The sequence below is a fragment of the Puccinia triticina genome, chromosome 4A (assembly GCF_026914185.1).
Source record: "Puccinia triticina chromosome 4A, complete sequence".
Lineage (NCBI taxonomy): Eukaryota > Fungi > Basidiomycota > Pucciniomycetes > Pucciniales > Pucciniaceae > Puccinia > Puccinia triticina.
The window spans coordinates 6,631,372-6,917,988 of record NC_070561.1 but is presented as its reverse complement, the minus strand read 5'-3'; the positions used below and the strand labels follow the sequence as shown (position 1 = coordinate 6,917,988).

Here is a 286,617-nt window from a genome sequence, read left to right as displayed (position 1 = left end):
TACGGCGTCGTTGATGTTAAGCTCCAGGAATCCTGTCAGAGTTGTCCTTGAGGCTTTCCCACTTTTGACTTGACCTTCCGCGTCTTCATTGTCGTTAAAGTACACGACCTGTTCATCTTCTTCGTGAACATTTAATCTTGTCACCGCCGGCGATCTGTCCGACAAAGGAAATTTAAATAGACGCCAAGTAGCTTTGCAATTTTGATTAGCATGGTAAAGAAGATTTCTAACAGTTACAGGGAACATACCTTCTGGAGGAGAAATATAACGTGCATCAACGTAAGCTTGTGTTTCATCTTCCATTTCTAACGCCAAATAGCTTCGATCGTGGCCTTTGGTGATATATTTGTATAGGTATTTAATTGCCGTTGAGTGAACGGGGACCTCGACGTTGATATGACATTGGAACATTAATGTCAAAACCCGATTGAAAGGAACGACGGATCCATTATCGAAGCGTGTCGTATGCTTCATAATAAACCTGCCGTCGTTACGACGAAGATAGACTGGATACGCTCCGTCGACAGTGACTGTACGCGGCGAGTACGGTTTCGGAAATCCAAGCTTACAGCCTCCTTCTTTCCAGCAGGATCTTCCCTTGCACGGGCCGTGCAACATGAAGCGTGTGACGAGGGCGTGCAGTTGAGGTTCTTCGGTTTCGTCGGGGATTTCTGCAGATACAAGTAGGTCAATCTTCTCAGGCGTGGACGGTTTGTCCTTGTCATTGAGTGTGACCATAAGATGTGCGTGCGGCAGCCCTCTCTTCTGGAACTCGATGGTGTAGACGTAAGCAACGACCCGCCCAAGCCTTTCCATCTTCACGAGTTCTTTGATTAGCGCTTTGACCTTGAGCCTGAACACGCGGGCGACAATTGTCGGGTGGTCGAAGGCTTTTTCTCCCTTTGGAATCATCGCCGCAATTGCCACCCAATCTGGATTCGCTGTCATCGTAATAAAGAGCAAGGGAGGGCCAAACTTATTACATATGGCCATCGCGTCATAATATAATTGGGACATTCCCCGAGGGCTGCCGATGAAAGTTGCTGGTAAGATTATCCTTCTTGCGTTGAATGCTTTCTGATTTTCAAGGCCTCGAATAAGTTGTTTGTATTGGCTGGCCTTGAGTGCTGCTTGATTATTACGGATGAATTGAAGCCGCTGACGCTCGACACAGACGTACATGTCGACAACTAATTCTTGCAAAAGAGACCGGCCGCGGAGGATAGCTGAAAAATGGCCTGGCCGCTCGAATAGAAGATGGGCATACCATTCCAGGGAACCAACCTTCCTGTTGCGAACTGTATTCTATGTCAGCGAAGTTCAACTAAAAATCAAACAAAGTACGAACCTCGTTCAGTTGAGCATTTGTAAAGCTTGTGCCATTGCTGTTCGCCCCTTGGAAAGAAGAGCGGATAGCAAAGTGGAAAGTAAGAAGAGTGCATGTCGGAGATGGAGACCAATTTGTCGTCTTTCCGATGAAGGATAATATCCCTTTCTTTGACAATTTCTCCATCTCCCGATACTATAGCTGCGACTTCACTCATCGTTGGCTCGTTATACCTTTTCGGGTCGTCGCCCGGGCGCGAGATTCCTTTCAACTTCAATGTTTTTGCATTCGCTTCGTCGAGGATTTGTCGGGCTGATTTGAAGAGTTTGGCGTACGGGTTGTGATTATACATAAAGGACATGATGGTCGAAACAGTTGAAGGTAACAACCCAGGAACCCTCCCATTAGAAAAACCCAAACCTTCAGCTTTGCGAACTCGGAGTTCTGCTTCGTTGGTTCCGTGGTCGCCGACAACAAAAATTTGAGCAAATCCGGGGTTCAATTTGTCGACGGGTTCGATGCTCGAAATCAAGTGCGTCAAGTCACCTGACATCCTAAAAACATTAACGCCCATTGGTCCTTGAACTGATTGATCAATGTTGGCTCGTAAAGATGTAAACGATACCGCATTATTGTACATTCTTGTGAACTGCTGAAAATTGCGGGCGGCTGGAACCGAGTGTAAGCTCATGTATCGGAGGGGGCGTCAAAAAAACTTACAAGGAGTCGTCCCGGTGAATAGGGACTTCAAAGCATTGGGGTAGCACTTCGCCGCTTCATCAAAAATGGGCAATCTGACTTTGTTCTTGCCGCAACACATCGTGTAATTGATCAAAGATTTATGGCGGTCCCCAATCGAACATTCAGACGCCCAGTGGAGCGCTCCGCAGGAATTACAAGGCCGGTTGCATTCTCCAATGTTGAGAGGAAAAGTTGCGAAGCCGTAAGCTAAAATCTTTGATTCGCAATTGCGTGCAGGGTTAGTAACAATTTTTCCTTTTAATTCTACCATTGTTGTTTCATAAAAACGTATGAGTATCGCATGTGTCGATTTGGTTAAGTTCGATATCCAGATGGGAATTTGTGGATGATGTAAAATGTCGATTTCAGGTCGCTCTGCTGCCGGCCGCAAGTATGATTTAAACCAAGACACGATGTAGGCATCGGATACGCATTGGTGGATTTCTTGATCGTCAAAGAGCCTGTGGGTTTCGGCCCTTGGCCTAGTCAAAAACGATGAAACCAGACGCCCTTCAGGCATTGAATACGCAGTTGAGAACCTCTCTGTTGTCAAAGCGCCTTTGGGTTTGGACCCTAGGCCTAGGCAAAAATCAATACACAAGATACAGCCCCGGGCCCGCACGTCCTTGGTCGTAGCTGAAATAGGGCGCGAGTGTGGTTTAGCCCGATTCCTCATGACAATACGTAAAGACGTTGTAGAAATCCTTGCCTAGCATTGAACAGGTGGCAGGTGGGGAATCAAGCTAACAGACAGTCGCGTCTCAAGCTGCGCCGGAAAAGTGAACCGTGTTGGTAGGCAGCGTTAAGAATTTCCGTTCAAAGTTCCTCCTTTACATCCTAGTTATCAATCACGGGGGCGTCCCGTAGGCATTGGGGAGTTCGCACTACGTAACGGAAGTACATGGGGAATGGACGTCAATGTTGCCTGTGCCATCATTTTGAGGGTGAGGCATGGAATTGTTCAAAGTTTAGCGGCAATCGGTAACTCACCCCCGTCAACCAGACGCAGAACATTTACATTCATGCTGACTGTCGTCGGAACTCTCATCCTCTTCTTCCTAAGGGTTCAAGACTTTCTTAAATGCATTGCTCACAAAGTTGAATGTAACATGATTTCGTAGAGTAGAAAAGTGAAACTAATTTGAGAGTTACTGACTCGTCAAAAGCAGCGTGGGACGATGGAAGTACAAATAGCTAACGATTACCTGTAAAACGGTATGCGGGGGTTGCTCCGTAAGCTCAACTTGAATTGTTTGTCCTTTGAATTACCAAGAAAGTGGCCGGATTGGATGAAACAATAATGAAAGGACGCGGAAGGTGACACGGGACCCAGCTCACAAGACGATTCACAACTTTTTGAGACGTTTCGCGGCGTCCTTGAGGATTGCCTTGCGAGGTCGTCCTCGACCAGACTTTGGGCAATTGTCTTCATCGTCGTTGTCCGCCACTTCGGATGCGACTTCTTCGTCGATGTTGGGTTCTTCTTCGAATGGCTCCTCGGCCAATGCTTTTTGTTTTCCCTTGGGGTCTGAAGGACCCGCGTCTGGGGTCATTTGAATGAAAGTCCGTTTTGGTGGGGATAGAGAAGGGCTCGGTGAAAGAGACGGCGAGTCATCATTTCCTAGCTTTAATCTGAGGTTCGAAGTCAGTGTTTATATTCGACGGAAAAGGTTCAATCGAACTGACATATTTCGGCCTTTGCCGTGAGTACCGAGCTTAGTCGGCGACGATGATCCGGAGGCACGGCTTGGTTGGTGACCGCTTGTTATGCTACAGTTGTTGACCTGGTCGAAAATGATATTAGTGTCTGTCAGATAAAGGGAATCAGTTGAGCTTACAAGCACGATGGCTATTTTGTCATCAGTATCGAAGTCGACGAGTACGCCAGCAATCTTGCATTCACGGCCCACGACATAAAGCGAGTGGGTTTTGATGAAGTTCTTGGAGCCAGGGACCACGTACTTGACTTTGAAAGTCTTGTGACGTCGCTCCTGAGGTGCAATTGTTAGTCGGTATATATAAGTGGGCGCGAAGATGATCAGCTTACTTGGGCGTCCCAGTCGTTGTGTTCCATTGTGACTTCCAAACGACTCTCATTTCCATTCGTGACTTCGTCTCTTTTGATGACTAAACCCAAACCGATAATATTGGTTTTGTTGATGAACTCGAACCCTTCGGTGCCAATATCACGGATGCGTGAAACGGAGTGTTGGTTATAGGTTAGGACGGGAGTCTTGCCGTCGTTGGTAGCAATCAATTTGCCCGACATGTAATAGACGACGTTTGGAAGCAAGATATTGCTGAGAGCGGTGTTGGTGTTCAAAGTGACTTCAAAATCCCGAGGGGTCGAACCATCGAGGCCGCCGCATTGCACAAACAATTGAGTTGTTACATTGCCGTACTGATTTGCTCGGATGTTCTCTGGTACAGACTTTAGAAGCAGTCAGTACTAAAATTTAAAGAAAAATTAAAAGTCATACCTCGGCAAGAGGCTTGTAAAGGCTTGTTGTATGGACCGGGTGGTTGGGCGTTCTATTCAATGACATCGCGAACTGGAAACTGGATGAAGATGAAGTAGCGGAGGAGTAGAGGACAGCTCTTGGGGTTTGGTTGCTTGTTGTTAGTTGAGCTGGGAAGAGATGATGGTTTAGTTGTTTGTTGTTACTTAGAGCTGGAAAGAGATGATGGGCTTGAACTTGATTGGCAGGTTGGGGGTAAAGCGCCGGCTTTATAGTCGAGAGGATGGCACTTTTAGTCCACGGCAAGGCATTGCTTTCCGCTTTGATGAGCGCTCAGTCGGCGGACGTGGCGTATCCAGGCGAAGGTTTCGAAGTCCAACAACTGTTGCTTGAACCGTCAGCCGAGCATTAAGGGTTCCCAACCGGTGACGAGGGAGGAGGGACTCAATGCCCGGGCTTACTGTATGTAAGGGGACCAACTGTATGGTGACGAGATTGATGGCCACAGTGAAGGCGAGATTGACTCCTGGGCATCCGCAGATAGTGGAATTATAAGGGGTGGCAACGGGCGGAATGGGTTGGGCGAGGGGGAGAAAGCCGATTGGTAGGGTTCCTGGAGAAAAACAACTGGAGGGAATACAATAACCTTTTTGGGCGAACGGAGTGTTAATGCCGAGGCGTGGGTCCGAAGAAGTGTTGCAGGGAATGTAACGGTCGCAAGGGGCAGGCGAAGTTCCATTGGTCATAAGTATTCCCGAAGGGTCGCGAGTCCACATTGGAATTTGGCATGAGAGATACGCACGAGGTCAGTAGGGCAATGTGGTCTGCTAAGGGGCGGTAGAAGCGTCGTCGTGGAGTGGGACGGGTGATATGTCTTGGGATTGGGCGGGCGGTACAACCGAAGTGTTTCAGGAAGATGGAGGTCGTATCGAGGTAACCGGATGTGGAGTTGTCCAGATCGGGTAGGGTGGTGTGAGCATCGGAGGTGGTGGCAGGTGGGACTCGTGGGCGGTGGCTAGAGGATATAAGAAGGGATTGACGGCAACAATTTGAAATCCTTGGGCGAGCGTCCCCTGTTGCATCTGCGCAGGTTTGAATCGAGAACGGGAGAGGTTCCACCGTGAGTCAAACTATTAATGAAAGCGGAAGCTTCGACAACATCGTATTCGTCTTCGTCATCATCTGAGACTTTGGCTGAGACTAAGTGAGCTTCGGGATTGGCAGGACGTAAAGCGTCTCGTTCAGCAGCGGTTAAGTTGAAGCAACGCCACGCGGGGTGATAGGCCAAAGGGTTATGTTTTCCCGCTGAACAAGGATGAGCTGGTTTTGGCCTTTTGGGTTTCTCGGCCTTGGATTTATAAGCAGAGGCGGTGTCCTTTTCGATTTTTAAGTTGGACTCGGTCTTGGAAGTAGAAGCTATCGCTCGAGTTTCCTTCATATAGACGAGTTCTTGAAGTTTTCGAAGAGTGCGGCTTGGGAAGAAGATGATTGCTTCATTCATAATAATGTTGTCGACGACGTTCCAATAGTCCTTCGACAATTTAGCAAGAACCGAGATAGAAATGATGTCGTCGGGAATACCAAGTTGAACGATTGCAAAGTCTCTGATCATTTTCTGGCAGTCGACCAGATAGCTTTTAAGATCGCCGCCGTATTCGTAACGCATGAAGTTAAGCCAAATTCGAGCCTTATTGTTAATCGAGGCCGAAGCGTATCGATCGACAATTGCGTTCCAAATTTCATTTGGCTTTTCTTCGTTTTCAACAGTAACAACGGCTTCCAGGGCGATTTCGCTCAGGTGACTGATCAGAATATTCGCAGTCGTTTTCACTTTCTTCTTGGCCGGATTAGCCACTTCTCTCGAGCAGATTTCCCAAAGATCTTTGCTCTTGAGGTACGTTCTCATTCGAATTGACCACGACGGAAAGTTAAGGTCGTCGAGTTTACCGATCGAGGATCGGCTGGATTTATCTTCGACATCAACGTCCGACATATCGTGGTTGTTCCTGTTTCGAAGCTACCGTACTGATAATGTGATAAATTCAGACTAAAAGAAACAGGAACAAAGTAGAGATGAGAACACAATAGAACCTAAACCACCATACAACTAGGACTTTAAAGGCTAAGACAGGAAATAAAAGAGTTAGATAATTATGGTCAACAGGATAGATAAAAGAAAGAAGGATAAACCTAAGAGTTGAGCCGCCTAGACTAGTGACCTCGACGAGCAACCGTGCTTTGATTTGATGTTGTTTGACTAAATCGCCGGTTGGAAAGAGGTTGTCGAGATGAAGGAAAAGGGAATTGATCATGACCGACAACGAATCGAGGAGTAGCGGTCAACTGCTTCCGATTTGAAGTGTTCGCACTCATTGACGTCACTGAGAACCGTAGTCACAAGCCGTACCGCTGCGCGCCGTGCGCCTCAAAGCGCCGGCACATTCCAACACAAAACTACGCAAAACATTAAATACATATATAAATAATTGATTACTTAGCTTTGCGTAATTAATAAGTAAAATATTATAGAAGTTTCTGATTCTATGGGTAAAATAACCTAGGGTATCTTATAGAGATCGCCAAGTGGACCCGGGTAACCGCGGTGATTTTTGTGATATTCAGACACCCGTACCCATACACGGCACCCGCGGGCGGGTACCGGCGGTACTTTTTGCGGGTACGGCGGGTACTTGTGCTTTTTTTTATCCAACACCCTCACTCAATGACAGCTACAGACTGTTCATTGGGAGTGATGGTTCCTCCCGATGACCGGGCTCTGTCCCAGTCATCAGGAGTGATGGTTCCTCTCAATGACCGGGATAGACCCCGCTCATCGAGAGGCTTGTTTCCTCTTGATGACTGGGGTCTGTCCCAGTCATTGAGAGGAAACAACCCTCTCGATGAGCGGGTTCTTTCCCCGTCATTGAGAGGGTTGGTTCCTCACAATGACCGGGTTCTGTCATGGTCATCAAGAGGGTTGTTTCCTCTCGATGACCGGGTCCTGTCCCCGTCATTGAGAGGGTTGTTTCCTCTTGATGACCGGGATCTGTCCCGGTCATCGAGAGGGCTGATTACCCTTGATGACCGAGATCTGTCCGGGTCACCTAGAGGGTTCAATTCCTCTCAATGACCGGGGTCTGTCCCGGTCATTGAGGGGGTTGATTCCTCCCGATGACCAGGATCTGTCCCGGTCATCGAGGGAAAACAACCCTCCCGATGACCAGGACAGATCCCGGTCATTGGGAGGGCTGATTCTTCTTGATGCGGTCATCGAGAGGGCTGTACTATTCCTCTCAATGACCGGGGTCTGTCCCGGTCATCAAGAGGGCTGATTCCCCTTGATGACCAGGATCTGTCCCGGTCATCTCGAGGAATCAACCCCCTCAGTGACCGTAACAGCGGGTACCCGGGTGCCTGGAAGACCCGCCTGCCGCGGGTATTTTTGGCGGGTATCCGGGTACCTGGTGCTTTTTTGCCCAAAATCCCGCACCCGGACCCGTACACATACCCGACGCCATGTGGCGGGTACCCGCCCACGGGTGCCGGGTACCCGGGCGCGGGTCCACTTGGCAATCTCTAGTATCTCACTTACATGTACCCTTAATTATTATCCCTTCCTTGTGTAAACTAACTTCAAAGTTTACGCAAGTGCATCACGCCCCGCGTGAATGCACATGTGTGCATATATATATAAGTAAATATGTATACACCCATTTTCAGTGACGTGACTGAGGTGTTGTGTATAGTTTAAAAGATGGCTTTATTTGTTGTGTGGCGCATCCAAGCCCGCGTGCTCTGTTGCCCAGAGCTCAAGCCCGCGCGCATGGTGTACATATATGCATAATGCATAAACTAGCCCGCAACCAAAGCGCTCAGGCTACCAGTAAGTGAGAATGGGCCAGAATACGCCCCAATAGCAATATTACATGTATTATATGTCTTGTACACATGTAATTAATCACCAAAGAAGATTTAATTACCACATCATTCAATATAAAACATTCTAGACTGAAAAGGACTCTTGCAGCGTGCACAGGAGAGACTAGAAAGCGCCCCAGCCTCTCCCAAGCCTCACTATATGTAAATTACAACTGTAGTAAATATGTAGAAGGGGTCAAATGAAGTGGAGCATTTAATAAGCGCCTCCAGAACATGTATAAAGCACTGCTTGCACAGAAGCTAGTTCTAGTACCTTCTGTGGCACATCTCCACAGAAATGAGCGTCACAGAACCCCCAAACCAGCCCTGACGTGTAAGGCATTTGTAAAAACACGCAGAAACTCTGTAAATGGTCCTTGGCAACCCTTGTATCCAAGCCCCAAGGTTCCACGACCAACAGCGCCTTCTAGCGCAACCAAATTGCCTCAGAATGCGCCCACAAGTGTTCCCCTGTCCCCTGGGCGCCCCTGGAGGCCTGCCTAGGCTATAGAAAGGCCCTTTCTCCGCCCAAAAGGAGATTCCCCAGCTTGACATTACATAGTAGAATTTTTACCTGCCTTCAACAGCCTCAATAGCCTGTGATTTGCCAGGTAAAATACCTACTTTCGTGATTTTTAGCCCTAATTTCCGCCTTGGAGCTGTGCAGTAACCACCCTGCTCTCACGATTACCTCCTCTGAGCGCCTCCAACTGCCCAACTTCACCCCTGAAGAACCTCAAGTGACTCTAGGGTCTTATACTAGTAAGTTTAAGCCCCTTCTCTTGAGATTCTCCGCCATTTCTTTCTGGGATTTGAAACACCCCTGTTTACAGGCCCCATTTCTATATTCTAGAGGGATTAAACACCCCTGATTTATCAGGCTCCTCTCAAAATTAATAACATCAATTTGATTACGTCTAATTGGCCCAAATTGCCCTATTTTTACGCCATAATTCCCAACATTTACGTTGGAATTATCCCTTATGCCTTTGTCTTAGGTTTTATAACTCTAATCTTTTTGCTTTGCCCCACGTGTACCTAGAAGGATAATGTCCTTGGCATCATGTAGGCTGACAATTTGGGAGTTTTGGGGTCGTTCAAGGTACAAAATGAATCATTGAGGGCATTTGTTTATTTTAGTACCAATATCATGAAAGAAATCCCTCCCTGCGCTGAGATATGGTGGCAGAAACACCAAGAAACTACCAAATTAGTGATATTTGGCAACTAATCAGAGTGTAGCTGCTACATTTGGCGGGTTTGTGGCCATTCAAGGTACACAATGAATTTTTGAGGGCATTTGTTCATTTTGGTACCAAATCATGGAAGAACTCCCACACCGCCTTGAGATATAGTGGCAGAAACACCAAGAAACTACCAAATTAGTGGTATTTGGCAACTCATCACATTGTAGCTGCTACATTTGGGGGTTTTGTGGCCAGTCAAGGTACAAAATGAATCATTGAGGGAATTGAATTATTTTGATACCAATATCATGGAAGAACTCCCACCCTGCGCTGAGATATAGTGGCAGAAACACCAAGAAACTACCAAATTAGTGATATTTGGCAACCAATCACATTGTAGCTGCTACATTTGGCGGGTTTGTGGCAATTTAAGGTACACAATGAATTTTTGAGGGATTTGTTCATTTTGGTACCAATGTCATGGAAGAACTCCCACCCTGCACTGAGATATAGTGGCAGAAACACCAAGAAACTACCAAATTAGTGATATTTGGCAACTAATCAGATTGTAGCTGCTACATTTTGGGGTTTTGTGGTCAGTCAAGGTACAAAAGAAAATATTGAGCGCATTCAATTATTTTGGTACCAATATCATGGAAGAACTCCCACCCTGCGCTGAGATATAGTGGCAGAAACACCAAGAAACTACCAAATTAGTGATATTTGGCAACCAATCACATTGTAGCTGCTACATTTGGGGGTTTTGTGGTCACTCAAGGTACATAATCAATGTTTGAGGGCATGAGATTATTTTGGTACCAATATCATGGAAGAACTCCCATGCTGTGCTGACATATAGTGGGAGAAATACCAAGAAAATAACAAATTAGTGATATTTGGCAACTAGTCACATTGTAGCTGCTACATCTGGGGTTTTTGTGGCCTACAAAATGAATCATTGAGGGCATGTGAGTAATTGGTTCCAATATCATGGAATAATTCCCCCCCTGCGCTGAGATATAGGGGCAGAAACACCAAGAAACTACCAAATTAGTGTTATTTGGCAACCAATCACATTGTAGCTGCTTCATTTGGGGGTTTTGTGGACAGTCAAGGTGCAAAATGAAGATTTGAGGGCATTCTATTATTTTGGTACCAATATCATGGAATAACTCCCACACTGCGCTGAGATATAGTGGCAGAAACACCAAGAAATTACCAAATTAGTGATATTTGGCAACTAATCAGATTGTAGCTGCTACGTTTTTGGGTTTTGTGGTCATTCAAGGTACACAATGAGCCCTTGGGGGCATCTGATAATTTATATAACAACATCATGGAAGAACTCCCACTGCCTTGAGATATAGTGGCAGAAACACCAAGAAACTACCAAATTAGTGATATTTGGCAACCAATCACATTTTAGCTGCTAAATTTGGCGGTCTTGTGTCCATTCAAGGTACACAATGAGTCATTGAGGGCATTTAATTATTTTGGTACCAATATCATGAAAGAAATCCCACGCCGCCTTGAGATATAGTGGCAGAAACACCAAGAAACTACCAAATTAGTGATATTTGGCAACTGATCACATCGGGGGGTATCAAATATGAGAAATCCACAATTAGAAACCAGTAAATTAGCCAAAAAAGAAATTTTTCACCAGTGGATCCCAAAATTGGGTAGAAGAAGGACCAGCATGTTTTAAAAATGATGGGTTTTTTCAAACCAGTCAATTACATAATGGTGGATTTGGTCATATTTGATACCCCCTATTGTAGATGCTACATTTGGCGGTTTTGTGGCCATTCAAGGTACACAATGAATCTTTGAGGGCATTTGGAAATTTTGATACCAATATCATGGAAGACCTCCTACTGATCTGCGTTGAGATATAGTTGCAGAAACACCAAGAAACTAACAAAGTAGTGAGATTTGGCAACTGATCAGATTGTAGCTGTTATCTAAGTTTATTAAAACCACAGTTTCACCAAAAAAAAATTCAAGGGTTTCCCCTGTTTATAACAAATCACTAAAAAATAACATAGGTTCAATGCTAACAAATTACAAACAAGCAATAATAATACAACAATATTCTACACATCTAATATACATCAGGTTTGACTCATAACGATCCCCCAGCCTGTGACATGCCACAGGTAAAAAGGTCCCGGAGTTAACCCGCTCAGCCTGGCGCAAGTGCGTGGGGCAAAAGTCGGGGCTGGAAACCCCTCAGCCAATTGCAAGTGCAATTGGGAAGGGGGAGGATTTCCACCGTCCTCTGCAAATGCAGGGGAGGGCAAATCACCTGGGGCATAACCCTTGATGCAGATGATGCCCCCTTATATATTGATCAACAGGTCGTGATTGCAGAGCGCTTCCGCGTTGCATTGGCCCAGGATGGTCCGCAAAGCCACAATATTTTTGTGACGCCCGCCAGTGTGGTTGCTAGACAATAGCTGTGATATGTATGTCATATCCACTCAACCAGCCCCCGCCAGGCCGACAAAAAAACCGTCCACCCTTACAACCAAGCCATCACAACGACCATTCACCATTAACTGCTGATGGCCAGTTGGGAAGGTGCCTATGTATGTATTCTCGATGGTCCCGAGTCTGTCCCGGGTCAGGGTACAGATATTCATGTTGTGAGGATGGCGGTGGAGCAGCATATGGTACCACAAGGCCAGGAACGGCTCGGCAGACTCGCCTTCAACACCCGCTATCACTCCTTATTTGTTGACCTCTGCCTCTCCCTCGCCCTCGTCTGGCACTCGCTCCACACCCTCTCCCCCGCCCGTCTCCCGGCTCTACCCACTCACTACACCAAAAGCACCCATCACCCATCCCACTCGTCCTCACCCTGCCAGCGTTGGAAACGCTATCAACCAGTTCATCTTCTAACAAACCGTTCATGCACATCATGGCCCAAAACAACAGCTTCAAGACGGGTGGACAAACAGGCGCCTGATAACCTATACATGGCGCGAAGGGCTGCGCTTTGTCGACCTTGGCCTTGCCGCCGGCCTCGCCTGGCTCCCCCCCGTCTCTTGTCAACATTTGAAGCAAAGGTTTGATCACCGCGGCCATCCAAGAAGCCCGCAGCGTTTGCGGGTTCAGCTTGAGAATCAATATTGATTTCAGAGATGAGAAAGAAGCTAAGGAAGCTATCAAGCACGGGGCAGACGTGATCATGTTTGATAACGTCATTCTGAATCAAAATGTCTGCTTTTCTTACTTTAGTTCACCCCCAAGAACTTCAAGACCTCCGCTTGATCTTTGAAACAAGCCTTCCAAGGCACCAAAAGTGATCCTATGCCTTTGAGCAGGACATCTTGGCCTTCTTGCGGATCACCGCTGCCGAACCAGAGCGTTTGTTGATCTTTTTCAGTACGCGTAAGCAACCCTTTTTATTCATGAGGGGGAGCGGTTTTTTTTTGCTGATCATTGGACTTCTAGATATGCACAGGTTTTGATGTCTGCCAACATAACAAGAAGGATATATTGCGGCATGGGAAGAAGCTGCACACGAGGTTCTTCCACCGATCTGGGCAAGACATCAGTCGCTTCTTGGAGGCCCATTCTCGAGCTCGGCTGATATTGGGGCTTGAGGGGAAGGGGGCTTCAGCGCGCGAGCTTTGACGGTGAGCACATGCTTGGGCTGATAGGTTGTGTGGGAGGGCACGCCAGGAGGGAGGCGGCAGCTGCTGGACCGACTGATCTGGCTGTGCAACTGGTGGACTCGAGGCGACGGGGCCTTACCAAAGGGACTGAGAAGCTACCTGGCAGAGACGCGGCTCATCTTCGAGGCCGTCAACAGCTTTAGCCAGGCCCAGAGCGCGCTCACAACCGTTTCCCAACGGGAGCAGAAGCTGCGGCTGAACCAGCAGAACCTCAGCCTCCTTGGAACCTGCTCACCCCACGAACCCAGCCGTAGCCACAACCGTACCAGTGATTCGATTTGGCTCCCTTCTAGCCCCACTAAAACCAATCCCTTTCCCCCAAGGCCCGCCGCTGGCAGGGTTGTGGGTTGCTGTAAAAAGTTTATAACAAACCAATCCCAACTGAGTCTAAGCTGGACAAGATAATTTTGTCTCCAATCAGTGGGGGAATGAAAGGCAGTGAATTTTCCTAGCCAACAGTATTGTGAGGGTTTTTTGGTGACTGAACCATAAAACTTTTCAAAATCCTCCTAGCAGTCAGTATTTGACATGTCAGACTCAGTACATCATACTTCTGTTGAGGAGATATTGGAACTTGAAGGGTGAAGAATTTTTGTAACTTTGGCAGCAGATTCAATTGACTCTGCAACCTTAGCTGTAGAAGATGTATGGTGTTTTGCTTATTTGTTGGAAATCAAGAGTCCTGTGCCCAAGTGAAAATGATCATGATGATCTTTATTTCACAATGCAAGGTAAAAAAAATAATAAAATTGTAATCATGGAATGCCAGGATTTGGGCACAGCAACAGGACCATCTGTCCAAGAATTTTACAAAGCACGATATGTAGGAGGGATAGAGGTGCATGTAGGAGGGATAGTGATGCACTGGCGGTGAACTGGACACTTGAAAGTGCGGCGGCGTAGCCGCCCTGAACTCTAGTATACTATGGTTAAACAGTGCTTTCATTTTCACCCATCTTTCAATTCAGGAATAACATCAACTCTTGATTACCCTTACCTTTCTGTAGGTAAAACCATGAACCCAAGTTGAGTTATTCCTTGGATGCCTAGCAACACCCTGCGTTGATCTGGATGCGCCTTCATTGAGCAAGCCTCTCAGTCAAGATTACTGATAAATTGAAACCTTTTACAGGTCTTTCCACAAAACCATTGGCCTTGGCACTTTACACTATCATCTTGCTAGTAACAATCCTCTCCGACACAGTTAGTTACCTACAGGCTGACATAATCCAAGTTTATTAAAGACACAGATTTTCCACAATTAAAAAAGCATAAGATCAAGGGTTCCCCCTACAAATACACAAAAAAAAAAAAAAGCAAGGTTTTCCTCAGGTTACAAAAAGGCAAAAAAGACCACAAATTTCCCTCCCAAATAACACAAAAAAAGTGATCTTATGATAACCTCAACCAGCCTTCCAACATTGGCAAAGCCTTGCCCACAGGCGCAACACCCATCCCGCGTCAAGCGCACGGGTCAAAAGTGATGGACTTGAAGGCCCCCGGCCCGCAGCAAAGGCTGGAGACCAGTGGGGGGCCCACTCTTTGGCCCCTCAAACTGCGCAAGTGCAACAGCGGAGGGGGTGAGGACAAACCGCACGCTGGAAGTACAGCGGCAGAGGACGCCCTGGGGGATAAACAAGCAATTCAACAGCCTCTTTTTATAGACAATCCGGCACTACTTTGCCCAGCCCTCAAGATCCACCAGACTCCACCAGCGCACTTGACCGCCACATTCTTCCTGCCTTGACAACTACGCCACCGCCACGCCCCTCCCATCCCTCTGACCTGCGCGACAAGCGTTGATGGTCTAGGCGTTGCCAACAAGACCCTTGTCATTGTGTCAGACTAGGTGGCTCTTATCACGATTACTCAACGTGGCCAGCTAATCTTATGCGAGTTGTAAAATACCTTGCTATCATAATGACGCACTTGGCTTGATAAATCAAAAGGTCGTGGTAGTGTTCGTTGATGGCCATCTCAAGATCGAGCCCGATGAACTCGGCTGTACACACACACACACCCATCAGTCTCTCTCACAGAGTGTAGGGGCCAGAGGGGGGACTCAACTTATGTGACGATAGGTGTTTGAGTTCTCGGCCCGAAAGACGGGGCCGATCTCGTAGACGCGCTCAAAGTCGGCGGCGATGGCCATCTGCTTGGCCAACTGGGGCGACTGGGCCAGGAAGGCGGTCTGCTCGAAGTAGCCCAGCTTGAAGACGCTCGCGCCGTACTCCGTCGCCGCGCCCTGGATCTTGGGCGTGTGGATCTCGATGAACCCTTCGTCGTCTAGGAAGCGGCGGAACAGGTTGCATACGCGCGATTGCACCCTGAAGATCGCTTGGTTGACCGGTGTCTGGGGCGGGGACCATCTTGGTCAGCTCAGTCGTGTTTTTTTTTTTTTTTTGGCTTATAACTTACTCGGAGGTCGAGGACTCTGTTATCCAAGCGGGTATTGGTGCCGACGGTCACAAACTGTTCGCCCTCCTTGGGGAGCAGGTCGACGGGCCGGCTGGCGTCTTTGAGCAGGAAGGGCAGCTTAGCGGGGGCCTCGGCGAGCAGGAAAATCTGCAGTGCTTTTCCCCAAACTGATACTAATCCGTAAGCTTTCGAAGATTGCTCTCAAACTCAACCGCTACACCCACAAGTTCATCCCACCTTATCTACAAAAGCAGATTACTGTAGAATGGAAGCGGATGAGGTATATCTGACTGGTAAGCAATCACCCATCCCCCATGAGTTTCGCTAAAAGAGGACACACTGACACGAGATCGGTGGCCTCCAGACAACTAAAACCTCATGAACATGTGTATCAAGTCGTGGGTCTTGGGCGAAGTGCTGTACTTTCAACCTCCAAACAGGCGGCCGCACCTTCTCGCCTTCGACTCGACGGATCTCTATTTGCCAATCTGATGGTTGAGGATCAGACTTAGAATGCCATGTCTCAGGATTCTTCAGCATCACTAGATATATTTCCTTTTTCAAACTATTTTTTGGGAGCATGAGACTAATTCACCGGTGAACCATATGACATTCCATATCAGCAGCTGTATTGGAAGCAACCTGGATAGCGGTCTGGTGGCAATTGACAAACTGCTTGTCCGATCTTTGGGAGTAGCAGTAGTTGCAGGAAGAGTAACAAGCTTCCGCTTCCAATTGGCTGGATCAACTCCCTCGTATCTGCCCTCCTCCGGCATCAGATGCCCAAGCGCGCCCACAGCTTGATCGAGTCCCTCGCCGACCGCCTCGTCTCAAAAATCTCCACCCTCAGCCACTTCCTCAACTCAAACTTCCGCTTCTAGCACCCCGTCATTGACTAGGTCCTCGCCCACCTCAAACGCTTTGAGGACATACACGTCAAGCCCGACATCTTCAGCTTCACAATCCTTCACAACATCCTCCTCAAACTTGGCTGCGGTCAGCACACCATTGATAAATTCATTGATGAACCATGCTGGATTCAAACGCAACATCATCACTTACGGCTCTATCATCCATAATATTTGTCAGCGACCGATACTCCTGGAAGGAAGGAAAAAGGACGAAGTGAGTGAGAGCAATGCAGCTTATTGGGTGGCTGAACAGGCGGAAGAAGCTCAGCCAAGTATTTATAATGCGTTTCTCAACACGCTCTTTGACACCTGCCAGTTCGAGAGTGGCATGCAAGTCAGTCCACAGAGTCCTCCAGCCACCAAGCCCGGCGGCGGCAGCCCCACCTCATTCCTTGGGCTTTACACCCAAGGAATCCAGCCCTTCAATCCCTTCATGTCATCTTCTTGGCCTTTGGATGGCTCAACTTTGCCTAGACCGGATGGTATTTGACCATGTACCAGCAGATACAACGACGGCAAGCCTCATCAGCTTTGCCCTTGACCTTGAAATGGGAAGATTTACTTCTTTGGACTCGTGCAACAGTGGGGGCGAGACGCGGACCCCGTATCGGCCTCCTTCCACAGGTTGACCCCCGACACATCCGCCAGACTTGATCCAAAAACTTCAGAAACTATGATCTCCAGCTCAAGCAGTGGTATGGCTGGCCATTGGGGACAGGGTGAGCCCTGTTTCAGTAGGCCGACTCTTCTTGATCTATCTTTATTTAATCTTGGTTTTCTGTTTTCTCTTTTCTTTTTTTTGCATTTGTATATAAGGCCAGCTGGCTGGGTCTTGACTGTGCTCACCAGTCAGCTCATCTATCTTTTTTTCTTTACACCCCTTCACATGAATTGTTATTTGCATTCCATGCCTTATTAGTCAATTTACTGTTGACTTAAATTTGACTCCATTGAAGGTTGCAAAAATCTTGGTGGTTAGATCTGGGCATTTTTGGACCAAAATTTGACAAGTCAGAAAGAGATATGGCAATAATGCTTGGAAATTTGAGGTGATACATGAAGATAGCTTGATTGTGCCTGATGCAAGTCTTTGATCAGTGGAAATCCAGGTCCACACAGATGGACTCTCATGTTGTGTCAATTCAACATCATTACAAGCAGTAGAGCCACCTTGTAAACATCCTTGATGAAACTGGTGGTAAGGGTTCCATTGATCTGAACTGTGTGGCCTGCAATCCTCCATGGGTTCTTTCACTTTCAGTACTGGGAGGAAATGGGGTTTGAAGTGAGTTGCAAGAGAAAGATGAAGACAACAATCAGCTTGTAACAGATTTCCAATAACATCAAAAGAGGATGATTTATTCTGGGATTTGAGTTATGCCAGAAGATTGGACTGAATGGTTTTTGAGTTCTGGTTTTTGTAACAGGTGTTTGGGTTGGAGATTGGAGATTGGAGAAATTGATGAATAGATTAGCATCTTTAAAATGTAAGGTGTGTTGTACCACATTATGGAGATGTTAAGTTTGAGGAATTATGATACCACAATATGGGCAAATTGATTCCCTGGGTGGATTAAGCAATTGATTTTACTGGTGGGCCTTGATGAGTGAGGTGCAAGTGGGTCTGATACACACAGCTGTGATCATGAGGCAGGTTTCCAGATCTGAGGAGGGTGGGGGTGGCCCTGTGGGGCCGTATACAGGGTTGGCCACTTCAAGGATATTATCATTGCAGCAGTGGAGCCGCCTTACTCTCTAGTTTCTCTTATATCTCATGAAGTTCACCATGAGCTGACTTTAAGAAATTTACCTGAGATCCTCCTAATTCTCACATTATTCTTTAATGCCACCCCAAAATCTAGTCTCAAAGGGCTGACTATCCATTCAAATTAGAAGAGAAGGCGGTTTAAAAAAGTGAGGAAGATCAATCAAAGAAAAAGGATGAAAGATCAAGCAAAAAATAAAGGCAAGAGAAAACATCAGATGGGCAAGAGAGGAAAAACCAAAGAAATTTTAATTTTGAAGAGGACAAAAAGAGTGATTTGGGTTGAAGAGTATTGAAAATGATCACACTGGGGAAGCTTTTTTGTCTATCTTGCTGGTTTTACTGTGGAGCAAGCAAATTTTAGTCAGCTTGTATCATAAGAAGAAAAAATCCTCATATGAATATGACATTCATTCACACCTACCTGTAATTAGACAGATAACTAAAAAAACCTACATTCTTCTTCTCAGGACATATAAATAGCTGAGTGAGATTGAATACTGGCTTGAAGTAGTTTGAGCTGCTCAGAATTTTTGAGGAGATAAGATCTCCATGGAAAGATTCCCATTCCATGCATCTTGGGAAAATCTGTGAGCATAAAATCCAGATGATTCCTACTCAGTTCAGTCCTGTTTGCAATCCGGATCAAGCATGAAATGAAAACTTGTTGATTCAAGAAAACCTCAAGAAATTTCCCTGGATTGCATTTTGAGTAATAAGAGAGCATAACTTCTACTGCAGCCTTTGTCACCATGTTCATTTTCTTGTCTTTGTTTTCCATGATGTCAAAGTTGAATGCTTCTAGGATCCTCTTTTGAGTGGGATTATTTCTCATAGAGCGGGGAGTATTATGGTAGAATGTATTTGTCTGGGGATTATCTGAGCAAGTTAGAAGGGAGTAAAACTCATTTTGAAGCCCAGTTTGCTCATTCAAAAAAACATCATCATTTGCATGGTACCCCAGGCTGTACATCAACTTGCAATTTATATGCCAAAGATTCTCAAGAAAGTTGTTTATTTCATGATTATACTGATAAAAGGACATACATTGAGGGCATGAATATTTTGCACTTCTGATCTTCATTGTCTCTGATTGTCCCCAGTAACTCAGTTTTGATCTAATTGATTTATCTATCTTCAAATCTGACAATTTGATATGTTTTTCATACTGGAAACCAAATCTTGAAATGGTTTGCCAGCTGGTTACCAAGAATTTTTCAAAAAGATTACAATCAATTTTAATATCAAAGAATGTTTTTGGGTTTCCAATATTATGTTCAGTTGGGTTACTTTCACTTGGTATTTCCTTCACCTTTGCTGAAATGACAATTTTTTTCCTTGTAAAATCAAATGGGAAATATGGATCATTTTCTTGAGTAATGTGTAATTGTTGATTCCATTCCTGATTCCATGGAAAGAAGTTGATTCTCTTTATATTTTGTTGAAAGGATCCCAAAGCCTTTTTGTATGAAGGGCGCTGTAGATGCCAATATTGTAAATTTTGTAGCCATGAAAGGAAATTTTCATCTGCATCCTTGAACAGGAATTTCCACTTTCTTCTCCTTGCTGTATGAAATCCAGAGATAATAAATTCATCCTGTTCAGGCTTATAGTAAGAAGCCATAATGTTAACCACAGCTTGAGACATTAGAATTTGATTGGGACAGACTGATCCAAGTAAGATTTTATTGTCAGGCTTTGAAACATTATGGGTTGGATGTGTATATTTTGCAGAAAGTGCCCTGACAATGAGACTTGTAATGGAACTTGCAGAACTGTTTGGTTTTCTTGATTTGGAAAATAGATTCAAAACATGTTGGTGTAATTTCATTTGTTCATGGTAGTAGTCCTCATCTCCTGCATTGAGGCTTCTCAGAAACTCACCATTTACACACCACAGAAGATGGGCAAATTCTTTGAAGCTGTTGCATGAGCTTGGATCTGTCAATTCCTCTATTGGAACCACCACTTCATTTTGCATCAATGGATAGACATAGAAAGCAAGAGATCTGATGAAGCTTGCAATTTCTTCCCTATTATGATCTAAAATTTCTGTGTAAATTGAATTTGGTATTCCCAGCTTCATTGTGTAGATCCATGCCCAGATCACCTCAAGCTGTACATGTTCAAAAATCACTTCATCCTTAGGTGAATAAATGTTGTTGTGCTTTTCCATTGCTTTGCCTGTTTCTTTCTGGGAATTTTCTCTGTTATAATCATGTTTGATTAGACCTTTGCCTTTGTTGATATTCCCTTCCCCATTTTTTTCATTAGCCTTGAGTTTGGCCTGTGTTTGGAACCCCTCGGTTGTGGATTTGAGTAATATTTCTGACATATCAGGGGTTGATACAGTATTAATATCTGTTTTAATGACGGAAAGAAGGGATTCTTGTGATTCTGGTTTGCTTGCCTGAGTTTCCAAGCCGGGGCTTTCAAATTTGGCTTTGGGATGGCTACCTGCAAGAAATTTCAAAACAGATAATTCAGCCAAGTTCTTTCAGACTTATCTTAAAAGAGAACATGTGTTTCAATCTGTATCCCCTGAAGATTGTGTTTTAGAGACAAGATTAAGAAAATTTCTTTATCTGTTTTTGTGGGAAATGTAGACCTGCTCCAGGGAAGATCTGGTTCCTTCAGGTTTACAGATCTCAAGGCATATGAATGAGGAAAAGAAAAATAATTATGCTGACTTAGACTCAAGCTTAAGTTTAACCAATCTTGATCAGGATCTTTTTTCTCTATTTTCACATCAGTCCAGTCATGGCCCGCCCAATTCACTTTTGTTTTTTTGTGTAGATGATATGAATTACACTTTTCATCTGGATGAGTTTGGAGGAAATTCGTTGGTTCATATGGAAAGGTTCTCTTGTTGGAGCTACCTTAATCCTCAGGGATGTAATTTATCAAAAGGTCCATATAATTCCAAATCCAAACATTGAGTTGTCAGCATTCATTCTTTTTGGGGTGCCTTGGCTAAGTTTGCAGAAAGTTGTTCTTATGATCCTATTATGGAATACTCACCTAGGAAGTCAATTTCATTTTTCATCTCTTCTCCAGTGCTGTGATCCAAAATACCTCTGCGATTAATCCTATGATGAGCTGATGGTTGAACCAATTTGTTGTTTGATCTATTTAAATATGTAAATTCATCATCCTAATTCAGCAAGATTTCAACCTAGTATAGGTGCCTTGAATTTTTTTAGATCACTCAACCCAGCAATTGCCATAGTCTTATCCGTGGGAGTTAGTGCATCGGTAGATGATGGCAACAGCTTGAACAAAGCCCCCTTGATTGTCAGTGTGAAGAAATTGATAGCTACTGATTTTTTCATATTTTCTTTATCTTTCCAGAAAATAATGGTTTGAATTGGCGGTGGTGGGTTGGAAGCAGGAAAAGGTGTTAATGCCCTGACTGGGAGAGCATCTCTGCGCAAAAATTAAGGTGTTGTGGCTGCAGATTGAGGGAATGTCCTCCATTGTTAGATATTTAGACCGGTTCCTCATAGCTTTTGCCAAACGCGCCTCAACGACAGAGGTTTTTCAAGACCTCGCAAGTAACACACGGTCGCAGTGACACGTATCTTTTTTGTAAATAAAACTGTTTACTGCTTTGGCCAGACTTGTTCCGTCAATTTGAAAGGGGGCCTAGCTAGGCCCAGCGAATGCGAAGCAGTGGCCGACGACTGCGGGAGGACCGAAGGAGGCCGCCAACATCGACTGCCGAGAAAAGTACCGAACAAACCCTCACCGAACCCGATGGCAACAAACGAAGAGACCAACGCTAACGCTTTGGTGACCCAGGTCAGAAGCATTCTGCGTCTGGTGGTATTTTCAAGTGGTCGACAGGGCTGATATTTCTTTTCGAAACGGAACGAGGCAGACGTGGTCGAGTCCACCGGAAAGACCAGAGGCGATCCAGGTCTTGATCTTGGGCGTCGAAAGATACGACCCAACTCAAGTTCAGGTGCTCGAGGACTACCTGACCCAGCAATGCAATCAGGCCTTCTACGACCCCTTGGCGAACTTCGCCACCTTAAAACTGTCCGCGCTCCTCCCCTCCGCCTACATCGCAAAATAATTAAGTAAAATTTGCTTACTCTGTGATTCTCTTTGTTGTCGAAATATACAGGTATCAATTTAACCCTGATCTGGTCCCCTTGGCCGCTGAGGACCCAAGCAATCCCATCGAAGCTATCCATGACTCGATCACTATCAAGATCCTTCTCTTGAGTATCGTGCATCGACCGTTCGATAGTGACTTTAACTTATGTTTAAGTCTATGTGGCGATAGAATGGTAAGTCTCGTCAAAAATTTCATCCAATTCGTTGAAGAACATTTTTTTTGATGTCGATTTGGGAAAAGGAGTAATTGTGCTAATGCAAATGGTTTTCCTCCGTGCGGAACCGCGTGACCATGGGGAAAACAGTCGAGTTTGCTGACGCCCCAGGCGACATTAAACCTGATTGAACTACTATCGAAGCTATCGCGAACGTTGCAGACACGGCAGTTCATGAAGTTCTGGGCAGATCTCAAGTCAGAAGAGTATGAGCCCTTGGGCCCAGTGGTAGGCAGCATTGGCCAATTTGCGGAGCTGGTCCGACGAGCAATCGGCCGCAGCGTCGCCAGCTGCTTCCGGTCCATCGACCGCACCAGGCTTGCCGCCTACCTCGACCTCAAGGATCCCGCCCTCCTCCAGGACTGGGTCCAAACTCAGGCTTGGTCCTTCGACGGTGACAAGGTTGTGATCCCTAACAACTCCGATAATTGTCCCGTCACAGTTGTCATTAAGGAAAACACTACCATCGACGGTTCGTTCTCTCCTCTCCCCCATAACCCTTCCTCTTCTCTTGCTTACTGTCTTCTCCCCCTCTTTGCTAGATTTGCAACAATTCATCACCAAATCCATCGTTTGTTAAGCCTCTTCTCCACCACCGGGGCTTTCATATTGGCCCACTCACATGCATACCTACACACATAGAGACGAAAATCCGATTTTTCTCTTACCTTTTTCTCCCCATGTAAACTGCCGAAATGTGGGACTTGAGGGAATCCTAAATGAGGGATATGGGACCCCCAGGAAAATTTGCTGAACCGCCAACGTGAGGCCAGCAGAGAGACTCTTGTCACATGGCATATTAGTTGGTTTTGCCCAATGTATGCACAATGGCTTGTGAGCGTCAAGATACTCAAGGCAAGGGTGAATGAGAAACATACTGCAGATGCTTTATGGTAAATGAGTCGGGTGGGACTACGCAAGCACCCGTTCGAGAGAGCGTCGCGATGGTTGCTAGGGTTTAGATTGTACGGTTGTCTTTGCATGAGAGAACAGCTTTGGGTATGTAGAACCAGTTGTAAATGGCTCGATGTCTTTTGCCGCTGGGACTCGAGAATCAAGTGGGAACCGTGGGCAGGAGCTTGCACATGCTGCAAGCCGGACGCTACAGTTTCATGCCTTGCAGTCACTGCAGCGAGCCAGCCTCCACCGTACTCCACTATAGCCTCCACCCCCTCCTCGGGCGAGCCTCCACCTCTCCGATTCCTTCCCTGCTAGCCTCCACCGCAGCCTCCACCTTCCTCTATGAAACCCATCCCGACTCCCTACGAGGCTCTCCGGATGAGCATACTCCTTCCCTGCTAGCCTCCGCCGCAGCCTCCACCTGACTCCACGATCACCTGATTGCCTCCAGTATAATTTCTTTAAAGCTCTCTTCAATCCTATATAAGTGAGCTCTTAAGTTGCACGTTCGGCGTTAAAGCTGAAGCTCTAGCTCTGTACCAGAGGGTAGATCCAGCTATGGTCATAACGCACATGAACACCTCGGTCGTCATGACGTGTTCGGGGCCAGCTGCAGCCTCCAACCAGGGCCAAAAATCCCCGATCAACAACGAGGAACAATTGCTCTTAGCCACCGTTGTCTGCATACATCAAAATTTTACAGGAACCCCTAGATATGAACATGAAAATATCCATGGGATGCACTTTCCTAATACGATTTACTCAAATACAAGGCCGACTACATCATGGCGATGGAGAAGTACACAATGAGATCAATTTCTTTGGTGAGTTTTTAATCTCGACCTTGGTTAACTTTAGCACCACGAGTGAGCTGTTTGCTGATGAACGAATACCTCAATAAACCGCCGGCCGCCAGATTATATCTCTGGAGAGGGGAGTTTGAAAAGGAGGCCCTGCTTGCAGGATCCGGTACTTTCTCTTGCAACTGACCCAGATGACTATCACAGTTCCTGTCATCTGACGCGAAAAATGAAAGTGCACGCCGCCCCGCATGGAGTCGTGGGCAACATTCAGATGGAGGGAAAAAGCGATGGCCAAGATTGGCTGGACTTAAGCTTGGGTCAAAGTCAGCTTGTCTCTTTTCTGCTGTCATTTTTACTCTCTGTTGACGTTTATCTGCCCTCCAGGTAGCCAGTCACTAAACACTCCAAAGTTGGAAAGCCATGAATTTGAGCCAATGGTCAGGATAACTGAAGGGAGTAAACCACATTTTTCTCATGAAGAAGAAAAAGTGCCCATGCTATCTTCACCCTCAGAAAATGGTGGCCAATCTTTGAAAGATATTTTTCCAAGTGAATCTTTGCTACATCCACAAAGTAGAAATCTCATGGATAAAAATGAAATAAAAGAAGGAAAAAAACCTGAGGATCTGAGGAAAATTGGAAAGGAATGCGGAGCTGTCCAGAATCCCCTGGAGGAAGCACAAGGTCATAACAGCAATCTTCCTGAATTGTATAAACTAAATGTTGAATATGCTTGCCCAGAAGCCTGGGCCTGGATCTACACAATGAAGCTGGGGATATCTGATGCCCTATGTCAAGAAATATTAGTTGAAAGGGAGGAACAGATCTCAAAATTCATAAGATCTCTTGCCTCACTCATATACCCATTGATGAATTCTGAATCATTGGTTCCAAGTGAAGAATTGAAAGACCCAATATCATTGAATAGCTTCAAGGAATTTTCCCATCTTCTTTGGTGTGTACTGTCAAAATTTCTGCGTATTTTCAACATAGGAGACAGGGACTATTACCAAGAACAATCAAACTTGCAAAAATGGGTTTTGAATCTGTTTACTCAGTCAAGAATTCACCAATTAAACCCTTCTTCAGGACTGCATCATCCAGAGCTTATAGGTTCTAATGCTAGTCAAGAATCTCTTACAAGTCTGATTATCAGGGCACTCACTGCAAAATATACAAAACCAACCTACATCATTGGAGATAGTAAACAAGTTTCCTTATTTGAATCAACCTGCCCAAAACAAACTTTGATGTCTGAAGCTGCATTCAACATTATTTTTCATTACTATCAGCAACTAAGCAATCTTACTGGCTCCAACCATGATGTTGAAAGAAATAAAATGTGGAGAGTTTTATTCCCAAGAGATGATCAATTCCTCCGTTTTTTACAAAAAATACAATATTGGAATGTAGTCCCTGTGTCATATGCCAAGGGTTTGAAAAGCTTCACAAATGGAATAAGAAATTTGAATTTTAGGCCATGGGATGGAGAATTTGATCAACAAGAATTAAGTTCAATCAACAAAAATATTTGTCCATTGCTAAAAAGAAAAGTGATAAAGATGGAAGAATTTGTGAAACATATTCCAAGAAAGAAAGATGAAGCCAATGGAGAATCTGAAGAAAACCATGAAAGCCCTTATCCCAAAGATGAGCATGACTCTCAATATCAATTGCAAACCATATACAACTTCAAAAAAAATTACAATAAATGGGTCAGAAGTTACAATCTGAAAATGAGTATCTCAATCAAAGTAGAAATTGGCAAATGGTGGGATTTTCAAAGGCAGGAAAAAAATAGTAAACTTGATTCATATACTAGATTGAATTTAAAACAAAATTTCTTTTATGAGACAGCAGATTTCTTTGATCTCATTTTGAAGATGAATTCCAGATTGATTCACAGCCTTGGTCATCCTTCTGATGATGGAGTACTTTGGGATGAACAAACTGGGATTCAAAACAAATTCTATGACATCATAACCTGGTCAGATGATCCTCAAAAGTACCTATCCTGCAAGACTGATTCAGATGACAGCAATAAAAGACATGCTCAAAGAAAAGTTCTACATGCCTTGAATTTTGATAAATGTCAGAGCCCTTCAAAGAAACATGAGCTACTTGCACAATCAGCTGTAATAGTCCTCTTCAACTATTACTATGATTTAAACCCAGGCAAATTTTTACAGGTTTTTGTGAATGAAGAAAAATTCATCTTCAGCTTACTCCGCATTCAACAAAGGTGTGAAAGAAAAATCTCACATGATCATTTCATGCAACATTGTTTTGAAAAAATGCAGGGAATGAAACTCTTTCCATGGAGGGATTACTTCATCAAGACAGCTGATAATTCCCACCACCTGAGGGCTTACTTTCACACTCCAAGAGGTAGTTACATTTCTTGAAACAATCTGTGGAACTTCAATAAATTTTTGAATAATAAAATCTGAATCAATGCAGTTCCTTTCTTATTTACAAATTTTTTGGTTTACTTGTGATCAAAGCACATCCACTTCCTTCTCACAAAATATCCTTCCATCAGCATGTTCCATGTTTGCCACCATGATTTCACTGCCAACATAATTTTATCAGATTTTGATTCCCTGAAAGGCGGATTTGTCAAATAATTTCTTTTTTTTTTGCAGTTCTCTTGCTGGTAAAGAAGAACCTATCAGCTTCTAAAACTTCTGTGATTGATAAATTGAAAGGGGCCAGCTTTATGCACTCCAAATATTTACTACATGCACTCCAAAAAAGGAGTGAACTTGTGTCTACTCCAATAAATGTTGGAGTGAACAAAGGTTCACTCCAAAAGTGGGTTGAATTGGAGTGTTTGGAATTTCACTCCAACATATATTTGGAGTGAACCTTTGTTCACTCCAAAAGTGGGCTAAATTGGAGTGTTCAGAAGTTCACTCCAACATTTATTGTAGTGAAAACTTGCGCACTCCAATCTTGAAACTTGGTATGTTTAAAGATTGGAGTGTACTACTGTACACTCCAATAAATACTGGAGTGTACTACTGTACACACCAACGAATACTGGAGTTTACACCTATTTTAAATAAATCCATGCACTCCAAGCAACTCCTCCAGATCAACAAGTTCATGCTTTGACCCTTGGAGACCCTGCCTCCCCCCTACAGACAAACTTCCACTACACTCACATTCCTCTCCTTAAGACTAGGCCCCAAAGATTCCAGTGAGTATGAGCCTATTTATATGCTCTTTTTCAATGGGAATTACTGGCCCCACTTTTTTGGAGTGCCCAGTGGTCCACACTCCAAAAGAAAACATGGAGTGGGTTGAAATCCACTCACAGTTTGAGTGCCTAATTTTATACTCCATTTTTTTGGAGTGCACAATTTTTCACTCCAATAAATATTGGAGTGAACTTCTGAACACTCCAATTTAGCCCACTTTTGGAGTGAACAAAGGTTCACTCCAAATATATAGTGGAGTGAACAAAGGTTCACTCCAAATATATATTGGAGTGAAATTCCAAACACTCCAATTCAACCCACTTTTGGAGTGAACCTTTGCTCACTCCAACATTTATTGGAGTAGACACAAGTTCACTACTTTTTTGGAGTGCATGTAGTAAATATTTGGAGTGCATAAAGCCAGCCCCAAATTGAAAATGTTGATTGGTACCTGCGGCCAATACCTAGTACCGCTTGGAGGGTTGCACCCATTTCACACCTGTGCAGCAGTTCCGGGTGCAGTATACTAGTTAATTGATGTTGGCTGGAAATCCACTGCCAGCATAATTTTCTGGCTTAATTATATCCCCGCTTGACTGAGATGCACTAAACCAATTTAAAATTGGTTGATTTTTGCCCAATGTAACACTGCAAAAAAAACTGTGTCAACTGTGAGCAGTTGGCATGCCGCAACTCTGAGGAATCTTGTTTTGTTACACCAGCCTTACTCAAGGTTTGACTCAACCCAAGCTTCAATGCACAGTCATTGTACATCTTGCACAGTTACTGTGCCAACAAAGGCACTTTGCATTCATGTGGAGTTACAATGGCAGCTTGGCTTTAATATCCTGCATTTCAACTGCAAGCAGTTGACCAAGTTATTTTTGCAGTGTAATATGCATCCAAGTCAAACTTCCAATGAATTCCTCTCCCGAGTTGACCTTACCTTGAGACGAACCAAGGTAATCTCCACAGGGCTCCCCACCAGCAAAATTGCTTAATTAGGGGATGTGAGCCTGTGTCTCTAAAGTGACAACAGGACACAATGTAAATGGGTGGGCACGTCCAGTTTGGATTTCTGGCATAAGAAATACAAACAGCAGTAGAGAGAAACAGAGAGATGATCCGGAGGTGGTCTATCAACTCAACAAAGTGTGGATCCTCTGAGTAAACTTGAAAAACATATAAAAGTTGTAAGGAGAGTTGTGCCAGACCAAAGATAGCAACAACCTCTACTCACACCAAGGAAACGGTGGTAGGACACAGAATTATTAAAAACAATCTGCCCTGATTTTCAGATTAGGTCTAGGTAGAACAGGGTAAACTTTGATCTGTTATGGTTTGGGGAGAAAGAAAGAAAGAAGAAATCAAGAGAAAAAGAGTTTCACTCTGAGATAATTAAGCTTCAGTGAAACCTACTGTCAAATAAGGCTGTGACCCAGGGTTTGGGTTGGGGAATAAGTGCTCAGCCCGCACTCTGAACCCCGTTTGCCCCAAGGTATGCACAAATCCCCCAGCGCATGGCTTTTTCTTCAAGACAGGTCAGGCCCGGCCTGGCATAGTAATCTGGAGCCCTTGGAGGAACCCTCAAACACTCAATAGATGAATCTGAAGGCCAGCAAAGCCTCCCCCTCCTTGTTTAGGCAAGTTCACCGGCTGTCTTGGATGGAGAAGTGTGTTTTTTGCCTTCTCCACTGATTCTTAGGCAACCAACCTTAATTTTATTCCTGATAAGTTACCAACACAAGGTGCAAATGAAATATGGTCATTCCTGCATGAACACTTGAAGTCAAAAAATGACTAAACAAATTGCTCAAATACTTTTCCTGAGCAATTTACCCATTAAAATGCAATGCCCTGGGGTTTGGGGCATGTCAGAGTGCCATCCCAAGCCCTGAAACCCGGGTTCCAAGCCCCAGGGTAGAGATGGCACTTTTGCACCCGGGTAGCCGTGCGGGTGTGGGTACCCGCTGGTCTGTTTGGTCAATTCCTGACATCCACATCCGCATCTGCACTTGTTGGCAGGTACCTGCCTGCCTGGGCGGGTACCCGCGCGGATATCCGCGGGTACCCGCCCCTGCCTCGGCGACTGGAAGCGATCCCTTCCGGTTGAAGAGGCCATATGGCTAATTTGGCGACCAGAAGGAAACCCTTCTGGTTGCAATATGACCTCTGCAACCAGGAGAATTTCCTTCTGGTCGCAGAGGTTGTGTAACTTCTGCGATCAGGATATTGACGCCTGGTTGCAGAGGTTGTGTAGCCTCTGCAACCAGGAGTATAATTCTGGTCACCGAGGTTGTATAGCCTCTGCGACCAGGAGAAATCCCTCTTGGTCGCCGAGGATGTATAAACTCTGCGACCAGAAGGATTTCCTTCTGGTTGCCGAGGTTGTATACTATAACCTCTCGGACCAGAAGGACTTGCTTCTGGTCGCCGAGGTTGTATAACCTCTCGAACCTCCCCGACCAGGAGGATTTTCTCTTGCTCGCCGCTGTATAACCTCCGCGACCAGGGGGATTTCCCTCTGGTCGCCGAGATACAGCCCCGGCCACCGGAATGAATCCCCCCTGGTCAAAGAGGTTGTATGACCTCGGCGACTGGGAGGAGCTTTCTGGCTGCCAAGGTTGTGCAACCTCGGCAACCGGAAGGGATCCGGCGGGTGTCTGCAGGTGTGCATTTAATTACCCGGGTACCCGCTGGCTTTTTCCCGGAATCTCAGACACCCGCACCCGCACCCGCATCCATTGGCGGGTACCCGCCAGACTGGGCGGGTACCCGCAACGGGTGCAAAGTTGCCATCTCTACCCCAGGGCATGGCCTTGGGGCATGGGTTTGGGTTACAGCCTTACTTTCAATATCAATACTGGGAGCATGGTATCCTGGGTTATCTGGGGGTATGATTCTGGTTATCTGGAGTTGAGCAGCACTATATTATGCCACTTTTAGCGGAAAAACTTGTCAAAAAGCAACATAACACAGGGTTATGGTATTGTAATGGAAGCATAACAAAATTTCATTGTGATTGTGATTGTTACTGGTCACACTCATGATTATTTTTATTGTTATTGGTAAAGCTAGCTCATTATGATACACCAAAAAGCTTCACTAGATTAAACTCCTGAAATTCACCAGTTTTGTGACAGGTAAAAATTTTGGGCAGCAGTTCCCCCTGTACCGGGGATAATTCCGCACCCAAAACCTGTACCAGTTACAGGACCGATGAATCTGTGGAGTTTGAAATAGGTATACGCGAGTCGCACAATAATTAGGCCTATATAGGCATCAATACCACCTCACGCCCCTTGGCCCAAACCAACACATGCCCCCCCTCTTTATATCTTCTGCTCAGCCTTTTCCCTTGCCATTGCCACACACCATTTCACCGCTCGTGATTTTGCCTGATTGTGCTACATTACCTTTTTCAATGCCTTACTTCATTTTTGACATTCCAAGCACCCTCAAACTTCCATATGCAACCATTTCTACTCCAACAATCCTACACCTTTGACACAAAACCGCGACCATCCAGGTTTTTCCCCTCAAGGCCCACCTCCTTTTGCTGATCTAACTCCTGAATAAAGAAACATTGTTAGCTGCAACATTGTAAATTGGTCCATATGTCTAAACCCGTCCTTCAATAGTCTCCGGTTTCAGTATCCATTGATCACTGCCACCTCCAGTCTCCTAAATCCAATCAACCCACTCACTGGGTCTCACACCCAAGTAATGCACACACTTCACTAATTTATTACCAACACAAATACCTATCTCAGCATCTGAGCATCAACAAGACATTTTCTGACCAAATTTATTTTCTATTCCCGGCTCACAACAGCTCCAATGGCACAATTACCAGTCATGATTATCCTGCGCCTGCAATAGTGACATCACTTTTGCATGTGTCAATCGTCCACCCAACCCAACCCACCAAAGTTGCCAATTCATTGTTTCCATAAGCAACCGTTATCTTTGAGCACAGCCCACAACCACATTGGTCTCAGCCATCTTTCAAGTGTTCATACCATATCTTTTCCACAGTCCTTTGTTCTTCATACATCACCAGTCTCTTCATGTGCCTGACGCTTCTTCCTAACCCGTCGCCTCTAACGCAGCACAATCAATGGAGTCCTCAGCCTCTTTCATGACCTGACCCAATATATAATCCTTCTCCCACCAACATCATCTTTGCTCACCATCCCACAGGTAGTCAGCTCAAATCTTTGGATGTTCTAATCTAGGACAAGATCACAATGACACACCAAAAGACTGTAGAACTCGTTGATAGATCACTTAGAGAGCTGCGGGGGTTGGATGTGTTGTTTGGAGGTGTGTTAGTTTTCTTTGGAGGCGACTTCAGGCAGACTTTGCCGGTCGTGAAGGGCCGTGATATGATGGCGCAAGGTTTGGCTAGCTTAATCGCGTCGTATGTGTAGAATTTGTTTGTCGGGTTTAGCTTGACAAGAAATATGCGGGTTACGGCATCAACAGGATTGCAAGGACAGGGGACTGGGTTGGTAGATGTGACAAGTTTCTTGAACTGGCTTCTACAAGTTGGGATGGGAACCTAGGGAGCGTTAGATCAGTGCTTGGGGATGTTGAATTGGCTAATTTTTATAGCACAAAGGCTATATTGACACAGCTAAACGTTAATGTGACAGCCATCAACAGCGTGTGTTTGAAGGGTTTGCCAGGGCGTGTAGTGCATATCCCCGCAGTCAAAAAGTTAATGAGCGATTGTGACGAGACTGCAGCGCCTGAAATATTAGCTAAAATAAATTTGCCAGGGTTCCCGATGCCATTTTTGTCTTTGAAGGAAGGAATGCTGTTTGTATGTTTGCGGAATTTCAGTCTAGGCTCTGGATTAGCAAACGGCACCCAGCTTCTGGTCAAAGAATCCAACCACCTGTATTAAAATGCAAAGTAATGACAGGACCAACAAAGGGTGAGGAGGTCGGAATTCCAAAGCTGCTGTTGATCCACAAGCCGTATCAAGAGTTCAAGACAAAATTTCAAAGATTACAGTTCCCGGTGGTGCCTGCGTTCTTGGAAAAGGTTGGTGTTTTCTTGCTGGGGCCTGTTTTTTCTCATGGGCAACTGTACGTGGCTCTGTCAAGATCTACGACTCCGGAGGGGACAATGGTCGGGATAATCACTGGAGGCCAGACTCAAGGGGCGGTTGAGACAACAAATTTGGTAAATTTGGAGGTGATCCAGTCGGGTGTTTTGTTGCAGGAATGATGTGAGCCTGAGTCTCTATAGTGACAGCAGGACACAAGAAATGGGGGGCAATAGTTGGATTTCTTGGGATAAAGAAAATACAACTATAAGAGAGAGAGAGAAATAGAAAAGAGAAAACAGAGCAGGATCAAGATGAAGAGAAGTACTAGGTTATTCTAGTGGGAATGCACGTCCACTGGCAATGCTACTCTTCAGAAGAGTGCTGCTAATCTGTGCTAAGAAGTGCTACAGCTTCCTCTCAGGAGGGTATCTGGATTAGATAAGTTTAATCCAGCCACAATTTTTTAGCTTCCTTCTGGATAGTCAAGGTTCTTAAAGGGAAACCTGAGGGACAGCCCTGAACCTAGATTTTGAGGCAAAGGCCAAATGATAAGAAGGGACAGCCCTGTGATCAAGATAGAGGCAAAGGCCAGTAGATTTGAAGGGACAGCCCTGTGATCAAGAAGAAGACAAAACCAGCAGAAAAGAGAAGATCAAGCAAGACACAGAGTTGTACCTCTGAGATGAACAAGGTTCAGTGAAAGAGGTTACTTACTGTCAATATCCTAGGCGCCTGTGACGGTAGGTATACTGGGAGTGTTGTAAACTCTTTGGAGGTGATCCTAGGGTTATCTGGGTTGGTGGTTCTGGTGTGCTGAAGTCTGTGGATCCGCCTCAGGCAAGGGGGATCCTGACTTCGAAAATTTTCACAGTTTGCTTATGTAATTACATATGTACATGTGGTTTGGCGCGCCTGGTAGCGCTGACACGTCACAACTGCGCATGCGCGCCACAACTCAATAACTCAGGGAAGGAGTATAGTTACAAAGAGTTGGTAAGTTGTAACTAGGGTTAAAATTACGTGAGGAAACAGAATATGAAGTCAAAACAAGGTTATCTCTTAAGATGAAAAGGATATAATATAATTTATATGTAACCAAGGTAGAACAGGCAGCTTTTAGGTCAGCTGTGATGACTCTAAGGCTGACAAATGATGAGAGAAGTTGTTGGTATTTTGCTGTGATGTTTGTTTAGTGAATGCAATATAGGAGTATGTTTTTTTACTGTGCGGCTTGCAGGCCTTTATTCTGCAGTGTTGCGCAGGGAAAAATTTCCGGCTGCGGCAAAGCCGCGCGGTTCCCTAGTTAATCAAGAAATGAAAATAAATTTCTATGCTTTTATGGTATCAATAATAAGGCTCATCACCTTTTACTTGCAACATATAATTTTCTTGTTACTAGGTACTGTAACTGCTGGCTGCTGTAAAAAGATTGTTGCACTACTGCTTTGGCTCCAGTGATGTAGTTTAAGTAGCTACCCACTGTTGGTAGTGGACTTAGCTCTTGGTTGCCAGGGGTTAGCACTGGTGTGCTACTGCTAACAGCTAGCACAAAATGCTGCTAGTTTTAGTGGCTTTCAAGCTGTGCTATGTCATGCTATTGCTAATGATAGTTGCAATCCCTTCACTGGCTATTGTTGTCATTTGATGTTTGAGTAGAACCAACAGTGGGTGAGTTCCCATCAAGATCTGAGGGCCTTCCAGAAGGAATCTGGAGCCCCAAAAGCCTGATATTTTGAAAATATCAGCAGGGCATAGCACATCAAATCGAATCGATTCGAGTATTCGTGTTCGATTTCGAATCGGGTCGAATAATGGCCCGGCAAATTTCACCTCGATTATTCGAATAAGTTCGAATATCTAGTGAAAGTGCGACTTGGGGCCTTTTGGGCCCCGGAGGAGTTTGTGTAGGCCCTGTAGGCCCTTTACCAGCCCCGGGTCAGCCCTATGCACCCCCGGGGCTGCTGATATCACAGCACCCCCGGGGCTGCTGATATCACAGCACCCCCGGGGCTGCTGATATCACATATCCTATACCACACTGACCAGTGACGAGTCGACGACCACCACCGACTAAGACCCAGACAATCAGCGACTCCTGAGTGGCCAGCGACTAGAGGACCAGGTAAGTTCTTCTTTTCCTTTAATCTCTACTAAAGCAAGATCGAATCGGATATTGGCTAATTGGAATCCCCACACTGACCAGTGACGACTCACGAGTCGACGACCACCACCGACTAAGAGCCAGACAATCAGCGACTCCTGAGTGGCCAGCGACTAGAGGTAAGTTCTTATTTTCCTTTAATCTCTACCAAAGCAAGATTGAATCGGAACGGTAGTGGCTAATTGGAATCCTTATCACATTTCTGTTGTTGTTTTTTTTTCAGGTAGAGCCTAGAATCATGGCTGCCACCGATGGAGATGATCCCCCGCCAAAAAGCAAATCTACTTATCCGTCATCATTGCCAGGAGTTCTTCTCACTGCCCAGCGACGTAAATCAACCGGTGTTAACCAATCAGAGACAGCGATCTCTTTCTTCGGGGCTCCTGATTCGAAAGGAAAACGAATCTGCTTGATTGATCAATGCGGCGAAGCGCTCATGGCAAATAAGACGACAAAGACGAACTTTGTGAACCACATTGCTCGTAAGCATCCTGGCGAATGGAAACTCGCCCTTGAAGTTGCCGAGAATACCAAAGAAGGCATTGAACCTCCTCAAAGCTCTGGTACCCCGTCCGCTGGGACCGCTGCCCAGCCCTCGTCGTTGATGCCTAAATCTAAAGCCACAGGTCCTCTTCAAAAGATCATGCTCCAGTCTCGCCAGTCCAATTTCAACACTCATCTGCTCGACTGGATCATTGAAGACCAGCTGTCTTACTCAAAAGTAAGAAGTCCGAAATTCCTCAAATTGATTCATGGACTTGACCCGGGGATCACAGTCTTTAGCGAACATACTGTTTCTCAGCGAATCAAGGCACTTTATGCCGATAGTAAACCTACAGTATTGAGATTCCTGCGAAATGCATCCGATCGCTTCTCTTTCACGACCGACATCTGGTCCTCAGCTGGCGGAACCCCTTATATCTCACTCACATGCCATTTCATCTCCAAAGAATGGAATCCAATTTCAGCAACCATTGGATTCAAACCCTTCCGAGAAAAGCACACCGGTGCCAACATCCACGACAAAATCCTCCAGATCTTGGAGGAGTTTTTTTGCCATTCCGAACTCAGCTCAACTTCAAACAAAAGAAAATCAATCCACATTGCTGATACTTCTGACGACACGGACAAATCCGACTCATCCAATGCCTCCGATAACAATTCAAATAGCCAAACAGGATCTCCTGTGGATGATGATGCTCAATCAAGTGAAGACATCGATCTCTCATATCTCGGGAAGCGAATTATATCCATCACTTTGGACAATGCCTCAAACAACGACAAGTTTATTGAGACTGCCCTCACTACAAAACTCTTGGATTCTCCTGAAGCTCACATCCGATGTTTTGCGCACATCCTCAACCTCGCGGCAAATGAAGTTCTCAAAGTTGTTGAGACTTCCTTGACTAAACTCCGAACAGTTATTTTACATATCCGACAGTCTGATCAAGTCTTTGGCATCTTTCAAGGTCTCTGCAAGGATAACAAAGTCAAACAATCAACAACGCCACCCGCTGGAATTCAACGTTTGATATGCTCGATCTAGCTCTCGTTCAAAGACCAGCAATCGACGACCTTATTTCTTCATACAAGAAAAACCACCGAGCTAGTCAAAAGGATCCAAAAAAGAAGTCGAAATCTAAGAAGAAGAAGGCAAAAACGAGCTCCGGCAAACATCAAGTTATCGATGCGGTGCGGGAGACTAACAATAAGAAAGCTCGAGAGATGGTCAGTATTCATTTTAGCCTTTCAGTTAGACCTTGATTGCTAATTTCATGTATTATGTTCTATATAATAGGATCCAATAAATGACGATGATTGGAACCTGTTCGAGTGGATTCATGAATTTTTGGAGAAGTTTCAGCAGGCATCGGTCAACACCCAAGGCGAATCCTACGCAACTCTGACGATTGTCATCCCATGGTACAAGGCCCTGATGGACCACTGCAACGAAACATTGAAGAAATTCACTAAATCCCGACGTCCATCAAGATCGATCATGGTTGAAGCTGCAGATGTTGCTCTTGAGAAGCTTCAGGGATAATATTCCGTCCACTCCCACCACTCTATCCTTGCCGTTGTTTTGGATCCACGCTTCAAGTTTGCTCTTTTTGAACAACGAGGATTCAACACTGACGATGATGATGTTGATGCAAATGCCGAGACCCAGATTCAGTTTAAAGACGAGGCAATGAAGGTTTTACGAGCAGCTTTACAAGAATACTCTTCAAAAATTCCAGTCAAGAAGGCCAAAGGAAGCTCTTCGGCGACAGAATCCGAATCAGTTTCCAATCAGAAAAAAGGGAAGTATCAATTCCACCCGTTACAAAGCTATAAGAAGATTTCAAAGCCATCTGCAACCAACGAAATCTTGACCTATCTGCAAATGCCCGAACCGCCATTTGAGAAAGACATTATCACTTGGTGGAAGGAGAATCAGCATCTACTTCCAACTCTTTCAGCGATTGCAAAGGACTACCTTGCAATTCCGGCCAGTTCAGCAGCAAGCGAGCGTGTCTTCTCTCAGTCCGGTAATTTAGTTACAGTAAAACGTGTTTCTCTCTCAGGTGACTCTGTTGAATCAAACATGTGTATCAGGTCTTGGCTCCGTGGCAATCTGGTTGATATTGCTTCCAGTTCTCTCAAAATTTATGAGTAGTTTCCACTTCTACTATGCTTTTTTCTTTCATTTTTTTTTCTCATCAAATGAATATATGTGTCTGATTGGGCTGGAAATCATACATGAAGTATAAGAAACTTTAAATAGCTATGAACAAAAATGAAATGAAGTATGAGACACTTGAAATAGCATTATAGCTATGAATAAAAATGAAATACATGACCATGAAGTAGAGATGCAATGAGTAGACCCGGGTACCACCTGGTTTTTTTTCGCCCAAAAAAGACACCCATACCCAGACCAGGACACACCAATTCAAAAGTACCCAAAATAAGTCAAAAACACCAAAAATGTCATTTTTTGGTGGTTTTAGTGCATTTTGGAAGTTTGTCCGTCGAATATCTGCGAATACTCGAATATTCGACGAATCGGTATTCGAGGGGCCCAAAAAAGGCGTCGAATACCACCGCGCTATGCCCTGAATATCAGGAAGTCTAGATGTTTGCAGGGAACATATTATTTTCCCTGCAAAAATCTAGACTTTTTGGGTCTATATCCACAACTTTGAGGGTTCCAGATGTGGTGGGAAGTCATCCAGTGGAGGAGTTGAAATCTTACATTGGGTCTGAAAGCCTTGCAGATTTGAACTTAAACACACCAATTCTCAATTTTTGGTGGAGAGGGATCTGTTTCTCTAGTCCTGGGATTCATTCCTTTTGATATGTGCACTGCAGGTAGGTATGGAGAGCACCTGTTGAGCACTGCAGGACCCTGGAAACCCCCTATAGAGGTGGGTAACCAAAATGTATGAACTTTTTGGCCAAAACCAGAAAGGGTACTCACCAAATATGTATGAATGGCCTTTTTTTTGGCATGAGGGTACGCACGGAAAATGTACTTTTTCTCTCATGGGGTTGGGGGGTTGGTAACAAAGATTGTATGAAAGTTCAGGATTGAGCAGGAAAGCACCCGGTAACCCCCCCCCCCCCCCCCCCCCCTCAGCAGCTAGCCAAGGCCAGCCAACAATTTGTTTTTTCAACTGCCCGCCAGCAAGGAGGAGGGGTTCTAGCTAGCTTAACTAAGTCCCTCTCTATGTGCAGGGGGGACGCCGTCTTGCAGGGACCCTCCGAAGGAGGGACTTATGCGCTATGTCAACCTTGTGGCCTGAGAGAATTTCAAAAATGCTGTTTTTTGATCTTTTGTAGCAGCACCAATTCTCATTGGGTGATTAGGTGTTGGGGGAAAAAAAGATGCAGAAGACCATGGAGAATCTTCCTACATATTTTTCAAATTTTTTGAAGCCTTGAGTGGCACTCAAATTACTTTCTTATGACCACCATCATGTCTACTTCATCCTTCATTACACATCTTGCACTGTACAGGATCCACAACTAATGATATTACAAAGGGTATTGCAGATCAAAGAAAAGGGATGGGGGGAGATGGAAATTGTACATAGATGGGGACAGCTTGGGTGGTCCCAGAAATGAAAACTAGAAGAAATTTGGTCCAGAGACCCATCTGCTATGTTGATTATAAAAAAGTGCCCACCAAAAGTTGAAATTCTCTCAGGCTGCGGGGTAGAAATAGCGCGGAAGTCCTTCCTTCGGAGTTCGCTTCCCTCCCCCAAGGAAGAAAATTAGCTAAGTTAGGGTTCTAGGGGGTTTGAGAGCCCACAACCAACGGTGGGCTGATACACTAACTGTATTGTTAGTGTAGTGTATTGTTAGTTTTTTCCACTGCACTACACAAATAATACTGTTATCCTTTATTGTATTGCAATAACAATACATCTTATTGATGTTATTCTTTTTGGCTGTTATTGTATTGTAAGTGTAGCTGAAATATGCCAGGTTAACAATAACCAAATCCTAGTTTCATGATTTTTATCTGTTGTTATTCCTGATAACAAATACAATAACTGTCAGTTTATCTCTGCAATTAATGATAAAATTACTTTCAGTGTATTGATATTTTTGGTAGTATTTGTGTTACAAAAAAAAAAAAATCTGGGACATGATGTTTTGAGAATCATTTTCTAGAGGCTAAAAACCATGAAATAACAGATACTGTAGTGCAGAAGATTGTTATCCTAACTCTGATAAACTAACTTTCAGGGAAATGTTGGTTATCCAAAAGAAATACACTACCTGTTAGTGTATTTTGAGTGTATTCTGGATAACAATACCCAAGATCTTCAATGAGAAAATTTAGATACACTAACTGTTAGTGTATTGGGCTATAATTGGGGATAACAATACCCCAATTGTCTCGCCAAATAACCACGGATACACTAACGGATATTGGCCCGTTGTGGTGGTCAACCCGGTAGTCAACTCATCTTTCAGTCCCGAATTTCACCGGCGCTCATCTCAAGATCAAGACTCTCAAGACTACCCTTTCTTCTCTTGTTTTGTCCTTATTCCTCTATTCCCTCTCCCTTTTCTACTTTTCTTGGTCCTAACACAGTTTGTGCTGTGGGTTTTATTCCTTGTCTTCTGTTTTGCTTTATCTATTTCTTTTCTTCCTTCTCTCTGGTGTGTGTCAGGTCTTTCTCATCTCTTAGGCTGTGTGATCTGTTGTGTTGTTTTCTTTTGGTTTTGCTTCTGTTTTTCTTTTTTGGTTCTTGTCTTTTGTCTGTGTGTTGTGATGTGTGCGCGCGCACGGCGCGCAAGGAGATGATGAAATTTATGTGACATGTTGTCTCCCCGAGTCCAAGTTCGCAGAACTTGGAGGAGGGGAGCGGCATGGCATTCTGATCCGCATCTCGAGTCCGGAAGTCTAGAATCAAGAGTCAAGAGTCTTACGAATTCCCCTCCCCCTTCGACTAACCCTTCAACCATCCCAGAATCCTCAACAAAACCGCCGCCGAGAATCCAACCCTCGGCGAACTCTCAAAATCACCCAACCACAAGCTATCAAATTCGAATCCGTACGACTCCTTCGGGACCGATCCGAGAGGGCAGCCACCAGGCATCTTTTTCCCCTCCCAGCGCTGCCGCCGGCCTAGCACCGGACGGAGCTCCATACCGTAGCGTAGCGTAGCGTAGCGTAGCGTAGTGGCCCATCATTGCCACAACTAGTAGCCGGCTTAATCCTGTTTTATCTAGATTCTGATTGAATACACAGAAATTCAAGCTAATTCTCAAAAAGGTAGAAACATGTCTGGCCTCATCAGAGAAAATCAGAGCTCATCTAAGTTTAATTCATCTTTGTAAAAATGTCGGTCAATACTATTGTTCCAGATCTGTTTGACAAATTCTTCTCAATCTCTCTATCAGATTCACAGATACCTTGCGGAACACAAAATGACTTAATCTTTTGGCAGTTTAGCTCTCCTCCAATAATCCCAAGATGAGGGAATGTGGTATGTTGCGAATAAAAGCATGGATGTGGTCTTTGGTGTTGAAAACTGCAAATAAAATCTCAGGTGTGGAAAGTTTGGCATTGAAGTTGTGCTTGAGTACTTGAAGAAAGCTCGTGGTCACCCCTCTTGGAATGCGGACGAGCTCCCAATTCAAACAGTCACAATTGATCTTTTGTGGTTTTTAATCTATTTGTTTTTCATTTTTCTTGACTTAAAATGCTACAGCTGCCTATAAGATGATATGCAGTGAAAAGAACGGCAAGCTGGCTGCGCAAAAAGGCCCGCTGTGGGGTTTCTGGGCCAAAAAAAAAGGGTACGCACCAAATTTGTATGGATTTTTGGGTAGAGCCCTGAGACTACGCACGAAACCGGTATGAATGCCTTGTGAAAATGTATGAATTTTGGCCAAATCTTGGATTTTTGGTTACCCACCTCTATAGGGGGTTTCCAGGGTCCTGGCGCTGCCAATTTGCTTTAGAACATGCCCTCTGCACACCACTCCAGCCGAGAGAAAAGGATGAGAAAGTGCAAGCCAAGGCTCGAGCTGTTTGCAGGATTCTCCTGAGAACTGGGAGGCTTATTCCCCCTCTTGCGCCGGGGGGGTAGTTTGGGTTTGCACTGTGGGTGGGAGTGGAACTGTGTGTATGCGATGACATCATTCGGCCTGCAAGTCGGCTACAAGAGACGGCCCAGGCTCAGCCCGACGGTCAACAGCTCCTCCCCACACCAAACGAACTTGGCAAACACACACACACACACAGGCAAACAAGACTAGAAGGAGCACTCAATCAAGAGCGATATCAGCCGAGCCCGTCAGGAATGAACGCCATGTCTACTCTAACCGCAGCGCTACCGGCAGACGGCGGCGCCGCGCCCACCCCGGCTGCCCAGCAGCCTCGTCACCGTCCCGGCGGGGTCTTCTCCCGGTTCGAGTTGACGGGCAAAGTCGCCGTCATCAGTGGGGGCGCTCGTGGACTGGGGTGCGTCTGTCTTCCATCCATCGCTCTCTTCTCATCCTATAAAAAGAGAGCTCTCAAGCAGCACTAATCCCTGGGGCTGATGTAGATACGAGATGGCCCGGGCTCTCTGCGAGGCTGGATTGGCGGGGATCGCGATCTTGGACATCTTGCAAGAGTTCGCAGAGAGTGCGATCAAAGAGCTCCATGCAGATTTCGGAATGTGAGCTCTATCCCCCTCGGGGCCTCTTCCTGCTGTCGATCGGCTTGATCACCAACCTGCCCGGCTTGCGACTCTTGGGGCCGAGTGTAGCACGGCGTCGTTCTACAGGGTCGATGTCCGGGACAGCGATGCGGTCGAGGAGGTCATCAACGGCGTCGTCCGCGACTTCGGCTCCGTCGATATCCTGCTCTGCTCCGCCGGCGTCTCCGACAACATCGCCGCCGAAGACTACCCCGCCGATCGCTTCAAGCGGGTCAGTCTACTACTCCTTCTGTTGCCCAGCAATCAAAATCTGCCCCAAACTCACCATGATTCCGGCTCCAGGTGGTCGATATCAACCTTAATGGTAAGCATCCAAGCCCCTCAGAACGAGCACTGTTCTCGGACTGAACCTCGTCTGCGCGGGCCGGTCGTCAGGGACGTTTTTCTGCGCCCAAAGCTGTGCCAAGCACATGATCTCGTCCGGGCGGGGCGGCTCGATGATCTTCATCGGGTCGATGAGCGGAAGGTACCTCTTATTTTTCCCTGCCCTTCTTCCCGTTCCGTGTGGTGACTCGCAGCCGGGCTGACGGGAGAAGGAAAAACTCTGCAGGATCGTCAATTACCCGCAGCCCCAAAGCGCCTGTACGTCATACCGTCCCCCTATGCTCCGCTTACAACACAAATGGATTGACTTGATTCCGTCCGGGCTGCTTCAGATAACGCAAGCAAAGCGGGCGTCATCCATCTGATGAAATCCCTCGCTGCGTACGTCCCTTCGTCCAGGCCCCACCAGCTTCTCTGGCTCACATCTTCCCTCGTCTCTGTGCAGGGAATGGGCACCCCACAAGATCCGCTGTAACTCCATCTCGCCGGGGTACATGAACACCCTGCTGATCGAGAAATTCGAGTCAGTCTCGCCCCGCTTCTCTTGCTCCTCTTTCGCCTTCGAAGCCTGCTGACTTTTCGTTTCGCGACAGTCCCCTCTTGAAGAAAGTGTGGTTTGAAAGGACGTCAGTAGTAAAATCATTTCTTTCCACTTGACGGGCCGATGTTCTGAATTTTTGTCAAAATGTCGCTGCGGTGGTCCAGACCGGTGGGACGAATGGGTCATGTTTCGGACTTGAACGGGGCCGCGTTGTATTTGGCCAGCGACGCATCTTCGTTCACTACGGGCACTGATCTCTTGATCGACGGGTCCGTCCCTTCCCCCTTCCTCCACACACCATCTCCACGTTTTCCCGCAGATTTCACTGACTGACAATCCGTCGTCTTTTTTCTGTCTCAAGTGGCTATTGTACGTGGTAGACTAGAAAAGCCCGCCAGACAATACCGTCCGGACCAGAGGGCCCAGCAACCAACAAAAAAAAACTGCCCTCTTCCACGGACCTTGTTCTCTATTAGGCTCCTTTTCTCGAACAGTCCCGCGGTCCCAGACACCGGCATCGTTCTGTATCTTGACCCCTTGCAGACTTTTGTGTTGCCTGTTTTTCTTTTTCCTTTCTCCTTGTTTCACGCATAGGCATATTTATATACATAGATGAGGTTAATGAAGCTTAATTCTCAAAGACAGTGGCGAGGCCCCGTCCCAGATTGCCATTTGCCGATGCAGGAGGATACACGAAACATGGATGGATGGTACAGGCATAGGATCCAATGATGATTGCTCACTGCTTGTGAAGATACGGGCTCAAGCACATGTGTGATGAGGATGCAGGTGTGTTAAAAGATGCCTTATACACATGGTGGCGGACCATCTTACTGTGTAGACGCTGGCGGGGGTCCTGCATGTTGCGGCAGGTGTGGAGGCGGCGGTGACGGCAGCGGCCGCAGCTCCGGGTGGCCGCTGATGGCCGCCGCCGTAGAAGTGGCAATGCCCCCGCTGGTCCACGCTCGACGATGGCCCAGGATATGTCTTTTGAACACCGTGGAGACTAATAGAAAAGGATGCAGAAAGCGGATTGCAAGCAACACTTTTCTTGACATTCACAATTGGGATCTGTTTAGGACATATGGTGTTTAGTTTAGTTCTCAAGAACAAAATTATGTGAGGATGACGGGATCTAAGGAGATTACTACAAAGAGGGCCTGATGATACAGATATAGAACATGAAAATTTAGTGATTTCGGTGATTTATCGTACAGCGGTTTAAGATTAGGTCTGAAAAAAAAGGTGGGCGGTGTGTGCGAATCATAGCGGGAGATTAGGCCTGATGGACGGAAAGGGATGCAGCGTGTGTCAATATTGGCATCCCACTGCAATGGTCGAGGCAGAGAGAAAAGATGAGGGGACGACAAACCGAGTGATCATGAGCGTTTTGCTGGGCGTCCGAAGCGTCCTTCTTGAACAGCCCGCCGCCGAGATAAGGGAAGCCCATTCCCCAGGAGCCGTAAGGACTAAGCAAGCCGTAGTTGGCCAGCGGGCTCATCCCGAACAGGCCCAAGCTGTCCAGCCCCAGCCCCAGCCCCAGGCCCATGTCGTACCCGCCGCAGAATCCGGCTGCAAGCATGCCGTAGCACTTCGAGTCCGATTGGCCTTTGCCCGCTTGGGCAGCGACGTCCGCCCGTGGGGAAAGAACCGGTGTGGATGCGACGGTCTGGAGGAGGGCCAGGAGACAAGCGACTGAGAAGATGCACTGCATGGTGGGTTTCGTGGGTTTGAAGGTGGCGCGGTTTGTTTGCGGAGGTGGATGATGGGTGGAGTCGAGTGTATGGATCTGTGGGTGATGAGAGGAGGCGACTGGGCGGCCATCAAGCTTCCTTTATATAGCTTTCTGGCCATGCTTGACGAGTCCCTTCCCACTAGGATTCTATATCCCGGGTTTCTCCAAGACCACCGCCCGGCCAGATTTCCTTTCCACGCCGCGACTGAGTGGAATTTCTCATACACGGAGTGTGTGAAGGAAACACGCCTCTGTGGTTTATCGGTGTCCGATGTTGACACAAGATGGCTTCGCGGGACCAATCGGATCCATCGGCGGCGGCCGGCTTCTCATCCCGTCCATGAACGCCACAAGTTGACGGACACTCCATCCGTCACCGCTTTTCGGATCATGTGCCCTCAATTCAAGGAGCCCGAAGCGGGTTCGTGTGGACATTGGTGCAAGCTTGAGACTGCGAAGGTCAACTGAACAGCGCGCTTTTATCGGCGCGGCCGGCTCCCAAGAACAAAAACACCAGGAGATTCCGCCCTTATGGCTAGTTGGTACACAGGGCACATGGGAAATTCTACCACTCGCACAGTAAAGAACTGTGAACCATACTCCTTCAGAAGAGCTTCAGCTGAAGGTGACGTGTGATCCCGGCGGCAGGGCGATGGTGGCGAGTGGGCAAATATGGCAGCCGAAAGCTATATAAAGGGAAGCTTGATGGGCTCCCAGTCGCCTCCTCTCATCACCCACAGATCCATACACTTGACTCCACCCATCATCCACCTCCGCAAACAAACCGCGCCACCTTCAAACCCACGAAACCCACCATGCAGTGCATCTTCTCAGTCGCTTGTCTCCTGGCCCTCCTCCAGACCGTCGCATCCACACCGGTTCTAGCTCCGCGGGCGGACGTCGCTGCCCAAGCCGGCAAAGGCCAATCGGACTCGAAGTGCTACGGCATGCTTGCAGCCGGATTCTGCGGCGGGTACGACATGGGCCTGGGGCTTGGGCTGGATAGCTTCGGCCTGTTTGGGATGAGCCCGCTGGCTAACTACGGCTTGCTTAGTCCCTACGGCTCCTGGGGAATGGGCTATCCTTATCTCGGCGGCGGGCTGTTCAAGAAGGACGCTTCGGACGCCCAACACCACACTCAAGACCACTCGGTTCGTTATCTCTGCTTCTTTCCTCTCTCTGCCTTGTGCAACCTTCTTGTGGGATGCCCATTCTGACACACGCCGCGCACCTTTTCTTTATCAGGCCTAATCTCCCGCTATACAATAAATCAACGGAATCACTTAATTTTCACCGTGTATCGTCTTGCCATCTTTGTTGTATCTCCTTAGATCCCATCTTCTACGCATAATCCTTCTCTAAAAGTACCCATCTTCCTAATCAATTCGCGTCAATTGGAAATGTCTGCATGAAAGAAAAACACGCCTTGCTGTGAGACACCAAGTAGCAGCTGTGAGCTAGGAGGCCGATGACGGGAGGCCAAGACAAAAGAGAAATGAGAAACGGGACGACTTATGCACCTATTTGGGTGCGTGAGGAGAGAGACAAAAACGGATGATGTAGGAATACAGACCAAAGCCCGCAGCAACCGTCCAGGAAGCTCGCGCGGCCAGACAAAGGCGCAAGCCCAAGCCCAGCCGCAAAGAAAGGTTAGCCCTCCTTTGCGGTCCAGACATAAGCCCTAACCACGGCCAAAAGCTAACGCAAAGTATCGCCTTGCCAATTACAGAAGCACAGACAGCGAGAACCTTGAAGGTCGAAGCACAAAGACAAGAACAGACAAGCTCAAGAACCTTGTACGTCCCAAGACTAAACGGGAAGTAGACTTAGCAATAAGACTGACCTGATCGTGTTCTTTCCACAGAACTCTCGCGGAACGACTTGGTCTCAAGAACCAAACAGACCTCCTAGCCAGACTATCGGAAGCTCCCGCTACCCGTAAGTAAAGATCAGCTCTTATAGAGTCCAAACCAAGACAAGCTAACTGTGATGAACTTTGTTCAATCAGTGCAAGACACGTCAGAACTCTTCAGACAAGAGAACACGAAGTTGATACGTTGACACGGTTCATACTCGTGAGTAGAAAGAAAAAACTAAAGACAAGAAACAGAGAGCACAGCCACTGAAGCCAAGACTACAGTCGACTGGCCAAATGAAGCTCGTACCGTAGATCGCACGACTAGCAAAGCCGTCGTAAGAGCCTTACATCCCCGCAATACTCCCACTCACTCAGAACAGACCCAGGGCATTTCCAGCCCTGCTTTCAGGTTCATCTCACTGCTATTGCTTGAACCCTTAAACTTGTAATTAGGACTATAATCTGATCTTAGCAATAAACTTTCAGTTGTCCAAATTATTTTAGATGATTGAATGAGAAAGAGAAGCGGAGCTGTTACAACAATCAGACTAGATACAACAGCTTAAACCTAATCAGATGATGAATACAGTTGAGCAGATCCGAACACTCGCCCGCCTTGCCGCAGTAACCCCATAAGCCCTTCTCTGGCCTGTAACGCCACAGCCCCCCCTGCTCACTAGGCACAGGAAGAATCACTAGATTTGATGTTCCCCAATACGATCTGAGAGAGTGCCGCGCGTGTTTTCTTGGGATTCAGAGGCTTGGTGAGGAAGTCGGCATAATTGATGTTAGTTGGGACATAGTGAACTCCAAAATTCTTTGCTTTTTCAATGTGAAAGCGCAACCAATGATGTCGCACATTGACGTACCTTGTACAATGTTGGTAGACCGAGTCCTTGAGTAGCGCCAAGGCGCCCTGATTGTCGCAGAAAAGCTGAACATTTGCCGGCTTCACGTTGATGAGTGGATAAATTTGCTCAAGGAGCTGTTCATCCCATCGGAGGTCTTGACCGGTGGAAGAACAAGCGCAATATTCCGCCTCAGTAGTAGAAAGAGACGGCGCATCGTCGTCTAAGTCCTGTTTCTGGCAGCGCCAGCCAAACACTCCGTTGTGCTGAAGGAGACTTCCGGCAAACGAGGCTGCATTCAGGCCGGAAGCATAGCTAGCATTGGCGTAGCCCACTAGCTGTTGGGACTCGCCCCCAACGTTTCCCAGCGTGAGTCCAAAGTCCTTTGTGTGTTGAATGTATCTCATGGTACACAAAAGCTGTCCCTGATGCGTCTTCCTTGGATTGTTCAGGAATTGGGACAAGTACACCACGGGGCGCATTCCTGGAAATGCCCTGCATCCCGCGGACGTTTCTCACTGAGATATGTCCAGAGGATGTCCAGAGGGCATCCAGCGGACGCGAGGGGCACTGAGCATCACTTGGACGCTTCTGGAAGCGTCCAAGTGATGCTCAGCACTCGGAAATGTCCACTGGACATCAAAAAACACTGTCCAGCGGACACTCCCAAGTGAGAGTGTCCGATGGACATCTTGATGTTCCACAAAGCTCAGCATCCATCGGACACTCCAGCCAGAGTGTCCGATGGACACTCCAGCCAGAGTGTCCGATGGACACTCCAGCCAGAGTGTCCGATGGACACTCCAGCCAGAGTGTCCGATGGACACCAAAAACCACTGTCCATCAGACACTCTTGATCAAGAGTGTCTGATGGACACCATAACTCACTATCCATTGGACACCCGAGCTGGAGTGACCAAAGGAATTTATCAATTCAACCATTGGAACAAGTCTCCAATGGCTGCATCTTGTACTGTCTAGATTTCGACAGTCCAAGATGTTCAGCTGCCTGTTGGGTGGCAAGAGGGTCTGCCGTTGCAAACTTGACCCTATATAGATTGCGTTTAGAGACTGCGTTAAAGTCATGATGTCGCAGCTGGTTGTGGAGACTGTTCACTGCCACCTGCGAGCGCGAACCCCAGCGAAGCAGGTTGGTGTTTGATCCCCACTCAGGCCATGCCCTTCCCCTCGCCCCCCCTACACCCCCCCCGCGCCTGATCCCACCTATCCACCAAACTCTGTGGCCCCCCGCGATGAGCGCGAGTGAGCGAATACACCAGGTCACAGATGGATTCCCTACATTTTTTTCCAACCTGGTGATAGTGGCTGATATCCGGTGGACGTTTTCATTTCATCCAGCGGATGCATTCTGGCGGGACGTCCGCCATTGCGCAATGCAAGTGGCATCCAGCGGATGTTTCCTTGAACTTAACACAAGTCCCTCCCTGTGCTCGCGGGGCGCGAGCACCCTCCTGCTTGCGGGAGGGACTTGTGCCTAATGTCCGATATTTGGCCTGAGGCTGCCCAGCCAAACATCTAAAAATTCCTTATATCCCCCATATCACCGTATACCCATTGGATTTCTTCACAGCCTCTGGCATCATTAGAATCAGATTTTCTTTCTACATATTCTGGTGTGTTTAACACAACACCTACCCCCATCCCTTGAAAAAAAAATTGCTGTAAAAGAATGGCTTGCGAGGCCTTGCAAGGCTGAAACCGTGAGAAAGTGTCTGTACTTGACCTGCAAATGGCCCGGCGGGTCTGTCACATTGCTCAGAAAATGCCCTTACAAGAATGGCTGCTGAGCGGCCAGTTCTTGATGAATTTACTTGAAAAAACATGTACAAGACAGCTGAGATCAAGGGCTAGACATGGCCAACTAGGATTTGGATTATGAGGTGATACCAAGTTGTAGGAGAGTTGTAAACACAAAATCACACATTTTCATTGAAAAAACCCGTCAGCCTCAGGCCAAATATGGGACATTAGTCCTAAGCCTCTCCTTCGGAGACGCTTCGCGCCTCCTCGGAGAGGCTTAGTTAAGCTCAATGTTTCCTGCAGCGCCAGAGCTGGACATCCGCAAACATGTCCATATACATGTCCAATAAACGTCTGCGACAGCCCGTGGTGTAGCTGACCGCGAATGCCAAGTCCGGACGAGTACACTGCACCAGATACTGCAGTAGGCCCACCCCTTGTCAATAGTTGAAGCCCGAGTCAACCGGCTCGTCTTTGACTGGGCAAGTGAGGGAATTACCGGGCAGCGGAGTGGAAGCCGGCTTGCAATTTAGCATCTTGAATTCCTCCAGGATTTTGCGGGCGTATCGATCTTGACTTAGAGTGATTGTTCTGTTGGCCCGGTCCCGTACCACTCACATGCCCAGGACATACTGGCAGTCCCCTAGGTCTTCCATTTCGAATCGTTGCTTGATCTTTTCCTTGAGAAACAAAACGTTGGGACCCATAATGACCAGGTCGTCGACGTGAACAAACACAAAGCATTGTCAGGATTTGGGTACATCCCCAAATCAGAGGAAGCGCAAGGCAGCTAAACCTAACCCTACAGGGGATCAAGGTGAGCCGGCACGACCTTCAGGCGCATGCAATATGCATGCCGCCCTCAGGCGGAAGGAATGTGCTAAAGCTATTTCCTCCGCTCCAAACCTTCTAGCCACGTCAGCAACCGACGAAGGGCCCAAGCAACCCAAACAAGACAAACAACCTACCAGGTAAGTGCGTCTGTTGGGATAGCCTCAGCTAGGATCGTTGGAGCTGACTAGAGCCTCTGTTTGCTTGTGCAGCACTTCGACATCCAACGCCAGACCAGACCGACCAGGTTCAAGCCTCAGCAATAGGATCTCCAGTCCCAACCACGGAGGTGAGTCCATCGCTGTTGAGCTCTAGTCATCCATGACCCTAGCCTGACAGTTGTCTATACGCATTGCAACAGACAACTGCGGTTCTTCTCTATCAGCCCGAATAGGCGACTCTTGACTTACAAGATCCCTGAGCCAAATCTTGTTAGCCTACAGAATCCGTGGATTCACTCAGCTGCATAGCGGCACTTGAAGACTTCTTCTTACTCTTATATCTCTCAGTACCAAGCGGCTCTGCTCTTAGTTGTGTGAAACTTAATAAGCATGGCTTCGAAGCATCTTGATGGCAGAACAAGCAAGGATCCACCAGCGCTGGAGCGAAGTTGACTGAACTAAAGAAATCCTTGAGGGCAGTATACCAGCAGCGGGGACTCTGCTTCAAGCCGTACAGAGACTTTTGGAGCTTTAAGCCATGACCTGGCGGAAGTTCAACCCCCAAACCCTCTGGGACCTTGATAAAGATTTCCTCCTCAGGAATGCCGTTGAGGAATGCACATTTCACATCCATCTGCTGGATGTCCCAGCCAAGCGTCGCCACTATACCAAACATAAGCCTCAGCGTGGCTGTCCTCCCGGTTGGTGCAAACGTCCGGTTGTAATTTACGCCTTCGACTTGCCAGAAACCTCGGACACACAGGCGAGCCTTGTATTTCAGGAGCTCGCCGTTCGCGTCGAATTTTTGTTTGAAGACCCAAGTTGTGTCCAATTCCCTACAGCCAGGGACCTTGGGAGCCACGACCCACACCTCATGCCGCTTGATGTTGTTTGGCTCAACTTCAACGGCCATCAGCTATTCGTTCTCATCGATCCTTCCTAGGATCTCCCCGTAGGTTTTCGGGTCCGAAAGCGAAGAGGGTTCTTCGACAATGACCAGAGCTCGGTGACGCCTAGATCCCGAGACTATATTGCTCTCGTCGATGTCCGAAGAAATATTCTTTGGCGCAATATCGTAGTGAGGGACGTAGGCATAACCCTTCACCCCAGGGGCCGGCGTAGCTGGCACAGAGGGACTGGCCTGCTCTTCAGACGATGGGGCCAGAGCTGGAGGAATCAAATCACCCGATGACTGGGGTGGGATAGGAGGCCGATCGAGAGGAACCGGAGCCAGTGGAAGAGGAGCAGGCGGCTGGGGGTCGGACTCAGGACCACCCGACACCTTGAGACTGACCACCGGGGAATCCAGGATCTCCCCACCCGGCTCGCCGAAGTCGAAGAGCGTCGGTGGGTCAAGGAGAGAGTTGGCAGAAGAAAGGCAGGGAAACACCGTCGGGAAAAACTTCACATGATGCGAGACAACCATTTTGTTGGTCTGAGGCACCCACACCTTGAACGACTGATGATGACCGTCGTAGCCGACGAACACCGCCTCAACTCCTGAGGGGGAGAACTTCAAGTCCCTCCATTTACGCTCCTCGAATAGCACGGCCCTACAGCCGAACGGAACTAATGACTTGAGATTGGGCTTTGTTCCATGCCACTTCTTGTACGGGGAAGCGAAGCCAATGGAGCTGTCTGGGGATTGATTTTTGAGGAATACCAAAAGTGTGACCGCCTTGCCCCACCATTCAAGGGGCAGACCGCAGGTCATCAGAAGCGCCCGCGTCTTCTCAATAATAGTTCGGTTACCCTTCTCAGCCATGGGATTTTGCTGAGGAGTATAGGGGGCCAAGGTGAGGTGCTGGATACCGCGTTCGGTAAAGAAGGAACTGAACTTCAGGTTACAAAATTTGCCTCCATTATCGGAGACTACCAATTTCAATTTACGGCTGAGATAAGTTTCGGCCTGATTGAGAAAGACTTGAAAGAATTGAAAGGTATCGGACTTACACTTCATTTGGTAGATAAATCGATACTTGGTAAAGCCATTGATGATCTTGAGGAAATAGCGATTTCCTCCCCGAGAAGTGGGGGCAATTGGACCGCATAGATCCATATGAATGCATTCGAGCGGTTGAGAGAAGGTGGGAAAGGAGCCACCGAACGGCTGTCGATGCATCTTGGCCCGGTCGCAGACATCACATTCCAAGGCCTTGATGTGAAGATCGGGATATGCTTTGTTCAGATATGCCAGACTCGGATGACCAAGCGCTTGGTGAAGGTCAAGCGGAGAGAATGAGGACACGGACAGGGCTTTCAAGGGGTTCATGTTGATTAACAGTACATTTTCCCCGGTAGTCCCAGCAAAGATTACCTCAGAGCCTTGACAACATTCAAAACGGGTGCCCCGAGCGGCAGGAACTAAGGAATATCCCAGACGGACGTGGTGGGTAAGCGAGATGAGTGAGTTGGATAGTTTAGGCGCATAGTACGCCATGGAGAGATTGAGAGGCCTGATCGCCGTTTGGATGGTTGCTGGGCCAAATCCAACAATAGGAATGGCAGCCCCATTGGCCCCAAAGACGGAGGCCGCAGTGCTGGAGAGACTTGAGAAGTAGGACCGATCCTTGAGATAGTGACCAGAGGCTCCACTGTCAAGGATGATGGCGTCCTGGAAGTCCGACTTGGCCCCAAGGTTTGCTTTCGGGAGAGATTTTGTCATCCGGTCAATAGCCGCCTGATGATAGGCTATGGCTTTGTCCTTGTGCAGATGAAAACAATCGGACTCGGGATGGGCGGCGTTCGGATTATGCTTTCCCCCGGTGCACTGAATTTTCTTCCCTTTTTTCTTGGAGGTCTCGCCTGATTGTTGGAGTTGAGACACTGCCAGGGCAGTTGCAGCCGAGATGAGTTCTTGTTGGGAGTCCCTCATTCGGCGGACTTCCATCTCAAGGGCGCTGAGAAAAGGTTCCATCTCTATCTCCTCGTCTTCTTTGAACTCCTTAAACTGGAGAGTCCTGAAGGTGTTGAAGGCTGGAGGGAGTTTACAGAGAGCAAAAACTACAGCCATTGCCGTGAGACCCTCTTTTCCAAACTTCTTGGCGCCAACCTCGCAGAGATGTCGATAGGAATGTTGGATCTCGGCTATTGATTTTTCCATGTCAGCTTCATCGAAATGTATATCGAAGTATTTGTCCATGGCGGTAGCAGCATTTTCCATGGTTTTGGCCATGAAGTGGGCTTCAATGGCGTCCCATAATTTCTTTGCATCGTAGTCGGTGAGACTGGTGACAAAGCGTTCCAGATTGGCAGTTGTCATGTGCATCCGGATAAAATTGTGGTCATTTTATTATGAAGCTGATAATCCGGCTTCTTCTTCATTTTGTCGGTCTGGTCGATGAGGATGTAATTGTCCAGGCCTTTGTATCCAAGTGGGGTAACAATCGCCCATCGCCAGCTGGAGAAATTTTCTTTGTCCAGCTTTTCAGTGACGAGCTTGATATTGGAGGTGTTGATTGAGGACATGATGGGAGCGGAGGATTTGAGGAGAGGTGGAGAAGAAGGGACAAGGAGATTTCCAATTTTTGATTCAGATTCAGAATCGACGGATTGAAAGGATTGGCGGCTTGATGCGAGAGGGGTTTTGTCTTCCAGCTCAGATGGAGAGTCCGCCAGGTGGGTGTTGTTCAGATCCGGAGCAATGGAGATAGAATCTTTGTTGACTAAGTCTGCCACAGTGCCAAGTATAGTTGTTCAAATTTCTGCTTGTTCGTAACTCCTACGGACCTAAAAGCTCTTAAAAGGCTGGGCTCATAACCTGTGAGACACCAAGTAGCAGCTGTGAGCTAGAAGGCCGATGACGGGAGGCCGAGACGAAAGAGAAATGAGAAACGGGACGACTTATGCACCTATTTGGGTGCGTGAGGAGAGAGACAAAAACGGATGAGTGAATTAGAAAGAGAAGCGAAGCCGTTACAACAATCAGACTAGATACAACAGCTTAAACCTAATCAGATGATGAGTACAGTTGAGCGGATCCAAACACTCGCCCGCCTTGCCGCAGTAACCCCATAAGCCCTTCTCTGGCCTGTAACGCCACACTTGCAACAAGATTTCCCAAATCTTTTTGTGCCAGCCTCCGTCCCCCTATGCTCCGCTTACAAAACAGAGGGATTGACTTGATTCCGTCCGGGCTGCTTCAGATAACGCAAGCAAAGCAGGCATCATCCATCTGATGAAATCCCTCGCTGCGTTCGTCCCTTTGTCTAGGCCCCACCATCTTCTCTCGTCTCTGTGCAGGGAATGGGCGCCCCACAAGATCCGCTGTAACTCCATCTCGCCGGGGTACATGAACACCCTGCTGATCGAGAAATTCGAGTCAGTCTTGCCCCGCGTCTCTTGCTCCTTGTTCAACGTCCAAACTTGCTGACGTTTTTTGTTTCGCGACAGTCCCCTCTTGAAGAAAGTGTGGTTTGAAAGGACGTCAGTAATACAATCATTTCTTTCCACTTGACGGGCCAATGTTCTGAATTTTTGTCAAAATGTTGCTGCGGTGGTCTAGACCAGTGGGACAAATGGGCCATGTTTTGGACTTGAACGGGGCCGCGTTGTATTTGGCCAGCCACACTTCTTTGTTCACTATGGGCACTGATCTCTTGATCAACGGGTCCGTCCCTTCCCCCTTCCTGTTATGGTATACGGTTATATCTTAGTATTAGCATATGTATTTAGAGTATTCTTATATCCTGTTTCTCAGTTACTCTAAGAGACTCTTCCCCTAGGTGCCGGTGATCTCTTCTTTTCCTCACTCTCTTCTGTTTTCTATTCACCGGCATCCCAGGTAAGCACTGTGATGTTTTCCATCTTCATTGTTTCTTTCTTTCTCATTTCTTTGTTGACGACGAAATTACACTCTCTTCTGTTTTCTATTCACCGGCATCCCAGAGTCTAAGACTTCCTTCACACACCATCTCCACGTTTTCCCGCAGAATTCACTGACTGACAACCCGTCGTCTTTTTTCTGTCTCAAGTGGCTATTGTACGTGGTAGACTAGAATGTAGGAATCCAGGATCAGGCCCAGAGCCAAACCCAGACCCAGACCCGCAGCAACCCCCGAGGAAGCTCGCGCGGTTAGACCCAGCCCCAGCTGCTAAGAAAGGTAAGCCCCTTTTGAAGTCCAGAACTAACCCAGACGCAGAGCTTAATTTTATTGCCACGATTACAGAAGCCAGATGATCAGCCGCAACGCCATCGGTAGAACCTAGAACAGAGAAGCACTTAGCACCAAGAAACTCGTAAGTACAAGAGACTAGATAATGGAAGGCTTGTAAAAAAGACTGACCTAGAATCGTTCAACCGCAGAACCCTAGCAGAACGATTTGGACCAAAACCTCAAGACAAGCTGCTCACTAGAATCACGGAAGCTAAAGCATCTCGTAAGCACCTTAGCCAGACATACAGACCAGACCTAGCTACTAGACATACAAGCTAAGATGCCCGGTTGAACTGCAGCGCAGGAAACCGCAGGAGGACTCTGGCAAGACAAAACAAAGATCATATGATAGCCGCGTTGTATCTTTGTGAGCCCTAACAGACAAAGAGAAGAAACAAACAAACACTGATGCAGGTGCAGTTGAAGATCTTTTCATTAATGACCCGGCTCCAAGACCAACAACCACCGCTCCATTCTCCCTATCTTCACCCTAGAAAAACTCAGGAAGATCTCTGTCTGCTTTCAGGTACTTGAATCTTAACAATTAAATAGCTTTAATTTAGATTCAAATCATGTACTTAGCGCATCTGACAAGTAATCAAACATTTCAGTTGCTCCTATCTTTTTATAGAAAAGCCCGCCAGACAATACCGTCCGGACCAGAGGGCCCAACAACCAACAAAAAAAACCTGCCCTCTTCCACGGACCTTGTTCTCCATTGGGCTCCTTTTCTTGAACAGTCACACGGTCCCAGACACCAGCATCATTCTGTATCTCGACCCCTTGCAGTCTTTTGTGTTGCCTGTTTTTCTTTTTCCTTTCTCTGTGTTTCACGCATAAGCATATTTATATGCATAGATGAGGTTAATGAAGCTTATTCTCAAAGACAGTGGCAAGGCCCCGTCCCAAATTGCCATTTGCCGATGCAGGAGGATACACAAAACATGGATGGATGGTACAGGCGTAGGATCCAATGATGATTGCACACTGCTTGTGAAGATACAGGCTCAAGCACATGTGTGATGAGGATGCAGGGGTCTTAAAAGATGGCTGATACAGTGCCCCCCACGACTTCTCAACTACCCCGCACCTGCAAAAAAAAATTGAACTTTGAACAATGTGTTCAAAGTCACCAGACATGTATCACATGTAAACTATACATTTTTGAGCCCTACAGGCGTAGGAGAACTCAAAAATATAACTCTGAAGTCTGTGCAATGCCTCAAAAAGAAGTTTCATTTTTTTCAGATGCAAAATTTGGAACAGCTGGTTTCAAGACCATAGTATGTGGTAACAGACATGTACTATGGACTTATAGAATATTTATTATGTATTTAGAGACTAGAGACTAAATTATCTATGTACATACATACTACAGGTGTAGGTATTGATGTAAATATGTACCTCCTTAGTTATTGATGATTGCCATATCCATCAGTACACTCTTTGGAATGTGGCAATGTGAAGAATATTTCTTCATTATTCTCTTGGCAGTGGGTCCAGTGAGATTCCATTGACTTTGGACTATTATCATGCATATTACCAGGTCTGGTTGGTGAAATGTGACATTTGCATCAAAAAATGGGCCAAAAAGAGCCCAGCATCAGCCCACTTTTGAAAGAATTTTTGGAAAAAAAATCTTCAAAACTTGGAACACCCCTGTAGGGGTAGTTGAGAAGTCATGGGGGGCACTGTACACATGCTGGCTCCCATCTCACGGTGTAGACGGTGGCGGGGGTCCTGCATGTTGCGGCAGATGTGGAGGCGGCGGTGACAGCAGCAGCAGCTCCGGATGGCGGCTCATGATGGCCGCCGCTGTAGAAGCGGGAATGGCCCCGCTGGTCCACGCTCGACGATGGCCCAGGATATGTCTTTTGAGCACCGTGGAGACTAATAGAAAAGAATGCAGAAAGCGGATTGCAATCAACACTTTTTTGCCACAAAGACATTGACAATTGGGATCTGATTAGGAAATATGGTGTTTAGTTGAGTTCTCAAGCACAGAATTATGTGAGGATGACGGGATCTAAGGAGATTACTACAAAGAGGGCCTGATGATACAGATATAGAACATGAAAATTTAGTGATTTTGGTGATTTATCGTACAGCGGTTTAAGATTAGGCCTGAAAAAAAAGGTGGGCGGCGTGTGTCAATTATAGCGGGAGATTAGGCCTGATGGACGGAAAGGGATGCAGCGTGTGTCAATATTCGCATCCCACTGCAATGGTCGAGGCAGAGAGAAAAGATGAGGGGACGACGAACCGAGTGATCATGAGCGTTGTGCTGGGCGTCCGAAGCGTCCTTCTTGAACAGCCCGCTGCCGAGATAAGGATAGCCCATTCCCCAGGAGCCGTAGGGACTAAGCAAGCCGTAGTTGGCCAGCGGGCTCATCCCGAACAGGCCCAAGCTGTCCAGTCCCAGCCCAAGCCCCAGGCCCATGTCGTACCCGCCGCAGAATCCGGCTGCAAGCATGCCGTAGCACTTCGAGTCCGATTGGCCTTTGCCGGCTTGGGCAGCGACGTCCGCCCGCGGAGAAACAACCGGGGTGGATGCGACGGTCTGGAGGAGGGCCAGGAGACAAGCAAATGAGAAGATGCACTGCATGGTGGGTTTCGTGGGTTTGGAGGTGGGTAAGACGGTTTTGGTTGCGGAGGTGGATTATGGGTGGAGTCTAGTGTATGGATCTGTGGATGATGAGAGGAGGCGACTGGGAGCCCATCAAGCTTCCCTTTATATAGCTTTTGGCTGCCATATTTGCCCGCTCACCGCCATCGGCCTGCCGCCGGGATCACACACCACCTTCAGCTCATGAAGCCCTTCTGAAGGAGTATGGTTCACAGTTCCTTACTGTGCGAGTGGAAGAATTTCCCATGTGCCCTGTGTACCAACTAGCCATAAGGGCGGAATCTCCTGGTGGTTTTGTTCTTGAGAGCCGGCCGCGCCGATAAAAGCGCGCTGTTCAGTTGACCTTTGCAGTCTCAAGCTTGCACCAATGTCCACACGAACCCGCTTCGGGCTCGTGGAATTGAGGGAACATGATCCGTAGAGCGGTGGCGAATGGAGTGTCCCTCAACTTGTGGCGTTCATGGACGGGATGAGAAGCCGGCCGCCGCCGATGGATCCGATTGGTCCCGCGAAGACATCTAGTGTCGACATCACACCGATATACATACCGAATCAATAACAGCAGGACAGAGCCCTGTCTCCTTCACACACTCCCTGTGTGAGAAATTCCACTCAGTCGCGGCGTGGAAAGGAAATCTGGCCGGGCGGTTGATCTTGGAGAAACCCGGGATATGGAATCCTAGTGGGAAGGGACTCGTCAAGCATGGCCAGAAAGCTATATAAAGGAAGCTCGCTGGGCTCCCAGTCGCCTCCTCTCATCACCCACAGATCCATACACTCGACTCCACTCATCATCCACCTCCGCAACCAAAACCGTTCTACCCACCTCCAAACCCACCAAGCCCACCATGCAATTCATCTTCTCATTTGCTTGTCTCCTGGCCCTCCTCCAGACTGTCGCATCCTCACCGGTTCTAGCTCCGCGGGCGGACGTCGCTGCCCAAGCCGGCAAAGGCCTATCGGACTCGAAGTGCTACGGCATGCTCGCCGGATTCTGCGGCGGGTACGACATGGGCCTGGGGCTGGGGCTGGACAGCTTGGGCCTGTTCGGCATGAGCCCGCTTCTCACCTACGGCTTGCTTAGTCCCTACGGCTCCTGGGGAATGGGCTATCCTTATCTCGGCGGCGGGCTGTTCAAGAAGGACGCTTCGGACGCCCAACACCACACTCATGATCACTCGGTTCGTCATCTCTGCTTCCTTCGTCTCTGCCTAGTGCAACTTCTTCGTGGGATGCCAATATTGACACACGCTGCGCACCTTGTGTTTCAGGCCTAATCTCCCGCTATACGATAAACCAACGAAATCCGTTAATTTTCATGTTCTATATGTGTATCATCTTGCCATCTTTGTTGTATCTCCTTAAATCCCGTCTTCTACGCATAATCCTTCTCTAAATGTACCCATCTCCCTAATCAATTCGCGTCAATTGGAAATGTCTGCATGAAAGAAAAACATGCCTTGCAACAAGATTTCCCGAATCTTTTTGTGCCAGCCTCTGTCCCCCTATGCTCCGCTTACAAAGCAGAGGGATTGACTTGATTCCGTCCGGGCTGCTTCAGATAACGCAAGCAAAGCGGGCATCATCCATCTGATGAAATCCCTCGCTGCGTACGTCCCATCGTCCAGGCCCCACCAGCTTCTCTGGCTCACATCTTCTCTCGTCTCTGTGCAGGGAATGGGCGCCCCACAAGATCCGCTGTAACTCCATCTCGCCGGGGTACATGAACACCCTGCTGATTGAGAAATTCGAGTCAGTCTCGCCCCGCGTCTCTTGCTCCTCTTTCGACGTCCAAACTTGCTGACGTTTTATGTTTCGCAACAGTCCCCTCTTGAAGAAAGTGTGGTTTGAAAGCACGTCAGTAATACAATCATTTCTTTCCACTTGACGGGCCGATGTTCTGAACTTTTGTTAAAATCACGCTGCGGTGGTCTAGACCTGTGGGACGAATGGGCCATGTTTCGGACTTGAACGGGGCCGCGTTGTATTTGGCCAGCGACGCGTCTTCGTTCACTACGGGCACTGATCTCTTGATCAACGGGTCCGTCCCTTCCCCCTTCCTCCACACACCATCTCCACGTTTTCCCGCAAATTTCACTGACTGACAACCCGTCGTCTTTTGTCTGTCTGAAGTGGCTATTGTACGTGGCAGACTAGAAAAGCCCGCCAGACAATACCGTCCGGACCAGAGGGCCCACCAACCAACAAACAAAACCTGCCCTCTTCCACGGACCTTGTTCTCCATTGGGCTCCTTTTCTCGAACAGTCACACGGTCCCAGACACCAGCATCGTTCTGTATCCCGACCCCTTGCAGACTTTTTGTGAGGGCCCACCTAATACTCTTACTTCTTAAGTGGCTATGAACGAAATTCAAGAGAACCCGTCGCCTATTTTCAGATGTATTATAGGTAGTCTATCTTCGGAGCAAATAATAGACTCTTGAAAGGAGGTTTTGATAAAAGCTGAGATTACACAACCGAATGATAATGATAACAAAGAACAAAGAATATTGTGATGAGGAAAAAGAATATTGAACATGTAATGTTTTAGTGATAGTCGCAAACCATCTCCGCAGCACATGTAATATAGTAAACCTAGTTGTCTAGTTAAATCCCAATCTTGTCCCCGCAATCCTGTTTCTTTAACTCATCAATTTTGTCACTATACTCACCGTGCTTGTATCGGCTTTGCGCCTTAGGTCTGTCTCTTATCTTCTCATCAATGTTTCTCACGTTCTCATTCCTACCCACTCTCTTAGGTTTGTCTGTCGTGCCCTTAGCTCACCGCTCCGTAGAAGCTTGTGATCTAACGTGCCCACCATCCTCAAAGGTTTGTCTGTCGTGCCCTTAGCTCACCGCTCCGTAGAAGCTTGTGATCTAACGTGCCCACCATCCTCAAAGACTTTTCGTCTTATAGGTTATGAGCCCAGATAGCGCATAGCTACTGGAATTCAAATCACAAAACTCATCTATCAAACCTCGCGAGACACTGTCATGTCTGACAAATTGAATCTCCCGGTCCTGTCCAATTCCAACTTCAAAGACTGGAAGGCGGTTGTTCATTCCTATTGCGCCAAGAAACAATGTTCCGCGTACCTTACCAAGGACAAGGCGTCAAAAGCAAAACCCGAACAGTTGGATCTTTGTACTGATCGAAAACACATGGCCGCTGGCATACTGGTTCGCTACATGGGATCCGATAACCAAGGTCGGTTCGTCACCGACACCAACCAACAACAGCCTCACGAACTTTGGACTTTGCTTTGCAATCATTTTGAAGCAAAGACCACTCAAAACCAATCAAAAGTCTACCAAAATTTTCTGAAGATTCCGTTTGGCAACAATCTCGGCCAGTACTTGGTGGCCGTTGACACCGGTGTAGCCAACATGCGAGCAGTCGGTATGACCATTTGCGTTCCTAAACCTGAGGAACCAACCGTGAACGAGAATCATCTAGCTGAGATTATCATGAGCAAGATTCCTTCGTCATACAACAACACAAAGGATATCATCTTCACCAAACAACCACTCACCCTCGAAATCATTCGCACCCAGCTTGACTCTAAGATACTCGACACTCAGGACGACTTGACTCATCCTGTCGTCAAGACCGAATCAGCCATGAACGTCAGCGTCCCGTTCTGCGAGAACGGAGTTCACAATCCAAAAACTCGTCACTCTGAAGCCCGGTGTTACCAACTTCATCCTGAGTTTGAAGCAGCCAACAAGAAGAAGAGGCAACAAGCAAAGAAGAAAGCAAACGCTGCCATTTTCAACGTGCCGGAAGATGCGAAGGCGTATCATTGTCGATCGTCTCATGTTGCTTTCTCAAGTCTCTCTTCAGCTAAACCCATCTTTGTTGACAGCAGCTGCTCAGATCACATGTTTCCCAAAAAGAAGTTCTTTTTCAATTATGCTCCGTTCACTTCGTCGGTTTCAATAGCCAATGGCAAGAGTCTACCAATCATAGGGTTGGGTTTGATCAAATTGAAGAACACCGACGGAAACGATCATTGGTTCAAAGCTCTTCATGTCCCTCAATTGTCGCATGCACTAGTCAGCTTTGGACGTCTCTTCGTATCTAACTGTGATCTGATTCGCCGTGGCACCGACGACTTCTCGGTCATGGATCAAACATTGAATTCCAAGGTATTTGATGGAACGGTGGAAGGTCAAATCTTCTCAATCAAAGCGACGCTAGTCAATCCTTCTGGTCAGTCAATTCCTCTCAGGTCCCTCAAAGCATCTTCAACTGACGCTGCTCTACTACACAGGCGAGCAGGTCATCCCAGCTCCGAAGCGTTAAAGATCATGTTTGGAATTGAATTCTCAACTCTTTCTTGCGATTCGTGCAGGATTTCCAAATCTCATTGTCTTCCGTTTTCGGGTACTCTTCCCAAACCTCAGGGTCTACTTCACTTCATATACATGGATCTCAGCGGTAAAATATCCCCACCCACCGTTGGAGGCGGACTTTACTACTTTAAAATCACAGATGCCTACTCGTCCTTTAAACACGTGTATATACTATTGTCTAAATCTCAAGCTTTTGAAAAATTCAATCACTATGTTAAAGAAGTAGAGAACTTCCATTCTGCCAAAGTGAGGAACGTGGTCACAGACGGAGGAGGAGAATTCTGTTCTCACGAATTTGAAGAGTTCTTCAAAGATAAGGGTATCATTCATCACATCACCGCACCCTACACCCCTCAGCAAAATTCAATTGCTGAAAGAGGCAACCAAACCACTAGCGAAAAGGCTCGATCACTTCTCAAGCAAGCCAACTTGCCCTCATCAATTTGGGGCGAGGCAGTGAATACTGCAGTGTTGTATAGTCACAATGTCATGTTTGACGAGACTACTTATCCAGGAATCTCCCCTGGCTCCTTTGCCGGTAACTCCAATACTGAATTTGGGTTTGATGAGGATCTTATTCCGGAAGATGCACCCAAATCCGCTCCTAATCCGGTCGAAACACCAGAATCCGATACATCCGGTGATGCTGAGTTTCATGATTCTCCGGACAACATTCCTGAGGAGCAAGCACCGTTACCTGAGGGTCCGCAGCAGGCTCCTTTGCCCGCAGTCTCATCATCCCGCCCTCGGCCTGGCTTTGGATATATCCCCGCCGCAATTCCCCCCCCTGAAACATATCCTCAGACATTGACTCCTCTAACATCATCACCACCAAACGGCGCGCTCATATTGCTTCCCTTGACTTCCCTCGCGATCTATCAATAGCTATGGCTGCCTTGAACAATACAACTTCGCATCCAATTCCTCACACTTATCGTGAAGCTCTCTTATCTCCGGATGCCGAGGAATGGAGAGCTGCTGTTCAGGTTGAACTAGAGGCAATGGCTCGTCTCAATGTCTGGGAAGTTGTCCCAACTCCTGACTGCCAATCACTTTTAGGCACAATTTGGATTTTTCGGAAGAAATACAACGCAAGCGGTAATCTGGTCAAATTCAAGGCTCGCCTATGCGCTCAGGGTAGCGCTCAGCAAGAAGGGGTTGACTACAACGAAACTTACGCTCCCACAGGTCGGCCATCAGCTCTACAAGTCGCTCTCACTATTGGTGTCAATGAAGGAATGGACATTCATCAAATGGATGTTAGGAATGCCTTTCTTAATGGGAATCTCGATGATGTAATCTATCTTCGCTGTTCTTCGGGTATGAACGTTCCACCAGGTCACTGTCTCAAACTCAAAAAATCAATCTATGGTTTGAAACAGGCCCCTCGCGTTTGGTACACCGAGCTTAACAAAATTTTTACTTCAATCAACTTCGCTCCTTCCATTGCGGATCCATGCCTGTTCATATCTCAGGTTCCTGGCTGGAAATGTCTTGTTCACATCTACGTTGACAATATGGCGATCATCAGTCACAATGTCGAGCGTTTCAAAAAACTCACCAAAGCTCGTTTTCTCATGGACGACTTGGGTCCAGTCACCTCTCTTCTCGGTATGAAAATCACCCAACACTCCGATCATCTAATGCTCTCTCAAGAACGCCACATTGAGGAGATTCTCAAGGAATATGATCACCTTCATGCTAGATCAGCTGCCACCCCGTTTGTTCCCAACACTCGCTTGACTGCAGCCACAACCAAAGAAGTCAACGCGTTCAAAGCGCTAGGAATCAACTATCGAAGGGCTGTAGGATCTGTCAACTACATCTCCTGCTCAACACAACCTGACATTTCATTTGCAGTGTCGCAGCTTTTGCAACATCTGGAACGACCAGGCATCAAGCACTGGAACGCCTTCAAACACCTCCTCCGGTATCTTTCCTCAACCAAATCTCTGTCTCTTTGGATCGGTGGCGGTGATAAGAAGCTCAAGGTTTACTGCGACGCGGATTGGGCTAATTGCACTGACTCCCGTCGTTCTTACTCGGGCTACCTAGTCACGTGGGGCGATTCAGTTATATCTTGGAAGACCAAGAAACAAACGTCGGTGGCAACATCAACAACCGAAGCGGAGTATCAATCTCTCTACGCCAGAGTCCAAGAATCGGTTTGGCTCAACTCGGTCCTCCAGTCAATCGACTCAGGCTCGGCATTTCCAATCTCAATCCTTTGCAACAACCAAGCCGCAATCGCTCTTTCCAACAACCCAATCACGCATCCAAAAAGCAAACACATCGACACAAAATACCATTTCATTCAAGAAGCGGTTGAAAAAGGTTGGGTCGCACTCACTTACATATCCACAGCATCAATGCCGGCCGACGGTTTAACGAAGTCTCTCGCCAAAATAAAGCACCTATCAATGATCAACTTCCTCAAGATGAAGCTATTGTTGGTTTGAAGCTAAGTCAGGAGGGAGGGTATTGAACATGTAATGTTTTAGTGATAGTCGCAAACCATCTCCGCAGCACATGTAATATAGTAAACCTAGTTGTCTAGTTAAATCCCGATCTTGTCCCCGCAATCCTGTTTCTTTAACTCATCAACTTTGTCACTATACTCACCGTGCTTGTATCGGCTTTGCGCCTTAGGTTTGTCTGTTGTGCCCTTAGCTCACCGCTCCGTAGAAGCTTGTGATCTAACGTGCCCACCATCCTCAAAGACTTTTCGTCTTATAAAGAAAAGAGGAAACAACGGAATGAAAGACAACCGGGTTTATAACAATACACTCAGACCCTCAGATAAAAGCTTCACAATTAAAGAAAGGAAAAAACTTGTAAAAGATGTTAGTGGTTCTTAGCATAATAAGGACCATTCTCCAATCATTAATCAGCTTCATCTTTGCATGATTATCAGTAACGAAGAAAATGTTACAAATTGGCCTGACCTTGTACCTGCAATCCTCCCGCCGCCTTCTTTGCCTTCTTACTCTTTCTCTTTGCCTTAGCGCCAAAATGTTTCTCATGTAATAGCATAAAAGAATCTAAAGACGACTTAACTAAGAGCGGAATATGTTCCTCGGCGACCCACATGTTGTTCGCCATAGTCGCGCCTTTCCATCCAATTACTTGCTCCCGTTGCGTCTCACTTTGTGTGCTGAGACCCTTATAAGGTTTCTCAGCAAGTTTGTTCTCAGTTCAGCAAGGCGCTTCATTGCGCGTCTCCTTGCCTAGGATGGCCCGGGAGTTTGTCCACTAACTCCCCAAGTCATCCTGAGTGTGGGAAAAGGAGTCTCCTCCTTCTCTTCTCATTTGTTTCCTCCCTTTCCCCTTCCTTGTGAGGGGGGGGGTGGGAGTAACTAAGAGAGAATGATCAGGGGGGCTTCTCTCTTAGTGAGATCTGAAGCCCTCCTCGTGAGGAGTACTACACCAAAAAAGGTCTGAGCCCGACCCGTTACTCCAGGTGGCCTGGAGCCTGCTCAGACCCACAACTCCTGGCTGCCTGGCGTAATTAAGGAGCCATTCCGGCCTCCTCTCCTCCATCCTGCTTGATAGATTGCATTCCTAACAATCTAGAGAAACCTAATCCACACTGTTTTTATATTATCGGCCCAAACTATGAAGTTTTTCCCGGGCCGCGCTCCCAATTTCAGCAGCATTAAGAGTCCTAAACAGACTGCTACCGTTACTAGTACTAATACTAGCCAAGAGATCATTTTCCTTCCCCAAGAGAATATAGGCCACATGGCTCAGGCGTCCCGCGATGAACTCTACTTCTCTGTATGAAAACTGTGCCCCCTAGCTCTAGGGAGTATTGAACTTGTATGATCCGCTTAGTTCTGCTCTTCGAGGAACGGCTCATATTCTCCTTGTTAGTCTTACTCCTAGCGCATTGGATCTCTTAACAAAGTCAAAAATGAGCGTCAAAGATCTATGTTGCTTCACGATGAGGTTGTCATCAATCCATCTAAACATTGAGTGCCTCAAATTGTGTCATCAACACCTTCTTGCCTCCGTCGGCGGGGTGTCCACAAGACCTGGATCCTACTTCCCCCCTCCCCGGGCCTAAACTAGACTTACTGCACCGAAAGGCTGTGACCCTGGGGCCTGGATCAGCACAACGCGGGCGGATTTGATGTAACAGCATCGTGATTGCGACACCCGAAGCGCGTGCGGTGCAGACTCCTGAAAAGTTGAATCTCCATATTTGGAATACTTGTGGAACTCCATGCTAAAGATTGAAACCTTATAGTTTCTTTAGCTTTCCGGTCCCGGCAATAGCCTGCATCGCACCAGCATGTTGTACCAAACTTTCCAACGCTTATTTTATTACACCTGTTTTTGATCATTGTGCTGGCGGGCTTGGAGTCTTCCTTTCGGTGTAAACACGGGTGTGATGACCAGGGTGGACTTATGACATCAAGCTTCGCATCTTTTACCGCATAGTCTGTGTCCCCAATAAATATCAGCATGTTCTTGGTGTCTGCGAACAGCATTTGAAAGATTCAGAGAAGGAGACTAGGGAGGCTTTGAACCATTGTAACGCTTAAAAGAGCTATATAGCGATCACAGATCTCAACAACCTATGATATTTTTGCCGGTCATCGTCTCTGTTTCCTAGTTTTTGATTCCCAAAACGTTCCTTTCTCTCGAAAATATTGAGCTGGATACTGGTAGACCCCACCTATTCGCCCTGAATATCTTCCCAAGACCACCATCACCTCAACATTGTTTGAAAGTTTTTATCAACTATAAAGGAACAGTCTGCCGTATCAGGGCCTAATATATTTCCTCTCGAAAATATGGTCCCGTCAAGGTCGTTGATATGGTTCAACTTCTGCTTAGCATTCTTTTTCTTTCTTTGCTCAAACGTTGGGTTGGTCCAGTTCAATCATCCTGAGCTTTATCTGTCTTCGCACGACTTCAAATTCGCGGCCACGCGCCAGACCCGGAATTACAACTTCCACGTTACGTGAGTGAGTTTGGTGCGGATATATATCTATGAGCTTCACGAGTACCTAACGACCTAAATACTGATTTTTTTTTTTTTTGATCTCCTTGACTTGGTTGTGAAAGAAATACCGTCGGTGCACCAGATGGCTTTAGCAAGTGAGCCATCATTTTGCTGCGCTATATGTTGCTTGTGGTCTTTTCTGATCTCCTGAATTTCACCAGGACTATGCTAGTCATCAATAACCAGTTTCCTGGTCCCTTAATCAAGTGCAGTGAGGTGAGAAACAAGAAGATATCCACAAGTATAACCCCCGTCTCCTTCTGCCCTCAAGGCCGACAACACAGTTTCCGGAAGGGGTTTAATTATTTACAATCAATTCCCAATCAGCTTCAAGTTTCCATATCCCTTAGCTTCCTCTTCTCTCCGACCTCCTTTGATCTCGCTGGTCTGTTATGGGTTACCTGCCAAAACAGCAGCCAATTGATTGATTCAACTAAGGCCCCTTAGAAGACAGTCACTACACAGATGATGTCTAACAATGACCCCAATAATCATGGGGATTAAAAACCCGCCAACCAATATTTCCCTTCTATTGGACCTTCTGCCCGCCCTTCCTCCTCCGTTCCCCCTCCCACGCCGTGTCCTCCTCCCCTCTGTTCATTGCTACCGCTGCCGCTCCTGCTTCCGCCCTGCGCGCCGCCGTCTTCCCGGTCCTGTTTGTCGTATCAGGTCCTAGCTTATAGTGATGTACTGGGCCCTACGTGGTTGGTTGCTGGAGGTGGAGATGCCCGGGATCAATGAGAAGTTGGGTTAGATGATTGAGGTTGGGGAGGGATGTCGGTAGGTTGGAGCTTGCGCGTGACTAGCGAAGGGGTCTAAGGGTTTACCTTTTGTGGTTGATGAGTTTCCCCGTTTGGTCGATTGATGTTCGGTTGATTGATGCTCCCGTCAACCGTTGTTCCCCCTGGCCCCACACAATCTGATAAAACGATCCGCCTGAGCCATACGTCCTTCCGCTTCCCCCGCTATCCTTATCTCCAACCTAAATTTCCAGCACCGCCTCTTGTACGTCTAATCTCCTTCCTCCTTCCTGCTTTGTACCCGCAATCCCATCTACTCCTACTGGATTATCTGCTAAACGGTGTAAGCGCCACAGATATCGCAGTCTCATTTCCTTTTCCTTTCTCATTCTATTCGCCTCCGTACCCCCAATGTTGTCTACTCCTACTGGATTATCTGCTAAACGGTGCAAGCGCCGCAGATATCACAGTCTCATTTCCCCTCTTGTTCTATCCGCTTCGACCTATGCAACAAAGTGCTTACCCGTTCCCAGCGCTGGACCGCTGGACCCGTTCGCCTCTTCCCTCTCCTACAACTTCCACAAGTATTCTGTCCCTTCCGCCGTTCCCCTTTCGTTCCCTTTCCTCCTTCCGGAGCCTTCGACAACGACCAAGTGTGACTTCTCCTCGTCGTCCCTTTGAATCTTGCCCTGGGGGCCGTTAATGCCTGCGATCTGTCTCCCGTCGCCGGTACTGCTGCCAAGTTGGAGATACTGTTAGTTATATTACTCATGCTCTTGGCAGTCTTAGCAAATAAAAAAAAATTCTCGACGAAAATCCCGCCCTTTGGCAAAGGTCTAGCGGTTAGGTGTGATCAGCGTAGTTTCGCGAATTCGTTGTTCCGAGTTAGCTGTTGCTAGTCGCAAAAAATCCCGCCGGGATTTCTTGCGCAAGCTGAGCGGTGTTAGTCGTCGGTGTCCTGAGCATTGGTGCTGGTTCCGTGGCGTTTGCTGCCGGCCGGTACCGGTCGTCCACTATCGTCTAGGTTTGGGCTCCGCTTGCGGGAGCCCTGGCTGCGCGCCGCGCTGTGCCGCGCGCCCGTGCCCCTTGAAGACTCCACTGCCGCCGCGCCTTGGACTCTGCCCCCCTCCTGCTACGCTCCCGGGAAGCGCCCAAGAAATTAAAAACTGAAACTTACCCTTCCTTTGAGACCTTACATCCAAAATTGCCTTCATCAACGACCAGTCAACCACTTCTTCATCTTTATAATACTTATCCTTTATACCATCAACGACGCCACGATCCAAGACACTATTTGGATGAACATATCTAACAATCAGCGAGACATTGAAAACAGGATGTAATTTAGGGTATTCCTTTTTAATGTCTAACTCTACCGCATCCGTACCTACCATCTTCTTTACCGCAAAAGGACCAATATACCTGTAATCTAATTTAGAATTTAAACGCCTTGACTGAATAAACTTACACAAAAGCAACACCATTTCTCCTTCTGAATACACCGGTGCCGGCTTCTTCTTCACATTATAATATGCTGCTTGTTTATTCCGCGCCAAAACCAGGCACTCCATTGCTTTTTCCTGTGTCAACTGCAATGCCAACAAAAAATTTGTCTAAATCCTTATTCCCCAATGATTCAGTCATTATATTAAATTTTGGATGATGACCATAAGAAAAGAAAAATGGAGAAACACCCAAACTTGCCGAGTCCAAATTGTTTATAGATAATTCCGCCATGTCTAAACACCTATCCCAGTTGTCTTGATAATAACAATCCTTGCCTAAATTTCTTGACGCAGCTCTAAAATAAGAAGTAATCCATAGAATCTTTTGTTGTTCGGAAGAAAAGCTATTTGGAAATTGGGCAAAAGTGTCCCTCATAGTTGCACAAAATCTGTAAGTTTCTTTAATGTTTCCCAAAAAATAAATATGAGAAAAATGTGGAGGTTTGGGATGAGACTGTACTATATTCTTATGAAACACGGGATCCTCCAAAACGGTCAAACGAGAATTGATGGAATTAATGATGGTATCAACCGTATTTCAGACCTGTAAAAACTCCTGAGAATAATGGAGCTTCATTGGAATAAATTCCTTTGCAAAAACCAACAATTGAGACAAGTCCTTGATCGTCTCATTGTTCCTGGGAATTGTTTTGTCATTTCGCCTGGCTTGAGCTTGGAGAGACGCAATGGCTTGTGAGTTAGCAAAAATTGTTTGATCTCTATCTGGAAGCTTGTTGACATCCAAATCAACCCCGAGACGTCCTCCTCCAGTTGATTTAACGCAGATCCTCAATGTGGACCTGGCGAATTCAAAATTGGCAAAGAATCAATTGGTCGAGGTTCAAAACCGTCTGGAAATGGGCCGAGCGGAGGAAGGGATTGTTGTGCATCGTCCGAAACCGTAAAATTCGGAAGAGGGCTTTGGAAAGGCGTCACGTAGGATTGACCGGCGAGATGTGTGAAAGAATTAGGGTTTGGGGACGGGGGTAATGACATGCAAAGAGGAAGTTGTGGAGAAGAGTTATCGGACATGTTTATAACTTTGTGTTTTATTGGAAGCTTGATTTGAAATATTTGAATATAGAAGTGATGAAAATTGATTATGAGGATGATGATGAGGCGAAGATAATGTATAGCTTAATTTTAGAATGTCAATAAAGAGAGGAGCAAAACTTGAATCAAACAATTTATAACTTGAGAAAAAGAAATAAGATTGGATAAACCAAAGATAGCCAAAAATTTAAATGTATGGAATCTAAGGTTGAAGATCGCAATATAATTGTGAGGGCCCACCTAATACTCTTACCTCTTAAGTGGCTATGAACGAAATTCAAGAGAACCCGTCGCCTATTTTCAGATGTATTAGAGGTATTGTGTTTTGTAGAATGCTTGGACGGATGGTCCTGTTGCTGTGCACAAATCATGGCATTCCGTAATTCTATTTTTTTTTTTTTGCCTCACATTGTGAAATAAAGATCATCATGATCATTTTCACTTTGGTACAGGCAGGCTCTGTATGGCAGAATGATGGAGATTAAACTGGGGCTGTGCCAGAAAATCCCATAACTATAGCACTCAACTTCGCTCTTGAAGTCCAACCATTAAGCAAAACACAATAGTCTATCTTCGGAGCAAAGAATAGACTCTTGAAAGGAGGTTTTGATAAAAGCTGAGATTACACAACCAAATGATAATGATAACAAAGAACAAAGAATATTGCAATGAGGAAAAAGAAAAGAGGAAACAACGGAATGAAAGACAACCGGGTTTATAACAATACACTCAGACCCTCAGATGAAACCTTCACAATTAAAGAAAGGAAAAAACTTGTGAAAGATGTTAGTGGTTCTTAGCATGATAAGGACCATTCTCCGATCATTAATCAGCTTCATCTTTGCATGATTATCAGTAACAAAGAAAACGTTACACTTTTGTGTTGCCTGTTTTTCTTTTTCCTTTCTCCGTGTTTCACGCATAAGCATATTTATATACATAGATGAGGTTAATGAAGCTTATTCTCAAAGACAGTGGTGCGGCCCTGTCCAAGATTGCCATTTGCCGATGCAGGAGGATACATGAAACATGGATGGATGGTACAGACATAGGATCCAATGATGATTGCTCACTGCTTGTGAAGATACGGGCTCAAGCACATGTGTGATGAGGATGCAGGGGTCTTAAAAGATGGCTCATACACATGCTGGCTCCCATCTCACGGTGTAGACGCTGGCGAGGGTCCTGCATGTTGCGGCAGGTGTGGAGGCGGCGGCGGCCGCAGGGGCCGCAGCTCCGGGTGGCGGCTGATGGCCGCCGCTGTAGAAGCGGCAATGGCCCCGCTGGTCCACGCTCGACGATGGCCCATGATATGTCTTTTGAGCACCGTGGAGACTAATAGAAAAGAATGCAGAAAGCGGATTGCAATCAACACTTTTTTGCCACAAAGACATTCACAATTGGGATCTGATTAGGAAATATGGTGTTTAGTTGAGTTCTCAAGCAGAGAATTATGTGAGGATGACGGGATCTAAGGAGATTACTACAAAGAGGGCCTGATGATACAGATATAGAACATGAAAATTTAGTGATTTCGGTGATTTATCGTATAGTGGATTAAGATTAGGCCTGAAAAAAAAGGTGGGTGGCGTGTGTCAATTATAGCGGGAGATTAGGCCTGATGGACGGAAAGGGATGCAGCGTGTGTCAATATTGGCATCCCACTGCAATGGTCGAGGCAGAGAGAAAAGATGAGGGGACGACGAACCGAGTGATCATGAGCGTTTTGCTGGGCGTCCGAAGCGTCCTTCTTGAACAGTCCGCCCCCGAGATAAGGATAGCCCATTCCCCAGGAGCCGTAGGGACTAAGCAAGCCGTAGTTGAGCAGCGGGCTCATCCCGAACAGGCCGACGCTGTCCAGCCCCAGCCCCAGGCCCAGGCCCATGTCGTACCCGCCGCAGAATCCGGCTGCAAGCATGCCGTAGCACTTCGAGTCCGATTGGCCTTTGCCGGCTTGGGCAGCGACGTCCGCCCGTGGGGAAAGAACCGGGGTGGATGCGACGGTCTGGAGGAGGGCCAGGAGACAAGCAAATGAGAAGATGCACTGCATGGTGGGCTTGGTGGGTTTGGAGGTGGGTAAGACGGTTTTGGTTGCGGAGGTGGATTATGGGTGGAGTCGAGTGTATGGATCTGTGGATGATGAGAGGAGGCGACTGGGAGCCCATCAAGCTTCCCTTTATATAGCTTTCGGCTGCCATATTCGCCCACTCACCGCCATCGGCCTGCCGCCGGGATCACACGTCACCTTCAGCTGAAGCTGTTCTGAAGGTGTATGGTTCACAGTTCTTTACTGTGCGAGTGGTAGAATTTCCCATGTGCCCTGTGTACCAACTAGCCATAAGGGCGGAATCTCCTGGTGTTTTTGGTCTTGGGAGCCGGCCGCGCCGATAAAAGCGCGCTGTTCAGTCCACCGTCGCAGTCTCAAGCTTGCACCAATGTCCACACGAACCCGCTTCGGCCTCGTGGAATCGAGGGCACATGATTCGTATAGCGGTGGCGGATGGAGTGTCCGTCAACTTGTGGTGTTCATGAATGGGTGAGGATGAGAAGCCGGCCGCCGCCGATGGATCCGATTGGTCCCGCGAAGCCATCTTGTGTCAACATCGGACACCGATAAACCACAGAGGCGTGTTTCCTTCACACACTCCGTGTATGAGAAATTCCACTCAGTCGCGGCGTGGAAAGGAAATCTGGCCGGGCGGTTGGTCTTGGAGAAACCCGGGATATGGAATCCTAGTGGGAAGGGACTCGTCAAGCATGGCCAGAAAGCTACATAAAGGAAGCTTGATGGCCGCCCAGTCGCCTCCTCTCATCACCCACAGATCCAGACACTCGACTCCACCCATAATCCACCTCCGCAACCAAAACCGTGCTACCCACCTCCAAACCCACGAAACCCACCATGCAGTGCATCTTCTCAGTCGCTTGTCTCCTGGCCCTCCTCCAGACCGTCGCATCCGCACCGGTTCTAGCTCCGCGGGCGGACGTCGCTGCCCAAGCCGGCAAAGGTCAATCGGACTCGAAGTGCTACGGCACGCTCGCCGGATTCTGCGGCGGGTACGACATGGGCCTGGGCCTGGGGCTGGGGCTGGACAGCTTGGGCCTGTTCGGGATGAGCCCGCTGGCCAACTACGGCTTGCTTAGTCCCTACGGCTCCTGGGGAATGGGCTTCCCTTATCTCGGGGGCGGGCTGTTCAAGAAGGACGCTTCGGACGCCCAACACCACACTCATGACCACTCGGTTCGTCATCTCTGCTTCTTTCCTCTTTGCCTAGTGCAACTTCTTTGTGGGATGCTAATATTGACACACGCTGCGCACCTTGTGTTTCAGGCCTAATCTCCCGCTATACGATAAACCAACAAAATCCCTTAATTTTCATGTTCTATATGTGTATCATCTTGCCATCTTTGTTGTATCTCCTTAAATCCCGTCTTCTACGCATAATCCTTCTCTAAAAGTACCCATCTTTCTAATCAATTTGCGTCAATTGGAAATGTCTGCATGAAAGAAAAACACACCTTGCAACAAGATTTCCCGAATCTTTTTGTGCCAGCCTCCGTCCCCCTATGCTCTGCTTACAAAACAGAGGGATTGACTTGATTCCGTCCGGGATGCTTCAGATAACGCAAGCAAAGCCGGCGTCATCCATCTGATGAAATCCCTCGCTGCGTACGTCCCTTCGTCTAGGCCTCACCAGCTTCTCTGGCTCACATCTTCTCTCGTCTCTGTGCAGGGAATGGGCGCCCCACAAGATCCGCTGTAACTCCATCTCGCCGGGGTACATGAACACCCTGCTGATCGAGAAATTCGAGTCAGTCTCGCCCCGTTTCTCTTGCTCCTCTTTTGACTTCCAAACTTGCTGACGTTTTTTGTTTCGCGACAGTCCCCTCTTGAAGAAAGTGTGGTTTGAAAGGACTTCAGTAATAGAATCATTTCTTTCCACTTGACGGGCCGATGTTCTCAATTTTTGTCAAAATCTCGCTGCGGTGGTCTAGACCGGTGGGACGAATGAGCCATGTTTCGGGCTTGAGCGGGGCCGCGTTGTATTTGGCCAGCGACGCGTCTTCGTTCACTACGGGCACTGATCTCTTGATCGACGGGTCCGTCCCTTCCCCCTTCCTCCACACACCATCTCCACGTTTTCCCGCAGATTTCACTGACTGACAACCCGTCGTCTTTTTTCTGTCTCAAGTGGCTATTGTACGTGGTAGACTAGAATGTAGGAATCCAGGATCAGGCCCAGAGCCAAACCCAGACCCAGACCCGCAGCAACCCCCGAGGAAGCTCGCGCGGTTAGACCCAGCCCCAGCTGCTAAGACAGGTAAGCCCCTTTCGCAGTCCAGACCTAACCCAGACGCAGAGCTTAATTGTATCGCCACAATAACAGAAGCCAGACGATCAGCCGCAACGCCATTGGTAGAACCTAGAACAGAGAAGCACTCAGCACCAAGAAACTCGTAAGTATGAGAGACTAGATAATGGAAGGCTTATAACAAAGACTGACCTAGAATCGTTCAACCGTAGAACCCTAGCAGAACGATTTGGACCAAAACCTCAAGACAAGCTGCTTGCTGGAATCACGGAAGCTAAAGCATCTTGTAAGCACGTTAGCCAGACATACAGACCAGACCTAGCTACTAGACAGACAAGCTAAGATGCCTGGTTGAACTGCAGCGCAGGAAACCGCAGGAGGACTCTGGCAAGACAAAACGAAGATCATACGATAGCCGCGTTGTATCTTTGTGAGCCCTAACAGAAAAAGAGAAGAAACAAACAGACACTGATGCAGGTGCAGTTGCAGATCTTGTCATTAATGACCCGGCTCCAAGACCGACAACCACCGCTCCATTCTCCCTATCTTCTCCTTAGAAAAACTCAGGCAGATCTCTGTCTGCTTTCAGGTACTTGAATCTTAACAATTAAATAGCTTTAATTTAGATTCAAATCATGTACTTAGCGCATCTGACAAGTAATCAAACATTTCAGTTGCTCCTATCTTTTTAGATTTACAGTCTTGATTTGCTCGAATTTACCTCACCTTTGCAACTGAAAGCATTCAGAGATGGCTGTCACGAGGAACCAAGGCTTTAGCAATAACGCAGACAGAACCCCCTCAGCTTAACCGAACGACGCATACAGTACCAATAAAGATCATGTGAATGTTCCGAAGTTTGACGGCACCAACTTTCCATTATGGGAAAGGAAAATCAAGATGCATCTCTGCCCTAGACGCCTTGAATCCTACCTTGATGAGCCAATGCCAAAAGAGCCAGACAAAAACGAACTCCAAGGGGCCCTAAGGACCTGTAGCATTTTAAGTGAAGCAATTTCAAATGTAATCTTCACTAGTGTCATCAACAACAAGAACGAACAGGACCTGCATGCCATCTGGACTAATATCAAAACAATATACGCTTCAGACTCCTTAGAGCATCTCCACCGCGGGAGCTAAATCAAGGGACTAAACCAAATTTAGCTCCCCAGATCCGATTTAGCTCCTCCACCGGAGGCGCTAAAGGCTACCCTAAAGTAGGAAAACCCATCTGGGGAGCTAAACCAAGACCAGATTTAGGACACTATAGCTCCCCACATAGCTCCTCTGACACACATATCACACAGCCGGAGGCCTGTGATACTCCGCTCCTTCCCGCACACAACCCCTGATATCCCCAACCCCAGACATCCATGTATCAACGGCCGTCCCGGCCGAACCGACTATTGTACACAAAAAAAATATATGAATGGCCGGTACCGGACATTGAGGGGACTCAGCAGTACAGTACCCTCCTTTGATGACCGGTCTGTGCCAGTCATTGAGGGGACTCACCACCTCTCAATGACCGGTACAGACCGGTCATCGGGAGGATGTACAGCTCTTGATGACCATTCTATACCGGTCATCTAGGGGATTCACCACCTCTCAATGACCGGCACAGCTGGCCGGTCCTCGGGAGGACGCACAACTCTCAATGAACGGGCTGTACCGGTCATCAAGAGGACACACATCTCCTCTCAATGACCGGATTGACCAGTCATCGAGTGACTTGCACAGCCATGTCAATGGCCGGTACTGAACGGCCATCAAGAGGACTACATCTCGATGGCCGGTACTAACCGGCCATCAAGAGGACTACATCTTGATGGACAGTACTGACCGGCCATCGAGAGGACTACCTCTCAATGGCCGGTACTGAGCGGCCATCGAGAGGACTACCTCTCAATGGCCGGTACTGAGCGGCCATTGAGAGGACTGCATCTTGATGGCCGGTACTGAGCGGCCATCGAAAGGACTGCAAGTTGATGGCCAGTACTGACTGGCCATTGAAAGGACTGCAAGTCGATGGCTGGTACTGACCGGCCATCGAAAGGACTGCAAGTCAATGGCTGGTACGTCTGAGCGGCCATCGAAAGGACTGCACGTCGATGGCCGGTACTGACTGGCCATCAAGAGGACTACATCTCGATGGCCGGTGCTGACCGGCCATTGAGAGGACTGCATCTCGATCGCCGGTACTGACCGGCCATTGAAAGGACTGCATGTCAATGGCCGGTCAGTACCGGCCATTGAGAGGACTGTATATCGCTGCCATTTGTTGACCAGAAATCGGTATTGCACCTCTTGTGCTGACCGGCCATCGGGGAGTCGGGGGTAGCCGGTTTCACAACCTGGAGGTGCTACTTTGGGAACCTTGCGGTGTGAAAGAGACCTCGGTCAAGAAGCTAAAACTGTGCCGCAGTCGCGCGAGCCTGGGATTTAGTCCCTCAGATAGTTCCTAGCGGTGGAGATGCTCTTATTGTCTGTGTTCCAAGTCTGGAACAAGTGGCTGGATATTCAGTACAATAAAGACATGAATTCCTACATAATCGAAATGGAGGAAAGCTTAGCCAAATTCAGTTCACTAGGCCTAAAGGTTCCCGACGTACTTGTTGGCTTCGGTATTGTCGGAAAAATCACCAAACAACGACCGATGCTCATGCAAGCGCTCTTCGCCGACTTGAAAGCATTGGCCAAACCTAAGGAGATTATAGCCAAACTCCGCGATATTGGCCGCCACAAAACCGCCACAAAGCGCAAGTTTGTCAAGGATCCTGAGCCACCATCCACCGCACTGGCCATAGGACCAAGTCACGGACCAAAAAAGACCTATCCGCCTAAGATTCGCTGCTCTGGCAGAAAGCATAATCCAAAAGCAACCACCCATGTCAAGGCCGACTGCTGGACAATTCACCCAACCTCTCGGCCACCAGGCAAGCCTCTTGTAGACCAGGAAAGACCCCAGAAGAAGCCGCGCAAGTCATATCACACAACGGCTGACAAGGACGTTGAAGATGAAGAGGAAACTTACCACACCCACATAGCAAAACCCTCTTTCACATACAATGTAATGACCCCCGGTATGCCATTAACAACAATTTTAGATTCTGGAGTGAGCAATCACATGCTCAACTCCCTGAGCTACTTTGTCGCAACCACCCCGGTACATATTGCCATTGTCACGGGAAGCAGTAAATCTGAATTGACAGCGGTTGCTTGTGGCACTGCGAAGCTTCATCTCCCCTCGGGACAAGTCCTCACCCTCACTGAAGCCTTAAATGTCCCGAAGCTAACAAGGAACCTAGTATCCATGATGCAGCTCCTCCACCACAAAGCATCAATACACGAAGTGAACGGAGTCTTCAAGGTAAAAATTGATGATGCAAAGTCCTTCAGAGTCAACGTCGCAAACGATCTTCTGGAAATTACAGATGTCTCCTCCACACCAGAGCCAGTCACAGGCCTCATCACCACGCCCGCGGTTAACTTCTCCACTTCCAAATGTGGCACAATCGGCTCGGCCACGCCAGCTCCGGCCGTATAGCGCAAGCTATTCCCGACAAAATAAATCTGGAGAAGACGCACGCGTGCCAGGCATGCATGCAAGGCAAATTGAAACGCCTGCCATGCAAAGGCTCCTTCAAGGCTGCTGATGCACCCCTGAGCGTCGTGCACGCTGATCTTGTCAGCCCAATCTCTCCGCCAACAAACGGCGAAGCCAGGTACTTTATTACTCTTGTCAACAGCCATATTAAAAGAGAAGAGCCAAGCCACTCAAGCCATCATTGACTTCCGGACGTTCTTTGAAAAACAAACTGGTTCAACCTTAAAGAAACTAATCTCCAACGGCGGCGGGGAATTCGTGAACGGTACATTAAGCAAATACTTGAAGGCCTATGGAATACAACACAATGTGGCCCAGCATATACTCCTCAGAACAACGGGATGGCCAAGCGGGCAAACCGCTGTGGTAGACGGAAAAGTGGAAAAATAAAAAGTTTTTTCTATGCCACATAATTACTCATACTAGGCCTCAAGATAACATCAAATGGACCCCAGAAATGGATTTTACGGCCAATTTTACCCCTAGTCACCACTGGAAGCGTCACTGGAGCCCCTCTGGTTTGGAACCTACACTTCCTTGGACACGGGACACCCATCACACGTTCAACATACCCAGTCACCAGCCTGTCACAAGCCTCAAGTCAAAGATCACAGTATCATGCTTATACACATCACAGGATACAAGCACAAATCTTCCCATCAGACTATAGTCATCACATAGTATCAAGTACTCTTCTATTTCCATATTATGATGTCATCACGCACTGATTCTGCAGCCTCAGACTCCATTTATGCACCCCCTGCATCCACCTGTCAACTCATGCAGCCTACTGTCACTTTAAGCAGCCTTCATGCGGCCCTACTGCATTCTTATGACATCATTTATGTACCCCTGACACAGTATGACATCATTTGTATCTACTCTCACCAGCTAAAATCCCTCACCCTGTTGTCCAGATGGGCTAAAACCCTAACCCACAAGCCCTCTGGGGCTCCACTTCTGTCTATATAAGGAGCTCTCTCCTCCCCAGTTGTCAGCTTCTCAGCTCAGTACTCACCAGTTATTTACATACCACCCTTCACACTTACCATCACCACCACACATCACTACATCCCGTATATTTGCAAATAACTACTGAACTCACTCTCAAAATCTCACATACCTGTCATTGAACAACTTCATCTGGAACTAGACCAGACCTATCACTTGATTAAAACCTGCCAAGCATAGCTTGGTGGGTCTTGTTGACTGATAGCATAGAAGGGCAGAGTTTGCACCTCCATCATCCCCTTCTTCATTCAGCAAAAGGGTTTCACAAACACTTTTGAGTCTTACACCGCACCATCATCGACATGGCACAATGCCTGTTGATGCAGGCAAACTTCGCCCCAGAATGGTGGGCTGAGGCAGTGTGAACTGCAACAGCCACTACCAATTGCCTGCCGTCCCTTGGGAAGAACAAAACCTGCCCACTGGAATTGATGTTCAAACTAAAGCCCAACATCACCTTCTTACCTCCCTTTGGCTGCCGCGTGTGGATCGTCAAGCCAAAACAAAAGTGCAACTCCAAATTTGGCTCTATATCCTGGGAAGGGATTCTGTTGGGATACGAGAACAACTACTTGTCTTATAAAGTCTATCAGATGGAAGAAAAAGCGATCATCACAGCAAAACATGTCCATTTTGATGAGACAACCTTTCCGGAATGCCCAACGCTACACAAAAGTCACTTACATGCCGAGCAAAATCGCATGCCGAACTTTAAATCAGACAGCCCACTACCGTTTGACAAGGAGGAGACAATCCCTCTCCTCGAAGACCAACCTGAAAATGAATCTGACGCTCAGCTCAAGGAAGAGGCCAACAACATGTCCAGGATCATCCGCAACCTCCGGTCCGCCAGCCCGCAGGACCCCACAGCTCCTGCATCTGCGGTCATCGGCCACCCTCCCGACACCCAGATGCTAAACGCTCCTGCGGGGCAACAGTTTGAATGGACAACCACCCCTCCGCCTAAGGAAATCACAAGCGGGATAGACCAGCACAATATTGGATCAGGAAAAAGGACTCGTCAAGCGTTTCTAATTCAGATCAAAGTCAACCCAAAGAACCACAAGCAAGCCATGGGCGGGAAGGATCGACTCAGCTGGAGCCAGGCGGAGAAGAAGGAAATCGCCAACATGCTGAAGCATCAAGTCTGGAACATTCGCCAGAGGCTTGCCTCCGACAAGCCCATCCCCTCAACCTGGGCATACAGAAGAAAGCTAGGACCATTGAACGAAGTCATTGAGTTCAAGGCCCGCATCTGCGCACAGGGTTTCCGGCAAATCCACGGCAGGCACTTCAACATCATCTACGCCCCAACTGGCAAGGCCGCGTCACTCCGCCTCCTCATCTCGTTTGCAGTCAACAATGGAATCATGATTCACCAGTTGGACATCAGGAGTGCATTCCTGACTTGCCCCCTCAAGGAGACGGTAACTCTCCTGCCACCTCAAGGATATGATTGCCCACCCAACTCGGTCCTTCACCTAAACAAGGCCATTTACGGCCTTCGTCAAGCGCCGTTGGTCTGGTATAAACAACTCACGGCCTATCTCAAAACTCTCGGCTTTCAGATTTTGACTTCTGATCCCTGTGTCTTCTGGAGACGCGAAGAGATCGGTCGACCAGAAACCTGGCTATTTGCACACGTCGACGATATCGTCATCATCAGCAAGCAACCCGAAATTTTCAAGCGGGAAATGGAGAAAGAGTTCTAGATCAAGTGCCCAGGAGAAGCAGAATTTCTCCTGGGGATGAACATCAACCGCTTCAAAGATGGCCTCCAAATAAATCAGACTCAATACGTGGAGCAAAAACTCGCCGAATTTGGTCTAGCGGACAAACATCCAGCCTCCTGCCCTCTCAACCCTCAAGAACGCCTGTCAAAGGTGACGGGTCAGGAAATTGACGCCTTCAGCAAACTGGGGGTTAACTACCGCGGCTTAGTAGGGTCACTCAATTACCTTAGCATCCTCACGAGACCGGATATCTCGTTTGCAGTGAGTCAACTCTTGCAGTACTTGGACAACCCAGGGATCAGGCAGTACCAAGCTGCTGTTCAAGTTTTTTGGTATCTCTTGGGGACCCGGAATGTTGGGCTCACATTCAAGCGCTCCAGCAACTCTAAGCTAAAAGCTTACTCGGACGCCGACTGGGGCAATTGCCTGGACACCAGGCGTTCAACCACCGGTTTTGTCATCACCGCAGGCACTCATCTCATCAACTGGAAATCCAGTCAACAGCCAACCGTTTCTCTCTCAACCGCCAAGGCGGAATACAAGGCGCTGTTGGACCTTGGGCGCGACCTGGCTTGGTTTGCGAGTCTCATTAAGGAAACCGGAATTCTAGATGCGGTCAAGCCCATTGAGGTCGAACTGGACAACAAGGGAGCAATCAATGCTGAAACTAAGCCCAACTGTGAGCAGGTGGACTTGATCCACAATGTTGACCAAATATATGAATGTTTTGACCTGATTTTTCTACCTCTGTGTATACCCATACCCTGTACATTACTCTGATGCATGTTTTTGTATTTTTTTGGGTCAGCCCAAGTACACTCCAAAAAAATCCCAAAAGCACTCCACAAGTGAGTGGATGGAGTGCGCACCCCAATGATTGTTGGAGTACAGAGTAGAATACTCCAAGTTGGCTGGAGTGCAGAACCGGGGACTCAAGAGTCTTTGGAGTGCACAACCAAGAACTGCAGTGGCCAGCAAATGTAATGAGTGCCGGTGAGTCCCACTCCATAAAATTAGAGTGCATATCCCCAACACTCCATTCATGATATTTCTCCTCCCTGAAAGGGGAGTGCAGAGCTCTCCAGCCAGAGCTGGAGTGCATATGGGGTTCAAGTTGAACCCCAGTCAAGCAGGGTATACTATGTACACACCCTGTCTGGCCCACCCCACTGGATGCCCGCTGACACCTCTTGATCACCGGTACACCACGGGGGCAAAAGAAAAAAATCATGATTGGAGTGGAATCTCCTCTTGATGACTGGTCCATGCCGGTCATTGAGGGGACTCACACCTCTCGATGACCGGTGTGTACAGGTCATTGAGAAGAGTGATTCCCCCCGATGACCAGTACAGACCGGGATGGAGAAGATTCACACCTCCTCTCAATGACTGGCCCGTTCTGGTCATCAAGGGGAGTCACACCTCTCGATGACCAGTGTGTACAGGTCATCGAGAGGAGTGATTCCCCCCGATGACCGGTACAGACCGGCATCAAGGAGATTCACACCTCCTCTCAATGAATGGTCTGTGCCGGTCATTGAGGGGACTCACACCTCTCAATGACCAGTGTGTACAGGTCATCAAGAGGAGTGATTCCCCCCGATGACCGGTACAGACCAGTCATCAACCGGACGTGTTACTCCTCTCTCCCCTTGATGTCCGTCCTGGTCATTGAGAGGAGTAACACCTCCCCTTGATGACCAGTCTGTACCGGTCATTGAGGGGACTTCCACCTCTTGATGACCGGTCTACACGGGTCATCAAGAGGAGTACATAACACCTCCCCTTGATGATCATTAGCCTGTGCTGGTCATCTAGGGGACTTGCACCTCTCGATGACCGGTAAATACAGGTCATTGAGGTGAAAAATTCCTCTCGATGACCGGTCCGTACCAGCCATCAAGGGGAGTAACATCTCCTCTCGATTACCGGTCTGTGCCAGTCATCGAGGGGATCCTCATGTCCTCTCACCAGGAAAAAACAATGATCACTTGTCTGCAAGTGACATAGCAAAGTACAAAGGGGCCTTTGTAATTTTTCATGTCACTTGTAGGCAAGTGATCATTGTTTTTTCCTGGTGTCTCGATGACCGGTACAGACTGGTCATTGAGGGGGGAGCACTACACCTCGGTCATTGAGTGGGGTATGTACTCCACTCAATGGCCATCGAGCGGCATTAAACCCCAGTACGCCGCTTGATGGCCTGTCATCGAGTGGCGTGCACAGGACCCGATGACTGGTCATCACTATTGGAGTACACACCCCAGTTGATGGCCGGCCATTGGTTGGTATGCATACTCCGCTCGATTGCCGTTCATTGAGCGGAGTGTGGTATATAACTCCACCTGGTGGGGTTGAAGAGATATTCAATCAAGGAGCGTATGTAAGCCACTCCGAGGAGGTGCGAGGCGTAATGCCCCCTGTTGATCCCCCTTGTCACACAAACGTACGGCCGTACGTTGGTGTGACATACACCAATTCAAGTCAAAAGCTTCAAAACCAAAACAAGCCAAAAAATCAATTCAAAAAGGAATTAAATAATTCTATTTTTACAATAGAAAGAAGTCTGAAGAGGAAAACAATAGTAACACAACTTGGGAACACAGAAATTCCCAAATTCCAGGCTAATCAACAGCAGTTCAGGCTCAAACTTTGGAGCAATGTCAATTGTCAGTCAGATATATTATTTTTTTCTTTATTTAAAATTATTTCTTGAATCAGGCAAAAAAAAAATGATGCAGTAAACCATAAAAAATGTGAAAAAATGTGATCCTTCTCAAAAGACAGTTTTTTATAAACTTGGCATCTAATTCACTACACAACAACTCACGGATTCAGAATTCACGCCTTGAGTATCTTGAAAATTGTTAATCCTCATTCTGAATTGAATCAATCCATATTTTTTTTCTGAAAGATCCATGTGCAGTGGAAGTTGGAATTCAGGGTGATTCAACATGCCTCAATTCACTTGTGCATGGCTTGCCCTTAAATCCCCACCAAAAAAAGAAAAATTGGAGAATTTGCGTCAGGGAGCCAGTTACGGCAAACAAAAAGAATCAGGAACTATATTCCAAGGTGGCTGCACCACCCACTTCCAAGGGTGTAAATGTTATATGTTGCCATTTCAAGAATCAACCAGCAAATGGTAGAGCCACTCCACCTCATACCCAAAGCCCATTTCTGCTAATAAATCAGAAGAGAAATCTCACATCCCTGATAATTTTAAATGAACTGAATTAGGGATTGGCAATACATGCATTTATCATTCTCAAATGGAACTTAACTATGAAATTTTCAAACGGCCTGCTTCAATTTAAACACAGAAAAATTGGAATTTGAAATCAACTTGCATGTCAACTCCCTCTTCTACCCAACATATAAATCAATCACAACCAGATTTTTGAGTCTTGTACAAATTCTTTCCTTAAATCCAAGTGAACATCATGACTTGATGCGTAAATATTAGTCTTCTTCTTATAGTTTTCCAGAGACACATCATGCTAAATGTTGATTCAACCGTTGAAAATCTCAAAAATGGTGTACTAGATCACTTCTGGGAGGTTTCTTTTGACTATGAATCACAGGTTGTTTGTTTCCATGCGTTTTTTGTCACGTTTTCATTAACCATATTTTCATCCTTGATAAGTGTTGCCTAATTGTATCTAAGCCTTGTGATTTTTTGCTACAATTTGTTCATGTAGCAGCTAACCTTGAAGAATCAGACAACCAACTTCCAACCAAAAAAAAAATCATGGGGATACCGTGTTAACCAAGCTGATCTTTTATTCTTCTTGAATTCCTTTGAGGAATAAAGAATGTCTGCTAGTTGAAACCTGATGGTAAGATTTCCGCTTGTATCATTTACAATTTTTCTTGCTACCAAGCTCCTGAGAAACCTTGTAATCTTTGCTCTTGTTTTGGGTAAGCTCCTTCACATGTTGAATTTATCAAGGTTTGGATTTCGGCCAAAGAAAACTCCAGCTGAGGCTCTTGGAATTCTAGCAGAGCTGATTGCTTGCGGGCCATTGACACTACATGTCAAGCAGAACCAATATAGCATCTGCAGGTGGGACAACTGGCATGGAAAATGATGCACATTCAATTAATAGCAAATATTTCAAAACACTACTCCCCACATTGTTCCTGAAACAATCAAAGGGAACCAATCTAGAATATGATGATTCAATATAAAATTATCCCAGTGGCAGAGAGCCATAGAAATTTGAGTAAGAATAACATGTTGAGATTGAAATTGATACCCACAATTGTCCACTCATCATGTCAAGCAGACCCAACCTGGGAAATGCATGCGTACTGGAAAACTGGCACAGAGAGTAATGAAGATTCAGTCTAAAAGAACTGTTAGAGAGGAATTTAATTTTAGAGAAAATACACCAAAAATTTGTTGGATGAAATGTCACTCGCATGTCACATGTTACACAAACGGATGCGGAATTCTCTCAGAACCTCCGAGAACTTCTACTCACTCAGAGAGAATCAGAACCGACTCAGATCCACACGGCAACCAGACCTACAACAGCTCAAAGCGCAACGTACCGACACAAGCCTAAACCAACACCGAATCCAAGGGAGCTGTTGTTCAGGGGGAGAAGGATAGGTATTTGCTTTCTTAAACAATCAACCGCGGTATTTGTCAACTCAGTTCTTTTTTTACATTTATTTTTTCACAGTTTCACTATCTCTCATTTCATCTCGCCTTCTCATATAGTCTGCTCAGATTGTTATCATCACAACCTAGGTAAAATACTCAAAGTCTTATTGTTTTCTTTTCTCATGAAGATCTTTATTAATTGTTTTGTTTTCTTAGTTTTACTGCTACTGGTTTTATCAAGTGTTTGCAATCAATAAGATCTCCCAAAACTACAAAATTCACTGTTAAATATTTAATACATCCAAACATTTTCAAATTTACTACCAAATCTTTTTGTTCAGATTGAAATTCATTTTGAACAATAGATAAATCAGGAATTTTGCCAAAGAGTTTCTCTTTTCCAAGCTCACATATCAAGTTTATCTACAGGTTTATTTCTTATGAAATGACTCTCTGTAAGCTTCAAGGATTTATCTTGAGCGTCTTCTAAACCTCAGAAGGGTGAATCTCACTCTTTCACAAGAATTTGAGGAATATCTCCTGGACATTTGGGAATTCAAGTTGACAAGATCTCCTCATGGAAAACTTTTTTTTATCCTCACAAGAGCCTTAGAATTCAATCTCAAGCCAGATTTAACCCATCTCAAACTTGCCTTGAGCGCAATTCAGCATTGATTCATCATTAATTCAGCATGAATTGACCACAATTTAATTGAGTGGAAATTGAGTGTAACTTGCTGATAGGGTTCCAGAAGAAAATTTAAAAGGTTCAAAAAATTATTGAATGATTGGAATTGCATGCAAGCGCTGAGCAAGGTCCCATGGTATAACCCCATGATTAATCAAAATATATAATATAGTAGTAATATGAGAAGCCATTGTTTCTGCCAAGAAGTTGACAATTCCTTGCAGTGTGGTTGTACATATGCTTTTAAAGAGTTAAAGTAATTTATACAGTCAAGTTGCAGTTGGTATCAATATGATATCAGACCAATTTCCAACATGACTTCATTAAACATTCAGCATAACTTCAGCAAAAATTCAGCACAAAATTACACATCACTTGGGGACCAAGTCCTGCAAGAGATCTTAAAGGGTTCCTAAAGAGAGGGGTGTAGGCACTTGCACGCAAGTGCTGAGCAAACATCGGTGGTGGATTCAACTTCAATACGTCAAGACCAGCGCCAACGCGGCTGATTTCCTCACTAAAGCCCTTGGTTGCTCGGTCATTTGCCACTCCCTCACTGAAATAGGCGTGCTTCAAATCTCTGATGTTACTTCGAATCTTGCAACTCGAAGCATGCGAGGCTGTAGGAATCCAGGATCAGGCCCAGAGCCAAACCCAGACCCAGACCCGCAGCAACCCCCGAGGAAGCTCGCGCGGTTAGACCCAGCCCCAGCTGCTAAGAAAGGTAAGCCCCTTTCGCAGTCCAGACCTAACCCAGACGCAGAGCTTAATTGTATCGCCACGATAACAGAAGCCAGACGATCAGCCGCAACGCCATCGGTAGAACCTAGAAAAGAGAATCACTCAGCACCAAGAAACTTGTAAGTACGAGAGACCAGAAAATGGAAGGCTTGCAATAAAGACTGACCTAGAATCGTTCGACCGCAGAACCCTAGCAGAACGATTCTGACCAAAACCCCAAGACAAGCTGCTCGCTAGAATTACGGAAGCTAAAGAATCCCGTAAGCACCTCAGCCAGACATACAAACTAGACCTAGCTGTCAGGCAGACAAGCTAAGATGCCCGGTTGAACTGCAGCGCAGGAAACCGCAGGATGACTCTGGCAAGACAAAACAAAGATCATACAATGGTAGCGTAGTATCTTTGTAAGCCCTAACAAACAGAAGAGAATAAATAAACAGACACTGATGCAGGTGCAGTTGTAGATCTCGGCACTATTGTCCCGGCTCCAAGACCGACAACCACCGCTTCATTCTCTCTATCTTCTCCTTAGAAGAACCCTGGCAGATCTCTGTCTGCCTCCAGTTGCTTGAATCTTCACAATTAAATAGTTTTAATTTAGATTCATATCATGTACCTAGCGCATCTGACAAGCAATTAACAACTTCAGTTGCTCCAAATTTTTCAAGCGGCAGCAGCTCCGGATGGCGGCTGATGGCCGCCGCCGTAGAAGCGGGAATGGTCCCGCTGGTCCACGCTCGACGATGGCCCATGATATGTCTTTTGAGCACCGTGGAGATTAATAGAAAAGGATACAGAAAGCGGATTGCAAGCAACACTTTTCTTGACATTCACAATTGGGATCTGATTAGGACATATGGTGTTTAGTTTAGTTCTCGAGAACAAAATTATGTGAGGATGACGGGATCTAAGGAGATTACTACAAATAGGGCCTGATGATACAGATATAGAACATGAAAATTTAGTGATTTCGTTGATTTATCGTATAGCGGTTTAAGATTAGGTCTGAAAAAAAAGGTGGGCGGCGTGTGCAAATTATAGCGGGAGATTAGGCCTGATGGACGGAAAGGGATGCAGCGTGTGTCAATATTGGCATCCGGTGGTCAAGGCAGAGGAAAACATGATGACGAACCGAGTGATCATGAGCGTTGTGCTGGGCATCGGACGCGTCCTTCTTGAACAGCCCGCCGCCGAGATAAGGATAGCCCATTCCCCAGGAGCCGTAGGGACTAAGCAAGCCGTAGTTGGCCAGCGCGCTCATCCCGAACAGGCCCAAGTTGTCCAGCCCCAGCCCCAGCCCCAGGCCCATGTCGTACCCGCCGCAGAATCCGGCGAGCGTGCCGTAGCACTTCGAGTCCGATTGGCCTTTGCCCGCTTGGGCAGCGACGTCCGCCCGTGGGGAAAGAACCGGTGTGGATGCGACGGTCTGGAGGAGAGCCAGGAGACACGCGACTGAGAAGATGCACTGCATGGTGGGTTTCGTGGGTTTGAAGGTGGCGCGGTTTGGTTGCGGAGGTGGATGATTGGTGGAGTCGAGTGCCTGGATCTGTGGGTGATGGGGGCAGGCGACTGGGAGGCCATCAAGCTTCCTTTATATAGCTTTCTGGCCATGCTTGACGAGTCCCTTCCCACTAGGATTCCATATCCCGGGTTTCTCCAAGACCACCGCCCGGCCAGATTTCCTTTCCACGCCGCGACTGAGTGGAATTTCTCATACACGGAGTGTGTGAAGGAAACACGCCTCTGTGGTTTATCGGTGTCCGATGTTGACACAAGATGGCTTCGCGGGACCAATCGGATCCATCGGCGGCGGCCGGCTTCTCATCCCGTCCATGAACGCCACAAGTTGACGGACACTCCATCCGTCACCGCTTTTCGGATCATGTGCCCTCAATTCAAGGAGCCCGAAGCGGGTTCGTGTGGACATTGGTGCAAGCTTGAGACTGCGAAGGTCAACTGAACAGCGCGCTTTTATCGGCGCGGCCGGCTCCCAAGAACAAAAACACCAGGAGATTCCGCCCTTATGGCTAGTTGGTACACAGGGCACATGGGAAATTCTACCACTCGCACAGTAAAGAACTGTGAACCATACTCCTTCAGAAGAGCTTCAGCTGAAGGTGACGTGTGATCCCGGCGGCAGGGCGATGGTGGCGAGTGGGCAAATATGGCAGCCGAAAGCTATATAAAGGGAAGCTTGATGGGCTCCCAGTCGCCTCCTCTCATCACCCACAGATCCATACACTTGACTCCACCCATCATTTACCTCCGCAAACAAACCGCGCCACCTTCAAACCCACGAAACCCACCATGCAGTGCATCTTCTCAGTCGCTTGTCTCCTGGCCCTCCTCCAGACCGTCGCATCCACACCGGTTCTAGCTCCGCGGGCGGACGTCGCTGCCCAAGCCGGCAAAGGCCAATCGGACTCGAAGTGCTACGGCATGCTTGCAGCCGGATTCTGCGGCGGGTACGACATGGGCCTGGGGCTTGTGCTGGATAGCTTCGGCCTGTTTGGGATGAGCCCGCTGGCTAACTACGGCTTGCTTAGTCCCTACGGCTCCTGGGGAATGGGCTATCCTTATCTCGGCGGCGGGCTGTTCAAGAAGGACGCTTCGGACGCCCAACACCACACTCAAGACCACTCGGTTCGTTATCTCTGCTTCTTTCCTCTCTCTGCCTTGTGCAACCTTCTTGTGGGATGCCCATTCTGACACACGCCGCGCACCTTTTCTTTATCAGGCCTAATCTCCCGCTATACAATAAATCAACGGAATCACTTAATTTTCACCGTGTATCGTCTTGCCATCTTTGTTGTATCTCCTTAGATCCCATCTTCTACGCATAATCCTTCTCTAAAAGTACCCATCTTCCTAATCAATTCGCGTCAATTGGAAATGTCTGCATGAAAGAAAAACACGCCTTGCTGTGAGACACCAAGTAGCAGCTGTGAGCTAGGAGGCCGATGACGGGAGGCCAAGACAAAAGAGAAATGAGAAACGGGACGACTTATGCACCTATTTGGGTGCGTGAGGAGAGAGACAAAAACGGATGATGTAGGAATACAGACCAAAGCCCGCAGCAACCGTCCAGGAAGCTCGCGCGGCCAGACAAAGGCGCAAGCCCAAGCCCAGCCGCAAAGAAAGGTTAGCCCTCCTTTGCGGTCCAGACATAAGCCCTAACCACGGCCAAAAGCTAACGCAAAGTATCGCCTTGCCAATTACAGAAGCACAGACAGCGAGAACCTTGAAGGTCGAAGCACAAAGACAAGAACAGACAAGCTCAAGAACCTTGTACGTCCCGAGACTAAACGGGAAGTAGACTTAGCAATAAGACTGACCTGATCGTGTTCTTTCCACAGAACTCTCGCGGAACGACTCGGTCTCAAGAACCAAACAGACCTCCTAGCCAGACTATCGGAAGCTCCCGCTACCCGTAAGTAAAGATCAGCTCTTATAGAGTCCAAACCAAGACAAGCTAACTGTGATGAACTTTGTTCAATCAGTGCAAGACACGTCAGAACTCTTCAGACAAGAGAACACGAAGTTGATACGTTGACACGGTTCATACTCGTGAGTAGAAAGAAAAAACTAAAGACAAGAAACAGAGAGCACAGCCACTGAAGCCAAGACTACAGTCGACTGGCCAAATGAAGCTCGTACCGTAGATCGCACGACTAGCAAAGCCGTCGTAAGAGCCTTACATCCCCGCAATACTCCCACTCACTCAGAACAGACCCAGGGCATTTCCAGCCCTGCTTTCAGGTTCATCTCACTGCTATTGCTTGAACCCTTAAACTTGTAATTAGGACTATAATCTGATCTTAGCAATAAACTTTCAGTTGTCCAAATCATTTTAGATGATTGAATGAGAAAGAGAAGCGGAGCTGTTACAACAATCAGACTAGATACAACAGCTTAAACCTAATCAGATGATGAATACAGTTGAGCAGATCCGAACACTCGCCCGCCTTGCCGCAGTAACCCCATAAGCCCTTCTCTGGCCTGTAACGCCACAGCCCCCCCTGCTCACTAGGCACAGGAAGAATCACTAGATTTGATGTTCCCCAATACGATCTGAGAGAGTGCCGCGCGTGTTTTCTTGGGATTCAGAGGCTTGGTGAGGAAGTCGGCATAATTGATGTTAGTTGGGACATAGTGAACTCCAAAATTCTTTGCTTTTTCAATGTGAAAGCGCAACCAATGATGTCGCACATTGACGTACCTTGTACAATGTTGGTAGACCGAGTCCTTGAGTAGCGCCAAGGCGCCCTGATTGTCGCAGAAAAGCTGAACATTTGCCGGCTTCACGTTGATGAGTGGATAAATTTGCTCAAGGAGCTGTTCATCCCATCGGAGGTCTTGACCGGTGGAAGAACAAGCGCAATATTCCGCCTCAGTAGTAGAAAGAGACGGCGCATCGTCGTCTAAGTCCTGTTTCTGGCAGCGCCAGCCAAACACTCCGTTGTGCTGAAGGAGACTTCCGGCAAACGAGGCTGCATTCAGGCCGGAAGCATAGCTAGCATTGGCGTAGCCCACTAGCTGTTGGGACTCGCCCCCAACGTTTCCCAGCGTGAGTCCAAAGTCCTTTGTGTGTTGAATGTATCTCATGGTACACAAAAGCTGTCCCTGATGCGTCTTCCTTGGATTGTTCAGGAATTGGGACAAGTACACCACGGGGCGCATTCCTGGAAATGCCCTGCATCCCGCGGACGTTTCTCACTGAGATATGTCCAGAGGATGTCCAGAGGGCATCCAGCGGACGCGAGGGGCACTGAGCATCACTTGGACGCTTCTGGAAGCGTCCAAGTGATGCTCAGCACTCGGAAATGTCCACTGGACATCAAAAAACACTGTCCAGCGGACACTCCCAAGTGAGAGTGTCCGATGGACATCTTGATGTTCCACAAAGCTCAGCATCCATCGGAAACTCCAGCCAGAGTGTCCGATGGACACTCCAGCCAGAGTGTCCGATGGACACTCCAGCCAGAGTGTCCGATGGACACTCCAGCCAGAGTGTCCGATGGACACCAAAAACCACTGTCCATCAGACACTCTTGATCAAGAGTGTCTGATGGACACCATAACTCACTATCCATTGGACACCCGAGCTGGAGTGACCAAAGGAATTTATCAATTCAACCATTGGAACAAGTCTCCAATGGCTGCATCTTGTACTGTCTAGATTTCGACAGTCCAAGATGTTCAGCTGCCTGTTGGGTGGCAAGAGGGTCTGCCGTTGCAAACTTGACCCTATATAGATTGCGTTTAGAGACTGCGTTAAAGTCATGATGTCGCAGCTGGTTGTGGAGACTGTTCACTGCCACCTGCGAGCGCGAACCCCAGCGAAGCAGGTTGGTGTTTGATCCCCACTCAGGCCATGCCCTTCCCCTCGCCCCCCCTACACCCCCCCCGCGCCTGATCCCACCTATCCACCAAACTCTGTGGCCCCCCGCGATGAGCGCGAGTGAGCGAATACACCAGGTCACAGATGGATTCCCTACATTTTTTTCCAACCTGGTGATAGTGGCTGATATCCGGTGGACGTTTTCATTTCATCCAGCGGATGCATTCTGGCGGGATGTCCGCCATTGCGCAATGCAAGTGGCATCCAGCGGATGTTTCCTTGAACTTAACACAAGTCCCTCCCTGTGCTCGCGGGGCGCGAGCACCCTCCTGCTTGCGGGAGGGACTTGTGCCTAATGTCCGATATTTGGCCTGAGGCTGCCCAGCCAAACATCTAAAAATTCCTTATATCCCCCATATCACCGTATACCCATTGGATTTCTTCACAGCCTCTGGCATCATTAGAATCAGATTTTCTTTCTACATATTCTGGTGTGTTTAACACAACACCTACCCCCATCCCTTGAAAAAAAAATTGCTGTAAAAGAATGGCTTGCGAGGCCTTGCAAGGCTGAAACCGTGAGAAAGTGTCTGTACTTGACCTGCAAATGGCCCGGCGGGTCTGTCACATTGCTCAGAAAATGCCCTTACAAGAATGGCTGCTGAGCGGCCAGTTCTTGATGAATTTACTTGAAAAAACATGTACAAGACAGCTGAGATCAAGGGCTAGACATGGCCAACTAGGATTTGGATTATGAGGTGATACCAAGTTGTAGGAGAGTTGTAAACACAAAATCACACATTTTCATTGAAAAAACCCGTCAGCCTCAGGCCAAATATGGGACATTAGTCCTAAGCCTCTCCTTCGGAGACGCTTCGCGCCTCCTCGGAGAGGCTTAGTTAAGCTCAATGTTTCCTGCAGCGCCAGAGCTGGACATCCGCAAACATGTCCATATACATGTCCAATAAACGTCTGCGACAGCCCGTGGTGTAGCTGACCGCGAATGCCAAGTCCGGACGAGTACACTGCACCAGATACTGCAGTAGGCCCACCCCTTGTCAATAGTTGAAGCCCGAGTCAACCGGCTCGTCTTTGACTGGGCAAGTGAGGGAATTACCGGGCAGCGGAGTGGAAGCCGGCTTGCAATTTAGCATCTTGAATTCCTCCAGGATTTTGCGGGCGTATCGATCTTGACTTAGAGTGATTGTTCTGTTGGCCCGGTCCCGTACCACTCACATGCCCAGGACATACTGGCAGTCCCCTAGGTCTTCCATTTCGAATCGTTGCTTGATCTTTTCCTTGAGAAACAAAACGTTGGGACCCATAATGACCAGGTCGTCGACGTGAACAAACACAAAGCATTGTCAGGATTTGGGTACATCCCCAAATCAGAGGAAGCGCAAGGCAGCTAAACCTAACCCTACAGGGGATCAAGGTGAGCCGGCACGACCTTCAGGCGCATGCAATATGCATGCCGCCCTCAGGCGGAAGGAATGTGCTAAAGCTATTTCCTCCGCTCCAAACCTTCTAGCCACGTCAGCAACCGACGAAGGGCCCAAGCAACCCAAACAAGACAAACAACCTACCAGGTAAGTGCGTCTGTTGGGATAGCCTCAGCTAGGATCGTTGGAGCTGACTAGAGCCTCTGTTTGCTTGTGCAGCACTTCGACATCCAACGCCAGACCAGACCGACCAGGTTCAAGCCTCAGCAATAGGATCTCCAGTCCCAACCACGGAGGTGAGTCCATCGCTGTTGAGCTCTAGTCATCCATGACCCTAGCCTGACAGTTGTCTATACGCATTGCAACAGACAACTGCGGTTCTTCTCTATCAGCCCGAATAGGCGACTCTTGACTTACAAGATCCCTGAGCCAAATCTTGTTAGCCTACAGAATCCGTGGATTCACTCAGCTGCATAGCGGCACTTGAAGACTTCTTCTTACTCTTATATCTCTCAGTACCAAGCGGCTCTGCTCTTAGTTGTGTGAAACTTAATAAGCATGGCTTCGAAGCATCTTGATGGCAGAACAAGCAAGGATCCACCAGCGCTGGAGCGAAGTTGACTGAACTAAAGAAATCCTTGAGGGCAGTATACCAGCAGCGGGGACTCTGCTTCAAGCCGTACAGAGACTTTTGGAGCTTTAAGCCATGACCTGGCGGAAGTTCAACCCCCAAACCCTCTGGGACCTTGATAAAGATTTCCTCCTCAGGAATGCCGTTGAGGAATGCACATTTCACATCCATCTGCTGGATGTCCCAGCCAAGCGTCGCCACTATACCAAACATAAGCCTCAGCGTGGCTGTCCTCCCGGTTGGTGCAAACGTCCGGTTGTAATTTACGCCTTCGACTTGCCAGAAACCTCGGACACACAGGCGAGCCTTGTATTTCAGGAGCTCGCCGTTCGCGTCGAATTTTTGTTTGAAGACCCAAGTTGTGTCCAATTCCCTACAGCCAGGGACCTTGGGAGCCACGACCCACACCTCATGCCGCTTGATGTTGTTTGGCTCAACTTCAACGGCCATCAGCTATTCGTTCTCATCGATCCTTCCTAGGATCTCCCCGTAGGTTTTCGGGTCCGAAAGCGAAGAGGGTTCTTCGACAATGACCAGAGCTCGGTGACGCCTAGATCCCGAGACTATATTGCTCTCGTCGATGTCCGAAGAAATATTCTTTGGCGCAATATCGTAGTGAGGGACGTAGGCATAACCCTTCACCCCAGGGGCCGGCGTAGCTGGCACAGAGGGACTGGCCTGCTCTTCAGACGATGGGGCCAGAGCTGGAGGAATCAAATCACCCGATGACTGGGGTGGGATAGGAGGCCGATCGAGAGGAACCGGAGCCAGTGGAAGAGGAGCAGGCGGCTGGGGGTCGGACTCAGGACCACCCGACACCTTGAGACTGACCACCGGGGAATCCAGGATCTCCCCACCCGGCTCGCCGAAGTCGAAGAGCGTCGGTGGGTCAAGGAGAGAGTTGGCAGAAGAAAGGCAGGGAAACACCGTCGGGAAAAACTTCACATGATGCGAGACAACCATTTTGTTGGTCTGAGGCACCCACACCTTGAACGACTGATGATGACCGTCGTAGCCGACGAACACCGCCTCAACTCCTGAGGGGGAGAACTTCAAGTCCCTCCATTTACGCTCCTCGAATAGCACGGCCCTACAGCCGAACGGAACTAATGACTTGAGATTGGGCTTTGTTCCATGCCACTTCTTGTACGGGGAAGCGAAGCCAATGGAGCTGTCTGGGGATTGATTTTTGAGGAATACCAAAAGTGTGACCGCCTTGCCCCACCATTCAAGGGGCAGACCGCAGGTCATCAGAAGCGCCCGCGTCTTCTCAATAATAGTTCGGTTACCCTTCTCAGCCATGGGATTTTGCTGAGGAGTATAGGGGGCCAAGGTGAGGTGCTGGATACCGCGTTCGGTAAAGAAGGAACTGAACTTCAGGTTACAAAATTTGCCTCCATTATCGGAGACTACCAATTTCAATTTACGGCTGAGATAAGTTTCGGCCTGATTGAGAAAGACTTGAAAGAATTGAAAGGTATCGGACTTACACTTCATTTGGTAGATAAATCGATACTTGGTAAAGCCATTGATGATCTTGAGGAAATAGCGATTTCCTCCCCGAGAAGTGGGGGCAATTGGACCGCATAGATCCATATGAATGCATTCGAGCGGTTGAGAGAAGGTGGGAAAGGAGCCACCGAACGGCTGTCGATGCATCTTGGCCCGGTCGCAGACATCACATTCCAAGGCCTTGATGTGAAGATCGGGATATGCTTTGTTCAGATATGCCAGACTCGGATGACCAAGCGCTTGGTGAAGGTCAAGCGGAGAGAATGAGGACACGGACAGGGCTTTCAAGGGGTTCATGTTGATTAACAGTACATTTTCCCCGGTAGTCCCAGCAAAGATTACCTCAGAGCCTTGACAACATTCAAAACGGGTGCCCCGAGCGGCAGGAACTAAGGAATATCCCAGACGGACGTGGTGGGTAAGCGAGATGAGTGAGCTGGATAGTTTAGGCGCATAGTACGCCATGGAGAGATTGAGAGGCCTGATCGCCGTTTGGATGGTTGCTGGGCCAAATCCAACAATAGGAATGGCAGCCCCATTGGCCCCAAAGACGGAGGCCGCAGTGCTGGAGAGACTTGAGAAGTAGGACCGATCCTTGAGATAGTGACCAGAGGCTCCACTGTCAAGGATGATGGCGTCCTGGAAGTCCGACTTGGCCCCAAGGTTTGCTTTCGGGAGAGATTTTGTCATCCGGTCAATAGCCGCCTGATGATAGGCTATGGCTTTGTCCTTGTGCAGATGAAAACAATCGGACTCGGGATGGGCGGCGTTCGGATTATGCTTTCCCCCGGTGCACTGAATTTTCTTCCCTTTTTTCTTGGAGGTCTCGCCTGATTGTTGGAGTTGAGACACTGCCAGGGCAGTTGCAGCCGAGATGAGTTCTTGTTGGGAGTCCCTCATTCGGCGGACTTCCATCTCAAGGGCGCTGAGAAAAGGTTCCATCTCTATCTCCTCGTCTTCTTTGAACTCCTTAAACTGGAGAGTCCTGAAGGTGTTGAAGGCTGGAGGGAGTTTACAGAGAGCAAAAACTACAGCCATTGCCGTGAGACCCTCTTTTCCAAACTTCTTGGCGCCAACCTCGCAGAGATGTCGATAGGAATGTTGGATCTCGGCTATTGATTTTTCCATGTCAGCTTCATCGAAATGTATATCGAAGTATTTGTCCATGGCGGTAGCAGCATTTTCCATGGTTTTGGCCATGAAGTGGGCTTCAATGGCGTCCCATAATTTCTTTGCATCGTAGTCGGTGAGACTGGTGACAAAGCGTTCCAGATTGGCAGTTGTCATGTGCATCCGGATAAAATTGTGGTCATTTTATTATGAAGCTGATAATCCGGCTTCTTCTTCATTTTGTCGGTCTGGTCGATGAGGATGTAATTGTCCAGGCCTTTGTATCCAAGTGGGGTAACAATCGCCCATCGCCAGCTGGAGAAATTTTCTTTGTCCAGCTTTTCAGTGACGAGCTTGATATTGGAGGTGTTGATTGAGGACATGATGGGAGCGGAGGATTTGAGGAGAGGTGGAGAAGAAGGGACAAGGAGATTTCCAATTTTTGATTCAGATTCAGAATCGACGGATTGAAAGGATTGGCGGCTTGATGCGAGAGGGGTTTTGTCTTCCAGCTCAGATGGAGAGTCCGCCAGGTGGGTGTTGTTCAGATCCGGAGCAATGGAGATAGAATCTTTGTTGACTAAGTCTGCCACACACTACAAACTTTTATTATTTCGCCCAAAAAAAAAATAAAAAAAAAAGTGGGTAAAATAATGGTAAAAAAAAATAAAAAAAACATATTATTAGGATCCAATTTTTTCCCTTTGTATTTCACATCCTCCATCGACAGAAATTTACACACTCCACTTGTGTCTCAAATACATGTTGGTGTCTTGTTTCTTTGTGGCTCTATATTTCACCTTTCTCAGTTTCATTTTTTTTTGGTTTCCTATGACATGCAATTTCATCTTTTTGTTCTCTTCATTATCATACTCTTGGCTTCATTTGGCGCACATCATAAATATTGATATCATAAATAGATACATATTAAAAGCATAACTATGTGCAAGTTGAAAATATTGTTATATACAAGTGAGAAACATTAACATATATATACAAGTTCAGAAAAAAAAACATATTCAAATTTACCCCGAAGATTTATGAAAATATCATAACTATGTGCAATTTGAAAATCAGGCTATATACAAATTTATAAACATTAACGCATCTATATAAGCTGAGAGAATACGCATGGGCCGATTTACCGGAACGATCTTTTAATTTGATTTAAGATGGATTTGATAGGGAAGTCGGACGAGGTGTTAACTTCGAGTGAGTTGAGAAAAACAGGGTCTTGGAGTTGAAGCCAATCCTGGTCAAAGCAAACATGATTCATTTTTTTTGGCGGAGGGAAGGAGCTTTGTGGCGCGTTTTCCGGGCGGCGTCGGGTCCGTGGACGAACCCCTTTGGCAGATGTGAGATGTCCTCCTTTCTTTCTGTCGCGGTACTCATCCAGAGCGACAAAGGCTTCCGTCAATGCTTGACTGCGCCATGGAAGCCGCCGAACTTTGCAAAACTTCTTCGTGTGTCTTTTCGTACCAGCTGAAACCCTTCTTGAAGTACTGGCGACAGGGGCGGCCGACAGTGCTTCGTCGTCTGTTTCGTCGTCACTGCAAGCATTTTTGATAACCGGGAGAAAGTGATTCAAGCCCCCAATCTCTATAGCAGATTCTAGGCGAGCGGCTTTAAGCTTTGTGATTTTATTATAATCAGCATGAGAAGAAAATACTCAATCAGTTGATGGACTATGAATAGCGACAAATGCCAAAAAAAAAATACATTTGTTCGTCGAGCATTTCTTTTTACAATGTTGGTATTCTTTGTCTGCTCATCTGGTGTCCAACTATTCGCGGCCCTGACCCTAAATTCATCCAACAATATTTTAGCTGAATCGGGCTCAATCCGGCCAGTGGATCCAGACAAATGACTTACTTTCGCGCATAACGTTCCTTGACATAAGTTGTGAGATGATAAAGAACTACACCTGGGTCTTTTTCCTCAGGCCGAAGCCCGTCGTACTCGTCGCATTCTGCTAAGCAAACAAAAATGTCCTTGGCCAGATTTAAACAAAGTCGATTTTCTGGCGCAGATAATGCTAAATTGAAGTCAAAACGGAATCGCCGCATCCCTTTTTCTTTCATCATGTCATGCATGATCTTCAGCTGTTCTTGGGAGGCGGAGACATGCCCAGGACCTCCGGTACGACGATACGGAAAATGAGGATCTGAAATGTCTTCACTGCTATTGGAATTCGTCTCGGAGGCTTCGGAGTCGGAGTGAGTATCAGGTTCGGGGTTGTCTCGTGTTGATGCGGCAACGCCTCGCAGCCAACTTTTTTTCTCGCGAGCAGTAGGGGGAGGGGGGGGTAAAATTGCACCCTCAGGCAAGCCAAAGAGAGATTCAAACAGAAGACCTATAAGTTTCTTTATATCCGGAATATAAAATGGAGAATTAACAAAAACCAGCCTTGGATTGCGGGTTGCAATTGGCAATCATGCAAAGAAATATTTAGGCATACTTTAAACTTTCCAGAACGAGAGACAGTGGATGGGTCAATGGTCGAAGTTTGTTTTTCACGGGTCCTTCGTGTGGCTTGGTGGTCTACTTTATCGTGCAAGCCGTCCAGTTTTTCCATGATGTCTCGATAGTTTTCAGCGGCAGATGCGATGTCGTCTTGAATCAGTGATAATTTTTCGGTATGTACCTGCAAAATCCGAAGAATGTCGGTCTGGGTCGCTTGGCTCCACAGATTTGCGGGTGGAGGATGGCGTTGATTGTTATCTTGGGGGGTAACACGGTTGCCTGACTCATTTGGGGATGGATCGTTCCTGTACAATCAATCCCAAATGAATTTCACTAATTAACGAAGTGTACAGTTTTAAAATCGTACCTATCAGTCATTGGAGCATCTGAAGTTTGAGGCATTGGCAAAGGTATGGCCGGAACAATTTCGTCATAATCGTCTGGGAGTGTACCTCGGGGAGTAGCTTCACTTGATATTTGACGGTCTGAGAGGGCATTGCTCGAAAAATTGATGTTGATGGTACTTTGATTTGGAACTCGGTTGGTACAAGAAGGAACTTGGTTGGGACGGCAGACCGGAGTTTCGAGTTGAATCAGATCTGTTTCTCTTGATCCAGAGGCTTTAGGCGTCTGAAGTTCCGGATCGGAGTGGTTGATTGGATCAGCGCTTGAGCTACGGCGTTGGTGCTGTGGATCTGATTCGATCGGTTGATGTTGGTTAGGTTCAAGTGGCAAATCGTTGGGTTGATGTTGACTAGGTTCAGTTGGCAAGGTCGGTTCCAGCGGCGGCAGCTGATGGACTGGACTCATGAAGGATCAGTAATTGAGTTCCACGTATGACAAGCTTATAGCGTGACTTACTGGTTAAGGCGTAAGCAATACAAAGTTGGACTAATTGGGTCTTGCTTTGACCTGCCACGCTACATCCGATGCGCGTAAGAACCTTTGCTAAATCGGCCTCAGATACTCGACTGAATTGAAGCTGAGTCTTGTCAGCCTGAGTGAGTTCGGCGATGGGTATGGAAAATCCCCAGGGGAAAGTGAAAACAGGCGGCGCTGTACATGAAGAACTCTGAGTGAAATCAAAACTTGTTGTCGATGCCGCATTCCGATCCTTATCCCGGGGACAATGAGTGAGACGTTTTGGAGAGCGGCCCCGACGCGGCCGCCTAGGAGGGCGTACTTCCTCTTCTTCGTCACTCTCAACGACTAGCACTTTCCTTTTCCGGCCTTTTGCTCCGACTGGGGGTGGAGGTGACTGGGTGACTCGGTTTTGCTTTGCTCGCCGAGGGGTCCGCAATCGAGAAGATGCTGTCATACAGAATTACGGTGAAACACTTCAGTTTAATTATGAACTCTTGCAAAAAGCTTAAACCACTTCAGGACATCTACAATCATCGTTCTCCTGCTGCCCCAAAACATCAGTTGATTCAGGGGCGAAATTTCTTCCAGATCGTGTCCGGCGTGAGGTGACTTGACCCCCTAATCTGGGTGGGGAAGGTTGAAGTTTTTTCCGAGCCTGGCCTCTAGGTGGCATAATAATTATTAGCAAGTCAAATAAATCAACAAAATCTAGTAGAATCAATCAAAGTAGTCAAGTTAAATGTAGCGAAGTCAAATAAATTGACGCAGGAAATTCAAATCAATCAACGCGGGAAAGTCGAATCAGTCGACGCAGGAGAATCAGGACAATCAACGCAATCAATTCGAATCATTCAAAGTGGTAAACAAGACTAAGATTGAGGTGGAGGGGACGACGTACTATGTCAATAATCTCCGCAATGAAGAGAAGAAGAAAGGGCAGCTGTCATGAGAGGTGGTGAGGCGAACAAAGAGATTGGCAAATGATTTTGCTACGTCACACGGAAACCGACGACCACACCAGTAAATCCGATGCAACTGGCCCTGCTTTCTGATAGGGAGGAGAGCTGTGTATGAGTCAGTCAGCCGGGTTGAAGGCAGGCAATATTTGAAAGGGGAACATTCTTTACCGTTTTTTCTGTGGCAGGTACTTGCACGGTGTTGGACATTGTACCATCATAGCTCCCGCTGTCCGTCGGCCTCTAGATAGGCCGGTAAGTGGATTTAGAATACCAGTTGTTTCAGTGGTTGCGCCGGCGGCTTGTGACAATGGAAGCAAAAATACCTGTGTCAGCCGGCCTTTACGTGGCAGAATAACTGCCAAGGTCAATTCAGGAAGGATCACGTGGAGAAGTAGACGTACATACGTTATAATTAGTTGTCCAACGCTCTTTGTAGGTTGAATGGGGCTCTCTTGAAGTCGTTGCGGCTCGAGCTGGTGTAAGTTTAACCCAAGAAGGGCGATTGGGACGCAGAGATCGGGATTCTGACCTGGCCAACGCTTGTACATACATACTACATAGGCATATCTAATAGGATTTATGTACAGCCAATTATAATTGGATAATTAACCTTTGAGTCTACAGCCAAACACTTCAAGGATTCCGATCACCTACCCAACAACGCTACAAGCTCAAAAAATTGGCGTACATATGTAGTAAGATGGTACAAAGGCAAGTTGGCATTTCATTGATCAGGCGTCTCAGACTCTCTTACCAAGAAATCCGTATTTATTGCACTGATCGATGATTCGACTTACAGGATTTTTCAACCAATTCTGTCCACCCACCATTTCGACCCCGCTTGTACTGCTTACCCTCGTCTGTTCTGCTTGCTCCTTACCCTCGCCTGTTGCTCGCTGCTCCCCATCTGATACTTGCTCGTCGTTATCGTTGATAATGAGTGACACCAACTCGAACGCGCACACTCATTACAGCCTTGCTAACGAACCGGGGGATGATGACTGGGTACCTGGCTCGGAGTTTGGCTCGGATTCTAGTCGTGAACCTTCCCCTGTCTCAATGATCAACCCAAGTAAGTCGTATGAAGATTTTGATCACACCGTATAGATATTGAAAGATGTTGATTTTTTTGCCTTTCTAATGTGATGTCCAGATGAGAACCTGCCAGTGGCACGACGCTTACATTTGATAGAAACTCGTCTTGAAAGTGTCATTGATTTTCCCGAGGGCTTCGCCATCCAAGACCTGCCGGGATTGGGAGGCCGCATAACTGAACTGGAAAGAAATCATGTCAGACTCGGCAAGTTTCATCCAATGGCTTTCATTCGAACATATATTGATACTTACTATTTCTTTTGCTTGGTTTATATATAGCTACCAAGGTGGAAAAAATCCCGTTGAGATATCGGATAAAGCAATTAGAGGTTTCACTTGAAAATCTAGGTAAGTTGCTCGGAAAGTTATGGATGAGTCATCCGCCTGCTGATCAATTTTTTTGGCTCGTTAGAACGAACCAATCTCTTGCATAGAAGAATTGCCGACCTTGAAGCATACGTGAGGAACCACATATCGGGCGGCGGGGCGATGGTTTCTAGTGGAATTAATGGTGTGGCTGGACCACCAGCAGCGGCTCATCCGAATGAAGGTGTGGTCCAAGTCGGCCCAGAAATCAGGGAAGCGGCGGATCCTAATGATAGTGCGGTTCAAGTCGGCCCGGCATCTGGAAATGCGGCAGATTTAAATGGCAGTGTGGTTCAAGTCAACGATGAACCAGCGGCCGCGGCGAATTCGAATGGAAATGCGGTGCATGCCGGCCATGCCCGCGCAGGGACGGGTAATTTGACTGGGCAAGTACTTCGAGTCGGTCATGGGGCAGCATGGGCAGTAGGTCGTAGATTTGCACCTTGGCCATTGGACGACGTGGGGAGAGATGTGCCGGTCACCGAGTGTAAGTTGATTTTTAATCTTTCTATGCTTGTCTAAACTTGAGACAAGCGGGCAGCTGGCTGATTCTTGATTGTTTGTGTAAAGGCCCCGGGTCCAATTCAGATGGGAGTGTGGTTCAAGTCATCTATGAACCAGCGGCCGCGGCGATTTCGAATGGTAGTGCAGCTCATGTCGGCCATGGACCAGCAGGGGCGTGTAATTTGACTGGAGAAGTCCTTCGAGTTGGTCTTGAAGCTGCAAGGGTGGTAGGTCCCAGATTGGCTCCTTTCCCATTCGAGGACCTGGTAAGAGACGTGCCATTCACCGAGGGTAAGATCTTTTTGAATCTATCAGTGTATCTTTCCAACTTGATAAAAGTGGGCTGTTACATAGCTGATTTCGATTGTTTGTGCAAATTAGGTCCCCGGCCCGACGAGCCCATGAGATCTCCATCTGGGTCAGGCAGAGCTGACGAAATGGAAGTGGCATCGGAAGGAGAAATCATCAGCGAGACCAGAAAAAGGAGTGTAACGGATCAAGGCATTGAAACCCACGGTGGGAAACGACCGAAACTTGAGTAAGGATTTGTGGGCGCTTTGCTTTTTTTGGCTGTTTATGTGGCTTGTCTCAAGAGGTCTTTCATTTTTTGGAACTTGTGATTATTTTATTGTCGTTCTGTACATAATCAGTTATATAAAGGATGATACACGACAAACTACGCGCCAAAAAAGATAAAAAACCCGTTTGTAAATAGCAGTCAATTTTTGATGATGGAAAGAAAAAACAAATGTCTACTCGCGATCAAGTGAGACTAGTGCAGTCGTTGGAATGTTTATACTAGGAACAAGCTCGCCCGCTGCATATTCAATCCAAGCACAATGTGAGACAACATCGTTAATGTTAATGATGAACTCGTCATCTTTTATTGGGAGACGGAGATAAAGTTGAATTTGAGGTTGTTGGAGCTGAGAAAAAATGTCATCAGTTGACGGGGGTAAAGGTGGTAATGGCTTGATCTTTACCCATGTCTCAGAGATTTGCTCTTTATTAGTACTTGTTCTGACATGTGTGAAAATAGTTTGAATACGCGCAAAGTGAAGAAGTTTTGGATATTTAGGATCCACAGCAATGATGCTGTTGTTTGGATTGGCCTCCCACGTAGAAAAAGTGACGTTCTTGTGGAAGAAATGCTGATGAATCTGACATCGAGAAGTTAAAGTGGCGGTGCGTTTTTTGTCGGTCTCACTCATGCGAATCCACTCACTGGCCACGACCCAACTCCTAGTATGTGACTTGGCATTGAGGTAATCGGCTAGTTTTTGAGAGTCTTGACTGCTCAGTTTTTGTTCATGGATGGGATCAACGGAATGCTTGGGAGTGTACGCTTTGGGATTGTCGAGATCTTTGAGTGAATTGATCTTTGAACGGAGGGACTCGGGAAACAATTCTGGTGTATCAAGCATGGCGCGCAAATTACCTGCGCGGCAGAAACCTTTCAAAAACGTGATTTCAAGCTGGCCTATTTTCAAAAGACCGAGATGAATCAGCGTCAAAAAGGACTCTTCAAATGTTAGGTCCAATTGATTTAGCCTTACCAATGCGGTTATTATGGCTGGATTGTAAGACCTCACCCATCAGTCTTTCCATAGGAAATGACCACCATGCCCGAACAGGCCCAAATCGCGCAAGACATTCTGGAAGATGCATCGCCATGTGATGATTTGGCGCCAGTTTGGCGTAAGGAAATATAACCAACGACCCACTGAGATATTCTTTGAGGTGTTCTGAAAAGAGCTTGATGCGCGCAGGTGTCATTGAGCGTTTCAAGGCAAGATTGACCGCGGAAACAAGATGCGCAAAATTTCGCAAAAGTGACATGTGCACACGATTGCGTCCGTACCACACTTTCATCATGATGAGCGGCAACTGCATCACGAAAAGATGACGCCATTCATCGGCTTTTAGCTTCCCATTAGCCGCCTTGCCTAGCACGGGAATTGCACGCTTGATCCAGGTCGGATAGTGTATTCGAGGAAGCAGAGAATTGATTATATTTAGCATGGCCGAATCAAATATGTGGTCTTCTTCGGATCCGGCTATCCATTCACCCGACACAGCTAAAGTCGAAGGGTCTCCATCCCAGTCAAAGTCACTAGAAGCTGTATTGCTGCCGAAGTTGTGTTCACAAAGCCGGAATGTCCCAGGAGGGGCGGAGTTGGGTTGGTGTGCCCCTGGAGCGTGAGGATGAATGTGATCTTCTGCATCTTCTTCGCTAGAAGCGGATTCTTCGTCGTTAGAAGCGGATTCTTCGTCGCTAGAAGCGGAGTCCTCGGAGTCTTCTTCGCTAGAATATTCGTCCTCTTCGTCGAAAGTCTCGGATTCGCGGGATTCTGAGAGAGCCTCCTCGTCCATCTCCGCTATTTCCGTGGCTGGGATGTCTCTCCGCCCAAATTCATAATTTTCATTGACTTCCTTGTCGGACATCCGCCAAAAGCGCTTACAGTGCCATTGAAATAAGCCAAGAAGGAGATTATGCATTGCATCGACTGTTTGGTACTCGGTGGGCTTCCAGTATGGTAATTCGGTCAAAACCAAGTAGCGGATTCCGTGTTTTTTAAAGATTTTTTTCCGATCTTCAGGTGTACTAGCGTCGCGGTAGGCATGGGCCCATTTGATGTGATGAGCTGAAGATCGAGGTTTCCAAGAGTCCATGATCAAGTTGTTTATTAAAGTCTTTGATATTTCACAAAAAGAACACATGAATTTATTTGCGCTGTGGCTTGCCAGACCCAGAGCGCGACGCAAGGCGGGAAGATCTGCAAAGCACGGTACCAGCGCCGCATATATGTGTCGTCCTTGTGGATACCGATGTGTGGACGACAATGAGAGACCAGATGACCACAAATTTTGAAGTTGTCGGACTATTGGATTAAGTATCCAGTTGGTTTGCGTCAAGCTTGGTTCTTTGGGCCCTGGAGCAATCCCTACCAAAAAGATATTTTCCGGTTGATAACGCATCTGGTAAGGAAGTGACAGGCAAACAAGAACCATAAACGTGATTGAGGCGGATTTTCCGGCGCTCTTGTTGCCGTAAGGGTTAATGGCGTCAATAAACAGGCCAAAGACCAGGTTACCAGTCTGACTAGTGAACGGTTTCCCATCAGGGCCTTCAAATTCTCGCCATATTGATGAACCGTGAATGTCTGAAACCCTATCCGGGACGTCCGTCGAGTTAGAAGCTTCAGCGAGTGGAGTTAGTGACTTATCAAGGGCATCTTCGATCCCAGGCCGATTCAGGAAGCGTGCAATCCAGGCGTGAAGAGACTGATAGGCAAACTGTTGTACTGGTTTCTTTACTGCGCCACGATATTTGAAGAGTGGCTGGCCGCAAACCCCGGGATCGACGGACCCCTGGTCACTATTGGAGTCGTCAGATTGCTCAGGTTGGTCATCATCGGATGCCACCTTTTTTTCTACGAGGTTATCCGCCTTATGGAAGCAATGTTCAGGGGTTTGGTCAGTTGGATACGTAGCAAAGCACCTCAAACAACAGTTCAGCAGGAAGATTTTAGGGTCAAGCTTGAGTCGTTTGACTGTACTTCGAACATCGCGGGGCAGTTTGTCAAGATCATTCCTTTCGGTAAATTTCAGTGGACGATTCGACAAACTGGTCTTGAGTTGGTGCGTTAGGGTGAGTTCAATGAGATCGCGCTGCCTTCTCAAGAGCCAAGCACAGGTGTGGTTTGAGTTTGGTCGGAGGATCGCAAACATGGTGGCAATTAACGCTGCATAGGTGAAAGCTGGCGGTGTTGATTCAAACGTAGGGATCAACCATTGTGCTGTTTTGATTCAACAATCAGCAATTGGTTTGACGAAAAAAAGATGATGGGATCAGAAGAAGGCACTCACCTGAATTATAAACTGCTTGTGAAGGCTCAACGGGAACGGGAACCATCCGATTCAATGTCAAAGCTTGTGTCACGGAAGCCAGGGCCTCATCCGGCTCTTGATTGACGCGGTCTGCGAATGAATTATCCTCAATAACGGGGGAACCTGATCAAAAACCGTGGTGTTAGTCCTAACCGCAATGGATTAAAATGATGAATCACAAATAAAACGTGCTTTCGGGGTTATTAACTGAGGAAAGTGCCTCTCTCGCCGCCTGATCATCCAGTTGATGACGACGCGCTGTTGACGAAACAGCGATGCGTCCATAACCCCGCTCTTGATTGACGCGGTCTTCGAATGAATTAACCTCGTCGACAGGTGAACCTGTTCAAAAACATTGTTGTTAGTTGGTACCGCAATGGACAATTAACATCATGAATTGCAAACAAAACATACTTTCGGGGTTAGTAACTGAGGACAGTGCCTCACTCGCCGCCTGATCTTCAAGTTGATGACGTCGCGCTGTTGACGAAACAACAAGGTCTCCAGGTTGCCAAGCTCCCTCGTACCAGTAAGTTTTTTCTCCGCATTTACGACTAACACAAGTGCACAATACATAAGTGTTGGGGGGTCGGCGTTGACGTGGCGGCATGTTCAACAAGAGGATTGTCTGATCAGAGACGCTTCAGTTCCATTTAAGAGCGGGTGGGACGAGTGAGATGATTCTCAGTGTACTGCATAGGTACGGTTTGTACGGTTGCCTTCCTGGGTCATCCACAGCATATGTATCGTTATTGTAAATATTCCAAAAACTTCCAAATCTACATACATACACAAAGACATATACAAAGAATCCATCAACGCTCTTTTCAACTGTGTCGCTGGAATGCCAGCAAGTAACAAATACGAGGCCCTTAATTATGTACAAAGTATATACTCTTTTGAGAGATGTGAAACAAAAAGAGAAAAGGAAAACTCGTTTTGTAATTACCAACTGATTGGTAACGAGCAGTCCAGATAGGACGCAGGTGACTTGGCGATCGGGTGGCTTATGCAGATAGGGTTGAGCGTTGCAGATTGGGTGGCGCTTTGCAGATCGGGTGGAGCTAACTTGGTGTTTGGGTTGAACTTGGTGATTGGGTGGAGCTTTGCGGTTGGGTGGAACTTTGCGGTTGGGTGGAACTTTGTGGTTGGGTGGAGCTTTGCGGTCGGTTGTTAATAAAATAATCAACCCCTTCACAAACAGGGACATCTGCAATGTCATCAAGCTCAAATTGCGCATAAACTCCTTCGAGGGACGTCTTGGCAGGGTTGATAGGCACGAAGACGTTCGGACAATGCCATTGAAGGCTGTATCGTAGTTCACCGCGATTGAGCAATTTGTGGTACGGCATTGGAACAGGATGGGGATAGGTTGTGAAGGGCGCAGGGTAACCGCCGATGGGAGCGGGACAGAGATACTTGTGATAGAAGCCAATCGCAGACGCTTTGTTCACTTTGTCCGGGATTTGAAGCTTTGATCCGTATTGTTTAGTTATTAAATCGAGGATTATGTCTATCGTGATATTCGAGTTGTATGGATTGAGTCCCGTTAGAGGTAGTAGATTGAGATTTTCTTGGCCTGCCATCTCGACGTCTCCACTTTCTTCCTTCTCCGCGGTAATTGAATTGATGTATACCAAAATGATGGGGACCACTTTTTCAGTATAGGCACGGATCAAGAATGCTTTTGAGTGGCGACTCGGGGGTTTATACAAAGGGAAGAAATGTTGTATCATCGCAAGTAAGGTAGCCATCGTACTAGGTTTTTTTTCTAAATTCGCGTTGGGCTGAAGATAAAACTGAAGTTTCTCGGGGACAGCTTTAATACGCGGATCGAAAGTAGGTTTGGGTGGGGACAGGGCTGTTACGGCACCCTGAGTGTCTTGGCGTAGGGGCATGTCCGAGTCTTGGTCGGTATCATCTGTATCCTCGTCGTCATCCTCTTCCTCAATATCGTCATGTCCCGAAGGTGGTACGGTCTCAGGGTTGGTGGGCGGGGGCGAGGGAGGTGCACCGTCTTTATCATGAGAATTCATTTGGGAACGTCTGGATTTCGTGCCGGGGCGCGTGACACTGACGCGTTGAGGCTTGTTCTTCTTGGCCATATTGTGGATTGAATTTCTCTGGCAAAGACAGTTCATGGGTTAGTAAATCATCCACTTTCGTTCTGCGATTTCAACATAGAGATAGCAAGTAAAAAAATACCGGAGAGAGTTATCCACAACTTAAGCTGGCGACGGCGGCGTGTAAGAGAGCTGGTGCCGGAGGCGAGGAGTGAGGGCTGGTGAAGACGGCGAGGAAGAAGGGCTGGCGGCGACGGCGACGAAGGCGAAGACCACGTGGAGGAGGATAACAATGTCAAATATGGTCAATAAGGTAGCCCTTTAAGAAGCCAAAACAAAAATAGGACGTTAAAAAAACTCACTGGAGCTGAGCTGACAAAGGCTGCGTGTTGGTAGAGCCGGAGACGAGGGCAACTAGAGCCGGCGAAGATGGCGTTTGCGTAGGGCTTTCCGTTTTGATACGCAGGGCCAGCTCGCGAAAACGGTGAGAGACGGTGGCAAAGGGAAATACTAACTCAGAATCAAAAACTATATCAGGGCTGTATAGACTACGAGGATGCGAGGCGCATCATCGGGTTGGACGGAGGCGACTTGTTTGCGGGGAATGCCAAGGTTATTCTTGCATCGGGCTGGAAAAGCGATATTTAATTAAATAAATAGATGCAGCTTGCTTTTCTGGCGCAGAAAGACTCTGTGACCTCAAATTCAATCGCCCCCGTGGCCACTAATTGACACCATGATTTTCCTTTGGCAAATCGAAAAAATGAGGATGGGTGTGTTGCACACATGACCCCTTTGATAAGATACAGGCTGACAGCTAGATGAGCATTTAGCTGACAAAAGACGAAGTAGTTTCGTAGTTAAGCCTAGGTCGACAAAATACATGGCTGTTTATCCATTTACATAAATATATAAGCAAAAGTGTCACCGGTGAACAATGCTCAAATCTTGAATGGATGTTCAAACTGTCTTTAAATTTCGAATGATTGTCACAGTTTATCGTAAAGGAAATGTGATGTCTTCCAAATACATACATCAAAATAGATATGTATTTACACAGCTGGAGAGCTCGGAGCGGCGAGGTTCTTGAGGGAAGTGCAGGCAATACATGGTACGTGCAGTCTATTGAAATGCAACATACAAATCGTTGGAAATTTGATTCACATCTCTTCAAAGGCAAACAGTAAAGCTTTGGAGTGAAGAAAGGGTGCAGAGATTCATCCGGTGCCTTGCAGATCAGAAAGGGCCAACGGGCCGGAATCGTTTTACTATGGGGAACAGTATGTATGTATGTCAAGCAAGTTATCTGTCCGAGGTGTTCCATTAAAGCTCAACAAATTCAAATCCAGACCGATATCTAATTCAACAATTTTTGAATTCTGAATAGTTAGTAGTGAAATTATTTTTGTGATAATCATGCCACGAGCCGCCACCAAGAAGCAATCCGAGAAATTTAATCCCTTCGACCCTAAAGTATCTCCTGTTCAGTTGCTCGAATTTTTGCGGTTCAGGGCCGCGCCGATTGAACTGGTGGACACCAATGTTGATACACCTGTAGCCGTGCTACAAGCCTTAGCCGCAAAATTCAGTGATCCCAGTGAGTGTTTTAAATCCTTGATCTCGCGGTGATGCCCGGAAAAGATTGACTCTGATTGATTCTGTTACCATTGAATTTAGTCTTGGCTTCCCATGCTACGTCAGCCGCTGGCCGGAAAGAATCAGCGCAAGGACCACGCAACCGCCCCACCGGAGGGCCCGCCGGTGAGTGATTTCAATCTTTCTTGATAAGCTGTAGCGGACATTTGATTTTTCTCCGGGCTTCTCATGAACAATGTTGTTTGTCAGCCGCTGGCCAGAAAGAAACCTCCCAAAGACCATACCCCTCTCGTAACCGTAACGGTGAGTAATTTGAATACTATCTGCAGCGGCCGGCCCAGACGTCTAAATTATTGCCTCATGTTTTTCTCCCCGGGCTTCTATGCCAGCCGCTGGCCGGAAAGAATCATCTCAAGGACCATGGGACGGTCCTTCCGGTTCCGGTAAGTGATTTCAATCTTTGGCCACACTTATATTTATATTATCTTCGGGCTTCTTAACAATGTCGTCTATCTCTGGCCAAAAAGGATCGACTCAGGCTAAACTAGATCATCCCTCCTCTGGGCAATCCAAACCCGTAGGCGAAGGAAGTAAACCAGAAACTATTGAGAAGACCGATGAGGAACCGTGCCTCAGTAGCGAACTGTCGGCGATTGCATCTGATGATGATGTCAGCGAGAGCGCGAGTTCAACGGACGTTGGTTTGGTCGCAAAAGGTAAAGATAAACGGGTGAAATCGAAAAGCGGTCAACAGATTGCGCAAAAGCAAAATTTAACAGGTGCTGATGTGTTTTTTTACATTGTTTTCACATGAAAGCTTTGATGAATTGTACGGCTGAACGCATATTTCTGCTTTTGAAACAGACCCAAAAACATCTAGCCGATCGGTGGTTATAAACAGTTCAGACAGTGAAACGACTTGAAGGAAGCGTTGCCATTCACAATCAGCCGGTGTTCATCCATGTGACGGCTCTCGAAAACCAAAGAAGGCCAAAAACGTTCAACCCGCTCATCAACCATTGCGCACAACCCGAAAAGCCGACGCAGTTCTTGATCAACATGGCGCCCACGGAGATGCAGTTGCTTCGGCGGTTATCAACCATTCGGACAGTGAGACGAGTTCGAGGAAACATCGCCATTCACAATCAGCCAGTGTCCAACCACGTGACGGGCCTGGGCCTCGAAAGCCAAAGAAGACTAAAAAGCTCCAGATTCCTCGAACATTGCGCACCAAACATTCAGCCAGCGCAGCTGTCATTCAAAAAAGCGCTGAAGGACCAGTGAACAAGAAAGTGCGCCTGGTTTCCCCAATTGGTGTCGATTTTTTATCCGAAACCGAGTCCTCAGCCTTGATCACGTTTGAGCCGGACGATCTCATGATGAAAACTTTTGCGGAAAAAAAGATGTCCGAATGGCCACCTTTACTCCCATTCGTAGAGAAAACCTCATCCGATTACAAGAATAATAACCCCGCGCAAGGAGCTGTTCCAGACACATCCAAAAACAACGCTTTAGATTCCTTTCTTCGTTGCGAGATAAAAGAGCAGGAAGAACTTTTCTCACGGCTTGTTGTTCAATCGGAAGAAACGGTGAATATGACAGTGATGGAGGTCATGGATACCTTAAATCAGAATATACTAAATTCACGTGAGTTCGCAAAAATCTTCATGTATTACCGAGAAAGGAATCCTAAGCCATGCTGATAAATATCATGTAGCCAAGAGTCCCAAAAAAGATCCGGCTCAGTGCGCACCGCTTGAAGATTTAGATGAAGACGCTTGGCTCGAAAAACTCTTCATTGCCGGCCTTCTGACTCCACCCTCACCCCAGCCGAGAAGCCCTATTCAGATGCCGACCGCATCTTCATCAGATCCCGACGAAGAGGATGAATTGGCTGACACCCCCAGTCCTCCCAAAGTGGACGATCGGAAAAATGAATTCAAAGTTCAGGCTCTACCACTTGAGGACCAAGTCCCGAACAAAAACGGTGAAATCGGGTCAGTCAGGAATTTGCCGTGGCTGTTCCAATCGCCGGAGCCTGAATACCAGTGTTGTTTCAAAAGTGGTAAGCTTGATGACCAGTCAACACATCGAAAAAAATTGACAAACTTACTGACATGAGGCAATCTAATTAGATCCTTTTGAAGAAATCTACCAACAATATCGAGGTCAAAACTGCCCCACTCCCATGCTGGAAATCAAGCCCTCAGTCACTCTTTCTGCAAGCAACAGCGAAACTGAGAACATTGTCCCTGGTCCATCTGGCCGCAATCGAGAACTTTTTGGTTTGTTTTTATTTTGCTACTGATTGATCAGCTTGGAAGATTATAACCTCATTCCCTCAAACATTTAAGGTACAGTTTCAATAAGCAGCAACAGCCGTCAATCAATGTCACCACATTATCGGCCAAACCGCGAATGGCATCAGCCATACAATACAAGTCAGTATTCTTATTCAGATTTATAGAACTCTAATTTTCCTTTATGAACATAGGCACGTTTCTTTTACATCTAGGAGCAAGAAGTGTGCCTTCCGGATTGTAACAATGTTGTGAAGTCTCACGAACATGCACCAGCTAGACATGCCGATATTTTCAATTTCACTGCGCTCATCCTCCTCTGCTCCGCCCGTCTTTTTCCATGTGTATTTAGGAAGTTGTGTATGTATATATAGTTTAGAAATCTCTTTTTGGATTGAAACATGTCTGTGCAGGCAGATTTTCGCAATGATCGCCTCTTGTTAGTTTAACCATCACTCTAACTTTAAAGTAAGAGGGAGTTCAAGAAACAAGAAATTTATTTGCATCGGCACTTCAAACCTCAGATTTTCAGTAGATTATAATTTATAAATTTATATTTGATTACTGTTGAAAAATTACACTGAGATAACATGATGAAATGTACATAAGAAAAATGTGACAGATATTTACACAAAAAAAGGCATGAACTTGTATTTGAGATACAAGAAATTACACTGAGATAAAATGATCAAATGTACATGAGATTGAGAAGGAGAGTTACAGAAAAAAAAAACATAAAGCTGTGTGGGGGAAGGATGTGAAATACAAAGGGAAAAAATTGGATCCTAATAATATGTTTTTTTATTTTTTTTTACCATTATTTTACCCACTTTTTTATTTATTTTTTTTTTTGGGCGAAATAATAAAAGTTTGTAGTGACAGTGCCAAGTATAGTTGTTCAAATTTCTGCTTGTTCGTAACTCCTACGGACCTAAAAGCTCTTAAAAGGCTGGGCTCATAACCTGTGAGACACCAAGTAGCAGCTGTGAGCTAGAAGGCCGATGACGGGAGGCCGAGACGAAAGAGAAATGAGAAACGGGACGACTTATGCACCTATTTGGGTGCGTGAGGAGAGAGACAAAAACGGATGAGTGAATTAGAAAGAGAAGCGAAGCCGTTACAACAATCAGACTAGATACAACAGCTTAAACCTAATCAGATGATGAGTACAGTTGAGCGGATCCAAACACTCGCCCGCCTTGCCGCAGTAACCCCATAAGCCCTTCTCTGGCCTGTAACGCCACACTTGCAACAAGATTTCCCAAATCTTTTTGTGCCAGCCTCCGTCCCCCTATGCTCCGCTTACAAAACAGAGGGATTGACTTGATTCCGTCCGGGCTGCTTCAGATAACGCAAGCAAAGCAGGCATCATCCATCTGATGAAATCCCTCGCTGCGTACGTCCCTTTGTCTAGGCCCCACCATCTTCTCTCGTCTCTGTGCAGGGAATGGGCGCCCCACAAGATCCGCTGTAACTCCATCTCGCCGGGGTACATGAACACCCTGCTGATCGAGAAATTCGAGTCAGTCTTGCCCCGCGTCTCTTGCTCCTTGTTCAACGTCCAAACTTGCTGACGTTTTTTGTTTCGCGACAGTCCCCTCTTGAAGAAAGTGTGGTTTGAAAGGACGTCAGTAATACAATCATTTCTTTCCACTTGACGGGCCAATGTTCTGAATTTTTGTCAAAATGTTGCTGCGGTGGTCTAGACCAGTGGGACAAATGGGCCATGTTTTGGACTTGAACGGGGCCGCGTTGTATTTGGCCAGCCACACTTCTTTGTTCACTATGGGCACTGATCTCTTGATCAACGGGTCCGTCCCTTCCCCCTTCCTGTTATGGTATACGGTTATATCTTAGTATTAGCATATGTATTTAGAGTATTCTTATATCCTGTTTCTCAGTTACTCTAAGAGACTCTTCCCCTAGGTGCCGGTGATCTCTTCTTTTCCTCACTCTCTTCTGTTTTCTATTCACCGGCATCCCAGGTAAGCACTGTGATGTTTTCCATCTTCATTGTTTCTTTCTTTCTCATTTCTTTGTTGACGACGAAATTACACTCTCTTCTGTTTTCTATTCACCGGCATCCCAGAGTCTAAGACTTCCTTCACACACCATCTCCACGTTTTCCCGCAGAATTCACTGACTGACAACCCGTCGTCTTTTTTCTGTCTCAAGTGGCTATTGTACGTGGTAGACTAGAATGTAGGAATCCAGGATCAGGCCCAGAGCCAAACCCAGACCCAGACCCGCAGCAACCCCCGAGGAAGCTCGCGCGGTTAGACCCAGCCCCAGCTGCTAAGAAAGGTAAGCCCCTTTTGAAGTCCAGAACTAACCCAGACGCAGAGCTTAATTTTATTGCCACGATTACAGAAGCCAGATGATCAGCCGCAACGCCATCGGTAGAACCTAGAACAGAGAAGCACTTAGCACCAAGAAACTCGTAAGTACAAGAGACTAGATAATGGAAGGCTTGTAAAAAAGACTGACCTAGAATCGTTCAACCGCAGAACCCTAGCAGAACGATTTGGACCAAAACCTCAAGACAAGCTGCTCACTAGAATCACGGAAGCTAAAGCATCTCGTAAGCACCTTAGCCAGACATACAGACCAGACCTAGCTACTAGACATACAAGCTAAGATGCCCGGTTGAACTGCAGCGCAGGAAACCGCAGGAGGACTCTGGCAAGACAAAACAAAGATCATATGATAGCCGCGTTGTATCTTTGTGAGCCCTAACAGACAAAGAGAAGAAACAAACAAACACTGATGCAGGTGCAGTTGAAGATCTTTTCATTAATGACCCGGCTCCAAGACCAACAACCACCGCTCCATTCTCCCTATCTTCACCCTAGAAAAACTCAGGAAGATCTCTGTCTGCTTTCAGGTACTTGAATCTTAACAATTAAATAGCTTTAATTTAGATTCAAATCATGTACTTAGCGCATCTGACAAGTAATCAAACATTTCAGTTGCTCCTATCTTTTTATAGAAAAGCCCGCCAGACAATACCGTCCGGACCAGAGGGCCCAACAACCAACAAAAAAAACCTGCCCTCTTCCACGGACCTTGTTCTCCATTGGGCTCCTTTTCTTGAACAGTCACACGGTCCCAGACACCAGCATCATTCTGTATCTCGACCCCTTGCAGTCTTTTGTGTTGCCTGTTTTTCTTTTTCCTTTCTCTGTGTTTCACGCATAAGCATATTTATATGCATAGATGAGGTTAATGAAGCTTATTCTCAAAGACAGTGGCAAGGCCCCGTCCCAAATTGCCATTTGCCGATGCAGGAGGATACACAAAACATGGATGGATGGTACAGGCGTAGGATCCAATGATGATTGCACACTGCTTGTGAAGATACAGGCTCAAGCACATGTGTGATGAGGATGCAGGGGTCTTAAAAGATGGCTGATACAGTGCCCCCCACGACTTCTCAACTACCCCGCACCTGCAAAAAAAAATTGAACTTTGAACAATGTGTTCAAAGTCACCAGACATGTATCACATGTAAACTATACATTTTTGAGCCCTACAGGCGTAGGAGAACTCAAAAATATAACTCTGAAGTCTGTGCAATGCCTCAAAAAGAAGTTTCATTTTTTTCAGATGCAAAATTTGGAACAGCTGGTTTCAAGACCATAGTATGTGGTAACAGACATGTACTATGGACTTATAGAATATTTATTATGTATTTAGAGACTAGAGACTAAATTATCTATGTACATACATACTACAGGTGTAGGTATTGATGTAAATATGTACCTCCTTAGTTATTGATGATTGCCATATCCATCAGTACACTCTTTGGAATGTGGCAATGTGAAGAATATTTCTTCATTATTCTCTTGGCAGTGGGTCCAGTGAGATTCCATTGACTTTGGACTATTATCATGCATATTACCAGGTCTGGTTGGTGAAATGTGACATTTGCATCAAAAAATGGGCCAAAAAGAGCCCAGCATCAGCCCACTTTTGAAAGAATTTTTGGAAAAAAAATCTTCAAAACTTGGAACACCCCTGTAGGGGTAGTTGAGAAGTCATGGGGGGCACTGTACACATGCTGGCTCCCATCTCACGGTGTAGACGGTGGCGGGGGTCCTGCATGTTGCGGCAGATGTGGAGGCGGCGGTGACAGCAGCAGCAGCTCCGGATGGCGGCTGATGGCCGCCGCTGTAGAAGCGGGAATGGCCCCGCTGGTCCACGCTCGACGATGGCCCAGGATATGTCTTTTGAGCACCGTGGAGACTAATAGAAAAGAATGCAGAAAGCGGATTGCAATCAACACTTTTTTGCCACAAAGACATTGACAATTGGGATCTGATTAGGAAATATGGTGTTTAGTTGAGTTCTCAAGCACAGAATTATGTGAGGATGACGGGATCTAAGGAGATTACTACAAAGAGGGCCTGATGATACAGATATAGAACATGAAAATTTAGTGATTTTGGTGATTTATCGTACAGCGGTTTAAGATTAGGCCTGAAAAAAAAGGTGGGCGGCGTGTGTCAATTATAGCGGGAGATTAGGCCTGATGGACGGAAAGGGATGCAGCGTGTGTCAATATTCGCATCCCACTGCAATGGTCGAGGCAGAGAGAAAAGATGAGGGGACGACGAACCGAGTGATCATGAGCGTTGTGCTGGGCGTCCGAAGCGTCCTTCTTGAACAGCCCGCTGCCGAGATAAGGATAGCCCATTCCCCAGGAGCCGTAGGGACTAAGCAAGCCGTAGTTGGCCAGCGGGCTCATCCCGAACAGGCCCAAGCTGTCCAGTCCCAGCCCAAGCCCCAGGCCCATGTCGTACCCGCCGCAGAATCCGGCTGCAAGCATGCCGTAGCACTTCGAGTCCGATTGGCCTTTGCCGGCTTGGGCAGCGACGTCCGCCCGCGGAGAAACAACCGGGGTGGATGCGACGGTCTGGAGGAGGGCCAGGAGACAAGCAAATGAGAAGATGCACTGCATGGTGGGTTTCGTGGGTTTGGAGGTGGGTAAGACGGTTTTGGTTGCGGAGGTGGATTATGGGTGGAGTCTAGTGTATGGATCTGTGGATGATGAGAGGAGGCGACTGGGAGCCCATCAAGCTTCCCTTTATATAGCTTTTGGCTGCCATATTTGCCCGCTCACCGCCATCGGCCTGCCGCCGGGATCACACACCACCTTCAGCTCATGAAGCCCTTCTGAAGGAGTATGGTTCACAGTTCCTTACTGTGCGAGTGGAAGAATTTCCCATGTGCCCTGTGTACCAACTAGCCATAAGGGCGGAATCTCCTGGTGGTTTTGTTCTTGAGAGCCGGCCGCGCCGATAAAAGCGCGCTGTTCAGTTGACCTTTGCAGTCTCAAGCTTGCACCAATGTCCACACGAACCCGCTTCGGGCTCGTGGAATTGAGGGAACATGATCCGTAGAGCGGTGGCGAATGGAGTGTCCCTCAACTTGTGGCGTTCATGGACGGGATGAGAAGCCGGCCGCCGCCGATGGATCCGATTGGTCCCGCGAAGACATCTAGTGTCGACATCACACCGATATACATACCGAATCAATAACAGCAGGACAGAGCCCTGTCTCCTTCACACACTCCCTGTGTGAGAAATTCCACTCAGTCGCGGCGTGGAAAGGAAATCTGGCCGGGCGGTTGATCTTGGAGAAACCCGGGATATGGAATCCTAGTGGGAAGGGACTCGTCAAGCATGGCCAGAAAGCTATATAAAGGAAGCTCGCTGGGCTCCCAGTCGCCTCCTCTCATCACCCACAGATCCATACACTCGACTCCACTCATCATCCACCTCCGCAACCAAAACCGTTCTACCCACCTCCAAACCCACCAAGCCCACCATGCAATTCATCTTCTCATTTGCTTGTCTCCTGGCCCTCCTCCAGACTGTCGCATCCTCACCGGTTCTAGCTCCGCGGGCGGACGTCGCTGCCCAAGCCGGCAAAGGCCTATCGGACTCGAAGTGCTACGGCATGCTCGCCGGATTCTGCGGCGGGTACGACATGGGCCTGGGGCTGGGGCTGGACAGCTTGGGCCTGTTCGGCATGAGCCCGCTTCTCACCTACGGCTTGCTTAGTCCCTACGGCTCCTGGGGAATGGGCTATCCTTATCTCGGCGGCGGGCTGTTCAAGAAGGACGCTTCGGACGCCCAACACCACACTCATGATCACTCGGTTCGTCATCTCTGCTTCCTTCGTCTCTGCCTAGTGCAACTTCTTCGTGGGATGCCAATATTGACACACGCTGCGCACCTTGTGTTTCAGGCCTAATCTCCCGCTATACGATAAACCAACGAAATCCCTTAATTTTCATGTTCTATATGTGTATCATCTTGCCATCTTTGTTGTATCTCCTTAAATCCCGTCTTCTACGCATAATCCTTCTCTAAATGTACCCATCTCCCTAATCAATTCGCGTCAATTGGAAATGTCTGCATGAAAGAAAAACATGCCTTGCAACAAGATTTCCCGAATCTTTTTGTGCCAGCCTCTGTCCCCCTATGCTCCGCTTACAAAGCAGAGGGATTGACTTGATTCCGTCCGGGCTGCTTCAGATAACGCAAGCAAAGCGGGCATCATCCATCTGATGAAATCCCTCGCTGCGTACGTCCCATCGTCCAGGCCCCACCAGCTTCTCTGGCTCACATCTTCTCTCGTCTCTGTGCAGGGAATGGGCGCCCCACAAGATCCGCTGTAACTCCATCTCGCCGGGGTACATGAACACCCTGCTGATTGAGAAATTCGAGTCAGTCTCGCCCCGCGTCTCTTGCTCCTCTTTCGACGTCCAAACTTGCTGACGTTTTATGTTTCGCAACAGTCCCCTCTTGAAGAAAGTGTGGTTTGAAAGCACGTCAGTAATACAATCATTTCTTTCCACTTGACGGGCCGATGTTCTGAACTTTTGTTAAAATCACGCTGCGGTGGTCTAGACCTGTGGGACGAATGGGCCATGTTTCGGACTTGAACGGGGCCGCGTTGTATTTGGCCAGCGACGCGTCTTCGTTCACTACGGGCACTGATCTCTTGATCAACGGGTCCGTCCCTTCCCCCTTCCTCCACACACCATCTCCACGTTTTCCCGCAAATTTCACTGACTGACAACCCGTCGTCTTTTGTCTGTCTGAAGTGGCTATTGTACGTGGCAGACTAGAAAAGCCCGCCAGACAATACCGTCCGGACCAGAGGGCCCACCAACCAACAAACAAAACCTGCCCTCTTCCACGGACCTTGTTCTCCATTGGGCTCCTTTTCTCGAACAGTCACACGGTCCCAGACACCAGCATCGTTCTGTATCCCGACCCCTTGCAGACTTTTTGTGAGGGCCCACCTAATACTCTTACTTCTTAAGTGGCTATGAACGAAATTCAAGAGAACCCGTCGCCTATTTTCAGATGTATTATAGGTAGTCTATCTTCGGAGCAAATAATAGACTCTTGAAAGGAGGTTTTGATAAAAGCTGAGATTACACAACCGAATGATAATGATAACAAAGAACAAAGAATATTGCGATGAGGAAAAAGAATATTGAACATGTAATGTTTTAGTGATAGTCGCAAACCATCTCCGCAGCACATGTAATATAGTAAACCTAGTTGTCTAGTTAAATCCCAATCTTGTCCCCGCAATCCTGTTTCTTTAACTCATCAATTTTGTCACTATACTCACCGTGCTTGTATCGGCTTTGCGCCTTAGGTCTGTCTCTTATCTTCTCATCAATGTTTCTCACGTTCTCATTCCTACCCACTCTCTTAGGTTTGTCTGTCGTGCCCTTAGCTCACCGCTCCGTAGAAGCTTGTGATCTAACGTGCCCACCATCCTCAAAGGTTTGTCTGTCGTGCCCTTAGCTCACCGCTCCGTAGAAGCTTGTGATCTAACGTGCCCACCATCCTCAAAGACTTTTCGTCTTATAGGTTATGAGCCCAGATAGCGCATAGCTACTGGAATTCAAATCACAAAACTCATCTATCAAACCTCGCGAGACACTGTCATGTCTGACAAATTGAATCTCCCGGTCCTGTCCAATTCCAACTTCAAAGACTGGAAGGCGGTTGTTCATTCCTATTGCGCCAAGAAACAATGTTCCGCGTACCTTACCAAGGACAAGGCGTCAAAAGCAAAACCCGAACAGTTGGATCTTTGTACTGATCGAAAACACATGGCCGCTGGCATACTGGTTCGCTACATGGGATCCGATAACCAAGGTCGGTTCGTCACCGACACCAACCAACAACAGCCTCACGAACTTTGGACTTTGCTTTGCAATCATTTTGAAGCAAAGACCACTCAAAACCAATCAAAAGTCTACCAAAATTTTCTGAAGATTCCGTTTGGCAACAATCTCGGCCAGTACTTGGTGGCCGTTGACACCGGTGTAGCCAACATGCGAGCAGTCGGTATGACCATTTGCGTTCCTAAACCTGAGGAACCAACCGTGAACGAGAATCATCTAGCTGAGATTATCATGAGCAAGATTCCTTCGTCATACAACAACACAAAGGATATCATCTTCACCAAACAACCACTCACCCTCGAAATCATTCGCACCCAGCTTGACTCTAAGATACTCGACACTCAGGACGACTTGACTCATCCTGTCGTCAAGACCGAATCAGCCATGAACGTCAGCGTCCCGTTCTGCGAGAACGGAGTTCACAATCCAAAAACTCGTCACTCTGAAGCCCGGTGTTACCAACTTCATCCTGAGTTTGAAGCAGCCAACAAGAAGAAGAGGCAACAAGCAAAGAAGAAAGCAAACGCTGCCATTTTCAACGTGCCGGAAGATGCGAAGGCGTATCATTGTCGATCGTCTCATGTTGCTTTCTCAAGTCTCTCTTCAGCTAAACCCATCTTTGTTGACAGCAGCTGCTCAGATCACATGTTTCCCAAAAAGAAGTTCTTTTTCAATTATGCTCCGTTCACTTCGTCGGTTTCAATAGCCAATGGCAAGAGTCTACCAATCATAGGGTCGGGTTTGATCAAATTGAAGAACACCGACGGAAACGATCATTGGTTCAAAGCTCTTCATGTCCCTCAATTGTCGCATGCACTAGTCAGCTTTGGACGTCTCTTCGTATCTAACTGTGATCTGATTCGCCGTGGCACCGACGACTTCTTGGTCATGGATCAATCATTGAATTCCAAGGTATTTGATGGAACGGTGGAAGGTCAAATCTTCTCAATCAAAGCGACGCTAGTCAATCCTTCTGGTCAGTCAATTCCTCTCAGGTCCCTCAAAGCATCTTCAACTGACGCTGCTCTACTACACAGGCGAGCAGGTCATCCCAGCTCCGAAGCGTTAAAGATCATGTTTGGAATTGAATTCTCAACTCTTTCTTGCGATTCGTGCAGGATTTCCAAATCTCATTGTCTTCCGTTTTTGGGTACTCTTCCCAAACCTCAGGGTCTACTTCACTTCATATACATGGATCTCAGCGGTAAAATATCCCCACCCACCGTTGGAGGCGGACTTTACTACTTTAAAATCACAGATGCCTACTCGTCCTTTAAACACGTGTATATACTATTGTCTAAATCTCAAGCTTTTGAAAAATTCAATCACTATGTTAAAGAAGTAGAGAACTTCCATTCTGCCAAAGTGAGGAACGTGGTCACAGACGGAGGAGGAGAATTCTGTTCTCACGAATTTGAAGAGTTCATCAAAGATAAGGGTATCATTCATCACATCACCGCACCCTACACCCCTCAGCAAAATTCAATTGCTGAAAGAGGCAACCAAACCACTAGCGAAAAGGCTCAATCACTTCTCAAGCAAGCCAACTTGCCCTCATCAATTTGGGGCGAGGCAGTGAATACTGCAGTGTTCTACGAGAACATCACACCCATGCGTTGTTTGAAATGGTCCACTCCCTACAAGCTGTGGTTTGGTCACAAGTTCAACTACTCAAGACTAAGAACCTTTGGTTGCCGAGCGTATGTCAACATTCCGAAGGAACGAAGGCAAGGAAAATTTGGAGACACATCTAAAAGAGGCGTCTTAGTTGGTTATTGGCAGGGTATCCAAAACTGGAGGATACTTACTGCAGGGGGCCGGGTTGAGTATAGTCACAATGTCATGTTTGACGAGACTACTTATCCAGGAATCTCCCCTGGCTCCTTTGCCGGTAACTCCAATACTGAATTTGGGTTTGATGAGGATCTTATTCCGGAAGATGCACCCAAATCCGCTCCTAATCCGGTCGAAACACCAGAATCCGATACATCCGGTGATGCTGAGTTTCATGATTCTCCGGACAACATTCCTGAGGAGCAAGCACCGTTACCTGAGGGTCCGCAGCAGGCTCCTTTGCCCGCAGTCTCATCATCCCGCCCTCGGCCTGGCTTTGGATATATCCCCGCCGCAATTCCCCCCCCTGAAACATATCCTCAGACATTGACTCCTCTAACATCATCACCACCAAACGGCGCGCTCATATTGCTTCCCTTGACTTCCCTCGCGATCTATCAATAGCTATGGCTGCCTTGAACAATACAACTTCGCATCCAATTCCTCACACTTATCGTGAAGCTCTCTTATCTCCGGATGCCGAGGAATGGAGAGCTGCTGTTCAGGTTGAACTAGAGGCAATGGCTCGTCTCAATGTCTGGGAAGTTGTCCCAACTCCTGACTGCCAATCACTTTTAGGCACAATTTGGATTTTTCGGAAGAAATACAACGCAAGCGGTAATCTGGTCAAATTCAAGGCTCGCCTATGCGCTCAGGGTAGCGCTCAGCAAGAAGGGGTTGACTACAACGAAACTTACGCTCCCACAGGTCGGCCATCAGCTCTACAAGTCGCTCTCACTATTGGTGTCAATGAAGGAATGGACATTCATCAAATGGATGTTAGGAATGCCTTTCTTAATGGGAATCTCGATGATGTAATCTATCTTCGCTGTTCTTCGGGTATGAACGTTCCACCAGGTCACTGTCTCAAACTCAAAAAATCAATCTATGGTTTGAAACAGGCCCCTCGCGTTTGGTACACCGAGCTTAACAAAATTTTTACTTCAATCAACTTCGCTCCTTCCATTGCGGATCCATGCCTGTTCATATCTCAGGTTCCTGGCTGGAAATGTCTTGTTCACATCTACGTTGACAATATGGCAATCATCAGTCACAATGTCGAGCGTTTCAAAAAACTCACCAAAGCTCGTTTTCTCATGGACGACTTGGGTCCAGTCACCTCTCTTCTCGGTATGAAAATCACCCAACACTCCGATCATCTAATGCTCTCTCAAGAACGCCACATTGAGGAGATTCTCAAGGAATATGATCACCTTCATGCTAGATCAGCTGCCACCCCGTTTGTTCCCAACACTCGCTTGACTGCAGCCACAACCAAAGAAGTCAACGCGTTCAAAGCGCTAGGAATCAACTATCGAAGGGCTGTAGGATCTGTCAACTACATCTCCTGCTCAACACAACCTGACATTTCATTTGCAGTGTCGCAGCTTTTGCAACATCTGGAACGACCAGGCATCAAGCACTGGAACGCCTTCAAACACCTCCTCCGGTATCTTTCCTCAACCAAATCTCTGTCTCTTTGGATTGGTGGCGGTGATAAGAAGCTCAAGGTTTACTGCGACGCGGATTGGGCTAATTGCACTGACTCCCGTCGTTCTTACTCGGGCTACCTAGTCACGTGGGGCGATTCAGTTATATCTTGGAAGACCAAGAAACAAACGTCGGTGGCAACATCAACAACCGAAGCGGAGTATCAATCTCTCTACGCCGGAGTCCAAGAATCGGTTTGGCTCAACTCGGTCCTCCAGTCAATCGACTCAGGCTCGGCATTTCCAATCTCAATCCTTTGCAACAACCAAGCCGCAATCGCTCTTTCCAACAACCCAATCACGCATCCAAAAAGCAAACACATCGACACAAAATACCATTTCATTCAAGAAGCGGTCGAAAAAGGTTGGGTCGCACTCACTTACATATCCACAGCATCAATGCCGGCCGACGGTTTAACGAAGTCTCTCGCCAAAATAAAGCACCTATCAATGATCAACTTCCTCAAGATGAAGCTATTGTTGGTTTGAAGCTAAGTCAGGAGGGAGGGTATTGAACATGTAATGTTTTAGTGATAGTCGCAAACCATCTCCGCAGCACATGTAATATAGTAAACCTAGTTGTCTAGTTAAATCCCGATCTTGTCCCCGCAATCCTGTTTCTTTAACTCATCAACTTTGTCACTATACTCACCGTGCTTGTATCGGCTTTGCGCCTTAGGTTTGTCTGTTGTGCCCTTAGCTCACCGCTCCGTAGAAGCTTGTGATCTAACGTGCCCACCATCCTCAAAGACTTTTCGTCTTATAAAGAAAAGAGGAAACAACGGAATGAAAGACAACCGGGTTTATAACAATACACTCAGACCCTCAGATAAAAGCTTCACAATTAAAGAAAGGAAAAAACTTGTAAAAGATGTTAGTGGTTCTTAGCATAATAAGGACCATTCTCCAATCATTAATCAGCTTCATCTTTGCATGATTATCAGTAACGAAGAAAATGTTACAAATTGGCCTGACCTTGTACCTGCAATCCTCCCGCCGCCTTCTTTGCCTTCTTACTCTTTCTCTTTGCCTTAGCGCCAAAATGTTTCTCATGTAATAGCATAAAAGAATCTAAAGACGACTTAACTAAGAGCGGAATATGTTCCTCGGCGACCCACATGTTGTTCGCCATAGTCGCGCCTTTCCATCCAATTACTTGCTCCCGTTGCGTCTCACTTTGTGTGCTGAGACCCTTATAAGGTTTCTCAGCAAGTTTGTTCTCAGTTCAGCAAGGCGCTTCATTGCGCGTCTCCTTGCCTAGGATGGCCCGGGAGTTTGTCCACTAACTCCCCAAGTCATCCTGAGTGTGGGAAAAGGAGTCTCCTCCTTCTCTTCTCATTTGTTTCCTCCCTTTCCCCTTCCTTGTGAGGGGGGGGGTGGGAGTAACTAAGAGAGAATGATCAGGGGGGCTTCTCTCTTAGTGAGATCTGAAGCCCTCCTCGTGAGGAGTACTACACCAAAAAAGGTCTGAGCCCGACCCGTTACTCCAGGTGGCCTGGAGCCTGCTCAGACCCACAACTCCTGGCTGCCTGGCGTAATTAAGGAGCCATTCCGGCCTCCTCTCCTCCATCCTGCTTGATAGATTGCATTCCTAACAATCTAGAGAAACCTAATCCACACTGTTTTTATATTATCGGCCCAAACTATGAAGTTTTTCCCGGGCCGCGCTCCCAATTTCAGCAGCATTAAGAGTCCTAAACAGACTGCTACCGTTACTAGTACTAATACTAGCCAAGAGATCATTTTCCTTCCCCAAGAGAATATAGGCCACATGGCTCAGGCGTCCCGCGATGAACTCTACTTCTCTGTATGAAAACTGTGCCCCCTAGCTCTAGGGAGTATTGAACTTGTATGATCCGCTTAGTTCTGCTCTTCGAGGAACGGCTCATATTCTCCTTGTTAGTCTTACTCCTAGCGCATTGCAGGATCTCTTAACAAAGTCAAAAATGAGCGTCAAAGATCTATGTTGCTTCACGATGAGGTTGTCATCAATCCATCTAAACATTGAGTGCCTCAAATTGTGTCATCAACACCTTCTTGCCTCCGTCGGCGGGGTGTCCACAAGACCTGGATCCTACTTCCCCCCTCCCCGGGCCTAAACTAGACTTACTGCACCGAAAGGCTGTGACCCTGGGGCCTGGATCAGCACAACGCGGGCGGATTTGATGTAACGGCATCGTGATTGCGACACCCGACGCGCGTGCGGTGCAGACTCCTGAAAAGTTGAATCTCCATATTTGGAATACTTGTGGAACTCCATGCTAAAGATTGAAACCTTATAGTTTCTTTAGCTTTCCGGTCCCGGCAATAGCCTGCATCGCACCAGCATGTTGTACCAAACTTTCCAACGCTTATTTTATTACACCTGTTTTTGATCATTGTGCTGGCGGGCTTGGAGTCTTCCTTTCGGTGTAAACACGGGTGTGATGACCAGGGTGGACTTATGACATCAAGCTTCGCATCTTTTACCGCATAGTCTGTGTCCCTAATAAATATCAGCATGTTCTTGGTGTCTGCGAACAGCATTTGAAAGATTCAGAGAAGGAGACTAGGGAGGCTTTGAACCATTGTAACGCTTAAAAGAGCTATATAGCGATCACAGATCTCAACAACCTATGATATTTTTGCCGGTCATCGTCTCTGTTTCCTAGTTTTTGATTCCCAAAACGTTCCTTTCTCTCGAAAATATTGAGCTGGATACTGGTAGACCCCACCTATTCGCCCTGAATATCTTCCCAAGACCACCATCACCTCAACATTGTTTGAAAGTTTTTATCAACTATAAAGGAACAGTCTGCCGTATCAGGGCCTAATATATTTCCTCTCGAAAATATGGTCCCGTCAAGGTCGTTGATATGGTTCAACTTCTGCTTAGCATTCTTTTTCTTTCTTTGCTCAAACGTTGGGTTGGTCCAGTTCAATCATCCTGAGCTTTATCTGTCTTCGCACGACTTCAAATTCGCGGCCACGCGCCAGACCCGGAATTACAACTTCCACGTTACGTGAGTGAGTTTGGTGCGGATATATATCTATGAGCTTCACGAGTACCTAACGACCTAAATACTGATTTTTTTTTTTTTTGATCTCCTTGACTTGGTTGTGAAAGAAATACCGTCGGTGCACCAGATGGCTTTAGCAAGTGAGCCATCATTTTGCTGCGCTATATGTTGCTTGTGGTCTTTTCTGATCTCCTGAATTTCACCAGGACTATGCTAGTCATCAATAACCAGTTTCCTGGTCCCTTAATCAAGTGCAGTGAGGTGAGAAACAAGAAGATATCCACAAGTATAACCCCCGTCTCCTTCTGCCCTCAAGGCCGACAACACAGTTTCCGGAAGGGGTTTAATTATTTACAATCAATTCCCAATCAGCTTCAAGTTTCCATATCCCTTAGCTTCCTCTTCTCTCCGACCTCCTTTGATCTCGCTGGTCTGTTATGGGTTACCTGCCAAAACAGCAGCCAATTGATTGATTCAACTAAGGCCCCTTAGAAGACAGTCACTACACAGATGATGTCTAACAATGACCCCAATAATCATGGGGATTAAAAACCCGCCAACCAATATTTCCCTTCTATTGGACCTTCTGCCCGCCCTTCCTCCTCCGTTCCCCCTCCCACGCCGTGTCCTCCTCCCCTCTGTTCATTGCTACCGCTGCCGCTCCTGCTTCCGCCCTGCGCGCCGCCGTCTTCCCGGTCCTGTTTGTCGTATCAGGTCCTAGCTTATAGTGATGTACTGGGCCCTACGTGGTTGGTTGCTGGAGGTGGAGATGCCCGGGATCAATGAGAAGTTGGGTTAGATGATTGAGGTTGGGGAGGGATGTCGGTAGGTTGGAGCTTGCGCGTGACTAGCGAAGGGGTCTAAGGGTTTACCTTTTGTGGTTGATGAGTTTCCCCGTTTGGTCGATTGATGTTCGGTTGATTGATGCTCCCGTCAACCGTTGTTCCCCCTGGCCCCACACAATCTGATAAAACGATCCGCCTGAGCCATACGTCCTTCCGCTTCCCCCGCTATCCTTATCTCCAACCTAAATTTCCAGCACCGCCTCTTGTACGTCTAATCTCCTTCCTCCTTCCTGCTTTGTACCCGCAATCCCATCTACTCCTACTGGATTATCTGCTAAACGGTGTAAGCGCCACAGATATCGCAGTCTCATTTCCTTTTCCTTTCTCATTCTATTCGCCTCCGTACCCCCAATGTTGTCTACTCCTACTGGATTATCTGCTAAACGGTGCAAGCGCCGCAGATATCACAGTCTCATTTCCCCTCTTGTTCTATCCGCTTCGACCTATGCAACAAAGTGCTTACCCGTTCCCAGCGCTGGACCGCTGGACCCGTTCGCCTCTTCCCTCTCCTACAACTTCCACAAGTATTCTGTCCCTTCCGCCGTTCCCCTTTCGTTCCCTTTCCTCCTTCCGGAGCCTTCGACAACGACCAAGTGTGACTTCTCCTCGTCGTCCCTTTGAATCTTGCCCTGGGGGCCGTTAATGCCTGCGATCTGTCTCCCGTCGCCGGTACTGCTGCCAAGTTGGAGATACTGTTAGTTATATTACTCATGCTCTTGGCAGTCTTAGCAAATAAAAAAAAATTCTCGACGAAAATCCCGCCCTTTGGCAAAGGTCTAGCGGTTAGGTGTGATCAGCGTAGTTTCGCGAATTCGTTGTTCCGAGTTAGCTGTTGCTAGTCGCAAAAAATCCCGCCGGGATTTCTTGCGCAAGCTGAGCGGTGTTAGTCGTCGGTGTCCTGAGCATTGGTGCTGGTTCCGTGGCGTTTGCTGCCGGCCGGTACCGGTCGTCCACTATCGTCTAGGTTTGGGCTCCGCTTGCGGGAGCCCTGGCTGCGCGCCGCGCTGTGCCGCGCGCCCGTGCCCCTTGAAGACTCCACTGCCGCCGCGCCTTGGACTCTGCCCCCCTCCTGCTACGCTCCCGGGAAGCGCCCAAGAAATTAAAAACTGAAACTTACCCTTCCTTTGAGACCTTACATCCAAAATTGCCTTCATCAACGACCAGTCAACCACTTCTTCATCTTCATAATACTTATCCTTTATACCATCAACGACGCCACGATCCAAGACACTATTTGGATGAACATATCTAACAATCAGCGAGACATTGAAAACAGGATGTAATTTAGGGTATTCCTTTTTAATGTCTAACTCTACCGCATCCGTACCTACCATCTTCTTTACCGCAAAAGGACCAATATACCTGTAATCTAATTTAGAATTTAAACGCCTTGACTGAATAAACTTACACAAAAGCAACACCATTTCTCCTTCTGAATACACCGGTGCCGGCTTCTTCTTCACATTATAATATGCTGCTTGTTTATTCCGCGCCAAAACCAGGCACTCCATTGCTTTTTCCTGTGTCAACTGCAATGCCAACAAAAAATTTGTCTAAATCCTTATTCCCCAATGATTCAGTCATTATATTAAATTTTGGATGATGACCATAAGAAAAGAAAAATGGAGAAACACCCAAACTTGCCGAGTCCAAATTGTTTATAGATAATTCCGCCATGTCTAAACACCTATCCCAGTTGTCTTGATAATAACAATCCTTGCCTAAATTTCTTGACGCAGCTCTAAAATAAGAAGTAATCCATAGAATCTTTTGTTGTTCGGAAGAAAAGCTATTTGGAAATTGGGCAAAAGTGTCCCTCATAGTTGCACAAAATCTGTAAGTTTCTTTAATGTTTCCCAAAAAATAAATATGAGAAAAATGTGGAGGTTTGGGATGAGACTGTACTATATTCTTATGAAACACGGGATCCTCCAAAACGGTCAAACGAGAATTGATGGAATTAATGATGGTATCAACCGTATTTCAGACCTGTAAAAACTCCTGAGAATAATGGAGCTTCATTGGAATAAATTCCTTTGCAAAAACCAACAATTGAGACAAGTCCTTGATCGTCTCATTGTTCCTGGGAATTGTTTTGTCATTTCGCCTGGCTTGAGCTTGGAGAGACGCAATGGCTTGTGAGTTAGCAAAAATTGTTTGATCTCTATCTGGAAGCTTGTTGACATCCAAATCAACCCCGAGACGTCCTCCTCCAGTTGATTTAACGCAGATCCTCAATGTGGACCTGGCGAATTCAAAATTGGCAAAGAATCAATTGGTCGAGGTTCAAAACCGTCTGGAAATGGGCCGAGCGGAGGAAGGGATTGTTGTGCATCGTCCGAAACCGTAAAATTCGGAAGAGGGCTTTGGAAAGGCGTCACGTAGGATTGACCGGCGAGATGTGTGAAAGAATTAGGGTTTGGGGACGGGGGTAATGACATGCAAAGAGGAAGTTGTGGAGAAGAGTTATCGGACATGTTTATAACTTTGTGTTTTATTGGAAGCTTGATTTGAAATATTTGAATATAGAAGTGATGAAAATTGATTATGAGGATGATGATGAGGCGAAGATAATGTATAGCTTAATTTTAGAATGTCAATAAAGAGAGGAGCAAAACTTGAATCAAACAATTTATAACTTGAGAAAAAGAAATAAGATTGGATAAACCAAAGATAGCCAAAAATTTAAATGTATGGAATCTAAGGTTGAAGATCGCAATATAATTGTGAGGGCCCACCTAATACTCTTACCTCTTAAGTGGCTATGAACGAAATTCAAGAGAACCCGTCGCCTATTTTCAGATGTATTAGGGGTATTGTGTTTTGTAGAATGCTTGGACGGATGGTCCTGTTGCTGTGCACAAATCATGGCATTCCGTAATTCTATTTTTTTTTTTTGCCTCACATTGTGAAATAAAGATCATCATGATCATTTTCACTTTGGTACAGGCAGGCTCTGTATGGCAGAATGATGGAGATTAAACTGGGGCTGTGCCAGAAAATCCCATAACTATAGCACTCAACTTCGCTCTTGAAGTCCAACCATTAAGCAAAACACAATAGTCTATCTTCGGAGCAAAGAATAGACTCTTGAAAGGAGGTTTTGATAAAAGCTGAGATTACACAACCAAATGATAATGATAACAAAGAACAAAGAATATCGCAATGAGGAAAAAGAAAAGAGGAAACAACGGAATGAAAGACAACCGGGTTTATAACAATACACTCAGACCCTCAGATGAAACCTTCACAATTAAAGAAAGGAAAAAACTTGTGAAAGATGTTAGTGGTTCTTAGCATGATAAGGACCATTCTCCGATCATTAATCAGCTTCATCTTTGCATGATTATCAGTAACAAAGAAAACGTTACACTTTTGTGTTGCCTGTTTTTCTTTTTCCTTTCTCCGTGTTTCACGCATAAGCATATTTATATACATAGATGAGGTTAATGAAGCTTATTCTCAAAGACAGTGGTGCGGCCCTGTCCAAGATTGCCATTTGCCGATGCAGGAGGATACATGAAACATGGATGGATGGTACAGACATAGGATCCAATGATGATTGCTCACTGCTTGTGAAGATACGGGCTCAAGCACATGTGTGATGAGGATGCAGGGGTCTTAAAAGATGGCTCATACACATGCTGGCTCCCATCTCACGGTGTAGACGCTGGCGAGGGTCCTGCATGTTGCGGCAGGTGTGGAGGCGGCGGCGGCCGCAGGGGCCGCAGCTCCGGGTGGCGGCTGATGGCCGCCGCTGTAGAAGCGGCAATGGCCCCGCTGGTCCACGCTCGACGATGGCCCATGATATGTCTTTTGAGCACCGTGGAGACTAATAGAAAAGAATGCAGAAAGCGGATTGCAATCAACACTTTTTTGCCACAAAGACATTCACAATTGGGATCTGATTAGGAAATATGGTGTTTAGTTGAGTTCTCAAGCAGAGAATTATGTGAGGATGACGGGATCTAAGGAGATTACTACAAAGAGGGCCTGATGATACAGATATAGAACATGAAAATTTAGTGATTTCGGTGATTTATCGTATAGTGGATTAAGATTAGGCCTGAAAAAAAAGGTGGGTGGCGTGTGTCAATTATAGCGGGAGATTAGGCCTGATGGACGGAAAGGGATGCAGCGTGTGTCAATATTGGCATCCCACTGCAATGGTCGAGGCAGAGAGAAAAGATGAGGGGACGACGAACCGAGTGATCATGAGCGTTTTGCTGGGCGTCCGAAGCGTCCTTCTTGAACAGTCCGCCCCCGAGATAAGGATAGCCCATTCCCCAGGAGCCGTAGGGACTAAGCAAGCCGTAGTTGAGCAGCGGGCTCATCCCGAACAGGCCGACGCTGTCCAGCCCCAGCCCCAGGCCCAGGCCCATGTCGTACCCGCCGCAGAATCCGGCTGCAAGCATGCCGTAGCACTTCGAGTCCGATTGGCCTTTGCCGGCTTGGGCAGCGACGTCCGCCCGTGGGGAAAGAACCGGTGTGGATGCGACGGTCTGGAGGAGGGCCAGGAGACAAGCGACTGAGAAGATGCACTGCATGGTGGGTTTCGTGGGTTTGAAGGTGGCGCGGTTTGTTTGCGGAGGTGGATGATGGGTGGAGTCGAGTGTATGGATCTGTGGGTGATGAGAGGAGGCGACTGGGCGGCCATCAAGCTTCCTTTATATAGCTTTCTGGCCATGCTTGACGAGTCCCTTCCCACTAGGATTCTATATCCCGGGTTTCTCCAAGACCACCGCCCGGCCAGATTTCCTTTCCACGCCGCGACTGAGTGGAATTTCTCATACACGGAGTGTGTGAAGGAAACACGCCTCTGTGGTTTATCGGTGTCCGATGTTGACACAAGATGGCTTCGCGGGACCAATCGGATCCATCGGCGGCGGCCGGCTTCTCATCCTCACCCATTCATGAACGCCACAAGTTGACGGACACTCCATCCGCCACCGCTATACGGATCATGTGCCCTCGATTCCACGAGGCCGAAGCGGGTTCGTGTGGACATTGGTGCAAGCTTGAGACTGCGACGGTGGACTGAACAGCGCGCTTTTATCGGCGCGGCCGGCTCCCAAGGCCAAAAACACCAGGAGATTCCGCCCTTATGGCTAGTTGGTACACAGGGCACATGGGAAATTCTACCACTCGCACAGTGAAGAACTGTGAACCATACTCCTTCAGAAGAGCTTCAGCTGAAGGTGGTGTGTGATCCCGGTGGCAGGCCGATGGTGGCGAGTGGGCAAATATGCCAGCCAAAAGCTATATAAAGGGAAGCTTGATGGGCTCCCAGTCGCCTCCTCTCATCACCCACAGATCCATACACTTGACTCCACCCATCATTTACCTCCGCAAACAAACCGCGCCACCTTCAAACCCACGAAACCCACCATGCAGTGCATCTTCTCAGTCGCTTGTCTCCTGGCCCTCCTCCAGACCGTCGCATCCACACCGGTTCTAGCTCCGCGGGCGGACGTCGCTGCCCAAGCCGGCAAAGGCCAATCGGACTCGAAGTGCTACGGCATGCTTGCAGCCGGATTCTGCGGCGGGTACGACATGGGCCTGGGGCTTGGGCTGGATAGCTTCGGCCTGTTTGGGATGAGCCCGCTGGCTAACTACGGCTTGCTTAGTCCCTACGGCTCCTGGGGAATGGGCTATCCTTATCTCGGCGGCGGGCTGTTCAAGAAGGACGCTTCGGACGCCCAACACCACACTCAAGACCACTCGGTTCGTTATCTCTGCTTCTTTCCTCTCTCTGCCTTGTGCAACCTTCTTGTGGGATGCCCATTCTGACACACGCCGCGCACCTTTTCTTTATCAGGCCTAATCTCCCGCTATACAATAAATCAACGGAATCACTTAATTTTCACCGTGTATCGTCTTGCCATCTTTGTTGTATCTCCTTAGATCCCATCTTCTACGCATAATCCTTCTCTAAAAGTACCCATCTTCCTAATCAATTCGCGTCAATTGGAAATGTCTGCATGAAAGAAAAACACGCCTTGCTGTGAGACACCAAGTAGCAGCTGTGAGCTAGGAGGCCGATGACGGGAGGCCAAGACAAAAGAGAAATGAGAAACGGGACGACTTATGCACCTATTTGGGTGCGTGAGGAGAGAGACAAAAACGGATGATGTAGGAATACAGACCAAAGCCCGCAGCAACCGTCCAGGAAGCTCGCGCGGCCAGACAAAGGCGCAAGCCCAAGCCCAGCCGCAAAGAAAGGTTAGCCCTCCTTTGCGGTCCAGACATAAGCCCTAACCACGGCCAAAAGCTAACGCAAAGTATCGCCTTGCCAATTACAGAAGCACAGACAGCGAGAACCTTGAAGGTCGAAGCACAAAGACAAGAACAGACAAGCTCAAGAACCTTGTACGTCCCGAGACTAAACGGGAAGTAGACTTAGCAATAAGACTGACCTGATCGTGTTCTTTCCACAGAACTCTCGCGGAACGACTTGGTCTCAAGAACCAAACAGACCTCCTAGCCAGACTATCGGAAGCTCCCGCTACCCGTAAGTAAAGATCAGCTCTTATAGAGTCCAAACCAAGACAAGCTAACTGTGATGAACTTTGTTCAATCAGTGCAAGACACGTCAGAACTCTTCAGACAAGAGAACACGAAGTTGATACGTTGACACGGTTCATACTTGTGAGTAGAAAGAAAAAACTAAAGACAAGAAACAGAGAGCACAGCCACTGAAGCCAAGACTACAGTCGACTGGCCAAATGAAGCTCGTACCGTAGATCGCACGACTAGCAAAGCCGTCGTAAGAGCCTTACATCCCCGCAATACTCCCACTCACTCAGAACAGACCCAGGGCATTTCCAGCCCTGCTTTCAGGTTCATCTCACTGCTATTGCTTGAACCCTTAAACTTGTAATTAGGACTATAATCTGATCTTAGCAATAAACTTTCAGTTGTCCAAATTATTTTAGATGATTGAATGAGAAAGAGAAGCGGAGCTGTTACAACAATCAGACTAGATACAACAGCTTAAACCTAATCAGATGATGAATACAGTTGAGCAGATCCGAACACTCGCCCGCCTTGCCGCAGTAACCCCATAAGCCCTTCTCTGGCCTGTAACGCCACAGCCCCCCCTGCTCACTAGGCACAGGAAGAATCACTAGATTTGATGTTCCCCAATACGATCTGAGAGAGTGCCGCGCGCGTTTTCTTGGGATTCAGAGGCTTGGTGAGGAAGTCGGCATAATTGATGTTAGTTGGGACATAGTGAACTCCAAAATTCTTTGCTTTTTCAATGTGAAAGCGCAACCAATGATGTCGCACATTGACGTACCTTGTACAATGTTGGTAGACCGAGTCCTTGAGTAGCGCCAAGGCGCCCTGATTGTCGCAGAAAAGCTGAACATTTGCCGGCTTCACATTGATGAGTGGATAAATTTGCTCAAGGAGCTGTTCATCCCATCGGAGGTCTTGACCGGTGGAAGAACAAGCGCAATATTCCGCCTCAGTAGTAGAAAGAGACGGCGCATCGTCGTCTAAGTCCTGTTTCTGGCAGCGCCAGCCAAACACTCCGTTGTGCTGAAGGAGACTTCCGGCAAACGAGGCTGCATTCAGGCCGGAAGCATAGCTAGCATTGGCGTAGCCCACTAGCTGTTGGGACTCGCCCCCAACGTTTCCCAGCGTGAGTCCAAAGTCCTTTGTGTGTTGAATGTATCTCATGGTACACAAAAGCTGTCCCTGATGCGTCTTCCTTGGATTGTTCAGGAATTGGGACAAGTACACCACGGGGCGCATTCCTGGAAATGCCCTGCATCCCGCGGACGTTTCTCACTGAGATATGTCCAGAGGATGTCCAGAGGGCATCCAGCGGACGCGAGGGGCACTGAGCATCACTTGGACGCTTCTGGAAGCGTCCAAGTGATGCTCAGCACTCGGAAATGTCCACTGGACATCAAAAAACACTGTCCAGCGGACACTCCCAAGTGAGAGTGTCCGATGGACATCTTGATGTTCCACAAAGCTCAGCATCCATCGGACACTCCAGCCAGAGTGTCCGATGGACACTCCAGCCAGAGTGTCCGATGGACACTCCAGCCAGAGTGTCCGATGGACACCAAAAACCACTGTCCATCAGACACTCTTGATCAAGAGTGTCTGATGGACACCATAACTCACTATCCATTGGACACCCGAGCTGGAGTGACCAAAGGAATTTATCAATTCAACCATTGGAACAAGTCTCCAATGGCTGCATCTTGTACTGTCTAGATTTCGACAGTCCAAGATGTTCAGCTGCCTGTTGGGTGGCAAGAGGGTCTGCCGTTGCAAACTTGACCCTATATAGATTGCGTTTAGAGACTGCGTTAAAGTCATGATGTCGCAGCTGGTTGTGGAGACTGTTCACTGCCACCTGCGAGCGCGAACCCCAGCGAAGCAGGTTGGTGTTTGATCCCCACTCAGGCCATGCCCTTCCCCTCGCCCCCCCTACACCCCCCCCGCGCCTGATCCCACCTATCCACCAAACTCTGTGGCCCCCCGCGATGAGCGCGAGTGAGCGAATACACCAGGTCACAGATGGATTCCCTACATTTTTTTCCAACCTGGTGATAGTGGCTGATATCCGGTGGACGTTTTCATTTCATCCAGCGGATGCATTCTGGCGGGACGTCCGCCATTGCGCAATGCAAGTGGCATCCAGCGGATGTTTCCTTGAACTTAACACAAGTCCCTCCCTGTGCTCGCGGGGCGCGAGCACCCTCCTGCTTGCGGGAGGGACTTGTGCCTAATGTCCGATATTTGGCCTGAGGCTGCCCAGCCAAACATCTAAAAATTCCTTATATCCCCCATATCACCGTATACCCATTGGATTTCTTCACAGCCTCTGGCATCATTAGAATCAGATTTTCTTTCTACATATTCTGGTGTGTTTAACACAACACCTACCCCCATCCCTTGAAAAAAAAATTGCTGTAAAAGAATGGCTTGCGAGGCCTTGCAAGGCTGAAACCGTGAGAAAGTGTCTGTACTTGACCTGCAAATGGCCCGGCGGGTCTGTCACATTGCTCAGAAAATGCCCTTACAAGAATGGCTGCTGAGCGGCCAGTTCTTGATGAATTTACTTGAAAAAACATGTACAAGACAGCTGAGATCAAGGGCTAGACATGGCCAACTAGGATTTGGATTATGAGGTGATACCAAGTTGTAGGAGAGTTGTAAACACAAAATCACACATTTTCATTGAAAAAACCCGTCAGCCTCAGGCCAAATATGGGACATTAGTCCTAAGCCTCTCCTTCGGAGACGCTTCGCGCCTCCTCGGAGAGGCTTAGTTAAGCTCAATGTTTCCTGCAGCGCCAGAGCTGGACATCCGCAAACATGTCCATATACATGTCCAATAAACGTCTGCGACAGCCCGTGGTGTAGCTGACCGCGAATGCCAAGTCCGGACGAGTACACTGCACCAGATACTGCAGTAGGCCCACCCCTTGTCAATAGTTGAAGCCCGAGTCAACCGGCTCGTCTTTGACTGGGCAAGTGAGGGAATTACCGGGCAGCGGAGTGGAAGCCGGCTTGCAATTTAGCATCTTGAATTCCTCCAGGATTTTGCGGGCGTATCGATCTTGACTTAGAGTGATTGTTCTGTTGGCCCGGTCCCGTACCACTCACATGCCCAGGACATACTGGCAGTCCCCTAGGTCTTCCATTTCGAATCGTTGCTTGATCTTTTCCTTGAGAAACAAAACGTTGGGACCCATAATGACCAGGTCGTCGACGTGAACAAACACAAAGCATTGTCAGGATTTGGGTACATCCCCAAATCAGAGGAAGCGCAAGGCAGCTAAACCTAACCCTACAGGGGATCAAGGTGAGCCGGCACGACCTTCAGGCGCATGCAATATGCATGCCGCCCTCAGGCGGAAGGAATGTGCTAAAGCTATTTCCTCCGCTCCAAACCTTCTAGCCACGTCAGCAACCGACGAAGGGCCCAAGCAACCCAAACAAGACAAACAACCTACCAGGTAAGTGCGTCTGTTGGGATAGCCTCAGCTAGGATCGTTGGAGCTGACTAGAGCCTCTGTTTGCTTGTGCAGCACTTCGACATCCAACGCCAGACCAGACCGACCAGGTTCAAGCCTCAGCAATAGGATCTCCAGTCCCAACCACGGAGGTGAGTCCATCGCTGTTGAGCTCTAGTCATCCATGACCCTAGCCTGACAGTTGTCTATACGCATTGCAACAGACAACTGCGGTTCTTCTCTATCAGCCCGAATAGGCGACTCTTGACTTACAAGATCCCTGAGCCAAATCTTGTTAGCCTACAGAATCCGTGGATTCACTCAGCTGCATAGCGGCACTTGAAGACTTCTTCTTACTCTTATATCTCTCAGTACCAAGCGGCTCTGCTCTTAGTTGTGTGAAACTTAATAAGCATGGCTTCGAAGCATCTTGATGGCAGAACAAGCAAGGATCCACCAGCGCTGGAGCGAAGTTGACTGAACTAAAGAAATCCTTGAGGGCAGTATACCAGCAGCGGGGACTCTGCTTCAAGCCGTACAGAGACTTTTGGAGCTTTAAGCCATGACCTGGCGGAAGTTCAACCCCCAAACCCTCTGGGACCTTGATAAAGATTTCCTCCTCAGGAATGCCGTTGAGGAATGCACATTTCACATCCATCTGCTGGATGTCCCAGCCAAGCGTCGCCACTATACCAAACATAAGCCTCAGCGTGGCTGTCCTCCCGGTTGGTGCAAACGTCCGGTTGTAATTTACGCCTTCGACTTGCCAGAAACCTCGGACACACAGGCGAGCCTTGTATTTCAGGAGCTCGCCGTTCGCGTCGAATTTTTGTTTGAAGACCCAAGTTGTGTCCAATTCCCTACAGCCAGGGACCTTGGGAGCCACGACCCACACCTCATGCCGCTTGATGTTGTTTGGCTCAACTTCAACGGCCATCAGCTATTCGTTCTCATCGATCCTTCCTAGGATCTCCCCGTAGGTTTTCGGGTCCGAAAGCGAAGAGGGTTCTTCGACAATGACCAGAGCTCGGTGACGCCTAGATCCCGAGACTATATTGCTCTCGTCGATGTCCGAAGAAATATTCTTTGGCGCAATATCGTAGTGAGGGACGTAGGCATAACCCTTCACCCCAGGGGCCGGCGTAGCTGGCACAGAGGGACTGGCCTGCTCTTCAGACGATGGGGCCAGAGCTGGAGGAATCAAATCACCCGATGACTGGGGTGGGATAGGAGGCCGATCGAGAGGAACCGGAGCCAGTGGAAGAGGAGCAGGCGGCTGGGGGTCGGACTCAGGACCACCCGACACCTTGAGACTGACCACCGGGGAATCCAGGATCTCCCCACCCGGCTCGCCGAAGTCGAAGAGCGTCGGTGGGTCAAGGAGAGAGTTGGCAGAAGAAAGGCAGGGAAACACCGTCGGGAAAAACTTCACATGATGCGAGACAACCATTTTGTTGGTCTGAGGCACCCACACCTTGAACGACTGATGATGACCGTCGTAGCCGACGAACACCGCCTCAACTCCTGAGGGGGAGAACTTCAAGTCCCTCCATTTACGCTCCTCGAATAGCACGGCCCTACAGCCGAACGGAACTAATGACTTGAGATTGGGCTTTGTTCCATGCCACTTCTTGTACGGGGAAGCGAAGCCAATGGAGCTGTCTGGGGATTGATTTTTGAGGAATACCAAAAGTGTGACCGCCTTGCCCCACCATTCAAGGGGCAGACCGCAGGTCATCAGAAGCGCCCGCGTCTTCTCAATAATAGTTCGGTTACCCTTCTCAGCCATGGGATTTTGCTGAGGAGTATAGGGGGCCAAGGTGAGGTGCTGGATACCGCGTTCGGTAAAGAAGGAACTGAACTTCAGGTTACAAAATTTGCCTCCATTATCGGAGACTACCAATTTCAATTTACGGCTGAGATAAGTTTCGGCCTGATTGAGAAAGACTTGAAAGAATTGAAAGGTATCGGACTTACACTTCATTTGGTAGATAAATCGATACTTGGTAAAGCCATTGATGATCTTGAGGAAATAGCGATTTCCTCCCCGAGAAGTGGGGGCAATTGGACCGCATAGATCCATATGAATGCATTCGAGCGGTTGAGAGAAGGTGGGAAAGGAGCCACCGAACGGCTGTCGATGCATCTTGGCCCGGTCGCAGACATCACATTCCAAGGCCTTGATGTGAAGATCGGGATATGCTTTGTTCAGATATGCCAGACTCGGATGACCAAGCGCTTGGTGAAGGTCAAGCGGAGAGAATGAGGACACGGACAGGGCTTTCAAGGGGTTCATGTTGATTAACAGTACATTTTCCCCGGTAGTCCCAGCAAAGATTACCTCAGAGCCTTGACAACATTCAAAACGGGTGCCCCGAGCGGCAGGAACTAAGGAATATCCCAGACGGACGTGGTGGGTAAGCGAGATGAGTGAGTTGGATAGTTTAGGCGCATAGTACGCCATGGAGAGATTGAGAGGCCTGATCGCCGTTTGGATGGTTGCTGGGCCAAATCCAACAATAGGAATGGCAGCCCCATTGGCCCCAAAGACGGAGGCCGCAGTGCTGGAGAGACTTGAGAAGTAGGACCGATCCTTGAGATAGTGACCAGAGGCTCCACTGTCAAGGATGATGGCGTCCTGGAAGTCCGACTTGGCCCCAAGGTTTGCTTTCGGGAGAGATTTTGTCATCCGGTCAATAGCCGCCTGATGATAGGCTATGGCTTTGTCCTTGTGCAGATGAAAACAATCGGACTCGGGATGGGCGGCGTTCGGATTATGCTTTCCCCCGGTGCACTGAATTTTCTTCCCTTTTTTCTTGGAGGTCTCGCCTGATTGTTGGAGTTGAGACACTGCCAGGGCAGTTGCAGCCGAGATGAGTTCTTGTTGGGAGTCCCTCATTCGGCGGACTTCCATCTCAAGGGCGCTGAGAAAAGGTTCCATCTCTATCTCCTCGTCTTCTTTGAACTCCTTAAACTGGAGAGTCCTGAAGGTGTTGAAGGCTGGAGGGAGTTTACAGAGAGCAAAAACTACAGCCATTGCCGTGAGACCCTCTTTTCCAAACTTCTTGGCGCCAACCTCGCAGAGATGTCGATAGGAATGTTGGATCTCGGCTATTGATTTTTCCATGTCAGCTTCATCGAAATGTATATCGAAGTATTTGTCCATGGCGGTAGCAGCATTTTCCATGGTTTTGGCCATGAAGTGGGCTTCAATGGCGTCCCATAATTTCTTTGCATCGTAGTCGGTGAGACTGGTGACAAAGCGTTCCAGATTGGCAGTTGTCATGTGCATCCGGATAAAATTGTGGTCATTTTATTATGAAGCTGATAATCCGGCTTCTTCTTCATTTTGTCGGTCTGGTCGATGAGGATGTAATTGTCCAGGCCTTTGTATCCAAGTGGGGTAACAATCGCCCATCGCCAGCTGGAGAAATTTTCTTTGTCCAGCTTTTCAGTGACGAGCTTGATATTGGAGGTGTTGATTGAGGACATGATGGGAGCGGAGGATTTGAGGAGAGGTGGAGAAGAAGGGACAAGGAGATTTCCAATTTTTGATTCAGATTCAGAATCGACGGATTGAAAGGATTGGCGGCTTGATGCGAGAGGGGTTTTGTCTTCCAGCTCAGATGGAGAGTCCGCCAGGTGGGTGTTGTTCAGATCCGGAGCAATGGAGATAGAATCTTTGTTGACTAAGTCTGCCACAGTGCCAAGTATAGTTGTTCAAATTTCTGCTTGTTCGTAACTCCTACGGACCTAAAAGCTCTTAAAAGGCTGGGCTCATAACCTGTGAGACACCAAGTAGCAGCTGTGAGCTAGAAGGCCGATGACGGGAGGCCGAGACGAAAGAGAAATGAGAAACGGGACGACTTATGCACCTATTTGGGTGCGTGAGGAGAGAGACAAAAACGGATGAGTGAATTAGAAAGAGAAGCGAAGCCGTTACAACAATCAGACTAGATACAACAGCTTAAACCTAATCAGATGATGAGTACAGTTGAGCGGATCCAAACACTCGCCCGCCTTGCCGCAGTAACCCCATAAGCCCTTCTCTGGCCTGTAACGCCACACTTGCAACAAGATTTCCCAAATCTTTTTGTGCCAGCCTCCGTCCCCCTATGCTCCGCTTACAAAACAGAGGGATTGACTTGATTCCGTCCGGGCTGCTTCAGATAACGCAAGCAAAGCAGGCATCATCCATCTGATGAAATCCCTCGCTGCGTACGTCCCTTTGTCTAGGCCTCACCAGCTTCTCTCGTCTCTGTGCAGGGAATGGGCGCCCCACAAGATCCGCTGTAACTCCATCTCGCCGGGGTACATGAACACCCTGCTGATCGAGAAATTCAAGTCAGTCTTGCCCCGCGTCTCTTGCTCCTTGTTCAACATCCAAACTTGCTGACGTTTTTTGTTTCGCAACAGTCCCCTCTTGAAGAAAGTGTGGTTTGAAAGCACGTCAGTAATACAATCATTTCTTTCCACTTGACGGGCCAATGTTCTGAATTTTTGTCAAAATGTTGCTGCGGTGGTCTAGACCAGTGGGACAAATGGGCCATGTTTTGGACTTGAACGGGGCCGCGTTGTATTTGGCCAGCCACACTTCTTTGTTCACTATGGGCACTGATCTCTTGATCAACGGGTCCGTCCCTTCCCCCTTCCTGTTATGGTATACGGTTATATCTTAGTATTAGCATATGTATTTAGAGTATTCTTATATCCTGTTTCTCAGTTACTCTAAGAGACTCTTCCCCTAGGTGCCGGTGATCTCTTCTTTTCCTCACTCTCTTCTGTTTTCTATTCACCGGCATCCCAGGTAAGCACTGTGATGTTTTCCATCTTCATTGTTTCTTTCTTTCTCATTTCTTTGTTGACGACGAAATTACACTCTCTTCTGTTTTCTATTCACCGGCATCCCAGAGTCTAAGACTTCCTTCACACACCATCTCCACGTTTTCCCGCAGAATTCACTGACTGACAACCCGTCGTCTTTTTTCTGTCTCAAGTGGCTATTGTACGTGGTAGACTAGAATGTAGGAATCCAGGATCAGGCCCAGAGCCAAACCCAGACCCAGACCCGCAGCAACCCCCGAGGAAGCTCGCGCGGTTAGACCCAGCCCCAGCTGCTAAGAAAGGTAAGCCCCTTTTGAAGTCCAGAACTAACCCAGACGCAGAGCTTAATTTTATTGCCACGATTACAGAAGCCAGATGATCAGCCGCAACGCCATTGGTAGAACCTAGAACAGAGAAGCACTTAGCACCAAGAAACTCGTAAGTACAAGAGACTAGATAATGGAAGGCTTGTAAAAAAGACTGACCTAGAATCGTTCAACCGCAGAACCCTAGCAGAACGATTTGGACCAAAACCTCAAGACAAGCTGCTCACTAGAATCACGGAAGCTAAAGCATCTCGTAAGCACCTTAGCCAGACATACAGACCAGACCTAGCTACTAGACATACAAGCTAAGATGCCCGGTTGAACTGCAGCGCAGGAAACCGCAGGAGGACTCTGGCAAGACAAAACAAAGATCATATGATAGCCGCGTTGTATCTTTGTGAGCCCTAACAGACAAAGAGAAGAAACAAACAAACACTGATGCAGGTGCAGTTGAAGATCTTTTCATTAATGACCTGGCTCCAAGACCAACAACCACTGCTCTATTCTCCCTATCTTCACCCTAGAAAAACTCAGGAAGATCTCTGTCTGCTTTCAGGTACTTGAATCTTAACAATTAAATAGCTTTAATTTAGATTCAAATCATGTACTTAGCGCATCTGACAAGTAATCAAACATTTCAGTTGCTCCTATCTTTTTATAGAAAAGCCCGCCAGACAATACCGTCCGGACCAGAGGGCCCAACAACCAACAAAAAAAACCTGCCCTCTTCCACGGACCTTGTTCTCCATTGGGCTCCTTTTCTTGAACAGTCACACGGTCCCAGACACCAGCATCATTCTGTATCTCGACCCCTTGCAGTCTTTTGTGTTGCCTGTTTTTCTTTTTCCTTTCTCTGTGTTTCACGCATAAGCATATTTATATGCATAGATGAGGTTAATGAAGCTTATTCTCAAAGACAGTGGCAAGGCCCCGTCCCAAATTGCCATTTGCCGATGCAGGAGGATACACAAAACATGGATGGATGGTACAGGCGTAGGATCCAATGATGATTGCACACTGCTTGTGAAGATACAGGCTCAAGCACATGTGTGATGAGGATGCAGGGGTCTTAAAAGATGGCTGATACAGTGCCCCCCACGACTTCTCAACTACCCCGCACCTGCAAAAAAAAATTGAACTTTGAACAATGTGTTCAAAGTCACCAGACATGTATCACATGTAAACTATACATTTTTGAGCCCTACAGGCGTAGGAGAACTCAAAAATATAACTCTGAAGTCTGTGCAATGCCTCAAAAAGAAGTTTCATTTTTTTCAGATGCAAAATTTGGAACAGCTGGTTTCAAGACCATAGTATGTGGTAACAGACATGTACTATGGACTTATAGAATATTTATTATGTATTTAGAGACTAGAGACTAAATTATCTATGTACATACATACTACAGGTGTAGGTATTGATGTAAATATGTACCTCCTTAGTTATTGATGATTGCCATATCCATCAGTACACTCTTTGGAATGTGGCAATGTGAAGAATATTTCTTCATTATTCTCTTGGCAGTGGGTCCAGTGAGATTCCATTGACTTTGGACTATTATCATGCATATTACCAGGTCTGGTTGGTGAAATGTGACATTTGCATCAAAAAATGGGCCAAAAAGAGCCCAGCATCAGCCCACTTTTGAAAGAATTTTTGGAAAAAAAATCTTCAAAACTTGGAACACCCCTGTAGGGGTAGTTGAGAAGTCATGGGGGGCACTGTACACATGCTGGCTCCCATCTCACGGTGTAGACGGTGGCGGGGGTCCTGCATGTTGCGGCAGATGTGGAGGCGGCGGTGACAGCAGCAGCAGCTCCGGATGGCGGCTGATGGCCGCCGCTGTAGAAGCGGGAATGGCCCCGCTGGTCCACGCTCGACGATGGCCCAGGATATGTCTTTTGAGCACCGTGGAGACTAATAGAAAAGAATGCAGAAAGCGGATTGCAATCAACACTTTTTTGCCACAAAGACATTGACAATTGGGATCTGATTAGGAAATATGGTGTTTAGTTGAGTTCTCAAGCACAGAATTATGTGAGGATGACGGGATCTAAGGAGATTACTACAAAGAGGGCCTGATGATACAGATATAGAACATGAAAATTTAGTGATTTTGGTGATTTATCGTACAGCGGTTTAAGATTAGGCCTGAAAAAAAAGGTGGGCGGCGTGTGTCAATTATAGCGGGAGATTAGGCCTGATGGACGGAAAGGGATGCAGCGTGTGTCAATATTCGCATCCCACTGCAATGGTCGAGGCAGAGAGAAAAGATGAGGGGACGACGAACCGAGTGATCATGAGCGTTGTGCTGGGCGTCCGAAGCGTCCTTCTTGAACAGCCCGCTGCCGAGATAAGGATAGCCCATTCCCCAGGAGCCGTAGGGACTAAGCAAGCCGTAGTTGGCCAGCGGGCTCATCCCGAACAGGCCCAAGCTGTCCAGTCCCAGCCCAAGCCCCAGGCCCATGTCGTACCCGCCGCAGAATCCGGCTGCAAGCATGCCGTAGCACTTCGAGTCCGATTGGCCTTTGCCGGCTTGGGCAGCGACGTCCGCCCGCGGAGAAACAACCGGGGTGGATGCGACGGTCTGGAGGAGGGCCAGGAGACAAGCAAATGAGAAGATGCACTGCATGGTGGGTTTCGTGGGTTTGGAGGTGGGTAAGACGGTTTTGGTTGCGGAGGTGGATTATGGGTGGAGTCTAGTGTATGGATCTGTGGATGATGAGAGGAGGCGACTGGGAGCCCATCAAGCTTCCCTTTATATAGCTTTTGGCTGCCATATTTGCCCGCTCACCGCCATCGGCCTGCCGCCGGGATCACACACCACCTTCAGCTCATGAAGCCCTTCTGAAGGAGTATGGTTCACAGTTCCTTACTGTGCGAGTGGAAGAATTTCCCATGTGCCCTGTGTACCAACTAGCCATAAGGGCGGAATCTCCTGGTGGTTTTGTTCTTGAGAGCCGGCCGCGCCGATAAAAGCGCGCTGTTCAGTTGACCTTTGCAGTCTCAAGCTTGCACCAATGTCCACACGAACCCGCTTCGGGCTCGTGGAATTGAGGGAACATGATCCGTAGAGCGGTGGCGAATGGAGTGTCCCTCAACTTGTGGCGTTCATGGACGGGATGAGAAGCCGGCCGCCGCCGATGGATCCGATTGGTCCCGCGAAGACATCTAGTGTCGACATCACACCGATATACATACCGAATCAATAACAGCAGGACAGAGCCCTGTCTCCTTCACACACTCCCTGTGTGAGAAATTCCACTCAGTCGCGGCGTGGAAAGGAAATCTGGCCGGGCGGTTGATCTTGGAGAAACCCGGGATATGGAATCCTAGTGGGAAGGGACTCGTCAAGCATGGCCAGAAAGCTATATAAAGGAAGCTCGCTGGGCTCCCAGTCGCCTCCTCTCATCACCCACAGATCCATACACTCGACTCCACTCATCATCCACCTCCGCAACCAAAACCGTTCTACCCACCTCCAAACCCACCAAGCCCACCATGCAATTCATCTTCTCATTTGCTTGTCTCCTGGCCCTCCTCCAGACTGTCGCATCCTCACCGGTTCTAGCTCCGCGGGCGGACGTCGCTGCCCAAGCCGGCAAAGGCCTATCGGACTCGAAGTGCTACGGCATGCTCGCCGGATTCTGCGGCGGGTACGACATGGGCCTGGGGCTGGGGCTGGACAGCTTGGGCCTGTTCGGCATGAGCCCGCTTCTCACCTACGGCTTGCTTAGTCCCTACGGCTCCTGGGGAATGGGCTATCCTTATCTCGGCGGCGGGCTGTTCAAGAAGGACGCTTCGGACGCCCAACACCACACTCATGATCACTCGGTTCGTCATCTCTGCTTCCTTCGTCTCTGCCTAGTGCAACTTCTTCGTGGGATGCCAATATTGACACACGCTGCGCACCTTGTGTTTCAGGCCTAATCTCCCGCTATACGATAAACCAACGAAATCCCTTAATTTTCATGTTCTATATGTGTATCATCTTGCCATCTTTGTTGTATCTCCTTAAATCCCGTCTTCTACGCATAATCCTTCTCTAAATGTACCCATCTCCCTAATCAATTCGCGTCAATTGGAAATGTCTGCATGAAAGAAAAACATGCCTTGCAACAAGATTTCCCGAATCTTTTTGTGCCAGCCTCTGTCCCCCTATGCTCCGCTTACAAAGCAGAGGGATTGACTTGATTCCGTCCGGGCTGCTTCAGATAACGCAAGCAAAGCGGGCATCATCCATCTGATGAAATCCCTCGCTGCGTACGTCCCATCGTCCAGGCCCCACCAGCTTCTCTGGCTCACATCTTCTCTCGTCTCTGTGCAGGGAATGGGCGCCCCACAAGATCCGCTGTAACTCCATCTCGCCGGGGTACATGAACACCCTGCTGATTGAGAAATTCGAGTCAGTCTCGCCCCGCGTCTCTTGCTCCTCTTTCGACGTCCAAACTTGCTGACGTTTTATGTTTCGCAACAGTCCCCTCTTGAAGAAAGTGTGGTTTGAAAGCACGTCAGTAATACAATCATTTCTTTCCACTTGACGGGCCGATGTTCTGAACTTTTGTTAAAATCACGCTGCGGTGGTCTAGACCTGTGGGACGAATGGGCCATGTTTCGGACTTGAACGGGGCCGCGTTGTATTTGGCCAGCGACGCGTCTTCGTTCACTACGGGCACTGATCTCTTGATCAACGGGTCCGTCCCTTCCCCCTTCCTCCACACACCATCTCCACGTTTTCCCGCAAATTTCACTGACTGACAACCCGTCGTCTTTTGTCTGTCTGAAGTGGCTATTGTACGTGGCAGACTAGAAAAGCCCGCCAGACAATACCGTCCGGACCAGAGGGCCCACCAACCAACAAACAAAACCTGCCCTCTTCCACGGACCTTGTTCTCCATTGGGCTCCTTTTCTCGAACAGTCACACGGTCCCAGACACCAGCATCGTTCTGTATCCCGACCCCTTGCAGACTTTTTGTGAGGGCCCACCTAATACTCTTACTTCTTAAGTGGCTATGAACGAAATTCAAGAGAACCCGTCGCCTATTTTCAGATGTATTATAGGTAGTCTATCTTCGGAGCAAATAATAGACTCTTGAAAGGAGGTTTTGATAAAAGCTGAGATTACACAACCGAATGATAATGATAACAAAGAACAAAGAATATTGCGATGAGGAAAAAGAATATTGAACATGTAATGTTTTAGTGATAGTCGCAAACCATCTCCGCAGCACATGTAATATAGTAAACCTAGTTGTCTAGTTAAATCCCAATCTTGTCCCCGCAATCCTGTTTCTTTAACTCATCAATTTTGTCACTATACTCACCGTGCTTGTATCGGCTTTGCGCCTTAGGTCTGTCTCTTATCTTCTCATCAATGTTTCTCACGTTCTCATTCCTACCCACTCTCTTAGGTTTGTCTGTCGTGCCCTTAGCTCACCGCTCCGTAGAAGCTTGTGATCTAACGTGCCCACCATCCTCAAAGGTTTGTCTGTCGTGCCCTTAGCTCACCGCTCCGTAGAAGCTTGTGATCTAACGTGCCCACCATCCTCAAAGACTTTTCGTCTTATAGGTTATGAGCCCAGATAGCGCATAGCTACTGGAATTCAAATCACAAAACTCATCTATCAAACCTCGCGAGACACTGTCATGTCTGACAAATTGAATCTCCCGGTCCTGTCCAATTCCAACTTCAAAGACTGGAAGGCGGTTGTTCATTCCTATTGCGCCAAGAAACAATGTTCCGCGTACCTTACCAAGGACAAGGCGTCAAAAGCAAAACCCGAACAGTTGGATCTTTGGACTGATTGAAAACACATGGCCGCTGGCATACTGGTTCGCTACATGGGATCCGATAACCAAGGTCGGTTCGTCACCGACACCAACCAACAACAGCCTCACGAACTTTGGACTTTGCTTTGCAATCATTTTGAAGCAAAGACCACTCAAAACCAATCAAAAGTCTACCAAAATTTTCTGAAGATTCCGTTTGGCAACAATCTCGGCCAGTACTTGGTGGCCGTTGACACCGGTGTAGCCAACATGCGAGCAGTCGGTATGACCATTTGCGTTCCTAAACCTGAGGAACCAACCGTGAACGAGAATCATCTAGCTGAGATTATCATGAGCAAGATTCCTTCGTCATACAACAACACAAAGGATATCATCTTCACCAAACAACCACTCACCCTCGAAATCGTTCGCACCCAGCTTGACTCTAAGATACTCGACACTCAGGACGACTTGACTCATCCTGTCGTCAAGACCGAATCAGCCATGAACGTCAGCGTCCCGTTCTGCGAGAACGGAGTTCACAATCCAAAAACTCGTCACTCTGAAGCCCGGTGTTACCAACTTCATCCTGAGTTTGAAGCAGCCAACAAGAAGAAGAGGCAACAAGCAAAGAAGAAAGCAAACGCTGCCATTTTCAACGTGCCGGAAGATGCGAAGGCGTATCATTGTCGATCGTCTCATGTTGCTTTCTCAAGTCTCTCTTCAGCTAAACCCATCTTTGTTGACAGCAGCTGCTCAGATCACATGTTTCCCAAAAAGAAGTTCTTTTTCAATTATGCTCCGTTCACTTCGTCGGTTTCAATAGCCAATGGCAAGAGTCTACCAATCATAGGGTTGGGTTTGATCAAATTGAAGAACACCGACGGAAACGATCATTGGTTCAAAGCTCTTCATGTCCCTCAATTGTCGCATGCACTAGTCAGCTTTGGACGTCTCTTCGTATCTAACTGTGATCTGATTCGCCGTGGCACCGACGACTTCTCGGTCATGGATCAATCATTGAATTCCAAGGTATTTGATGGAACGGTGGAAGGTCAAATCTTCTCAATCAAAGCGACGCTAGTCAATCCTTCTGGTCAGTCAATTCCTCTCAGGTCCCTCAAAGCATCTTCAACTGACGCTGCTCTACTACACAGGCGAGCAGGTCATCCCAGCTCCGAAGCGTTAAAGATCATGTTTGGAATTGAATTCTCAACTCTTTCTTGCGATTCGTGCAGGATTTCCAAATCTCATTGTCTTCCGTTTTTGGGTACTCTTCCCAAACCTCAGGGTCTACTTCACTTCATATACATGGATCTCAGCGGTAAAATATCCCCACCCACCGTTGGAGGCGGACTTTACTACTTTAAAATCACAGATGCCTACTCGTCCTTTAAACACGTGTATATACTATTGTCTAAATCTCAAGCTTTTGAAAAATTCAATCACTATGTTAAAGAAGTAGAGAACTTCCATTCTGCCAAAGTGAGGAACGTGGTCACAGACGGAGGAGGAGAATTCTGTTCTCACGAATTTGAAGAGTTCATCAAAGATAAGGGTATCATTCATCACATCACCGCACCCTACACCCCTCAGCAAAATTCAATTGCTGAAAGAGGCAACCAAACCACTAGCGAAAAGGCTCAATCACTTCTCAAGCAAGCCAACTTGCCCTCATCAATTTGGGGCGAGGCAGTGAATACTGCAGTGTTCTACGAGAACATCACACCCATGCGTTGTTTGAAATGGTCCACTCCCTACAAGCTGTGGTTTGGTCACAAGTTCAACTACTCAAGACTAAGAACCTTTGGTTGCCGAGCGTATGTCAACATTCCGAAGGAACGAAGGCAAGGAAAATTTGGAGACACATCTAAAAGAGGCGTCTTAGTTGGTTATTGGCAGGGTATCCAAAACTGGAGGATACTTACTGCAGGGGGCCGGGTTGAGTATAGTCACAATGTCATGTTTGACGAGACTACTTATCCAGGAATCTCCCCTGGCTCCTTTGCCGGTAACTCCAATACTGAATTTGGGTTTGATGAGGATCTTATTCCGGAAGATGCACCCAAATCCGCTCCTAATCCGGTCGAAACACCAGAATCCGATACATCCGGTGATGCTGAGTTTCATGATTCTCCGGACAACATTCCTGAGGAGCAAGCACCGTTACCTGAGGGTCCGCAGCAGGCTCCTTTGCCCGCAGTCTCATCATCCCGCCCTTGGCCTGGCTTTGGATATATCCCCGCCGCAATTCCCCCCCCTGAAACATATCCTCAGACATTGACTCCTCTAACATCATCACCACCAAACGGCGCGCTCATATTGCTTCCCTTGACTTCCCTCGCGATCTATCAATAGCTATGGCTGCCTTGAACAATACAACTTCGCATCCAATTCCTCACACTTATCGTGAAGCTCTCTTATCTCCGGATGCCGAGGAATGGAGAGCTGCTGTTCAGGTTGAACTAGAGGCAATGGCTCGTCTCAATGTCTGGGAAGTTGTCCCAACTCCTGACTGCCAATCACTTTTAGGCACAATTTGGATTTTTCGGAAGAAATACAACGCAAGCGGTAATCTGGTCAAATTCAAGGCTCGCCTATGCGCTCAGGGTAGCGCTCAGCAAGAAGGGGTTGACTACAACGAAACTTACGCTCCCACAGGTCGGCCATCAGCTCTACAAGTCGCTCTCACTATTGGTGTCAATGAAGGAATGGACATTCATCAAATGGATGTTAGGAATGCCTTTCTTAATGGGAATCTCGATGATGTAATCTATCTTCGCTGTTCTTCGGGTATGAACGTTCCACCAGGTCACTGTCTCAAACTCAAAAAATCAATCTATGGTTTGAAACAGGCCCCTCGCGTTTGGTACACCGAGCTTAACAAAATTTTTACTTCAATCAACTTCGCTCCTTCCATTGCGGATCCATGCCTGTTCATATCTCAGGTTCCTGGCTGGAAATGTCTTGTTCACATCTACGTTGACAATATGGCGATCATCAGTCACAATGTCGAGCGTTTCAAAAAACTCACCAAAGCTCGTTTTCTCATGGACGACTTGGGTCCAGTCACCTCTCTTCTCGGTATGAAAATCACCCAACACTCCGATCATCTAATGCTCTCTCAAGAACGCCACATTGAGGAGATTCTCAAGGAATATGATCACCTTCATGCTAGATCAGCTGCCACCCCGTTTGTTCCCAACACTCGCTTGACTGCAGCCACAACCAAAGAAGTCAACGCGTTCAAAGCGCTAGGAATCAACTATCGAAGGGCTGTAGGATCTGTCAACTACATCTCCTGCTCAACACAACCTGACATTTCATTTGCAGTGTCGCAGCTTTTGCAACATCTGGAACGACCAGGCATCAAGCACTGGAACGCCTTCAAACACCTCCTCCGGTATCTTTCCTCAACCAAATCTCTGTCTCTTTGGATCGGTGGCAGTGATAAGAAGCTCAAGGTTTACTGCGACGCGGATTGGGCTAATTGCACTGACTCCCGTCGTTCTTACTCGGGCTACCTAGTCACGTGGGGCGATTCAGTTATATCTTGGAAGACCAAGAAACAAACGTCGGTGGCAACATCAACAACCGAAGCGGAGTATCAATCTCTCTACGCCGGAGTCCAAGAATCGGTTTGGCTCAACTCGGTCCTCCAGTCAATCGACTCAGGCTCGGCATTTCCAATCTCAATCCTTTGCAACAACCAAGCCGCAATCGCTCTTTCCAACAACCCAATCACGCATCCAAAAAGCAAACACATCGACACAAAATACCATTTCATTCAAGAAGCGGTCGAAAAAGGTTGGGTCGCACTCACTTACATATCCACAGCATCAATGCCGGCCGACGGTTTAACGAAGTCTCTCGCCAAAATAAAGCACCTATCAATGATCAACTTCCTCAAGATGAAGCTATTGTTGGTTTGAAGCTAAGTCAGGAGGGAGGGTATTGAACATGTAATGTTTTAGTGATAGTCGCAAACCATCTCCGCAGCACATGTAATATAGTAAACCTAGTTGTCTAGTTAAATCCCGATCTTGTCCCCGCAATCCTGTTTCTTTAACTCATCAACTTTGTCACTATACTCACCGTGCTTGTATCGGCTTTGCGCCTTAGGTTTGTCTGTTGTGCCCTTAGCTCACCGCTCCGTAGAAGCTTGTGATCTAACGTGCCCACCATCCTCAAAGACTTTTCGTCTTATAAAGAAAAGAGGAAACAACGGAATGAAAGACAACCGGGTTTATAACAATACACTCAGACCCTCAGATAAAAGCTTCACAATTAAAGAAAGGAAAAAACTTGTAAAAGATGTTAGTGGTTCTTAGCATAATAAGGACCATTCTCCAATCATTAATCAGCTTCATCTTTGCATGATTATCAGTAACAAAGAAAATGTTACAAATTGGCCTGACCTTGTACCTGCAATCCTCCCGCCGCCTTCTTTGCCTTCTTACTCTTTCTCTTTGCCTTAGCGCCAAAATGTTTCTCATGTAATAGCATAAAAGAATCTAAAGACGACTTAACTAAGAGCGGAATATGTTCCTCGGCGACCCACATGTTGTTCGCCATAGTCGCGCCTTTCCATCCAATTACTTGCTCCCGTTGCGTCTCACTTTGTGTGCTGAGACCCTTATAAGGTTTCTCAGCAAGTTTGTTCTCAGTTCAGCAAGGCGCTTCATTGCGCGTCTCCTTGCCTAGGATGGCCCGGGAGTTTGTCCACTAACTCCCCAAGTCATCCTGAGTGTGGGAAAAGGAGTCTCCTCCTTCTCTTCTCATTTGTTTCCTCCCTTTCCCCTTCCTTGTGAGGGGGGGGGTGGGAGTAACTAAGAGAGAATGATCAGGGGGGCTTCTCTCTTAGTGAGATCTGAAGCCCTCCTCGTGAGGAGTACTACACCAAAAAAGGTCTGAGCCCGACCCGTTACTCCAGGTGGCCTGGAGCCTGCTCAGACCCACAACTCCTGGCTGCCTGGCGTAATTAAGGAGCCATTCCGGCCTCCTCTCCTCCATCCTGCTTGATAGATTGCATTCCTAACAATCTAGAGAAACCTAATCCACACTGTTTTTATATTATCGGCCCAAACTATGAAGTTTTTCCCGGGCCGCGCTCCCAATTTCAGCAGCATTAAGAGTCCTAAACAGACTGCTACCGTTACTAGTACTAATACTAGCCAAGAGATCATTTTCCTTCCCCAAGAGAATATAGGCCACATGGCTCAGGCGTCCCGCGATGAACTCTACTTCTCTGTATGAAAACTGTGCCCCCTAGCTCTAGGGAGTATTGAACTTGTATGATCCGCTTAGTTCTGCTCTTCGAGGAACGGCTCATATTCTCCTTGTTAGTCTTACTCCTAGCGCATTGGATCTCTTAACAAAGTCAAAAATGAGCGTCAAAGATCTATGTTGCTTCACGATGAGGTTGTCATCAATCCATCTAAACATTGAGTGCCTCAAATTGTGTCATCAACACCTTCTTGCCTCCGTCGGCGGGGTGTCCACAAGACCTGGATCCTACTTCCCCCCTCCCCGGGCCTAAACTAGACTTACTGCACCGAAAGGCTGTGACCCTGGGGCCTGGATCAGCACAACGCGGGCGGATTTGATGTAACGGCATCGTGATTGCGACACCCGACGCGCGTGCGGTGCAGACTCCTGAAAAGTTGAATCTCCATATTTGGAATACTTGTGGAACTCCATGCTAAAGATTGAAACCTTATAGTTTCTTTAGCTTTCCGGTCCCGGCAATAGCCTGCATCGCACCAGCATGTTGTACCAAACTTTCCAACGCTTATTTTATTACACCTGTTTTTGATCATTGTGCTGGCGGGCTTGGAGTCTTCCTTTCGGTGTAAACACGGGTGTGATGACCAGGGTGGACTTATGACATCAAGCTTCGCATCTTTTACCGCATAGTCTGTGTCCCTAATAAATATCAGCATGTTCTTGGTGTCTGCGAACAGCATTTGAAAGATTCAGAGAAGGAGACTAGGGAGGCTTTGAACCATTGTAACGCTTAAAAGAGCTATATAGCGATCACAGATCTCAACAACCTATGATATTTTTGCCGGTCATCGTCTCTGTTTCCTAGTTTTTGATTCCCAAAACGTTCCTTTCTCTCGAAAATATTGAGCTGGATACTGGTAGACCCCACCTATTCGCCCTGAATATCTTCCCAAGACCACCATCACCTCAACATTGTTTGAAAGTTTTTATCAACTATAAAGGAACAGTCTGCCGTATCAGGGCCTAATATATTTCCTCTCGAAAATATGGTCCCGTCAAGGTCGTTGATATGGTTCAACTTCTGCTTAGCATTCTTTTTCTTTCTTTGCTCAAACGTTGGGTTGGTCCAGTTCAATCATCCTGAGCTTTATCTGTCTTCGCACGACTTCAAATTCGCGGCCACGCGCCAGACCCGGAATTACAACTTCCACGTTACGTGAGTGAGTTTGGTGCGGATATATATCTATGAGCTTCACGAGTACCTAACGACCTAAATACTGATTTTTTTTTTTTTTGATCTCCTTGACTTGGTTGTGAAAGAAATACCGTCGGTGCACCAGATGGCTTTAGCAAGTGAGCCATCATTTTGCTGCGCTATATGTTGCTTGTGGTCTTTTCTGATCTCCTGAATTTCACCAGGACTATGCTAGTCATCAATAACCAGTTTCCTGGTCCCTTAATCAAGTGCAGTGAGGTGAGAAACAAGAAGATATCCACAAGTATAACCCCCGTCTCCTTCTGCCCTCAAGGCCGACAACACAGTTTCCGGAAGGGGTTTAATTATTTACAATCAATTCCCAATCAGCTTCAAGTTTCCATATCCCTTAGCTTCCTCTTCTCTCCGACCTCCTTTGATCTCGCTGGTCTGTTATGGGTTACCTGCCAAAACAGCAGCCAATTGATTGATTCAACTAAGGCCCCTTAGAAGACAGTCACTACACAGATGATGTCTAACAATGACCCCAATAATCATGGGGATTAAAAACCCGCCAACCAATATTTCCCTTCTATTGGACCTTCTGCCCGCCCTTCCTCCTCCGTTCCCCCTCCCACGCCGTGTCCTCCTCCCCTCTGTTCATTGCTACCGCTGCCGCTCCTGCTTCCGCCCTGCGCGCCGCCGTCTTCCCGGTCCTGTTTGTCGTATCAGGTCCTAGCTTATAGTGATGTACTGGGCCCTACGTGGTTGGTTGCTGGAGGTGGAGATGCCCGGGATCAATGAGAAGTTGGGTTAGATGATTGAGGTTGGGGAGGGATGTCGGTAGGTTGGAGCTTGCGCGTGACTAGCGAAGGGGTCTAAGGGTTTACCTTTTGTGGTTGATGAGTTTCCCCGTTTGGTCGATTGATGTTCGGTTGATTGATGCTCCCGTCAACCGTTGTTCCCCCTGGCCCCACACAATCTGATAAAACGATCCGCCTGAGCCATACGTCCTTCCGCTTCCCCCGCTATCCTTATCTCCAACCTAAATTTCCAGCACCGCCTCTTGTACGTCTAATCTCCTTCCTCCTTCCTGCTTTGTACCCGCAATCCCATCTACTCCTACTGGATTATCTGCTAAACGGTGTAAGCGCCACAGATATCGCAGTCTCATTTCCTTTTCCTTTCTCATTCTATTCGCCTCCGTACCCCCAATGTTGTCTACTCCTACTGGATTATCTGCTAAACGGTGCAAGCGCCGCAGATATCACAGTCTCATTTCCCCTCTTGTTCTATCCGCTTCGACCTATGCAACAAAGTGCTTACCCGTTCCCAGCGCTGGACCGCTGGACCCGTTCGCCTCTTCCCTCTCCTACAACTTCCACAAGTATTCTGTCCCTTCCGCCGTTCCCCTTTCGTTCCCTTTCCTCCTTCCGGAGCCTTCGACAACGACCAAGTGTGACTTCTCCTCGTCGTCCCTTTGAATCTTGCCCTGGGGGCCGTTAATGCCTGCGATCTGTCTCCCGTCGCCGGTACTGCTGCCAAGTTGGAGATACTGTTAGTTATATTACTCATGCTCTTGGCAGTCTTAGCAAATAAAAAAAAATTCTCGACGAAAATCCCGCCCTTTGGCAAAGGTCTAGCGGTTAGGTGTGATCAGCGTAGTTTCGCGAATTCGTTGTTCCGAGTTAGCTGTTGCTAGTCGCAAAAAATCCCGCCGGGATTTCTTGCGCAAGCTGAGCGGTGTTAGTCGTCGGTGTCCTGAGCATTGGTGCTGGTTCCGTGGCGTTTGCTGCCGGCCGGTACCGGTCGTCCACTATCGTCTAGGTTTGGGCTCCGCTTGCGGGAGCCCTGGCTGCGCGCCGCGCTGTGCCGCGCGCCCGTGCCCCTTGAAGACTCCACTGCCGCCGCGCCTTGGACTCTGCCCCCCTCCTGCTACGCTCCCGGGAAGCGCCCAAGAAATTAAAAACTGAAACTTACCCTTCCTTTGAGACCTTACATCCAAAATTGCCTTCATCAACGACCAGTCAACCACTTCTTCATCTTCATAATACTTATCCTTTATACCATCAACGACGCCACGATCCAAGACACTATTTGGATGAACATATCTAACAATCAGCGAGACATTGAAAACAGGATGTAATTTAGGGTATTCCTTTTTAATGTCTAACTCTACCGCATCCGTACCTACCATCTTCTTTACCGCAAAAGGACCAATATACCTGTAATCTAATTTAGAATTTAAACGCCTTGACTGAATAAACTTACACAAAAGCAACACCATTTCTCCTTCTGAATACACCGGTGCCGGCTTCTTCTTCACATTATAATATGCTGCTTGTTTATTCCGCGCCAAAACCAGGCACTCCATTGCTTTTTCCTGTGTCAACTGCAATGCCAACAAAAAATTTGTCTAAATCCTTATTCCCCAATGATTCAGTCATTATATTAAATTTTGGATGATGACCATAAGAAAAGAAAAATGGAGAAACACCCAAACTTGCCGAGTCCAAATTGTTTATAGATAATTCCGCCATGTCTAAACACCTATCCCAGTTGTCTTGATAATAACAATCCTTGCCTAAATTTCTTGACGCAGCTCTAAAATAAGAAGTAATCCATAGAATCTTTTCTTGTTCGGAAGAAAAGCTATTTGGAAATTGGGCAAAAGTGTCCCTCATAGTTGCACAAAATCTGTAAGTTTCTTTAATGTTTCCCAAAAAATAAATATGAGAAAAATGTGGAGGTTTGGGATGAGACTGTACTATATTCTTATGAAACACGGGATCCTCCAAAACGGTCAAACGAGAATTGATGGAATTAATGATGGTATCAACCGTATTTCAGACCTGTAAAAACTCCTGAGAATAATGGAGCTTCATTGGAATAAATTCCTTTGCAAAAACCAACAATTGAGACAAGTCCTTGATCGTCTCATTGTTCCTGGGAATTGTTTTGTCATTTCGCCTGGCTTGAGCTTGGAGAGACGCAATGGCTTGTGAGTTAGCAAAAATTGTTTGATCTCTATCTGGAAGCTTGTTGACATCCAAATCAACCCCGAGACGTCCTCCTCCAGTTGATTTAACGCAGATCCTCAATGTGGACCTGGCGAATTCAAAATTGGCAAAGAATCAATTGGTCGAGGTTCAAAACCGTCTGGAAATGGGCCGAGCGGAGGAAGGGATTGTTGTGCATCGTCCGAAACCGTAAAATTCGGAAGAGGGCTTTGGAAAGGCGTCACGTAGGATTGACCGGCGAGATGTGTGAAAGAATTAGGGTTTGGGGACGGGGGTAATGACATGCAAAGAGGAAGTTGTGGAGAAGAGTTATCGGACATGTTTATAACTTTGTGTTTTATTGGAAGCTTGATTTGAAATATTTGAATATAGAAGTGATGAAAATTGATTATGAGGATGATGATGAGGCGAAGATAATGTATAGCTTAATTTTAGAATGTCAATAAAGAGAGGAGCAAAACTTGAATCAAACAATTTATAACTTGAGAAAAAGAAATAAGATTGGATAAACCAAAGATAGCCAAAAATTTAAATGTATGGAATCTAAGGTTGAAGATCGCAATATAATTGTGAGGGCCCACCTAATACTCTTACCTCTTAAGTGGCTATGAACGAAATTCAAGAGAACCCGTCGCCTATTTTCAGATGTATTAGGGGTATTGTGTTTTGTAGAATGCTTGGACGGATGGTCCTGTTGCTGTGCACAAATCATGGCATTCCGTAATTCTATTTTTTTTTTTTGCCTCACATTGTGAAATAAAGATCATCATGATCATTTTCACTTTGGTACAGGCAGGCTCTGTATGGCAGAATGATGGAGATTAAACTGGGGCTGTGCCAGAAAATCCCATAACTATAGCACTCAACTTCGCTCTTGAAGTCCAACCATTAAGCAAAACACAATAGTCTATCTTCGGAGCAAAGAATAGACTCTTGAAAGGAGGTTTTGATAAAAGCTGAGATTACACAACCAAATGATAATGATAACAAAGAACAAAGAATATCGCAATGAGGAAAAAGAAAAGAGGAAACAACGGAATGAAAGACAACCGGGTTTATAACAATACACTCAGACCCTCAGATGAAACCTTCACAATTAAAGAAAGGAAAAAACTTGTGAAAGATGTTAGTGGTTCTTAGCATGATAAGGACCATTCTCCGATCATTAATCAGCTTCATCTTTGCATGATTATCAGTAACAAAGAAAACGTTACACTTTTGTGTTGCCTGTTTTTCTTTTTCCTTTCTCCGTGTTTCACGCATAAGCATATTTATATACATAGATGAGGTTAATGAAGCTTATTCTCAAAGACAGTGGTGCGGCCCTGTCCAAGATTGCCATTTGCCGATGCAGGAGGATACATGAAACATGGATGGATGGTACAGACATAGGATCCAATGATGATTGCTCACTGCTTGTGAAGATACGGGCTCAAGCACATGTGTGATGAGGATGCAGGGGTCTTAAAAGATGGCTCATACACATGCTGGCTCCCATCTCACGGTGTAGACGCTGGCGAGGGTCCTGCATGTTGCGGCAGGTGTGGAGGCGGCGGCGGCCGCAGGGGCCGCAGCTCCGGGTGGCGGCTGATGGCCGCCGCTGTAGAAGCGGCAATGGCCCCGCTGGTCCACGCTCGACGATGGCCCATGATATGTCTTTTGAGCACCGTGGAGACTAATAGAAAAGAATGCAGAAAGCGGATTGCAATCAACACTTTTTTGCCACAAAGACATTCACAATTGGGATCTGATTAGGAAATATGGTGTTTAGTTGAGTTCTCAAGCAGAGAATTATGTGAGGATGACGGGATCTAAGGAGATTACTACAAAGAGGGCCTGATGATACAGATATAGAACATGAAAATTTAGTGATTTCGGTGATTTATCGTATAGTGGATTAAGATTAGGCCTGAAAAAAAAGGTGGGTGGCGTGTGTCAATTATAGCGGGAGATTAGGCCTGATGGACGGAAAGGGATGCAGCGTGTGTCAATATTGGCATCCCACTGCAATGGTCGAGGCAGAGAGAAAAGATGAGGGGACGACGAACCGAGTGATCATGAGCGTTTTGCTGGGCGTCCGAAGCGTCCTTCTTGAACAGTCCGCCCCCGAGATAAGGATAGCCCATTCCCCAGGAGCCGTAGGGACTAAGCAAGCCGTAGTTGAGCAGCGGGCTCATCCCGAACAGGCCGACGCTGTCCAGCCCCAGCCCCAGGCCCAGGCCCATGTCGTACCCGCCGCAGAATCCGGCTGCAAGCATGCCGTAGCACTTCGAGTCCGATTGGCCTTTGCCGGCTTGGGCAGCGACGTCCGCCCGCGGAGCTAGAACCGGGGTGGATGCGACGGTCTGGAGGAGGGCCAGGAGACAAGCAAATGAGAAGATGCACTGCATGGTGGGCTTGGTGGGTTTGGAGGTGGGTAAGACGGTTTTGGTTGCGGAGGTGGATTATGGGTGGAGTCGAGTGTATGGATCTGTGGATGATGAGAGGAGGCGACTGGGAGCCCATCAAGCTTCCCTTTATATAGCTTTCGGCTGCCATATTCGCCCACTCACCGCCATCGGCCTGCCGCCGGGATCACACGTCACCTTCAGCTGAAGCTGTTCTGAAGGTGTATGGTTCACAGTTCTTTACTGTGCGAGTGGTAGAATTTCCCATGTGCCCTGTGTACCAACTAGCCATAAGGGCGGAATCTCCTGGTGTTTTTGGTCTTGGGAGCCGGCCGCGCCGATAAAAGCGCGCTGTTCAGTCCACCGTCGCAGTCTCAAGCTTGCACCAATGTCCACACGAACCCGCTTCGGCCTCGTGGAATCGAGGGCACATGATTCGTATAGCGGTGGCGGATGGAGTGTCCGTCAACTTGTGGTGTTCATGAATGGGTGAGGATGAGAAGCCGGCCGCCGCCGATGGATCCGATTGGTCCCGCGAAGCCATCTTGTGTCAACATCGGACACCGATAAACCACAGAGGCGTGTTTCCTTCACACACTCCGTGTATGAGAAATTCCACTCAGTCGCGGCGTGGAAAGGAAATCTGGCCGGGCGGTTGGTCTTGGAGAAACCCGGGATATGGAATCCTAGTGGGAAGGGACTCGTCAAGCATGGCCAGAAAGCTACATAAAGGAAGCTTGATGGCCGCCCAGTCGCCTCCTCTCATCACCCACAGATCCAGACACTCGACTCCACCCATAATCCACCTCCGCAACCAAAACCGTGCTACCCACCTCCAAACCCACGAAACCCACCATGCAGTGCATCTTCTCAGTCGCTTGTCTCCTGGCCCTCCTCCAGACCGTCGCATCCGCACCGGTTCTAGCTCCGCGGGCGGACGTCGCTGCCCAAGCCGGCAAAGGCCAATCGGACTCGAAGTGCTACGGCACGCTCGCCGGATTCTGCGGCGGGTACGACATGGGCCTGGGCCTGGGGCTGGGGCTGGACAGCTTGGGCCTGTTCGGGATGAGCCCGCTGGCCAACTACGGCTTGCTTAGTCCCTACGGCTCCTGGGGAATGGGCTTCCCTTATCTCGGGGGCGGGCTGTTCAAGAAGGACGCTTCGGACGCCCAACACCACACTCATGACCACTCGGTTCGTCATCTCTGCTTCTTTCCTCTTTGCCTAGTGCAACTTCTTTGTGGGATGCTAATATTGACACACGCTGCGCACCTTGTGTTTCAGGCCTAATCTCCCGCTATACGATAAACCAACAAAATCCCTTAATTTTCATGTTCTATATGTGTATCATCTTGCCATCTTTGTTGTATCTCCTTAAATCCCGTCTTCTACGCATAATCCTTCTCTAAAAGTACCCATCTTTCTAATCAATTTGCGTCAATTGGAAATGTCTGCATGAAAGAAAAACACACCTTGCAACAAGATTTCCCGAATCTTTTTGTGCCAGCCTCCGTCCCCCTATGCTCTGCTTACAAAACAGAGGGATTGACTTGATTCCGTCCGGGATGCTTCAGATAACGCAAGCAAAGCCGGCGTCATCCATCTGATGAAATCCCTCGCTGCGTACGTCCCTTCGTCTAGGCCTCACCAGCTTCTCTGGCTCACATCTTCTCTCGTCTCTGTGCAGGGAATGGGCGCCCCACAAGATCCGCTGTAACTCCATCTCGCCGGGGTACATGAACACCCTGCTGATCGAGAAATTCGAGTCAGTCTCGCCCCGTTTCTCTTGCTCCTCTTTTGACTTCCAAACTTGCTGACGTTTTTTGTTTCGCGACAGTCCCCTCTTGAAGAAAGTGTGGTTTGAAAGGACTTCAGTAATAGAATCATTTCTTTCCACTTGACGGGCCGATGTTCTCAATTTTTGTCAAAATCTCGCTGCGGTGGTCTAGACCGGTGGGACGAATGAGCCATGTTTCGGGCTTGAGCGGGGCCGCGTTGTATTTGGCCAGCGACGCGTCTTCGTTCACTACGGGCACTGATCTCTTGATCGACGGGTCCGTCCCTTCCCCCTTCCTCCACACACCATCTCCACGTTTTCCCGCAGATTTCACTGACTGACAACCCGTCGTCTTTTTTCTGTCTCAAGTGGCTATTGTACGTGGTAGACTAGAATGTAGGAATCCAGGATCAGGCCCAGAGCCAAACCCAGACCCAGACCCGCAGCAACCCCCGAGGAAGCTCGCGCGGTTAGACCCAGCCCCAGCTGCTAAGAAAGGTAAGCCCCTTTCGCAGTCCAGACCTAACCCAGACGCAGAGCTTAATTGTATCGCCACGATAACAGAAGCCAGACGATCAGCCGCAACGCCATTGGTAGAACCTAGAACAGAGAAGCACTCAGCACCAAGAAACTCGTAAGTATGAGAGACTAGATAATGGAAGGCTTGTAACAAAGACTGACCTAGAATCGTTCAACCGTAGAACCCTAGCAGAACAATTTGGACCAAAACCTCAAGACAAGCTGCTTGCTAGAATCACGGAAGCTAAAGCATCTTGTAAGCACCTTAGCCAGACATACAGACCAGACCTAGCTACTAGACAGACAAGCTAAGATGCCTGGTTGAACTGCAGCGCAGGAAACCGCAGGAGGACTCTGGCAAGACAAAACGAAGATCATACGATAGCCGCGTTGTATCTTTGTGAGCCCTAACAGAAAAAGAGAAGAAACAAACAGACACTGATGCAGGTGCAGTTGCAGATCTTGTCATTAATGACCCGGCTCCAAGACCGACAACCACCGCTCCATTCTCCCTATCTTCTCCTTAGAAAAACTCAGGAAGATCTCTGTCTGCTTTCAGGTACTTGAATCTTAACAATTAAATAGCTTTAATTTAGATTCAAATCATGTACTTAGCGCATCTGACAAGTAATCAAACATTTCAGTTGCTCCTATCTTTTTAGATTTACAGTCTTGATTTGCTCGAATTTACCTCACCTTTGCAACTGAAAGCATTCAGAGATGGCTGTCACGAGGAACCAAGGCTTTAGCAATAACGCAGACAGAACCCCCTCAGCTTAACCGAACGACGCATACAGTACCAATAAAGATCATGTGAATGTTCCGAAGTTTGACGGCACCAACTTTCCATTATGGGAAAGGAAAATCAAGATGCATCTCTGCCCTAGACGCCTTGAATCCTACCTTGATGAGCCAATGCCAAAAGAGCCAGACAAAAACGAACTCCAAGGGGCCCTAAGGACCTGTAGCATTTTAAGTGAAGCAATTTCAAATGTAATCTTCACTAGTGTCATCAACAACAAGAACGAACAGGACCTGCATGCCATCTGGACTAATATCAAAACAATATACGCTTCAGACTCCTTAGAGCATCTCCACCGCGGGAGCTAAATCAAGGGACTAAACCAAATTTAGCTCCCCAGATCCGATTTAGCTCCTCCACCGGAGGCGCTAAAGGCTACCCTAAAGTAGGAAAACCCATCTGGGGAGCTAAACCAAGACCAGATTTAGGACACTATAGCTCCCCACATAGCTCCTCTGACACACATATCACACAGCCGGAGGCCTGTGATACTCCGCTCCTTCCCGCACACAACCCCTGATATCCCCAACCCCAGACATCCATGTATCAACGGCCGTCCCGGCCGAACCGACTATTGTACACAAAAAAAATATATGAATGGCCGGTACCGGACATTGAGGGGACTCAGCAGTACAGTACCCTCCTTTGATGACCGGTCTGTGCCAGTCATTGAGGGGACTCACCACCTCTCAATGACCGGTACAGACCGGTCATCGGGAGGATGTACAGCTCTTGATGACCATTCTATACCGGTCATCTAGGGGATTCACCACCTCTCAATGACCGGCACAGCTGGCCGGTCCTCGGGAGGACGCACAACTCTCAATGAACGGGCTGTACCGGTCATCAAGAGGACACACATCTCCTCTCAATGACCGGATTGACCAGTCATCGAGTGACTTGCACAGCCATGTCAATGGCCGGTACTGAACGGCCATCAAGAGGACTACATCTCGATGGCCGGTACTAACCGGCCATCAAGAGGACTACATCTTGATGGACAGTACTGACCGGCCATCGAGAGGACTACCTCTCAATGGCCGGTACTGAGCGGCCATCGAGAGGACTACCTCTCAATGGCCGGTACTGAGCGGCCATTGAGAGGACTGCATCTTGATGGCCGGTACTGAGCGGCCATCGAAAGGACTGCAAGTTGATGGCCAGTACTGACTGGCCATTGAAAGGACTGCAAGTCGATGGCTGGTACTGACCGGCCATCGAAAGGACTGCAAGTCAATGGCTGGTACGTCTGAGCGGCCATCGAAAGGACTGCACGTCGATGGCCGGTACTGACTGGCCATCAAGAGGACTACATCTCGATGGCCGGTGCTGACCGGCCATTGAGAGGACTGCATCTCGATCGCCGGTACTGACCGGCCATTGAAAGGACTGCATGTCAATGGCCGGTCAGTACCGGCCATTGAGAGGACTGTATATCGCTGCCATTTGTTGACCGGAAATCGGTATTGCACCTCTTGTGCTGACCGGCCATCGGGGAGTCGGGGGTAGCCGGTTTCACAACCTGGAGGTGCTACTTTGGGAACCTTGCGGTGTGAAAGAGACCTCGGTCAAGAAGCTAAAACTGTGCCGCAGTCGCGCGAGCCTGGGATTTAGTCCCTCAGATAGTTCCTAGCGGTGGAGATGCTCTTATTGTCTGTGTTCCAAGTCTGGAACAAGTGGCTGGATATTCAGTACAATAAAGACATGAATTCCTACATAATCGAAATGGAGGAAAGCTTAGCCAAATTCAGTTCACTAGGCCTAAAGGTTCCCGACGTACTTGTTGGCTTCGGTATTGTCGGAAAAATCACCAAACAACGACCGATGCTCATGCAAGCGCTCTTCGCCGACTTGAAAGCATTGGCCAAACCTAAGGAGATTATAGCCAAACTCCGCGATATTGGCCGCCACAAAACCGCCACAAAGCGCAAGTTTGTCGAGGATCCTGAGCCACCATCCACCGCACTGGCCATAGGACCAAGTCACGGACCAAAAAAGACCTATCCGCCTAAGATTCGCTGCTCTGGCAGAAAGCATAATCCAAAAGCAACCACCCATGTCAAGGCCGACTGCTGGACATTTCACAAACCTCTCGGCCACCAGGCAAGCCTCTTGTAGACCAGGAAAGACCCCAGAAGAAGCCGCGCAAGTCATATCACACAACGGCTGACAAGGACGTTGAAGATGAAGAGGAAACTTACCACACCCACATAGCAAAACCCTCTTTCACATACAATGTAATGACCCCCGGTATGCCATTAACAACAATTTTAGATTCTGGAGTGAGCAATCACATGCTCAACTCCCTGAGCTACTTTGTCGCAACCACCCCGGTACATATTGCCATTGTCACAGGAAGCAGTAAATCTGAATTGACAGCGGTTGCTTGTGGCACTGCGAAGCTTCATCTCCCCTCGGGACAAGTCCTCACCCTCACTGAAGCCTTAAATGTCCCGAAGCTAACAAGGAACCTAGTATCCATGATGCAGCTCCTCCACCACAAAGCATCAATACACGAAGTGAACGGAGTCTTCAAGGTAAAAATTGATGATGCAAAGTCCTTCAGAGTCAACGTCGCAAACAATCTTCTGGAAATTACAGATGTCTCCTCCACACCAGAGCCAGTCACAGGCCTCATCACCACGCCCGCGGTTAACTTCTCCACTTCCAAATGTGGCACAATCGGCTCGGCCACGCCAGCTCCGGCCGTATAGCGCAAGCTATTCCCGACAAAATAAATCTGGAGAAGACGCACGCGTGCCAGGCATGCATGCAAGGCAAATTGAAACGCCTGCCATGCAAAGGCTCCTTCAAGGCTGCTGATGCACCCCTGAGCGTCGTGCACGCTGATCTTGTCAGCCCAATCTCTCCGCCAACAAACGGCGGAGCCAGGTACTTTATTACTCTTGTCAACAGCCATATTAAAAGAGAAGAGCCAAGCCACTCAAGCCATCATTGACTTCCAGACATTCTTTGAAAAACAAACTGGTTCAACCTTAAAGAAACTAATCTCCAACGGCGGCGGGGAATTCGTGAACGGTACATTAAGCAAATACTTGAAGGCCTATGGAATACAACACAATGTGGCCCAGCATATACTCCTCAGAACAACGGGATGGCCAAGCGGGCAAACCGCTGTGGTAGACGGAAAAGTGGAAAAATAAAAAGTTTTTTCTATGCCACATAATTACTCATACTAGGCCTCAAGATAACATCAAATGGACCCCAGAAATGGATTTTACGGCCAATTTTACCCCTAGTCACCACTGGAAGCGTCACTGGAGCCCCTCTGGTTTGGAACCTACACTTCCTTGGACACGGGACACCCATCACACGTTCAACATACCCAGTCACCAGCCTGTCACAAGCCTCAAGTCAAAGATCACAGTATCATGCTTATACACATCACAGGATACAAGCACAAATCTCCCCATCAGACTATAGTCATCACATAGTATCAAGTACTCTTCTATTTCCATATTATGATGTCATCACGCACTGATTCTGCAGCCTCAGACTCCATTTATGCACCCCCTGCATCCACCTGTCAACTCATGCAGCCTACTGTCACTTTAAGCAGCCTTCATGCGGCCCTACTGCATTCTTATGACATCATTTATGTACCCCTGACACAGTATGACATCATTTGTATCTACTCTCACCAGCTAAAATCCCTCACCCTGTTGTCCAGATGGGCTAAAACCCTAACCCACAAGCCCTCTGGGGCTCCACTTCTGTCTATATAAGGAGCTCTCTCCTCCCCAGTTGTCAGCTTCTCAGCTCAGTACTCACCAGTTATTTACATACCACCCTTCACACTTACCATCACCACCACACATCACTACATCCCGTATATTTGCAAATAACTACTGAACTCACTCTCAAAATCTCACATACCTGTCATTGAACAACTTCATCTGGAACTAGACCAGACCTATCACTTGATTAAAACCTGCCAAGCATAGCTTGGTGGGTCTTGTTGACTGATAGCATAGAAGGGCAGAGTTTGCACCTCCATCATCCCCTTCTTCATTCAGCAAAAGGGTTTCACAAACACTTTTGAGTCTTACACCGCACCATCATCGACATGGCACAATGCCTGTTGATGCAGGCAAACTTCGCCCCAGAATGGTGGGCTGAGGCAGTGTGAACTGCAACAGCCACTACCAATTGCCTGCCGTCCCTTGGGAAGAACAAAACCTGCCCACTGGAATTGATGTTCAAACTAAAGCCCAACATCACCTTCTTACCTCCCTTTGGCTGCCGCGTGTGGATCGTCAAGCCAAAACAAAAGTGCAACTCCAAATTTGGCTCTATATCCTGGGAAGGGATTCTGTTGGGATACGAGAACAACTACTTGTCTTATAAAGTCTATCAGATGGAAGAAAAAGCGATCATCACAGCAAAACATGTCCATTTTGATGAGACAACCTTTCCGGAATGCCCAACGCTACACAAAAGTCACTTACATGCCGAGCAAAATCGCATGCCGAACTTTAAATCAGACAGCCCACTACCGTTTGACAAGGAGGAGACAATCCCTCTCCTCGAAGACCAACCTGAAAATGAATCTGACGCTCAGCTCAAGGAAGAGGCCAACAACATGTCCAGGATCATCCGCAACCTCCGGTCCGCCAGCCCGCAGGACCCCACAGCTCCTGCATCTGCGGTCATCGGCCACCCTCCCGACACCCAGGCGCTAAACGCTCCTGCGGGGCAACAGTTTGAATGGACAACCACCCCTCCGCCTAAGGAAATCACAAGCGGGATAGACCAGCACAATATTGTATCAGGAAAAAGGACTCGTCACGCGTTTCTAATTCAGATCAAAGTCGACCCAAAGAACCACAAGCAAGCCATGGGCGGGAAGGATCGACTCAGCTGGAGCCAGGCGGAGAAGAAGGAAATCGCCAACATGCTGAAGCATCAAGTCTGGAACATTCGCCAGAGGCTTGCCTCCGACAAGCCCATCCCCTCAACCTGGGCATACAGAAGAAAGCTAGGACCATTGAACGAAGTCATTGAGTTCAAGGCCCGCATCTGCGCACAGGTTTTCCGGCAAATCCACGGCAGGCACTTCAACATCATCTACGCCCCAACTGGCAAGGCCGCGTCACTCCGCCTCCTCATCTCGTTTGCAGTCAACAATGGAATCATGATTCACCAGTTGGACATCAGGAGTGCATTCCTGACTTGCCCCCTCAAGGAGACGGTAACTCTCCTGCCACCTCAAGGATATGATTGCCCACCCAACTCGGTCCTTCACCTAAACAAGGCCATTTACGGCCTTCGTCAAGCGCCGTTGGTCTGGTATAAACAACTCACGGCCTATCTCAAAACTCTTGGCTTTCAGATTTTGACTTCTGATCCCTGTGTCTTCTGGAGACGCGAAGAGATCGGTCGACCAGCAACCTGGCTATTTGCACACGTCGACGATATTGTCATCATCAGCAAGCAACCCGAAATTTTCAAGCGGGAAATGGAGAAAGAGTTCTAGATCAAGTGCCCAGGAGAAGCAGAATTTCTCCTGGGGATGAACATCAACCGCTTCAAAGATGGCCTCCAAATAAATCAGACTCAATACGTGGAGCAAAAACTCGCCGAATTTGGTCTAGCGGACAAACATCCAGCCTCCTGCCCTCTCAACCCTCAAGAACGCCTGTCAAAGGCGACGGGTCAGGAAATTGATGCCTTCAGCAAACTGGGGGTTAACTACCGCGGCTTAGTAGGGTCACTCAATTACCTTAGCATCCTCACGAGACCGGATATCTCGTTTGCAGTGAGTCAACTCTTGCAGTACTTGGACAACCCAGGGATCAGGCAGTACCAAGCTGCTGTTCAAGTTTTTTGGTATCTCTTGGGGACCCGGAATGTTGGGCTCACGTTCAAGCGCTCCAGAAACTCTAAGCTAAAAGCTTACTCGGACGCCGACTGGGGCAATTGCCTGGACACCAGGCGTTCAACCACCGGTTTTGTCATCACCGCAGGCACTCATCTCATCAACTGGAAATCCAGTCAACAGCCAACCGTTTCTCTCTCAACCGCCAAGGCGGAATACAAGGCGCTGTTGGACCTTGGGCGCGACCTGGCTTGGTTTGCGAGTCTCATTAAGGAAACCGGAATTCTAGATGCGGTCAAGCCCATTGAGGTCGAACTGGACAACAAGGGAGCAATCAACCTCGCTAACAGTGAAACATCTCAAAATGGCTTCCGGACCAAGCACATGGATATTCAACTCCATTTTGTCCGGGAGCTCATTTTCTTGCGACTGATCACCACGGACGTTTGCTCAGCACCTGTTTACGAGTGCCTTTGCACAATTCATGCCGACATTTGGTCCGATCCTTGTTAGTTACTGGTTTGATGTTGGTTTGATGTTGGTTTGATGTTGGTTTGATGTTGGTCTGATCTTTGTTCAAAGAATGGTTAAGATGTCAGGCGCAATCTAACTGGATCCTAACTGGAATTGTATGAGATGTATTGTGGAAGGTACATGTAGAACATACACCATACCTGTGCTGAAACTAAGCCTAACTGTGAGCAGGTGGACTTGATCCACAATGTTGACCAAATATATGAATGTTTTGACCTGATTTTTCTACCTCTGTGTATACCCATACCCTGTACATTACTCTGATGCATGTTTTTGTATTTTTTTGGGTCAGCCCAAGTACACTCCAAAAAAATCCCAAAAGCACTCCACAAGTGAGTGGATGGAGTGCGCACTCCAATGATTGTTGGAGTACAGAGTAGAATACTCCAAGTTGGCTGGAGTGCAGAACCGGGGACTCAAGAGTCTTTGGAGTGCACAACCAAGAACTGCAGTGTCCAGCAAATGTAATGAGTGCCGGTGAGTCCCACTCCATAAAATTAGAGTGCATATCCCCAACACTCCATTCATGATATTTCTCCTCCCTGAAAGGGGAGTGCAGAGCTCTCCAGCCAGAGCTGGAGTGCATATGGGGTTCAAGTTGAACCCCAGTCAAGCAGGGTATACTATGTACACACCCTGTCTGGCCCACCCCACTGGATGCCCGCTGACACCTCTTGATCACCGGTACACCACGGGGGCAAAAGAAAAAAATCATGATTGGAGTGGAATCTCCTCTTGATGACTGGTCCATGCCGGTCATTGAGGGGACTCACACCTCTCGATGACCGGTGTGTACAGGTCATTGAGAAGAGTGATTCCCCCCGATGACCAGTACAGACCGGGATGGAGAAGATTCACACCTCCTCTCAATGACTGGCCCGTTCTGGTCATCGAGGGGAGTCACACCTCTCGATGACCAGTGTGTACAGGTCATCGAGAGGAGTGATTCCCCCCGATGACCGGTACAGACCGGCATCAAGGAGATTCACACCTCCTCTCAATGAATGGTCTGTGCCGGTCATCGAGGGGACTCACACCTCTCAATGACCAGTGTGTACAGGTCATCAAGAGGAGTGATTCCCCCCGATGACCGGTACAGACCAGTCATCAACCGGACGTGTTACTCCTCTCTCCCCTTGATGTCCGTCCTGGTCATTGAGAGGAGTAACACCTCCCCTCGATGACCAGTCTGTACCGGTCATTGAGGGGACTTCCACCTCTTGATGACCGGTCTACACGGGTCATCGAGAGGAGTACATAACACCTCCCCTTGATGATCATTAGCCTGTGCTGGTCATCTAGGGGACTTGCACCTCTCGATGACCGGTAAATACAGGTCATTGAGGTGAATAATTCCTCTCGATGACCGGTCCGTACCAGCCATCAAGGGGAGTAACATCTCCTCTTGATTACCGGTCTGTGCCAGTCATCGAGGGGATCCTCATGTCCTCTCACCAGGAAAAAACAATGATCACTTGTCTGCAAGTGACATAGCAAAGTACAAAGGGGCCTTTGTAATTTTTCATGTCACTTGTAGGCAAGTGATCATTGTTTTTTCCTGGTGTCTCGATGACCGGTACAGACTGGTCATTGAGGGGGGAGCACTACACCTCGGTCATTGAGTGGGGTATGTACTCCACTCAATGGCCATCGAGCGGCATTAAACCCCAGTACGCCGCTTGATGGCCTGTCATCGAGTGGCGTGCACAGGACCCGATGACTGGTCATCACTATTGGAGTACACACCCCAGTTGATGGCCGGCCATTGGTTGGTATGCATACTCCGCTCGATTGCCGTTCATTGAGCGGAGTGTGGTATATAACTCCACCTGGTGGGGTTGAAGAGATATTCAATCGAGGAGCGTATGTAAGCCACTCCGAGGAGGTGCGAGGCGTAATGCCCCCTGTTGATCCCCCTTGTCACACAAACGTACGGCCGTACGTTGGTGTGACATACACCAATTCAAGTCAAAAGCTTCAAAACCAAAACAAGCCAAAAAATCAATTCAAAAAGGAATTAAATAATTCTATTTTTACAATAGAAAGAAGTCTGAAGAGGAAAACAATAGTAACACAACTTGGGAACACAGAAATTCCCAAATTCCAGGCTAATCAACAGCAGTTCAGGCTCAAACTTTGGAGCAATGTCAATTGTCAGTCAGATATATTATTTTTTTCTTTATTTAAAATTATTTCTTGAATCAGGCAAAAAAAAAATGATGCAGTAAACCATAAAAAATGTGAAAAAATGTGATCCTTCTCAAAAGACAGTTTTTTATAAACTTGGCATCTAATTCACTACACAACAACTCACGGATTCAGAATTCACGCCTTGAGTATCTTGAAAATTGTTAATCCTCATTCTGAATTGAATCAATCCATATTTTTTTTCTGAAAGATCCATGTGCAGTGGAAGTTGGAATTCAGGGTGATTCAACATGCCTCAATTCACTTGTGCATGGCTTGCCCTTAAATCCCCACCAAAAAAAGAAAAATTGGAGAATTTGCGTCAGGGAGCCAGTTACGGCAAACAAAAAGAATCAGGAACTATATTCCAAGGTGGCTGCACCACCCACTTCCAAGGGTGTAAATGTTATATGTTGCCATTTCAAGAATCAACCAGCAAATGGTAGAGCCACTCCACCTCATACCCAAAGCCCATTTCTGCTAATAAATCAGAAGAGAAATCTCACATCCCTGATAATTTTAAATGAACTGAATTAGGGATTGGCAATACATGCATTTATCATTCTCAAATGGAACTTAACTATGAAATTTTCAAACGGCCTGCTTCAATTTAAACACAGAAAAATTGGAATTTGAAATCAACTTGCATGTCAACTCCCTCTTCTACCCAACATATAAATCAATCACAACCAGATTTTTGAGTCTTGTACAAATTCTTTCCTTAAATCCAAGTGAACATCATGACTTGATGTGTAAATATTAGTCTTCTTCTTATAGTTTTCCAGAGACACATCATGCTAAATGTTGATTCAACCGTTGAAAATCTCAAAAATGGTGTACTAGATCACTTCTGGGAGGTTTCTTTTGACTATGAATCACAGGTTGTTTGTTTCCATGCGTTTTTTGTCACGTTTTCATTAACCATATTTTCATCCTTGATAAGTGTTGCCTAATTGTATCTAAGCCTTGTGATTTTTTGCTACAATTTGTTCATGTAGCAGCTAACCTTGAAGAATCAGACAACCAACTTCCAACCAAAAAAAAAATCATGGGGATACCGTGTTAACCAAGCTGATCTTTTATTCTTCTTGAATTCCTTTGAGGAATAAAGAATGTCTGCTAGTTGAAACCTGATGGTAAGATTTCCGCTTGTATCATTTACAATTTTTCTTGCTACCAAGCTCCTGAGAAACCTTGTAATCTTTGCTCTTGTTTTGGGTAAGCTCCTTCACATGTTGAATTTATCAAGGTTTGGATTTCGGCCAAAGAAAACTCCAGCTGAGGCTCTTGGAATTCTAGCAGAGCTGATTGCTTGCGGGCCATTGACACTACATGTCAAGCAGAACCAATATAGCATCTGCAGGTGGGACAACTGGCATGGAAAATGATGCACATTCAATTAATAGCAAATATTTCAAAACACTACTCCCCACATTGTTCCTGAAACAATCAAAGGGAACCAATCTAGAATATGATGATTCAATATAAAATTATCCCAGTGGCAGAGAGCCATAGAAATTTGAGTAAGAATAACATGTTGAGATTGAAATTGATACCCACAATTGTCCACTCATCATGTCAAGCAGACCCAACCTGGGAAATGCATGCGTACTGGAAAACTGGCACAGAGAGTAATGAAGATTCAGTCTAAAAGAACTGTTAGAGAGGAATTTAATTTTAGAGAAAATACACCAAAAATTTGTTGGATGAAATGTCACTCGCATGTCACATGTTACACAAACGGATGCGGAATTCTCTCAGAACCTCCGAGAACTTCTACTCACTCAGAGAGAATCAGAACCGACTCAGATCCACACGGCAACCAGACCTACGACAGCTCAAAGCGCAACGTACCGACACAAGCCTAAACCAACACCGAATCCAAGGGAGCTGTTGTTCAGGGGGAGAAGGATAGGTATTTGCTTTCTTAAACAATCAACCGCGGTATTTGTCAACTCAGTTCTTTTTTTACATTTATTTTTTCACAGTTTCACTATCTCTCATTTCATCTCGCCTTCTCATATAGTCTGCTCAGATTGTTATCATCACAACCTAGGTAAAATACTCAAAGTCTTATTGTTTTCTTTTCTCATGAAGATCTTTATTAATTGTTTTGTTTTCTTAGTTTTACTGCTACTGGTTTTATCAAGTGTTTGCAATCAATAAGATCTCCCAAAACTACAAAATTCACTGTTAAATATTTAATACATCCAAACATTTTCAAATTTACTACCAAATCTTTTTGTTCAGATTGAAATTCATTTTGAACAATAGATAAATCAGGAATTTTGCCAAAGAGTTTCTCTTTTCCAAGCTCACATATCAAGTTTATCTACAGGTTTATTTCTTATGAAATGACTCTCTGTAAGCTTCAAGGATTTATCTTGAGCGTCTTCTAAACCTCAGAAGGGTGAATCTCACTCTTTCACAAGAATTTGAGGAATATCTCCTGGACATTTGGGAATTCAAGTTGACAAGATCTCCTCATGGAAAACTTTTTTTTATCCTCACAAGAGCCTTAGAATTCAATCTCAAGCCAGATTTAACCCATCTCAAACTTGCCTTGAGCGCAATTCAGCATTGATTCATCATTAATTCAGCATGAATTGACCACAATTTAATTGAGTGGAAATTGAGTGTAACTTGCTGATAGGGTTCCAGAAGAAAATTTAAAAGGTTCAAAAAATTATTGAATGATTGGAATTGCATGCAAGCGCTGAGCAAGGTCCCATGGTATAACCCCATGATTAATCAAAATATATAATATAGTAGTAATATGAGAAGCCATTGTTTCTGCCAAGAAGTTGACAATTCCTTGCAGTGTGGTTGTACATATGCTTTTAAAGAGTTAAAGTAATTTATACAGTCAAGTTGCAGTTGGTATCAATATGATATCAGACCAATTTCCAACATGACTTCATTAAACATTCAGCATAACTTCAGCAAAAATTCAGCACAAAATTACACATCACTTGGGGACCAAGTCCTGCAAGAGATCTTAAAGGGTTCCTAAAGAGAGGGGTGTAGGCACTTGCACGCAAGTGCTGAGCAAACATCGGTGGTGGATTCAACTTCAATACGTCAAGACCAGCGCCAACGCGGCTGATTTCCTCACTAAAGCCCTTGGTTGCTCGGTCATTCGCCACTCCCTCACTCAAATAGGCGTGCTTCAAATCTCTGATGTTACTTCGAATCTTGCAACTCGAAGCATGCAAGGCTGTAGGAATCCAGGATCAGGCCCAGAGCCAAACCCAGACCCAGACCCGCAGCAACCCCCGAGGAAGCTCGCGCGGTTAGACCCAGCCCCAGCTGCTAAGAAAGGTAAGCCCCTTTCGCAGTCCAGACCTAACCCAGACGCAGAGCTTAATTGTATTGCCACGATAACAGAAGCCAGACGATCAGCCGCAACGCCATCGGTAGAACCTAGAAAAGAGAATCACTCAGCACCAAGAAACTTGTAAGTACGAGAGACCAGAAAATGGAAGGCTTGCAATAAAGACTGACCTAGAATCGTTCGACCGCAGAACCCTAGCAGAACGATTCTGACCAAAACCCCAAGACAAGCTGCTCGCTAGAATTACGGAAGCTAAAGAATCCCGTAAGCACCTCAGCCAGACATACAAACTAGACCTAGCTGTCAGGCAGACAAGCTAAGATGCCCGGTTGAACTGCAGCGCAGGAAACCGCAGGATGACTCTGGCAAGACAAAACAAAGATCATACGATGGTAGCGTAGTATCTTTGTAAGCCCTAACAAACAGAAGAGAATAAATAAACAGACACTGATGCAGGTGCAGTTGTAGATCTCGGCACTATTGTCCCGGCTCCAAGACCGACAACCACCGCTTCATTCTCTCTATCTTCTCCTTAGAAGAACCCTGGCAGATCTCTGTCTGCCTCCAGTTGCTTGAATCTTCACAATTAAATAGTTTTAATTTAGATTCATATCATGTACCTAGCGCATCTGACAAGCAATTAACAACTTCAGTTGCTCCAAATTTTTCAAGCGGCAGCAGCTCCGGATGGCGGCTGGTGGCCGCCGCCGTAGAAGCGGGAATGGTCCCGCTGGTCCACGCTCGACGATGGCCCATGATATGTCTTTTGAGCACCGTGGAGATTAATAGAAAAGGATACAGAAAGCGGATTGCAAGCAACACTTTTCTTGACATTCACAATTGGGATCTGATTAGGACATATGGTGTTTAGTTTAGTTCTCAAGAACAAAATTATGTGAGGATGACGGGATCTAAGGAGATTACTACAAATAGGGCCTGATGATACAGATATAGAACATGAAAATTTAGTGATTTCGTTGATTTATCGTATAGCGGTTTAAGATTAGGTCTGAAAAAAAAGGTGGGCGGCGTGTGCAAATTATAGCGGGAGATTAGGCCTGATGGACGGAAAGGGATGCAGCGTGTGTCAATATTGGCATCCGGTGGTCAAGGCAGAGGAAAACATGATGACGAACCGAGTGATCATGAGCGTTGTGCTGGGCATCGGACGCGTCCTTCTTGAACAGCCCGCCGCCGAGATAAGGATAGCCCATTCCCCAGGAGCCGTAGGGACTAAGCAAGCCGTAGTTGGCCAGCGCGCTCATCCCGAACAGGCCCAAGTTGTCCAGCCCCAGCCCCAGCCCCAGGCCCATGTCGTACCCGCCGCAGAATCCGGCTGCAAGCATGCCGTAGCACTTCGAGTCCGATTGGCCTTTGCTGGCCTGGGCAGCGACGTCCGCCCGCGGAGAAAGAACCGGGGTGGATGCGACGGTCTGGAGGAGGGCCAGGAGACAAGCGACTGAGAAGATGTACTGCATGGTGGGTTTCGTGGGTTTAAAGGTGGCGCGGTTTGTTTGCGGAGGTGGATGATGGGTGGAGTCGAGTGTCTGGATCTGTGGGTGATGGGAGGAGGCGACTGGGAGGCCATCAAGCTTCCCTTTATATAGCTTTTGGCTGCCATATTTGCCCACTCACCGCCATCGGCCTGCCGCCGGGATCACACACCACCTTCAGCTCATGAAGCCCTTCTGAAGGAGTATGGTTCACAGTTCTTTACTGTGCGAGTGGTAGAATTTCCCATGTGCCCTGTGTACCAACTAGCCATAAGGGCGGAATCTCCTGGTGGTTTTGTTCTTGAGAGCCGGCCGCGCCGATAAAAGCGCGCTGTTCAGTCCACCGTCGCAGTCTCAAGCTTGCGCCAATGTCCACACGAACCCGCTTCGGCCTCGTTGAATTGAGGGCACATGATCCGTATAGCGGTGGCGGATGGAGTGTCCGTCAACTTGTGGCGTTCATGAATGGGTGAGGATGAGAAGCCGGCCGCCGCCGATGGATCCGATTGGTCCCGCGAAGACATCTTGTGTCAACATCGGACACCGATAAACCACAGAGGCGTGTTTCCTTCACACACTCCGTGTATGAGAAATTCCACTCAGTCGCGGCGTGGAAAGGAAATCTGGCCGGGCGGTGGTCTTGGAGAAACCCGGGATATAGAATCCTAGTGGGAAGGGACTCGTCAAGCATGGCCAGAAAGCTATATAAAGGAAGCTTGATGGCCGCCCAGTCGCCTCCTCTCATCATCCACAGATCCAGACACTCGACTCCACCCATCATCCACCTCCGCAACCAAAACCGTGCTACCCACCTCCAAACCCACCAAGCCCACCATGCAGTGCATCTTCTCAGTCGCTTGTCTCCTGGCCCTCCTCCAGACCGTCGCATCCACCCCGGTTCTTTCTCCGCGGGCGGACGTCGCTGCCCAGGCCAGCAAAGGCCAATCGGACTCGAAGTGCTACGGCATGCTTGCAGCCGGATTCTGCGGCGGGTACGACATGGGCCTGGGGCTGGGGCTGGGGCTGGATAGCTTCGGCCTGTTCGGGATGAGCCCGCTGCTCACCTACGGCTTGCTTAGTCCCTACGGCTCCTGGGGAATGGGCTATCCTTATCTCGGCGGCGGGCTGTTCAAGAAGGACGCTTCGGACGCCCAGCACCACACTCATGATCACTCCGTTCGTCATCTCTGCTTCTTTCCTCTCTCTGCCTTGTGCAACCTTCTTGTGGGATGCCCATTCTGACACACGCCGCGCACCTTTTCTTCATCAGGCCTAATCTCCCGCTGTACGATAAATCAACGGAATCACTTAATTTTCACCGTGTATCATCTTGCCATCTTTGTTGTATCTCCCTTCCATAACTTATTCCTCACATAATCGTACCCTTGAGACCTAAAAGTACCCATCTTCCTTATCGATTCGCGTCAATTGGAAATGTCTGCATGAAAGAAAAACACGCCTTGCAACAAGATTTCCCGAATCTTGTTGTGCCAGCCTCCTCGCCAGCCACGCTTTGTTGTCCTCATCGCGTCGGCCCGTTCCGCCACCCGAAGTCCGCGGCGCCACAGGCCCATGAAGCGGCAGCACAGATCGGGCGGAACTGCGCCACACGATACTCGAAGGTCGCGGTGCATTCCGCCCCGCTGCGCTCCACGCCACTGGCGGCGCATGCTTCGCTGGCTCCAAGCTTAAACTCAGCCTCTTGAAGGAGGCAAGTCTGAGGACCAAGTCTCATTCTTGGCCTGAGGCGTTCCACGCAGTAAACCATATACATGGTGATCGACGTCTCTCCAAAACGCGCTCTCTTAGCCGACGAGCCCCAAGTCCCATGCTGCAGCCCTCATTTTCAGCCGTCTGGAGGGTGCTTGCACCCCGCACACAGGGCAAGAGGGACTTGTGTTGCGCGTGCCATCCTCTCCAGACAGTGCAACCCGTCTACCTGAGCCCGGAGCCAGAGCGCACCTATGATCGAGAAGGGGACAGTTGTAGTCGATGTGCTCGGCCAGCGAGCCCATCCTCCCCAGCCGGCCCCAGAGCCCTCTTGCCCGCCCGCGGAAGCGACGGGATTCGGGTATACACGCGCGTTGGAACTCTATGCAGGCTTGAAACATCGATCCGCTTGACAGGAAGCCGAGCGTTCTTTTGCACAGCAGGATGCGGGGCAAAGAGAAATGGTTTGCAGGAAGAGAAGGGGGGAGGTGTGTTCTTGTGGGGGGCGTTAAGAATGACCAAAACAGAATATGAAACGAGAAGATTTATGTGTGAGTGTAGTCCTTTCTATGTGGGAAGGTGGAGGGGTCTATCCGAGCTTGGCCTGTTTGGCCTTCCACTCCTTCTTGGCCAGTTGGTGGGCATGGTCGTTCAGTCCGAGCCTGTTCCTGCAGATCTCGATCGCATAGAACTGGATGCGGGTGATGAACATGGTGTTCTTCTCGGTGTAGTCCTCCAGCGAGTTCGTCCGGATCAACGTCCCGAAGTTGTAGTCGGTCACTGCAAGCACACACAAGATCTTCTTGAGTCGCTCTTGACGCTGCTCAGGACTGTAGGGTAGGGGAGGATGAAGGCTGACCGGTGGACTCGAAGAGCTTGATGTACTTCCGCCAGGCCTCTTTGCCCTCGGGACTCTTGAGGACAGCCTCATCAATCTTCTGCAACTTGCCGTCCTTGTTGCTGGCCATGTCGGGGAAGGCCTCCTGGAAGGCCTTGAAGATCTCGTCATCGTATCTTTGATGGAGAGGAGGAGGGATCAGTGGACGGAGAGGGAGCGCCAGAGTGACAGCCGCAGCGGCTCACTTGGTCAGCTTCATGTTGCTCGGCTTCTTGGCGCCCAACAGGTTCCAGTACGTCTCGGCTTGCTCGATGCATCGGACTGCGAATCTGCGCGGCCATCAGCATCAGCCGGAGGGCTCAGCAGGCCTTCTTGGCAGCCATCACTCAACTGTTTCTCGATCTGCACATCCCCAGGAAGAGCCGGTCAGCAGCTCGTTTGGAAGAGAGGGGGATGTGGACTCACTTCGGGCAGGTTGGGTGCGTTGGCAGCGTCGAAGTTCTTGGGGATCGGGTCGGATGGGATGTCCATGTTTGGGTGGTTCCGCTCGGATGTGGTGGGTGAGGTCGGCTGGCGGGGTGGACTGGCGTGTGTAGGCATGGGGTTAGCCGATTACGTAACCATGACGCTCCCCCGTGTATGGCCATGCATTCTGGGAGGCTCTCCAGATCTTTGCGGCGCCCAGATCTGGGGCTAGAATCTGGAGGGGTCTGCAGACCGAGCGGATGGGTTTCCGCAGAAACGGAATTTCTCGAGCCGGACAGCCAACCACCATCATCCATGTCGCCCGCCGAGCAGACCCAGGCCAGCTTCTTCGCGCCCATCGGCGAGACCGCCGCCCGGCTCGCCCACGCCGCCGAGCAGCCCGATGCCGCCGAGGAGCACGAGGAGGAGTGCATGCCCGAGGGCGTCGACTCGATCGAAAGTCTGTGCATGCATTGCGGGAAAAACGTACGCCGGAGCAGCCCCTTCGCGGCACAGCCAGGACTGACCACCCCCGTCTGTGCAGGGCAGGACGCGGATGCTGCTCACCTCGATCCCCTTCTTCCGCGAGGTCATCGTCGTCTCCTTCCGCTGTCCGCACTGCCACCACGCAAACAACTCGATCCAGTCCGCCGGCCAGATCCAGCCGCGCGGGGCGGTCTACACGGTCAAGAACGTGCATCGGCCGGCGGACCTCAACCGGCAGGTGATCAAGTCTGAGCACGGCGTCGTGCGGATCAAGGAGCTCGAGCTGGAGATCCCCAAGGGCCACGGCAAGATGACGACGGTCGAAGGCCTGCTGCGGGACACGATCGACGACCTCAGCCTCAACCAGCCCGCCCGCAAACATCTCGACCCGCTCGTCCATGCCAAGATCGACGAGCTGCTCGCCCGGCTGGCCGAGGTGCTCCAGTTCCGCGCCCAGCCGCTCACCATCGAGCTCGAGGACATCACCGGGAACAGCTTCATCGAGGCCATCGACGGGCTCAACGACCCGCACTGGACCAAGCGCGAGTTCCTGCGCTCCCCCGCACAGAACGCCGAGCTCGGCCTGGCGCCCCAGTCGGCCGGCCAGGAACAGCCACCCGCGGGCGGCCTGACCGACGACTACGAGGGCGAGAACCCGGAGGAGGTCTACTCGTTCCCGGCCACCTGCGGCTCGTGCGGCCACACCCTCAACACGCGCATGAAGAAGATCGAGATCCCCCACTTCAAGGAGATCATCCTCATGTCGACCAACTGCGCCCACTGCGGGTACAAGGACAACGAGGTCAAGTCGGCCACCGCCATCGCCCCCAAGGGCACCAAGCTCGTCCTCAGGGTCGCCGACAAGGAGGACCTCGCCAGAGACATCCTCAAGTCCGACACCGCCGAACTCACCATCCCCGAGATCGACCTCCATCTCAACCCGGGCACCCTCGGCGGAAGGTTCACCACCCTCGAGGGCCTCCTCACCCAGGTCTTCGAGGAGCTCGACCAGAAGGTCTTCGCCACCGGCGACTCGCTCTCCACCGCCTCTCCCGCCCACCCCTCTCCCGGCCCCGAGGAGGGCCAGAACCACTCGAAATCGTCCATGAAGATCTTCATGGACAAGTTCAAGGCCGTCAGTCTCTCTCTCTTTGTTACACTCCCCCATGGGAAAACCCCTGCGCTTACCTCTCCCCTCCCGTGGACGTGTGTGCAGATCCTGTCCGTGGACACCCCGTTCACCGTCATCCTCGACGACCCGATCTCCAACTCCTTCGTCCAGAACATCTACGTCCCCGACGACGACCCGGCCATCGAGAAGACCGAGTACGAGCGCAGCTTCGAGCAGAACGAGGAGCTCGGACTCAACGACATGCGCACCGAAAACTACGCCCCATCATCATAGCCTGCCCGTCCTCGCCCTTGCTTGGCGGGCGTTGGAGGCACACTCCCCTCGTCTCCCCGAAACTATAAAAACACACCCTAGTCGTACTCAGTAATCATCTTAACCCCATTCGGCCCGACACAAATCATCCTTTGTCCGCGCTCCCATCAACCCCACATGCCCCGCGCCCATACCAGGACACGCACCACAAAAAGTGTCTGGTTTGGGGGGGATGTGTATTTGGCTTTTGCGAGGGACGGGGGGAGGCCAGCGAGAGATGGCTCCTGCTTGTCAACACACACACACGCTGCAGCGTCTGTCCTTCCTCTGCAAAGCCCCACACACACCCCGCTGTGCACTCCTGTCGGACTCGCATTGGCTGGCCGTGGTGCTGGCACACAGCCGTCACTGGGGAAACCGGGGCAGATAACGCGCCCGGAGATCTTGTGAGCCCGGGTAAGCCCGGCTGTGGACTGGACGTGCGGTTTCCGCAGTTGGTCTGTCCTCGTCACCATCCAGATGAGCCGTGTGCGTGATTTTCGTGGCTTCATCAGCGCACTGGGGCCCAGAAACACGCGATAAACCGCCCCCATTATCGCACATTCACCAACCACCCAGGGGTCCTCGACCACTCACACCCGCGCGGGTGCTGCTGGTGGGATGTCAGGCTTGGATCAATCACGGCGAGGCAAGATGGTTTGGGCAGCTGTTTTCGAGCCTGACACGGCTGAACACGGGGCCGCGAAACAGTTGTTGGCGGTGCGTGGTCCCTTACATGCAAATGTTGATAGGGAGGAAAATGCAGCAATAAATCCTCAAAATGATCAAGGGTTTGCACTGTGTCTCGGCCAAGGGCTGGACATTGTGTTTCAGCTTGCCCATAGGAATAGTTGACTAGTACCAAGAACTTTGGTAAATGGAATATAAAAGTCCATGAATTATGTGTTGGGAAGTGAGTTGACTCAAATACCTCTTTTCCCATATATCTATGAGCCCATGGGAAGCTGTTAAGCTAAAATTGGTGAATGGTTAGTAAACTCAAATTGGGTACACCACGGGTGCAACAAAATATTTTGAAAACCAGTTTGATTGGTTTTCAGAATATCTTTTCTAATTGAGTCCGGACGTCCTGAAGAACGAGTGGGACTAACCATTTTTGGATATTTTTAAAATATTTCTGGAACCACCTGAGGTGGTTTTGAAAATATTTTGGAAACCAATTTGGTTTGAAAAATATTTCCAGAACCATTTGGATGCTCCTTCTCTCACGGCACCGTTTTTGGGACCTTTTTGGCAAAAGAATTTGTCCACAAACCAGATTCAGACCGATTTGGTTCTGACAACCACTATCCAATCAATTTGGTTTTGACAACCATCCCAAACACTTTTGGTGCACCCGTGGTTAACCCCTCTTGAGGTTAAATTTAATTCATTCCACTGAGAGTCTAGGTCGAGCTATATGCTTTCCTCATGTAGTTGTTCCCAGATCTAGCAGCTGCATGGGGATGTCTCAATCCAATTTTAGAATGTGAGACTTGATGAGAATTGGGCTCGCATGTCTGGTGCAATTAATTCATCAAATAAAGTGGCCCCCTGGCTTTTTTCTTTGGCTATGTACATCAGTAACATTACATTGTCAACATAATAAGGCTGACAAAATCATGAGGTCCTGTTTCCCTCTTCTTGCCTATTACTTCTTGTGAATTTTCCAATGAATTACCTCAGGAAATGAGTGGAGAAAAAAATGTTTGTGGGTGATGAATGGAATCATCTATTGCCGGCCTATGCCTAATGGGTTTACTCTTCTGCAGGTCTCAGGTTGGAGTAAGTTCTTCCCGGATTGTCCCGGCGCAGTTCCGGGAGTAGGGCCAAGAATCCGTGGTAGTAGTCCTCGGGATCCACGACTGGTTGGGACAATCTCGTGCTGCCAGCGGGAAAGCCTCCGGAAAGAGTGCTTGATGCAGGGGTATTCGGGGGGGTTGCGCTTGGCAAGGCATGGCGGACAGATGATCCGGGCGCTCGAGGGTCTATGCTGACAGGAGGGGGCCGGGGCTCCATGGGACGCGCAGCGCCGAGGCCGATGAGACAACAGACTGAGACGGTCTGGACGATGAGGGCGTGCATGTGGGCAATGGTTGGCACCTGGGAGCTTTGAACCGAGGACTGTCACAAGTAGCAGGGTGTTGGGCGTTGAGTGAGGAGGCCAGTATCAACCAACTAGGTCACAGAGGCGAGATTGTCCAGTTATTCTTGGGCTATAAGAGCTTCTATCTAGAGCTGCGTATCAAAAATCAATATTCACCTTTCTCAAGCAGAAATGGGCACTTTTAATTTGTGAACATTCAGCTGGATAATTACTTCTCACAAGAAAGTGAATACACTGGGAAACAAAATCTAACAAGCAGCATTTGCCAAAGGGGAGAATACAAGCTTGAAATTAGTTGAACATAGCTGGAATCGGATATCTCTGGAGAGAGGGTAGAAATCCTGACCCATCAACGGATTTGGACAAGATGAAGGTATTAGGATAAAAATAAAACTTTAGAGCTAATTTTAAGGCCTTTATGAACATTTTTTTTTTAAAATGAAGAAGTTGCTCTGATTCTCATGAGACACCCAGTCCTGTACATCTTGCCAGATTTTGAAAATTTTGTTGATAAAGGCCTTAAAATTGACTCTAAAGTTTTATCTTTATCCAGCTATTGTGAACCCCCCTATTATAATATCAGACATGTGACTAGTAAGCTCAGGGTATTAACAGCTTTCAACATGGGCTCTTGTGCACAATGTTAAATCAAGCTGCACAGTGCACTCAAAAAAAGGAAAGAAATGCCTCCAGGAATTAACAAATTGTTCCTATTTCATTTTTTGCCTAAATTTCTGGTCTAATATCAAAAGGGACTCGGAAAAACAACTCCCATAAATTGGGAAAACAACTCCCATATGTTGCCAGGACCAAATTGCGACCGGGTCCAGACATCAACCTAGCCCCTTTTTTAGGCTACGGCACTTTTTGGGAGTCATTTTCCTAAAACAGATTTTTTTTGGGAGTTGTTGGGACTAATTAGTTATATTTTTTTTATTACTAGGGAACTTGCAGCTGCGCCGCAGAAAATTAACTCATCACATCTGCCACAAAAGATAAACTTGGCACAGAATAATGGAGGAATTCCTGTCAATCAGGAAAGTCAGATCTGACTGGCCAGATTTCAGATTTTGCAGGGAAATCTAGGTCCTCAAAGATCCCCAAAGTGATCCAGAGTTCCAGATTTCAGATTTCCCTGCGAAATCTGAAATTCCATATCTGTTCCAAGGTGACGGGAAGTCCTCCAATAAACCCGCATTTGTTGTTGCTTTCTTATTTTGGTGTAATAAAATATGTAACAAAAACATGACCCAAGGGAATTCAGTATTCTTGAATAAACTGCTGAGTTCAGACAAATTGGTCATAGAGCAACCCCAGGTTCACGGGGAGTTTGTCAAGTTGTCAAAAAAATTGGTTTCTCAAACCATAAACATTGCTCTGTAGAGGCCATACAATATTTCAATCCCACAGGAATCAAGCACATTGGAAAACAATGAATGATTTATAAATAGCAAGAAAAGAAACTATTCCAAATGGATAACCTGAAAATAAAAATAAAATTCCACATTGGAGCAAGCGAGCTGAAGGATCTGTTGGTGAAATATAATGGATAAGAAAAGCCTTACAAGTTTTTTTGCCAATACTGATATTTTGCTACTTTAGATTATGTATCTATGGGGACTCTACTTGGAGCCCTGTGGGAATTACATGCTTTGAGATGTGGCATCAAATGCACAGCAAAAAAATCATGCTGTGAGAGATACTAAATCAGGGTAACTAAGTCTCATCTTCTCCAATTTAGGCAAAATGGAAAATGGAGGAGTGGATAGAAATTGTACGCGGCTTTGATGATGTGACCTACAGGCAAGACTTGTACTCTGATTGGTTCTTTCCACCAACCTGGAATCATCCCACTTTTGGTCCAGGAAATCTTTACATTCATTCAATCAGTAACAGTTCACTCTCATTTGATTTCAAAATGATAAAACGCTGATTTTTTTCCACCGAGCATCCTGAAAGAGAGTTTCTACTGAGGGCGTCATACTTGGGAGTCTATAATGAGCAACTTCACAATTTGCACATTCCGAGCACGTAATGTACCCCTCCGCCAGTGAAAATCCAACAGCAAACAAATGGGATGTTTTTTGCAGATCCAGTAAGAGAAGAAGTCCTGGCAAATGTCGGACAGGTGGCCGCGTTAATGAGCAGGAGAGAACAAGAGCGGCATGTATGTAGCTGGACTTGACTGGAATGTGCGCTCCAGTCAATCACACACTATCTTTGGGATTGTGATTGAATCGCGATTGCATAGAGATAATGGCGGTGTCAGGAGTAGTAAAGTGTGTCTGATCAATTTGGCTGGGAATGAACGCACTAGCAGTGAACTCGAGAGAAGAAGCAAAGGTTCCCTCATCAACAAGAGGTATGGACTAAGCACTCTGAATACTTGATAGCGTTACTCAGACTCAGAGCAGTTGTCAAGTAGAGTGCCAGAAGCAATCCAATAGTGAAAACGACGAAATCAGCCATTGAGTCGAGGTTAGTTTTGTTGAGGGACCAGCGGAACCTGTACGGGCAATTGGCTTTCAAGATTCTTGAGGTTCTGCTACGGTGACGGCGAGGCAACTGCTTGAGGGTCCCCGTCAGCTTATGGAAGGCAACGGTCCGGTAAGTCGTATCTGGATCAGTTGGGTCTCCTGTTGACGCTGGCAGGGAGGCGGGGAGGGCAAGCTGGAAAAGGAAAAGATGTGGTCGAACATCCTCTCTTCTGACAACCAGGAAGTCTTGGAGATTTCTTGGTAGTTCGTGACCCACTTGAAATTCCTGAAGCCGTCCACAAGCTTCTTGGTATTGGCCTCCTGGGAATACATGACCTGTCAGCTTCGAGGAGCAGGCTTTTGGATATCAAACTGTGGGTTGCAGGATCAGTGGAATTACTCTGGAAGAAATTTAACAAAAGAAGACCATACCAAATTGTATGTACGAGCTGGATGCCCGACCAACAAATTGTGAACATGAAGAGATCCAAATATGACAGAATGACAATCCAATTGAGGACACTAATCAATGCAAGACATTTCCGGTCGAGTGAGCTCGACATTTCTGGCCAAGTGAGCTCGTATGCTCTTGTATGTCAAGAACATTTGGGTGAAAATCAATGTGCAGTCACATGGCGGGTTGACTTTTGCGGACTGGAGATTGACAGCGATGGTGTTGCTCATCAGATGGGGAAACACGACAAATTTACAAATTTGGCTATTGGCAGGTTGTTGTGAGCCAAATTTGGTAAATCAGCTTGCATAATACGCGCTGAGCACAGACATTTGATAATATTCAGGAATTGACTGTGCACCTTACGCGAACGGAGATTGACATACAAACACTGGATTAAGAAAACAGAGCAACAAACATAGCATTCATGGACGGTGCATTTGGAAACTTGTTGAGTAGAAATGGGTAACTTTTAGACATTTGTTTTTTTGCTGTGAGCTGCATTTGGGTACATGCATATTTATCGATCCAAGTTTGGAACAGCTGGTTGGGTTGGACAATGGCTTTTCTCTGTCTCCAGGGGTAAAAGTTGGGGCACATCAAATATAAAAGGGAGCCGATGTCAGAGGAGTGTTCCGGTAAGGCCGCTGGGAGGTATTGACTGGCTCTGCCGTGATTGTCGTCCTCCCAGGCAGTGTCTTACATACATTAAGAATCATTAGTTACGCCAACAAGTCCTTTCTTCGCGCACCACTGACAGACCCTACAGTGGGGAAGTGCTGCGCAAAAAAAGGAGTTGTTGATGTAATTAAGGATTTTTAATCTGCCCCACCCATAACTTTTTTTTCCCATGAACTACATGCGTAAAAATTTGATATAAAAGAGGATTGTGCATAAATTGAACCCCTCAAAATCTATAGCAATAGTGTGCCACCAAAACATGAGATATGAGGGGTGCACATTTTATGATCCGCCATATTCATAACTTTTGTTTCCCACACACCACATGCATAAAAATTTGGACTTACTTTGCACACTGCAAAAAACACTTTGCACACTGCACAGTGCGCGGATTCCCAAACACTTTGCGCACTGCAGGTAAAATATGCAACTTTTTGAAGATTTTTTTTGACCAATCAATCATTAACACACCAACCTCAACCACCCTGACTTCATTCTATTCTGTTTTTTCAAGGCAAGTTTTACCTCCACTTCCATTCAAATTATACTTATAGCTTCAATCCCATTGATCTCTTTCTCATCCTTCTTCATCATCCCAAAAGAATGGCCCAAAACAAATTTTTGGCAGGGAAGAAACCAACACAGAAGGAATCAAGGTCCTTCCTTAAGAACCAATTCACAAAGAAAAATTCAGGAGAGGTGGATGAAATTGCTACTACCCAACACCAGGGAAAAATTGAGGTCACCTGAGGGCATGTGATGTGAAGAAGACTCTTGTTCAGTCTCCAATCATACTCCAAAACCCATTGAGTGGGACTCCCCAATGACCACAAAGGGGCCATTGTTTTGATAGTGGAGTCTTGCCACAGTAGCTCAGGTGTCTGAACATGTTTTACTCAATGTCACCTGCCACCAGCTGTCATCACATTTTCCCTGGTGTGCAAGTTCATCTGAAGCAAGAAGATTACCTTATCATAATCAACTGGCTCAGAGACAGGAAAACTACATAGCTTGTTTTGGAGACAACAAGGCCCCTAAAGTTGGAAAATCAGTTAAAGGCAAGATCAATGGTTACAAGTTAATTGCTATCAACCTTTGCAATCAGTCTCCCTCAAAAATCAATCTGGCACCTCAAAAAATGAAAGATTGATTCATGTCTTACCAGACAAAATACAAAAAGGCTCATTCAAAATCACTTTCTGATTTGGTCTAACCCCTAACAATCAACAAGCTGGAATGAGGATGATTGCTGAGAATCTCAACAGCATGTGTGCCCTTTATGCTGAAATGGACGACTTATTTGGTGATTGTCCCAATGTGAATCCTTGGTGTGGGAAAGATGCAGAGGATTCAAGTCATTCTTCTGAGGATCATTCAGATGATGAAAATCAAGAAGGCTCCAATGAAGAGAAGCAATCAAACTCCTCTGCAATTGATCCTTTGTTGAAAAAAGAAGTATCAAAAAAATGGACCCAAACCAACCTCCAATGATGATAGCTCAATTGAGTACGTTGAGGAGAATTGAGTGAATGTAAGTACCCCTAGATTTTTGATGCATACACCCATCTTCAAGACAAGTGCTTCATCCCTCATTGATAATAAAGAATTCAAGGCCCCCAACAAAGCCTTTTTGTGAAACAAGTCTCATCTACTACCTGGCTGATATATCAGTTGATAACCAATCCTCCACTAGGTGCAGATCTTGTATCCAAACCTTGAAGTGTCCCTCCATGGTTTGTGACTTTTTCAACAACAATTCTTTCTTTTTGTCTAGGATGACTCGGGAGCTTCCATGCTCCCCCAAGTCATCTGAGTATGGGTTAACTGGAAGGAATGTGCTAATTCCTTTCCTCCTCCTCTCTTCTTTGCGCAGAAAATGGCCAGCTTGAAGAGAGGTTTCCTTTGAAGTAAGAAACAACAGAGAATCTCATCTTCTTGATGGTGTTCTCCTCCTTGCCCTAGGTTGCCTATGCAATCCCTGAGGTCTGAGCCCGAAGGGCGGGTGGGGGCCTCAACTTGGTGGGTGGGGCAAAAAAAATTCTTACCTCTCTGCGAGCGGCGAACGGCGATACGGCAATGTTGAGCGGAACATTGGTGGAAAGCTTCCTTTCCCTTGGTTCACCTGCCGGTACCAGTTGCTCCATCAACTAGGTTTTGGCTGCCTCCGCAGTCATCCGTGCGCGTGCGCGGCTGTGCGTTGTCTGTCCGCGGGCCTAGCTGGCAGCGCCTTGCTTCCCCGGCTGCGGCGCTGCGGGTGCATCTACTCGTCGCTGCTCCTTGGACTTATCCCACCTCCCGCTGCGCTCCCGGTAAGTAACAATCATAATGTACATACACCACGAAACCATGAGGTGAGCTCTGTGTACATACCCAGCTCTACAGTCACCTGGGACACGATACAGTCCCGCGGAACCTTTTCTGGCGTGTGGCAGGGAAAACTCCTGTGGGGCCCATTTGTGAGGACCCGCCTACCTTTCCTATTTCTCAAATGAGTATCAGGATATATAATCTATTTTCGTAGAGGGAAGGTAGTTCAGGGTCGTTCATCTTCAAAGCATAGGCTACTGAAGGGGGAAGAATTCTTTCCAAGTCTGTGAGCCAAATGACTCCATCGATCAAAATGAGAGCACAATAGTATGTTAAGAACACCCGAACAAGATTTCAGATGGAAACAAGGAACAGGAACACGTTAGATCTTAGAAGCCCTCTGGGCGAGCTGGCTAAGTACAACCATCCCTCCCGGCGGAAGTCCTCTGGGAAAGATGGTTGTAGCCAGCTTGTCAGGAGCGATCCCTCCCGGCGACATGGTTCTGACTAGCTCGCCGGGAGGGATTCTTCCCGGCAAGATGTTGCAACCATGTCACCCGGAATACTCCCCCCCCTGGCGAGACGACTGTACCCAGATCACCAAGATGGCTTCTACCAGGCCAGCTGGTTCACTTGCAACTATCTCGCTAAGAGGAATTCCTCTCGGAAAGATGGTTATAAGAAGTTGAACCATATCGCCTGGAGGAATTCCTCGTTTTCCCCGAGGAATTCCTCCCGCGGACTTACTCGGCAGGTTCCACTGCAAGCAGAGTGTAAGCTCATCTTGCGCAAAGTTTGAGCTGCCCTGTTGGAAAAACGAGGTGAGAACGATAAAAGAGTGGACGATGACGGTGAGAAAAAGGACGGTGATCAGCGTACTTCAGACATTGTGATTTGGAGAACATCAGGCACGCCTTTTCTGATGGTGCAGGTAACACTATCGGCGGAGTTTGGACGCAAGAGGTGGTTTGCATCGTGGTGAACAGCCCAGCAACTGGGGGCGGTCGTTGTCAAGACGGAAATAATCCATGGTCCTAAATGTATCTGGCGATGATATGGAGGCGTATTTCAGGTAAGGCACTTGTGTTTATCAAGTCGCTATTGCTCTCATCCGGTTACAGCTTGTATCATCCAATTAGGGAGGAGTGCTGAGGCAAGTTGATGTCTGAGCTTCGAAACATTGAAGAACTCGTTCACAACTCGCTCAACTATGTAGAATTCTCAACCCAGCACTCAGCAATTCTTGAAGACAAGGGCACGCTTGGGAATCTTTTCCCGGGGAACTCTCGCATCGTCCAAGTAACCAAGTTTCAAGAACCGCAGCTGAGGCCGAGTTGCTGGTAATACGTGAGGTTGTAAATTTGGCAGGTATTCTGGGATCTCAAACCTGCGGAAAAGCTTCCAAAGCTAAACCTACAAGGGGATGCAGATCTGGCTTTACAAGTGCCAGATCAAACTTTACAAGGGCTTGCCAATCGCAGAAAAGTCCTCACTTTGGTCTACTTTCTGACTCTTGTGTTAATTTTTTCTTGTTGTTTTCATCTCATACTCACCAGATCTGGTAGTATTGAGAAGACTGACAAGCGAAAAATAAGATGAGTATGAGATTAAAACAACATGAAAAAATTAACACGAGAGACAGAAAATAGACCAAGAGTGAGGACTTCCCTTCGATTAGCTGCATTAAATGATTTGCAATAAAGAGTGCTCCTGTGACATCACAAAAAGCTCGCAAACGTAGCAAATGTTATGCCCGACATGCTTTCATCTTTGTTGCCCACCGGCGCTTGTAGCCGCCGACCTTCAACCAAAAAAAAAATGTCTTGCCCCGGAACCGTAAAAAAACTTCCATATTGACGGAATGGGAGCTAAGTATTCTGCCTCCTATATCTTTTTAGGCTGATGGTCGTTAGATGTTTACACGCTTGAGGCTCAGCTGCGTTTCTGCTATAAAGAAAATCTTAAGCTCACACAGTTTTGATGACCACATAACAAGTTGAAGCCGGGGACCGAAAAAAAAAAAAAAAAAAAAAAAACCGCACACATTCGCTCTGCTTTCTTCCTTAGGCATCACCTCAGTATTTATGGAATACTCGTACAATCTTTGCTGCATGCTGAGCTCTGTCCCAGCTAAATAGGGCCAAAGCGCAGAGTCCATGCCATGGCAACTTACGACTTTGAACTGGCCGTAGATATCCTCTCTTCCCAGGCAATGGTCAAATTTGTTATTGATTAGGACCCATGAGATGTTCGAGTTTAGAAAAGTACGCCACACCCTCCAAATAGTGTATTGCGGTTCCGTTGACCGATCAACGGTTGGATTACATTGCTCTTGATTTCCTTCCACCGGTCATGGGCATATTGGTAGGAGCCGGTAGACAACTCAATATGCGTTTCCACTGGGAGAAAAAATCTGGTGTGATTAGAGTTAAGCCGTTGCGCATATACTTCCCGCCGACTGCCTTCACCCTAAGGGAACATGTCTACTCTAGCTGAATATTTGTTGTTAGGTTGAAACTGCTGAGGTTGAGAGCATCTAACTCGCCGGAGCTAGGGAAAAAAGAATTAAGAATGCTATGTCGACAAGCTCAGCGAAGCAAATATCTAACCCCGCGACTTCAGTTTACCTAAAAAAAACTACCCTCAGAACTGCCATCGACACAAAGGCGCCGATGGCCCCTGTCTTAGTCCACTTTGCTAGAATGTATACATTGAGGGTGAGCCTTGCAACTCGCCGACGCTAATGAATATAATCCTCAGCCGGTAGGGACTGAGTTAAGCAGTGCTTTGAGAAGACGAATCCTTTTCTATAAAAAAGGCACAGATATCCTCGAAATCTGATTCTCCCAGCCCACCCCTTCCACAACAGAAAATCGAAACCAGATCCTGCCCTGCCATACGCAAAAATAACTTGTACCCACTTCCCATACACCCATAATCCGTAGAACTATGAGCTCGCCCTTCTTTGATACTGTTAACGAAAGAAGCTTAGAAGAAAGGCAGGCGATGTCGTATTTCAGTTTAACGCCGGTCGCCTCTTCCCACGGCGTTAGCTTCTTGAACTTTTCGATAAATGAAGAGAGTCATCAGCTGGAGATAACGGATCCACCTGCATCTACCCCTACGCGGCTGGAAGCAAATTTTGATGTTGAGTTTGCGGCCTCTGGGCCCTCAAATGGTGAGCCCATAATGCTCTCACAGCTTTTGGATCGTTGCTGATAAATTGTCGTGACTCAAATCCTCATCGCAGCCTATCCGGTGTCCATGCCGAGTTTGGGTCACAACCCAGAAAATTTTGCATCCTCGCTGCGCTCGCATGGTGATTCTTTTCATGTTTCTAAGCTTCACTGCATTGTGACTGATTGATAAAATGCTATGGAAAAACTTGACTGTTGCCTTTCTCCCTCATATTGAGCTAGAAGAAGATAATTACATTGACTTTTCAGCCGCTCTGACATCGAATGGTGAGCCTATAATGCTCACACAATATCTAAATTGTTGTTGATAAATTGTTGTGACTTCAACATTCTCCACAGCCAATCCGGCGGAAATGCCAACTGTAGGTAACAACCTAGGAGCTTTTGCTTCATCAGTTTGCTCGGATTGTGAGTCTTATCATTTTTCTAGACTTGACAGCATTTCGACTGAGGAAATGCTATGGAAAATCTCGACCCCAGACTATCTCCCCATGCACCAGAAAGCCAATTATCGAGGTATCTTTTCGTACTCCCAGCCCTCAAATGGTGAGCCTATAATGCTCGCGTAATATCTAAATTCTTGTTCATAAATATATGTGACTCAATCTTCTCCACAGCCCAGCCAGCGGCAGTGCAAACTTTTGGCAACAGCGAAGAAAATTCCACTACACCCTTTAATCGTGAGTCTTATCATGTTTCTAGACTTCGCTGCATTTTCACCGGTATAATGCTATGGAAAACCTGACTATAGCTTTTCTCCCTAACGACCTGGATTCAGCTAATCAAAAAAACCTTATAGCCTCTCAGCCCTCAAATGGTGAGTGAAAAATGCTCGCATAATATATAAATACTTGTTCATAAATATCTGTGACTCCAATCAATCGTCACCATAGCTCATCCAGTCATGCTGAGTTCGGGTGACGGTCTGGAAAACTTTGCTTCCTCGCTGCCCTTGAATTGTGAGCCTCTTCATTTTTCTACACTTTGCTGCATTGTTTCTGACTAAATGCTATGGAAAAACTCGAATATAGCCTTTGTCTCTACGGATCCAGAAGCAAATGACCATGAAAGAATTTTGGGCTGGCAATTCTCAAATGGTGAACCTATAATGCTCGCATAGTATCGCGATCTCTGTTTATAAACTTCTTCGACTTAATCTTTACCACAGCACGTCTGGAGGCAATCCCGAGTTTGGGAAACAACCAAGGAAATTTCATTATGACCTCCGATCGTGAGTTTGTTTTTATTTCTAGCATCTGCAGTATGGCTGATAATATGATGTCGAAAAACTTGATCGAAGTCTCTCCTTTGCCAAGCGATGAGACCCCTACTACCATCACGCCTCAAAGTATCTCTGATCGCCAAAACGACCCGTCTCCCCAAGACGTGGCACTACCAGGTAGCATTTCCTTCTTGCCTCGTATTGCCAGAGACTTGATCTTGGACCCATATAACAATAAACAGCACTAACTTTTTTTTGCATTCAGATCCCAATACAGCTGACTTAAGATACTGCACATTGCCAGATGGCACCTTCAGCTGCAACAAGTGTGTCCGTATCTGCAGGCGGGAGTATAATATCAGGCGGCATGTTAGGCACCAGCACCCACTGCCCGGACTTCCTGTCCCCAGGCGTAAGTTTTCTTTGTTTGTTCTTTCTGAAGATGACAGTTTCTAGTACTCATGATTGAGACTTTGCTTTTGAATGATCCCAGATCCCTGTGATCACCCTGGTTGCGGTAAATCATACGCTTTTCCAGGCGAACTTACGGAACATAAGAGGAAGGACCACATGGGGAAACCAGCACAGAAGCGGAAAATGAAGGCAAAGGCGTCCGACGAGATTTGTATGTACTCTCTCCCCAACAATCTTCTCCTGAGCTTGATCACGTCTTTTTAAACTGATTTTCATTCCAACATCTTGCGCAATAATTTACCAGATCGGTGCAAGTACTTTGACGTGTGTCGCAAGAAATTTAAGACTGTGCAGGGACTTCAAGCACACTTGAAGAAAGTGCACAACGGTGACGTACAAGTTCCGGGACTCTTGGTACGCGAGATGGTGCCGTCCTCGTCTGGCGAGATGGTTCCGAGGTCGTCTGGCGAGATGGTTCCGAGGTCGTCTGGCGAGATGGTTCCGAGGTCGTCTGGCGAGATGGTGCCGACCTCGTCTGGGCCTCATGATCCGATCGCTGGCCCCTCACGAGAGAGGAACGAACCCAATGCGCCACCTCTGAAGCGACGGAAAACGAACGTGGAGGTGCCTGACAAAATATGTATGTACCCCTCTTCCAAATTCCCTGCTCTTGCCTATTAATTTTTCTGATTGTGATGTCAATATTTCGCGCAATAATTCTCAAGACCGGTGTAAGTACTTTCCGGTATGTAAAAAGGAGTACAAGATGTGGGGAGCATTCCGGAACCACATGTGGAATGCGCACACGGAGGTCGTGGAAATGGCGGGCTAGGTGCACGGTACGCTAGATGAGGCTAGATGGCTCCCACCTCACCTGGGCGACAAGATCTGGCTCCTGATCCCGCACAGCAGCCATCCATCTAATTTCTTTTTGTCTCTCTACACTCAACTTTAGCTTCGGCTCGTTGTATGCTTCCATCCTACAAGTAAGGACCGCAATAACTAAAGAGTTTCCTGCATCCTTGAGACTTCTGAGAAGGCACCTGTGAGACCTGCGCCAATATGTGTGGGCTTGGAAAATATAAGGTATGAGAGCGAAGAGAGGTATGAGAGAAAAATACCGAAGTTTGTTTAGGAAATTCAGCCCGGAGCCTGAGGCTGATTTTTTCGGGTTTTCGTTTACTCCGAATAGCCTTTTGGTTCAATCTCAAGGTGTTTACTATCTTCTTCTTCGATACTGATGGCAGAAAGTTAGGGAGAAGATGGTCGGGGTCCCGGCTTCGGCATCGGGTTAGATGAAGAAAGCGCCATCTGAGCGGACAGTTCCTGCGGGCATGTTGTAGTAAGTCAAGGATGAAAGCAACACAACAGGCTGAGGAGAGAAATTAAACAGTTGGGAATGAGGGTGAAGACAGAGGAAGTAAGCGGCAATCAGTCGTCGTCTGGAGGTTATGAGGGATGTTGAGGGATGAAGATAACGAGGAAAAAATGAGGAGGACAGGGGTCCTAATCCTATCAAATAACTGAAAAGTCCCCGGCCGCCTTCCCCTTTCTGTCACTGGATCCGAACAGGCATGCGTGCATCCCTTTTGATTCAGAGCCGATGGCGATGTCGAAAGTTTGGATCATTATCAAGCTGGATATGTGCCAGTACATACCTCCCGAGGCCGACACAGGCTGACACAGGCAGACATCAAGGGGCCCCACGTCGATCCTGACTTATTTAAGCCTCCCGGGACTAGTGGTGCAGAGCCACCCTCCTTCGGAGGTCGCGCTTCGCACTGCTCAGTGCTTCGCACCAGCCCAGGCGCCAAGCGGGGACTTGTGTAAAGTCAGCGCGGATCCGCGTGCTATAAAAGAGGAACAGCAGAGTTTCAGCTGACGCTTTACAGGACCCTAGAAACCCCCGAAGTATGTGGGTAATGTAAATGTATGGATTTTTGCATTTTTTTGCATAATGGTAGTGAAATAGGTATGAATGGGATTTGAGACCCAAGCTGAGGGTAGGCATCAAACATGCCAGAAATGTATGAAATTTCCACCAAAACTGGGTTAAATCTGCTACTACCCGCAGAACCCGGCTTTTTATTGGGGTCTTGGGGGTCCCTGGGGGGATTTTACCTCAAGCATACGCATGAAAATGTATGCATTGCCCCAAAACTGCCATCCCCCAGTGCCCCCAATAGGGGGGTTCACAATAGGGGGGTTCACAATAGGATAAAAATAAAACTTTAGAGTCAATTTTAAGGCCTTTATCAACAACTTTTTAAAAATATGGCAGGATGTACAGGATTAGGTGTCCCCTGGCAATCAGAGGGTGTTCTTCATTTTTTGAAATTGTCTGTAAAGGCCTTAAAATTGGCTCTAAATTTTTATTTTTATTGTATTGTGAACCCCCCTAATAGGATAAAAATAAAACTTTAAAGCTAATTTTAAGGCCTCTATGAACAATTTTTTAAAAAGTGAAGAAGTTGCTCTGATTCTCAGGGGACACCCAGTCCTGCACATCCTGCCAGATTTTTAAAAATTTGTTGATAAAGGCCTTAAAATTGACTCTAAAATTTTATTTTTATCCTGTTGTGAACCTCCCTAATGTATGAATTTAGCTAAAATTAGATTTTACATTACCCACATTTATAGGGGGTTTCCAGGGTCTTTACTCCTTGGAGTCTCATGCATATGCATGGACCTTGGTTTGCGCTTCCTTTGCCTCGACACAAGCCCCTCGTTTCAGAGGGAGGCGGGTGACACACCGCGGCGCCCCCGGGGAGCCGGTCCCCCGGTCCCCGAAACGAGGGGATTGTGTTAGGCTCGTCTTTTGCTCTGGGCTGAACCCGAAGCAAAACCAAATTACCAGCAAGATGAAGTTAGACGCAACTGACATACGATACTTGTCGAGCGATACGTTCAGGGTCCTAACCGCCGTCGAAATGGGCTCGAAGAATCATGAGATCGTTCCTACTGCTCTGATTGCCAATCTTGCGGGCCTCAGATCGGGCGGAGTGAACAAGTGTATCAGTGAACTGGCCAAGAGAGGGTTGGTAAAGCGTGAAGCTAATTCAAAATGTTGGTCTTTTCTCTTCTTCGTCTCTGAGCAAAAAGGAAGCATATTTGACATTTCCTGGGTGGGCTTTTTTTCTGGATAAACAAAAACAGATGACGGCTATCGATTAACGTATGGAGGATACGACTTTCTAGCGATGAAGACATTCTCAAAACGTTCGACAGTCTGTAGCATAGGAAACCAAATTGGAGTAGGAAAGGAGGCAGATGTATACGTGGTAGGAGGAGAGGAGGGCCATCAACGGGTATTGAAGATTCACAGATTAGGACGAATCAGTTTTCGAGCAATCAAATCCAAGCGGGATTATCTTCAAAAGCGTAGGAATGCTAGCTGGATGTATATGAGCCGCCTGGCAGCTCAAAAAGAATTTGCTTTTATGAAAGTAGGTTATCTGCCGGTATCTAATCCGTTTAGAAATACTTGCGGGGGTGGTGGATTCTCATTTGTTTGTTTTTTTTCCAACCGGTTCTTGCAGGTTTTACACGAACATGGATTTCCAGTGCCCGAGCCGATAGATCAATCAAGACACTGTCTAGTGATGTCCTTGATCGACGCGTTTCCATTGAGACAGATCCACGACGTAGCCGAACCTGGAAAGCTTTATTCAGAACTGATGGACCTCATCGTCAAGTTGGCCAGAGTCGGTCTCATCCATGGCGATTTTAACGAATTCAACATCCTAGTCGATACCGCTTCAAAACCCGGCCAAGCTATCCCCGTCTTGATCGATTTCCCTCAAATGGTTTCGACCGAACACGAGAATGCCGAATAGTTAGTCTTGACTGCATGCTCTTCCTGCTTATTGTTGGTCTCTAAACAAGCCGAATGACAAACAAAAATCGGACTGCTAAACCAACTTGATCATATTTCCATTAAAGCTACTTCAATCGAGATGTCCAATGTATCCGATCGTTTTTCCTCAAGAGGTTTAGGTACCAATCCACGCTCTATCCCAAGTTTAATTCGATCGTCCGAGAGGGTACACGGCAGATGAATCTAGACGTCGAAGTCGAGGCTAGTGGGTTCGGGAAGGGTGAAAGCAGGAAACTAGAAGAATACATGGAAGTGTTTGGTGTCGGCTGTGAAGCTGCAGAGGATGACGACGACGATGAGGAGGAGATTGAGGGGACTGACAGTGAAGCTGAAGAAGATGATACGGGCGACGGCTCGGAAAATGAAAATTTGGAACATATCGATCCGCTTTCGAATGGTGATCGTCTTCCCGATTCTCAAAGAAATGAAGATGAAGAAAAGGTCGAAAAGAAAGCCCCGGGGTCAGCGAAGGAGGTGGAAGGTCAAGGAAGTGACGAACCAGCAGGACTCTCGGAAGAAGACAAGTCAGAGAGTGATTCAGAAGAAGACGAATCAGACAACAACTCAGCAAGCCGCACCGCTCAGACAAAACAGAAGAAAAAGAAAAAGAGCGACAAGAACCACCGGAAAGTCGACTTGGACGAAGAAGAAATTAAGAACATCGTCATCAAGAGAATGCAGAGACTCAAAGCTTCCAACTTCAACAAACATCACACTAAGAAATCCGTCAAACACGCTAACCATTCTACACCTTTAGGCTCCAAATTTAAAAATGACGTTAAAAGTCTCTGCTCTACTGAATTTTAAGTTCTTCATTCAATCTTTTGCTGAACATCCCTTGTCCTTACGCTCCACAGCTTTCTGTCTTAAAGTTTATTTCATCTTTATCAAGCTGCTTGTAGTTTTTTTCTTCTTCTTGGTGCAATCTCATTGTGTGGCCCGGAAGGACATCATTGGCTTACAGAAATCACCGATTGTCCTTGAGAGGACGGAATACACTCCGAAGCGCTCCGAATCGGGGGTGGCTCACGTGACCCAAGCATCCCAAGGACACATCCTAATGGCTTTTCCGGAGGAACTTGCGCTGTATGCTTACAGCTTTCTCCTACTTGAGCATTTGCCATAGAGTCAAGGGAGTGGACCAACAATGGGTCTATGTTCCTTTGCGGTAACCGGGCCCGTCAAGTAAAGAAACACCCTTAGGATAATTTCTGGTATTACAACAGTAGTAGTATTAGAGATTTTCCTAGGCAGCGGATATTGTATTGAACCCGTTTGTTTTGGCTCAAAATATGGTTATTAGGGGGTATCAAATATGACCAAATCCACCATTACCTAATCAACGGGTTTCACACAATCCTTGATTGCAAAATCCTCAATTCCAAAAGCAAAAAAAGGTTCTTTTTTGGCCAGGGCCTGTCAAATATAAGACAAACAAATACCTGTTCTCAACCAAATACATCCTTCCCACTTGATTTTTGAAGTATGAATCAAATCCTCCCAGCCCAAAATCATTGACACACCAACCTCAACTGATCAGCCCAATGTGAATCCTTGGTGCTGGGGAGATGCAGAGGACTTAATTCAATCTTCTGGCAATGATTCAGATGATGAAAATCAAGACGGTTGGATGAAGAGAAGCAATCAAACTCCTCTGCAATCAATCCTTTGTTGAGGAGTCCAAAGAATAAAAAAAAAAGGACCTAAACCAACCCTGATGAAGATAGCTTGATTGACATTGAGGACAATTGAGTGAATTTAAGTACCCTTAGATCAATCACACAAATTGTTTTATTTGAAAAATAACCTGAATACAAATTGAAATTTTCAGAGCAAACATTTGTATCATTTTGAATGAAAATTGAGTAGATCAAGATTAGGTGTATGTTTTTAAAATAATTTAAATAATTTTTACTGATCCTTGCTCCTTTTCAGCTTGCCAACAAATAGTTTGTTTGACAATGTGATAGCCTTACATCAGGCAACTATGTTATCAACACAGGAACAAAGTCTAAGACCAACAATATTGCCTCTCAAATTGATCTCAACAACACTTCACAAGAGATTGACCTGCAAGATGATAGCAAATTAAACAACTCTCCATCCAAGGAAAAGGGATCCAAGAGAAAGCGCAAGCAAATCTCTAAGGGCCTGTTCAGACGCGCGTGGGCCTGAATCTCAGATTTGCGGGATCTGAATCTGCCCATGGGCAGATTCTGATCTCAGCCAAAGACACCCTGGCAGCCAAACATGTCAGGGTATCTTGACCTATGACAAGATCCAGATCCTTGTGAGGATCAGGAACGTTTGGCTGGTCATCCATGCAAACCAAGCCACCTATCCGTGAACCCTCATCCCAGGAAGAGGAACTTGTACATCAGGATGCAAACGGGTTGGGTTTGGGTCAGAAAACAGTGCCCAAACCCGAACCCAAACCCCATTAAGTGTTGGGTTGGGTTGGGTCAGGGCAGAATTTCCAAAAGACTGCCTGAACCCAAACCCAACTAAGGAGCAGATGGGTTGGTTCAAGCTTGACCTGGTAATTTGAAGTGATAGAACATGAGAGTAACAATTTGAAAAGAAATAGACAAAAAACAAAATTTGTTACTGATTTTCATGTATGATAGAGGAAAAAAGTTAACAACCAAATTAAACTAAATATTGGATGTGTTATCCAACTCGTCATTGACATCATCCATAATTATCCACTTGTCTGTGTGGATCCAGTTTTGTGTGCATACAAGCGCCTCAAGAGTGCTTGGTTTCATTCGGGTTCAATAACTGCTGAGCACTTGTCCACCTGTGGAGAATGCCGACTCCAATGCAATAGAAGTCATTGGGGTCAAAAGGATTGATTGCACTAGTATTGCCAGGGTTGGGAATCATTCGCTGTGGGTGCTCCACCAGGAGAGGACTGAAAAGTTTGTTGATTCAGTGATGATTGGGGGTTCCTGGAAATACAGATCAAGTTTGGTGGTGGTCAAGACTGATTGGGAAATGTTCTTCTGCTTGAGATATTACTCGAATCACCGGTCATCTTCATCAAAATTACCCACTTTCTTTGCAACGGTGTGGTGTGTCAAATCTGTTTCAAGTATCAAATTACATAAAGTGATGGTTGAATACATGAGAAGGAGATATATTCTTAGATTTATTATTGCATAATTAGATTCTGAAGGTCATTTAAACCCAAGTCACTCACTTGAACCACTAGGATAGCTCCACTCAGTCAAAAGTTATTTTGGTTAAATGGTTTTCATCCAACATAAGTACATAGTATAGTAATACATTGGTAGTACATAATATGGTATTAGAGCCAACCACAACTGGGTCACATTTTTTGTGCATATTCAATTAGAGTTAGGGCTAGAACAACAAGTTGGCCATATTTGTATGCATAATCAATTAGACTTAGGGCTAGAACCACAAGTTGGCCTTGTAGATAGACTATATAAGGAGCCCTTTCTCCCCCCTCATTTGAATTCAGCATGTGAATAGCAGCCACCAACCAACCAGTCACTCACTCATTTAACAGTGTGATCTCAAACATCCACTCACCCAACACCTGTGATCATAATCAGGTTCTTAAATAGCTTGTGTCATTGCACATCATCTATATTGTTTGATCTAAGTCTGATAGAGACTACTACACATAGTGATCTCTATCAAGGTTTTGCCACAACAATAAATAAATTTTGTTGTCAAAATCCTTGTGTAGTACAATAGATGGGCAGGTTCTTCAAACCACCTGTAACATAAATATTGCTTAACTGCAAATATCATATTTGTTATCTCCCCCTCATAGAACTGCCAACCATCCCAAAAGGAGTTCTCACAACGGTTGGGTTGTTTTGTTTGGGATCTGGGCTTGGGCAATCATTTGAGAGTGATTTGTTTTTTTCACAAATCACTTTGGCAAACCAGGTGGAAAGGGTTTTCTTGAATCTATTGATGCTGATTGTTGCTTTCTTGTCACCAAGTTCTTCAGACAGAATAAATTCCACACGCTGGAACTTGAATTGTGGATCAAAGACTTGGCTGATTGCCGCAAAGTCTTCAATTGGTATCCAATATTTGTCAAACTTATCCTGCATTGGCTTAATCATCTCGGATATGTGAGGCAAGCCGCTGCGTAGCAAGGATTTGAGCTGCTTATCAATCTTCTTCATGGTTTTGTAGGCAAGGTGCGCAGTTGGGTATTGAGTCATTCCTAGTGTTAAAATAGCTTCAATAAATAATAGTGAGTGAAATGTCAGTCAATTGAATGTACATTGAATGCAGAAAAGAAAAGAAGAAAAGACTTACCCAAGTGAAAGACAGACAAGAATTCTTTTATAGTATCAATCTCCTCCCACTTGGTTGAGTCAGGACAACTGGAATAGTTCGCATCTTGAATGGCTAGCTGATCAAACACTTCCTTATACGGCAGGGCCGATTTAAGCATGAGAAATGTTGAGTTCCAGCAAGTTCAAACATCCACCAATGGGAGTGCTTTCTGATGCATTCCAATGAGATTGATTGCCTCCTTGAAGGACTGTTTACGCAAAGGGGTGCTCTTGATATAACAAACACTTTCCCAAATCTTGTGGATGGCTTCAGAGAATATCTTGAGGCCATCCTTCACAACAAGGTTGATGACATGTGCAAGGCATCGGACATGGAAATAATTGCCCTTCATTTTGAGAGGAACATTGCTCCAAGCTGAAATAACTGATATTAATCGACTGATTGCAGAGTTGTTAGATGTTGCATTATCCACAGTGACAGACGCCACCTTTTTGAATATCTTCCACTTGACCATGGTAGTTACAAGTTGATTGGAAATCACTACACCGGTGTGAGGAGGCAGAAGCTCTTTGAAAGAAATGATCCGAGTGTTCAGGGTCCAGTTAGAAGAGACAAAGTGCGCTGAGACTACCATAAATGGTGTCTGGTTTGAAGAGGTCCAGAGATCGGTTGTTAAGCCAATCCAATCAATTTCAGAAAGATCAACTGCTAGCTTTTCCTTCATGGAGTTGTACAGCGCCATGATGTTGGTCTTGAGGGTTGTACGAGAAAACAATTTGAACTGGGGTTGCAAAGACGCAATGAATGCTTGGAAAAGTGGTTGTTCAACAAAAACAAACGGCTGCTTGTGCGCAATGATGAGTTTGGTTAAGATTTTGCGAGAGATTGTCTGAGAAAAGACCCAATTTGTTGGTGATTTTGCTGACAAGGCTGAGAGCTTTAGTAATGTCTGCTTGCTTGCGCTGATGTAAGAGTTGCATTGCTCGAGGTGGCACCATAAGTGCTTCGTCCCGTTGCTGCTCTTGCCATCCAGTTGTTGTTGGCAGTTTTGGTAGCCTTACCTTTAAAAAGAAGAGAAAAAAACAGGTCAATTTTCAGTAAATGAGAACATATTAATATTATCTAGATTCTAGATATTGCAAGGGAAATTGATACTTGCCAGTTCCTTTCTTTGTGAATTGCTCCCAAATGTTGCTGGTGGTCTTTTGCTTCTTTGATACTTGGGTTTTGCTTGATTCTTGTGTGCCAAACGATTGTTTTTCACTCTGCTGAGTGCTTGCTTGAGCGGGAGCCGTATCCTTGGTGGTACGAATTCCCTTGATGGGGGAATCTTTATCAGATGAAGGGGAAATCACAGCAGCGGGTTGTTTGCGTTTGGAGTGTGGCATTGTTGGACCGCCGACCGTCTTGAACGTCAATGTTGGGGCAGATGGGATGATGGTTGATATGTACCTCTGGGCATGGCCGTGGGTCTAGCCTTGCACAACAATAAGAGACATGTCAAGAAATGTCACAAGTCACAGCTCCTAATTGGGTCATAGCCGGGTCTTTGGGCCGACCCAAAATGATAAACACCTGCCCAAACCCAAACCCAATTAGACCTTGGGTTGGGGCGGGTTGGGTCAAAATCACAAAAAGGCTACCCAAACCCGCCCTGAGACACGTCAGGTCTTGGGTTGGTGTCAAGTTGACCCGACCCACTTTCATCCTGACTTGTACACATAAACAACCAGCCAAATTGGTCATCCAGACGTAAATTCAAAGTACACCCTTCTGGATGACCTGTTCAAACAGTGTGAGAATAAAGGCTGGTATGTTGGTAGAAATGTCTGCTAACCACCCTCTTCAAGAATGTATGTGTCCGGGCTGTGTGATTATTGGCGTCTTGGCTCTGCACTGCTACTATCCACTAGCCTTCAGCACTCCTCTCTGAGCCTGATCTATAGCGTAATAATCCGCAAGTGAATAAAGCTCTGCTCTCCACAAGTAATCCTGTTGGTAAAGAAAAGGTCACGTAAAACTCTCCTAATACCCTAGTACGTCCGTAAGTGTAAGTAAAATGATGAGTCCAATGATAGGATGATAGGAAAGGAAAGAGAAGAGAAACCACAAGCCTCCACCTGCATTGCTGATCCCACCCAATTCCGCAGATCCCACAGTTTCCCACACTAGTCCTTCACCTCCGCCCGCTTTCCACACGTCATTGTCCCAGGCTCTGCTCCTCTCCAACGATTGACCTCCCACCCTCCTCTGTCTAGCCCCCGCCAGTCAGTCTCTCACCACTGCCTCCGCCCAAGTTCCACCCGCTAGTGGAAGCCTCTTCAGCTGACATGGCTCACCTGCTGAAGCGCTGCTGCTACCAGTCCACATGTGTAGTCCGCCGCAGTCCAGCCCTGTCTTTTCCGCTCCGGTCCAAATACCCAATCCAAAATCCGTGATCCGTGCATTCCATCCACGCGCGAATTTCTGTAAGCTTTCTTAGCATGCTTTCTGAAATCATCCTCAGTTCTTATGTCACCGGAATGCACTCTGCCTGAGCCGCTCTGTGCATTCCGTCCCGCGCTATCTCTGAGTGGACATTGTACCACGCCTGCCTATATAAATCACCACATCCACCCCAGTTTTGAAGTCCTGCCCCCAGGATCTTCCCACACTCAAACACATCCTTTCGCACCCATCACCACTTTTTTTCCCACTCTTCAATCTCCGTCACAATGGTAGCTTGTGATCGCTGCATGAGACTTGGCCTCCCATGTGTCTACTCCCGCGCCGGTCGCGCCTGTAACAACTGCTGAGACTCTAAGCACCACTGCTCTGCTTTCACCCCCAAATCCGACGGCTCTTGCAAACCATCCACCACCTTCTGGATCTCAAAGTTCTTGAGCCAAACGTTCTAGAGATGTCACTTTGCACCCGGGTACCCGCCTCAAATTTCCAGGATTTTGGACACCCGCACACGCGGGCGGGTACCCGGGTGCGAAAGGCGGGTACCGGGTACCTGCCAAAACTTTTGGGTATTTTGGTTGTTTTTGAAAAGAAAAAAAAATCCCAGTTGGCACCGGGACTGGGAGGTAGCATTTCAAATAAAACTAAATAAAAATAAAGCTAAATCTACTACAAGACTGCCTTTATTTCTTTCCATCTTGGCCTTTGTTTTTCTTTTTCAACTCATTCCTCTGATTGATTTTTCTTCTTGTAGCTTCCAAACGGTTTCAAGATGACCGGCACAATCAAGTTCAATATATGTGCAAAACATCAAATCCAATGCACCTTGCCTTTCATCCAAGGCCGCTTGAATTTTTTGATTTCCTCAATCATGGTTTGATTGTTCGAGGCATTATCTGTCACGATCCCACAGATCTGTGCAGCAAACAGAAAAAAAAAAAAGACAGGACAAGTCAAAAAGAATTCTGGGAAGAGTAACGTGGGGCGCTTGCCTTGTTCTGTACACCAAATTTTTCAACAATGAGGCGGACTGTATCAGCCAGGTATGCGCCAGTATGGCTTTGTTCTAATCTAACAAAGTCAAGGGGCATCAACTCCAATTGAAACCCCCCGGTACCAACGCTATTGCCTGCAATCAAGAGGTATATGACAACCCCTAAGACATCGTATCCGTTCGGCAACTGCCAAGCATTGATCCCTAAGCACATTGCACCTTTGTGCTTCTATTTGGTTGATTCCAACAGAGGAGAACATCAAAAATTGAAAATAGATTACCGTTCAGAGAAAGAAATAACTAACCTCAAGTGAATTTATCAACCCCTCCTGCACCAAGGTATACAGCATCGCAATATTGTTTGATGTTTGCCTGCGTGTGGGTAAGTTTTTCAGAACTACCGGGTGCATGATTGCTTGATGAGCTTCTTCACCAAGAGCTGAGAATGGGCGAGCTCCTGCTGCACACCAAACAGCACAGAGCTGAGGGACCTATGTATAATGGGATGTATGTTCAGTTGTGGTCTATTTGGAAAATGAGGGACAAAAATCTTACTCACCTCACGCGCATCAATGTCACCAGTACCCGATACTCCCAAGGCGGCTAGTTTTTGGGTCTTTTCTGATTCCATTTGTTTCTTGAGGCAGCTCAATACATGTTTGGAGAGGTTAGAAGTCAAGGAATCACATATTGGTTGATTGATTTTGATGCCGTACCTGGAAAACAAATTGGTGACAATATTGGTAAGTACTAAGCATAGAAGGTCATTCACCAATGTGGAAGCTTACGTTTTACACGGGTAGGCTATCATCTTGCAACCATTCTTGTCCAGTAGCTCGGATAATAGCGGGGGTTCGAACAATCCATAGGCAGAACTTAATTGGTTCTGATGAACCTTGCGAGCTTTTTCTACATATGCAAAGATGGAACATAAATCAGTTTTTGATTGGAATAGCCTACAAAACAGCGCAAATAATATCAAAGGAAACTTACCAAGCTCTTCGTGATCGGAAAGCTTTGATGTCTTTGAGTTCTGAGTATTGTCAAGGTCTGTCCCTAAGGTTCGGTCATCAGAATTGTCCAGTTGAACGATCTCCGAGCGCGAGTGACTTGATTGTGCTAAATGGGAGCGCTGTTTAGATTGTTGTTTAGAATTCTGGGTACTGATTTTCGAGGAAGAAGGTGATGAAGGCGGTCAGCGCTTCTTGCTGCTACCGGCCATGGTGGTGGTGATTGTGATAGAGGGTGAAGCTGGGTGGTCAGGAGTTAGGGAGGACATGTACATATACCCTCTTCCCCCGCTGGAGGCCCCTGAAGGGCGGGTACCCATCCAGGTACCCGGGTACCCGCCTCAAATTTCCAGGATTTCAGACACCCGCACCCGCACCTGGCACCCGTGGGCGGGTACCCGTCACTGATGGCGGGTACCCGCCCACGGGTGCCGGGTACCAAGTGACATCTCTAAAACGTTCCCCGTCCGTCATCAGGGTCAGTTCACGCACCAAGTCGCCTTCTGCACACGGTGAGGACCTGAAGTGATGATGCCTCCGCCCGTCCACAATGAGTGCGCAAGTGCCAAAGAATACCTCTGCAAGGCCAAGGAGTGGGCCACCAAGCACCGCGTCAACCAACCGCTCTTTGACAAACGTCTCAACCGTCCCCAAGCACCCTTGTCATCCTCCGCTGCTGGACCGTCTACCGCCCGCTGAAAGCAACCATTGGAGGACCCTCCGTAACAATCTCCAAAGGGCCCGTTCCCCGCCGCTCCGCAAACCCTGGGCCTTGCCGCTTGTCCATGAGACCCATCACCGATTTTACTATCCCCCAAGCCCACGTTTCCCCAGGCTCCAGGTACGTAAATTTTCCAATCCGTTGGTTGTGTCTTTGCTAACTTTGAGCCTTTTTCCGCTTCAGCCACCCCAACTAGGGACACTGCAATGGCTCCAAACAAACCATCCCATACCCCTTCCGGTTCGCCGCCCAGCTTGCCCTAGATTCAACTGGAAGGAATCCTTCCGGTAGAAGGGGTTACAGAGCCTCTTTGACTGGAAGGCCTTTCCAGTCAAAGAGGTTTTGTAACCTCTTTGAAGGCCTTCCAGTCAAAGAGGTTACAAAACCTCTTCAAGCGGAAGGATTCCTTCCAGTTGAAGAGGTTTTTCAACCTCTTTGAGCGGAAGGATTCTTCCAGTCAAAGAGGTTTTTCAACCTCTTCAACTGGAAGGAATATTCCTTCCGGTTGATTTTGAGGGGCAGGTACCCTGTGAGCCTGAGTCTCTATAGTGACAGCAGGACACAAGAAAAAGGAGGGGAATATTTTTGGATTTCTTAGAAAATACAAATATAAGAGAGAGAGAAACTGAGCAGGATCAAGATAAGCAGATATTCAAGGTTTATTCTGGTGGGAATGCACGTCCACTGGCAATGCTACCTCTTCAGAAGAGTGCTGCCAAGCTGTGCTAGAGATTGCTACAGCCTCCTCTCACCAAAGAAACGTGGAGGGATCCTGGATTAGACAAGTTTAATCCAGCCACAATTTTTAAGCTTCCTTCTGGATAGTCAAGGTTCTTTGAAGAGAAACCTATGTAGTTTGTTTCTTGCAAAAACCACAGAAAAAGAATGAGGTTAAGCAGGGACAGCCCTGAGATCAAGAATGAGGCAAAGGCCAGCAAAGAAGAGCAGATCAAGCAAGACACAGAGTTGTACCTCTGAGATAAACAAGGTTCAGTGAAAGAGGTTACTTACTGTCAATATCCTAGGCGCCTGTGACGGTAGGTATACTGGGAGTGTTGTAAACTCTTTGGTGGTGATCCTGGGGTTATCTGGGGTGTGGTTCTGGTGTGCTGGAGTCTGTAGATCCGCCTCAGGCAAGGGGGGTCCTGACTACAAAAATTTTCACCGTTTGCTTATGTAATTTACATATGTACATGTGGTTTGGCGCGCCTGGTAGCGCTGACACGTCACAACTGCGCATGCGCGCTACAACTCAATAACTCAGGGAAGGAGTGTAGTTACAAAGAATTGGTAAGTTGTAACTAGGGTTAAAATTGCATGAGGAAAAGGAATATGAAGTTAAAATAATGTTATCTCTAAAGATGAAAAAGATGTAAAGCAATTCATATGTAAAAAGTAGAAAAAGGCAGACTTTAGGTCAGCTGAGTTGACTCTAAGGCTGACATACCCCCTCTGACTGCCCCAGGCAGTGCGGGTGCGGGTGTGGGTGTCAAACTTTTGGCAAAAAAGCTGGCGGGTACCCGGGTTCACAGGGCCCATCTCTAGACTCCAGATGAGATATCTGCTGCACTCAAGGATTTCACGTCCGTCACGGTTATGCTGTCCCAACCAGGAGGAGTGTTGCTGAAAAAAGTTGTACTTGGAAGTGTGACAGGTCAGTCTGACCTTTTCAAGCTTCTGAGCCCTTTTTTGGGTCTAGAGATGGCCAAACGAACCCGCGGGCGGGTACCTGCTATCCGCTGGCGGGTACCCACCCAAGGTCGGCGGGTACCCGCCAGCGTGTGCGTGTTCGGGTGCGGATGTCTGATATTCTGGGGATATCCCATAGGGTACCCGGGTATTTTTTGCCACACCCGCGCACAGCTGTACTTGTGTGCGCTGCAGCTGCGCACCACAGGATCTCCGACCGGGCTTCCCCTCCCCCTCCTCAACCATACCCGGCAACCTCACCCATCCTCAACCATACCCGGCAACCTCACCCATCCTCAACCATACCCGGCAACCTCAACCATACCCGGCGCCCTCAACCTCCTACCTACACAATGGCCCGAGCGCGCAAGCGACCCCGACAAAGGTCAGAAGACGAAACAGACAGACCCACCGGCCAATCAAACAACGAAGAAGATTATCGCAAAGAAGATCACGATCAAGATCTTGACTCGGCTGGCGCAAACGTTCCCTCCGGACCTGAATCAACTGATGAGCAGCGACTAGGTAAGCCTCCATTTCCTATTCTTTATCATCTATACTTTGATATGCCAGCTCACCAGCATGAATCCCTTAGAACATGCAATCAAACTTTCCCAGAATCAAGTGAGCTCGGCATACGCTTCTTACGACCCACCCAAGTTATCAGATCAGCTCGATAAGTTCAATCGCCGCATGATTGCATGGCAATGTAAATTGTGTGTATATTTTATTTTATTCGAGACAACTAGAATATATTATCCTAACCTGAATATATTATTCTCACCAGGTGTTCTAAAAAAATTAATCGCCCGACATACGACTCGTCCTGCAGCAATCTTCTGACACATGCGGGTCGATGCCTCAGGAAGCAACAAAATCCTTCAAGTAACAAGTCGCTTGCATCGTGTGGAGTAACCGGCACGGGTGACATAGACCCGCGGGAGGTGAGACTTATTTCCAGGTCTTTCTATTTGGTCATCTCATCTGAATACCTTCTTTCTTGGGCTCTAGGTTTTGCAACGATGTGCTATATGGTGCGCTGAGGGCGCAAAACCCTTTTCAGCCTTGGAGGAAATCAGCTTCAAGAGGGTTCTCCACCCAACGATCTTAAAGAATCTTCCGACTCGCAAGGCGGTATCGATCGCGATTCATAAGCTATATTTGAGTGTTCAGGAGAAGCTCCTTGAGGAGCTGAAGGTAAACTTTTGTTTTTATTTTTCTCCAGATTGATTAGAAACTAACTTCGACTTGCACTCAGGTCCACAATGGGGCACTGTACTTGGGTGTTGACGCCTGGCAGACACCGAACGGATACGATATCATCGGTGCAGTTATCTACCAACTATTGGATGATCCAAGCGGTAAGGTTGTTTTAAATGCGATGCCTCTGGATTTTGTCCAGCTCAAAGAAAGGCATACTGGTGGCTACTTGGCTCGCGTTGTACAATACATAGTTGAGAAGTTTGAATTGGAGAATCGCGTACGTACTCTTTCTTTTTCATTTTGTTTTATTCCCTTTTCAGCTTTCTGATCCTCTTTGACTCCCCTTAGATCTGTGGGATAGTTTCCGATAATGCAGCAAACAACGGAGTGATGATTGAAGAGTTGGCAAAACTCAAATGGAAGCGATTCCAAGGTGAGCCGCACTGGATCAGGTGCTTCGCACACATCCTCAATCTCATAGTCCAGGCGATACTCCGACGATTTGGACGCAAAGAAAAAACCCCTTCAAACACTCCCGTAGTTACTGAGATCAACGAATCCGATGAGGAAGAAGATGCCCATGATTTAATTGAAAGGTACGTTCGTTGTTTACCACATACTATGCTTATTAATTGTTGCTGATCATGAACAATCGTTCTGTCTCTATCTACCTTTTTAGCTTCCAAAGCCCCAGCAATGAGTTCGGTGACTCCGATGAAGAAGATGACAGCAACAATCTTCCCAATATTACCCATGGACAACTTGGCAATGACGATGAGCTGACCCTGGCTGACCTCGAAGACATTGAAGAGGAGAGCGTGGATGATAGTTATACCTCCGAAACTTGTCGCCGATCACTTGCAAAGGTGAGTTTTTTACTTATTGGCTGGTCTGTAAAACAAATACTTGAATTGACCCAATATATCTTCTCATATCCAGTTTCGTGGAATTGCAACCAAACTCAACAAGTCGCCGAACTCCAAGGCAAAGTTCATAGAGCTTTGTCAAGAAAAGAATTGCAAGAGGCCTCATAACGTCGAGCGAGACGTCCCAACACGTTGGAACTCAACTTACTTGCAGCTTTCAAGCATCGTTCGATGCGAGGACGCTATGTAAGTACCACTTTGCTAATATTAATTCAGATTGTGAACAAGGCTGACCCTCATTTCTGTAGTATCATGTGGCAACAAGACAAAACGTTTGGCACCCCTCGCGGCATTCATGTGAATCAAGAGGACTTTGACTTGGCGGCGGACCTGGTGAAGGTTCTCAAACCTTTTTACGAAATGACCCTTCAAGTCTCAACATCCTCCTTGGCTCGGGTTGCCGAGGTTGTCGTCTTGATCGATCAAATCACTGCAAATCTTTCGGCGGTGATTGCAAACAAGGATGGTGATTATCCTGCAGCTTTACGAAACGCCTGCCGAGCTGGGCTTGCGATTACAAACAAATACTATTCGCTTACGGACTGTTCGCCAATATACAGAATCGCAATGAGTGAGTGGATTCCCGCTTCTAATCTCGTATGCTTTCTGAGGTTGACTAAGCAAAACTGCCTCCAAACTCCCAGTTCTCCACCCGTCTTTCAAAGACGAATACTTTAAGCTTGCCAAGTGGCCCAGGGAATGGATCGACGAGGCCATCAGACTCACTCGCGATATGTATAGCAAATGGTACAAGCCAAAAAATTCAACTTCACTCCCTAGAATACCAAGACAAGGACCACCAAAGGTAAATTTCCTCCTGCAATCGATATCGCTATCTCACCATGAGCTGATCAAATTTGTTATTTAGGTACAAACAGGTGTTCTTGCTGGTCTAGGTGCGGCTGCTTTAGCCAGATCAGCTGAACCTGTGTCAGATCCATTGGACATTTGGCTCTCGGGCGGCCTATTTTTGGAGGATGGCGAGCCGATCAATGCCCTCAATTGGTGGGCCGGGCAGAAACAGGGCGGAAACAATCATGATGGTCTCTCGCAGATGGCTCTCGACGTTCTTAGTTGCCCAGGTAAGATTAGATGAGACCCTCTTATCCTCTTCAGTTGATTATCCATTCTAATTTTTTTTTTATACATAGCTACAACAGTCGATGTTGAGCGCACTTTCAGCTTCGGCCAAGACTATGTCTCTGTCAGGAGGCACAAACTCAATGCCAAATCAGTAAGTCGAGGGATGGCCCTGTCGTTCTATTCGAAGAACGACAAGATCAAGCCTCTGGCCCTCCACGATTACATGGCAAAGGAGAAGAACAAGTCTAAGAGTAAGGGTAAGAAAAGTAGCGGCAGCAATGTGAATGTGGTGACTGTGGAGTGACTTTTAGCCACTCCACTGTCACCATAACTATGTATACAAGACTATGTGAAGAAATAAGAACGATATCTGTCTTTGTGAGAGTATTGAGAGCATTTTGCGTAATGGGTACCTGCAGGTACCCGCGCGGGTACCGCCAATACCCGCTCTGTTCCACTCCGCGGGTGCGGGTGCGGGTGCGGGTGTCCTACTTGGGCTAAAAATAGCTGCAGGTACCCGCACCAAAACGGGTACCCGGGTGTGGCGGGGCCATCTCTATTTGGGTCCCATTTGCGCTTTGTTACCAACAATGGGAAGTTACTTACGTTACGTTATCCAGCGGGATTTTCGTAACGTAACTTCCCACCGTTACCAGATAACGTGTTATTGTTATCTGGTGAAATATTCCTGCGCTATTTTGGATAACGTAACAGAGGCGAATTTCCGCCTTGATGCCGCAAAAAATAACGCCGATAACGCGCTAACCGCGTTATCTGGCGTAAAAGCACCGTAAAATAGGCAAAAAACCCGCGTTATCCGCACGTTATCCTCCTCAGATTGCAGGGGATAACGTAACGGATCTAATAAAACAGAAAAAAAAAATCAAAAAATAACGTAACTAAAACAATGCTGCCGTTAGCGCAAGGATAACAGCACCAATTTAGTTACGTTATCCGTTACTTTTTGTTACGGATAACGTAACTTCCCATTGTTGTTTTTACCCCAACTCCCATTTTTGAAATTCAGACTCCCAATATTAAATTCCTGACTCCCAATATTAAATTCCCAACTCCCAAATTTAAATTCCCAACTCCTGCGCGCAAACTTTGACTTGATACTGATTCCTGTTTTTCCATGACTTGTTTTTAATTCTAGTGGAGGGAATCACAACCAAAACAGACGACCAGGTGAAGAAAAAGCAACCACAGCGTCCACCAGATTGATCAACTGCCCCTCCTCTGCCGCGGCCTACTTCCAAAAGAAGAATATCTGGAAATTCACAGTCAACAATTGAGCGCGTAATCACCCTCCCTCCTTGTATGCTGCCGCCCACACCACCAACAGAAAGCTCACCCTGTCCCTCTACAACAAAATGAAGAAGCTTGGTGATTCCGGCTTGAAACCTGCCGCAATCCTTGAAGCAATGAAGAAGAATCACCCCAATGAACATATTCTAGCTACCGTCAGTACCATCTATGTGGGCCGCAGGAAAGCTCAGCTTGAATCACTTCAAGGTCTCAGCCCAATCAGTCATCTTAACCAGACCTTGCGCAAAACCAATTTCACCCCGCAGATCCAAGACTTTACCCCACTAGTCCGTCATCTTCACCCAATTTTCTGCATGTCTATGTCCCAGGCTCCGCTCCTCTCCAGCGCCTGACCTCCCATTTCCTCTGCCTAGCCCCCACCATTCATTCTCTCACCAGCACCACCCGCTTTGGCTGTCCTGGCTCAACCGCTGGCGCGCCGCTGCTATCAGTCCCCATGCTTGGTCTTCCGCAGTCCAGCCCTGCCCATCCGCTCCGGTCCAAACTCTGATCTGAATTCTGCAGTCCGCAACCCACGTACTTGCAATCCATGCATTCTGTTTGCACGCGGCTTTCTGTAACATTTCTTAAAGTGCTTTTCTGACATCATCCTCAGTGCTTATGTCACCAAAATGCACTCTGACCTTAGCCGCTTGTGCATTCCTGCCTTCGCTATTGCCAAGTGGACATTCTACCATGCCTGCCCATATAAATCACCACAGCACCAATTCAACCAAGATATTGGATGACTGGAGAAATTCCCATCAATCTGGGAACTCATATCTGAGCTGATAGATTTCAGATTTCACAGGGGAATGGAGGACTTGCTGTTGTGGGACTGAAAAATGTGAAAAATCAAAAGTTTTTCTCATGTAAATATAGACGGCCTCAAGATACCCATTTTACACCATAAATGCACTCTACGGCTAAATTAACCCCTATTTTCCACTGGAAGCACTAAGACACAATGGCCACAGTCAAATCATAACTCAATTTGACCTGTTTATTGATTGGGATGATTTCTTGGGGTTCAATTCATATTATTCACATGCTCATGAAGGTGTTCATTGTTTTCACTTTGTTCATTTTTCCCTCATGTGCGCCCGTAAAAGGTTGTTACAAATTGCAGGCTGGGCCTCTTTCAGATCAACAACATGTACACACCAGTTAGAATGATGTGAAAAGCCCACCTGAATTGGAATATTTTCCATAAAAAAGGCAGGTATCATCTATAATTGAGCCAAAAAAGGTTGAAAATAAGGTGAAAGTAGAGACATGGGTATTTGATCCATCAGCTTTAAACCAAAGATAAATTCGCCATTATCTTTGGTTTGGAACCGATGGGAGGGAGGAGCTGGATGGATCTGGGAGGAGCTGTGTCAGAACTGCGGAAAACAAGGTTACCACACGCTTCTGACCAGTATTGCCCAAGTTTTTTTTTTCATATCCCCCCTAACCCCTAATCCCTAATCCCTAACCCCTAACCCCTAAAACCTGCCCCCTATCCCCCAAATGGGGAATGGGGACAGGGGGGATTAAACCAGCAACCTGCCTATTACCTGGTTTGCAGCAGGCTATGAAACATTTTCTGCCTGGGGCTGTATGGGAGAATTTATTACCCAGGCCAGCTCCAATCAGCTCCATCCAGCTCCGCCCTCCCATCGGTTCCAAACCAAAGATAATGGCGAATTTATCTTTGGTTTAAAGCGGAAGAATTGGATTGACACAGGTGTGAAAGTATGTGTCAAGTCAAGCTTGGAGTTTTGTGATACCAGATTTTAGCTAGACAACCTGGCTTCTTCACACATAAGCTTGTGAGTTATTTTTATGGTTTTTTGTTTTCCAATGTTTCCATGCACATACATGTGAAATGTTTTCTATTTTGACAATGTCACCTTTGTGTACGCGCGTACATTGGGGTGACAGATCACTGGAGGTGCTTTTCACAGCTCCATGACAAGTAAAAGCTGCTCAAAAAGCCATTAAAGCCCCAGCTAGTCACATTTATGTTGTGTGAAACCCCTTGCACAAAGAGGAATTGATCAACATAAATTCACCATAAATGATTAGTAATTGGGCATTGAGTAACTATAATTTCATTATAGGTTGCAATTGAGTTATCCTTAAAGGATGCAAAGGTTTTATGCAACATTGCATGAGGTCCTGTGATACTTCCTCATAAATTATGACAGACTTCCTACAGACTTCTGAATAATTTATCAATCATTTCCTAACTGACTGACATCAGACCCGGAAAAACATAAAATTACAGTCAGGCACTCTTGGAGATTGTTTCAAATTCTCCCCTGGTGATTCAAAATTGAAAAGAATTGGGCCTGGGCCCTGAGCACAGGAAGTGCAAGGAACTGAACCCTCATCCTGCAAGGGGGATCATTGATGCTGTGCTTCTCTTAGGCTCATGCATATGCATGAAGCTCCCAGGAGAATGGATCACTAATCCTCTGCTCTAATTTAGCCACATCGTCAAAGAACAAAGTACCCAAGAAATACCAGCAAACTAACCCACCAAAAAGGTAAGGAGATTGTGGTATTATTACAGCTAGTTCAAGCAGGGCTGACAGGAATCTTCATCCTTTACAGCACACTTGTCACCAATGCCAACCCAGACCGTAAAGGTTCCAGCCTCAGCAACAGGATAACCAATCCCTCTACAGGTGGTAAGTCTGTTGTTAAGTTGTCTGTTAGCCTGCTACCATGATTTATCACCACAGCATGGAGGTCTGTTGGATTGACCCATGAGAAATACCAACCAACCGCCCAGCTGGCAGCCACAAGCGTCTGTAGCCTATTTGGTAAAGGCAGCACTCTAGTATGTGTCTCAGCATAGCTGAGGTCATGAGTTTGACTCTCAACAGACACATCTTCATTTTACAGTCTCTACATCCGTTGCTACAGAGCATAACTAGTGAAGCCAAAGCTGACTGCAAGTCTCATGACAATACAGCAGATATCAGCTCCGGTAGTCTAGCAAGTTCAGTTGACCAGTGTTAAGCACATAGCCGTTTGACCAAATGTGAGATATCTATGCGTCTTCAGATTCCCATTAGGGAAGTCCCAGCACTGAACCCAATTTCAGCTGCCTTTAACAGACAATCTTGTCCCAATCACCAGCCAGTGATCTTAGCTGCACCACAGCCTAACTATTTCCACCTTTCCTTTTCTCTCATATTTACCAGGGCCTTCTTAGGTACATTTTTGTTCTCTATATTTCTTTCTCATACTCTATCCTCGTTGGATCAATCTCTCTAACCAAAATAAATATAATCTTACTTCTGTGGAATCTTGCAAAAATTGATGGGAAGTCCTCCAACAAAGATCCCCAAAGTCATCCAGAGTTCCAAATTTCAGATTTCCCTGCAAAATCTGAAATTCCAGATCTATTCAAATCTGACGGGAAGTCCTCCACTTCCTGTCAAGATCTGCGGGCCTCCCAGAAGTGACCTAGAGCCAAGAAAGCTACATTTCCCTGTAAAAATGTAGACTTTTTGGGTCTAAACCAAGATCTGCAGGGTTCCCAGATTGCATGGGAAGTCCTCCAATCTCTAGTACAAGCCAAAACAATTGTTGAAGGGCATCAAGTGCTCACTTGCAGAGCCTCAAGGTCAGGGGCAAACTGACCAAATTGGGCAGATTGTGTTTTGCATTTGCCGTTGCACTGCCAGTGTAATTGGCTGGATTGAAGCTATCCCAGTTTAACTGGGATGCATTCAACCAATTCAAAATGGGTTGATCTCAACCAATGAAATGTAAACCCAAGGGGGGTACCTTGGATTTATATTTCATCAGTTGGGATCAACCAAGTTTAAATTGGTTGGATGCATCCCAGTTTAACTGGGATGAATTCAGCCCGCCCAATTATGCTGGCAGTGTTGTACAAGGATCAAGATGACATCCCCAGTGGTGAATCCAATATAGACGGTGGTGAATCCGACATAGACATGGAAGATCAGCATACAAGATCAGATACATCTTAATCCAAAGTTGAACCAGAATATTTGCCATGTCAGAACACCCATTTTTGCCTGATGAGTCGCCTGTCCAGCTAGATGCAAGTGAATAACGACCTCAATGTATGCTCGGCAAACCCAGCCTTTTGCTTTTTCTCCGGCTAGCCTGATGAGAATTTGCCATTGGATCCTTTGCTCTTCTTTATGCTTTTTTTCAATCCGCAGCTTTGCCTCTTCCTTCTTAGTCTCCAACCGCTTTCTCCATCCTTGATTGATTTCTCCCTTGCCAGCAACTCTGCTCGCGCTTTGGCCTCCGCACTCTTTGTTTCCATAGCCGCCGTACGGACGTCTGCTGCTTGTTGTACTCAAATATTTTGAGGCGCATTTTGGCATATTTTGAGAAACAATTACTGGTTTTTGAAAGCCTTGTCCTTGTACAAAGTGGCCAAAAAGTTCTAAAACTTTTAAATACATATTTATCACTAAATTATTTGGATTTTTTGACCTGTGGGAATATGAATTCCAATTCCCCAAATGGCTGTACTTGGTTTATTTATTGGTGGGATTTTTAAGCATACAAGGAAGCTTCAAAATGTTGCAGTGAGCTGGGACGGCAGAACACAGCGCAGATGAGTTTGTGGAGTTATGGTGTTCAAAGTTGGTTTGCATAATTTTATGCATGCATAAATCATAAAATCATAAAATCTTTTTTGCAGGGGATATGACTGTCTGATTATGTAATACAAAATTTCCTCACCAAAATATTTTCATGATTTTATGATTTATGCATGCATAAAATTATACAAACCAACTTTGAACACCATAAGTGATAAGTTCATTGAAACATGAGGGAAACAAGAGAAAGCTGAGGAAGAAAGGAAAGAGAGAAGAAGAAAAGAAAAGCTCACCTGGGACAGCAGAACACAGCGCAGATGAGTTTGTGGAAGGATGAGGAATAGCCTTCCACGTCTGCTGCCCAGGTGACTAGACTGCCCTACATGACATGTCACAGAATGTGAAAGAGAAAAGACGGGTTGGAAGCAGAAAGGAAAACAGGACTACAAACCTACACCTCAACACAACAAACACCAAATAAATTCACAGAGGACAATAATAAGCTTGTCTATTGATTGGTCAAAAAATAATTTGAAGTTGCGCCCTTCACGGGCAGTGCGCGAAGTGTTTGCAAACTTTGCGCACTGCACAGTGCGCGAAGTAAGTCTGTTTTTTTATATTCCTTGATTTTTTGTTAAATTAATGTATCAACTCCCATTCTCAAGAGGGGAATTATAAATTAATCAACTCCCAAAACACCCCCGGGTCAACTTTGGGTCCTGGGGCCCCGGGGGGACGTCATGAGACGGTCCGCTGCTTGTTGCACTCAAAGATTTCTCTCATTTGCAAGTGATCGAGTTGTGAACTTCTCAATCACCTTGTGCAGGGCCTTGAACTGCCCCAGCCCGGGTACCATTTGGCCTGTGTGGATTCTTCTCAATACCAGGCACCCAATTGATTGTGTCAAACTTCTTGCTGATAATAGCGATTTCATCTTGACCAAACAGATACACATTTGGGGCAAGCCATTGTTTTCTTTTTTTTAGTTGCTATGTATAACCGGTTCTTCTTCTGGCCAATCTCTCTTGAAAATCATGTTGTTCATGTTATCAATGTTCATCTGCCTAATGTTCCTCATGAATCCATCCAGTTACCAGTGGTTTTCCCACATACATATTGTATACATGTATTACATACTTGACACAACAAACGCAATAGATGCACTTGTATCTATATATAACAACTCCATTCAAAAATTGAGCAGTGTATAAAAAGTGCACATTTATTCAGGTCTATTCAGGTTGAAATCCCACAGGATCCACCCCGGACTTTGGGCTTTGGGGCAAGCCTTATGAGAGACAGAGAACCAGTGGGGCTACCCTTCAGGCTCTCAACAAGAGGCTTGTGTTTGTGTAACTCAACACTTGCAAACCATTGACTGCCTAGTTTGACCCCATAACCAACGCTGCAACCAATCCGTGACGGGTATCAGGATTGGGGGTGTATAGTATTGCAATACTGCCCAATCCTTAGGATTGGGATTGTGTCGTCTTGCCAATACAATACACTGTATTGGCAGACTTATGTATCACACATCCAATCCGATGCATTGGAATTTGCCCATGTGTATCTTGCAGAGCAATAAAATCCTGCCTAAACCCAATATGTATTGGGCTGTATAGCCCCAAGCACCCTGGCACCGTTGTATGCCAGGTGTCACATACATTTCCCTGCATACACACTTGACCATTGCCTCCTCGGCCATCTCAAGCACCACTGAGGTCATCTGTGCCGTCCTTGACACCCAGCCTAGTCTTGCCGTCTACCCATCCTGAGCTCCTTGCCCTGGCCAAGCTGCTTGCCTGGAAGAACAAACGCTTTCCGCGGGCCATTGTCAGCACCAGCTCATCCGTGCCGTCCTCAACACCCAGCCCAGTCTTGCCATCTACCCATCCCGAGCTCCTCGCCCTGACCAAGCCATCCATTCAGCTCAAGATGCTTGCCCGGAAGAACAAACGCTCTCCGCGGGCCATTGTCAGCACCAGCTCATCCGTGCCGTCCTCGACACCCAGCCCAGTCTCGCCAACGCCATCCTTGCCCTGGTACCCATCCTGAGCTCCTCGCCCCGACCAAGCCATCAGGTCAGTTCAAGCTGCTCGCCCGGAAGAACAAATGCTCTCCGCGGGCCATTGTAATTTGTTGTCAGCACCAGCGCCCCAGCTGCTCGAGCTCCTCATTGTCTGCGCCGGCCCGCTCCGGCTGCTGGCCAAGCCCTAGCACCGTCAAGCTCTTCCTCTCCAATCTCCAGCTCATCGCCAACCACTACCACCCATCCCGGCCACCTCCGCCCAGAATCGCCGACACCGTCCAGAAAAAAATGTGAGTCACTCTTCCTATTTTCACATCCCACACCTGATCCCCAAAGTGCGCAGTGGTGCGCGGCTGGGGAGGCGTTGTGGGGCCGAGTGGAAACCGGCGGCATTGTTGTGTGACCTTTGGCTCCTTCTTTGCGGGATGATGTGGAGGGTAAACCAGAATGTAATTAATCAAAAAAAAAATCCATGTGAGCCTGGATCAATAATGTATAGGTATTGTGATGCAATACAATTAAAAACAATACTTGGTATTGGCTTCTTGATACAATACCATAGTATTGTATCAAGAAGCCAATCCGATACAGCTCTTTCTGATACAAAGTATTGGAAAACCAATCCAATCCTCTGTATTGGATTGGTTTGGTTTCAGCGTTGCCATAACCAATCCACAATTCTAGGCCATGGGGAGGCCTCTAGCCTAGCTCACATGTGCGCAGGGGCTATGCTACAAGACCCGCTTTAAAATGTCCTCATGTGCACAGACCTGCACTTCCGGTAATAGAGCATGACTGTGACCCCCAAGCCCCTTAGGGGATTGGGATTTGTTTTCCCCCCTCGAGCCCGACTTCATCAACAAAAGTCTTCACGCTACCCATTTCAATATTTTCTTCCTTCACTAATCACACAGACAACCTCCTTGGGACTCGAGCAATAAGGCTGTTCCCCAAAAGCGGGGTTTGGGTCATGCCCCAAGGTCCAGGGCATTGGGATGGGCCTTAAAAATTCCCCAAACCCCGGGGCATATAGTGTTATTTTGCAGAAGGAGGATTTCTTTGGGGGTGTTGTATTTTCTTTTTGGATCTTGTGTTTTTTTTGTCATTGCAATGGCCATATGTAGTATGTACAGGTTTATTTTAATGAAACAAGTTGAGAAGCACAAGCAAGAGCCCCAAGGAAACGGGTGTAGGCACTGATAAAAGATGAAAGGATGTTACAAGGGGCCATTGGAATCCTGGTACCATCCCTTGAGACACAACAGGTGCTTGATGTTCCTGGGTTTGAGGGCGGATCACTGCCAGGAGACAATTTGTTGGCCTTTGGAGAATACACGCTTGGAAGCCGCGCTTGTTGCCAGGATCAACAGGTATTTACGAGCCATTTTCAACAGGATAGGATAAGTCTTGTGTTGACCGGCCCAATAGGCGAGGATCTTAGTACCTTGCGGTTTGGGATCCTCCTTCAAGTAGCGACTGATTTCAGAATCGATCCCCTCAATTGGTGCGGGTTGATGATAAAAGGCAGTTGCAAAGAATTTGGAGGCTTGGCATTGTGTTTGGGTTGCTAGCAGACTTGGCCGTCCCGTCGTGTTGACGCTCCCACTAATTTTCAACTTAGAATTTTATCTTTCAGCGGCGTTGCAGCTATGGGTGATAAGTCCAACGCAAATATCTGCAGGATATTCACCACAAGCTTGCTTAGAGATTAAAACTTTCAGAATTAAACCGTGGGAATAGTGAAAAAGGCTAGGATTTATATTGGAACTGTTCTCCCAATGGTTGAGTTTGGTCGGATAATCAGGAAGATAAAAGGAAAGATTTTTTATTTTTATTTTTCTTCTTTTGTTATATTTAGTCAATTGATTATTTATATGTTGATTTTGTTTCTTTATGTTGGAGGTTCAGTGGAGCTATAACAAGAAATTCTATTTGTTGATTGGTTGTGTACGGCTTTCAGGGTTTACAGGAAAAGGAAAGGAGTATGTAAGTCTGAGAAGATCTCGCCGGCTGACTACTATGTTCAATGGTTTGGTATTATTTGTCAAAGGTTACTTGTCTGAATGCCGGCTACTGATATCTGGGGAATGTGGAGATGTTATTGGCTTGCTGGTTGACTACTGGGGTTAACAGTGTCGGAAGAGAATACTCGTCAAGGCCAGCTACAGGTGTATGATATAGATTTTTAGAACAATTCAAGCTGCTCTAGCAAGAGGCTCATAACCTGTTGGAGGTAGAGCTCAAGGAATCAATGATTTCATTACATACATATGGAATGACTCTAAATAGTATCTACAAGAGTATGTGACAGGCCGTGTAGTCAAGGTCACTGTACATGTCATCTACATGTACCAACAAGGCTGAGCTCCTTTTTGCAGGCACATCAGTGGTATCGAGTGGCTGCGACTTGTCGGATGTCCCCCCGGTGGAGGCCTCTTCTTTTGTGGTGTACCCCTTTTTCACCTGCGAGGAGGTAACTGAAGTGCTAAGTAGACTGGCAAAGAAGAAGGCCTCAGGGCCTGATTGCATTCCCAATGAAATCCTCTCCATATGCGCGGCAGAGCTGGCTGACACTCTTGCTACCCTTTTCAACAGATGCATACGCAAGGACTGGTTTCCCACTGCCTGGCGCATCACCACCACAGTCATTATCAGGAAGTTTTCAAAACCGGATTACACCAACCCAGGGGTGTACCGGCCAATAGCCCTGCCCAACACAATCAGCAAAGTCTTTGAGTCAACGATTGGTCTTATTTTGAAAGTGGATGCAAGTATGCCACTGAGGCAGAAGAAACTAGCGATAATGTTGAATCATCTGGTCTGGCTCGCAAACTGACTGGCTACGGGACCACCTAGTGATTTGGCCATACGGGACCTTATCATAGTTGCCTTCTGGGGGATGGCAAGGTTGGGCGAGATCACTTACACGGCGGGTAACGGAACGCTGGACGTGGACCACTCAGTGTTAACGTCAGATGTTTGCCAGATGGATACAAGCGTCGGTAGGAACATGTATAGTACTGTAAGGAACACAAAGACATCAAGTCCTGGCGTCCCCCAGAGACTCGTATTACACAGCATCAACAACATGCTGTGCCCGGTGGCAGCTATAGAACAGCGTCTGATTGAAGCAAAGGGCTCTACTACATCCCTTTTTGGTTATTACAAGGGAGGGTTGCGGCGTCACCTCACAAAAAGCGCGACGATACGGCATGTGCAAGCAGTTCTACGCTGGGGACATTTTGACGGCCTGAGGGGACACTCCTTCCGGGTGGGAGGGGAATCTCTCCGTAACGCTATAGGAGTATCAATGAAGATACGGTGCTACCCAACCAGATATTGGGTCAAGTCGGGTCACGGGATGGCTCCCAAGATACCGGGTATCTGGTTGGGTATCTGTAAAGCAGAGGAGCAGAGGACAGGCATTTCATTTATTGAATCCTCTGCTCAAAATAGCTTTTCCCTGCCTGAAACTATTGAAGTCGCCGATCAGGCTGGCGTTTTGAGCGCCTACAGCCCATTCAAGGTAGAGGATCGATCTGTCTGCTTGGGCATCAATCCAAATTTCCCGTACCCTTTGGAGAATGGATCTAATCCGCCTTTGGTCTTGTCAATTTTTGTCTGCCATGTTTAAACTTTAGAATGCTGATTCATATACAGCAGTGGTAGTCAGCAGTACTAGGGGAAGGAGAGACAGTCAAGACAAGTCACTTACCAAGCCTTGATAGTCTGAGCGAATGGCTCTAGCCTGGGTATTCTCCTCAGCACGGCGACTGTCAGTTGAGTGAGATGGATGCTCTTAACAGGGGTCGTCAACCACCAGCTGAGGTTTCCCCAAATCACTTGTCATCACGGCCGGCAAGAATATGCTAAAGAATTGTGGTTTCAGCACCATCCTCACGCGTCGACCATTTGTTTTCGGAGTCTGAATCAATGACAATTGGTTCAGGGTCTTCTACAGCGCGTTTAGGGACCATTTCCCGGTGGTGGTGGTGATCAGAAAGCACAGATTCCCACCATCACCCATCAGAGCCTTAGTAGCTCAATTTTTGGCCTTCCCCGGCGGGTACCCGGCGTCAGAGCCGGATACGCCGGGTACGGATCTTGGGAAGGCGGTACTCAGACCTGGGGCACCGGATCCGAACCCTATTTGCGAGAGTAGTACCTCACGCGCGGAATGGATGGTACACCACGGCAGTCCACCGACGTCAGGTTACCAATCGGTTTTGCGGGCAGTCTGACCCTCCCCGACCCCGCCAAACTTTGTTGGTTGCCGCCGTTGTGCTGCTGAGGTTTGCAGCCAACAAATGCTGTCGCATGTCCAACCGCCATCAGGGGCAGGCCGTTGTCGTCCCGACCCTTGTGAGATACTTCCTACCAATCCCTGAGACATCGCGAGGCAGCATCCTGCAGTCGGGCTGCCCCGTCCTCGGCGTCACCCCGGCCCATGGGATGGGCAGGCAGTCGTCAGGCCGCCGAGTGGTTGGCGTCAACCCACCAGCCGCAAGAGGTGTCACCTGCCTGCTGAACCGGTTGGCGGATCTAATCCACGGATCCCGTGTCCGAGGATTATGAGACAGTTGGGATAATGTCCAACAGATACCGGAGCATGCTATACTGCTCGATAGTCTGGATTTCTGCTGAACAATTGGTGACGGACAGATAATGTTATTGCTTTGACCAGGCTATATACAACAGAGCGTCCCCAAAATATGTTTGGGGGCCTCAAAAAACACGGCAATAACAGGGCAGAGGACAATCGTTGATATATCAGGAAGGCGGGCAGGACATTGCTAAGAGGGCAGGCAGGCAGGATAACTATAACAGGGCAGGGGCAGGCAAGACAACTATGTATAACAGGGCAGGCAGGATGGTATATCTGGGAGGTGGGCAGGACAACAATAACAGGGGCAGACACAGGCAGGACAACAATAACAGAGCGGAGGCAGGCAGGCCGGACAATAACTCAGGTGAAAGTTCAGTGTGCATGCTGATCTGCCGCAGGCGTCCGGTTCAACTCCTCCACCTCAGCGGCAACCTCGGCGGGGGTCAGGAGTCGGAAGCCTTTGCGCTCGATGTCCTGTACCATTGTAAATCCATCAAAGTATTGGGCATCCAACCTCATGTAGAGGTTGATTTGTCTGTGGTGAATATATGTTGGTTCAGAGCTTGTGGACACAAGGAATGTAGAATAAATTACTTACGCTCAAACCTCTACTGGACTGACACAGCCAAGCATCTCTAGATGGCAATCAATCACTTGCAACGTTTGCGTAACTTCTCAAGGTGTCAGATCTCAGGGTACTGCTTATGGTCTTTGGATGATGATGATCAATCAGTCAATGGCTTTTTTTGTGGTGACGGTGGTGGTGGGAGAGAGAGGGGGAGAGAGAGGAAGAAGAGAAGGGTGTTAGGTGAGTGACTTTGAGTTTTGGTCGGACGTTCTCAAATGATGGGGGGGAGGTGAGACTGAAGCAGATCAAGAATATGTCGGTCTGGGGGTATGTAGGACAAGGTTCTTAGCCGGTCGTAATCCTAAGGAAGACAATCAGCAAGCGCGATTTTGAGTCAGTTGGATAGTCATCTGGCTGGGAACTCTCTCTCTCTCCCGAGAGGGGGGGGGGGGTAGGAAAGGATGGGTGGTGAGGGAGACTGAAATTTCTTGACCGGTGGTATTTCACTGATGAATCTGGTTTGTTAAGGTTTGTTGTGAGGAAGAACTTGAGGGGACTTGTGGAATTTTGGGAACTTAACTAAGTCCCTCCCCGGGCGCAGGAGCGGGCGCTTTGCGCCCAGGAGGGACTTAAGTTAAGTTCGGGAATTTTGCCCGGTTCAATGTTCCTGCGGCTGACCAGCAAAGACCCAGCGGTTTGCCGTCAGAACTCTTATACGGTCGGGCTGCCAGTTCACATGACGGGCAGCCTTGGGCAGCTGACCGACAGCCTGTGAGGATGTCGGGCTGCCGACAATCTGGGGTGTCGGTTACCCAGCGGGTAACCGTCGAACGCCAGGGAAATACCTGGCGGCAGTCTGACGGGTGCGGAAGTGGGCGGCTAACAGTCAGGCTGACAGTCAGCCCGGCGTGGGTCGAGCCAGCGACAGTCCGCCCGGCATCAGACCGGCAGACGGGCGACGGATCGACCCAGGTTGAGCCACCGAGTGTCCTGCCGGCAACAGGCCGGCAGACCGGCGGTGGCTTGACCTAGGTCAGTCCGCCGTACATCTTGACCAAAAGAAGTACGGCGGACTGACCGTCGCGAGAGCCTGCCGACGGGCTGCCCTGTATTCACACGGTAGCCCGACGTGTGCCCCTTTGGCGTCAGGTCGTCGGTCCGAGGGAGCCAAAATCGCTCTTGTGGTGTAGTTTCACAATCTGAGATGCGGGCGAGACAGGGACCGATGGATGCAAGAGAGTTGGCAGCTTTGCATCCATGATCTGAGATGTGTGCGAGACAGGGCCCGATGGGCGTGAGAGTGGGAAGCCCAATCCGAGAATCCGACCAGATATTCCGGGTATTTACCGGATATTACGTGACCGCTGCCGGATATTCCGCGCGGGAAATCCAACAATGTTTGAAGTGTGAATATCTCCCAGCGAAGACTGAAATGCTAGCTAACGAGGATACTCCTTTTTCACTCAGACCTCCGCCGTGGTTTTTGCAGGGGGAAGGATGGTGGATAATTCTATCAATCTTGGGTCCAGCGCGAAAAATATTGGACCGACTTAAACACCACCAAAGGGAAAAAACAAAACGCCCAGACTCGACACATTCAGATTCCTTGGAGCTCCTATCGCGCGAGGTATCACAGCCAAGTGACGGCTTCCGAGGTGGTTTTGGTAGCGTACAAATATTAAGGTACCACATGTCGCCAGTTGGTCAGTTGCAGACCGTTTTGCAAAAACCAGATGATGATGGCCTTTGACTAGGAACTGATTCGGCATTCATCAACAGGCGCGTATGACGAATTGTTACTCATTCCCGGAGTGTTCAAGCCTCCAGAGCAGTCTTCTAAGCGCTCCCCAGTTTTCAGGATAACCGAAATATATGTTTCTACCCTCGGCTCCATCCTCAACGGTCAGTCCGCAAGTCGCCATTTTGGCGCAGATTCTGATAGAGGGTGGTTGATTCTGACTACCCGACTGAAATTGCTTGCGCGCAGGTCGACACAACTGGAACATTCCGAAAAAGCTTGCCCGGTTTGAATTCATCCCGCTGGAAGGCTCGCCGAACAAGATCACGGTGAAGGTGTATGCACTCAAGTCGTTCAGCTTCACTCGGTCCGCTTCCTCAACAAGCTGGTGCTTCGAGCCGCAATTCTTCGAAACTCCGTTCTTCAGCATGATCATCCAGCGGCGCCTAGCGAGCGTCAACATTCCAATCAATTTGGGACATGTACCGATGCTCGATCTGACGCTGCTTCAGCCCCCCTTACAGGCGGCCGAGCCTCTCCAGCCGAACATCTTGGAACTGAATCGTGGGGCCATCGGCACCTCAGATTGGAAACGGACCAAGCTGGACATCAGAGGCCGCTGTGGTCTCTGCTCCTTCAAAGGTACCTTGCCCGGCCGGGCAGGACAATTTGCGGATGGTGAACACTTCCCAGACATTCAACCCTATCGATTCGGTTTCCACTTCCCGCGCTTGCATCTACAGGTTCAAGCTCCGACACACATTCCATCTTCCTCGGATCCCTCAGAAAAACAATAGCTTTACGAAAGACTTATATTTCACGACTTTCTACATTAACTATCATTTCTTGAGAGGTTACCCAAGATCAAGCTCTCAAAGTGAGGCAAATTCCCTCTTTAGCATTATATTACCAAAGACAATCAATTGCATGCGATGTCGAAATGGAAAACATGTACATTAGCAGTTCAGCAGTTTACAGCAAAATTTCCAAAACCCAAAATACTCTTTCCACCCAAACCCATGACTGCGAGCTTTTTTTTTACGTTTGCGCATGCACCTCAAAATATTGCTGATATATTGGACTTGAGGGGCTGGGCCACCGGCGTTGATAACACAGCCGGGCAATAGAGCAATCATGCCATGTCTTGCGAAGAGAGGCTAGAGCCCGGTAGGTTCTCTGTCTCTAACTAGAGCCGCTTCGCAGGGCTTGGTCCAAAGTGCAAGGCTCCAAAGGAGAGGCTTCAAAGCTACAATCGTCGCTTTTTGCGGAAAGCCTCTGAGACACCTTGGGAGGAACATTGTGAGATTTCATTTTTTACTCTGTATTTTCCCCAAAGGCCCTGTGAATGCCTTTCAGATCATGAGAATTGTCTAATCCAGTGTGCCCAGTTGGTTTTTACAGTGCATATGTTTCTATCATGTATGAAGGTGGCTTGCAACAGATTTGTACCATCAGGGACCAAGAACATCACATCCATCTGGTCACGAGATATTGGTGAATAAAGAGTATTTGTTCATAATCAACCGTAATGCATTTTTTGTGACATGTCAAAATCCTTACCGCAAAAAAGGGGGTTTCACATGGATTTCACTTGCCTTCAGAATATTTAGGCCCTGTTTGGCAGCGTCATTATTACGCAATAAATAGTTGGGGCATGCCCCTTTACATTATGTAAAACATCATTTTTGGGCCTGATCTTTTGGAAGTAAACTATCAAGCTTTATGACAGCTCACTTTCAAAAGCCTATCCTAAAAAATGTTTTTTACAATATGTAATGGTATTGCATTTTGAACATTACGCTGCGTAATATGACGCTGCCAAACAGGACCTTATCACGCTTGCATACCGTAACAAGCAACATGTGATTGAAAAATTTGGTCACACTGATGGTGCAAAACATGTCATCTCTCTCACTGCTAACATTCTCATGCCTTACAGGCACATCACAATAGATGAAGATGCAAGATGAGACTTATTCTCCAGCCTGAACAAATTTCACCAGCAACACTGTCCAGAAAAACAGATGTCCGAGATTTGTTTCCGCTAGGTGGCACTGTAATGCAATGCGGCCGCCAGTTTTTCTAGGCATGTGAGCGTATCCTGAGCGCAAAGACACCAACACCTAGCAGGGGTCCTGCGAGATTTTAACGGATTTTGACGGAGCTGCGCTTAGCTAATATATCATTGAGATAATTTTACGATAACGATTTGTGCTTGCTAATGGTTTGCAATATGAAAATTTTGATGACCAAATTACAATACAAGAGGAACGGATTGAAAACAATTGCTAAATAATAATTATTTGTAATCATGATGCAGTAAAAACATCAAACGAGCAAAGTAAAGTAATCTCTCAAGTCAACGATCAGATGCAGCAGCATCCACAACCAACCTAGTGCTTTTGGTGAAAAATTCTAAGACCGAGAACCAACAGGGATGCTTTTTGGGCTTTTTTGGGCTCTCACAGAGAGTCTTGTGTTATGTATGGTTGATGTTTTCCTCAGATTTGTGAGACAGAAAACCTGCAGGGCTGCCTTTTAAGATCTCACTGATAGACTTTTATTGTTACAGTGATTATTGCTTCGTCTGATTTTTTGATTCTCTCCAAATTGGTAATCCGTCGGATCATAGGCCCTTGCCTTCGACTCTTTCTTCCTATCTCTATATGGCATATTTCTCTCACAACGGAGGCTGCACTTTCAAAGCCAACATAATTTTTATTCAATTAACATATCACTGGGTAAGATACAAGATTGGTGCAATTTTTATTCCTTTTGATGGTACTAATTCGAGCTGCACAGTATCGATAAATACATACAATATGATAGTGAAACTACAGGGGAAAGCTTCGGATGGATTTGAAAAAGAGCACAACAGAAAGTAGAAATATCCAAGAGCCTGAGGGTGGGCCGTTTGTTCATGGTGATGTTACAAGGGACAGATTGAGGTTGATTTAACAGACAGCATAACATAAATTCAAGAGTAGCATGTGGTAATATTATACTGAGAACCGGGAGGGAATAAAGAAAGATTTCAAAAACTCTTTGGGCCGTTTGATCAAGTACCGCTTCCATCTGAAGCTTCAGTCTCGGCAAGCTCCTTCAATTGCGCAGGGAGGCTGCTCGGGTTGAACACCATTCCCCGTCGACGATCAGAGAATGTCGGTGGTGGAGTAGGATGAAGGGCTGAGGTTTGGGCCGTCGGAAGCTCGGGATTTGGCGGGCTGTCATCGGGTGGACTGATGGCCATGCGGAGAAATCCGTGGGGCGGACGAATTTGAATCTTCCATTTTGGCTTCTTCGTTGGCTTGGGAGGCTGGCTAGGCTTGACTAATTGCACGAGGGTATCGCTATATAACCAAATAATATAATGAATATCAAGAAAATTTCATCGTGGATGAAGCTCCAGGAGGGCCAGAAAGTCTCTCTATTTTCACTTACCTCATGTCGCGTGAAGAGGATGGCAAGGCCACCTCGCCAGTTTTGATGATCAGGAGCGGGCTGGCGACTCGAGTGCGATCGGAATCAGAAGAATAGACAGTTGAGACGCGTGGGTAGGCGTGAATTGATGAATGCGGGCCGGGGTTTGGTCCATTGCCGGGGGAGTTCAGTCGTTCAAGACCAGCCGAGTAAAGGTAGTATTCTTGGTCATCGGGGACGCGGACTTCATTCCCATCCGGGCTGGAAGCTTCCATCGAGGAGAGAAATTCTTCAAGAAGGTCCTCTGGCCTTCCGCAACAGTGAAAGGATTCATCAGAGTCGGAGTCATCCTCCTGGCGCATCTTGCCCTTGATCAAGTGCATTTTGGTGGATTCAGACAGTTTTTTTGGATTTAGTGAAGCGGTACTAGAGACCAAGATGAGAGTGGTTTTTGGGACGCCGAGAAGATGAGTTTAGAGCGTGCTATTCTTCGCCACTCTGGGTGTAAATGATCTTGATGTGAGGGGAACAAAGGGATCAAATAACAATTGCGGTATCGTAGAGTGACAAACTGGGTGCTCAGCCTCTACTAAACAGAGAGCAAATTTAGTCGTGTTTTATTAAGGTTATAAACAGAGGCACGTAGAAAAAATTGCCAACGGCCCAAAGGCTGAGCATTTTCGGCTATTGAGACAACTTTTTTTCTTGTTGGCTGTACTGCTCACGAAAAATATCGGTAGATTTCCAGATTAAATAGAACTAAACCACCGCGCAAAATGATTACCAGCTTTGAGGGCATGTTTTACCAAACTTGTCATATCGCCACTAGCAACTACCGATCCATTAGTCTTCTAGGGCACATTCTTTGGCGCGGCCTGATATGTCACCTTGGCGGGCTTGATCTATAAGCAATGAATCACAGGGTGGCGGGACACTACGAGGCAGGGATTTGTTGGGCTTCAAGAGGGCCGCACGGCAAAGGTGCAGTGGTCAAAAGATGCAATGAAGAAGAATATCGAAGCAGCGGGTGGTAGCGGCATCACAATATTACATTAAACGAGGAGTGCAACCGGTAAATCCTTACCACGCTCGAGAGTTGGTGGCATTTGTCCTTTTCGACTCTCTATCTTGGGCAAGAACCTGAAATCACTGGTCCAAGAAGCCTTTCTAAAGCATTAAAAATCCTCTTGAGACTAGCAATATTTTTGTGCGGTGTGTTAGCTCTATATAAGCTGGAAATGGACCAATATTCGTTGTGATTAACGTATAGAAGTACAGCCAACAAGAAAAAAAAGTTGTCTCAATAGAAAATGCTCAGCCGTTGGGCCGTTGGCAATTGTTTCTATGTGCCTTTGTTTCGAACCTCAATAAACCGCAACTAAATTTTCTCTCTGTTTAGTAGAGGCTGAGCACCCAGTTTGTTACTCTACGATACCGCGATTGCTATTTGATCCCTTTGTTCCCCTCACATAAAGATCATTTACACCCAGAGTGGCGAAGAATAGCACGCTCTAAACTCAACTGCTCGGCGTCCCAAAAACCACTCCCATCTTACTCTCTAGTACCGCATCACTAAATCCAAAAAGACTATCTGAATCCACCAAAATGCATTTGATCAAGGGCAAGATGCGCCAGGAGGATGACTCCGACTCTGATGAATCCTTTCACTGTTGCGGAAGACCAGAGGACCTTCTTGAAGAATTTCTCTCCTCGATGGAAGCTCCCAGCCCGGATGGGAATGAAGTCCGCGTCCCCGACGACCAAGAATACTACCTTTACTCGGCTGGTCTTGAACGACTGAACTCCCCCGGCCATGGACCAAACCGCGGCCCACATTCATCAATTCACGCCTACCCACGCGTCTCAACTGTCTATTCTTCTGATTCCGATCGCACTCGAGTCGCCAGCCCGCTCCTGATCATCAAAACTGGCGAGGTGGCCTTGCCATCCTCTTCACGCGACATGAGGTAAGTGAAAATAGAGAGACTTTCTGGCCCTCCTGGAGCTTCATCCACGATGAAATTTTCTTGATATTCATTATATTATTTGGTTATATAGCACTACCCTCGTGCAATTAGTCAAGCCTAGCCAGCCTCCCAAGCCAACGAAGAAGCCAAAATGGAAGATTCAAATTCGTCCGCCCCACGGATTTCTCCGCATGGCCATCAGTCCACCCGATGACAGCCCGCCAAATCCCGAGCTTCCGACGGCCCAAACCTCAGCCCTTCATCCTACTCCACCACCAACATCGTCTGATCGTCGACGGGGAATGGTGTTCAACCCGAGCAGTCTCCCTGCGCAATTGAAGGAGCTTGCCGAGACTGAAGCTTCAGATGGAAGCGGTACTTGATCAAACGGCCCAAAGAGTTTTTGAAATCTTTCTTTATTCCCTCCCGGTTCTCAGTATAATATTACCACATGATACTCTTGAATTTATGTTATGCTGTCTGTTAACCTCAATCTGTCCCTTGTAACATCACCATTTTATTATATGTATTTATCAAATTTATGCCTCAGGATCATTAAAAGGAATAAAAAATTGGACCAACCTTATATCTTCCCAAGTGGTATTGTCATTGAATAAAGAGTAAACGACTGATGAAACCGGCTCATCACAAAATATGAAAAAGCTGAAACTAGATTGTTCACATTCCCCAGCTTGAACAGTATAATCATCCTCAATGTGGCCAACAAGTATTTCCTGGCTGCTTATCGGGAGCGTAGTGGGAGATGGGCGGAGTCCAAGAAGCGCAAACGGCAGAGGCACCCAGACCCTCGAGCGCGCTAAGACGAGCGCTAGCGCGAGGGGTGGAACGCCTCCTCCGGCGGGAACCACCATGAGCTGCGGGACCAAGCCGCAGCAGTCGAGCGGCCAAACCTAAGCGATCGAAGCGCAACCGGTACCGGCCAAGGTCTACCTACCCGGAACCGTGCGACACCGCCATCAGCCGGTATCGACTCGCCGTTTTGGATCCTCGCCGTTTGGGAGAAAATTTTCCGCATCACCAGGTCAAGGTTCCAATAAACATCCAGGAAGCTAACTGACGAGATGCTGAATATTCAAGCGGCCACAGCAGCCGTAAAAGAAGCAGCGAACCTCGACACAAGGGACAACGCAGGACAAGAGACGGGAGAACTCTCGACAGGCGAACAATCAGGTCCGACTCAAACCCAAGACCCAACGGCAATCCAGGTAGAGCGAGCGGAGGTCACCAGGAAAATTTTCATGTCAACTGGGGGCAGGTGACGTGAAGGCATGATTGCGCGGATGAGGATGTTGATCAACATTCGAATTTCGAACGAAGGGGCCTACATATGTCCTGAGCCAAGTTCAGTAGTCTTGCGCAGCCTGCAGTCTACATAGCTGCAAATGCATACAGCAGGGTGAGCAGCATAGCACGACAGTTGCGCCAGAATTGCGCCACAGTTTCAAGCATTGTTCCTTCACGTCACCTGCCCCCAGCTGACACCAAACTTTTCCTGGTGGGTAGTGGCACCACCGGGCATCGAACCTAAGAAGACAACGGGCCCAGCACCCAAGAAGTCGAAGAAAGTCACGGTATCTCAACCAACGAGACGCATCGCGACACGGAGTGCATCGAGGGTCCCAGAAGAGGTGGGACAGGGAGAGAAGACGAGAGGAGGAACGGGAGGAACGGGGGGAGGAAATGAGGAGGAACTAGAGGAGCAGCAGGATATATGGGAGTTGTCAGGGGGGGGCGTAACAACCGGGAACAATAGACAAGGTAAGCCGCCAACACCCCGAAGGAATGCCATCCAGGAATGCGATTAAGGAATGAAACTGAGAGATTCTGCGACGCTTACACCGTTTAGCAGATGATCCGGTAGTGAACGGGGACGGGGTAGCTCTAGGAAAGGAGCCGACCACACAACTCAGGGTCCAGCAAGCGATACTGGCAATGTTCGAGAAAGGGCAAGCAGCGGAAGAAAAAGGCCAGGACGCTCAGGCCCTCTTGTTCTATCAGATGAGTGCGGGACTCAGCGGGACCATCTCAGGAGGGCGCCGAGTCGAACCCACGATCAACCCGAACATCCCCCCTCCCCCCTCAACTCACCAAACCCCAGCTATCATCAGACACCCATCACCGACCCCAACACCAACGACCTTATTAGCGTCAATCCCAGGCTTTGTTGTTCCGACCCCGGCATCGGCGAAGCTCTCGCGGGTCAGAAACTTCGACGAAATGACCACCAGTACCAGGCAACCAAACGAGGTGGTGGTTTTCGACGACGCTGCCGTCCCGACCAACGATTGCCTTGGTTTCACACCTTTTTTCGAACAGAATCTCTTAGCCTTCCGGGCTCCCCTTCCATTGACGATCTTCAACGCGGAATGGCAAGACCGAGCTATCCTCTACCAGCCCGAAAAGAAAACAAAATCGGACAGCGGCGATAAAGATAGGTACACGGGGTACCCATACCCAAGCGAGTACACCCAGACCTACCAAGAATGGTCGGTGAACCACCAAGGCTTCTACGAAGCAGTCAGCAAGATCCCATCCCACTCCAACCTCGTGGCGTGGTTGATTGTCCACAAGAGGAATGCAGATGGCATCATAAAGCGGGAAGGCTTCATGACCGCTTTAAGATACGACATCCACGTGCAAACGAACACACTAACACACCGAGTGGCGATGCCTAACGGAGGAGTATCGGTGGCGAACATCTCCATATTTAGACGGGAGATTGTCCTCAACGTCCACGCAAAGGCGGTACGGGCAGGCGAGACGGAGTACACCGACAACCCGTACGCAGTGGGATGTTGCAGGCATGTAGGCTGGGACCCGGTAACCGGACAACAAACGACGAAGAAGGACGACCACTCAGGGAAGATTCCTCTCCACCTCCAACAACCCACGATGAAAAGCGCGACAAACACCCTCAAACCGATCACAGACGCCCCGAAAGGACCAAGCAGTTCCAAAGAACAATCACAAAGGTCAAGCAATTATAAAGGCAGCAGGTGGAACCCCCACTACGAACAAGATGGAGGCCCGAACGGGGGAGGAAACGGCGGAGGAGGGGCAGGAGGCACCGCTGGTGGCAGCGGCAGCAGAGGGACCGGCAATAACGATGGGCAAGGGAGAGGGAAGCAGTACTAGTTAGCCGGGTTTCCCTTAATTTTTAATTTTTAAGAATTTTGTTTTCCTTCATTCTCTGGTCGGACAAACCAAAGTCCCGGTAATATGATGGTGTGGCCTTGTGAGATGTGACTTTTCTACATATGAGCAAATAAGACACTATATGCCGAATTCAGAGTTTCAAAGGAAAGAGCAGACACTAGGTGACCGGAATCTGACGATGATGGCCCTTCTCCTTTCATATGGTAGCAGTGAGACGTTGGTCAAACCAGAGGGAACTTACCCCACACCTCGGCAAGGTATGCCAAGACCTCAAGCCCAACCTACCACAATGGCACTGTGGCCTTCAACGGTCTCCTGCGAGATGGATTTGGTCGCGTGGAAAGCGGCCCTCCAACAAGCAGGCCTGTTACCAGAATACCAGGATGTGCTGGACGGGTTCCTCAACGGGTTCGACCAAGGGATACCGAGACATCGACTCCCCGGTAACCCCCCCTTTTTTACACCGCCTAACCATACGTCGGCAGAGCTGGCGGAACAAAAAATAAAAGAATCCATCCAGAAAGAACTGGACGCAAAACGAATGTTTGGCCCGTTCACCTACGAACAAGTAGCAGAACGTTTTGATTTCTTTCGGACCAACCCGCTAGGCGCAGTCATAAACGGGGACGGATCCCTACGGCCGATAAACGACCTCTCGTTCCCGCACAGTAAAGGAGATATACCGTCGGTGAACTCGTTTGTAGACGCAGACGACTTCGCCACAACCTGGGACGACTTCAACGTCGTAGCCAACTTCCTGAAGAATGTAAAAGGACCAGTCTTACTGGCGCTGTTTGACTGGGAGAAGGCATATTGCCAAATCCCAACAGCTCCTCACCAGTGGCCGTACCTGATGGTACAAGATTTCGATGACAAGCTACTCTTAGACACTAGAATCACTTTCGGAGGGGTCGCAGGCTGCGGATCATTTGGCCGACCGGCGGACGCCTGGAAAAAGATAATGCTTGCAGAATTTGATGTCTTGAACGTTTTCCGGTGGGTCGACGATAACCTATTCGTGAAACGGCCTTACTCCACCACATTGATGACGGATGTAGTGAAGAGATCAGACAAACTCGGGGTCAAGACAAACAAGGAGAAGTACTCCCCTTTCTTAACCGAACAGAAATACGTCGGGTTTATTTGGAATGGCACAGAAAAAACAGTGCGACTGCCGGAGAAGAAACTAGAGAAACGGGTTAATCAGATACAACATTTCCTCGAAATAGGGGCCAACTTCTTGTACAACGAGGTGGAGGTTATTGCCGGTAGGCTTAACCACGTGTCGTATATGCTTCCGCAGCTGAGATGCTACTTATGCGGAATCTACCGGTGGCTAAAGGATTGGGTCCACCGGGAAACTAGGAGACCGATACCAAAGGACGCTGAGGAAGACCTACACGTCTGGTTTACAACACTCAAGGAGTTCACCCCTACCAGGTTGATTGCGCGGCAAGACCCGACAGAAATCGGGTGGGTAGGAGACGCCTTGACGGGATACGGCATTGGAGTGCTCATCGGACGCCGCTGGGCCCAATTCCGCCTTAGATCGATAGAAGAGCTAGACCGCGGACTGATAGAGAATAAGGAAGAAGAACGTGTATCAAGACTGGAAACCGTCGCCGTACGACTCGGCCTATTGATGCTCCTTAAGCTTGGCGCAAGGGCCGGAAAGACTTTCATTGTCTGGACCGACAATACCACGACTGAGAGCGTGATCTTAAAGCAAAAGTTGAAGGACAAGTTCGTGAACAAAGAATGGAAAAAGATACAAGCTATGCTGATCAGACACCAAATCAACCTAGTGGCAAAACGAGTGATTTCGGCAGAGAACAGGGCAGACTCGCTCTCTAGAGGGATCCGGCAAGGTCACACACTGCAAAAAAAACTGTGTCAACTGTGAGCAGTTGACATGCGGTAACTCTGAGGAAGCTTGTGGTGTTACACCAGCCTTACCCAAGGTTTGACTCAACCAAAGCTTCAATGCACAGTCACTGTGCACCTTGCACAGTGACTGTGCCAACAAAGGCACTTGTGCATTCAGGTGGAGTTACAATGGTAGCTTGGCTTGAGTATCCTGCATGTCAACTGCAAGCAGTTGACCAAGTTTTTTTTGCAGTGCACAGACACAGAGACCAGTTGCGCATTGAGGTACCAAGAGATCTCGAGGAGTTAATTAGTCAAACAACAGAGTGATTGCAATGAAATTGAGAGATGCAACCCCCACAGTCAGGGAGAAGCTCCGACTCCCTGAACTCATAATAGAAACGCGCGACCAGGCACGCAAAACTCCAGGCCCTTGAGGGGAGGGTTAGTTTTTCCTCAGACAACTGTCAAAATAGGATAAGGGAGAGACAGTCTGAGCAGGCTCCAGGCACCTGGAGTGATGGGTCGGGCTCAGACCTTCTTGCTAGGAGATCTCAAGGAGGAGACACGTCACGAAACCCGCTAGGGGACGTGAGGCATCTCCTCACCTCTCTTGCTCCCCAACTACGCCTTGGTACCTAAAAAGGTGAACCAAAAGGACGTAGGGGAGAAGAGAGAGGAGACTATTCCCTTATCCCAAACTCGGGTAACTTGGAGAGTTATACAGATAGCTCTCGGGTTACCCTAGGCAAACAAATGGTGAAACCATTTTTATTCACCTGTTTGCTGAACAAGTAAATAGGTCTCCCACACGCCGCGGAACTATCCGCGGCCTCCCCCCTCCCCAACCCTCCGAGTGTCAGCGGATTGGATAGATCTTCTTGCAAGCGTCAAGACCCCGCTCAAAAGCGCTGCCAATTAGCCCAGAAGCCCCCTTGACAAGGACCATGCAGCGCTAGATCAAAGCCATCAAAATTCAAAAGGGACGCCGTGACCTGTTGGTCAAATTATTCTGCGCTTCATCAAGCTGATGCCAGTGGCAGCATAGCGGGCCATCATTGAGACAATCCTCTGTTTTTAAGTTGTTCTAGGTTTACAGACTGCAAAATGCTATACTTTACAGGAACTAGAGCCAAAATAAGATTCAGGAGGAAGACATTGAAACAAAATGCTAATTTCGATCAGGACGGGTACAAATTCCGAGGCGCCAAGTCCGCCAAAGTGACCCCGCCCGCGGACGAGCTTTGTCCCCCGCGAAATTTTCTTGTATCTCTCCGTTTGCGCCAATCCGAGAGCACATGGTGATGCTCCCCGAGCGCAGGGTTTGGTACGGTTTGGAGAGGCGAACTTCACTCTGCCCTTCTTGAATACTCTCGTCTCCGGGATTGGAGCCTTTGCCGAGGATAGTGGACATTCAGGTTATCCACCGTGGCGCGCGTGACCTCTTTGCTTTGGGACGCGAGGAGGGGGTCCCCCGGACCCCCCTCTGCGTACGAGAGGCTCAGTTCGGCTAGCACCAACCAGCTGGGGGTTGTTCTCTGAGCCAGGCACCTTGCCGTATTAACCAGGTCAGAGCACACAGCCGCTGGGCGGGTGGGAGGGGCGAAAATTTTGTGGGGTTGGGCAGTGTGTCATGGACCGAATGTCCAACAGCAAAATCCTGTCAAGATCGGATGGCAAGAACGCGTCTCCACCACGTCTATGGGTCTTCGTTTCTCATTCTTGCTGGAGGGATGATCTCAAAGTGAGCGTTAAAAAGGTGCATCACCATGAAAACATCCAAACCGCGCCGTGGTGTGTGCAAGGCGTGTGTCGGCTGACTTCGGCCCGGCGAACTTGTCCAGGCCCCTCCCGGGCCCGGCCGCGGCGAAGCAGGGCCCCAAACACGATCGGCCGGAAGAAATATGTGTTTTGTCATTGATGTCCTGCATAAACCTTCTTCGCTTCTCTCAACAACAACACTCACTCATTCGATCGAATACGACCGACAGCGCTCTCATTTTTCGCTACTAACGGCACCGGACGTTTTTCGACTAACAAGCTCAGGATTACATGTGGGGATTTCTGCTGTGGTTCTTTCTTTCTCTTCCTCCGCTTTACTTCTTGCTGGTGAGTCTTCATCTTCTCGGGCTCGTCGTCTCGCTCTTTTCTCCATTATAAACATTAGTTGATGTTGAAAATAACAAGACAAAAATTCCAAAGAATATGAAAACAGCCCGTGTGTGATTTTGTTGTTGTTGATTTGATACGAAGCTGATGTAGATGAATTTATTTTTATGATGGGGATGGATGGATGATAGATCGTAATCTTAAAAAAAGTATCCCACAAACCAGCGCCGCCGACATTGGAATCGCTATACTATTTGTCAGCGTCGAATGGAGGAGAAAGGCCGGGGGATAGACTAGATTCGATCAAGAGCGGTCCGGCAAGTGTCGAGCTATCGGTGGTCGTGCCGGCATACAACGAAGAAAGTCGGCTCGAGAAAGGACTCACTGAAGCGCTCGAATGGCTCGAAGAAAGCAGAAGCAAAGTGACACGGTTGTCTAAAGATGCCTCGAACGACCCGCGAGACACGCCCTCTGTTAATCACGACGACGCCAGTTTGGTTCGCTCCTATGAGGTTCTCATCATCGACGACGGATCGTCCGATCGAACCGTCCAAAAAGCCCTCCAATTGTCCCTCTCTCATGCTGCAAAAACGGACAATCATCCCGACTCTCAAGTTCGTGTAATCAGGCTTGGAAAGAACAGAGGTAAAGGTGGGGCTGTTCGGCATGTCAGTACCCGCCCTTTCCTTCCAGATAGCAAAACAACTGTCACCTTACTTTTTTTTTTTAAAAAAAAAATCTATAGGGAATATTGCATTCTAGGGGAGAGCTGGTTCTTTTTGTCGACGCGGACGGAGCGACGAAATTTTCAGACCTAACGAAACTGATCAAGAACTTGAAGACGATTCAGATCCCAAGCACCCAGAGCGGACCAACAAGAACAGCCACCACCACCACCGCAGAAACAACAACGACGACGAAGAGGGAGAAGGGGGGAGGAGAGCAGTACGGGATGGCGATTGGCTCCCGAGCCCACCTGGTGTCTAGTCCGACGGTAGTCTCGAGGACCAAGTTCCGCAACTTCTTGATGAATTGCTTCCATCTTTACCTCTTCATCCTAGGACTACAAGACATTCGGGATACGCAATGTGGCTTCAAACTGATGACGCGGGCGACTGCGATCCGGGTCGTCGAAGGTCTCCATGTCGAAGGATGGTCCGTCTGCCCTCCTCCCTCCCCTCCCCACCCCATCCTCGCCTTATTTGTGCTGATGCTCTTCCCTCGCGTGCGTGGGGGTTGCTTTCTAGGATTTTTGATGTGGAGCTGTTGTTGAGGGCTAAGTTGATCAAGGAGCCGCGGATCCCAATCGTCGAAGTCCCGATCCAATGGGAAGAAATCCAAGGCTCAAAACTGTCCGTGGTCAAAGATAGCTTGATCATGGCCGTCGAACTGTTCTTGATCAGAATCAACTATCTTCTGGGCGTCTGGGATCTTACTTAATTCTTTTCCTCTCCTCTATCCTTCTATTTCGAATTGCTTTTACTATTCTGTTTTTTTTTTTTTTTGATTGATTGATTGAATGGAAGAAAAAAGAGCTCATGAAATAGTTCATAATTTTCAAAGGGACAAACAGGAATGTGAGTATGTCAGACGCAGATGTCCTGAACGCGAAGCAACCATCGTTGTGGGCCCCAGTCATGTAAATAAAGCATATTCCCACAGGCTTGGTTCTACTAGGACCGCTCAAATTTGCAAGTACAACAGGTGCGCTGGAATTTGCATCATGGTGTAAAAATTAGTGACACCCCAGCCAGGTTCACCCGAGTTTTACCTGGGATGATACGTTCACCAGCTCACCTCCCATCGTCGGTCAACGACAACACCGCCGACACCAGTACTACCTCACCTCAGGAAATGCAATGCACGCTTGGATTGTCCGTCCTGGGCTTCCGTAGCAAAGTACCCCTGGTGAGTAGGCCGATGCTTCCATCCTGATAAAATGAAATAGCATTCTCAAGTGCACCCTGAAAGCATCCCGATTGCCACTCAAACTTGTCAGGGAGTGGCTACTGCTAGGTCCTGGGCCTCTGTATGTACACGCCACAGTGAAACACCTTTGGGCTTTGTGCCATGCACAAAATACGTATTACCAGTCGTCCGACCATTAGGGCTTGAAACTGGCCCAACGTATGTCCAGACTTGCTGTCATTCTTGGAGGATCCTGGTCATGGGATTCGTGCATATTTAACACGCTGCCACCAAGATACCCCGGAATTATCCCACCATCCTGAGCGAAAATACACATTTTTTAAGCAAAATTCCTTCTGACCTATCGACGCAAAGAAACCAGCTTCAGGCAATAGCCAGGGAACTCCTAACCTAGCGATTGTTTGACACTTTTGTTTCAACATCTTTATTTACATCTGCATCACTGCAATCGGGACTTCACCATTTGCACCACTGCAATCTGGACCTGAGGAATTGGCCTTGCCGGTGAGGTCTCTTTCGACGTCATGTGGAGTCGTTCCATCTCGACTAACATATCGTGATTTTCTTTTCTAGTTGTTTTTTGCTTACTGAGACGGTCGAGACCTACCAAGACACGTTTGCCACCCGTCCAGTACGCTCAATGACAAATCACTCTCAACACATGCATGCAGTGGGTACAATAGTTAACACCTCGATACCCTCCAGAAATTCCAACCAGGCGGCGCGATAGATCATGTTTTCCCGATTCTTGGTTGTTGCTTTGCTTTGCACCTCCACCCATGTCTGGGGAATGGGTCGTAGCGTTGCTCCGATTGATAGCATCAGCCGGATCGATAAGAATGATCAAATCAACCGATTTCCGTACATGGTTATCGGATCGGCCGATGATCCTCAATATCTCAAGGTGTTTTTTTCGATAAGTAACCCAACTAAGGCCGCCAGCCGCGACGTCAGGACCCAACTTTTGTCTCTGGAAGATGTGAAAACCGCGTTGAAGGGAAAAACAGGCGAGAATGAAGCTATCGCAGAACTGCAACACCTGCGGAAATATAATATCAAGCTGGTTGTGGATACAAAAAAATCGGACAACAGTCACTGGACGGCATACTATACAAACTACATGTCAAGCGATCCAAAAACGACCCGCATTCAAACTTCAGAAACAGCAAAGATGATCAATGCGGCCTGTACTCACCAACTCGGCGCCCAACTACCCATCATCGTCTTTCCGGTGAACGATAAAGTAATGATCCAATATCCGGAAATTGCTTCGGACCAGACAGCAGAAACATTTGTACGAGCAGAGACGACACTCGCAGAGTTAGAAGCGCAAATGTTGACAATAGAATCGCAGTGCAGCACGCTGGCTATCAGCCAAATTCATTGGGCTGCACAGCATAACACTGACCTTCGAAATTCAAGATGGCCTGACAAATCTCTAGGAAAGTTTTGGTCACATCATAACGCCGGGATGAGAATTCTTGAGATGAACCCTGAGACGGGAGACATAGTCCGTCAAGGTCTTGGGAAAGTCTTTGGAGCCAATCTTCCTAACATCCCTGTGCACCGCGGGTATGTAGTTCCAGAACCATAAAGGCGAACTTGCAGCCAAGCTTATGGTCCTTAACAACAGTTTTCCTTGTTTCATATTCAAGTGAACTCACAATTTTATGTAGTGATACGCAGTAGCTTAAACTACAAGATAATTTGTATAGTTGGCCTGTTTGCTTGTAAGATTCTCTAATCAAAAGTATCCACATTATCTTGGTCCGCTCAAGTATCTCTAATAAAAACCACAGGTCCCTTGTCTCATCTTTTTCTTGATTTTTGCTCATCTCACTGTTCTCTTAGACTTGTTGCTTGTGTTTAACACACCCTCAAATCTCAAATGGTTTTGATGAAATCCCACTGAAAGTATCATCATTACCTCACTCTTGCTCAAAGACAGGCACAACAAACCTTTCGTTTGTGCAGGGGGGACGCTGGCCCGCAGGGACCCTCCAAAGGAGGGTATCTGCGGGAGGGCGTCCTCCAATCATTTTCCAACCTCACGTTCGCGCAAACGTCACGGTGGACATCAGACATTGTTGACAAACTCCTCAACTACACTCCTACCCACTAATAACCAAAGTCCTTCTGTTTTTGTAGGGAGGGCGCCGTCCCGCAGGGACTCTTGCATCCTTTTGAGGCTCGCACTTCGCGCAAGGGACACTTTGCACCATGCTGCAATAGGCCACCTAAAAAGAGTGACATGTGTTAAGTTCGTCATACCCAACAGCTAGATGTGCTCTTAGAGACACATCCAGTGCAATACCACTCCCTGAAAGAAATTGGAAACTTAAGGTATATTTCTTACATAAGTTTAAGGCTATGTTGGATACAAGTTATACCATAAAAACCATAAAAAGAATAAGAGAAAATGCCTTTACCTTAAGGCAGATATATTTGTAAAGTGATGACTATAATGATAATAGTAGTGATTTACAAATGTGCCTGAGAGTTTGATATACTTCTTATTAGGGGGGTTCACAATTGAATTTTACTAAACTTTGGAGGCAAATTTAAGGCCTTTATGAACAAAATTTTAAAATTTTGGGAAAATGCACAGTAGCAGGTGATACAGATCAATCAGTGCAACTTATCAATTTTTTTAAAAAATGTTCATAAACACCTTAGAATGTGTCCCAAAGTTTTGTAAATTTCAATTGTGAACCCCCCTATTTCGAGTTGAATTGATAATGAGCATGGAGTTTAACTTGATCTTTGAGGTAATCTTTTTGATCTGATGTATCAAGATAATCATTTCAACTAGGTGTTAGTTCTTGTTAAATTATAAAATTGAATGTAGGTTCTTCTTTAAAAATTAATTTTCTTATTCTTCAAATTGATTAAAATAATCACTTTGCACTTTTTGGAAACTTGTCTGCATAGTGAATAAATAGATGATCTCATTAGTATTTCTCAGAAATCTATTTTTTTTCTTCTTTTTCTCACCAAAGCCTGATGAGGAAACGCATAGAATGAGCTTTGGTTTATTTTTGTGTTGCATTAATACATTGAGAGTTCTGAAGAATTATCAATTGGAATGTTAGATTGAATCACTTCTTCCTCATCATGAGCAGACTCATCAACTTACCTCAAGATCAATGACTGCTGTTCATCTGCATTGTAGGTGATGACTTCACTCATGTTGTCAGCTGGCTAGTTCAAACCAGTTACCCCAACGGTGGGCCGCTACGCTAAACTATCCGTAGCGTGCGCTATCCGCTAGTTTAGCGTGGTGTAGTTCCTGACACAGTGCCGTTAGCTGTAGCGCCCGCTACGGGCCGCTACGCTACACTAACGGGCGCTAACAGCGCTATCAGCTTTTTTAGCGGTTGAATAGCACTGCTAGCGCTGATAGCGGCGATAGAGGCCCTGTAGTTTCAAGGGGGGCCTGTTAGCGGTAGCGGGCAATCACTGCCCGCTAACAGAAAACCCCGTCATTGGTAGTTTAGATCCGCTACGCTGCGCTGAACTACTGACTAAATGTAGCGTAGCGGCCCACCGTTGGTTACCCCTTAACTGGCTATCATAGTTTGTAACTCCCCATCTGCATATTTTACTACACTTACATTCATTTTATTCTGCTTTTTAACATTTTATTTTTGGCATCTTTCATATATGCTTATATCTAGTCACCTGTTGTAGATAGCATATATAAGTTGTCCTCTCTGAACTCTATTCTTCCCCAGACTTTCAGAAGAGACAAAAATAACAATATCATTTTATTTACTCATTCCTCTTTATTTGAAGATACAGCAACATATCACTGCTTCAGATAGCCAGATCCCTTCACATCAACAAATCACTGTCTAGATATCTAAGCCTAAACTTCTCAAAACTTATCAACAGTTGGGTGTGAACTCCTTGGATTCAATCAAAACCGTCTACAACTTGCAAGCGACTGGAAAATCCCAGTCAACTTCCATCAAGGGGATTTCAATCACTCCGGAGTAGCCCACTGCTGACAATGAGTGACATCTTTGCTGAGAAGTTGAGGAACTAGCAAGCCATTCTTCTTTCCATTGCTAACTGTGTGTCCCAACCATTGGGCTGATTGTATCAAAGAGGGGTCTATTTGGTTTTGTTTCCCTAGCTCTTGTAGATGGGCAGGATTTTCCGGACTGAATTTTGTTGGTATTGTATGGAGGATTACCCCAAATTGGCTTGGAAAAGTCTTGAGCTTGGAGTAGACAAGTTCTGTCCATATGTGCTTGTTTGTAAGTAGCCAACGCGCTTGTTCTCTGGTATTAACGTAAATCTTCAGATCTTTGGACGGGAGTAGAGTTATACCAGATGCTTCAATAATTTGTGATTTGACTGATGCGTTGATTGAGATGAATACATTGTTGATCTTAGACGTGATTTCCAGAGCGGAAATTGAGTCCAGTGCTGTGAATCCTGGTGGCGTGTGTATTACAACGCTAGCTTTCTTGTATTTGTTAATCTCTGCATTAGTTGGTACCGGATATGGTTGTTCTTTTGATGGGTTTTTTTTTCTCTTGCTACTATGAAAAAATGAAGCCCAGGTTGCCAGTGGCAGAGGCCGAGGTGCCGGGATCAAATATTGCCGCTCTCTCCAATCTAGTTGTTTGAGTATCTTGTCTAGGATTTGAGGTTTGGATTTCAATCCATTGACTGGTTTGATTACCATTTTCTTGTTCTTTTCAATGATGTTGATCTTTTCAAGGTTTTTGTGTAGTGTGCTGACGTTGCTTAGGATGTGATAGATTTGGTCAAAATTCAGACTCTGAGTCGGGTTTTTACTTTAAGCTGCCTTTTTGAGATATTGTACTAGGTGTCCAGTTAATTGGATGGCCTTTTGAAGGGGTATCTCCTGAACAAGTCCAATAGGTGGGGGTGGTGGATCTGGGGCAGGGGATAGGGACATGTTGTATGGCTAATTGGTTTTTTGAAAAAGCAAGGTTGTGGTTTGAAGCCCACACCTGCCTATATAAATCACCACAGTGGGTACATGAGGCTGAGCGGTTACCCGCTCCTTTTTCTCCCAAATTTGGATACACGGACCCGCACATAGCACCTGTGGGCGGGTACCTACTACTGGCTGAGGCCTGGCGGGTACCCACCCACGGATACCGGGTACCACCCACGGGCAATCTCTACTCTTGATGACCGACTGACTGGTCATCAAAAGGGATACAGCCTCTTGATGACCGGCTGACCGGTCATTGAAAGGGATAAAGCCTCTCAATGACCGGTCACCTGGCCATCAAAGAGGATAAAACCTCTCAATGACTGGTCAGCCGGCCATTGAAGTTAATACCCGGGTACCTCCCCCTCTGTACCCAGGTACCTCCCATGGGGGTGCCGGGTGCGGATGCGGTGTGATGAACAAAAGTTGTCACTGCGTAGAAATTTCAGGACCCCGCCGCTCCAAGATGATTCCCAGGTAAAGTCGGGTGATCCGGAGAAACTCCGCTCCAAAGCTCCGCCGCGTTGTAGGGCTCTAAGTGGGATAAATAAAGTAAAGCACGTAAAATAATCTAGCTCTGCAAAAGTAAACAGTAAAATAAAGCTCCGCCGCATAAAAAAGATAACTCCACCAAAAACTCCGCAACAACCGCAAGAAAACAGCCGTAAAGCAAGCACAGAACTCCGCAAAGCACAACCGTAACACATAAAGCAAGTCCGCAATGTAAAAACTCTGCTCCGCAACATACACAAAGTAAAAGAAGCACAACAATCCGCAAAGTAAAGTAAAACCGTAAAAGAGAGTCTGTGGGGAGTATGATACAGAATCCTCCCTCCACCACTGTGGTTTTATAGAGAAAAGGAAGAGAACTAAAAGATATACTCCACCCGCCTCCCACACACGCCATCCGCTAACTCTGTTCACACACGCACACTCGTCATCCGCCAAGCGCTATACACACGCACGTCATCCGCCAATCTCCGCTCTCAGGCCAACTCCTGTTGTCTCCGCCGCTTGCCTTTGACCGCTGTCAAACTCCTCTCTCTAGTTTCCACGCCCCTGTCTAGCCTATGATTTCAGGATCCCACACGCCGCCCTTCTAGCTGACACGGCTTCCCCCAATCACCACCTCCGCTATCCAGTCCGCGCTGGCCTGCTTAGTCTGAGTCCAGTTCCGCCGTCGAGCTCCGCGCGCCGCTGTCTTCAGTTGTGCGCTCCGCTCCGCTCTGTTCCGCACCCTTTCCGCACCACCTGTGCGCCGCGCTGATTGCTCCGTGGACAATTTGACACAAGTTCCAGAATTGATCACCACAGCGGGTGTGAGGAATTTGTGAAAAATCAGGGGGGTACCTGCATCCATCACAGGTACCCGGGTGCCATATGCCATCTCTACTAGCACTGCACCAGCCATTGATCAAAGGGGATGTGTAATCCCTTTGGTGACCAGCACTGACAGGCCATTGAGGCAAATTTGGATTAAAAAATCCAGTGGGTACCACTGGTACCTGCCTGGTGATGCTGGATGCAGTGACAGGTGCCCATTGTTTGCAAAACAAAATGTGGGTACCGGTGTAAGAGTCCAACTGGGACTCTTCACTAAAGGGCTCAAAGGGGGGCGCAGAGACTCGTCTCTAGATTTCAGGGCCCAAGTATCTTGTATTTCTAAGGGGGGCAAGCTAGCAAGGAGAGAAAGATCTCTCAGTATCTACAATAAGGTTTTGAGAGGGGAAGAGAGAAGGAAGATAGAATAATGAAAGACATACCTAGCAAGGAGAGAAAGATCCCTACCAAGCTAGGTAGGTGGCTGAGGAGCGGGGACTATATGGGTCCTGCTCAGTATCTTGTGAATTTTGTGTGACACCATAGGAGGGGGCTCACAACCAGCAGTGCAACTGGTACCTGGGTCCATTTTATAGTGGTGCAGAGCAGACATCATCAATAATCACTCAAGCTCAGATATAAATTCTTGAATAAGGCAGACATCCTTTATTTCTACATTGCTGTGCTACACACTACTTGCAGTAAGCATTTTGCTGCACTGGGTGCTTTTTTACCCCCCCCCCCCCTCCCCCCCCCAATAAAAAGGAATAGTTCACTAAAGAAGAAATCACTTAGTGTTCAGCACCAATTTTCTCCATGCCATGTGACAGCTCTGTTTATGAAGCTTAGGGCTAAAAACCCGTCAAAATAAGGGTTTTGGGCCCTGGCACTATGACTGTGCTGATGTAAACACTGGTAATATACATTACCAAGCTTTTTACATGGCAAATATGGCCACTAAAAGGGTTTAAACACTCTGTAACAGAGGAAGGATTAATTATGTAATTAATAATATGTAATTATTAATTACAGGGAATTAGTTGGCGTAAAAGTAGGTGGTAAGCGCTTAAACTGATTGGCTGCTTGACAGAGGTGGAGGTCTTACGGCAACTACTTATAAGGATAAAGCTTTAAATATGCTAATAAGGGATTTTTGATGATTTAAAGGGTTTAATCCAGTGGATTTTGCGTGCAAAGGGTGGTTTTAAAAGGAAAAGGGGCTACAGTAGTAGCAGGGGAGAATATTCACAGCAAACTTACAGTTTCTGGGCGGTGAATGGTCTGGGGGATCTTTTCCTGAGGGCCAAATAGGCCTCTATTTATAGAGGGGACTTTAGTGGGTGCAACCACTAAGTCCTTTTCTCCCTATGGGAGTATCCTGAGGTGTAGACGTGAACAAGGCTTGGCTGTGGGCAATTTATTTGTATTATAATAGACTCATTTCCCTGACTCTGTCACATGACATGTTTATAACCAATTGTCATGTGAAAGAGCTTCAGTAGAAGTCTACATAATGTTTTCACCGGGTATTTTTACACAAATAATATTACTCTTTAATGTACAGTAGTTTAATTTTATGTATTGTGTTTTGAATAATTCTTGGACATTTGGGTAATCCCCCCCTCCATCACAAAAACACCAACTTCACTTGATGTATGCCAAAAATGGGGTTCACTCACAGATTCTACTCATATCCAGCTACCAGTGCCTCCCAGACCCCAAAAGTGTGGCTTTTAAACTTTCCGGTGCAGAACTGATTTTGGAAAAGTGTCCAAGCTTTTTTCAACACACAATACTTTGTTTATTTTACTAATTTTTTGTATGTAATACTTTTCTGGGCGCTTTCTGGGGCCAATTCTTAATTACACAATTAGTACATGAAGGGATAGGAATAAGGGGTTACTTTAATTGGGTGACCACCCTTAATTTATGATGAGGAATCTGATTCTGCAATAATAATTCACTAATTATTATTATTTACTAAGCTATTGCAGTCTTTTGGATACTTGATGTATCTCTAGGGCTGACACCATGTGGGATCCAAAAAAAAGAAAGAGGTTATAAAATGTATCAAAATATATTCAGAACATAAAACAGTTCTGCTATCTTTAGGGGGTGGCTTAGAAAATTTTAGCTTTTGCTGAACTTTTGCTAGCAGACAATTTCTGCGCGTGGCTAGTAGCACAGCAGTTTTCCCGCTGCATTACTGCTTTTTGGTCAATTCATGTAGTGTTCAACTGCTTTGCTGCACTAAAAGCCACTGTTTTTTAGTGTAGCACAGAAGATACACCATTGGCACAAAGTAAAATTGTCTGGAAAGTCTTGAACTTAGCATTGGCGCAACAAGCAAACCCAACTGAAACCAATGTGCCAATGGCAATGGTTACAAATCCTCAGCTCAATTTATTTTCCATGTGTCTCCAAATGGTGGGCCCACATTGCTCCCACAACTACATAATGGACTAGAGAATGTACCAGCAGACCCAGGTACTGCACCACTTTTCTTCAAAGGAAAACAAGCACCCAGCACCACCTCTGGCACCCTCTGGCGGGAGCAGGCGGTGTACCAGCAGTACTTTGGCCTTATTGCCCAGAAGAAATTCCTTCCGGACAACAAGGCTATGCAACCTTGTTGTCCCAAAGGGATCTCTTCCAGGCAACAAGTTTAGTTGATTCCTTCCATAATTCCATACTTGTTGCCCAGGGGCTAGATCTGGCGGTCTGGTGCATGGGCTCAGGGGTGGGCAGGTACCCAGGTACCACAACACTTTCAAAAAAAAAAAAAAACACGGGCACCTGACACCATCCAGCGGATGCGGGTGGTACCTGCCAACCGGTCCCCGCCCTGGTTCTGCCGGCACATTCTCTATATGGATTGATATAATATTGTATAAAAAATTGAACATAGCTCCTCAACTGCCGCGCCATGTAAATGGTATCCCAGCCGCGGCAGCTGGCATAGTTGCCCCCGGCCCCTCTTCCCTTCCCAGCCAAGGGGACTGTGATTCCGCATCCCAAACAGCTGCCGATGTTTCCCAGTCGGTAAAAACAGTGAAGGCAAATGGCAAATGAGCCTTGTTTGCCATTTCACAAGGTGACTTATCCCCATTATGCTCAACGTTCTCAGAAACTTTATAAGAAAAACAAATGAGAGTAACTGGACTAACTCTGATTTCCCCTTCAGCCGCTGAACCAACGGAAGCTGATCAGTCAGCCAAACCGTGCAATAAGAAGCCACGTCAAATGCTAGGTAACTAATTCATTTCCCTCCAAGCTCTCAGAAACGTGATCATAAACCCAGATAAGAGCAACCAGAACTAACTTCTTTTTGCATTCAGGTGAAGATTCAGCAGTGGATAAGCATGTGCTCCAGTGGCCGCATGGGAAATTGCAATGCCTTGTCTGTCTCAACCAGGGCGTTGTAAAAGTGTATGAGAGGAAAGATCTTTACAACCTGAGGCGGCACATAAGGGGTCCGCATAAAATTGATCCGGGATCCTCGCGTACTTTTTCTCATTCATCAATTTCTGCAGGCAAAAGAACTCCAGCACTCAAGATTTTTATTGTGTTTTGGACTCGTACCAGATGAATGCACGTTCCATCCTTGCGATAGAACTTACAAGCACTTAAGCGACCTGGTGAAACACCAGGCGAAGTGTAAACATCGTCCTTAGTCACCTCCGGAGGTTTAAGCCAAGAAAAAACAATTCACAGGAGCAAGGGTTATCCCTCTGGTCACAGCTTTCTATCATGAGCCTTCTTTCTGGACAGCACATCCTGAGACAACAACAAATAGCGGATATATCTGCATAGGAGAAGCTATTATTTTTCTAGAAATCACATCCTGAAACAATAAAGATAGCGGATATATACGCATACAAGAAAGAACCTGCGAAGTCATGCGACTTGATCTCGCCACAGTTGGTCATCAATGCCAAAGATAAACAGCGTGACAGGGAGTCTGAAGGGGATATGTACCAAGATCACGTTCCGAAGCAGACTGAGATTGATCGGAGTAAGACGAGGATGAGAAATTTGCTGTTGATGGATGATGGTTGCATCTTCCAGGACCCAATTAAATAGCAAGCGAATCTCAAACGCGAGCTGAGAGGCGCAGAAGCTAAGCGAACAGAAGTAAAGGCAAAGCAAGGAATGGAAAGAAAGGTAAGTAAATGAAAGGAAGGAAAGGAAAGGTAAAGGAAAGGATCGCATGAGAAGTGCAAGGAAAGGAAAGTAAAGTGAAGTGAACGGAAAGCGAATAAAACAAAAGGAAAGACATGAAAGAGATCTCGGTGACATACAAAAGGAAAGGAAGAAAAGTAAAGGAAAGGAAAGTGGATAATAGTGAAAGCAAGGGAAGAAAGATAGGAGAACAAGACTATGCATCCCTCAGAGTCATGCTTATGCGCTACGTCACTCCCAGCAAATTGCATCAGAACTCCATACGTATTCCTGTAACGTACGTTCGCCCATTGGAAGATTTCCCTTTGACTCTGTAGAACAAGAAGGAATTCTTCCATTGGACGACTGACTCGAAAGGGGCGAGGGATGGAGCACGGCAAAGCACCAGCACCCCGATACAAAGCACATTTCATCCCCAGTGGGAGGCTCATTACAGAGTCAATTTATGTTTTCAGCCCTTTTTCTAGGGTCAGCTGAGTGACCGTTTATCCTCAAGTACATACATAGCTTTTTCGGGATGAAAGTGGGTCGGGTTGGCCCGTCGGTGACCTGCGCCCCGTCGGGTTTGGGGCCGGGTTCGGCTCGGCTTTGGCTTCAGAAACTGCAGTCTGGCCCGGCCTGCGCGGTTTCCGGGTCGGGCCTGGGCTGCTATTTTAAGCTCAGGTCGACCCGCTGACTTACAGACCCGCCTTGAGAGGCTATGGGCCGCCGCCTGAGTCGGGTATCCGGATCCTGGAGACCCGGAGATACCCGGTCGGGTATCGGGCCAGGTAGATCATCCATCACAATGTGATAAATCATTTTTGGACGTGTGTTTGAGGCTGGGAGTTGTAAAGGCGGGTACCTGGGTTGAAACGAGGACGCCGATTGATGGCGATGCCCCAAATGGGAAACATTCCGACACCGGGTACCGGGTACGCCGGTCTCATGTCGGCATACCTGGTACCGGGCCCGACCTCTCGGGTCTAATCTTTGCCTATGAGGTCTCAGTCTTACTTCTGACCGCTCTCCTGGGTCACGTGCACCGCCACGGAGGAACCATAAAACTTGAGTGCTGACTGAAGTGAGATGTTCAATTAGAAGATGAAATTATTGAGCGCGTTATGTTGGGAGACGTTCTGAGATGTTGGCATCCGGATGCCGCAGAGTTTAGATGTGCCATGCAGGTGTCATGCAGTCTCGGGTACCCGAGACGACGCACCGGGGGAGGATCAGACTCATCTGAATAAATTCGGACGAGCTGAAGCCTGAAGGTCAAGCAAGGGAAAGATGGGTAGATACAGGTATGTAAGTCATCGCTCAGTTTCCCATTATTCCTTCAGGTGAGCTTATGTTTGTAACATTTCTGAACTGACCATCCTGTCTTTCTCACCGATCTCAAACTCAGGCGCAACGTAAAGAGTGGGATTGTGCTACCACCGTCCCCTTACGTTCGACCCCCAAGGCTCCAACCCGTCGGGTGGCCTTGACATGAGGAAATGTGTGGACCCTTGTCCGGAGTATGAAGTGGTAATATTCGGCCGGAAATTCCGCGAATCTTTTGGGATCCTCAATCCAAATCAAATCGATGAATGACCGTATGTCTGACGCCCTTCTGCCCATCGCTACTACTGTGTTCGATATGTGAGCTTAACACCACACATACCAAGTTATACCACCCTGCGAAAGGCTTTTCCTATGGATCCTAACACAAATTGCTTTTCTTGTTGTGCATCAGGACCCATCGACCGCTGATCAGACGAGCGCTTGTGGCCGCTCTCTTGCGAAATCTCTCGCGCCTCGGGCAGGCCGGCCAAAGCTTCGAGGCAAGCGAAATATTGCCAGACCTCCACGTAGATGATTTCATCTTCAGGCGGGTGGCTCAAAAGAATGCTGCCACTAAGCAAAGTGTAAGGTTTCTCAGTTCAACATATAAGCTCAAAAACCGCATTGCAAAACATGTGGCTCACCTTAAATGTCCTTCTGTTTTCCAGGCCATACTCTATGCACATACCCGTTGACATCCCGTCACTCAAACGAGGCAAAAGTGATTGTCGATTCATTCGAGGCGCTATCGAGCTTTCATATTGCTTTATGGAAGTTGATTCCACCGCGGCCTACTAATACCACGAAGTAAGGAACTTTGGATGCCTTGAGCTGTTGCCGCATACCATAGTAATCCGTGGGGAGCTATGTACAAGCGTCAGCAAAGAATATCTGGAGTCAGGACATCGGGGATGAATCATGTCAGCGTGAATCTTGTCGGCTGTGATCAGCCTTCACTTAAGTGAAATCAATGAAATGAAATGAAAAACATTATAAAAATGAACTGAACTCATGTTTTGCGCCTCAGGAGCTGTCGCGAGTGAATCCAATTTCCCCATACTGTGCCATTTGATTGGAATTCGGTACCATTTCTTTCAACTTGGCCCTACTTTAAGATACTTGAGTGTTTCGCGCCTGAGGGACTGTCGCGAGTCTGTTGGATTTTCCCACAAAATCTTCTTCGTTGAAGTTCAGTATATTTCCCTTCAATTTGGCCGCATAGTGAGAGATTGTGTCTGACGTGAAGGTCTGACGATCCCCAAAGCCAAGCTTCGTCTTGTTCGTGTCGAAAGGCCTCAAATCACTCAAACCGAGCCCGCGTAATCTGCAAATACGCCAGATGATGAGAGGAAATACGAAGGTAAAACGTCTTTACAATGAAAACAAATTTACTTTGGTCTTGCGATATGCCTATAAGAACAGGACAGGGGCACATGAGAACCCCGAAGCCAATCTGATCCGGCAATCGAAGGAAACCCGTGATACTCGGCGTTTTTGGATGAACGGATGCCATGGCCACGATAGCGATTGTGTCAGTCTGCCACCCGAACACAAATTTGAGAAAGTCATACCAGGAGTGGGGATATCAAAATTGTAAGTTCAGAATCATTTCGCCCCGCAGATTGGAATGGATTGTGCCGGCGTGCGTGAGGTGGCTCCGACGATGTCCGAAGCCTCGGACACCAAGCTTCAGCTCTCTCGGATGAAAGACGTTCTTGGTGGGACTATGATTACTACCAGCAGTCCGGCCAATTAAGAACCCAACCTGCGATATGCCAATCAAGCGAAGAAGATCTGGGACAAGGCGGTCGTGAATGAGGGCCCCAATGCTAAACTGGTCGGACAATTGCAGGAAGAAGTCGATACTCTGCGGCCTCGGACCACGGAAGGTCATGGCCAAGACACCTGTGCTGTCAGTCTCTTGCCAGAGGAACAGGTGTCTTGATATCAAACCAAGAGCGGAGAAATCAAGATCATAACCAAAGCCGCCATTCAATTAGCTGGGTAGAGTCGAGTTGTTTTGTCATTTCTTCCCTTCCAGTGTAGATGCATGACCGGACGCTGAGCGATTCAAAAATTCAATTTTTTTTTGTCTGTTTTCGGGGGAGCTTAGCAAACATTGTACCAACATCAAGAAGACCGTTGGATGAATGGTTGCGCCGGCGCCGGAGATGGATGTGGTTGTGACTGTAAGTTGGTCGTGGTGCGACCTCGGTTCGTGCACGTCTGTGATCTTAATGTATTGACAGCGTCGCCACGCGCGGCATGGACTGACTGCTGCCCCTCTAGACCCCACTGGATCGGTGACCCCCAGGACCTCACCCCACCAGATCGTTGACTTCCACCCTGCAGCTTTTTTCGGGAGACCGGGAGCTCGTTGGTTTCTCCGGTGTAAAAAAATATAAGCGCCTCACCTTACGAATGCAAATAACAATGGCGCATTTCTGTGATCGTATGTTAGTCTGTCTTCACCGCGGCACAACTCCCGTCATATACTAACTACTGCATTTCTACAACTGATCAGGTCTTTGATCCCCAGACCCTAAGTTGAGAGGGATGGCAAGGGGCTGCATTACTGGTGCTACCTGCCGTGGCCATTTTGACCGCCGTCACTGCAAAATACATTTCGTCGAGGACACATGGATAAAGCACCACAAAAAAAAACATCATCATTTCAATCATGAACCACAATCGGTCAGAATATTGCATGGAGTTGTGCAGGGAGTGGACTTTTCATCAAATCATTTGTACTTTTTTTTCATCACTGACTGTTTGTAAATACTTCACGCAGAAAGTTTGTAAACCTGCCAAATACAATGCCCAATAGAATTTCAACTTTCTTTCCAACTCAGTCACCTCCAACCAAAAAAATCAAAATAAAAAACTGGCAGCGCTTTACGTAACCAAAAACAAACTTCCATAGCAACGAGATCGGGGTACCCTGCCTCCTCAGTCCTCTGAATTGGAGGTGGGTAGATGTTTGCAAGCTAGTGCCATGACTGTGTTCGTATGTTTTTCTGGTGTTAAATAAAGTTTAGACTCGTACTATTGTGGTGGCCACACAACAAGTGGTAGCCGGACACCATTGCTCCCCAAACAGACTGCTTACATGACCTGGCCATATCTTTCCTTAGGTCCACAGGGTATATCGATGCCTATTGCAATACTCTACAGCACCTCAGCTCTGGCCAAGCCCAGGGGAGTCCTAGGGTAAAATTCATGGCTCAAAAAGTCACGCCTTTGAGCTGGCTGCTGTATGTTGATGTTCTCTCCTCAACAATATCGGTACTAGGGGCGAGTACAGTGCAATCCTTGGAGGCATTGTGTAAGTAAAAAGTAACCATGAGATGTTCAACTTAAGCAAAGTATATTCCACCCTCCAAGCACTATATGGCAGATCCCCTCAGACCGGAACAATAAACAGTAGGGCGAGTCACCGAATTCGATTGTTCCGCCTCCAGAATTTTTCCCACCAGCGATCAATAGATGTTGAACAGGTGGTAACCAGCGCTGTATCTATTTACCTCAGAGAAGTAAGGTAGTTTGGGTGGAGTTAGAGCCGGGGACTTCTGATCGGCTAGAAAGAAAACTGAATACTCTCCCCAAAACAAAGGCGCTGATGGTCACCACCACAGAATTCTTCTCCAGGCTGGACGGACGGAGAGTCAGGGGTTAAAAACTCCCCGGCGCCAAAGAAAAATAACTAAACTCTACCGGCCGAGTGAGAGAAGCGATGAGGCACAGGGCAGATGGATATCGTGTCCTCGTCTATAAAAGAGGTACAGACACGCTGGCAATCAGATTCTCCCAAACCACCTCTTCCACAGACACTCAAAGCCACATCATTCCCTCTTCCACAGACGTTCAAAACCACATCCTTCCTCCCCTTCCACAAGCTCGTCCTTCCTAGCCTTCCAGAAACTCGTCTTTCCTACCCTTCCATAAACACATCCTTCCTACCCTTTGATAAACTCATCCAATCGCACTCTCAATCACTCAATGGAATACTCCGGCTTTGTTGAAGAATATCCATGCAGCGCCTCAGATATTGATAGGTATGCATCTATATCCGACGAGGACGGCAAGTTCTGGGGCTCTGCTCTCCCCGAGCATTTGCGACTACCCATGCCGGTGATTGCACCAGGACTAGCAAACCCAGATGTGCCCATCGCGCCGATGACATCGGGGGAAAATGATCCTTTGCATTCCGAGGTCACTCCGCCTCAAGATGGTGGGTTCAAAATTTTATCATGAATTCCGTTTCGTTGCTGATTCATTTCTGTGACTCACACTTGTAATGCAGACCAATTTCTTATGCCCAACGAGGACAATGCAGCATCTTCGTTGCATGCTTCACATTGTGAGCCTTGAAATTCATCTAGAGTTGTGCAGTATGACTTATAGAATGCTGTGAAACCACGTGTCCGTAGCATTGGCGCCAACAAGCCCAGCTGAACCAATGGGGCCGATGGCACCGCAGTCATCTTCCGACGATGAGTATCTGGCCCTCTTGGAAACTTTAAATAGTGAGACGATAATATTTTCGGGATTTCAACATTGTTGTTGATTCATTTCTGTGACTCGAATCTTTACTGCAGGTCAAATTCTTCCGCCCAACCATGACAATGACGCATCCTTCTTGGATGCTTCATATCTTGATTCATATCGTGAGCCTTGACATTCATTAAAAATTGTGAAGTATGACTGATAGCATGCTGAGGGAACACTTTTGTAGCATCGGCCCCAGCAATCCCCACCGGATCAATAGGGCCGATTTCAGAGCAGCCATTTCCCCTCGAGGAATATTCGAATTTTACGCGCACAATCAATCGTGAGTGATGATGCTCATGATTTCCGCATTTTCTTGACGCACCTTTGTGACTATCATCTCTACTGCAGCCCCATCTTTCACACCCAGTCTGGTCGACGAAAGCTCCCCATCCTCACTGCAATCATATGGTAAGCCTTGCCATACACCTGAGTCCATACAATATAGCTGAAACGACCCCATGGAAAACCTCTTTGTAGCATCTCCATCAACGAACCCGGCTGGATCAAATGCGCTGATACAACACGTGGCGCTTACTCCTGACCAATTCGAACAATTTCAGGCTTCAAATGGTCAGTTCTTAATTCTCTCATGAATTCTGCATGAATGCTGATAAGCTTATGTGCCTTCAGCATTTCCCACTGCCATTCCATGCACGACCAACTTCTCCGAAGGCTGCCCCCCTTTCTTGGCATCAGATCGTGAGTATTCATATGCAAATTTCACTCAGAATTCCGATATCTAATGCGATTTTGTGGAAAACCTCGCCGGTAGCATGGACTTCGACCAACCTGGCAGGATCAGCTGCACCGGTGGCAGTGCGCCCTCAACGCGACTCTTCTAGTACATCCCCGTATGGTCAGTCATTTCTTTTACTTCGAATCCTCCATTATTGCTGATGCAATGGTCTGCACAACCTTGACCACAGCATCGGCGCAATACGCAAACCCTAGTGCATTCAGTCCGCAGGCGATAGGCACACATGATCAGTTTGATGGTTCGTTCTATTTCCCTTCAAATGATGGACCCACATTGTCCCCATTAATACATCATCGATTGTTACTGAGAAATCATGTCTTTTATAATGTCTGTCTACCTCAGCCCGTCAGTTCACGCCCAGTGTAGCAAATGGCGGCCAGGAGACAACGTTCCGGTCCTCACATGGTGGTTCGTTATATTTTGCTGCACAAATATCTGCACTGCGACTGATACAATATTGTCAAAAAATTAACAGTAGCTCCTCAACTGCCGCGCCATGTAAATGGTATCCCAGCCGCGGCAGCCGGCATAGTTGCCCCCGGCCCCTCTTCCCTTCCCAGCCAAGGGGACTGTGGTGCCGCATTCCAAACGACTGCTGATGTTTCCCAGTCGGTAAAAACAGGGAAGGCAAATGGCAAACGAGGTGACTTATCCCCATTTTGCTCAACGTTCTCAGAAACTTTATAAAAAAAAACAAATGAGAGTAACTGGACTAACTCTGATTTCCCCTTCAGCCGCTGAACCGACGGAAGCTGATCAGTCAGCCAAACCGCGCAATAAGAAGCCACGTTGCATGCTAGGTAACTCATTCATTTCCCTCCAAGCTCTCAGAAACGTGATCATAAAGCCAGATAAGAGCAACCAGAACTAACTTCTTTTTGCATTCAGGTGAAGATTCAGCAGTGGATAAGCATGTGCTCGAGTGGCCGCATGGGAAATTGCAATGCCTTGTCTGTCTCAACCAGGGCGTTGTAAAAGTGTATGAGAGGAAAGATCTTTACAACCTGAGGCGGCACATAAGGGGTCCGCATAAAATTGATCCGGGATCCTCGCGTAAGTTTTCTCATTCATCAATTTCTGCAGGCAAAAGAATTCCAGCACTCAAGATTTTTATTGTGTTTTGGACTCGTACCAGATGAATGCACGTTCTATCCTTGCAATAGAACTTACAAGCACTTAAGCGACCTGGTGAAACACCAGGCGAAGTGTAAACATCGTCCTTAGAAATGTATGTCCCTCTTCATCCAAACGTCCCCAGCACCTCTCACTCCTTGTTTTCTTTTCCTAATCATATTTGTGTCAATTCTTTCATTTAGACGGCAACCATTTGCAGGACGAACATCGCAAGGTTTGAGTGTGACCAGGACCCGTCCGACGCAAAATGGTGCCCACTTCCCATGGGCAGGATGATCCGGCTCCAGTCCCCTCAAGGCGGTTGAATCTCTCAATCCTTCTGGCTTGCTTATTTTCTCTTTTTCTCTTGTTCTTCTGGTGCATTTATATTGCTGTAGTTGGAAAGCAGTACTGTATCTGGGTCATAATCTCTTGTAATAAAATGTACAACAGCAGGACAGTTGGATTTTAATTCATATAACACATTTTCCCCAACTGTGCTCCAATATCAAAAACTTATTCAACTTGCCGAAAAGGTGGACTAGCAATACCAAGGCACTTCTGAAGTTGAATAACTGGCCTCACTGGTTTCTCTGCATGTATAACGAACTGACTTTCTTTCCTACATGTGTCTACATGTGGCACTTTTCAAGCTGGTAGACACAGAACCTGTCCAATTGATTGAAAAATTCCACTTCATTGTGGCATGTTGTCTTTGATGATAAAAAAAATACTCTGGTTACAGCAGATTAGGACTAGGCTGCCCCATCCTCAACATCAAATATCCAAGAACATATGACCCTTGAATTGCACTTCTCAAGCAGTCCACCTCCTTGATTGGCCAAAAGCTAGTCATCCATTTTGTTAGGAGAGTCCTGGTGTGCAAGAAAAAATCACAAGAGCTCTTTGATGTAATTTTTCTTTTGGAACCCCTGTTAGAATAATCAGTTTTTGATATGGTCCTTGGCACCTGAAAGTGCTTGCTTGGTGTTTCTTATCTTTCCCTTTGTTGATAGCTGAAGGGTAAAATCTGGGTGCCCCATTGAAGGTATGACTCAAATAAACCTGCAAAAATTACATTATGTGTTAATCTGGATGCTGGACTGTGGTTTTACTCTGTGGTATTGCAGATCCAGATCTCACTTCCAGAAAATTTGGATGAGTTGCACCAATGCCCTTGAAGTGAAATTGGGCTGAATTCAACCTATTAGGACTTGTTTGATTGTAATCCAATTTAAGTTGGGGAATTTATGCAACCCAGTCAGATCACAAATTTCCCTTTGGCTGCATTTTGATCTACAAAGATTAAATTAGCTGGGAATTTTCTTGATTCAAAGCAGACAACTGTGAACCCAATTCCCTCGCCTCAACAGTGGTGTTGCCACACTATCAATAGAAGTACTGTATCATAGCACATCACAGAATAAAAATAAGTTATTGGTGGCTGTAATGTGACTAGACACCAAGAAAGAATGACTGGGGTTAATCACCATCTAGTTTCTATAAAAATTGGGCAAAAATAACTCCTTTTTTGAATTAAGATTAAGAAAAGTGAGTCAAGTATGGATTGAATATAAAAATTTCTTTTGCTATTTTAGTAATTTCTGGGGGAGAGAATTTGTTTGGAAGAGATTTTCAGAATATGGAGTTTTTAAAAAGGTTAATTTTCTTGAAATTACATGATCATAAGGATTATCATCAAGGCCCTGTTTGGAGCCAAAATAATTTATAATTTGGGAAATATATGAGTTTTTTTGCCTTACATCTTATGTGACAGCATCAGGCCCACCAAAACTTGATCAGATTTCACAACAATCCACATTATATCACAAGATTATATAGGCTACAAATGGGGCCTTATATTGGTCAAGAGTAGGTTGTTCCATATAAATAGAATTGTGGCATCCTGTAAAAGCAACCACTCCACTCTTCTTTAAGAATAGCTACCAGGAAAAATGTATATTGCAGAATACATACTCTACCAATATTTTCTGCTAACATTCAGAGCTCCACAGTGAGCCTGATCTTTAGTGTATCAAGAAAGCAATCTCTACAATCCGCAAGTACTCTGCACAATAGGTTTGTCAGTTAAGAGCAAACATTTCTCTTTATAAATTAACAGAATGATTACATTAAGTACAAATAGTCCATTGCCAAGTTATTGAACATCCATCCCTTTTCCCATCTGGCTCCACTTCACTTTCTGCTCCCATGATAATCTGTCTACAACTTCTGCACACTACACTTGTAGCCTTAGAACTCTCCAAGAAGCCCAGCGCAAATCTGCGGTTCTTTTTCTGACTGCTCTAGGAAAAAAGTGGGGAGTTTCCAATCTTAGCACAAGCACAGTGGGAATCTGCTTGAGCTTGCGCTAATCAGACTGTAGCCGCAGCAAGGGCCCCTTTGCTTCACCAAATCAAGTGCTTTCTTCAGTGAAGTGCAGCACTTCACCATTGGCCCTGATGTTAATAATAATTTTGGTGGGGACCAGGGTGACTGAAAGACAGGGAAGCGGTCAAGACTCACAGAGGTGGATTGAAGAGTAGTATTGTATTCAGTAAGGAAAGGAATTGGCTGAGTGAGAATCCAGTAACATTTAGAGATGGGCTTCATACTTGGTAGAAGCATTTTATATGTACAAGCATACAATTAATAACATACAGCATGAGACTCTGTCTGTCCTAGGTGGAGGCAGTTGGATGAGGGAAATGATTTCTGTTTAGGCTTCCCTTGGTGGTGGTGCAGATGATGAGTTTGAAATCATCAAAAATATACATTGGTTGGGGTTGGATTTCACAAGGAACACCAAGGTTGGATACTTTGTGGTGGATTGGGTTGTTTTTTGATGATTTTAACAATAAATATGGGCCAAATAGACTTTGCCAAACTCAATAACTCCAAAGATTGACTGAAAATATGATGGGAGTTTTCTTGGATCATAAATTCCCATGCTGACCCATACTCCAAGGGGAGACTTTCACTTTGAATCTGGGAAGAAACCATGACAGGTTGATTTTGTCCTATCCTTGTATGTGACACAAGCAAAGACCATACAAATACACAACACTGTACAAAAAAGAAAAGAAACAAATGTGGGAAACAAAGAAACACCCAACAAAGTGGAGCAAAGTTGGAGCTGTAAATTACCTTGAATATTGTTGGAGTTGAGCCTTGAATATCAAACCCTGCTTCTGGTGGATCTTGCAGAACAAAACACATCTGAATCTTGAGGCGTAATCTTGAATATCCTTCCCCGCCCTTCCAACATCTTGAAGAATCCAACCTTCTTGATCCTGAATTGTGCACTGGTTTGAACACCACAACAGGATTCATTTCTCAACAAACAATATGGATGTACTTTTCACACTGCAAAAAAATCAATGTGCACTGCCAAAGTTGTCTGTCCAACTTCCTGGCCACAGTGTGCATTAGGAAAAAACACTATGTGCGCTGCACACCTGATCTCTTTGGTTCCAAATGTTAGGGGTTAGGATTTAGGGGTTAGTGTGAAGCCCCCTTGGCATTGAGGTTTCACTTGAGGGGTTATGGGACCACTTGAACCCAACCCCCTGCGGACTAAGCTCATACAACTGGGGGACAAGATCTGGGACAGAAGGTGAAATAGATATTCATCTGGAGGGCATGGAGTGGGTGAAAGGTGAGCGAAAGGGAAAGAAAGGATACAGAGACGTGAAATTGCAAGATGATATCTCCCAGCTAGCCCCTACTGCAATTCAGCCCACGGTTTGGAACTCAAAATGTTCCAAAGGCTCTGCCCTTGTCTCCCATTCTCCTTGTTCTCTGTCATCTCAAGTGAGGATCCACCGGGCCCTGACAGCTAGGAGAAAACAAACAAACTTGTCAAGGCACAACATTTAATATGCATATTATGCAGATACATCTATAAATATATCTATAGATAGAGCTACAAATATAGCTGCAATTACTTTGAAAAACACATCTACATATAAATCTAAATCTACAAATACATACACATATACAGATACATTTACAAATACATCTACAGACAGACCCACAGATATGCTAGATATGCCAGATAAATTACAAAAAGTAATGCATACCCAAGTCACCCAGCTCCCATAGCAGCACACCTGGCTGGCCTCAGGATCTGACCCAATGATAATGGAGGCTTTTGGATTGGCTGGGAGCAGAAGAATGCAGAGAATAAACCTCAGTTTCAGTGGTATTTCCATATCCCTCTGGACTCCACCTAGGAGATCCTCTTTTTTTCTCTTTTGCCCTGGTGTTACTTTGGAGACACAGGCCCACAGCCAACAGGGGCTGCTTAATGCGCCGGGAAGGCTGTTAGAAGTAGCAGACAATCTCTGCGCACTGATGGAAAGCCGGGTCAGCAGTAGTGAATATCAGCAACAACAACAACAGGCTGCACTACTTTCAGAAGAAGAGATGTGGCAGGTCACTCCCAGGTTTCTGGGTGTTGAAAGAACGTTCTGCTTGAATTATCATGTCCCAAGAGGAGGGTCCACCAAGTGTGCGGTGAAAGCCCAGTCCTGTTGATCGGGGGCACTAAGCCCCTTGAGAGAGGGGTGTGCAACATGCAGTCCCTCCACAGGAAAGCCTCAGGCTTGATGATCCAACCCTTGTGCAATCATGTGTTGGACATCGACCTGGAACACGCGGTGTATGGTAGGAGTGATCAAAGTCAGGGGACTGTAAAACCCTTGCGCCGTAGGCGCCGCGGATTTCACAAACCTGTTGCAAGAACCAAACTCAGCCCCATATAGCTCTGCACTCCCCACCCCGCCTAGCTCAGTAGAGATCCCCGACTGACTGACTATTGCTCCTGAGCTAGGTAAGCCCAAGTTTCCCTTTTCTTCTCTTGGCCTGTTCTCCACCTGTTATTGTATATAGAGAGAGGTCCCCGACTGACTGACTGGCTCTCCTGAGCTAGACGTGCAAATACAAGCCCCACGTTGGTATCAGAACCCACTGAGACCCTTGTCCTGTGCCAACACCCTAGCCCAGTGAAGAGCTTTGGCTCTTGCAGGAACGGTGTTGTTTTCAAACGTCTGATTGTCTATTTCATTATCCGGTCAATTCCACTTGTTTTCCTTGACAGCATGCTTGCCCATGCTGTTTCATGTACCATCCTCCACTGTTGTTTCACCTTCTATCTGCAAACTGCCTCTTTCCTTCCACTTTGTTTTCCATGCTCACACATGACAGGATTGCCAGTCCTGAACCACACCGGTTCCTGAGTCTGACACCCTTAGCCTTCCTCTCAACAGCTCAATCCTCCAATACTTGTGGAGTGTCTCTGATTCAAGTCATGAGGTTCTTGTCTCATCAAACCTTGTTTGACCTCAGCAGCCGCAGTTGCCAACATTTCATTGTGTACGTTGACTATCAACTTCCCCCCTTTTTTTCTTCCCTTCCCCAATTCCCGTTGGTGTGCCCTTCTGCCATATTTCACACACCCTATATTTTTGCTTCTCCGCACGTCGTCCCTGAAATTGTAGTTGCACTACCATATAAAAGAATCTCCACCGCAGAGGTTCGGGCTCAGCAGCCCATTTCCAAGCTTAATGCCCAGTTGGACACATGCAGGGGGTCGCCAACAGCACTCAAAGGACTATGATACCTTGGAGGCTGTTCTGCTCTCTATGTACCAAGATTGAAATGGAGAAGAAATGAAGAGAGAGCTTGGCTGGGTCTCTGTTGATCTATTTGTGCCAGACAGATCGCAGTGCACTGTGATCTGTGGTGGAAATCCTGCCATTTTTTGTTGTTGTGTACAGTTCACCCCATTTTTTTTACACTGATGAGGTTGGAGGGGCTGGATGGTGCAGGCTCCAGGAGGAGTCCGATGGCTTCCGAATCCCAGGCCGCGAAGACGGTGTGAGGCGATCGGCGGATTTCGCGGCGACAGCCCATGGATGGGGCCCGCGTGCGCCGTGCGGTCCAGATCGGCTCGGGTATGTATGACAGAGCGTGGGCCGAGGAGGTGCTGATGGATGGGGTGGCTCTGGGGTGGTGGAGTGTGAGGGTGTGGAGTGTTTGAACTTTGGATGCGGATGGGCATGCGTCTGGCGCGATGGGCGCATACATCCCCCTCCCGCCTGACACCCGCCCGACAGTGGCGGAGTCCCTCCCTGGGAAACCCGAAACTCTGCCGCACCTCCCACTATCACACCACCCACGCTCAGCCAAAACAGAACCAACTCAATACTCTGTCTCTCCTGAGTCGCCCTGGCTGAAAAGACACCTGCCCCTGCACGCCGCCGCCTTCCCCAGCCCGAGTACACATCCCTCATCCGAACGCAACGCACCCCACACACACACACCCAGCGAACGCCGCCTGCACACATCTGCAGCCAGAAAACGAATGGGATCGAGTAAAGGAAGCGGGACGATGGCGCCGCCGAGTGACGTGCAGCCGGGGTGGGCGGGGACGGAGGAGTACGCGGTGGAGGGCACGCTGGGAGCGGGGGCGACGAGCACGGTGTATCTGGGGCGGCAGACGAGCCGGGGGGGGCGGCTGTGTGCGGTGAAGGCGATCCGGACGGGCGGGACGGAGGCGGGCCGGGCGGCGGCGGCGGGCGAGGTGGCCTGTCTGGGCCTGCTCGACCGGCGCTTCCCGTTCGTCGTCCACGCCGTCGGCCGAGAGAGCCTCGCCTCCGACGTGCTGCTGGTCCCGCTCGAATACGTCTCCGGCGGCTCGCTCGCCAACCATCTCCATCACTTCGGCCCCGTCGACGAGCCCCGCGCACAGCTGTACCTCGCCGAGCTCGCCTGCGCACTCGACTACCTCCACGGCCTCCCGCTCATCTTCCGCGACCTCAAACCAGACAACATCCTTCTGGCCGGCGACGGCCATCTCAAGATCGCCGACTTCGGGCTCGCCGTTGCGGGCCAGACGGCCACGGCCGTCTGCGGCTCCCCGCACACGATTGCGCCCGAGATCGTCCAGCGCCAGACGCCCTACGACCGCCGCGTCGACTGGTACTCCCTCGGCGCAGTCCTGTACGAGTGTCTGGTCGGCGAGCCCCCGTTTGCAGGCCTGGCGGGGGACCTGGCCGCGCTGCTGTACTCGGCCGTCCACCGGCAGCCGCGGATCCCCAAGACCGTCTCCCCGCAGGCCAAGAACGTGCTCCTGCTGCTGCTGCAGAAGAACCCACACACCCGGCTCGCCGATCTCCCCTCCCTCTTCCGCCTCCCCTGGCTCGCTACCGCCCACCCCCCGCTCTCCAAGCCCGCCGTCCTCAACAAGACCCTCCGCCCCGCCTTCGTCCCCGCCCCCCCGCCCCGGACCCCGCGCCGGACACCCGCCTGGCCGCCGTCCGCCGCCGCCTCCGTCTCCGCCTCCGACACCTCCGCCTCCCCCTCCTCCTCCCCGTCCTCCGCAGCCCGCCTCTCCTTCCTCGCCCTCCCCTGAAAAAAAAAAAAAAACCATACACATATATCCCTCAGCCCCCGAGAGTCGTTTCCTGTTTCATTGTACACCCCAGATCCTCATATCCGCTCTTCTGCACCCCGCATCCTCCGCACCGCAGCCCGCCCCTCCGCCCCCATCCGCTTCAAGGCCCTGTATTACTAGTGTACCCATTCGTCATCGCATGCACACACTTCCTTTCGCGTGCGCTCGCCGTCCCCGAGTGGGCTCAGCCTGGCGGCAGGCCGAAGCGCAGGGCAGACGAAGACATCGTCAGGCGTCGGCCCCGGGTGCTACCCGCCCGCCTCCCGTGGTGTAAGTGGGAAAGGATGGGTCGAGCAGTCGGGGATGCCCCGTTTCTGCCCCGGAGCGACGCTTTCCCCCGGGCCGCAGCTCCGGGCTACCAGCAGCCTGCCGCCCTCCCGCGCCCGCCCCGGGGCCCAGCGAGGCCCCGGTCTGGGCCGGCGGGGCTGGGGACCCTCACACTCTCCACTTGGAAGCGTTGCACAGCTGGGGAAGCAGACACGGCTGGAGTCTGAACCTCACAGCGTGGGCCTCCTGCAGCAATCCCCTTTTCCTCGGTTGCGTTTTTCGTCAAGTGTCGTGCTACCCCACCCTGGAAACGCCCGACAAATGGGCGGCACCAAAAACCCCCTGCAATTTGCAAAAATTCATCCATTTGCATAGCCCCGTTTGGCGCATATCCTCCGAGGATTTCCTGCATTTTTGTGTGTTTTTGGGGCCTGCCTTTTTGGGGAAGGGGGCGCAAGGCCTGTTCTTTTTGCGGCTAGCCCTTTCTCGTAGGTTGAGGGGCACCAGCACACATGAAGAGATAACTGAGGACGAAAATGGCTGGAATTGCTGCAGGAAGATTGGATGTATATCTCGCACAATGCTGGTGGCTGGCATCTTTAACCCGGATGCGCCGGATTCTTTGGATCATTCTTGAGTTGGGTTCGGGCTGGGACAGGCTTGAGGAGGCTAGACTTTCCACAGGTGGGTGCAGGCTCACACATCCATGCGCGATGCGTGCAAAAAGATGTGCTGTTTATCTTAGTTTGCTAGTCTAGTATTTTTTGTTCCAAGTTGTTGTTGTTGTGTTCAGGTTACCAGCATAGATTGCTTCTTTGTCCTGTTTGCCATTTTCTTATTCTTTGGTGTTTCATGTCAGATCTGAGGCTTATAAATTTTGTTTCCATAAATTTCTTTGGTTTCATCTACTACTACTGGCTGAAATAAAACAACTAGGTTTTCAACAAAGAGTCATTTGCCTAACATCACAGGAAACCACCTATAAATGGGCGGCATGAATTTCCTGGCCAGGTTGCAAAATGGTACACATAAAAACTGTATGAATGGCCATTTTTGCCATTAGGGGTAGGCACCTCTGTGACAATAAAGATGACATGTCACAGATTCAGGATGCAAGTGGGTCGGGGCGACCCAAGAGAGACCCAAGACCCAGCGGGTCTCGGGGCGGGTTTGGGCAAGTCTTTTGGAATTTTGACCCGACCCGCCCCGACCCGGCCTCTAAATGGGTTCGGGTTCGGGCACGTCTTTTTCATTTCGGGTCGGCCCGAAGACCCGACAATGACCCGATTAAGTCACCTGTCAGCCGTGACTAGTGACATATCTGATATTCCCTTGCAAGCCCATCCCCATGGAACGGGCCATGGTGGTATCGATATCCAGCATTAACAATCCTTGGCCCCCAGAGATGCCCTGCTTCAAACAGAAACAACCCGCCGCCGTGATTTCCTCTTTGTCCAATGAAGATTCCGATCCCATTGCAGTTATTACCCAAGTCACCGCCAAGGATGAGACCCCGTCAAGCACTCAACAGAACAACCAAAAAGAACAGTCCAGCGCACAAGAATCTAGCCAACCATCAAAGAAGCAGAAGACCACCAGCAATATATGGGAGCACTTCACTAAGAAAGAAAACAGTAAGTCACTTATTTTGAGCCATCCAGATTCCAAATTGTATGTGTTCATTGGCAACCACTGACAATCAACATATTAATTCCTTTCCTTTTTAAAGACAAGGGTACCAAGGCTCAATGCCAACACTGCCAACAACAACTGGACGGTAAGAGCGTCAACGGTACAAAGCACTTATGGCACCACCTCAATCAATGCAGCTCCTACATCAGTGCAACCAAGCAGACTGTGCTGAAACTCTCAGCAGCAGGCTCGAAAGGACCAACAGCAACCAATTGGATCTTTTCTCAGGACGTCTCACGCAAACTATTAACTAAAATGATCATTGCACACAAACAGCCTTTTGTCTTTGTCAAACAACCACTCTTCCGAGCCTTTGTTGCCTCACTACAACCCCAGTTCAAATTTTTTACTTGCACAACCCTCAAAACCAATATCATGGCTCTATACAATTCAATGAAGGAAAAGCTAGCGGTCGAGATTTCTGATGTTAATTGGGTAGTCTTAACCATGGATCTCTGGACCTTGTCTAACCAGACACCATTTATGGTGGTTTCGGCTAAGGTTCCAATCCGGACCCCACAGATCTGGAGAAATCTGGAAGCCCCGCAGGCCGGATCAGGGTTCAGGATTGAGCTTGACAGATCTGGAATCCGGTCGGATAGTGAAAAGCACTCCAAAAGCAAAATTTATGCGGGTAAACCTCAGAAAACACCCAAAAATAGGGTCTTTTCTTGGGGAATACCCGTCAAACCCGCATGAATTGGGAACTCTACCGGGGAATCCCCCGGCATACCCAATCAAATTGGCACTTTTTTTGAGAAATGCCCCTTGCTTTCAGATCTGGGAAAATCCGTCCGGATTCCGGATAAGACCAGGGTCAGGGTGTGGGATGGGTGATATCCGGCTCCGGGGCACCGGATCGGAACCTTAGTTTCGGCTCACTATATTTTGTCCGACTGGACCCTCAAGACTTGTGTCATTTCCTTCAAAGAGCTTCCAACTCCTCACACCGGTGTTGCTATTGCCAATCAACTTGTAGCTACGATGACTGAGTGGAAGATATTTGATAAGGTAGCATCTATCACCGTTGACAACACCGCAGCCAACAACTCTGCAGTCACTCGAGTGATATCAGTCATTTCAGCTCGGAGCGGAGTCCCCCTTGGGATGAAGGGAAAGTATTTCCACATCCGATGCCTTGCACATGTCATCAACTTGGTTGTGAAGGATGGCCTTAAAATATTCTCAAAAGCTATTGACAAGATTCAGGAGAGCGTTTGTTATACTAAGAGCACCCCTTCGCGCAAACAGTTGTTCAAGGAAGCAATTGATGTTATTAGAATGGACCAGCAAGCATTCCCATCAGTCAATGTTCCCACCCGCTAGAACTCTACTTATCTAATGCTTACGTTGGCCCTCCCGTGCCAAGAAGTGTTTGAACAGCTAGCGATTCAAGACGCAAACTACTCTAATTGTCCTACCTCAACTGAGTGGGAGGAGATTGCCACAATGAAGGAATTTTTGGCTGTTTTCTACTCGGGTAAGTCTTTTCTTCTTTGCTGCGTTCAATTACCATCAATCAATTAACTGACATTGTATTCACTCCTTATTCAAGCTACTTTAACGCTTGGAATGACGCAATACCCAACTGCACACCTTGCCTACAAGACTATGAAGAAGATCAATAAGCAGCTCAAAGCCTACCTACGCAGCAGCTTGGCTCACATCTTAGAAATGACACAGCCCATGCAGGATAAATTTGAAAAGTATTGGATTCCAATGGAAGACTTCACAGCCATCAACCAAGTATTTCATCCACGTTGCAAGTTCCAACGCATCGAATTCATTGTCTATGAGGAGCTCGGAAACGAGCAAGCTACAATCACCATCAACCAAATCAAGAGTATCCTTTTGACCTGGTTTAAAGAGGTGATTAGCAACAAAACAATATCCCAAGCCCAAATCCCAAAGAAAACAACTCAACCAACACAAAGAAATTGCCTAATCTCGATGAAGACAATCAGCAATTTGAGCAATACCTCAAACAGAAGAAGGTTGCCCAATCAGTCTCTACAACCGCCGAGCTAGATCTCTATCTCCAGGAACCACCAGTTCTGGTCGAATCCAAGAGCTTTTCTGTCCTCTCCTGGTGGAGCACCCATAGCAAACAATTCCCAACTCTTGCTATACTAGCAAGATCAATCCTTATGACTCCGATGACTTCCATTTCATCGGAGTCGGCATTCTCCACAGGTGGCAGAATGCTCAGTAGTTATCAAACCCAAATGAAACCCTGCACTCTTGAAGCACTCGTATGCGGGCAAAACTGGATCTGCGCGGACGGGGCGATAATAATGGATGATAAAGGAGTCTATTTGGATCCGGTTTCCATTAATTCTACTTCAGCCTAGTTTTTTTCTCAACTTTCTATTGTCTGCAATGTATATATATTTTCTTGTTTTTGATCATTTCTTCTCACTATCCCTTCCAACTTGTCTCTATTCTCATTTAACGGCTCAAAGAGCCCGGGTCAACCCAAACCCAACCCGGACCCGACCCAAACCCGACTATACTTAGTTGGGTTTGGGTTCAGGCAGCGTATTTGGAATTTTGACCTGACCCGCCCCGACCCAACATATTATTGGGTCTGGGTTTGGGCACTGTTTTCCGACCCAAACCCAACCCGTTTACATCCTGATCACAGATGATGTATGTGACTGATTAGGTTTTGGAGGCGGTTCCCATCTTTGTTTATCACATAGTAGGTTTTGCACTATCATGTACCAGTACTCAACCTTGTATGTAACTCTGCTCTCTCTCCTTTCCTTCCTCACACATTCATCACTCTGTGTCATTCTAATACCTTGTTTAGGTATTAGACTTTTCTCCGTCCTTGCTTGCTTCCCTCGGAGTCCTCTCTCTCCTCGCTCTGCTCACAGCTGTCTCTGGTGTTTCATAGGTATTAGACTTTTCTTTTTCCTTGCTCGCTTCCCTTGGAGTCCTCTCTCTCCTCGCTCTGCTCATAGCTGTCTCTGGTGTTTCATAACCTCAAATGTATAAAACCTTTCTCAGGGAAGGGAGGGTAGTAACCAGAAATGGATGAATTTATGAGGGGAGCCATGAGTCCACAACTGCTCTCTTGCCACCCCCGCCTTCAGTAGCAATGCCAACACCCAGGTTGATGTGTTTGTACCAGTTCACCCTGGATCCCCTTGATCTGTATTTGCCAATATGCATGTACCTGTTTTTTTCCTGCATTGAATTCCTGCATCTTTCCATGTTTTAGTATTTTAATTCAATGACAACACTTGGTAAAAGACTTGAGAAAACAAACGCTTACGGCTTCTATGATGTGCTGTTGATTTAAAGTTAACTCCTCCTGAAACGGCTTGATCTTCAATTTCTTGACCAGATGAGATGATGAATAGTAGCTGTAAGCAATGATTCAGTTTATGATAGTTTTTTGTCTTCTTTACCTGTTTTACTGAATCTTCTGTACTTTGGCTATCTTGAGTGTTTGATCCAATGACTTGAGATTTTGACCAGAAATGAAACCCAATGTTGGCAACCTGAGAAAGTGAATTGAGAGAACAAACATTTGCAGTTTGGTATGAGTGTGGTTCCACACGTACACACCATAAAGCATATGCATTATGCAATTGTTGTCAAATGACCCTCCACGTTGCCAGGATGCTGTGATACTACACTGCATCAAATTCAATCTCCTTTCACTCTCTCAGAAGTACTGCCAGTTCACAACTCATTGAACTTAGCTAAGTCCCTTGATTGGAGGCGCGCAAGCAACCCTCCAAAGGAGGGACTTACACCCTACCTTGCAAAACAGTAGGCAGCAGAAATCCCATTTGGCTGGGGAAAACTTCCAAAAATCTCATATTGCAACTCAGGTAAGAGCTGTTGAAAATCTGAGCAGACAGATTTGTCTGCCTACATCTGCCCTTTGACTTGCCACCTCCCTGAGGCAGTGGTGCTTGAGTTCTGTGAAAAGGGAAATCTTGGGATGATCATTCAAAAATCAAGTGTGGGTGTTAAAAATATTTGAAAATATGTGAGGAGAGATACATGCTTCTTGTGCACTTTTTGGGGTAGCTCACTTGACCTCAAGTATGTTTGTGTAGCTGCCACAGAACAAAACATAAAAAAAGGTCAAAAAACACCCTTCTGCTGCCTACTGTTTTGCAAGGTTGGGCGTAAGTCCCTCCTTCGGAGTCCTTCGGAGTCCTTCGGAGTCCTTCGGAGTGTCGCTTTGCGACAGCGCTCGCGCGCCTCCGATCGTGGGACTAAGCTAAGTTCAATAACTCATTAGATTTTTCTGTTTTCTTCCTCATCATTTCTGAAGCTACGGACTCTTATTGATGGTAGGACCTTGGATTCAAAGAGTCAGATGATTTTCCTTTCTAAACCAGACCACTTATTTTTTGACCTCAGTTTCCTCTCTCTCTCTCTCTCTCTCTCTCTCTCTCTCTCTCTCTCTCTCTCTCTCTCTCTCTCTCTCTCTCTCTCTCTCTCTCTCTCTCTCTCTCTCTCTCTCTCTCTCTCTCTCTCTCTCTCTCTCTCTCTCTCTCTCTCTCTCTCTCTCTCTCTCTCTCTCCTTTTCTCTCTCTCTCTCTCTCTCCCTCCGATGTTTGTGTTGTATTTTACTTAGTTTTACATATTTTTATATGGTTGGTTTGAAATGGTGTAGTCAATTGTAAGTCAGCTGGGACATTCGTCCTGAGCGGGTGACACAAGCTCAGGTGCCAGCCATTTATTACTCAAGGCTTCGAAAGAGTCAGGGCCCCGATACGTCTCGAAAAAGTTGTTCTCAGTCGGGTGCGGTTGATGGTGACGCATCGGGGGGAGGTGAGCCACGTTTTCCATCCCCGATTCTGTTGACCCGGTGGGTTGTTGTTGGCCATAAGGTCCGGTACCATGAGAAGGCATCACCGATGCTCTGCGGGGATGATAGTGAGCCGGACTAGAATACGCGGGATCTGTCGTTGGATGATAAGAACTTTGATTTGGTTGGATCAAATTAGGTAAAGGGTCCAGCTGGGTGATTCGATGCACTGGTGCTCGAGTGTACGGCGAATACCTGGCTTGAGAATATAACATTGGGCCATAGCCAATCATCGGCCCCGCGCTTTCAGGTGGACCAGAGAAGCGAGTCCCCATAGAGTTCTGCGAGGGGTATGCATGCGGCCGACTTTGATTGTGATTATCTTGAGGAGATGCAGTCCTCTCGTGTGAAACTAAAGAGGCAGCTGCAGTTTTCTTAGCACCCCGGCGACCCTTTGGCTTTGGGGCTGATAGCAGCAGCTGACCAAATCCAGGCTCGCCAGGTCCAAGGCAGGTCTATTGCGCAATAGGAGATTAGTATAAACCTAGCGAGCCCTCAAGGGGCGCTGGAGAACGTACATCAGGAAACTCAGGACCGAATAGCGGGACCAGATCGTAGCGAATTTGCCAAGCGACTCTCCGTGCCAAGGTTTTAGCAGTGTCAAAGGGAAGCCTGTGGCAACGAGGACGCAGAAAATCTTAGCATGTGTGCCAGGTCCCGCGAGAGGCAAAAGGGTAAAGTGCATACCATGTTCCTTGTATTTTTAGATAACCTCCTCTAACCTTGCGTAGATAAGGCGCAATGGTGGGGTCAGACTCGACCAACTTCACAACATCCGCTTTGGTGTGACCGAGGGCTTTCCATATCCCGGTGAAGTGCACCATACCTGAGATCATTTACCATCAGCCTACATAACAAACCCACCAGGGAGGTCGCTCAAACATACCTGTCTCACAGTCAATCATGATGTACTGGCCGCTGTCAACAGAAACATTTCAGCTCGACATGAAATTCGTCCCATCAAAGATAAATGAAAGAGGGTCTCACTTTAAAGGATACTCGAACACAGGAATGTAGCCCCGCGGGTCGGTGGAGGTGGCGTACCGAGTCATGCTGACCCTGTGCTGTGATGGGTATAATCGCACCGGTGGAGGAGCCCTGACCTCCTCATTGACCAGGGCCTGGACAGTGCGAGGTGGTTGGGGAGACATGGAAGATACGAAGCTGGAAGTTGGAGCCGCAGCCATGCAGACGACTCAGAAGCTTATTCGAAGAAGAGACGCTTGAGCTGTTCAGGAAAGATTGGCCACCATATCAGCATAATTGGCTACTGGGGTGTTTGTCACTCGCAGCCAGATCGAAACATTCGATGGGGAAAAAGGGTACGGCACCGCTCCGAAACTAGACACTAACTCAATGTGACTGCGCAAATACCGCTGTCAACGGAGGAACAATTGGACGATGCTGCAAACTGGACCAAAAAAAAACGGGGAATCAAGTCGGGAACGTGATTGTTGGCGGGCGGAGCGCAAGAGGATACTAATGTGGGGAAATCAACCACCACACTAGGCGAGGAAATGCTTTGTCGCCTGGTTTAAGAGGATGTCAAGTGGAAAATAATGCCGAAGAATGTGTCAGTGCCAAGACTTAGCATACAAACAGATCTGTTTAGAAAAAAAAGATAAACTTGCGACCTCGCGAGAGCAGCTGATAGAGTAAGCGGGAAAAGGTTTGGGTGGTGTGAGCCATTAAACTAGCATTCTACTTCTGGGAGGATGGGCTTCGCGGAACGGTCTGTTCGGCCGGGATTAAAGAACTGCTTTCCCGGCTGTTAGGCAGTGAACCACATCGTTGCACCAACTGCCACAGATCTGACCCCCGTGTGATGGATTTCATCGAGGGCGTAAAATGGACTCCGCTTTCTGCAAGTCTCCGATGACCTCTGTTTGGGATCCCGGTAGCCTTGGGGAGCCTTATGGAAAAATGCTGTTGATTTGCTTGACTTCACGAGAAGCTTAATCGAAGCAAGTTCAGCATCTCCGACATCGGTAGTGACGCAACAGTTGCGATGACCATCAAATAGCAGTTGAGTTGATTGGGTGACCAGAAGGCAGCACATGTGCTGAAGTCCCCTGCACCACCCGATACCCATGAGTGTTGTATTCCGCAATAAATTGGGAGTTCTTCCCTGAAGGAGAAAGGATGATTGCTTCTAGCAAGCAGCATTTGCTTGAGCGTTCCGGCCTTTTTCCTGGCTGCGCCTGAGTACTAATATCGATCTTGGAGTAAGAACGACAGAGGCCCAAGCACAGCTCACATCAAGTGGCTTGTGATCAATCTTGGACAATGGTCGCTATGAGGTGTTGAAAGACAGGAAGAATTGAGCACAATAAAAAATGGAGCCTCACCTGGCGATAGAACGATGTGGGTAGCCGCTGCGTTGACGTGATTTCACGAGAACAAAGATATATTGGGCGTTTTCTTCTAGGTTGGCTGGCGGTTATTTTAAACGACGATCGGATAAAGGGAAAGAGTCAGGGATGAACAAGCAAGAAAAAGGCTTGAGGTTGATGGATAGGCCTTCTCCCAGACTTGGATTCGCGAAGAGAAGAGTGTGCGACGTGCGTGATACTAGAGAGATGCCTGCGTCGACAAATTACCGGCTGGTAATTTATATACAACCACGAGGAGTCTTCGCTAGTCTTCGGTTGACTGAAAGATAACTGGATTAGATAGTGTTTATAGTCAGTGACCGTAGGCGAACAACTTACGATCAGGGTGGGACAGGTTAATTGAGGTGGGTGTGCAGGTGCGACTGCCTGGCAAGAAAATACGCAGGCGTAAGTTGAGTTGGGGATAAATTCTGCCCGGAACTTAAGTCAAGTAGAACTGGCTTTGAAACAACCGGTTCTGCGTTGAATGGGGATGCGATGTCTTGCGGCACAAATATCTGCCAAGACTCGCGGAGTCGCGAGTTAGTGATCAGGATTGAGGCTGCTGCTAAGAGATCAAGTGTCGAAGGATCGGAATCCTGGCGTGGCATCACCCATGCAAGCCCCGCGAGTCGGGACTATTAACAGTTGGAGGCTGGCTGGCAGCTGGCACGATGCGGATGACGACTGCAAACTATCAATCTCTCAGCAACGACATGAGTATTATGTGCCTATCGCATACTTGTCCAAAATAGAACTTCTCAGGACCAATTTGAAAATGCTTCTCTGTTTAAAGGGTTGGACAAGCTTTCTATCATATCCTTGTTTAAGTTGATAGATCAGCGAACTTAAACAAGTCCGTCCCGTGCTCGCGGGGTGCCAGGGTGTCGCAGGGTGTCGCATTCTCGAATCTCAGGCATGGCGCGTCAGCGCGACAAGGGTAAAGTGGAACTTGGCCACGCTGCGCCTTCGAGGGGTCTTCAGCACCCGAGTCAACGCGATTTGCGCTACTCAAGGGCGAGGCTCAGAAAAAAACTGAGGCTAGCTGAAATCCAGCTTCACGCAACCTCACTCAGACGCGCACTACCTCACCACCTTCTAGACAGTGGAGGACTTCCCGTCGGCATTTGGAGAGCTCTAGATGCCCCTCTAACTCCTAAATTAAGACCCCTACCAAATCAACAATCAGTGCACATGAAAGTCATGAGCTATAGGGTTAGGAAATCATTTTCCCTTCTACCAAAAATTAAGAGTCTGGGTATGTAAATTGAGATCTGGGAGGCTCCCAGACTTGACGAGAAGTCCTCCAGTCACTTGTGCATTTGTAAGACTTACATTGTAATAACACTATAAGATCCTTACAAGCTAGGTGCACTGTCAATTCCGGCAAATCTTTCCTTCCGGACTTTTGCACATATGAACGTGTAAGTACATATGTACACAAAGCCATAAAACTACCCCCAAGCGTAAAATAGCTCTTGCCTACCAACCAACTCAAAACAACACCACACCTCAAGCACTCAAACTTCAATCACCAATTACACGCATTAATTCAACAGCATCAAACCATTTGATTCTTGACCTTGATCAACACACTCTCTCTTGTCTCATCCCTCAACAAACAACCGCTGGTTTAGTCCAAACCATCCATATCCAGAGCCTATTTCTATTAAAAAAGTGTTGGCTAACTACATCCTCCATCTCTTGCTGTTTTTTTATAGATCAAAATTGCCTTATTGAAAAAAACCATGAACAACGTGTACAGCTACCACCATTTCAATGGGATCAAGCGCACCTCTCCCAACAATGGATATTTGAACCCGCTCAAAACCTTTGCACCTGTGAACAACCGGTTCTCTAGTATTCAGCCATTTGATGATGGCCTGCAGCTCAACAGAAGCCTGCCATTTGATGGCAGCCAGCAGCTTAATAACAGCTTACAGCTTGGTGGCAGTCAGCAATCTGATGGTGTCCAACAGTTTGGTAGGGTGAAACAACTTGGCGGTGGTGGTCAACAATCTGGTGGCAGCGTTCAAAAGTTTGGCGGCAGTGGTGGTCAACAAATCAGCAGTGTTCAACAGTTTGTCCGTGTGCAACAACTTGGCAGCGGTGGTCAACAACTCAGCAGCGGTGGTCAACAACTCAGCAGCGGTGGTCAACAACTCGGCAGTGGTGGTCAACAACTTGGCAGCAGTGGTCAACAACTTGGCAGCGGTGGTCAACATTACAGTGGTGGTGTTCAACAATTCAGCAGCAGTGGTCTACAATTCAGCAGCGGCGGTCAAAATTCAGCAGCAGCAGTCAACAATTCAGCAGCCGTGGTCATCAACTTGGCGGTGATGGTCAACATTTTGGTGGCGGTCAACAGTCTCATGCCGGTCATGGAGACCAGCAGAACAATCTGGTCCCGCAGACCCTTTTGTCTCCTCACCTTCCCTCCTCCGCTTCAACCGGTTCCTGAAAGCGCAAGAGAACTGACTGCTCCAACACATCAACTGCTTTCCCTCAAAGTACCTCTTCTGTGCCAACACCATCAGCACCCGCCCCATCAGCAAACTCAATCACACCATCTACCGTTGTAACCCAGACCCAATCAATCAATTGATTCCTGGCAGACGTTAATCCGCATGTTGAAGACGGAGAGCCAGAGGAGGAAATTGACTACAGTCAAAAGACAGCAGATGAACTTCGTGGTATTTCAAGGGATAAGTCCAAGAAACACATGACAAACTCAGATGTTGAAGTTTTCTTGGAGTTTTACCTTACCCAACAGAAAGATTTGGCACTCCTAGCTATTGAACAACAAGTTTTTTGTTGAGATGGTCGAGAAGCTCTTGTCAGTTGCCTCCTTTTTTCCATTGAAAATCCTGAAGGAAATTGACTAGCTAAAATCTGATTGTCACAGGGGAAGAAAGCAATCCCTTTGAGCTGCCACTATCTGGAATAACTTCATGAAGACGCCCATTGCACAAGCAATATTCAAAGAAAGCAAGTGGAGGTCCTGTTCATCTTCAATTGTAAGATACTGACTTGTATGGATCAGGTGGTAAGGGTGTTAAGGACAAAGAAGCAATGGTAAAACGTTCCGCAATGTGGGATGCAATGACACTTCAACAGAAGCGGGCCTTTGCAACAGATCCAACAGTTGCACCTGATCAAGATTCTGCACCAACATTCAATCCAACCGGGGCAGCAGGTGCTTATACTGCAACAACTGGCAATGATCAAAATCCTCAGGCAGCCACTACTACCGACTTGGTTCCTCCACCTCAAGTTACAATGGTTGCAGGCTTACAGGTCTGCTCAAAGTCCTTAAAGGCAGCTTACTTGCATGTTGATAAGTGGATAACCAAGTGGCAGGCCAAAGTGAGTGCTGATTGATTTAATCAGATATTCTTCTACACTTTACTGACCTATATACACATATATAGGTGGTCCACGTGGCCAAGAGCTCTCATTGTGAATTTGTTCTGATAGGAATATCCAACCACCTCTCGGCACACAGCTTCCAATTCACCCGCAGTACACCTGGAGCTGCCCCATTTGCCAGACAGATCAAGCATGCAGACGGAATGCAAAGCTACCAGAATCTACTTCACACATTTCTCTCTGGGTTCTGAATCAAAAACATTCCAGCTCTGGTAAACAAGGCAAAGATTTGTAAGTTTATCAGCGGGTCACTCCCATGAATAACCGTTTTAACTAATGTGGTAAAATTTCACATCTTAGCACTTGCTTGTGAAGCTGCTACCGGCCTGCAAACTTGTCTTGGATCTTTTGTTGGTAAGCCAATTCAAATAACTTCACTAACTTAAGGTTATCTGATGTAACTGATGCTCCCAAACTTAGCTGAAGAGACCAATGGCTTGAAACGGTCTTGGAGCTGGGGTGACTGTGACAGTCAACTTGGTGCTATTGGTTTCAAGCTTGTTTTTCTTCCTGGCGCCAAGTCCAACCCAATATGGCTCAAGACTCTGAGCCGCGAACTCAAAGTTCCTATGATCACACTTATTAATCACAACCTCAATCAGAACCTCATTTGTGTAGTGGCCGATCAAGATGCATTGCTTGGCGTGGTTCCTTGTCACAAGAAGAATCTTCAAAAGAAGCAACCACCTTGCACCACTGATGATACCAACAGCAAACTGGGAGCCCCGACCACCTCTGCCGACTCCATAACCAACCAACCCAAAAGTAAGTGATTCACAACTTCAGGGTCACGCCGTTGCGCTCGAACCCCGCTCACTGCGGCTGAGAAGGCCTTGGATGATTCAGATGATGAAGGCGAAGACGAATGAATGAATTCAACAAGCTGTGCTCTGAGTTTTTTTGCTGTTTACTTGTGGCTTGTCCAAGATTGCCTCCCTGCTCTCATTGCATCATTTGCTTGTTGCCTTTTTGATTGCAGAACCATTACCAATTGATATGCAATCCATAAGTTCCTAAGCCTAACTTCCTACATTGCCCTAGCCCTAACCACCGGCAAAAAGACCTACATGGCATTTCCTGCAAGACCTAGCGCGGTCCGCAGCAGTGGTCCGTAACTGGTGAAACCATGGGGGACCACCCTCATTGAGTCGGCCACATCCCAACGGATCCTATCACCACCCCCTGCCATACGGATACCTGCCCAGCTACGTGCACGACTCAAGGCTGAAACGCTGCGCTATGCTACAAAAAAGCGGTCTTTTAGCGCAGCGCAGCGGGGAACCGCTGCGCGGTCAGCCCAATAAGCGGTAGCGCAGCGCCAGTCCCGCTGCGCTACCGCTGAAAATAGCGGGGCCCCGCTTTTTTCCTGACCCAAAATGCGGTAGCGCAGCGGGCGGGGCCACTCCTTTCAGCGCCACGCAGCAGCCACCAAAACAGCTGCGCTTTGCGCTGCGCTACGCGGCCAGCTCAAAAAGCGGTGGCGCAGCGATGGTTCCGCTGCGCTACCGCTGAAAGTAGCGGGTCCCTGCTTCTTGCCAGACCCAAAAAGCGGTAGCGCAGCGGGCGGGGCCGCTACTTTCAGCGCAGCGCAGCGGCCACCAAAACCGCTGCGCTTCACGCTGAGCTGCGCTTTTTGAAGCGCAGCGCTTTCACCCTTGCATGACTGCAACCAGTACTTCCTCTGACCATCTTCTTGACCATCAACATCGACCCGATTGGTTGCTTGGTCGCTCAATCTCCATCTTGTTGCACTGGCTTCCTTTGGACAAGCAAGTCCCTTTTCACTCCCCTCTCCTCCCCTCCCCAGCTAGGTGTACAACCCTGCAACCACAATTCACACTTGGCTCCCGCAAAGCCCATTTATTGCATGTACTCCTCTGACCTTCTTCTTGACCATCAGTATGTACCTGATTGATTCCTCGGTCGCTCCATCTCCATCTCGTCGCGCTGGATTCCTTTGGATATGGTCAGAAACCCCGGCAGGTCCCTTTTACGGCTGTCTAATCCTCGGAGTGTACTTGCTTCAATATTAGCTTCATCGCGGCGTGACTTGGACCCAGCTGATATTCCTTTTTTACATCGTGTTTTACGCATTAATTCTAGTGATCACCAGTGTTTATACATCTGCAGGTCACCACTCTCGCTTGCTTCCTCTCATGTACATTATTGGTGCTAATGATGCACCAATTCCGCGTCAGCCCCGAACAAAATGACTTCCTCCTGGTTGAATGAATTATGGTGTATGTCGGTTTATGTGTTGCATCGATTGTGAAGAGGTACTATTGTTAAATGTAATACATAGACATCCGTAATTTGCTGTGTTTGGCTTGTACAACCAGTTTGTTTTGTTTCAAATCGTCTCAGAGGCCTTGAATTGGCAAAATGCATGAAAGGTGTTGTTATGCTTTTGGTTTGTATTAAACAAGTGAAAAGAAAGGTCCGAGTGAAGTGGGTGTTGAACCCACAACCTTGTGTACTGTGAGAGTCAAACTCACATACTCAGCATTCATGAGTGATGCTCTAACCATTGACACTACAGGCATGTAGGTGTCGCTGCGGGATGCAGCGTCACCCTGTTGTTGCAAGCCCGCGTGACTGCGCAAGTAGGCGCAGTCACTGCGGCCGCAACCCCAAATGCAACGTCAGGTGACGCTGCGGGCCGCAACGACACCTGTTTGCCTGTAGTGTGAGCTAAGTACACATTGCTATGTTGCAGTTGAATACAGTAGATGTATGCTTATGATGATGTGTGGTGTTACCTCCAATGGTGATTGGATGTGTAAGCAACAATGTGTTAAGCAGTTCTAGATTGACACTTCAACATTCCCCCGTGCTTGATACAGGGTTGCGCGCAATGCACCAATCTTTCCAAGTTCAATTTTGAAGCAGCAAGCGCTACCTGGGCTCATAACCTATTAAACAAGTGAAAAGAAAGGTCCAAGTGCAGTGGGTGTTGAACCCACAACCTCGTGTACTGTGAGAGTAGAACTCACATACTCATCATTCATGGGTGATGCTCTAACCATTGAGCTAAGTACACATTGTTATGTTGCAGTTGAATACAGTAGATGTATGCTTATGATGATGTGTGGTGTTGCCTCCAATGGTGATTGGATGTGTAAGCAACAATGTGTTAAGCAGTGCTAGATTGACACTTCAACAATTTGAAGGGAATCCAAATGATTGAAACATACCTACCTGGGAATGATTGAAACCATCACTATTTACAAAATATCTAAACATCCTGATCTAATGGTGACTGACGGAGCTGTTGACGCAGCATCAAGCTGTGTCCTGGCCTGTGGAAAATAGAGCATGAAAACTTTAACAGTAAAGTACCGTCTATCTATGAGATAAACAGATCAATGGAACACTACAGGAATGTTTGGAAAAAAAAATGAATACCACAAGTCTTGGTTGGGAAACATTTAGGATTAGGACATGCTTCATTAATCTGGCCCAAGTTTTGGTTGAAGCCATTTTTATTTTTCTAAATAAGTATCAAAACCACAGGGCCAATGTAAATAGTTATTTAATTTAAATTTATTCCAACTACTCTCACCCTCTAGTTGATGGTGTCAGTTTTAAATTGGAATTATTAGCATCAAATTTTCCTGCATGGGGTTGATTGATTGTCACAGCTATTGGTGATTGATTGTCACAGCTATTGGCGATTGATTGTCACAGCTATTGGTGATTGATTGTCACAGCTATTGGTGCAAGAGCATTATAATATTCATAACATTTTTGGTAGATATTCCATGTTGTGGTATCACTTACCTACCTAGGTTCTCTTGGAACATGTCATGATCCTCAATAGCTATGTCAATATCAATCCACCATATGTATAACATGTAGAGACTGTGTCTTGGGAAACTTCGCGATGATGATGGATATGACAATGATGATGCTTGACTGGGCCTCTTGTAGTCTTCTCTGCAGCAGTGAGCCTCAGCCAAGTAATACTGTGACCATATCGCAACATAACAGTGTAACACTAGGTAGAGTGCCACAAGCTTCTGCAATGTGTAAAATCTATATTAGGGCACAAGAGCATGAATATATTTGAATGATTCCAAAGCATATAATATTGTGTGATCAAATTGTCAAAAATATTCCATGCTTTGAAAATTGAAATCATTCAACTACATGGCTTAATGCTCTTGAACCATTAGGGTGTTCAAATTTGACTTTCATAAAATCATCCGATGTACTTCGCGCACTGCAAAAAACTCGTCGCGCACTGTGGGGGTTGTCTACTCGACGTCCCGGCCACAGTGCGCAGAAGCTCAAAACGCTTCGCGCACTGTACAAACCCCCAAAAGAAAGAGTCATTTTTTATGATTTGTCTCTTCACCAATCGATAGTCTGGGTCCTCAGAGCCCCCCTAAAAAAATATCAAAGAGATCCAATGACCCCTTCACCCCCCAAAAAAATACGGACTTACTTCGCGCACTGCGCGTGAAGGGTGCAACTTTTTCAAATTATTTTTTGACCAATCAATAGAAAAGCTTATTGTTGTCCTCTGTGAATTTATTTGGAGTTTTTTGAAGCTTCTTTGTATGCTTAAAAATTCCACCAATAAAAAGAACAAGAACAGTCACTTGGGGACCTGGAATCCATATTCCCACCAGTAAAAAAAATCAAAATAATTTAGTGAATCATGATACATATGAATTCAAACTTTTTAGAGTTTTTTGGCCACTTTGTGCAAGAATAAGGCTTTCAAAAATTAGGAAAGTTCACCACTTACTGGCGCATTTTGGCATATCTTGAGAAAAAGTTACTGGTTTTTGAAAGCCTTGTCCTTGTACAAAGTGGCCAAAAAGTTCTAAAACTTTTAAGTACGTATTTAATATGATTCACTAAATTATTTGGATTTTTTGCCCTGTGGGAATATGAATTCCAGGTCCTCAAAGGCTGTACTTGTTTTTTTTATTGGTGGGATTTTTAAGCATACAAGGAAGCTTCAAAAAACTCCAAATAAATTCACAGAGGACAATAATAAGCTTG

The 286,617-nt window shown here is 47.3% G+C and overlaps 29 protein-coding genes across 29 annotated transcripts; 20 read left to right on the top strand and 9 right to left on the bottom strand.

Moving 5' to 3' along the window:
- Nucleotides 1-3,414: 3,414 nt before the first annotated feature.
- On the bottom strand, nt 3,415-3,621 carry PtA15_4A751 (uncharacterized protein; the record flags this gene model as incomplete). Its single annotated transcript, XM_053168667.1, has 1 exon — nt 3,415-3,621. The coding sequence occupies one exon, from the start codon at nt 3,619-3,621 to the stop codon at nt 3,415-3,417; it is 207 nt and encodes a 68-aa protein (XP_053019853.1).
- A 9,789-nt stretch (nt 3,622-13,410) lies between these two features.
- Nucleotides 13,411-16,273, bottom strand: PtA15_4A750 (uncharacterized protein; the record flags this gene model as incomplete). The annotated part of the gene is made up of 4 exons (XM_053168666.1): nt 13,411-13,504; nt 15,245-15,317; nt 15,392-15,668; nt 16,184-16,273. The coding sequence occupies 4 exons, from the start codon at nt 16,271-16,273 to the stop codon at nt 13,411-13,413; spliced, it is 534 nt and encodes a 177-aa protein (XP_053019852.1).
- A 5,602-nt stretch (nt 16,274-21,875) lies between these two features.
- Nucleotides 21,876-23,326, top strand: PtA15_4A749 (uncharacterized protein; the record flags this gene model as incomplete). Its single annotated transcript, XM_053168664.1, has 6 exons — nt 21,876-21,963; nt 22,050-22,210; nt 22,290-22,450; nt 22,539-22,704; nt 22,837-23,218; nt 23,289-23,326. 6 exons carry the CDS (start codon nt 21,876-21,878, stop codon nt 23,324-23,326), a joined length of 996 nt encoding a protein of 331 aa, XP_053019851.1.
- An 18,352-nt stretch (nt 23,327-41,678) lies between these two features.
- Nucleotides 41,679-43,325, top strand: PtA15_4A748 (uncharacterized protein; the record flags this gene model as incomplete). Its single annotated transcript, XM_053168663.1, has 11 exons — nt 41,679-41,839; nt 41,925-42,038; nt 42,129-42,291; nt 42,363-42,384; nt 42,456-42,546; nt 42,631-42,662; nt 42,737-42,785; nt 42,850-42,927; nt 42,998-43,030; nt 43,110-43,214; nt 43,307-43,325. 11 exons carry the CDS (start codon nt 41,679-41,681, stop codon nt 43,323-43,325), a joined length of 867 nt encoding a protein of 288 aa, XP_053019850.1.
- A 10,905-nt stretch (nt 43,326-54,230) lies between these two features.
- PtA15_4A747 (uncharacterized protein) lies at nt 54,231-60,026 on the top strand (the record flags this gene model as incomplete). Its single annotated transcript, XM_053168662.1, has 9 exons — nt 54,231-54,268; nt 54,352-54,459; nt 54,532-54,564; nt 54,644-54,748; nt 57,117-57,178; nt 59,483-59,531; nt 59,596-59,673; nt 59,746-59,778; nt 59,858-60,026. The coding sequence occupies 9 exons, from the start codon at nt 54,231-54,233 to the stop codon at nt 60,024-60,026; spliced, it is 675 nt and encodes a 224-aa protein (XP_053019849.1).
- Nucleotides 60,027-74,239: 14,213 nt separating this feature from the next.
- On the top strand, nt 74,240-74,798 carry PtA15_4A746 (uncharacterized protein; the record flags this gene model as incomplete). The annotated part of the gene is made up of 5 exons (XM_053168661.1): nt 74,240-74,256; nt 74,321-74,398; nt 74,471-74,488; nt 74,583-74,687; nt 74,780-74,798. The coding sequence occupies 5 exons, from the start codon at nt 74,240-74,242 to the stop codon at nt 74,796-74,798; spliced, it is 237 nt and encodes a 78-aa protein (XP_053019848.1).
- Nucleotides 74,799-98,468: 23,670 nt separating this feature from the next.
- On the bottom strand, nt 98,469-101,327 carry PtA15_4A745 (uncharacterized protein; the record flags this gene model as incomplete). Its single annotated transcript, XM_053168660.1, has 9 exons — nt 98,469-98,579; nt 98,670-98,957; nt 99,047-99,128; nt 99,200-99,690; nt 99,786-100,095; nt 100,158-100,590; nt 100,652-100,904; nt 100,974-101,101; nt 101,183-101,327. The coding sequence occupies 9 exons, from the start codon at nt 101,325-101,327 to the stop codon at nt 98,469-98,471; spliced, it is 2,241 nt and encodes a 746-aa protein (XP_053019847.1).
- Nucleotides 101,328-102,549: 1,222 nt separating this feature from the next.
- PtA15_4A744 (uncharacterized protein) lies at nt 102,550-104,120 on the top strand (the record flags this gene model as incomplete). The annotated part of the gene is made up of 6 exons (XM_053168659.1): nt 102,550-102,685; nt 102,767-102,913; nt 102,988-103,056; nt 103,121-103,561; nt 103,645-103,869; nt 103,960-104,120. The coding sequence occupies 6 exons, from the start codon at nt 102,550-102,552 to the stop codon at nt 104,118-104,120; spliced, it is 1,179 nt and encodes a 392-aa protein (XP_053019846.1).
- Nucleotides 104,121-104,461: 341 nt separating this feature from the next.
- Nucleotides 104,462-106,023, bottom strand: PtA15_4A743 (uncharacterized protein; the record flags this gene model as incomplete). Its single annotated transcript, XM_053168658.1, has 2 exons — nt 104,462-104,504; nt 105,653-106,023. The coding sequence occupies 2 exons, from the start codon at nt 106,021-106,023 to the stop codon at nt 104,462-104,464; spliced, it is 414 nt and encodes a 137-aa protein (XP_053019845.1).
- A 770-nt stretch (nt 106,024-106,793) lies between these two features.
- PtA15_4A742 (uncharacterized protein) lies at nt 106,794-109,574 on the bottom strand (the record flags this gene model as incomplete). The annotated part of the gene is made up of 8 exons (XM_053168657.1): nt 106,794-106,814; nt 106,897-107,028; nt 107,146-107,378; nt 107,449-107,592; nt 107,662-107,811; nt 107,884-107,949; nt 108,423-108,609; nt 108,672-109,574. The coding sequence occupies 8 exons, from the start codon at nt 109,572-109,574 to the stop codon at nt 106,794-106,796; spliced, it is 1,836 nt and encodes a 611-aa protein (XP_053019844.1).
- Nucleotides 109,575-110,802: 1,228 nt separating this feature from the next.
- PtA15_4A741 (uncharacterized protein) lies at nt 110,803-113,672 on the top strand (the record flags this gene model as incomplete). Its single annotated transcript, XM_053168656.1, has 11 exons — nt 110,803-110,812; nt 110,920-111,129; nt 111,210-111,293; nt 111,378-111,431; nt 111,518-111,571; nt 111,656-111,844; nt 112,077-112,775; nt 112,846-113,193; nt 113,264-113,413; nt 113,483-113,569; nt 113,644-113,672. The coding sequence occupies 11 exons, from the start codon at nt 110,803-110,805 to the stop codon at nt 113,670-113,672; spliced, it is 1,914 nt and encodes a 637-aa protein (XP_053019843.1).
- A 6,330-nt stretch (nt 113,673-120,002) lies between these two features.
- On the top strand, nt 120,003-163,445 carry PtA15_4A740 (uncharacterized protein; the record flags this gene model as incomplete). The annotated part of the gene is made up of 17 exons (XM_053168655.1): nt 120,003-120,019; nt 120,084-120,161; nt 120,234-120,266; nt 120,346-120,450; nt 120,543-120,550; nt 142,966-143,140; nt 143,213-143,245; nt 143,325-143,429; nt 145,795-145,856; nt 148,161-148,209; nt 148,274-148,351; nt 148,424-148,456; nt 148,536-148,640; nt 148,733-148,740; nt 163,119-163,167; nt 163,232-163,309; nt 163,382-163,445. The coding sequence occupies 17 exons, from the start codon at nt 120,003-120,005 to the stop codon at nt 163,443-163,445; spliced, it is 1,080 nt and encodes a 359-aa protein (XP_053019842.1).
- Nucleotides 163,446-180,328: 16,883 nt separating this feature from the next.
- Nucleotides 180,329-181,177, bottom strand: PtA15_4A739 (uncharacterized protein; the record flags this gene model as incomplete). The annotated part of the gene is made up of 5 exons (XM_053168653.1): nt 180,329-180,519; nt 180,599-180,753; nt 180,823-180,906; nt 180,969-180,979; nt 181,043-181,177. 5 exons carry the CDS (start codon nt 181,175-181,177, stop codon nt 180,329-180,331), a joined length of 576 nt encoding a protein of 191 aa, XP_053019841.1.
- A 180-nt stretch (nt 181,178-181,357) lies between these two features.
- Nucleotides 181,358-182,933, top strand: PtA15_4A738 (uncharacterized protein; the record flags this gene model as incomplete). The annotated part of the gene is made up of 3 exons (XM_053168652.1): nt 181,358-181,528; nt 181,587-182,663; nt 182,745-182,933. The coding sequence occupies 3 exons, from the start codon at nt 181,358-181,360 to the stop codon at nt 182,931-182,933; spliced, it is 1,437 nt and encodes a 478-aa protein (XP_053019840.1).
- Nucleotides 182,934-184,709: 1,776 nt separating this feature from the next.
- On the bottom strand, nt 184,710-185,036 carry PtA15_4A737 (uncharacterized protein; the record flags this gene model as incomplete). Its single annotated transcript, XM_053168651.1, has 1 exon — nt 184,710-185,036. One exon carries the CDS (start codon nt 185,034-185,036, stop codon nt 184,710-184,712), a length of 327 nt encoding a protein of 108 aa, XP_053019839.1.
- An 8,890-nt stretch (nt 185,037-193,926) lies between these two features.
- On the top strand, nt 193,927-200,494 carry PtA15_4A736 (uncharacterized protein; the record flags this gene model as incomplete). The annotated part of the gene is made up of 19 exons (XM_053168650.1): nt 193,927-194,155; nt 194,228-194,296; nt 194,397-194,441; nt 194,514-194,582; nt 194,655-194,720; nt 194,792-194,854; nt 194,953-194,991; nt 195,068-195,133; nt 195,206-195,271; nt 195,343-195,405; nt 195,475-195,573; nt 195,662-195,808; nt 195,890-196,021; nt 196,115-196,450; nt 196,536-196,555; nt 198,651-198,876; nt 198,967-199,256; nt 199,350-199,645; nt 199,753-200,494. The coding sequence occupies 19 exons, from the start codon at nt 193,927-193,929 to the stop codon at nt 200,492-200,494; spliced, it is 3,063 nt and encodes a 1,020-aa protein (XP_053019838.1).
- A 21,088-nt stretch (nt 200,495-221,582) lies between these two features.
- Nucleotides 221,583-222,259, top strand: PtA15_4A735 (uncharacterized protein; the record flags this gene model as incomplete). The annotated part of the gene is made up of 3 exons (XM_053168649.1): nt 221,583-221,696; nt 221,775-222,017; nt 222,083-222,259. The coding sequence occupies 3 exons, from the start codon at nt 221,583-221,585 to the stop codon at nt 222,257-222,259; spliced, it is 534 nt and encodes a 177-aa protein (XP_053019837.1).
- Nucleotides 222,260-228,571: 6,312 nt separating this feature from the next.
- Nucleotides 228,572-229,674, top strand: PtA15_4A734 (uncharacterized protein; the record flags this gene model as incomplete). Its single annotated transcript, XM_053168648.1, has 3 exons — nt 228,572-228,842; nt 228,919-229,041; nt 229,127-229,674. The coding sequence occupies 3 exons, from the start codon at nt 228,572-228,574 to the stop codon at nt 229,672-229,674; spliced, it is 942 nt and encodes a 313-aa protein (XP_053019836.1).
- Nucleotides 229,675-231,935: 2,261 nt separating this feature from the next.
- On the bottom strand, nt 231,936-232,680 carry PtA15_4A733 (uncharacterized protein; the record flags this gene model as incomplete). The annotated part of the gene is made up of 2 exons (XM_053168647.1): nt 231,936-232,227; nt 232,319-232,680. 2 exons carry the CDS (start codon nt 232,678-232,680, stop codon nt 231,936-231,938), a joined length of 654 nt encoding a protein of 217 aa, XP_053019835.1.
- Nucleotides 232,681-233,902: 1,222 nt separating this feature from the next.
- On the top strand, nt 233,903-234,647 carry PtA15_4A732 (uncharacterized protein; the record flags this gene model as incomplete). Its single annotated transcript, XM_053168646.1, has 2 exons — nt 233,903-234,264; nt 234,356-234,647. 2 exons carry the CDS (start codon nt 233,903-233,905, stop codon nt 234,645-234,647), a joined length of 654 nt encoding a protein of 217 aa, XP_053019834.1.
- Nucleotides 234,648-241,359: 6,712 nt separating this feature from the next.
- PtA15_4A731 (uncharacterized protein) lies at nt 241,360-242,856 on the top strand (the record flags this gene model as incomplete). The annotated part of the gene is made up of 4 exons (XM_053168645.1): nt 241,360-241,416; nt 241,608-242,084; nt 242,162-242,571; nt 242,664-242,856. The coding sequence occupies 4 exons, from the start codon at nt 241,360-241,362 to the stop codon at nt 242,854-242,856; spliced, it is 1,137 nt and encodes a 378-aa protein (XP_053019833.1).
- A 12,533-nt stretch (nt 242,857-255,389) lies between these two features.
- On the top strand, nt 255,390-255,925 carry PtA15_4A730 (uncharacterized protein; the record flags this gene model as incomplete). The annotated part of the gene is made up of 3 exons (XM_053168644.1): nt 255,390-255,445; nt 255,540-255,716; nt 255,796-255,925. 3 exons carry the CDS (start codon nt 255,390-255,392, stop codon nt 255,923-255,925), a joined length of 363 nt encoding a protein of 120 aa, XP_053019832.1.
- A 213-nt stretch (nt 255,926-256,138) lies between these two features.
- PtA15_4A729 (uncharacterized protein) lies at nt 256,139-257,106 on the top strand (the record flags this gene model as incomplete). Its single annotated transcript, XM_053168642.1, has 3 exons — nt 256,139-256,315; nt 256,392-256,720; nt 256,980-257,106. 3 exons carry the CDS (start codon nt 256,139-256,141, stop codon nt 257,104-257,106), a joined length of 633 nt encoding a protein of 210 aa, XP_053019831.1.
- A 1,016-nt stretch (nt 257,107-258,122) lies between these two features.
- Nucleotides 258,123-258,613, top strand: PtA15_4A728 (uncharacterized protein; the record flags this gene model as incomplete). Its single annotated transcript, XM_053168641.1, has 3 exons — nt 258,123-258,130; nt 258,262-258,452; nt 258,555-258,613. The coding sequence occupies 3 exons, from the start codon at nt 258,123-258,125 to the stop codon at nt 258,611-258,613; spliced, it is 258 nt and encodes an 85-aa protein (XP_053019830.1).
- Nucleotides 258,614-259,126: 513 nt separating this feature from the next.
- PtA15_4A727 (uncharacterized protein) lies at nt 259,127-261,659 on the top strand (the record flags this gene model as incomplete). Its single annotated transcript, XM_053168640.1, has 15 exons — nt 259,127-259,358; nt 259,431-259,487; nt 259,558-259,653; nt 259,726-259,794; nt 259,863-259,958; nt 260,027-260,086; nt 260,156-260,248; nt 260,309-260,377; nt 260,451-260,534; nt 260,605-260,673; nt 260,778-260,843; nt 260,911-261,078; nt 261,170-261,235; nt 261,324-261,488; nt 261,571-261,659. 15 exons carry the CDS (start codon nt 259,127-259,129, stop codon nt 261,657-261,659), a joined length of 1,479 nt encoding a protein of 492 aa, XP_053019829.1.
- A 5,965-nt stretch (nt 261,660-267,624) lies between these two features.
- Nucleotides 267,625-269,501, top strand: PtA15_4A726 (uncharacterized protein; the record flags this gene model as incomplete). The annotated part of the gene is made up of 3 exons (XM_053168639.1): nt 267,625-268,032; nt 268,135-268,925; nt 269,039-269,501. 3 exons carry the CDS (start codon nt 267,625-267,627, stop codon nt 269,499-269,501), a joined length of 1,662 nt encoding a protein of 553 aa, XP_053019828.1.
- A 6,118-nt stretch (nt 269,502-275,619) lies between these two features.
- On the bottom strand, nt 275,620-276,990 carry PtA15_4A725 (uncharacterized protein; the record flags this gene model as incomplete). The annotated part of the gene is made up of 5 exons (XM_053168638.1): nt 275,620-276,258; nt 276,322-276,415; nt 276,491-276,629; nt 276,690-276,721; nt 276,791-276,990. The coding sequence occupies 5 exons, from the start codon at nt 276,988-276,990 to the stop codon at nt 275,620-275,622; spliced, it is 1,104 nt and encodes a 367-aa protein (XP_053019827.1).
- Nucleotides 276,991-279,923: 2,933 nt separating this feature from the next.
- PtA15_4A724 (uncharacterized protein) lies at nt 279,924-280,757 on the top strand (the record flags this gene model as incomplete). The annotated part of the gene is made up of 1 exon (XM_053168637.1): nt 279,924-280,757. The coding sequence occupies one exon, from the start codon at nt 279,924-279,926 to the stop codon at nt 280,755-280,757; it is 834 nt and encodes a 277-aa protein (XP_053019826.1).
- Nucleotides 280,758-281,265: 508 nt separating this feature from the next.
- On the top strand, nt 281,266-282,473 carry PtA15_4A723 (uncharacterized protein; the record flags this gene model as incomplete). Its single annotated transcript, XM_053168636.1, has 5 exons — nt 281,266-281,541; nt 281,607-281,697; nt 281,905-281,958; nt 282,025-282,369; nt 282,451-282,473. The coding sequence occupies 5 exons, from the start codon at nt 281,266-281,268 to the stop codon at nt 282,471-282,473; spliced, it is 789 nt and encodes a 262-aa protein (XP_053019825.1).
- Nucleotides 282,474-286,617: the final 4,144 nt, after the last annotated feature.